At 45.5% G+C, this 277,714-nt stretch overlaps 71 protein-coding genes across 71 annotated transcripts; 36 read left to right on the top strand and 35 right to left on the bottom strand.

Annotated features, from left to right (window-relative positions):
* Positions 1-53,120: 53,120 nt before the first annotated feature.
* On the top strand, positions 53,121-53,952 carry J7T55_008146 (uncharacterized protein; the record flags this gene model as incomplete). The annotated part of the gene is made up of 3 exons (XM_053134062.1): positions 53,121-53,173; positions 53,249-53,337; positions 53,426-53,952. The coding sequence occupies 3 exons, from the start codon at positions 53,121-53,123 to the stop codon at positions 53,950-53,952; spliced, it is 669 nt and encodes a 222-aa protein (XP_052988173.1).
* Positions 53,953-54,665: 713 nt separating this feature from the next.
* Positions 54,666-56,573, top strand: J7T55_008145 (uncharacterized protein; the record flags this gene model as incomplete). Its single annotated transcript, XM_053134061.1, has 2 exons — positions 54,666-54,737; positions 54,831-56,573. 2 exons carry the CDS (start codon positions 54,666-54,668, stop codon positions 56,571-56,573), a joined length of 1,815 nt encoding a protein of 604 aa, XP_052988172.1.
* Positions 56,574-57,165: 592 nt separating this feature from the next.
* On the bottom strand, positions 57,166-58,568 carry J7T55_008144 (uncharacterized protein; the record flags this gene model as incomplete). The annotated part of the gene is made up of 2 exons (XM_053134060.1): positions 57,166-58,407; positions 58,497-58,568. 2 exons carry the CDS (start codon positions 58,566-58,568, stop codon positions 57,166-57,168), a joined length of 1,314 nt encoding a protein of 437 aa, XP_052988171.1.
* A 695-nt stretch (positions 58,569-59,263) lies between these two features.
* Positions 59,264-61,039, top strand: J7T55_008143 (threonine dehydratase; the record flags this gene model as incomplete). The annotated part of the gene is made up of 1 exon (XM_053134059.1): positions 59,264-61,039. The coding sequence occupies one exon, from the start codon at positions 59,264-59,266 to the stop codon at positions 61,037-61,039; it is 1,776 nt and encodes a 591-aa protein (XP_052988170.1).
* An 86-nt stretch (positions 61,040-61,125) lies between these two features.
* J7T55_008142 (uncharacterized protein) lies at positions 61,126-63,442 on the bottom strand (the record flags this gene model as incomplete). Its single annotated transcript, XM_053134058.1, has 8 exons — positions 61,126-61,302; positions 61,529-61,561; positions 61,626-61,783; positions 62,121-62,415; positions 62,528-62,635; positions 62,882-63,063; positions 63,147-63,201; positions 63,323-63,442. The coding sequence occupies 8 exons, from the start codon at positions 63,440-63,442 to the stop codon at positions 61,126-61,128; spliced, it is 1,128 nt and encodes a 375-aa protein (XP_052988169.1).
* Positions 63,443-64,378: 936 nt separating this feature from the next.
* J7T55_008141 (40s ribosomal protein s2) lies at positions 64,379-65,461 on the top strand (the record flags this gene model as incomplete). Its single annotated transcript, XM_053134057.1, has 3 exons — positions 64,379-64,639; positions 64,844-65,101; positions 65,204-65,461. The coding sequence occupies 3 exons, from the start codon at positions 64,379-64,381 to the stop codon at positions 65,459-65,461; spliced, it is 777 nt and encodes a 258-aa protein (XP_052988168.1).
* Positions 65,462-66,740: 1,279 nt separating this feature from the next.
* On the top strand, positions 66,741-69,242 carry J7T55_008140 (uncharacterized protein; the record flags this gene model as incomplete). The annotated part of the gene is made up of 3 exons (XM_053134056.1): positions 66,741-67,980; positions 68,160-68,364; positions 69,092-69,242. 3 exons carry the CDS (start codon positions 66,741-66,743, stop codon positions 69,240-69,242), a joined length of 1,596 nt encoding a protein of 531 aa, XP_052988167.1.
* Positions 69,243-70,809: 1,567 nt separating this feature from the next.
* On the bottom strand, positions 70,810-71,868 carry J7T55_008139 (fun34 family protein; the record flags this gene model as incomplete). Its single annotated transcript, XM_053134055.1, has 3 exons — positions 70,810-70,903; positions 71,019-71,411; positions 71,507-71,868. The coding sequence occupies 3 exons, from the start codon at positions 71,866-71,868 to the stop codon at positions 70,810-70,812; spliced, it is 849 nt and encodes a 282-aa protein (XP_052988166.1).
* A 4,260-nt stretch (positions 71,869-76,128) lies between these two features.
* On the top strand, positions 76,129-76,524 carry J7T55_008138 (carbonate dehydratase; the record flags this gene model as incomplete). Its single annotated transcript, XM_053134054.1, has 1 exon — positions 76,129-76,524. One exon carries the CDS (start codon positions 76,129-76,131, stop codon positions 76,522-76,524), a length of 396 nt encoding a protein of 131 aa, XP_052988165.1.
* Positions 76,525-77,764: 1,240 nt separating this feature from the next.
* Positions 77,765-79,006, bottom strand: J7T55_008137 (uncharacterized protein; the record flags this gene model as incomplete). Its single annotated transcript, XM_053134052.1, has 5 exons — positions 77,765-77,802; positions 77,872-78,044; positions 78,120-78,338; positions 78,397-78,587; positions 78,656-79,006. The coding sequence occupies 5 exons, from the start codon at positions 79,004-79,006 to the stop codon at positions 77,765-77,767; spliced, it is 972 nt and encodes a 323-aa protein (XP_052988164.1).
* Positions 79,007-84,839: 5,833 nt separating this feature from the next.
* Positions 84,840-86,954, bottom strand: J7T55_008136 (uncharacterized protein; the record flags this gene model as incomplete). The annotated part of the gene is made up of 1 exon (XM_053134051.1): positions 84,840-86,954. The coding sequence occupies one exon, from the start codon at positions 86,952-86,954 to the stop codon at positions 84,840-84,842; it is 2,115 nt and encodes a 704-aa protein (XP_052988163.1).
* A 1,698-nt stretch (positions 86,955-88,652) lies between these two features.
* Positions 88,653-89,741, top strand: J7T55_008135 (uncharacterized protein; the record flags this gene model as incomplete). Its single annotated transcript, XM_053134050.1, has 1 exon — positions 88,653-89,741. The coding sequence occupies one exon, from the start codon at positions 88,653-88,655 to the stop codon at positions 89,739-89,741; it is 1,089 nt and encodes a 362-aa protein (XP_052988162.1).
* Positions 89,742-90,046: 305 nt separating this feature from the next.
* On the bottom strand, positions 90,047-92,842 carry J7T55_008134 (dna damage response protein; the record flags this gene model as incomplete). Its single annotated transcript, XM_053134049.1, has 5 exons — positions 90,047-91,404; positions 91,463-92,265; positions 92,321-92,472; positions 92,537-92,619; positions 92,806-92,842. The coding sequence occupies 5 exons, from the start codon at positions 92,840-92,842 to the stop codon at positions 90,047-90,049; spliced, it is 2,433 nt and encodes an 810-aa protein (XP_052988161.1).
* Positions 92,843-93,816: 974 nt separating this feature from the next.
* J7T55_008133 (uncharacterized protein) lies at positions 93,817-95,541 on the bottom strand (the record flags this gene model as incomplete). The annotated part of the gene is made up of 3 exons (XM_053134048.1): positions 93,817-93,984; positions 94,057-95,345; positions 95,436-95,541. The coding sequence occupies 3 exons, from the start codon at positions 95,539-95,541 to the stop codon at positions 93,817-93,819; spliced, it is 1,563 nt and encodes a 520-aa protein (XP_052988160.1).
* Positions 95,542-96,783: 1,242 nt separating this feature from the next.
* J7T55_008132 (epimerase hydratase) lies at positions 96,784-97,889 on the bottom strand (the record flags this gene model as incomplete). Its single annotated transcript, XM_053134047.1, has 2 exons — positions 96,784-97,233; positions 97,428-97,889. The coding sequence occupies 2 exons, from the start codon at positions 97,887-97,889 to the stop codon at positions 96,784-96,786; spliced, it is 912 nt and encodes a 303-aa protein (XP_052988159.1).
* A 2,630-nt stretch (positions 97,890-100,519) lies between these two features.
* On the top strand, positions 100,520-102,099 carry J7T55_008131 (squalene synthetase; the record flags this gene model as incomplete). The annotated part of the gene is made up of 3 exons (XM_053134046.1): positions 100,520-100,587; positions 100,664-101,894; positions 101,950-102,099. 3 exons carry the CDS (start codon positions 100,520-100,522, stop codon positions 102,097-102,099), a joined length of 1,449 nt encoding a protein of 482 aa, XP_052988158.1.
* Positions 102,100-103,693: 1,594 nt separating this feature from the next.
* On the top strand, positions 103,694-106,519 carry J7T55_008130 (uncharacterized protein; the record flags this gene model as incomplete). The annotated part of the gene is made up of 1 exon (XM_053134045.1): positions 103,694-106,519. The coding sequence occupies one exon, from the start codon at positions 103,694-103,696 to the stop codon at positions 106,517-106,519; it is 2,826 nt and encodes a 941-aa protein (XP_052988157.1).
* A 2,023-nt stretch (positions 106,520-108,542) lies between these two features.
* J7T55_008129 (serine protease) lies at positions 108,543-109,953 on the bottom strand (the record flags this gene model as incomplete). Its single annotated transcript, XM_053134044.1, has 2 exons — positions 108,543-109,057; positions 109,188-109,953. 2 exons carry the CDS (start codon positions 109,951-109,953, stop codon positions 108,543-108,545), a joined length of 1,281 nt encoding a protein of 426 aa, XP_052988156.1.
* Positions 109,954-110,420: 467 nt separating this feature from the next.
* Positions 110,421-111,582, top strand: J7T55_008128 (uncharacterized protein; the record flags this gene model as incomplete). Its single annotated transcript, XM_053134043.1, has 4 exons — positions 110,421-110,569; positions 110,726-110,853; positions 111,230-111,409; positions 111,500-111,582. 4 exons carry the CDS (start codon positions 110,421-110,423, stop codon positions 111,580-111,582), a joined length of 540 nt encoding a protein of 179 aa, XP_052988155.1.
* A 2,906-nt stretch (positions 111,583-114,488) lies between these two features.
* Positions 114,489-116,469, top strand: J7T55_008127 (uncharacterized protein; the record flags this gene model as incomplete). Its single annotated transcript, XM_053134041.1, has 2 exons — positions 114,489-116,082; positions 116,210-116,469. 2 exons carry the CDS (start codon positions 114,489-114,491, stop codon positions 116,467-116,469), a joined length of 1,854 nt encoding a protein of 617 aa, XP_052988154.1.
* Positions 116,470-117,256: 787 nt separating this feature from the next.
* J7T55_008126 (uncharacterized protein) lies at positions 117,257-118,688 on the bottom strand (the record flags this gene model as incomplete). Its single annotated transcript, XM_053134040.1, has 2 exons — positions 117,257-117,502; positions 117,615-118,688. 2 exons carry the CDS (start codon positions 118,686-118,688, stop codon positions 117,257-117,259), a joined length of 1,320 nt encoding a protein of 439 aa, XP_052988153.1.
* A 369-nt stretch (positions 118,689-119,057) lies between these two features.
* Positions 119,058-120,066, top strand: J7T55_008125 (uncharacterized protein; the record flags this gene model as incomplete). Its single annotated transcript, XM_053134039.1, has 2 exons — positions 119,058-119,239; positions 119,394-120,066. The coding sequence occupies 2 exons, from the start codon at positions 119,058-119,060 to the stop codon at positions 120,064-120,066; spliced, it is 855 nt and encodes a 284-aa protein (XP_052988152.1).
* Positions 120,067-121,092: 1,026 nt separating this feature from the next.
* Positions 121,093-121,794, top strand: J7T55_008124 (uncharacterized protein; the record flags this gene model as incomplete). The annotated part of the gene is made up of 1 exon (XM_053134038.1): positions 121,093-121,794. The coding sequence occupies one exon, from the start codon at positions 121,093-121,095 to the stop codon at positions 121,792-121,794; it is 702 nt and encodes a 233-aa protein (XP_052988151.1).
* Positions 121,795-122,312: 518 nt separating this feature from the next.
* On the bottom strand, positions 122,313-124,990 carry J7T55_008123 (uncharacterized protein; the record flags this gene model as incomplete). Its single annotated transcript, XM_053134037.1, has 6 exons — positions 122,313-122,747; positions 122,952-123,223; positions 123,339-123,351; positions 123,418-124,009; positions 124,502-124,718; positions 124,798-124,990. The coding sequence occupies 6 exons, from the start codon at positions 124,988-124,990 to the stop codon at positions 122,313-122,315; spliced, it is 1,722 nt and encodes a 573-aa protein (XP_052988150.1).
* An 8,055-nt stretch (positions 124,991-133,045) lies between these two features.
* J7T55_008122 (myb family transcription factor) lies at positions 133,046-134,154 on the top strand (the record flags this gene model as incomplete). Its single annotated transcript, XM_053134036.1, has 2 exons — positions 133,046-133,612; positions 133,678-134,154. 2 exons carry the CDS (start codon positions 133,046-133,048, stop codon positions 134,152-134,154), a joined length of 1,044 nt encoding a protein of 347 aa, XP_052988149.1.
* A 1,549-nt stretch (positions 134,155-135,703) lies between these two features.
* J7T55_008121 (uncharacterized protein) lies at positions 135,704-137,233 on the bottom strand (the record flags this gene model as incomplete). The annotated part of the gene is made up of 1 exon (XM_053134035.1): positions 135,704-137,233. The coding sequence occupies one exon, from the start codon at positions 137,231-137,233 to the stop codon at positions 135,704-135,706; it is 1,530 nt and encodes a 509-aa protein (XP_052988148.1).
* A 1,201-nt stretch (positions 137,234-138,434) lies between these two features.
* J7T55_008120 (uncharacterized protein) lies at positions 138,435-139,403 on the top strand (the record flags this gene model as incomplete). Its single annotated transcript, XM_053134034.1, has 3 exons — positions 138,435-138,715; positions 138,772-139,060; positions 139,164-139,403. The coding sequence occupies 3 exons, from the start codon at positions 138,435-138,437 to the stop codon at positions 139,401-139,403; spliced, it is 810 nt and encodes a 269-aa protein (XP_052988147.1).
* A 2,344-nt stretch (positions 139,404-141,747) lies between these two features.
* J7T55_008119 (uncharacterized protein) lies at positions 141,748-142,878 on the top strand (the record flags this gene model as incomplete). The annotated part of the gene is made up of 1 exon (XM_053134033.1): positions 141,748-142,878. One exon carries the CDS (start codon positions 141,748-141,750, stop codon positions 142,876-142,878), a length of 1,131 nt encoding a protein of 376 aa, XP_052988146.1.
* Positions 142,879-143,943: 1,065 nt separating this feature from the next.
* J7T55_008118 (domon-like type 9 carbohydrate-binding module domain) lies at positions 143,944-145,054 on the bottom strand (the record flags this gene model as incomplete). Its single annotated transcript, XM_053134032.1, has 4 exons — positions 143,944-144,260; positions 144,439-144,514; positions 144,636-144,697; positions 144,811-145,054. The coding sequence occupies 4 exons, from the start codon at positions 145,052-145,054 to the stop codon at positions 143,944-143,946; spliced, it is 699 nt and encodes a 232-aa protein (XP_052988145.1).
* Positions 145,055-146,290: 1,236 nt separating this feature from the next.
* On the bottom strand, positions 146,291-149,109 carry J7T55_008117 (uncharacterized protein; the record flags this gene model as incomplete). The annotated part of the gene is made up of 3 exons (XM_053134030.1): positions 146,291-146,473; positions 146,534-147,025; positions 147,097-149,109. 3 exons carry the CDS (start codon positions 149,107-149,109, stop codon positions 146,291-146,293), a joined length of 2,688 nt encoding a protein of 895 aa, XP_052988144.1.
* Positions 149,110-149,743: 634 nt separating this feature from the next.
* On the top strand, positions 149,744-149,995 carry J7T55_008116 (uncharacterized protein; the record flags this gene model as incomplete). Its single annotated transcript, XM_053134029.1, has 1 exon — positions 149,744-149,995. The coding sequence occupies one exon, from the start codon at positions 149,744-149,746 to the stop codon at positions 149,993-149,995; it is 252 nt and encodes an 83-aa protein (XP_052988143.1).
* Positions 149,996-151,410: 1,415 nt separating this feature from the next.
* Positions 151,411-155,100, top strand: J7T55_008115 (uncharacterized protein; the record flags this gene model as incomplete). Its single annotated transcript, XM_053134028.1, has 3 exons — positions 151,411-151,550; positions 151,630-154,576; positions 154,642-155,100. The coding sequence occupies 3 exons, from the start codon at positions 151,411-151,413 to the stop codon at positions 155,098-155,100; spliced, it is 3,546 nt and encodes a 1,181-aa protein (XP_052988142.1).
* Positions 155,101-155,459: 359 nt separating this feature from the next.
* J7T55_008114 (uncharacterized protein) lies at positions 155,460-157,424 on the bottom strand (the record flags this gene model as incomplete). The annotated part of the gene is made up of 1 exon (XM_053134027.1): positions 155,460-157,424. The coding sequence occupies one exon, from the start codon at positions 157,422-157,424 to the stop codon at positions 155,460-155,462; it is 1,965 nt and encodes a 654-aa protein (XP_052988141.1).
* A 1,862-nt stretch (positions 157,425-159,286) lies between these two features.
* Positions 159,287-162,612, top strand: J7T55_008113 (uncharacterized protein; the record flags this gene model as incomplete). The annotated part of the gene is made up of 3 exons (XM_053134026.1): positions 159,287-159,962; positions 160,037-162,007; positions 162,152-162,612. 3 exons carry the CDS (start codon positions 159,287-159,289, stop codon positions 162,610-162,612), a joined length of 3,108 nt encoding a protein of 1,035 aa, XP_052988140.1.
* Positions 162,613-163,279: 667 nt separating this feature from the next.
* Positions 163,280-164,797, bottom strand: J7T55_008112 (uncharacterized protein; the record flags this gene model as incomplete). The annotated part of the gene is made up of 3 exons (XM_053134025.1): positions 163,280-163,861; positions 163,955-164,119; positions 164,183-164,797. 3 exons carry the CDS (start codon positions 164,795-164,797, stop codon positions 163,280-163,282), a joined length of 1,362 nt encoding a protein of 453 aa, XP_052988139.1.
* Positions 164,798-167,907: 3,110 nt separating this feature from the next.
* Positions 167,908-168,899, bottom strand: J7T55_008111 (uncharacterized protein; the record flags this gene model as incomplete). The annotated part of the gene is made up of 4 exons (XM_053134024.1): positions 167,908-168,236; positions 168,296-168,408; positions 168,470-168,736; positions 168,829-168,899. The coding sequence occupies 4 exons, from the start codon at positions 168,897-168,899 to the stop codon at positions 167,908-167,910; spliced, it is 780 nt and encodes a 259-aa protein (XP_052988138.1).
* A 652-nt stretch (positions 168,900-169,551) lies between these two features.
* On the top strand, positions 169,552-170,156 carry J7T55_008110 (uncharacterized protein; the record flags this gene model as incomplete). The annotated part of the gene is made up of 2 exons (XM_053134023.1): positions 169,552-169,916; positions 169,988-170,156. The coding sequence occupies 2 exons, from the start codon at positions 169,552-169,554 to the stop codon at positions 170,154-170,156; spliced, it is 534 nt and encodes a 177-aa protein (XP_052988137.1).
* A 1,220-nt stretch (positions 170,157-171,376) lies between these two features.
* Positions 171,377-173,148, bottom strand: J7T55_008109 (phosphatidylinositol-glycan biosynthesis class s protein; the record flags this gene model as incomplete). The annotated part of the gene is made up of 2 exons (XM_053134022.1): positions 171,377-172,789; positions 172,861-173,148. The coding sequence occupies 2 exons, from the start codon at positions 173,146-173,148 to the stop codon at positions 171,377-171,379; spliced, it is 1,701 nt and encodes a 566-aa protein (XP_052988136.1).
* A 1,281-nt stretch (positions 173,149-174,429) lies between these two features.
* J7T55_008108 (uncharacterized protein) lies at positions 174,430-177,099 on the top strand (the record flags this gene model as incomplete). Its single annotated transcript, XM_053134021.1, has 4 exons — positions 174,430-174,470; positions 174,802-174,938; positions 175,094-175,848; positions 175,960-177,099. The coding sequence occupies 4 exons, from the start codon at positions 174,430-174,432 to the stop codon at positions 177,097-177,099; spliced, it is 2,073 nt and encodes a 690-aa protein (XP_052988135.1).
* Positions 177,100-178,511: 1,412 nt separating this feature from the next.
* J7T55_008107 (mitochondrial peroxiredoxin prx1) lies at positions 178,512-179,444 on the top strand (the record flags this gene model as incomplete). Its single annotated transcript, XM_053134019.1, has 3 exons — positions 178,512-178,534; positions 178,670-178,993; positions 179,102-179,444. The coding sequence occupies 3 exons, from the start codon at positions 178,512-178,514 to the stop codon at positions 179,442-179,444; spliced, it is 690 nt and encodes a 229-aa protein (XP_052988134.1).
* A 5,181-nt stretch (positions 179,445-184,625) lies between these two features.
* On the top strand, positions 184,626-191,880 carry J7T55_008106 (uncharacterized protein; the record flags this gene model as incomplete). The annotated part of the gene is made up of 6 exons (XM_053134018.1): positions 184,626-187,779; positions 188,812-188,933; positions 189,015-189,465; positions 189,591-189,771; positions 189,847-191,006; positions 191,453-191,880. 6 exons carry the CDS (start codon positions 184,626-184,628, stop codon positions 191,878-191,880), a joined length of 5,496 nt encoding a protein of 1,831 aa, XP_052988133.1.
* A 608-nt stretch (positions 191,881-192,488) lies between these two features.
* On the bottom strand, positions 192,489-194,037 carry J7T55_008105 (uncharacterized protein; the record flags this gene model as incomplete). Its single annotated transcript, XM_053134017.1, has 5 exons — positions 192,489-192,529; positions 192,671-193,180; positions 193,323-193,431; positions 193,489-193,872; positions 193,936-194,037. 5 exons carry the CDS (start codon positions 194,035-194,037, stop codon positions 192,489-192,491), a joined length of 1,146 nt encoding a protein of 381 aa, XP_052988132.1.
* Positions 194,038-198,211: 4,174 nt separating this feature from the next.
* Positions 198,212-199,609, top strand: J7T55_008104 (uncharacterized protein; the record flags this gene model as incomplete). The annotated part of the gene is made up of 4 exons (XM_053134016.1): positions 198,212-198,412; positions 198,504-198,558; positions 198,689-199,076; positions 199,129-199,609. The coding sequence occupies 4 exons, from the start codon at positions 198,212-198,214 to the stop codon at positions 199,607-199,609; spliced, it is 1,125 nt and encodes a 374-aa protein (XP_052988131.1).
* Positions 199,610-204,652: 5,043 nt separating this feature from the next.
* Positions 204,653-205,255, top strand: J7T55_008102 (rpel repeat protein; the record flags this gene model as incomplete). The annotated part of the gene is made up of 3 exons (XM_053134015.1): positions 204,653-204,791; positions 204,917-204,972; positions 205,082-205,255. The coding sequence occupies 3 exons, from the start codon at positions 204,653-204,655 to the stop codon at positions 205,253-205,255; spliced, it is 369 nt and encodes a 122-aa protein (XP_052988130.1).
* A 1,767-nt stretch (positions 205,256-207,022) lies between these two features.
* J7T55_008101 (uncharacterized protein) lies at positions 207,023-207,241 on the bottom strand (the record flags this gene model as incomplete). The annotated part of the gene is made up of 1 exon (XM_053134014.1): positions 207,023-207,241. One exon carries the CDS (start codon positions 207,239-207,241, stop codon positions 207,023-207,025), a length of 219 nt encoding a protein of 72 aa, XP_052988129.1.
* A 3,613-nt stretch (positions 207,242-210,854) lies between these two features.
* Positions 210,855-211,775, top strand: J7T55_008100 (uncharacterized protein; the record flags this gene model as incomplete). Its single annotated transcript, XM_053134013.1, has 5 exons — positions 210,855-211,035; positions 211,106-211,229; positions 211,300-211,341; positions 211,424-211,497; positions 211,564-211,775. 5 exons carry the CDS (start codon positions 210,855-210,857, stop codon positions 211,773-211,775), a joined length of 633 nt encoding a protein of 210 aa, XP_052988128.1.
* A 562-nt stretch (positions 211,776-212,337) lies between these two features.
* Positions 212,338-214,172, top strand: J7T55_008099 (uncharacterized protein; the record flags this gene model as incomplete). Its single annotated transcript, XM_053134012.1, has 3 exons — positions 212,338-212,378; positions 212,462-213,851; positions 213,912-214,172. 3 exons carry the CDS (start codon positions 212,338-212,340, stop codon positions 214,170-214,172), a joined length of 1,692 nt encoding a protein of 563 aa, XP_052988127.1.
* Positions 214,173-214,615: 443 nt separating this feature from the next.
* J7T55_008098 (uncharacterized protein) lies at positions 214,616-215,679 on the top strand (the record flags this gene model as incomplete). The annotated part of the gene is made up of 4 exons (XM_053134011.1): positions 214,616-214,651; positions 214,755-214,857; positions 214,922-215,062; positions 215,123-215,679. 4 exons carry the CDS (start codon positions 214,616-214,618, stop codon positions 215,677-215,679), a joined length of 837 nt encoding a protein of 278 aa, XP_052988126.1.
* Positions 215,680-216,278: 599 nt separating this feature from the next.
* On the bottom strand, positions 216,279-218,929 carry J7T55_008097 (uncharacterized protein; the record flags this gene model as incomplete). Its single annotated transcript, XM_053134009.1, has 2 exons — positions 216,279-218,281; positions 218,485-218,929. 2 exons carry the CDS (start codon positions 218,927-218,929, stop codon positions 216,279-216,281), a joined length of 2,448 nt encoding a protein of 815 aa, XP_052988125.1.
* A 1,240-nt stretch (positions 218,930-220,169) lies between these two features.
* J7T55_008096 (uncharacterized protein) lies at positions 220,170-221,805 on the top strand (the record flags this gene model as incomplete). Its single annotated transcript, XM_053134008.1, has 3 exons — positions 220,170-220,202; positions 220,304-220,813; positions 220,873-221,805. 3 exons carry the CDS (start codon positions 220,170-220,172, stop codon positions 221,803-221,805), a joined length of 1,476 nt encoding a protein of 491 aa, XP_052988124.1.
* Positions 221,806-222,180: 375 nt separating this feature from the next.
* Positions 222,181-222,892, bottom strand: J7T55_008095 (uncharacterized protein; the record flags this gene model as incomplete). Its single annotated transcript, XM_053134007.1, has 2 exons — positions 222,181-222,389; positions 222,484-222,892. The coding sequence occupies 2 exons, from the start codon at positions 222,890-222,892 to the stop codon at positions 222,181-222,183; spliced, it is 618 nt and encodes a 205-aa protein (XP_052988123.1).
* Positions 222,893-224,139: 1,247 nt separating this feature from the next.
* Positions 224,140-224,961, bottom strand: J7T55_008094 (uncharacterized protein; the record flags this gene model as incomplete). Its single annotated transcript, XM_053134006.1, has 1 exon — positions 224,140-224,961. The coding sequence occupies one exon, from the start codon at positions 224,959-224,961 to the stop codon at positions 224,140-224,142; it is 822 nt and encodes a 273-aa protein (XP_052988122.1).
* A 911-nt stretch (positions 224,962-225,872) lies between these two features.
* J7T55_008093 (uncharacterized protein) lies at positions 225,873-227,141 on the top strand (the record flags this gene model as incomplete). Its single annotated transcript, XM_053134005.1, has 3 exons — positions 225,873-226,029; positions 226,100-226,981; positions 227,047-227,141. 3 exons carry the CDS (start codon positions 225,873-225,875, stop codon positions 227,139-227,141), a joined length of 1,134 nt encoding a protein of 377 aa, XP_052988121.1.
* A 706-nt stretch (positions 227,142-227,847) lies between these two features.
* Positions 227,848-228,429, top strand: J7T55_008092 (uncharacterized protein; the record flags this gene model as incomplete). Its single annotated transcript, XM_053134004.1, has 5 exons — positions 227,848-227,895; positions 227,984-228,060; positions 228,125-228,161; positions 228,281-228,336; positions 228,414-228,429. The coding sequence occupies 5 exons, from the start codon at positions 227,848-227,850 to the stop codon at positions 228,427-228,429; spliced, it is 234 nt and encodes a 77-aa protein (XP_052988120.1).
* A 432-nt stretch (positions 228,430-228,861) lies between these two features.
* Positions 228,862-229,493, bottom strand: J7T55_008091 (uncharacterized protein; the record flags this gene model as incomplete). The annotated part of the gene is made up of 3 exons (XM_053134003.1): positions 228,862-228,942; positions 229,021-229,240; positions 229,327-229,493. The coding sequence occupies 3 exons, from the start codon at positions 229,491-229,493 to the stop codon at positions 228,862-228,864; spliced, it is 468 nt and encodes a 155-aa protein (XP_052988119.1).
* Positions 229,494-230,754: 1,261 nt separating this feature from the next.
* J7T55_008090 (uncharacterized protein) lies at positions 230,755-231,804 on the top strand (the record flags this gene model as incomplete). Its single annotated transcript, XM_053134002.1, has 3 exons — positions 230,755-230,793; positions 230,884-231,306; positions 231,367-231,804. 3 exons carry the CDS (start codon positions 230,755-230,757, stop codon positions 231,802-231,804), a joined length of 900 nt encoding a protein of 299 aa, XP_052988118.1.
* Positions 231,805-232,838: 1,034 nt separating this feature from the next.
* J7T55_008089 (uncharacterized protein) lies at positions 232,839-234,551 on the bottom strand (the record flags this gene model as incomplete). Its single annotated transcript, XM_053134001.1, has 3 exons — positions 232,839-233,254; positions 233,459-234,007; positions 234,071-234,551. 3 exons carry the CDS (start codon positions 234,549-234,551, stop codon positions 232,839-232,841), a joined length of 1,446 nt encoding a protein of 481 aa, XP_052988117.1.
* Positions 234,552-235,730: 1,179 nt separating this feature from the next.
* Positions 235,731-237,399, bottom strand: J7T55_008088 (2-succinyl-6-hydroxy-2-4-cyclohexadiene-1-carboxylate synthase; the record flags this gene model as incomplete). The annotated part of the gene is made up of 5 exons (XM_053134000.1): positions 235,731-236,131; positions 236,231-236,587; positions 236,715-236,965; positions 237,128-237,177; positions 237,313-237,399. The coding sequence occupies 5 exons, from the start codon at positions 237,397-237,399 to the stop codon at positions 235,731-235,733; spliced, it is 1,146 nt and encodes a 381-aa protein (XP_052988116.1).
* A 1,178-nt stretch (positions 237,400-238,577) lies between these two features.
* On the bottom strand, positions 238,578-239,838 carry J7T55_008087 (uncharacterized protein; the record flags this gene model as incomplete). Its single annotated transcript, XM_053133997.1, has 2 exons — positions 238,578-239,042; positions 239,113-239,838. 2 exons carry the CDS (start codon positions 239,836-239,838, stop codon positions 238,578-238,580), a joined length of 1,191 nt encoding a protein of 396 aa, XP_052988115.1.
* Positions 239,839-241,969: 2,131 nt separating this feature from the next.
* J7T55_008086 (uncharacterized protein) lies at positions 241,970-243,538 on the bottom strand (the record flags this gene model as incomplete). Its single annotated transcript, XM_053133996.1, has 6 exons — positions 241,970-242,240; positions 242,344-242,481; positions 242,606-242,837; positions 242,911-243,166; positions 243,249-243,292; positions 243,466-243,538. The coding sequence occupies 6 exons, from the start codon at positions 243,536-243,538 to the stop codon at positions 241,970-241,972; spliced, it is 1,014 nt and encodes a 337-aa protein (XP_052988114.1).
* A 1,964-nt stretch (positions 243,539-245,502) lies between these two features.
* Positions 245,503-247,244, top strand: J7T55_008085 (uncharacterized protein; the record flags this gene model as incomplete). Its single annotated transcript, XM_053133995.1, has 5 exons — positions 245,503-245,689; positions 245,788-246,143; positions 246,214-246,804; positions 246,865-247,003; positions 247,060-247,244. 5 exons carry the CDS (start codon positions 245,503-245,505, stop codon positions 247,242-247,244), a joined length of 1,458 nt encoding a protein of 485 aa, XP_052988113.1.
* A 339-nt stretch (positions 247,245-247,583) lies between these two features.
* On the bottom strand, positions 247,584-249,046 carry J7T55_008084 (Dimethyl-sulfide monooxygenase; the record flags this gene model as incomplete). Its single annotated transcript, XM_053133994.1, has 4 exons — positions 247,584-247,815; positions 247,883-248,174; positions 248,237-248,920; positions 248,977-249,046. The coding sequence occupies 4 exons, from the start codon at positions 249,044-249,046 to the stop codon at positions 247,584-247,586; spliced, it is 1,278 nt and encodes a 425-aa protein (XP_052988112.1).
* An 866-nt stretch (positions 249,047-249,912) lies between these two features.
* J7T55_008083 (uncharacterized protein) lies at positions 249,913-251,314 on the top strand (the record flags this gene model as incomplete). Its single annotated transcript, XM_053133993.1, has 5 exons — positions 249,913-250,079; positions 250,153-250,261; positions 250,323-250,653; positions 250,713-250,928; positions 251,139-251,314. The coding sequence occupies 5 exons, from the start codon at positions 249,913-249,915 to the stop codon at positions 251,312-251,314; spliced, it is 999 nt and encodes a 332-aa protein (XP_052988111.1).
* Positions 251,315-252,451: 1,137 nt separating this feature from the next.
* Positions 252,452-254,712, bottom strand: J7T55_008082 (uncharacterized protein; the record flags this gene model as incomplete). Its single annotated transcript, XM_053133992.1, has 8 exons — positions 252,452-252,788; positions 252,874-253,094; positions 253,170-253,249; positions 253,312-253,823; positions 253,886-254,126; positions 254,183-254,233; positions 254,360-254,474; positions 254,698-254,712. The coding sequence occupies 8 exons, from the start codon at positions 254,710-254,712 to the stop codon at positions 252,452-252,454; spliced, it is 1,572 nt and encodes a 523-aa protein (XP_052988110.1).
* A 288-nt stretch (positions 254,713-255,000) lies between these two features.
* On the bottom strand, positions 255,001-257,017 carry J7T55_008081 (uncharacterized protein; the record flags this gene model as incomplete). The annotated part of the gene is made up of 3 exons (XM_053133991.1): positions 255,001-255,460; positions 255,537-256,618; positions 256,700-257,017. 3 exons carry the CDS (start codon positions 257,015-257,017, stop codon positions 255,001-255,003), a joined length of 1,860 nt encoding a protein of 619 aa, XP_052988109.1.
* A 1,336-nt stretch (positions 257,018-258,353) lies between these two features.
* Positions 258,354-259,828, bottom strand: J7T55_008080 (uncharacterized protein; the record flags this gene model as incomplete). The annotated part of the gene is made up of 5 exons (XM_053133990.1): positions 258,354-258,722; positions 258,783-259,042; positions 259,126-259,306; positions 259,380-259,630; positions 259,738-259,828. The coding sequence occupies 5 exons, from the start codon at positions 259,826-259,828 to the stop codon at positions 258,354-258,356; spliced, it is 1,152 nt and encodes a 383-aa protein (XP_052988108.1).
* Positions 259,829-261,269: 1,441 nt separating this feature from the next.
* J7T55_008079 (uncharacterized protein) lies at positions 261,270-262,609 on the bottom strand (the record flags this gene model as incomplete). Its single annotated transcript, XM_053133989.1, has 3 exons — positions 261,270-261,480; positions 261,606-261,855; positions 261,925-262,609. The coding sequence occupies 3 exons, from the start codon at positions 262,607-262,609 to the stop codon at positions 261,270-261,272; spliced, it is 1,146 nt and encodes a 381-aa protein (XP_052988107.1).
* A 4,503-nt stretch (positions 262,610-267,112) lies between these two features.
* Positions 267,113-268,447, top strand: J7T55_008078 (Riboflavin transporter MCH5; the record flags this gene model as incomplete). The annotated part of the gene is made up of 4 exons (XM_053133988.1): positions 267,113-267,269; positions 267,332-267,707; positions 267,791-267,979; positions 268,339-268,447. 4 exons carry the CDS (start codon positions 267,113-267,115, stop codon positions 268,445-268,447), a joined length of 831 nt encoding a protein of 276 aa, XP_052988106.1.
* A 516-nt stretch (positions 268,448-268,963) lies between these two features.
* On the bottom strand, positions 268,964-269,587 carry J7T55_008077 (uncharacterized protein; the record flags this gene model as incomplete). The annotated part of the gene is made up of 1 exon (XM_053133986.1): positions 268,964-269,587. The coding sequence occupies one exon, from the start codon at positions 269,585-269,587 to the stop codon at positions 268,964-268,966; it is 624 nt and encodes a 207-aa protein (XP_052988105.1).
* A 740-nt stretch (positions 269,588-270,327) lies between these two features.
* Positions 270,328-271,763, bottom strand: J7T55_008076 (uncharacterized protein; the record flags this gene model as incomplete). The annotated part of the gene is made up of 4 exons (XM_053133985.1): positions 270,328-270,737; positions 270,796-270,978; positions 271,031-271,170; positions 271,729-271,763. 4 exons carry the CDS (start codon positions 271,761-271,763, stop codon positions 270,328-270,330), a joined length of 768 nt encoding a protein of 255 aa, XP_052988104.1.
* Positions 271,764-272,578: 815 nt separating this feature from the next.
* Positions 272,579-275,580, top strand: J7T55_008075 (uncharacterized protein; the record flags this gene model as incomplete). Its single annotated transcript, XM_053133984.1, has 6 exons — positions 272,579-274,270; positions 274,322-274,651; positions 274,896-274,910; positions 274,976-275,074; positions 275,169-275,197; positions 275,511-275,580. 6 exons carry the CDS (start codon positions 272,579-272,581, stop codon positions 275,578-275,580), a joined length of 2,235 nt encoding a protein of 744 aa, XP_052988103.1.
* Positions 275,581-277,714: the final 2,134 nt, after the last annotated feature.

The raw sequence follows: 277,714 nt of genomic DNA, 5'->3' as shown, positions 1-277,714 counted from the left end.
ATTTATAAAAATAATAAATAAATATATTTTAATATATATATTATATTTTATATTAATAATTATAAATATTTATTAATAAAAATAGTTTTTAACTACTTTTAAAATAACTTTAATAAATAGCTGAAAAAAGCTTTTAAAATTATTATATTTAATTTTATTTTAAAGCTTAAAAGAACTCTATATACTAAAAGTATTTATATAGGTATTAATAAGGAAACTAAAAATTTAAAAGCTTTAAAAAATATTCTTTTTATATTAGATTTTCTAAAATAACTTATTAATGTTTTTTAAAAGCGCTAAAGTAAAGCTGAAATTATATTTTAATTAGATTTAAAGTTAAAAAAGGCTATTAATAATTACTTTAATAATATTAGTAATTCTAATTTAAAGAGTAAAAGGTAAAAAAAGAAAAAAAAGAAAAAGATTATAAAGTTTATTAATAAAAAGCTATTTAAGGGTAAAATTAGGAAAAAGAAAACTAATAATAATTTTAATAATAAATTATTTTTTAATTTTAATTTTAAAGTAGATAAGGATAGAAAAAAGAAAGAGGAGTAAAAGAAAAAGAAAAAGGAGTAGAAGAAAAAAAAGGAAGAGGAGTAAAAAAATAATAAGGGTTATAAGTTTAATAATAATAATAACTTTTTATTATTATTTAATAGTAATAATAACTCTTTAAATAATAATAATAATTTATTTTTATTTAGTAATTTTAAAAAATTTAAAGGTATTTTTAAGGGCTTTAATCCTTATTTAGTACTTTTATTGGCTTTAATTATTAATAAACTATTAAATTCTTTTATAATAGTAAATTTTAATAAAGCTTATTAAGATAATAAAATATATATTAGGTAATTATATAATATTTTTAATAATAAAGTTTTAATCTTTTTTAGTATTTATAAAAACTTAAAAATTAAGCTTAACTAATTTAAAGCAGCTTTTTTATATATATTTAAAAATAAAGTTAAAATTTTTTATTTATATAATATTCATAAGTTAAACAATTTTACTAAAATTTATTATAAAGTTAAAGTTTAATTTAATATTAATATAAATTACTAAAACTATTATATAAACTGGAATAGTATAATTTTTATTAATTTTTAATAAAAATATTTAAATAAAGATTATAATTAAGTTTTAAAACTACTAATTAATAAGTTAACTTTATACTTTTAAGTATTAAAATATAATAAATATAATAATTAATTTTTAAGAAATAATATACTTTAAATTATTAAAAATATACTAAAATTTAAGCTTACTTTTTACACTGCTTTATTTACAATTAAAGCTTTATTTTCTAGCTTATAAGCATTATTTAATGCTAATATAGATACTAATATTTAATTATTTAATATAAATAATAAGGATATAAAAAAAGCTAATAACTAGTTATACTTTAATTAATAGTATAATAACTTCAGTTATTATAGTAATTACTTATATTATAATAGCTTTTATAGCAACTTTTACAGTAATTTTTATAGTAATTATAACAGCTTTTATAGCTATAATAATTATTAAACTTTATAATAAAGAGGATATTAAAACTATAGTATTTAAAAAAAAAAGTATTTTATTTATAGTAAAAAGGAATACTAATTTATATAATATAGTTTTAAAAAGTGTTGTTAAGTAAAAATAGCTTATTTTACTATTTATAAAAATAATAGTAAAAAAGTTATTAAAGCTAATTTTATAGTATTTTTAACTAACTTTAAAGGACTTAACTTTAAAAATTATAATACTAAAAAAAATAAAAATAATAAGCTAATAACTAACTTCCTTACTAATCAAGCTTTTTTATACTTAATCTCTTTTAATATAAATATTTATATAAATAAAAATATCTTAAAGTTTACTAACATCTTTACTTTAAAAAGATAATATTTAATAATAAAGTTTTAAAGTATTATTTTAAATATTAAAACAATAGTATTTTCTACTATTAAATATAAATAGCTTTTCACTCTTTAATAAAAAGATTTATTAATAATAATAAACATTTTAAAAGCTAATAAAGCTTCTATTAAATTTAAATAAAGCTTACAACTTATATTACTTAGTATAGTTTTTCTCTTTATATTTATTAAAATAATTACCTTTCATATAATTAATATATTTATTCCTTTTCTACTTTATATTTAAAATATAAGCTAACTTTTTATTTTCTTTTAAAATACTATAAATAAAATAGTTTAATATAAGCTAAAATAGTAAAAAAAAACTTTCCTTATTATATAGAAATAAAGATATCTATAGTTTTTTATTTCTATTAAAAACAAAGCTAAAGATATATTTTTAATTAAACTTAAGCTTAAACAACTATACTATTATTTTAGATATTTATTTATTAAGCAATTATCCTATCTATTAACTAATGCCAGATATATTATTAAACCTTTTACTTTAAAAGTAATTTCTAAATTCTATTATTATTATTAATTTTATAATTTAGCTTTAAAAAAGTTTAAGTTTAACCTTAAAAATAACTTAAACTTTAACTATAAGCTTATTATTAATATTATATATTTAAGCAACAAACTAGTTTTATATATTATTAACTTAATAACTTTTTTTAAGCTAAATATTTCCTTTTATTTCTATTAATAAAGGATATATAAAAAGTATTATATTTAGTATAAATTAACACTTACTTTAAACTTCTTAACTATATTATTTATAATATTAGTATTAATTTTACTTTTATAAAATTTAAAAATATTGCTAAAATTATAAAAATAATTTACAAGTAAGTGCTTACTAAAGCTTATTAGTTTATTAAAAAAGTTAAGCAGTATTATACTCTTATTTAATAAATATATAAAATCTTATATACTAAGCTTTTAAATACTTTTTTTATAAAGTTTATATTTTAAATAGCCTTTAAAGCTATTAATAATATAGCTAACCTAAATAAACTTATACTTACACTCTTTATCTTTAAAGCTTACTTTTAAATAATATTTAATTTTTTACTTATACTTTTTACTTTAAAAAAAGTTAAAGTTATTTAAAAAGCTATAAAAGCGTTAAAGAAATTAATTACTAAGTAATAAGTTAATATAGCTTTAAATACTTAAAATAAACTAATTATATTAAATATTTTAGTATTTTTTTTATAAAGTAATATTTAAGTATAAAAAGAAAAAAAGGATTGGTAAAGCTTATATAAGCTTTTAGCTATTAATAGTTATAATATAACCCTTAACTTACCTAACAGTTTAATTACTTTTTAGTTAACCTTAATTTAATTATACTATTATAGTAATAATATAAATTTAAAAGATAATATAATAATAGTTATTAATATTAAACTATAATAACAAGTTTTGCTATAAATTAAATTTAACCCAAATTAATCTTAATTAGCTTTTAAACCTTTTTAGCCTTAATAGTAAAAATAACTTTATAAATTTAAAAATAAACTTAAGCTAGCTAAAACTTTACTTATTTAAAGGAAAAAGGATAACTATAAGCTTATGCTTAAGCTTTATTAAAATAAAATAATTATTATTTTAAGTAACTTTTTTAAAGAATTTAATACTTAAAAGATATTAAACTTAATTAAATATAGTATTTTCTAATTTAAACTTTATTACTTTAATAAATATAATATATTTAAGCTATTTAAGTTTTATATAATTTAAAAAGTTAAAGAAAAAATTAAAAAGCTATATAAAAAGTTACAGCTTATTATATAAAAACATAACAATAAAGAAAAAAAGGATATCTTAATATAGTTACTAATTATATAAAAAGTTAGCTAATACCTAATTACAGCTTTAGTACTATCTCTGCTAAAAATAAGTATAATTATTAAACTTTAAAATATTACTTAAGCCTACCTATAGTTTAAAATAGTATTAAAATATACCCTTTTTATAAGCTTACTGCTAAAGATTTGCAATAAATACCTAGAAAATACTATTATAAGAGTTATTAAGCTACTTTACAGTATTATTAAAGTAAATATTTATTAATAAGCAATATACTATTATTACTACTATAATAAGTTAAATATAAAAACTTTTATTTATAACCTATGCCTTTTAATTTCTATTTATAATTAGAACTGCTTTAGTATAGTAGCTATATAAATAGATAATACACTCTTAATAATTACTCTTACCTTTTTAATATTAAAAAAGGAAAAGATTTAAAAGGAATAAATCCGCTATAAGCTAAAAACTAAACTTATAGTTAATAACTCTTTTAATTTTAATAGTATAAAAGTTATTATAAATCCTAACAAATTTATTAACCTTATTTAAAAAAATTAAGGTATAAAAATTAACCTAGTTAATATTAAATTTTTAAACTATATTTAAAAATACTTTAAATAATATGCTTATAAAACATATTTAGTATCTATATATTAGCTAAAAGTAGCTTTTAACCTATCTATAGCTGCTTAAATTTAAAATTTAAATAATACTATATATACTAAACTTAACTATTAACTTTAATAGTAAGTGTAAAACTTTAATTATAAACTATAATATATTCCTATTAATTTTGTATTAGCTAAATTTATAGTTTTTATAAATAATTCTTTTATAAATAACTATAACTTTAGCTTTTAAATTAGCTTTTTAATTACTTTAGTTAATAAGAAGAAAAGTTAAAATTTTATAAAGTAGGAGATAATTAGTAATATTTTATACTAGTTTTTAACTAAATATAAAAAAGTTATTTAAAGTATACTTGCTTTGGAGATTTATAGTATAATTAATAGCTTTAATATAAGAATTATACTTACTGCAACTCTATAGCAGATTACAGCTTACCTTAATATTCCTACAATACCACTAATAATTTATATAAACTTATACTCTTTTTATAAGTATTTTATCAAGTTAAAAATTATTCAAAAAAGTAACTAATAATAAATATAATAGCACTCTAATAGTTATATAAATAATAAAAGATTTACAAGCTATACTAGATTAATAATAATAATAACCTAGTAAATACATTTATTAAAATTAATTTGAATAAAGTATTTAAGTAATTTATTATTATTAATAAATTAATTATTAAAATGAAAGGCTATATAAACTAAAACTAATTAATTTAATAAAAAAAAAATTATTAAAAGTAGAATTAATTTGCAATAATAAAGTATATTAAACTTAAATAGTAAAACTTTAAATTAGTTTTATTGCTTTTAAACTAATTTATATTAATTAATAGTTTATACTTTTAAGCTATATTTCCTTAAATTTATTTTAAAGGTATACTTTATAGTAAGTTTTTATAGTATAGCTTATATACTAAGGGTTTAAGTGATAAGAGTTATTACTATTTTATAGGCTAAATGCTACTTAGTATTTAATAAGTGTTTTTAATTAGATTTTATAGTATTAATACTTGTATACTGAGAGAGTTAATTAGTTAATTAACTAATTTTATATTTCTACTATTTGCTATTACTTGTTAATTTTACTAAGTTTGCTAAATTTACTAATTATATTTTTTTATTTTATTTTATTTTATTATTGCTTAATATTTGGAATAAGGTTATATTAGTATTATTAGTTAGGCTAGCTAATATTAGCTTAGCCTAAAGGTTTGTCCTTATTCATTTATCCTTTAAATAGTGAAATTATAAGTTTATAAACTATTTTAAAATAGGGTTGTTTATAAGGCAAAAGCAATTATTAAATATTAACTTAAAAAGCAATTTTAATAATAAAAGCACTATAGCAACTTTTATTTAAACTTAGTAAATCTGTTAGTTCTAAAAACCCTTAAATAAACTTAGGGAAATTAGATACCTAAATTGCCTAGGCATTTAGTTTAAGTATATAGGTAATCACTTTAATTATTAAAGCTTTAAGTTTAAGTTACACAGATATTGGTTTTTAGAGGGGTTTTTAACATTTATAGGTATTTATAATTACTTAGTAAAAGATTATTAGTATATAAATAGTAGTATTAGCGTTTATAGCTGCCTGATTGGTCTATTAGGGCTTATAGTTATAAGTAGGCTTTAAAGGGATATAGCTTTTAGCTGCTTTCTGAAACCTAATAAGCAACACACACCTAAATAAACACTAACATCCTAAACCACGCATCATATTCAAATATGTAACCCAGCCAACAAAAGCTAAGTTAGTTTAAGATAAGTGCTAAAAGCATATAGGTATAAAGCTTACTTTAAGATATTTCTTAAATATATATAATATAATATTATAAAGACGATATAAGCTTTTTTTATAAGAATCTAGAGATTTTAAAGCATAAAGTACTAATTTTATAAAATACTAATTTAGCTTATATATATTAATTAATAGCTATATACTTAGTAATATAAAAAATATATTAAAAGGGTTTAAAAAAGTAGTTAATAATAATTAAAAAGTTATTAAATCTTTTTTTATTATTAAGTATTTTTTTAAAGTTTATAATTAAATATTACTAATAATATTAAAAAAATTAATAAAAGCTTTAAAAGTTTTAGTATTTTATTATATAAGTATTTAATAGTATAAGAAGAGTAGTTAATTATAAAGCAGTAAATATTACTACTTAAGCTTAGCTATTAATATTACTATTATATAAGCTTTTTATTTTGATTTTAGCTAGAATATATAGTTATAATATAAAAATATATATTTTTTATTATTTTTATTTATAAGTTATTATAATTTAAAATTATTAGCCTACTTTAATAAGTAATATATTACTTATTTATAAATATTTACTTATTATAGCTTTATTTAGCTTAATTTTAATATTATTTAAAGCTAAAATAGTTTTTATTAAATTTAAAAAGAAAATTTAATAGCTTAAGCTTAAATTGTGATAATTACAACTATTTCCTAGCTAATAAACCTAATAAGCGGGTTTATATTTAAAAGGCGTTTAAAGTAGTAACATTCTAAGCAATATATAACAATAATTATTTAAAGTAAATATTTAAATTAAATATTAAAAAGCTATTTTAAGCTAATATTATTTACTTAATAATAAGTATATTTTATATAATTTAAATTTTTTTTTAACTTAAATTATTAAATTTAAATATAATTTTATTAATTTATAATATTAATTTAATTAGCTTTAAAATAAGTATTTTAATTTAAGTATTAGTTTATTTAGCTTAATTTTAGTTTAAGTAATTTATACTTTATATAAGCTAGTAAATTATATAGTTTAATATATTCCTTTTTTTTACTATTTATTTATATAATAGCTAGCTTATACTTATTTTTAAAACTAGTTATTAGTTTTATTTTTATTAAAGTTATAATATTAATTTTTTTCTTTTAAAGTTTTTATTTTTATAAATTTAATCTAATTATCTACTTACTTTTATATTTTAGTTTTCTATATAGGTTTATTTTTATTAGCTTTTTTTATATAATTTTCTAGTTTTTTTTTGTTTTTTTATTTTTTTAATTTTTTTTATTTATTTTAATTTTTTTGATTTTTTTTTTATCTTTTAATTATTATATTTAAAGTTAAAAAACTTTATTTTAAAAAAAATTAAATAATATTAGGCTTTTATTACTTTAATTTAGTTTTAAGGTATTAAAAATAATATACTTTATTTTCGTTATTATTAGTATAACTTTTATTATTTTTGTTTAAATATATAAATTAAGGTTTATCTTATAATAAAAATAATATAACTTAAGCTTATAAATAGTTTTTATTTTTCTTTTTATAGTGCTTTAATTAACTTTGATATTTTTTTATTTTTTAAAAGTAAAAAAGGTTTAATATAAGTAAAAATATATTAAAAAAGAGGTTAAAGAAGTAAAAAAAGGTTATTCTTCTTATAAATTAAGCTATAAGCCGCCTTAAAGTGCTTTACGCGTTTATATTATTGGAATTATTACTTTAAAAAGCATTATACGTTTTTATTTTAATAAAGTATATAGGATTTGAATAAGTATAATACTAAGTAAAAGTATTTTTCTAAAGCAGAATTATAAGTAGTTTCTAATATTACTTTACTAAGTATTATAAATATAGCTATTTAGCTTGTATTTAGTTTTAATATATTTAATGCAGATTAAGTATTACTTTTTAGGAATAATATATTTAGCAATAGTTTTATAAAAGCTGCTAGCAATTTATTAAATTTTTAGTTAATTCCTATAAGTTATTTTTATTATTATAGTTTTCCTACTTAATTAAGTATTTTATAATATTACTATATATTTTAAAATTATAAGTTTATTTTATTATATATTTTAGTTTATAATTATTAAATTTAATATTATTATTAAGTATAGTATTTATTAATATTAATTTTAATATTAAAATATAAAAAACTAAGTAAATTATTATATTTTTAAATAATAAAAGTTTATAATTAGTTTTTAATATTTATTTTTTAATTTTAAATAATTTAATTTTTTAAAAATTAAATCTATTGTTAGGTTTTTTAGTTTTAATTTATTTTTTATAAAGCAAATAAACTATATTTTTCTTTTTAAAAGTTAATTTCTTTAATTTTTTTTAGTTTACTTATTTTATTATTTATTTTTATATAAATTTTAAATTTTTTTATTTTTTTTTTATTTTTTTTTATTTTATTTATATAGTTAATAACTTATAATGCTTTTAATTTTAAATTACTTATTAATACGCATTTAAATTGAATTTATAATTAGTATAAAATAATAAAATATTAATAATATATATATTTATATTATTATTTATAAATTAAATAAATAATAAAAGCTATATTTAATTATTTTATTAAAAAAGATTAAAAGTTTAATATAAATAGTTTAGTTTTATTTAAAATAATTTCTTTAAATAGCTTATATTAACTAATAATAATTCTTTAAAAAGTATAAGTAAGTTTTTTTATTATATTAACTTTTTTATAAAGTATTATTTTATTTAATTTTAATCTTTAATTTTATTAATAAAGAAAGTTTAATAATAAACTTTAAGCTAATCAATTTTTATAGTTTTTTAAGTATTAATAATAGTTATAGTAGCCTATATAGCTTATATTTTATTAATTAGCTTTTATTATAAATATTATATTCTTTAAGAATTTAAGTAAATCTTTTTTATATATTAAAAAGAATTTATTTTTTTTAAATTTTAAATATATAATATAAATACTTTAATATTTACATATTAATACTTTATAAAGTTTTATAATAATTCTTTTTTAAAAAAGTATTAATAAGTAATATTTATTTTTATAAAATAGTATATTATTAATATTTTATAATTATACTTTTTTTTATTTAAAATATTATTATATTATTTTTTAACTTTATTAATTAAATTCTTTTAAAATTATATTTTATAAGTTAAATACTTTTTATTTATTATTTTTTTAATAAAGAAATTAGTTTTTTTTAATAAGGTTTATTAGGGGTTTTAAAATATTTTTATAATTTTAAATAAATTATTAGTAAAAATTAATATAACTTTAAAATTTTTTAACTTTTTTAATATTAATAAAAGTTAGCTAATTTTTAATTACTATAACTTTTAAATTTTATATTTAAACTTTTTAAAATTAAATTATATGTTTAAAAAATATTAATTTTTTATATATAAAAGTAATCTTTTTTAGTTTTATTAAAAGCTTAGTTTTTAAAAAAATTTAAAAAAACTTAATATATATATTATTTATATTTTTTTAAGTGTTTTAAAAAAAATTAAAATATTATTTAAAAAAGTTATTATAAAAAAGTTAAAGTACTTTTATAAAATATTATTAATTATAGCTTAAAATAAAACTAATATATTAATAAATCTAAAAAGTATAATTAAGTATTTAAAATAATTTTATTTTATTTTAAAAATAGTTTTTTTTAATTTTCTTTTATAAAGTTATATTTTTTTTAAAGTTTAAAGTTATAAATTATTTAGGTTTTTAATAAATAAAAAAGGAATATAAAAAAAATAAAGTATTTAATTAATAATATAAAAAGTTAAATATATTATTTTTTAAACTTTTTTTTAAAAATAGTTTTATAATACTTTTAATTAGTTTTTATTAAATTTATAAGTTTTATAAAACTTTAGTTAAATTTCTTTTTTAAAAAGTATTTTATAGTTTTATTAATTATGTTTAAATAGTTTAATATTAAATATAGCTTAAAATAGCTTTAAGTATTTTTAATACTTTTTTAAAATATATTTTAGGTTATTATTTTCTTTATTTCTTTATATAAAGCAAATAAACTTTTTTTAATAATAGTTATATTGCCTTTATATATAAAAGTTGCTATTATTGCTTTACTTATTTTAAAGTTTCCTTTAGAAATATTATTATAATTTTGAGAATTTTTAATAAGTAATATAGTTATTTTACTATTACTTAAATTTGTTTTATTTACTATTATATTATATATATTAACTATTTTTTATTTTTTTAAGTTTTATTATTAATTATTATTATATATATAAATTTATATAAGTGTGAGCTCTACTACTATTTTTAAAGATTAAACTTAATTTGTTACTTTTAATTATTTTTTATTTTAAATTAGTATTTTAAAATATTTAGTTAATAATTTAATTAATTTAAATTTTTTTAATTATAATATTTTTAATATTAGTTTATATTTTACTATATTTATAATATTGAATTAAATAGTTTTTCTTAAATATTAAAAAGAATTTAAAAATAATTAATTTTTATATTAATAATTTTAGTTTTATAAAATATTTTTTATTTATTAATTATATTAAATAAACAAGGTTTTTATTTTATTTATTATAATAGCTTATACTAGTTTATTATTATAAGTAAGATAATATTCTTTTATACTCTGCTATTTAAAAGCGCTATAAATAGCTTTTATTTAATATATATTATAATTTTTTATTATTTATTATATAAAAAAACCTTTTTTTAAATTTTTTTATAGCTATTTGAAGCTTATTTAAAAATAGCCTTTATTATTTTTTACTATTTAGTTTTAAATTAAAATATTTTTAATTTTATTAATAGCTCTTTTAATAAGCCTTTATATTACTTTTAGTGCAATTACTATTATTATAAGGTTTTTTAATTATATATTTTTAAAATTAAATAGTAAAACTATATTTATATAATATTATTAGTATTAGGGTTAGAGTTTTAGTTTAAAGTAAATTTAATAGTTTAATTAAAACTATTATTATTATTATTTAACGTTTTTTAAAAGTAATTTTATTATAGTTTTAAAATAATATATTTTTTTTTAAATATATATTTTTATATTATTTAAAAATATAATTTCTTTTTTTATAAAGTTAAACTATTTTATCTATTTTATATTAGTTAAATATATAAAAAGCTTATAAAATATTCTTATAATAAAAGTATTAATTATATATTTATAAGTTATTTATTAAAAAGTATATAAATAATAGTTTAAATAGTTTATTATAAGTTATTACTATTATTATACTTTTATTTTATTTGAAAATTATAATTTAAATACAATTTGTAATAAAATATTATTAAAAGTGTTTTACTTATATACTTATAAAAGTTTTAGTTTTATAAGTTTAAAAGTATTATTATATTAATTTTAATTACTACTATTATAAGCTTTTGTTTTATTATAATAAGTATTTTTAATTTTTTAAGCGCTTTTAAAAACTATTTTAAAGTTTTTATATTAAATAAGTATATTTTATAATAGTTATTAAAATAACTTATTTAGCTTTTTTTATATAGTTTTTAAGTGCTTATTATTATTTAGCAATATTAAATTTTCTTTTTATTTTTATTTTTATATTCCTTTATAAAATATTCTTTTTTAATATAATTATAATATTTAATAATTTCTTTTAAATAATATTAAGTCTTATTAAGCTTAAATATTACTTATACTATTATTTTAAGCTAATAGTATTTTTTAATATTTACTTTATTACTATTTTACTATAAGTCTCTTATATTATTATTTTTTTTAAATATTGCTTATAAAGATTATTATTTATATTAATAATTAATTTAATATATTATAAGAAATTATTAAGTGAATTATATTTAATTAAATTATTTTTTATTTCTTTTTTAACTTTTAATAAAATATAAAGATTTTAATATTATTTAGAAAGTTAATTTTAATATAAATTTATTATAACTTTATAATATAAAATAAAGTTAATTTTTTTTATCTTAATTTAAATAGTTTTATTTTAGCTTATTATTTTTTATTAGGGTTTTAAAATAAAGTTTTTAATTTTTGTTTTAATTTTTTTATATTTTAAGCTTATACTTATTAAATACTTTAGCACTAATAAAGTTTATAAAATATAGTTTAAATTAAATAAAAGCATGTCCTTTACAGAATAAAGTAGTATATATAATTTATTTTTTATTTAGTTAATTATTTATTTAATTAAAACAATAATAAGCTTTAATTTATATAAAATATATTTATAACTAACTAGTTTTTAATTAATAAATTTAGTAAATAAGTTTATATTTAAAAAGTATTTAAAATAGTAATATTTTAAATAATATATAATAATAATTAATTAAAAGCTTTATAATTATTTAAAGTAAATACTTAAATTAACTATTAAAAAGTTATTTTAAGCTAATACTATTTACTTAATAATAAGTATATTTTATTTAATCTATTTTTTTAGCTTAAATTATTAAGCTTAAATATAGTTTTATTAATCTATAGTATTAGTTTAAATAGCTTAAAAATAAATATTTTAATTTAAGTATTAGCTTATTTAGCCTAGTTTTAGTTTAAGTAATTTATACTTTATATAAGCTAGTAAGTTATATAGCTTAGCGTATCCTTTTCTTTACTGCCTAGCTATATAATAGCTAGCCTATGCCTATTTTTAAAACTAACTTTTAGTTTTATTTCCGTTAAGGTTATAATATAAATTATATTAAGGGATAAAAAGATATAATAAAAAACCCTGCTTAATATTTTTAAATATATTTTTTAAAGCTAGTATTGAATATATTAAGGGTAATATATTAGTATATATTAGCTTATTAATTAATATATTATTAATCTTATTATTTATTTATAAGTTATATAAATTATAGCTTTTTAATTTAATATTTTTAGTTTTTTTTAAAACTAGTTAAAAGGTGTAGTATATATTTAATTTATTTTTTTAAAATACTTTTTTTAAAATATTTAAAAAGTATATTTATAATTATATTTTAAAAATTAAATTAATAAAATATTATAAAGTAAAATTTAATTGAAATTCTTATTTAATTAGTTTATTAATAGTTAAACCAGTGCTTTATATTAAATTATTTTAAAGTTTAATAGTTAATAATAACTACAAAAAGTATAAATTAAAAATATATATTAGTTTAAGTTTTTAGTATTTTAAAGTTTAAAATATTATTAATAACTTTTTATTATAAATAGTATTATTTATTATTTTAAAAAAGTTTTTTATTAAATATTAATTTTTATTATTTTACTTTTATAATAAAATGCTTATTATTATTTTATTTAAAGCATTAGTTTTTAATAAAATTAGTAGTTTATAAGTAAAGTATATAAATATTAAAGTGTTAATTAATCTTTCTTTTAAGATTTTTAAAGCTATTAAATATTAAAAAGTTTATTAAAAAGTTTTACTTTTTTATATTTAAAAAGTAAAAAGCTTTACTATATAACTATATTTCAAAATAAGCTTATAATAAAAATTATAAAATTTAAAAACTAACTATATACTTTTTATTATAGTTAGTATTTTTTATTAATATATTACTTTAATATTTTTAAAATTAATAATAATTTTATTTATTTTTATAATAAAGTTAAGAAATTTAGTTTTTTTAATATAAAACTTATACTTTTTTAAATTTATTTATAAGCTTACTCTTTACAGTTATTTAAATATAGCTATTATATAATATATATACTTTTTTTAATTTTAAAGTAAATAATAATATTATTAATATAAATATAGTAAAATTTATTAAAATATTTTATTAAAATATACTTATATAGTATTAAAAAGTTATAAACTTATTATAAAAGCTAAAAGGTATTACTTTATACTTATAAGCTTTTTATTATATTTAAAAAATTACAAGTCTTTTATTATTTAAGTTTATTTTAATTTTATAAAAAGCTTATTATATATTAGTTTTTATATAAATATTTATTTAGCTTAATTAAAATATAGTTTTATTAACTAATAATAAAAAATATTAGTTTTTTTTATTAATAATATTAAGCTTTTAATAGTTTATATAAAATGTTAAACTTTTTACTTAATAATTATTAAAACTAGTAATATTTAAAAAGTATTTATAGTTTTAATTATTTTTTATAGGTTTTTTAAAATATAAGCTTTAGCTGTTTTAGTTTTTTTTAATAATATTTTTTAAATAAGTTATATTTTATATTTATTTTCAATATAATATTTAGTTTTAAGGTAATTTTATAATTAAATATATAATAAAGTGTTAAGTAATTTAATTTTACTTTATTAAAGGTTTATAATAAATAGTAGTATTATAGTAATACTTTATTTAAAGCTTGTTTATAACGTTTTATATCATTATAAAGATATTTATACTTATTATACTTATATTTGCTTTATAATATTTAATTTAATTAATTTTATTTTTTTATGAAATATAGCTTTTTTTTAATATTATTAAAGTGTTTTTAGTATTTTTATTATTTTTTTAATTACTTACGCTTTTTTAATATTAATTTAAGCTTTTTTACTTATATAAATATTAAGAGTATGCTTTATTAAGCATTTTTTATTATTTTTAAAATATTATTTTTCTAGTTCTAAGTAAGCAACTTATTTAGTAAAATTAGTTTTATAATATATTTTAGTATATAAAGTAATATATTTTTAAATATTTTTAGCTTTTATATTTAGTTATATATTAATTTAGTAAGCTTGCTAAAAGAGAACTTTTTTTATTTAAAGAAGTCTTTTATTAAAAGAATAAGTGTAGTAGGCTTCTTTTCTTTTAAAAATATTATAATCTATTAATATATATTTAAGTGTATATTAAAATCTTGTAGCTATATTTAGCTGATAATAAAGTTGTGTTTTATATTAATTACTATTAAAGTTGTTTTTATTATTGTTTCTTTATCTACTACTACTATTAGTTCTACTGCTACTACTGTTTATAATAAGCTTTTCAATTTACTTATGAATCTATTTAGTGTACTACTAGTTAAAGTTAAGCTGCTATATAAAGAAATAATATTTAGTAAAGGTAATTTAATTATTAATTATTCTAATAATTAGCTAGTTATATAGTTAAGAGATTGAGGCTAGCTTATTATATATTTTTTACTTTTATTTAGTTTAAGCTAATTATTAAAAACTAGCTTTATATATAAATTTATTTTTAAAAATAAAAAAAAGTATTTTTATTTTTTATTTTTAACTTTTTAAATTATATTTTAACCTTTTATTTATATTAAAGTTATTATATTTATTTTTAAGCTGTTTTTCAAAAGCTATAAATATTTTAATTTAGTTAAAGTATTTAAAGTTAAAAAAAGTATTAATAATATTAATTATAGTATTATTAAAAAAGCTTTTAATAATTATTAGTTTTTAATAATTATTAAAATAGTAGTTAATATTTATTTTGATTTTATTTTTAGTTTATAAAACTATACTTTAAAAGTAATAATATTTTTATTTAGTTTATTATATTAAGTTAAAAGCAGAATAGCTTTAAAAAAATACTTTACTTTATATTTAATACTATTTTTAAAAACTTTTATAATTATATTATTTAAAGTAATACTATAGTTTATAAATAAAAGGCTTATTTTAAAATTAAAACTAAAAAAGCCATTTTTTAAAAGAAAAATATTAAATATATTAAAGTTATTAGTATAATAAAAGGTATTTATTAATTTAAGAATATATTTATTTAAAATATTAATAATATTTTTTTTTACACTAAATTACCATTAAAAGTAAGTAATAGCTTAATTAATTAAAGCTAATTTCTTTTACTACTTTATTAAAATAATATAAAGAGTTCTACTAGTTTTTATTAAGTTTTTAGTTTATATAATTATAATAATTAAGTTATAGTTAATTTTTTATAAAATATTAATTAAGTTAAAATATTATATTATAAGTTGAAATATTATAATATTTTAAAATATAAAGCTTTTTTTATAAAGTATAAAAGTTAATTTTAATATATATTTTAAATATTTTATAAGTAATAAGCTTATTATTTTTTAACTCATTTTTACTCTTTAAAGTAGTTATAGCTTACAGTAGTTTACTTATATACTTTTTTAAAAGTTATTTATTTAATTATAAATATTTTTATTTATTTTAAATATAATAATATATTAATATATAAGATTTTTAATAATATTATTATATTTATTATAAAGCTTGAAGGCTTAAATAGTTAAGTTATTTAGTTTATTATTAAGCTAGTTATTATTTTTAAAGGTATAAAAAAACTATCCTTTACTTATTATTAAAAAAGAAAATAATTATAATTAAAAATAAAGTTAATTAATATAAGTAATAAAAACCTTATTTTTTTAAAATATAATTTTATTAATATTACTTATATTAAAGTAAATATAATATATATATATTTTTACTAAAAGTAGCTTTATTATTAATATTTACTTTATTATTAGTAATATTAGTAAAATTATATTTTATTAAATTATTTATATTTATAATTAATTTATTTATTTTAAAGGTTTAAAAGTTAGCTAAGTTTATAATTTTATTAGCTATTTTAAGTTAAAGTAGTAAAAAGTTATTATTAATTATTATTAAAAATAAATTAATATTTTTATAACCTTTTTAAAATATAAAATTAAATTAATAAAAATTAAAATAGTTTTTATATTATTATACTATAAAGGCTTAATTTAGCTATAAAACTATATTAATTCCTGTTAATATTTGCTTAGTTATAAAAAGAGCAAGGGCAGTATAATTGTATATACGCCTTAAAACCTATTTACAGTATAGCAGTAGGCTAAGAAGATAAGCTTATTAAGAAGGGCTTTATAAGTCCTAGCTTAGAGGGCCCTGCTGGCGTTCAGCCCCACGCCCTTACATTTTTAAAATCTTTTAGCTTATATTTAAAAGTATATAAATTAAATATTTATACTTTATAACTCTTTATATAAAATATTTGTTAATATTATTAATTTTTTAAATATTATTTTTAAATTATTTTATAAAAATAAAATATTTTTTTATTTTAAAAATCTTTTTTTTATTACTTTTAAATAAGCCTTATAAAACTTTATTAAAAGCTTTTTAACTTTTAATATATAATATTAAAATAATTAATTCTTTATTAGCAATTTATAACTAATTTAATTATTAAAAAAACTAATATATATTATTATAATTAATTTTATAATAGCTTTACTTTTAATATTTTTAAAAAAAACTTTATAGTATATTTATAAATAAAATTCTTTTAATACTTTTATATTAAATATTAATAATAATTGAAAATATTATATAATTATTTTAAATTATTTAATATATATAGTTAAGTTTTAAGCTATAATATTTTTTAATAAATTTTTTAAATAATTTAAGCTATTTTAAAATTATTATTTTTAATTAAAATAAATTTTTTTACATTATATTTAATATTTATTTAATAATAATAATAATTAGTTAAAACTAACTAATTATATTATAAAATTAATTATTTATTATTATTATATTAAATATATTTTACTTTATAATTAAATATATATTAATCTTTTTTATTGTAAAATTTAATTTTTATTAATTATTTTATATAAAAATATTTATATTATAATAATAAATTTATTTTAAATATTATTAATAATTTAAATTTAATATTAAAAAGTTAAATTTAATAATTATAAGCTAAAATAGTTAGTTTTTATAACTTTTTAAATAAGCTATTATAAAATCTTTATTATTAATTAAGCTTATTTACTTTATAAATATACCTTTAAAGGCTTTAATAAAGCTTTTTTAAAAAATTCTTTTTTAATTTATTTAATTTAAAAAATTATATAATTTAATATAAACTTTTAAATATTATATATAATTAATATTTTAAAAATAATGAATTAAATAAAAGATAAAATAATAAAATAATAAAATAATATAATATAAGTAAAAAAAGATTATATATTATTTAAATATTAAAATAAAATAAAGCTTTAAAATTAAAATTTAAAAAAGTTATATTATTATAAAAAGTAATTTTAAACGTTATATAAAAAAAACTTATAATATTTAAATTTTTTAAAAATAAAACAATATTAATTTTTAATAACTTATAAGTTTTTTTTTTATATTTTATAGCTATTATATTAGTTTTTAAGAATAATAAAAGTATTAATTTTATTTATTATTTAATTACTTTTATTATTATAATTAGTAATCTTTTTTATATAAAATTAAATAATAAATTAAATATTTTTTAAATTATTTATTTAATATAATAATTTTATTAAAAAAATAAAAATTTAACTTTTAATATTTAATAATTAAATTTATAAAATAAATTTAGAAATAATATTAATTTTTATTATATTAATTAAAGTTATATAAATATAATTAAAAAAAGTTAAATAATAATATAATTATTAATATTAGCTTTTATTTTTAAAAAAGGTTACTTTTATTAAAATACTTTTATAAAGAATTTATTTAAATAATTTTAAAGTAAATATAATAATACTGATAAAAAAATAAAAGCTAAATTAAAGTATAATATTTAAATAATAAAAAGTAGTTAAATATTTATAATATATAAAATAAGTTTATTAATTTAATAAATAAATAATTAAATAAATAATAATTTAAAAAAAGAAAATTATAAAAAGCTTATTAATATTATTTTATTTTTTAATTCATTTATAAAACTTTTTAAAATATATTATACTTTAATTAAATAAGTATATTTTAATTATTATTTAACTAAAAAACTATAAAATAATAATAATAGTAAAATATTATAAAAATATATAATATTAATAAATTAAAAATTATAATACTAGCTTAATTAACTAATTATATTAAAGTATTAATTAAAATATTACTTTTTAAAGCTTTATATTAAAATTAGTTAAAATATAACTATAAAAGTATAAAATATTATATTAATAATAAAGTTAAATATATTATAAATAAATAAATATAAAAAGAAATATAATTAAACTTATATTTATTTATTATTTAAAATTAAATATATTTTAATAAAATAAAAAATAAAAATTATTTATTTACTTTTATTTATATAATAAATTTAATATTATTAAATAATTAATTTTAAAAATATTTCAAATTTATATTATAAATTTATTTTAATTATAAATATATTATTATATTAATAATAAAACTATTATATAAGATTATTAATATTAATAAAATTAAAAATTAATATTATATAAAGCTATTTTTAAAATAAAAAAATTATAATATTTTATATAATTTAATTTTATAAAAATTAAAAAACTTTATTTATATATTATTTATATATATAATAAAATAAGTTATTATAATTATAATTTATAAAATAATATACTTTATATAAATAATTATTTATTAATTATTAAAAGTTAATAATAATAATAAATAAAATATTAATATAAATTAAATAAAATAAATAATTATAATATAATTAATAAATAAAATAAAATAAAAACTTTTTAAAATAATATTAATAAAAAAAGTAAAGTATAAAAAATAATAATTATAAAAAATAAAATTAAACTAATAATAAGTAAATATAAAAATATATTATAACTATAGCTTTTTAAATTATATTTTTAAATTAAATAAATAAGTTTTTAATAAAAAATATAAAAGTTATTAGTTTAAGTATAAAGTTAATTAAGCTATAATACTTTTTATACTTTTTTTTTTTAAAAAACAGGTAAGTAGTTAAGGTTAATAGTTATAAGCTAGGGCAGTTAGTTTTTATAAGCCCTTAAGTAAGTCTTTATAAAAGCCTATTAATTAATAAAGCTCACTTACTTTACAGCTATAGCTTCAAAGCTCTTATAAAACTCTCCTTCTTTTCTTTATTTCTTTAGCAAAGCTACTTTTAAAATTTATATACTATAAAGCTTAAGCAATTTATTATAAAATTAAAATAAAGTTTTTATTTTAATATATTATAATAAAAATAATTATATTAAAATAATAAGTTTTAAAAATTAAAATTAATTATAATAAAACTTTTTATAATATTTAAACTATTTTTAATTTAAATTTTTTAATTAAGTTAAAAAAATATATTTAGTTTTTAAAATACTTTTTAAATTAATTAAATTATTACAGTATTAAAGTTTCTATTTTAATATTTTATATTTTACTTTTAAACTATTAATAATTATAATTTAGTTATAATAGCTTTTATATTAAATAAAAACTTTATTATATTATTAAGTTTTTTAATTTTAATTTTTATTTTTATATTTTTATTTTATTTTTTTTAATAAAATATATAATATTTATATTATATAATTAATAAGTAATTAATAATTAAAATTTACTTATTTTTTTCATTTACTTTTTTAAGAATATTATTTATTTTTAAATAATATATTAAATTTAACTTTTATATTATATATAATAGCTTATAAAGTTTTTTTTTAACTTTTTACTTAATTAACTTTTAAATTAAAAATAAAATATTAATAGTTATAATATTTATTTAATAATATTTTATAAAACTTTTTATATAAAGTTTAAAAATAAAAAATTACTTTATTTTATTAATTAATAATTAATATATTATTTATAAAGCTTATTATTAATTTATTTTATATAAACTTTTTTTAATAAATATTATTACTATATATTATATTAAAATAATTTATAAAATAATAATTATAAATAATTTTTAGCTAATAAATTTAATAAGTAAGTTTATATTAAAAAGTATTTAAAATAATATAATTTAAGCTTATAATATTTTTTAATATTTATATTAACTTTAATATTTTTATTTTATAATAAAAACAATTTAATATAAGTAAAAGTATATTTAAAAAAAAGCTAAAAAAGTAAAAAATAAATTATTTTTTTTATAAATTAAGCTATAAGCTATTTTAAAATACTTTATATATTTATATTATAAAACTTATTACTTTAAAAAGTATTATATATTTTTATTTTAATAAAATATATAAAATATAAATTAATATAATACTAAATAAAACTATTTTTATAAAGTAAAATTATAAATAATTTTTAATATTATTTTATTAAATATTATAAATATAACTATTTAGGTTTTATTTAGTTTTAATATAATTAATATAAATTAAATATTACGTTTTAAAAATAAAACTTTAATAATAGTTTTATAAAAGCTATTAAAAGTTTATCAAATTCTTAATTTATTTTTATAAATTATAATTATTATTATAACTCTTCTATTTAGCTAAGTATTTTATAGTATTACTATATAGTTTATATTTTAATTTATAATTATTAAATTTAATATTAATAATAAATTTAATATTTATTAATATTAGTTTTTAAATTAAAATATATAAAAGGAAATAAAGTTTTATATTTTTAAATAATAAAAGTTTAAAATTAGTTTTTAGTATTTATTTTTTAATTTTAAGTAATTTAATTCTTTTAAAATTAAGTTTATAATTAAATTATTTAATTTTAATATTTTTTTATAAAATAAATAAACTATATCTTTTTTTTAAAAAAAAAATCCTTTTATTTTTTTTAATTTACTTATTTTATTATTAAGTTTTATATAAAGTTTAAATTTTCTTTAATTTTATTTATATATTAATAGTTTATAATACTTTTATATTTGAAAATTACTTATTAATAAATATTTAATTTAAATTTATAATTAATATAAAAAAATTAAATATTAATAATATATATATTTATACTATTATATATAAATTATATATATAATAAAAGTTATATTTAACTATTTTATTAATAATTAATATAATAATATAAGTTATATTTTAATATTTAATTTAATTATTTATTTATAAATATACTATTATAAAAATTCTATATCTAGCTTTTAAATATTCTATTAAAAAAAACTAAAAGTATAATATAAATAAATTATTTTTATTTAAAATAATTTCTTTATATAGCTTATATTAATTAATATAGCTTATATTAATTAATAATAACTTTTAAAAAAATATAAATAAGTTTTTTTATAAATATAACTTTTTTATAAAGTATAAAATAAATATACTTTAAAAACCTATTTATTATAACTAAATTATTAGCTTTATTAATAAAAAAAGCTTAATAATAAAGTTTAAACTAATTAATTATTATAATTCTTTTAATATTAATAATAATAAAAATAGCTTATTTAATTTATATTTTATTAATTAATTTTTATTATAAATATTATATTTTTTTAAAACTTAAATAATATTCTTTTATAAGTTAAAAAAGTTTTAATATTTTTATTAATTTTAAATATTTAATATTAATACTTTAATATTTATATATTAATATTTTATAATTATATTTTTTTATTATTTAAAATACTACTATATTATTATTTAACTTTATTAATTAAATCTATTTAAAGTTATATTTTATAAGCTATAACTAAGCAATGCTGCTTTTTTAAAGCTTTTATTTTTATTAGTATATTATATTATTTATATATTAAAAAATACTTTTTATTTCATAGTTTAGCCTTTTACTAAAAATAATTATTTATTTATTTTTAATTTTTTTAAAATATATTATATTAATATTAAATTATAAAAAATATTATAAATATTTAATTTATTATTTATTAAATTTTATAATAATAATAAAATAAGTTAAGTTTATATAATTAATAAATATTTATATTTTATAGTTAAGTTTTATTAAATAATATTTCTATTCTTTTAATATTTTAATTATTATTATAAGCTTTTTATTATATATTAAGTAATTGAGTTTAAGTTTATTAAACTTTTATAAAAGAAATTATAATAAAATAAAACTATTTTTATTTATTTTACTTTTTTAATTCTTTTTAAATAATAAAATTTAAAGTATTTATATTTACTTTATATTTTTTTTAAAATCCGTTTTTATAAGTGCTAGTTTTAAAATAACTTATTTTTTAATTTCCTTAAATACCTTTTATTTATTTATTTTTTAATAAAAAAGTTAGTTTTTCTTTATAAAGTTTATTAATAACTAAAAAAGCTTTTATATTTTTTAATAAATTACTAATAAAAGTTTATATATTTAAAAAAGCATTTAACTTTCTTAATATTTATAAAGGCTAGCTAATTCTTTATTACTATAATTTTAAAGTTTTATATTTAAATATTTTTTAATTAAATAATATATTTAAAGTAATTAACTTTTTTAATATAAAATAAATATTCTTTAGATTTTATAAGTAATTTTATATCTTAAACTTTTTATAATATTTTTTTAATATATTTCTTATATTATTTAAATATATATTAATAAAATAGTTAAATTACTTTTTTAAAAAATATATTAATTATTTTTAAAAATAATATTAAAGCATTAGTAAGTTTAAATAGTATAATTAATATTTTAAAATATTTAGAATGTATATAAAATACTATTTTTTATTCTTTTTCCTTTTTAATCCTATTTAAGTTATATTTATATTTAAAATTAAATATAATAAACTATTAAGCCCTTTTACATTTATTCTTTAATTTTTTAATTAAGGGTAATAAGTAACAGTTTTTAATAATAAGATTATTAAGTTATTAATTGTTAATTTATAGTTATACCTTACTATTCTTTTTTAATGTAAAGAAAATAAAATATTTTATAAATAATTTAAAGAGTTAAATATATTAATTTTAAAAGGAAATTTAAAAATATTATTCTATATTTAATTTATAAATTTTATAAAATTCAAATAATGTTCCAATTTTTAAGGTATTTTATAATTTCATTTACTATATTTTTAAAAAAGTCTATTAAATATTTCTTAAAACAATTTAAAAAACTAATAGTATTCTTTTAATATTTGTTTTAGTTTATTAAAAATATTCTTTTATTTTTCTTTTAATATAATATAAATAGTTTTTTTTAATAATAGCTATATTATTTTTATATATATAAGTTGCTATTATCTTTTGCTTATTATAAAGTTTTTTCTAAAAATGTTATTATAATTTTAAAGATTTTTAATAAGTAGTATAATTATTTTATTATTATTTAAATTCCTTTTATTTATTACTATATTGTATATACTAATTGCTTTATTCTTTTATTAAAATTATATTACTAATTACTATTATATATATAATTTTATATTAGTATAAGTTTTACTACTATTTTTAAAAATTAAATTAAATCTTTTATTTTTAATTAACTTTTATTTTAAGTTAATATGTTAAAATATTTAGGTAATAGTTTAATTAATTTAAAGATTATTTTTTCTTAATTATAATTTCTTAATATTAATTTATATTTTACTTTATTTATAATATTAAATTAAATAATTTTTTTTAATTATTAAGAAAAAACTTAAAAGTAATTAATATTTATACTAATAATTTGATTTTTATAAAGTACTTTTTATTTATTAATTATATTAAGTAAATAAAGTTTTTTTTTCTTTAAAGTAATTTATATTAATTTACTATTATAAGTAAAATAAAGTTTCTTTATATTTTATTAATTAAAAGCGCTTTAAATAGCCTTTATTCAATTTATATTATAATTTATATATATATATATATATTATTATTTATTATATAAAGAAACTTTTTTTAAGTTTTTTTATAACTATTTAAAGTTTATTTAAAAATAAGTTTTATTATTTTTTATACTATTTAATTTTAAATTAAAATATTTCTATTTTTATTAATAATTTTTTAAATAAGCTCTTATATTACTTTTAATATAATTATTATTATTATAATGTTTTTTAATTATATATTTTTAAACATAAATAAAAAACTTATATTTATACAATAATATTAATATTAATTTTAAACTTTTAATTTAAAATAAATTTAATAATTAAATTAAAAATATTATTATTATAATTTAAAGTCTTATAAATATTTTTAAAAATCTTTTATTATAATTTTAAAATAATATATCCTTTTCTAATATTAATTTTTATACTATTTATTTATAAATATAATTCTTTTTATTATAAAATTAAATTATTTTTATTATTTTATAATATTTTAAAAAAAAATTCTTTTCAAATTTTATTAATATACTATACTTTATATAAATTAAATATATAAAAAGATTATAAAATATGTTAAGATTATTTTTTAAAAAATATATAAATAGCAATATTATAAATTATTATTATTATTATATTTTTATAATAATTTTTAATTATAATTTAAATAATATTGATTTTTAATATTATTAAAAGTGTTTTATTTATATATTTATAAAAGTTTTAATTTTATAAATTTAAAAATATTTTAATATTAATTTTAATTCTTATTATTATAAGCTTTTATTTTATTATAATAAGTATTTTTAGTTTTTTAAATACTTTAAACAATTATTTTAAGATTTATTTATTAAATAAGCATATTTTATAATAATTATTAAAGTATTTTCTTAACTTTTATTATATAGTTTTTAAATATTTATTATAATTTAATAAAGTTAAATTATTATATTTTTAATATTAGCTTTTAATTTTTAATTTATTTTTATTTTTATATTTTATTATTAATATTCATTTTTATTATAATTATAGTATTTTAAAAAAGAATTCTTTTTAAGTAATATTTATATACTGCTATTTTAAGCTACTAGTATTTTTTATATTTATTTTATTTTTATTTTATTATAAAAGGCTATTAAATTATTTTAGTTTAATTAATTTATTTTATACTTTTTTTTTATATTTATTATAAATTATAAAAACTTTAGTATTATTTATAAAAGTAGTTTATATATAAATATATTTAAACTTTATAGTATAAGCTATTACTAAGTTCTTTTACTTAGATTTTATAAGTTTATATTTAACTTATTATTCTTTATTAAAGTTTTAAAATAATATTTTTAAAATATTTTTATATTTTTAGCTTATATTTTTTAAAACTTTTTTTTAAATAGTTTGTAAATTATTATTTTTATTATATAAATACTTTTTTTAGTACAAAAAAGGCTATATATAATTTATTTTATATTTAATTAGTTATTTATTTAATAAAAGTAATAATAAGTTTAAACTTATATAAAGTAAACTTAAAGTTATTTTAAAGTTTTATTATATAAAGTAAAATTATTAAGTTTAATATTATTTTTTATTAAAATTAAAGTATTAATAATATTAATAATAGTTTTTAAAGTTTTAACTTTTTACTAAAGTTATTTTATATTATTTATTTTATAATATTTATTTTATTTATAAATACTTTAAGCTAAATTAATTTACTAAGTATTTTTTTTAAAACTATTAAGTATTTATTTTAATATTTTTAATATTTATTATATTATTTAATATATAATAAAAGTATTATTAAAATATATTATTATTATTTTTAAATTTAACTATATTAAAATTAAAAGTAATATTTATATATAATATTAGTTAAAGTTTATATAAAATATTTTAATAATAGTAGTTAAAATATAATAATTATAATTAGTTTTTAGCTAATATACTTAATAAATAAATTTATATTTAAAATAAATATTTAAAATAATAATATTTTAAATAATATATAATAATAATTAATTAAAAGCTCTATAACTATTTAAAGTAAATATTAAAAAGCTATTTTAAATTAATAGTATTTATTAAATAATAACTATATTTTATATAATTTATTTTTTAATTTAAATTATTTAGCTTAAATATAATTCTTTAAATCTATAATATTAGCTTAAATAGTTTAAAAAGAAGTATTTTAATTTCAGTATTAGCTTATTTAGCTTAGTATATTCTTTTTTTTACTATTTAGCTATATAATAGCTAGTTTATATTTATTTTTAAAACTAACTATTAATTTTATCTCTATTAAAGTTATAATAATAATTAATTTAAAAAGCTTAATAGTAATTATAATGCTAAAAAAGCTAACATTTAAAAAAATTAACTTTTAAATTTAATTTTATAAAACTAGAAATTTAAAATATACTATTAATAAGAACTTAAATACTTATATACTTGATATACAATTATAAAAATAATATAGTTTACTTTATATATTATATTTAACTAAAATCTATAAATTAATAATACTTATTAAATAAACTTATTATTATTAATATAAAAGATTTTCTTGAAAAAATAATTTATATTATTACTTTAATATTAATTGTATATTAAAAGCTAGCAATATTTATATATATATAAACAAGCGGACAAAAAGAAGTGCATCCCCTACCTGTATATATTCCATCCTTTCCCCTCTGCCTTACTTATTATCTCTTACCTATAAGCTACACTTATATTATATTTAAAATTAACTTTCTTTAAAAATATTTTTCTCTATTATTTTACTATACTTAATTTAATTAAACTTATTTATTTAATATATAGCTTTATAAAGCTTATAAGATTACTTAAATTATATAAACTCTCTATATACGCTTTCTCTTTTTAAAAAATAAACTTAATATATTTAAATAAGTAATATAAAGAAATATTTATTATATACTTTATTTAAATTATATTTATTAAAAAATAAATAGAAAAAGCAATCTTATTAATTACTATTATTTATATTATTAAAGTTTTCTTCTCTTCTTAATACTTATAAATAAACAAGCAAAATAACAAGCTTAAAAAACAGTTTTAATAAAGTATATATATTAAGCTCCTCTAATAAAATAAGCTCCTTTAATAGCTCCTTAAAAAGCTCTTTTAATTAACTATTTCTTTCTACTTTTTACAGTATACTTATTATATAACTAACAATATAATTAGCTATATAATTAGTTATATAACTAATAATACTAGCTTTATTTAAAATATTTTTCTTATATAATAAAAGTAAAGCTTTATTAATATTTAAAATTATAACTTTTTAATTTAGCTTAAGCTAAGCAGTTATAGTAAATATATCTATTAATATTAAGCTAAAAAATAAAATATTTATATTTAAAAGCTTTATTAAGATTAAAAAAAGCTTAAGCTTTAATAAATAAACTTAAACTATTATTATACTTACTTTAAAACCATTAGAATTAATTTTTAACTTTTTATTAAATAAATTAAAAAAACTTAAATACTTATTATTATTATAATATTATTATATTATTTATTAAAAAAGAAAATTAAAAATAATATAAAAGTTAGTAAATATGTTTATAAAAATATTTTAAAATTTAAAGTTTTTAAAAAATATATACTAAATAATTAAAATAATAATATTATTATAAAGAAGTTTTTATAAAATTTAAAAGTATTATCACTTTATATTAAATAAATATAGTTATAAATATTAAAGTAACCTTTATAAATTTAATAAATAAACTTAAAAAAAATAGTTTTATAAAAAAATTTATTATACTTTTAAGTTATAACTAAATATTTATATAAGTTATTTTTATTATTTATTAATAATTATTATAATAAAATACTTTGCTTTTAATTATAATAACCTTTTAGTGTTTTAAAAAAAATTTAATAAAAACCTTTATTTAAATAAAGTTTTCCTTTATAAACTTACTAAGCTATTTATTTACTCCCTTTAATAACTAAGTTTTTAAAAAATATAGTAATATTTAATATATTTACTACCTTTTCTATTTAACTAGTATATTAATTAATAATACTATTTTTAAAAAGTAAGCTTTTTTAAAATATAAAAAGCTTAACTTTATATTAATATTAAAGTTTATATTTTTAATTAAAGTTTTATAATAAATTAAAATATTAATTTTTTAAGTTTTTAAAATATAAGTAATTATAATATATATATAAAAGTAAGTTATTAAACTTTTTTAATATTTATTTTTTAATATTTATTATTATTAAAATAAATAAGTAAATATATTTAAATTTAAATTTTTTTATATACTTTATTATACTACTTAAGCTATTATTAACTATTTAATTATATAAGTATATTAAAATAATAATAAATTATTATCTATATTATATAAAAAGTGTATTTAAAATATATTTTATTATTTTGAAATATAGCTAATATATATAATTAATATATAATTAAAATTTATACATTCATTTAAAAAACTTTTTAAATAATAAATATAATTTATTTAATATATATTTACTTTTTTTATATTAATTATTATAAGAAATATTTTTAAATTCAAATTATTTATAAGAAGCTTATTATAAAAATTTACTTTTAATATATATATATATATATATAATACTATTAAAATATATTTTTATTTAATACTAAATATTTATAAAAGTATATTAATTAATATAAAGTTTTATTTTAATTGTTTTTAAAAAAAATAATTTTTAATATAAGTTTTACTTATATAATAAATTATTATAAATTAAATACTTTAATTTTTATTATTATAAAAAAAGTTATATAATAAAAAATAAAATTAATATTAATATTATAAAAAGTAATTTAAAATTTTAAAAATAAAATATATTTTTTATAATAATTATTATATTAATATTAAATAATTTTTATTTATATTTTATTATAGAATTTAAATAATAAAAGTTTATATTAAATTAATAAAATAATAATATTAAAGTATAACTTTTTAGTTTAAATTTAGTTCTTAATAATATAAATAATTTATAAATAAATTTTTAAAATAAGGTTAATAATAATTATTAATATTTAATTTAAAATATACTTTTTTAATAATATTTATAAAGTTTTTATAAAAATTATTTTAAAAAGCTTATAATTTAAATAAATAATAGCTATTTATAAAAAAATAATATTAATATTTTTATTATAATTATTTTAAATTAGCTTTTATTATTTATTTATTATAAAAATATTTATTATAAATTATACTTTATAATTTTATTATACTTATTATAAAGTAAAATTAATTTAAAAAATAATATATATATTAAATATTATTTTATTAATTATACTTTTTATAATAATATTATTATTTTTATTTATATACTTTATAATTAATATTAAATATATAACTTTTGGTTTTAAATTTATATTTATTATAATAATATTTATTAAAAATATTTATATAATATTTATATTAAAATATTAAATAATTTTATTTAAAAAATAAACTAATAATATACTTAATATTTATTATTAAAAGCTATTTATTTTTAAAAATAATACTTTACTATTATTTTAATATAAAAAAACTTATTATTATTTATATTATTTTAAAAAGCTTTAAAGCTAGCTTTTTTAATTAATATTAATAGTAAAATATTTAGTATATAAGTAAATAGTAGAGTTTATATTTATAATATATAAAAGAAAGAAAGCGCGGATAGTTATAAGCTATAAGTAAGCTATAGCTTTTAAGTTTATTTTATTTTCTATTTAATTTAATTAACCTATTTAATTACTATTAAAGTTTTTTTTTAAAATATAGTTTTTAAATACTATACTAAATATTAAATATATAAAAAAGTTTATAATATTTTTATTATTATTTATTACTTTTTTATTAACTATTTAAATTATTATTAAATTTTAAGTTATAATATTAATTTTTTATAATACTTTAATTATATATAAATATATTAATAATAATTATTAATTATTATATAACTCTTTTATTATATTAGTAAATATTATAATATATTTTATTTTTATTAAGTAAAATAAAAGTAATTAATAATTAAAAAAATAATTAATATAATTATAAAATAAAAAATATTAAATATTAATAAAAATATATATATAATAATTAAAATTTAATTTATTAATATTTAACTTATAAGTTAATAAAAATACTTTTTTTATAATAATAAAAAGTTTTTCTTTTATAAAATAAAATCTTTTTATTATTATAAAATATAAATATATAAATATTATTATATTTTAACTATACTTTATTTTTTATATAAAATTTAAATTATTAATACTTTATATTATAAAAATACTTTTTATAAAAAATACTATACTTTAAACTTTAAAATTATATATTAAATAAATTAAAATAATTATTAATTACTTAAACGTTTTACTAATAACTAATATAAAAGTATTAACAAGTCTTACTTATAAATATATTATAAAGTTAAAATTAAATATAAAATTAATATAAAATTAATTATAGTAATATATATTAGCTTTTTAATAATTAAATTAATTATAAATTATTAATAAAAAGTTAATTATTCTAATACTATTTATATATATATAATACTTTTTTAATATAATAAACTTTAAATTAAATATTATAAAATTTAAATTAAAATAATATATATTATTATATATAGTATAAAAAAGTTTTAAAATAAAAAAATAAAGTTTTTAATACTTTTATTATAAATAAAATTAAATTTATAAGCTTTATAAAAGTATTAATATATTATACTAAGTATTTAAACTTTTATTAAAATAAAGTTAATTATAAAAGATTATTAAATATAATATTTTAAATTAAATTAAAATAATTTATAATATAATAAAAATTTAATTAATATTTAAAAAAGTAAATAAAAGTATTAATTAACTTATAATTAAAATAATAATTAAAATATATTATTATATAAAAACAATTATAAATTTAAATAAAATTAGCTATTTTTATTTATAAAGAATTATAATTTTATTTAATATTTATAAAATAATAATTAAAAAGTATAATTAGCTTAAAAAGTTATAAAAAATATTTATATTTATTTATTAGTTATAAATATTTTTAATTTTAAATAATATAACTTTAAAGCTTAATTTTAAAAATTTATTTATTTTAAAAAAAAACTTTTAAAATTATAATAATTAAAATTTCTTTTTTAATATTAATTAAAGTATTAAATTTAGCTTATATAGGCTTAAATTTAAATATTTTAAATATAAGCTTAGTATTTTTTAAAAGTATTATTTATTATATTTTTACTTTTATACTTTATAATAAAGAATTTTACTTTTTTATATAATAAAAGCTTAATAAGTTTAATATAATAAATAATTATAGTATAGAGGAATTTAATATTATTAAAATAAGTTTTAAAAGCTTTTAAAGTTTAAAAAAAGCTTTTATATAATAAATAAGCTAAAAGTATTAATATAATAATTAATATAAAAGTATTTTATTTTTATAAAATAATTTAAAATTAATATATAAATATTTAAAATAATTTTTTAAAAACTTTTAAAAAATAATAATATTATTAATAAAAGTTTTATAAAATAATTTATAAAATATAAATAAATTATTTATATATAAAATATATATTAAAAAGTTTTAAAAACTTATAAAAATAATTATAAAATATTTAAATTTTTAATAGCTAATATAAATAAGTTATTTTTAATAAGTTTTATATTTTAAAATATATAAATAAAATAATATAATATTTATAATTTAAAAATACTTTTTTTATTAAATAGCTTTAAACTTTTTTTTTATAATAAAAAAAGGTAATTATTATTAAATACTATTTATTTATTAAAAATTTATAAATTATTTATTAATTTTACTTTTTTAAATTATATATTATTTAAGTATTTTATTTTACTTTAAATATATAAGTAATTATACATTTTATTTAATATAATTTTAGCTTTTTTAAAAATAAAGTATTATTAAATATTAAGTTTAATAAATTACTAATTATTTATTTAAAAAAAACCTACATTTATTAATATATAAATTAAAAAGTTTATTTTTAATTTAATAAAGTTTATAATTAATATTAAAACTTATATTATAAATTATATAAGCAATATTTAGTTTTAAAAGTAAATATATATATTAAAAAGATTAATATTAAAAGATTTAAAAATTTTAAAAAATAATTTTAAAAAAGTATTATTTAAAATAAAAATAGTAAAGCTTTTTTAATAATTTAAGTTTAAAGTAATAATTATATTAAAAATAGTATTATTATTAGAAAATATAAAGTTTTTATTTAATAAATAATATCTAAATTATATATTATATTAATTTAATTATTTATAGATTTTAATTTAGCTTTTATTATAAAAATATTAAGTTTAAAAATATTAATAAGCTTAAAATAAATTTTAAATAAATTAATAATAATTAATAATAAAATAAGTATTATTTTTATAATAGTAATACTTTATAAAGCTTTAATTATATTTATTAAAGTTTTTTAAAATAAATAATCTTTTTTATTATAATAATATAAAGTATTAATATATTAGTTTAATAGTTTATAATATTTAAATAAGTTAATATAAAAGTAAAAAAATAACTTTTAAAAAAGTTAATAAAGTTAATAAAAATAAAGCTAAATTATTTAAATTATTAAATTAATGTTTTATATAATAAATTTTTAAATAATAAGTTTAAATATAATTCTTTAAAAGTAAAAAAAATAATAAAATTATAATTATAATAAAAAATAATTTAGCTTATAAAAAAGTTAATTATTATTTATAAAAAATAAAGCTATTTATTATTAAATAAAAATTAATAAGTAAATAATTATTATTTATAATTTAAGTAATTCTAAATTATATAATTAAGCTTTAAGTTTTATTAATATATTTATTAATAATAAAAAATATTTATTTAATTTTATTATTAAAATTCTTTAAAAACTAATAAGTAATTAAATAATAGCTAATTTTAATATTAATATTTTAAGGCTTATTTTTAATTTAAATTTAATAGTATTTATAATTTAATACTTAATTTCTTATTTATTATTCTTTTTATTAATTCTATTTATATAGTTAAAAATATATTAAAATAATTTATTATAAAAATTAAAAACTTATTTATAATAAATATAAATATATTAAACTTTATAATTAAAGCTAATATATAGTTAAAAATAAATAATAATAATTTAATTAAAACTATTTTTATTATTATAAATATTAAATATAATATTAATTATTATTATATTTATTATTATTATAATATTTACTTTAATTATTTTAATTATAATAATTACTTTAATTATAATTTAAATTTTAATTATTAAATTAAAAGTTATACTTATTATAATATTTAAATTTTTAAAATTAATTATAGTTATTATTTTAATAATTATTATAATAGTTTTTAAAATTATACTTATAAGTATTAAACTTTAATTTATTAATATTATAATTTTTATTTTAATTTTAAACTTTTAAATAAGTAATAAAAAAAATATAAAAAGTAATTTAGCTTTAAAAATATAAAACTATTTATTTTTACTTATAATAAAAAAGGTTTTTTTATTTAAAAAATAGCTAAAAGTTTTAATATATATTAATACTTATACTAAATTAAATTTATACTTTAATACTTTATAAATTAATATTATTTTTATTAAAAATATTTTATTTATTTATAAAAGTTTTATTTATAAATAATTTTTAAAAATTATAAAAATTATTTTTAAACTTTTAATAATATTTATAATATTTAATATTAATAAATTTATAAAACTATTATAATTTATTATAATTTAAAATAAAGTAAAAAATATATTTATAAGCTATTTTTAAATATAAGCTTAATTTTTATTATTAAATTTTTAAAAATATTTAATTATATTGATTTAGCTTCCCATACAAGTAATTTGTCACAAAACGAGTGGTTTGGAGTAGTGTTGATTCTGCTTAGTTAGTGTTAAAGTTGCAGCCAAAGGCTGTAGCCTATATATGTCTGAGTATAGGCTAGCTGGGCTACAGCTAGCAGCCAGCTGGCGCTAGCTAGCAAGTACTATTAATAAGGCTAGTCTACCCAGCGCATACTGCATACGCTACTATTGCAACACTAACAGTCTTTTACTATATATATGTATATGCTCTAAAAATATACTTTCTTCTAAATCAATTTCCAATCAATTAAACCGTCAAGTAGCTAGCAGCCAGCTAATAAATAGTCTTTATTCCCAGCTGCCCATTCTCTATACTAGCAATATATACTGCTAAACCAGTACCTTTTAGCCTTCTATACTATATACCTCCTTCTTCTCCCAATCCCTTTAGCATTATTATTATCGCGCTCCAATTGATAAGCTAGCTAAGCAAAGTAACGTTATTAAATTAGCGCTATAGTGTAGCCAGTTAGGGCACGTAATAAAAAACTAAGAAAATTCTAATAAGCATATAAGTAAACCGCTACTTAAATAATATAAAATCCACTGTATTAAGTTTCTAAGCCCTTTCTTTTACAAGGCAAAGGCTTTGAGTTTAATTTACTGTTGCACTATTTAGCGTTATCTTTTTAAAGTTATTTTTTAAAGTAAAAGCAACTACTTGTAACTATAATTATCATTATCTCTATTAAAGTTATAATTGTTGCTAAAGCCGTTATTATACTTTTTTTAAGTGTGTTTCAACTTAAACGTTAAGTTGAACTATTAATAAACAACGTTTCCCTTACACTATACGCCTATAACTCCTACAAACGTCTTTATTATTATAATAACTTAAGGACTGTAAATGTTTATAAACAGTGCTTAAGGGAAAAGTAATTGCTTTACTTCTAAAAGGTTTTTAAAAAATAGTTAAAAAAAGTATTATTCTGCTATAGCTTTTAACTAGCTTAATATTAAAGTTTTGCTCATTCACCCACAGGTAATAGCTCGTTTATTTAAAAGCAATTACTATGTAGGCTAATAAGAGTTATTTTTTTTTACTACAGCAGTTACAATATTATTAAAAAAAGCAGGCATAATAAGGAAAAACGAGAAAATTTATAATCCTAGTAGCACTAGTAGCGCTAGTAGTGCTTTAGGAGAAATTTCTACTTAAGCAACTGCTATAGCAATGTGCTAGTACTCATATTATATAGCCCGCTTATAATTAAAGGGAAAAAAAAGAGAAAAAAATTAAGAGTAAAAACAAAGGTAATAGGGTATTAAGTAGTAAAATATAAGCATAAATAAGCAGTACTACTTAATATAGTAGTAGCAGAAAGTAAAAAGTAAATTTTACAGTGCGTTACTAGTAAATTATCTTTACTATTACTTAACTAGTTATAAATATATTTAGGGTAAATTTGCTTATAGGTAACGTTTAAGGGTTTACGCTTTAAAGAGCGTTTTTTACATAATTTGCATAATTTACATAGTTATACATTTAGCTTGCTTCTAAAGGCTTATTTAAGCTTGCTTATGGTAGTTTGCGATGGCCTGCTTACAAGGGTTTGCTTGCAAGGGTACATTTTCCGCTTACAGTAGCTTACAAAAGCCTAATTGCAAGGGTTTAGTTAAAAGTATTATAAGAGCTTACGTAAAGGCTTATAATAGCCTGCTTTTAAGGGTTTGTTTTGAGGGGCTCGCTAGTTTGCTTGCGGGTATTGCAAAGGCTTGCGCGAAAGCTTAAGAGTGTGCTTTTTAAGGCTTGCTTATTAAAGGGGTTGAATTTATTGTAATTGCAAGGGCTTATGCGCAATAGCTTACTTGCAAAAGCTTTTAAGAGTTAACAAGGAGTTTAGAGCTTAATAAAAGTTAATATTTTTCCTAAAGCGTAATAAATACACATAACAAGTTAATTAAAGAGTACCCTAACAGATTTAAATCCTTCTAATCGCACAATAGCTTACTTTTATAAACAAAGAGTACATACAAACGGTGTTTAAGTCCGTTAATATTAATAAGCATTAGCACAGCTGCTTTGCAAAAAGTATATACAAACAGTATTTAAGTCCTATAGCAGTTAACTATTTCTTTAGACCTAACTGTCTGTAATTACTATACAATCACTAATCAGTATTAGTTTAGCTTTCTATACAGGTAATTCATCACAAAACAAGTAGTTTAGAGTAGTATTAATTCTGTTTGGTTAGTATTAAGGTTGCAGCCGAAGGCTGCAGCCTATATACGTCTAGGTATAAGCTAGCTGGGCTGCAGCTGGCAGCCGGCTAGCGCCAGCTAGCAAGTGCTATCAATAAAGCTAGTCTACCCAGCGCATACTGCATACGCTACTATTACAACAAATTACTTAATAAAAATAAGTATATTAATATAAATAAAGTTTTTTTAAAGTTATATTATTAATATTAAAAAGTTTTTATAATAAAAGTTTAAAACTTTAATTTTATTTTATTTAAAATAAAAGCTTTTTTTATTATTAAAGCTTATTAATAATAATATATTTTTATATTAAATATTATTACTATTTCTTTTAAAAAAACTATTATTTTTTTTATTTTTACTTTTTTTATTATTTTTATTATTAAAAAAGTTAAATAAATTAATAAAAAAACTATTATTATTATTACCTTTAAAAGTACTATTATTTATATTTTTACTATTATTATTACTAAATAAACTAAAAAAAACTAAATAATAATTTTATTTAATTTTAAAAATTAAATATATAAAAAGTTTAAATTAAAACTTATTAATATTATTAGTAATATTAATAATTTAAAATATAATAATTATTTTTAAATTATATTAAAAGCTAATTATATTAATATTAGCTTATATATTTTAAATTTCTTAAATAATATCTTTTAAATAATATTTTTAAGCTTAATAATAGCTATTTTTTTATATAAAATACTTATTTTAATAATAAAATATTTATACTTTTTTAAAAAAAACTTAAAAGTTTATTAAGCTAAGTAGCTAATTATAACCTTTTATAAGCTAAATTAAAATTAAATAAATAAAAAGTAGCTTATAAATATAAGTATTAAATATAAAAGGTAATATAAAAAGAAAATATAAAAATTATAAAAAAAAGTAAAAAAGGTTATTAAAATTAATATATAAAAAGTTTACTTAAAAAGAATAAAAAAAGAATAAAAAAAAGTATAAAAGTTTTATAATAAGTTATAATAAATATGTAAAGTTTAATAATTTATAAGTATTATTAAAATTTATATAATAAATAAATAGTATTTAATATATTTATTAAATAATAAAAATTAAATATTAGTTATTTTAAAATAATTATTATAAAAGTTAATAAGTAATATAAGCTAATATAAATAAATTTTAATATAAAAGTTTATAAAATAGTTAAATTAGTAATAAAAAGCTTAATAAGAGTATTTTAAAAGCTTATTAATTATTCTCTTATAATATATAGAGTTATAGCTATTATTTAATAAAGTATATAAGTAAATAGTAAGGTTTATATTTATAGTATATTAAGGGAAAAACGTATACCTAGCTATAAGCTGTAAAGGTTATAAGTAAGCTATAGCTTTTAGCTTTATTTTATTTTTTATTTAATTTAATTACTAATAAAGCTTTTATTAAATATATACTTTAAATATTATATTAATTAGCTAAGAAGTAGCTATTTATATATATATTTAAAAGTTTTTTAATTATTATAATATTATTTATTTATTCTTTTATTTTTTTAATAAATATAAATATTTTTTATATTTTAAATAAATTTATTTTTTATATATAATATAAAATAATATATTAAAAGATATTTTTAATATAAAGAAAGTTTTTTTAAAAAAATATAAAAAATTATATTAATAATAAAACTAAATAGCTTAATTAATAAATATTTTAATAATAATTTAATAAAAAAAGTAATAATACTTTTTATATTTTTTTATAATATTAAATTAAATTATTAAATTAATAATAATAATAAATATTTTAAGTTTTTAATAATTAATTAATATAAACTATATATTTATAATTAAAGTATATATAAAACTACTTTAAAACTTATATAATATTAATAGTTTAAATTTTTTTTTAAATAAATTATTATTTTTAATTAAAAAAAAATAAATTAATATTAAAACTTTATTTAAGCTTTATAAATAATTAATTATTTATATTTTAATTTTTTATTAACTTTATATTATATTAAAAAAAATTAAAAAATTAATTATAAATTTAATATTTACTAATTATTAAAAAAAACTTTATTTTTTATATTTTTTAAAAAGATTAAATTTATTTAAAATTAAAGAATAAATAAACTAGTTTTAAAAAAACAATATTATTAATAATTTAATTAAAACATTTTATTTTTAAAGTTTAATATAAAAGTATTATTTTTTAATTTTTAAAATAAAAATAAAAATAAAAATAAATATAATAAATTATATAATATTATATATTATATTTAAAAAAAATATATAATTATATTATTACTTTTTAAAAATTTAAAAAAAATTTAAAAAAAATTTAAAAAAATTATATTAATTAATTTAAAATTATTTTATGTATTATTATTAAAATAAAGTAAACTTTATATTTTTTATAATAATATTTAATTAAATATATTAATTAAATTTTATTATTTTTATATTTAATATACTTTTTATATAAAAATAATTAAATAAACTAATTATAAAAAGTATATTTAATAATTCTTTTTAATTTAGTTTAACTTATTTTATATTAAAATTTATATATTAATAAAGTTTTTTAATTAAATTATTTCTTAAATTAATTATTTTTTAATTTAATAAAAAAACATTTATTTAATTTTAAAAAATCTAAAATTAGTATTATTATAAACTATATAGTTTTTTAATAATAATTTATTAATATATAATTTAATAAAATTAAAATTATTAATTAACTTATTTAAATTAATATATTTAATTATTTTTAAAAAACTTAATTATTATTATAGCTATAAGGTTATTTTTTTAAATAAAAGCTATAAATATATAGTTATAAGAGTATTAAATTAACTTAATTAGCTGTATAGTAAGTAATCTTTAAGAGCTATTTAATTATATAACTTAGTATATAATTTAAATTATATTAACTATATTAAGTATAGCTTAAAAATAACTTTTTTTATTTAAATAAAAAAAACTAAATAAAAATAATATTTTTTTTTAAAAGTAAGTAAATAAATAATTTTAAATATAATATAAGTATAGCTTATAAGTAAGATATAATAAGTAAAGAAAAGGAAAAAAGTTAAAATAAATATAAATAAAGAATATACTTTTTTTTATTTATTTACTTTTATATATAGAAATACTATTATTTACTAACTATTATACTATATATTTATAAAGAGTTTAAATTAATTTAATTAACTATATAGTAAGTAGTTTTTAAAAGCTATTTAATAATATAACTTAAAAATAGCTTAAATTTACTAATTAAATTAATTAATTAAAGAAATAAATATAATTAGTAAAGTAATATATTTATTATTAAAATAAAAGAATAGTATTAAAGTAATTTTTAAAATAATATTAAACTATTAAACTTTTTTACTAGCTTAAAACTCTATATTTTTTTTTAAAAAAAATACTAGCAGTTATAATAGCTTTTATAATAATTTTATAAAAGCTATATTTAAAATAGTTATAAAATAATATATTTAATATAGTAATATAGTTAATATAATGCTTAAAAAGTATATTTAAAAAAAGCTTTATTAGTAATTAGATAAGCTAATTAAATTAAATAAGAAATAAGATAAAGCTTAAAGCTATACTGTTTTTTCTTTATATACTATAAATATAAACGTTATTATTTACTTATATATTATATATTTTACTAAATAATAGCTATAACTTTATATATTATAAAAATATAATTAATAAGCTTTTAAAATATTTTTATTAAGTTTTTTATTATTAATTTATTTATTTTATAAACTTTAATATTAAAGCTTACTTATACTAGCTTATATTATTTATAAATTTTAATATTAAACTTATATAATACTAAAATATTATTATAATAATTATTATAAAGTAATTAGTTTATTATAATATTACTAATTATTTATTTAGTTTAAGTTAAATTAATTCTTTTTATATAAAATAGCTTTAATAATTATAAATATAATTAATATTTAATTTTTATTATTTAATAAATATATTAAATACTATTTACTTATTATATAAACTTTAATAATACTTATAAGATTATAAGAATTTATTTTAAGTTATTAAACTTTAAATATATAGCTAATTATAAAAACTTAATACTCTTTTTAATTATTTTTAACTAAATATTTAATATATTAACTTTAATAACCTTTTTTATTATACTTAGCTAAATATTAATTTATTATTTATAATATTTTTTTACTTTTTTCTATATTTTTTATATTCTTTTTATATTACTTTTTATATTTAATATTTATATTTATAAGCTACTTTTTTTTATTTAACTTTAACTTTATTTATTAAAAAGTATAATTAATTATTTAGCTTAATAAACTTTTAAGTTTATTTAAAAAAATATAAGTATTTTTTTATTAAAATAGCTACTTTATATAAAATAATAAATATTATTAAACTTAAAAATACTATTAAAAGTAAAAATATTATTTAGTAAATTTAAAGTATATAAGCTAATATTAATATAATTAAAACTGCTTTAAATAGCTTTAATATAAATAGTTTTTAATATAATTTAAAAACTATTATTATACTTTAAATTAATAGTATTAATAATAGGCTTAATAAGTTTTAGCTTAAATTTAAAAACTAAATTTATTATATACTTAAATAATAAAATAAAAAAGAACTTTTATTTAGCTTTTTTAATTTACTTAGTAATAATAGTAATAAAGGTAGCAATAGTAGTAATTTTAAAAGTAATAATAGTAGTAGTTTTTCTAATTCTCCTAGTTTACTTAGCTCTTTTAATATTAAAAGTAATAAAGGACGTAAAAGTAGAAAAAGTAATAGTTTATTTAGAAGTAATAATAATAATAGTAATAGTTAATATAAAAATATATTATTATTAATAAACTATAATAATAAAAAAAACTTTTATTTTAAATAAAAATAAATTAAAATATTTAACTTTTATTATAAACACCTTTTTAAAAAATATTATTTATATTAATATATTTATTTTAATTAAATAATTTAATACTTTTTTTTTAAATTTAATAATAAAAATTAAGCTTATATTAAAAAATAGCTTATAAATATATTCTTTTTTTAAAAAAATATAATAGTTTTATAATAGTTTAATAAGCTTATTAGTATTTAATATTATAAGTATTATAATAAAAGTTTAAAAATAATTTCTATAAGCTATTAAAAAGTTTAATATTAATAAATTAACTTTTAAAAATATTATTAAAAATAAAAATAATATTAATTTATTTATTTAAAAAAAGCTTTATTTACTTTATTATAAATATTTTTAATAAAAATAGTATTTATTAATAAAATATTAAAACTTAAATTTAATTTAATATAAACTTTAATATTTATTAAAATTTAAAATTATTTTTTAAATAAAAACTTTTTTAATTATATATTTTAAATTAAAAAATTTAAAGCTAATTTTTTTTATAATTAAAAATAAATACTTTTATATTTTTAAAGCTTAACTATTTTTTATATTTACTTTTATTATTTATTTAAAACTTTAAAATTAAAATAAAAACTATAATACTAATAAATTAAAGTTTACTAATTATAAGTATAATTTAAAAATTATTATAATAATTATTAAAATAATAAATATATTTATATTTATTATAATTAAGTTTTTAATTTTTAAAATAAAATATTTTAATATATTTTTAATTATAAGTAATAAAAAGAATTATAAAAAGAAAATTAAATATAAAAATATAAATACTATTAAGCTTAAAGCTAAAGCTATATATATAAGTAATAAAAAAATATTATTTAAAAAAATAAACCTTTAGCTTAAATTAGAAATACTATATATATATAAATTAAAAGTAAGCTTTAAAATACTAATATTATTAAAATATATTTTAATATTAAAGCTAATTATTATAAATTATTTATTAATTTTTAAATAGTTTTAATTATAAAATTAAAATTATACTTAAAACTAAAAAATAAATTATTAAAAGTATTAATAAATATAAAATTTATTTTAAAAAATAAATTAAATAAATATTTTATATTATTAATAAATATATTAATAAAATTTAAAGCTTAACTATATAGCTTATAATTTTTTAAATTATAATTAATAATTAGCTATTTATTAATTATTTATTTAATAATAAATAGCTTTATTTTTAATAAATAATAATTAACTTTTTTATAAGCTAAATTACTTTTTTTTATTATTATAATTTAATTATTTTTTTATTATTAATATTATTTTTAAATTTATTAATTAAAAAATTATTATAATTTAAATAATTTTATTTTACTTTTATAAATTATATTAACTTTTTTTTTAAAAAAACTTTTACTTTTATATTAATATTTTATATTATTATAATAAAAAATATTATTATATTTATATTAATATAATTTATAAATATAAAAATATTTTTTATTTATCACAAACATAACAGGAATAGAATTAGGAAAGCACTATTAATCCCCTAAAAGCACAGATAAACCCTATAGGCCAGCAGGGCAGGCCTAAAAGGATTCGCTACATAATAAAAGCAGGTTATATAATAAAGCAAAAGGATAACTAAAACAATTAAAACAATACTTTACTTTAAATAATCTAAATAATCTAACACTTTTATTATTTTAAATAAGCAATACTCTAAATAAACCGCCTAAAGTAATACTCCTATTACTCCAGCTAAAAAAATTAACTATATAAATTATACTTATTACTAGTAAATAGTATTAGCTTAAAACAGCTCTTTAGCAATTAATCTAAATATTTACTTAAAATAGCTATAAAGCTTTTAATCCACTATTATCATATATTACTTAAAACATTACTACCTTAAACATTCCCTAAACATAAACCCGCTTATTAAGTTTATTAGCTAAAAACTAGCTATAATTATTACATTTTAACTACTCTTATTTAAATATTTTATATAAACTTTAAGCAATAACTTATATAATTACTACCCTTACTTTAATATATCTTCTAGCCGCACTTAGAAAAACCTTTAATAAAAGCTAAACAATAACAACTTTAAACTTTTATAAGCCTAATACTTTAAAATAATTAAAAAAATTAAAAAACTCTATACCTATATTTAGGAATAGGCTAGCTATAATAATAAAATAGAAAAACTTAAAGCTAAAATTAAAATACTTTAAAGCACTGCTAATATCATTAATACCCCAGTTAAATCCAAAAAATCTATTAAGCTTGCCAACCTAACCCCTTATAATAGTTCCCCAAAACAGTTACAAGCCTACCTTACCTAAATTAAAGCTTACTAGCGCTTTTATAGCCTTAATAATTAATCTAATAAAAAACAAGTTATATATATAGCCTTTTTCTTAAAAAAACAGGCCCTAGCATAGTTCAAACCTTACCTTACAAACTTCCTTAAAAAAAATAAGTTTAAATAATATAAGCAAAAAACCTAAAACATTTTTAGCAACTTCAAAAACTATAAGCTTACCCTTAAGTTATTCTTCTAAAACCCAAATAAAAAACAGCAAGCAAAAAAAAAACTTATAAAACTATACTAAAAAAAACCTACCATAACTTATACCACAAAGTTCTACTAAATCTATACTAAAATCAACTATACTAACACCATAAAAATCTTTATATTTTATAATAAGTTAAAAAACAAAATAAAAAACAAACTATCTAAACTAAACCAACTAAACAATTTCATTTAATACATAAAATTAGCTATCTAAATCAACAACCAAATCTACAAGCACAAACTTAAAAAAAAAGAGCAAAACCTAACACATCCCTTCTACTAGCAAAACAAACTAAACTCCAAAAAACAATACTAACCACAAACAACAGCCAGCAAGCAATATTTAAGCCTAATAAAACTCAACACCACTCAAAAAAAACCTAAAAAAAACATTAAATACTACAACTATAGCAAAAAAAAACACTTTATACAAAATTACCAAAATAAAAAAAAGAATAACTAAAAACCAATACTAAAGCAACAATAAGCTAACCTAACTACTAAAAAACCTACAAAAAACTATACATCTATAAGCTAAACAGTATACTATAACAACAACTACAATACGCACTTTTTAAGCAAAAAAGCATTAAAATAGTTCCTAAAAGCACCTAAAAGCTAAAAAACTCTTACAATAGCAAAATAAAAGCCATTTGCAATTACAATTAGCACTAACTAAATAGTACCTTTAAATTTAAAAAACTAAAACCTTTATAAGCAGGTAAATAAAATACCCCCTATAGCACCTAATACCAGCATTACCCAAATTACAATCCTAAAATAAAATAAAAGCATAATAATATCAGCAGTCCATAAAGAACTCCCTGCGCTACTACCAGCGCGTTTTCCTAACAACAACCCTCAAATACACTATCAACACCCAAACCACAAAGAAATCTCATAAGCTTTATATATCTTTAATAGGTATAAGATATACTATATAAGTAAAATCAAAAAAGATTTCTTTCCTAAACAGCTAAGCATAATAAAAATAGCAAAGCTCTATAAGCAAAAAGAACTATAATACTAAAGCATTCAACAATACTCCCTAAGCTAAAAATATATAATCCTTAAACTTTAAATAAACTACCCCCTATACTACCTATAAAACCCTAAACTATAAAAGCACTATTTATAAACTAATTATTAAATACACTTTAAACTAAAACTTTAAAACTAGCACTAATACTACTAACCTAATATAATCTTACTATTTAATAAAAAAAATATAATACTAAAAAACCTTACTATTACAGTACAAGCGCTAAAAGTAATAAAAAGGCTTATATAAAAAGCTATTTAACAAATTAAGAAAATCCTAATAGAAAACTAAATAACAAAAAACAACTAAAGCTAAGTTTAAATAAGCTTTAACTAGCCTTAACTAATATAAAAAGGTCTTTCTATATAATAAATACTAAAAAATACAAGCATATAAAAATTATATTATAAATTAAATAATAACCCTTTATAGCACTTTTAAATAGTAAAATATAAAAAAACTTTATATTACTAGTAATAGTAAACTAATATAAAATACTATAGCAATAAAAAACAAAACCCTATATACTTAATACTATTAATAAATAAAAAGTACTCTACAAAAATAAAATTATTAATATAAAAACTAATTATCTACTAATTATCTTTAATAACTATAAGGAAATTATTTAGTTTAATATTATAAATATAGTAAAACATAAAATTATACTAAAAATTCTATAGCTTAAAAAAAGCAACCCCTAAATCAACTAAACTATTAGCTAAATTTATTAAAACTAATTAATAAATAGGAAAGTTAAAGATAAAGAAATAAATTCAGTTTTTAAAAACAGCTACAATACTAGCGCTTATATAGATTTATATAGCAAACCTTTTTAAAAATAAAAAAAAAACTTAATTATTAAAACAAAAATAGCCAACCCTTTAAATAAATTAAATAAATAATAGCAGCACTTTAGTTTACTATAAATTAAAGAAAAAATAAAGCAGCTAGCTTAAGCAATATAATAGTAAATATAAAAAATCCAAATAATACTTAAATAAATACGCCACCCACTAGAAATCTTAGAAATTATAATTATATCCCTAAAAAAAACTTTATAATAAATATAAAAACAATAATATCTAGCGCATTATAAAATAATATAACTGCTATTTAAAAAGTTTATCTATTTTATATAATAACAAAAAAAAATAAACAATTAAGAATAAATCCTAGAAAAATACTAAAAATACTTAAAACTATTCTAAATAATACTTAATACTAAATTACTTAAATATAATTAGTAAAATTATAAAATACTTCTAAAAAAAGAAAGTTACCCTAAGTTTTACAAAATCTATAACTTTAATAAAAAACAGCTTAAAGTATTATAAGAATATTTTAATAATAACCTAAAAAAAGGATATATTTAATTGTTTATATTACCTATAGGCTACCCTATCCTTTTTATACTTAAAAAAAACGGAAAACTATACTTTTATATAAACTACTAATAGCTTAATAAAATCACAATTAAAAATCAATACCCCCTTTCGCTTATTAAAAAATTATATAATAAACTCTAGAAAGTATAATAGTTTATAATACTAGATCTTAAAAATACTTATAACCTTATTAAAATAAAACATAAAGAAAAATAAAAAACTGCTTTTAAAACAAAATACAATTACTTTAAATATTTAATTATACCCTTTAGCCTTACTAACATGCCTGCCTTTTTTTAAGTGATAATCAATAACATTCTATAGAAATACCTTAACTACTTTATAATAGTTTACTTAAATAATATTCTAATCTTTTTAAAAATACTTAAGCAATATAAGCAGCATATATACTAAATCCTTTAAACTCTTTAAAATACTAAACTTTTAGTAAAACTAAAAAAAAGTTACTTCCACATACAAAAAATCAACTTCCTCAAATATACAATCTGATTAAGAGAAATTAGAATACAGGCTTCCAAAATCGCAGCAATCAAGAATTAACCAACCCTAACTAACATTAAAAAAATCAGGAGCTTTTAAAGTTACATTAACTTCTACTAATAATATATTAAAAACTATAAAAAGTTATTTATACTATTAACTAACCTCACTAAAAAAAATCAACCCTTTAAATAGGGAAAAAAGAAATAAAACGCATTCAACAAAATCAAAAAATAAATTCTCTTAAAACCCATACTTACAAAAGCAAACCCTAAAAAGGTTTACAAAATAAGCATTAATACTTTAAACTTTGCTATTAAAGGAAAACTAAAACAACGCAATAAACAAAAACAATTTCACTTTATCACATTCTTTTTATAAAAACTTAATAAACCTAAACTAAACTACCTAATATACAATAAAAAACTAATAGCAATTATTAAAATATTTAAAAAATAAAAATACTATTTAATTAAAATAAAACACTAAATATAAATATTTATAAACTATAAAAACTTAATATACTTTATAACTACTAAGAAACTTAATAAATAGTAAATTTAATAGTTAGAATACCTTTTACAGTTTAATACTAAAATCACATATTAAAAGAAATCTAAAAACAAAAAAGCAAATACTTTTAGCAAATAGTTAAACTATTAGCAAAAAATTCTACCTAAAACCTATATAGTACTCTATAAGAACCTAAATAAAAGCCTAAATATAGGGTACCTAAAAGAGCAGTCCGCCATAAACTAACTAAAAAATAACCTACTAAAGCAATAAATTACAGCAGCCTATTAAATACAGTTTACTACAAACTAACTTAATTAAGTAAAATAAAGCTATAAAAATATCCTAAGCAATAAAAAGAAGCAGCTATAAAATATAAATAAAACCCTATTTTATAAAAAAAAATACTACCTCCTAGCAGCTCTCCAAAAAAAAGTTATCCAAAAACTTTATAAAGCACTAGCACATAGCTACTAAAGTATCTAAGCCATATACTTAAAGCTAAAATAATACTAAAACTTCCCCAACACAAAATAAAAAATAGCCTAAATCATTAACAAATACAACCTCTATAATAAAAGCAAACCTATAAAACATAAGCTATATAGGCTACTATAACTACTACTAATACTAAATAAACTATAAAAATCAATTAACTTAAATTTTATTATTAAACTTCCCCTATCTAAAAAACCAATAACAAAAATTAGCTATAATAGCATCCTAATTATAATAAATAAATTTATAAAGTATATATACTTTATACCCTACAAAAAAGCTAGCATAATAAAAAAACTTACCTATATATTCCTTAAAATAATTATTAGCTAATATAAGCTACTAAATAAAATTATATCTAACTAAAATAAACTATTTACATTAAACTTCTAATCTTTTTTAATAAAACAACTAAAAGCTAAACATAAACTTTTAACAATAGTATATTTATAAACAAATAAGTAAATAAAATAACTTAACTAAATATTAAAATAATATATATACTACTATATCAACTATTAGCAAAATAATTAGATATTATTACTACTATTAGCATAATTTATATATAATAATATAAACATATATACTACTAATATTTTACTATTCTATACTAACTATAAATTTAATTTAAATATCTATTAATACCTAATTTCTAATATAAAAGTATTATAAGCTACTAACTATATAAAACAAATTAAAAATATTTATAAAAAAATTATAGCAAACTTAGAATTTATTTAAAAACATATAGTAAAATAAATAAACTAATAAAAGTTAAAAAAACTAATTTTTAAAAAAGAAAATATAATCTACCTACTCTATAAAAAATAAATCAAAATTAAGCAACCTAATAATAAACTTAACTTTAAAAAGATTAAACTATTTAAAATTAAAAAAAAAATATTAAAAACAAACTATAAATTTACACTATTAAAAAGAATAAAAATCTACTTAATCTTCTATATTTTTATATTAAAACCTATATTAGCTAACATAACGCTAGCTATTAGCATTAAGCTTAATAATTATAAACTAAAATATAAAATAAAATATATCCTAAACTACTAAATATATAAAAGAATAATAAAATACCTAATTAAATAAGAAAATTATAGCAATAAAAATAATTTATAAAAACCTATCTAAAACCTAATAAACTATTAAAAAGCATTTCAGGTATACTACTAAATAACCAACTAAAAAAATCTATATTAGCAAATTCTATTATAAAACCTTAATTTATAATACTAAAACCCCTATTTTATTAAACACTAAAAATAGCTTTAAACTTTTTAGCTATAACTTAATTAACAGCCTTAATATAATTAACCTCCTTAAATACATTTAAAGCAGCTAAACCTTTATTTACTAAACTAGCCCCACAATAAACTAAAAACTCCTTTTAACAATATAAACAATCTAAATAAGCTATTACCTTACTCGCCTAATAATAAGCCTTATATAAGGCCTTTTAGGCCTTAAGCTCCTAAAAATGCAACTTTTTTTTTTCTGTAATAACCCAAGATATTAAAAAAACAGTTAAAAAAAAAAAAACAAAAAAAAAAGGAAAACTAAAACTTATAAGCACTTATTAGCACCCTAAAGCTATTACACCTTTTACCTTACTTAACATAAGCAAAATAACAAAAAACACCCTCTATTATCTAATAAAACCACCCCTTTATAAAATAAAACAAATAAAATATAACTTTAAAGCTTAATAACTTAATAAACGCAAATAATTAATTATATTAATCTAATTTCTTAAAATACAGTTTCTTTATACACAACAATATAATTATTAGCAAAACAAATACAACAAACATATAAAAAGAAACAAAAGAAAAAAAAACTTACTTAAGTTTTTTAAAAATAAAAAAGCAATAAAAAAGGGAAATAATATTACAAATATAACAAAAATAAAACTAAAAAAGCACTATTAATCCCCTAAAAGCGCAAATAAACCCTATAAGCCAGCAAAGCAAGCCTAAAAGGATTTACTACATAATAAAAATAAGTTATATAATAAAATAAAAGGATAACTAAAACAACTAAAACAACGCTTTACTCTAAATAATCTAAATAATCTAACGCTCCTATTGCTCTAAATAAGTAACGCTTTAAATAAACCGCCTAAAATAACGCTCCTATTACTCCAGCTAAAAAGATAAACTATATAAATTACACTTATTACTAATAAATAGCATTAGCTTAAAACAGCTTTTTAGCAGTTAATCTAAATATTCACCTAAAATAGCTATAAAGCTTTTAATCCACTATTATTATATATTGCTCAAAACATCACTACTTTAAATATTCCCTAAATATAAACCCGCTTACTAAGTTTATTAGCTAAAAACTAGCTATAATCATTACATTATTTTATAAAAATTTTTATAAGTATAATTAAAGCTTTATAAATTATTATTATTATAAAAATAATATTAATTTTATAGCTAATTATTATTTATTTATTTAAAATTTTTATAATAAAAGCTAAATTTAAGCTTATAAATAATAAAATTAATATAATTTAGTTATTATTTATTAAAAAAAATTATATTTTTTTATAATAATATTATTTTTAATATAGTTATTATTTTTAATTATATTTATTAAAAAAATTTAAATATTTTTATTTTAAATAATATTATTTTAAAATTACTTTTTAAAATTTTTAAATCTTTTAATATTAATATACTTATAAATATACTTATTTTTAAAATAAAAAATAGCTTATATATTTATAATAGGAATTTTAAAACTATTTATAAAGTTTAATAAATTAAAAAAAAAATTTTTAACTTATAAATTAATAAAAGCTTAATTAATTTATTTAAAAATTAATAAATAAAAGCTTTTTAAATAAATAAATAATTAATAATTTATTAAATTTAATATTTAATAATATTTTATTTTTATTATTTATTAAATAATATATAATATAAATAAATAAAAATAATAACTAATTTATAACTTTTTAATATATAAAAATTATTAAAATTAATTTACTTATATTAATTATTAAAAAGTTATAAATTAATTATTATTTTTATTTTTTTATATTATATATTATTTAATAAATAATAAAAATAAAATATTATTAAATACTTATATTTTATAAATTATTTTATAAAAATAAAATATATTTTTTAATTAAACTTTTTAAAAAATTAAATTTTTATAAACTTTAAAAGCTTTTAAAACTTATTTTAATAATATTAAATTCTTTTAAATTATAATTTTTTATTATATTAAACTTATTAAACTTTTATAATATTAAAAAATAAAACTTTTTATTATAAAATATAAAAATAAAAATATAATAAATAATATTTTTAAAAAGTATAGCTTATACTTAATATATTAAGTTTAAGTTTATATAAGCTAAATTAAATACTTTTATTAATATTTTAAAATTTATTATTAAAAAAATTTATTTTAATTATTATAATTTTTAAAATAAAGCTTTAAAGTTATATTATTTTAAATTAATAATATTTATAAATAGTAAATAAATATAAGTATTTTTTTTTAAATTATTAAATTAATTATATTTTTTAATTATTATTTTATAAATATTAAATTAAATTATAATTTTTTAAAAATAAAAATAATTTACTTTATTAAAATATATAAATACTTATATATAATAATTTATTTAAATTATTACTTTATTATTATTTTTATAAATTATAATAAAATATAAAAAAAATTTAATTAAATAAATTTAAATATATTATTTTTATTTATTTTTTAAAATATTAATTAAATATTTATTATATTATTAAATATTTTAATTTAATTTTAAATATTTTATTTAAATTTATAATAATAAATAATAATATTAAATAATAAAATAAAAATCTTTTAACTTTAAATACTATTATTAATAATTTCTTTATAATTAACTTTATTTTAATAAAAGCTTAAATATTTAATATAATATATTAATAAATTTATAAAGCTTATAAATTTAACTTTATTTATAATAAAATTATTTAAAATAATAAATATAATATTATTATTAATTTTTTATAAAATATAATATTATTATTTATTTAAATTATATAATTTAAATAATTAATTATTTTTATATTAAAAATATTTAAATATAATATTTAAAAAAATATTTATATTTTATAAAATTAAATTAGTATTACTTTATATTATAAATTATTATAATTATAATATAAATAAAATTAATAATTAATTTTAAAAATAAATATAAGTTAGCTTTTATAAAGCTAAATAATAATAAAAAATTTTATTAAATTATATACTTTATTTATTTTATATAAAAATTAATTATAATTATTATATTTTAATTATTTTCTTATAAATATAAATATTTATTAATTATAAAATTTAATTTAATTTATTATTTATAATAATATATTTTTTAAATATATATATAAAAATAAAAAGTATAAAAATAAATAAAAAAATAATTATAATAAAAATAATATATAAAATTTAATTTAAAGTTTAATAAATTATTAATAACTTATATAAGTTTATTATTAAAGATTTTTATTTATTTAAATATTTAAACTAATTATTATGTATTATTTATTAAAGATTAAGAAATTATATTAAAAGTATAGTTTATTTGTTTTATTTAAATAAGCTTAATCTTCTGGTCAGTTTGTTTGTAGGTGCGCTGTACGCCTGGCACCACGGTGGGTCAACACGGGAAGACCCACGGATTATGGTATGACATCCATGCTGCGCACTAGTCCAGGTACCCAAGTACCTAAACATTTAGAACATGCATATGCAAAATCCATGGCATCATCCGACTTCCCCCCCACCACCACATTCTTCTCTCTTCGATCTTCCACAACCATAAAGCACCTCAACACCAGGCACTCTAGTAGTTTGACGACAAACCAGTCGCATTCGACTATACATGACCAACTGCATTGCATCATGACGAGTCCCGTATCCGGCCGGCCGCTACCCTCGTCCTTCGACGAGAACGAGTGAGCCCCTCCGACCCTAACCTCTGCCAACTTGTTCGCTACCCGTTGCGTCTCTGTGGTGCCTTTGACTTACAGGTTCGCGGTTTCCTGCAGGGAATTCTACAATGAAAGCGGTCTTCAGAAAGTCCTGGGCCGCATGAAGCGCGAGCCTCTCGTGCCCATTGGTATGCTCGCATCTACCCACCTGCCTAGCTTCTTCCCATTTTGCTCCCTACGACCAGCGACCTAACACGCCCTTGTACGCAACTGTAGGATGCCTCCTTACCGTTGCTGCCTTTACCAACGCCTACCGCGCCATGCGTAAGGGCGACCACAATCAAGTACAGCGTATGTTTCGAGCACGTGTCATAGCCCAAGGCTTTACCGTTGCTGCCATGGTGGCCGGCGGTCTCTACTTCGGCGCCGAGCGACACAAAGAACGAGAGCAGTGGAAGATGCAAGAGCAGGAGAAGGCCGACGAAAAGCGCCAGAAATGGATCCGAGAGCTCGAGGCTCGTGACGATGAGGAGAAAGAGCTCAAGGCTATGATGAACAAGAGGCGGGAGAAGAAGAAGGCGACTACAGCAGAAGCGGCGCGCGACAATTTCCGCGCCGCTGAGGCCAAGAGGCTGGAAAGTGAGGCTGCGCCAGCTGTGGATGATAAGGTCAACAACGGGACGTCGACCTGGGGGTTTGGGTGGCTCAGCCGGTCGAAACCCCCCACCTCCGAGGATGAGTTTAGGCCCGAGGACAGCACAACGTCTGAAAACAGGCCCGGTTCGAAGTCATCAGACAAGTAACAAGACAGCACCCCGTAAACTTTTTGCTGCGGCCATCACTCATGCGTAGGGGTCAGTGAGTTCTCACGATAAGAGCTGCAAGACTGGTCAGCTCGCAATAATCCAGACAACTCAATTCACAAAAGGGACGTTGGTGAATCAAGGAGAAGGTATTCGATTTCATGCTTCTGCAGGCTTGAACTCACAGAGGCGTCCTTTCCCCCTCTTCAATCCCACGACCACTTGCTCCTCGGCCTTTCAAGCAGTGTGAGAACAGACACCATGAACTCACACCGCACAGATTGGCGTTCTGCAACCTTCCGCCGCAGGATTCTCCCTGGTCCTTGTGAAGCGAATAAGAATCCCTGCTCTAAAACGAAAATAGTTTTGCATACTCAGTATAAGTATTATCGTTAATCTATAATTTCCAAGGACCAAAATATATATAATATAAATAGAGCGTACTGTATACAATGAAAAGGTTCCACGTGAACTCGTTGTAGGGTTAGGGGCGCCGACCGTAACAGAAACGCTTGTCAGACATTACGTAGGTAAGGTGATCCAGGCATCTAGACAGGCAGACATGCATTTGTTGCTCGTGCTCCACCTCTTCCCGCACATACGTAGGTACACATGCGCATGTATATGTGCTTATGCTCTCGGCCTCGCTCTATCTACATGTATTTCATTTCCTACACGGAAATACCAGATAAGTTGCTCGATCCGTGGCCAAGATGGGCCAGGTTCTCTCCAGCCACAATGACGGTCCGGGGACCAGGACGCGTGAGGAGCTTAGAAGGGAGCTGGTACGATCATGCACCTCGCACATGCTCTCCTCCACCGCACCGCACTGCACCAAACAGGTGGCCGGCTAATACACTACTATCTCCTGCAAACAGGCCGAAAGGTTCGCCACAAAATGCTTTACGTCCATCGAGCTCTACTCACTAAAGGACAACTTCAAAAGTCTCGCCGATGTCCAGCGGGACTCCGGAGGGAGCCCGCATCACTATATTTCGGAAACCACAGTTGCGAGGTTCTTGGAACTTCCTGACATCCTTGACGTGTCACCCGTGATCGGAAAGATGGTATCATTTATTGGTGCATTTCCCTTCCTACAGGACGCACCAGCCATTATGGGCCTGGAGGCGCTCGTGATTACCGTCATTATTCTCACCGAGAGATACCAGAGAGTCCTATCGAAGGGGTCTACCGACAGGAGGAAGCTTCTCTTCAGAAGCTTAGCCGTGTACGACCGGAAGCTGTCACAGTTACAGGACGCCAGCTCCACGCCAGGTGCCCACGAACTCAGCATGGGCAAGGCCAGCGAGGACGAGCCTGAGGACTCTGAGGACGAGGATGACGGCTTAGTAATATCGACACTTGAATTGCTGGACTGTGTCGAGGCATACAAAGACGCAGGCGTGCCGACGACTCATGAAGCTATAATTCCGGCCGACAATTTCAGGAAGCTAATCATGCTGCTGCTGGTCGTGGCACCAATGGATCCTCAAGAGAAGCTTTCTCAGTATGCTGAACGCACGACGGGGCCAGAGCTCGAAAACCTACGCACTGCAGCAGAAAGCATCCTTGCGGCGTTTCTGAACGTTGAAAGATCACCGGGTATCAAGTCTGGGGCCTTTGATTCCGTGCTGCCTGTTGCCCTTCCATTCCTATTTCAGGGCTTCAATGCGCTCTTTGAGCGCTTCCTCTTCTCCAAGAATTTGGCTTTCGACAAACGAAGGGAAGAAAGTGACAAGACAAACGGCCCATCCCCACGTATTGCCGCCCCGCTGTTACAGGACACAGCATCCATCATGAACTCGACCGTCATGTCTCAGCTATCCTTCTTCATCCCGGGCTCTTCTCTATTCCGTCGACTGCGGTTGTTATTTGCAGGAGAGCATGATGGTTTCTCTATGGGCTCCTTCGAAACCAAGGTATTCAATTGGCGGGCGCCGACGGTTTTACTCGTGCGAGGCACGAGAGTAACAGACTCGTCTGGCAAAAGCGAGGAGCGTTTTGCAGCCTCGCTGCCGCCCAAGCGTTTCCCGGATGGCTCCCGGTCAAGCAGACTGACTTATGGCATGTACGTATCCCAGCCATGGCGGCATTCGCACAAAGAATGCTTTGGAACATCAGATACACTCCTGTTCCAGCTTGAGCCAATCCACGATGTGTTCCCCGCCAGCACGTTGAACACTGATTATGTGTCGTTCACAAAGCCAGGCGTTGGTTCGACCAATAATGGTATTTCGGTAGGGAATCCATTACCCACATCATCATCATCATATCGCAAACAAAGTGTTACACACCTCGGCTCCGTGGCCCTCCTGCTCGACTCTAGCTTCGAGTTTGGCGTGTTCACACATGATAATTCCTCGAGAGGTGGTGCTTTCCAGAACAGCGCGTCGCGCAAGTTCGATTTCCAGGATCGGTTCGAGATTGACAGTCTCGAGGTCTGGGGATGCGGAGGTGACGAGGAGGCCAAGGTTCAAGCTGAGCGATGGGCATTTGAAGCTCGAGAGGCGGAGGCCAGAAGGCGAATTAATCTCGGCACAGGAGATATCGAAGCAGATAGGGCCCTGCTCGAAATGGCAGGTCTAATAGGAGGGAATAGGAGCGGAGGGTCGATGGCGTAAGGATCAAATTCTATCTTATCTTAGACACTAGGATTTGGCCAAGTTCCTAGTACCTAGGTAGTCCACAGAGAGGGATCACCTACCTCGCCGGCTATCGCACAAGAAATCGGCACGCTATCCTACAGGAGGTCATACTACAGGAGTTATGCCACAAGAGGTCATCCCACAAGAGGGTTATCCTACAGAACATTATTCCACAGGTGGGTACCTTACGAAAGGTTATTTTACAGGAGACTATTCAACAGGAGGCTATTCTATAAAAGGGTACTCCATAAGAGGTCAACACATAGCCAATAGGATATCACTCCATAAGAATTCATCCCGTAAGCCGCACGTTTGGGATCCCAACGACCTTGATAACAGCCTACGCTTGCACGCGTAGACTGTGGATGATACGCATAAGTCACGGCGTTGTTAAGCCTGACCCCATTGCACGATTCGTGCGGCCTATGTACGTTCATAACTATACTTGAGAATTCAAGCAGATCTCATGAAGAAGGCTACATGTTGTGCGTCGACGATGGACGCGGCCCAACGGGTCCTTGCGCTCCACACGTTCATGCTTCAACCCCCTCCCTCTCGGCTCCGACGACTAAGCCGCCTTCATCGCAGGGTCTTGACTTACCTGTGCAAGTGGCCAGATCATGAAATGCTGCCAGTCAGGACCGAGATACCGTGCAATGGTTCGTACAAGTATGGGGCCTACGTTGGCATACGTCCAGAAATGGCGGTGTTGGTGCATGAGAACACCATAGTATGCCAGCATCAACAGCGCCTCGGGGGTCTTGTTGCACATTAGGCCCAGCACGGCTTCACGGGCCATCAAGGGCCAGGCGTGCACCAGGCCCAAGCTGTGGAAGTCTCGAGCTTCCTGGCTTCCAAGATTGTGCGTATTGTCCGAGTCTGGCTCTGAAGGGCTCAGAATCCACTGCAGCCTGTCGATGGCCTCGAGGCAAAGCCGCTTCTGTTCCCGATCCAGTGCCCGGCTTATCGAAATGACGGATCGCAGCTCTGTCGTCTGGGTGCCACTGCTCGTCCTGCAATCTGCAATGCCGGCGCTGGCTGTGAAGATGCTTCTTAGTTTGGACTGAAGGAGAGCCTGCCACGCCTCCTTGGCGATCAACACGACGCCGCGGTATACTTTCATATAGTCCAAGAAGCGGTTGAGTGGCTCCATGGAGTCATCTTTGTCGTCGCAATTCAAGGTCGTCTCGTACAGCATGTGGAGACTCGTGAGCTGGCCGAAGAGGAGCAGGCTCAAGCAGTTCTCCGGGGTAACCTGGGGCCGCTGCTGGTTGAAGATACTCAAGGCGTGCGTGTGGAAGTGTACAGCCTGGTGATGATAGTACGCACTTTGGGAGGGCCGAGTGTGCGCTAGATGTAGGGCTGCTACAGCCAGCAGCGCGTTCATGAGGCAGGGTGAAGAGAAAGCAGCCTCCAGCAAACCAGAGAGGATCTTCCCGTTGTTGCCGTTGAGGGGAAGCGGGACCTGCTGAGTGCAAACATGGTGGAAGAGCTCCAGCTGCGCCATGTTCGCGGGCGGGACGCTGAGTACTGGCGATGAGGGCGAGGTGTCGCGTGGTTGGGCCTGTTCTGGCAGCTGTGATGAGGGCGTGAGCGAAGCCGAGCTCACTGGTAAAGGCGATCGTGATCGAGATGAAGTTGCACGAGCAGAGCCCACCCTGGAGCCGGCACCAGACGCATCTTCACGCGCGAGGGGCTCGAGATGCCCCGATTGATCTGCTTGACCAGGCAGCGAAGCCGGGCCCAGCGCGTAAACACAGCAGAGCTTCTTGACCGAACATCCTGCGCACACCGGCCGTGTTTCGTCACACTGAGGGGCCAGGTCAGCACCGGCCCAAGATACTCTCATTCAATGAGTTTTCTATCGATTTCAGGAGCCGCCTGGGCAGATCGACATACCTTGATATGACGACGCTTACACTCTCGGCAGCCGGCGCGAGATTTCCTGTGAGTCCTTCGTGAAGCCATCATGTGAAGGTTGATGACAAGGCAGATAAGGAGGTATGGCACGATAGGCACGTCGCACAGTGGAGAAGCCACTTGCCTTTGTTGCTAGTGTGCCCCTGAATCATAATCGACGTATTAGGCAAACAACAGCCATAAGTTTCCAAGCAGGTTCAAGGCTTATATATATTATTTTGTTTTTCAAAAAAGCCTTTGTAAATAATATTCAATGGCTGTGTTCTCCAAAGTTTAAACAGAATAATCTTTTTTTTACATAAACGTAAAAGCAAGTTAAGAATTATACGAAGGAAAAACTGTTACCTCTTTGTTAAATGCATCTTAGTAATGTCTTGGTCTGGCTAGGCCTTCGGTGCTATGGCCGAAAAGGTGGTCTGTGAGTTTGAGATAACAGGCACCTCGGGGCAGAGCCTGCACTGTGCCCCACCCTGGCTTTTCGAGCACCATCACCTGTGCAGCTGCAAAGCTCTGAAGCAGGAATCAATTGAGATTGAGGGTGAGGGCGACTCATCCACGGGTTGACTCACTCACTCGTCTGACCGTCTACCCGCCAATTGATATACCCTTCGCTCACTCGTCCACTCGATCACTTACTTCTCACTCACACACGCACGCTCATAACAATTAAAGATACTCAACCCGGGCCCTCTTCAGAGTCTGATCACATCTTCTCAAGACGCGAATCCAAAGCCACGCCCTCAAGCATGCCAGCAGTCGAGCAACCAACCGCCAACGGCGTCAATGGCCATGCTGAGAGCAGCAATGGCAACGGCCAAGGTCATACTGCAAGGACGCCCAGCATGACTGGCCTGTCCTTGACTGAGTACAGCGCCAACCCCACCCCACCGGGCACATCATCGCCGCCATCAGAAGACAGGGACGCTCGCATCAGGAAGATCGTGCCGCCCGAGTTCATCCTTCCCAATGGCCACCCAGACTACCTGCGGCTCATCCTGACTTCTAAGGTCTACGAGGCTTGCCGGGAAACATCGCTCACCCCAGCTGTGAACCTGAGTAACCGTCTCGAGTGCAATGTCCTGCTCAAGCGCGAGGATGAGCACCCTGTCTTCAGCTTCAAGCTGCGCGGGGCCTACAACAAGATGGCTCACCTCGAACCAGGCCAGAGCTGGAGGGGTGTCGTCTGTTGCAGCGCGGGCAACCACGCCCAGGGCGTCGCCTACTCAGCCCGCAAGCTCAAGATCCCCGCCACTATCATCATGCCCGAGGGTACACCGAGCATCAAACACCTAAACGTCTCCCGGATGGGTGGCCATGTCGTTCTCCACGGCTCCGATTTCGACGCCGCTAAGGAGGAGTGTGCTAGGAGGGAGCACCAGGATGGTCTTATCAACATCCCTCCTTTCGACGATCCCTATGTTATCGCTGGCCAGGGCACCATCGGCATGGAGCTGCTCCGCCAGACAAACCTTCAGAAGCTTGAGGCTATCTTTTGCTGCGTTGGCGGAGGCGGTCTCCTGGCTGGCGTCGGTGTCTACGTGAAGCGTATTGCCCCTCACGTCAAGGTCATTGGTGTTGAGACGTACGATGCAGATGCCTTAACAAAGTCTCTTGCCAAGGGAGAGCGCCTCGTCCTCGACCAAGTCGGTCTCTTCGCGGACGGCGCCGCTGTCAAGCAGGTTGGAGAGGAGACTTTCCGCATTTGCCAGGAGGTTGTTGATGAGGTCATATTGGTCTCTACCGACGAGACCTGTGCCGCCATAAAGGACGTTTTCGAGGACACGAGATCCATTGTCGAGCCTGCTGGCGCTCTGGCTGTGGCCGGCTTGAAGAAATGGGTCGCCTCCCATCCATCTAGTGACCCGGCTCGGTCCCTCGTCGCTGTCACCAGTGGCGCCAATATGAACTTCGATCGCCTCCGCTTCGTCGCTGAGCGAGCTGATGTCGGTGCGGGCAAGGAAGTACTTCTGGCTTGCCACATTCCTGAGAAGCCTAGGTCTTTCGCCAAGCTCATCAGTGCCATCCTGCCCCATGCCGTCACCGAGTTCAGTTATCGGTACGCCGCATCTTCGGGTGCCAACGTGCTCCTCGGCCTGAGCCTGACGGCGCCGGCATCTCAGCGAACACAGGAACTGCAGGGCCTGTTGCACCGTATCGACTCGATCAGCAGCGAAGAGAATGGCCACTTCTCCGTCACGGATCTCTCTGGCGACGAGCTTGCCAAAAGCCATATTCGATACTTGGTCGGTGGGATCTCTAATGTTCCTGATGAGCGTCTGTACATGTTCAACTTCCCCGAAAGGCCGGGAGCCCTCGACAAATTCCTCAACACGCTACGACCTAAATATAACATCAGCCTGTTCCAGTACCGCAACTCCGGGGGCGACATCGCCAAGATCCTGGCTGGTATTCTTTGCCCTGGTCAGGAGGTAGGAGAGCTGGAGAAGTTTCTCAAGGAAATAGGCTATCCGTGGGTTGACTGCACCGACTCGCAAGTCTTCAAGACCTTTCTGCGGGGCTGAACAGAGGGTATTGTCTTGCACACTATAGCTTGCTCAGCAACTGAGCTCCTAAAATCTACACTAGCTGATGCCAGAATCCCCCAACATCACGTCAGTCCTTGCCAATGCTCGTCAAAGCGCCCGGTCAAGGATCGCTCGTTCGCTGCCACCTGCCCGTTTTGTCCGGAGGGGACAGAGAACGGGCCGTTCTCGGCCAGTGGGAAGTTCGGTGTCCCGTCGTCATTCCAAGTGAACTTCTGGGCTCTGACGGTGCGGTAGATATCCTATGGATTCAAAAGTCAGAGTCAAACAGCCGGTAGGGTGGGTTCTGTCCAGTTTGTGTCTGAACGGGACAAGTCCTGCCGCAGCAAATTACTCAAGCTGCGCCCGAAGAAGAGTCTCCATTGTGCCAGGTGTCAGGAGGCAATCTGAAAATGTAGTCGATAACAACATGATAACAACATGATCCCACCAAGTTCAATGTGGAGGGACGGGAGAGAAGGGGCTTACTGCCGGTGGCTCAGCCGTGGTCATGGCGTGATACTACATAGCAAATTGGTTACCCCTCAGCACAGCTAAAAGTGCGAATACACCTGGAGCGACTTACTACAATATAATTTTCTGAACCATCGGGGCTTGTTGTGAAGCTCGCATGGCCTGTTGCGAAGACCTTTTCCTTACTGTTCTGATGGAACACACAACCGTCTCGATATTTTCTCCAGGACTGATACTGCATAGGGTCATTGCCTACAAGCTCGAGCAAGCCTGACAAGACGCGATATATCAGTCAGTTTTCGAGTTGACCTTTGTTCTTCGTAAAACAAGCGGCAACCGCAAGTGGTGTGAAGAACATTTGGGTTGAGGCTTGGCGGTACGTACCCAAGCAGTAGAAAGGTGTCTGTTATGCGTTAGTCACCGGCTAGGGAGCCCGAAGCGATGCATTCTGGAAACTCTAACAAAAGATGGATGGGGATCTGTAGCGGAGGAAGGCTTATGCTTACATTTACTCTGGCAGCCGAAAATACCACAAAATTCTGCCCCGTAGTGGGATTTATAAGTTGTTGCGGCCCTTCGTTCGTGGCAAGTCGGGTATCTGGTCTACCATATGGGACACGCTCCCATGGTTCATTTGGCACGGATATCATACGCCTGTCGGTTAGATTCGTATCGACCGTCCATGGGTCGCTCATATGTGTGATACAGAGGTTGGCCGGCCATGCTGATGTCTGCTCCTGCCAACATGAATAAATGTGGTAGATGTTCTGATCATGAATGAAATAAGTACCATCGATAGCAAACTGGTCATATGTGTTGAGCTCGCTCTTTAGCTCGAAATTTGCCACCCACGGATCTGGCCCATCACCCTCGAGGACGAACATGCGGTGGTTGATGGCAGGCTATTTTGTCAGTCAGAAGAAACCTTTTCCGTCGGATTATATGGGAAAAGTGCTCTGGAGGTACTACAGCGCGCCACCGGGGAAGGCAGGCGATCCGCGCAAAGCGACTTACGCAGTTGATAGGGCAAGCAGCATCTTGCAACGGTGGGGGATTGTCGAAGTCGGGCGTGGCCGTGAAGATGATATACCACTTTCCAGATATGTTGTGAATCTCAGGAGCCTATATTTTGTCAGTAAACCCATACAAAACGCTACTAATCCGGACTTGAACTGGATTTCGAACTCAAACCCCCATGACACCTGGGCTAATTATATATGGCTAAGCCCTCAAACAGATTGTAGTACGCGCAAGGACTATGTGCCCCCGGCAAATAGACCAGCACAGAAGACCAGAGTGCCCCTCGGGTATCACACACAATGCTGATTGGTAGGCAGGGAAAGTTTGGTTGATAGAGAAATTACCAACCCAAATATCTGTAGACCACGGCTGCCCAGCATCCTGGCCTCGGCTGTCCGGGTTAAAGACGACCCGGGTCTCTTGGTGGTCCCAATTGTCTGTCAGAGCCCTGGAGCGCCTAAGGGTAATATTGTCGTTTGTGCTATATGTAAACAAATACCACTCGTCGCCGTTGACAGAGTATCTTGTCACTATAGCATCCGGAGTCAGTAATCGGAATAACAGGTAGCGAGGAAGAAAAGCGAGTCTAGGAGGGGCGCGCGGGGTGGCCTACTGTAGGGGTCCCCCACATTCGCAGTAAAGATGGGGTTGTTATATGTCGTGTTTGTCTACAAGGCGGTGGGATGTGTCAGTGAAGCAGTCAGGAGCGGACTGGAGGCTGCTACATGTGTGGCCTCTGGAAAAGCTAGTACATAGACCGCATGTAGGGAAAGGGAAGCTTATAAGTACGGTGGTATTGGTGCCCACTGAGGCCGGGTCCCAGCTCTGAGGGCCAGCCTTGTTGGGATCAAAGGACTGGCCCCGGACGAGAGTCAAGGCCGTGATGGTTAGTAGGACGAGCAAGACCATCGTGGGCAAATTTCCAGTGTCTGCGGGTTGAGAGGGGCAAGGGGAAGAGGAGAAGGAACAGGAACAGGGAGAGCTGGCCCCTATGCACAGATGTGATCCAAGGTGAAGGGGAGGAGTGAGCAAGTCTAAATAGTCTGTCTATCTAGGTATGTAGGCGGGAGAGGAAGCAGGCAGAAGAGACTCACTCATCAAGGTTGGCTTGGCTGGTCATCTCCACAACTAACAAGACAATGGATGCAAAGGCAGGGCTCGGGTGGGTAACCCATACCAAGTGCTAGACTATGTAGGCATGCTGAGGAGGAGACACGGAGACAGGGGCATTGTGGGCCTGTCCATGACGTTGCAGCGCAAGGAAAAGCGCAAGGAAATGAGTGTAACCAGGTCGGCTCTTTCTTCATGTCTGCCCACCGTGCACTGTAGATAGCCAAGTGCTTACTGCTTTGTATGCGGTATATCCTAGGTGTGGCCCGCGGTGCATGTGCAAGTGCATGTGGTCAGTGTACCCGTGTACCGGTGTACCCAACGAGCCAACCTAGAACAGTAGAGCAGCGGGCAGTTCATCCCCACATCTCCGTCCCATCAGGCTCCTCACTGCGGATGCGGGGAATCCCTGTCACAGCCTCAGAGCACCTGCAGATCCCGCACCCCTGGGGTAGGTCTGTACACGGTTGGCGTGGGGCCTGTCCTGCCCGCCAGCTGGCACCAGCTGTGCTCGCGAACTTTTTAGGGCCCACGCAGTTAAGCAATTTTTTCCACCCAAGCCTGGCCGCCGCGCGCAATTCACATCCCAGCAGAGCCACCCGAATCAAGTGTCTGTCTGCCGCCGTCTTGAGATCTAACCTCACCCTCACCCACAACCCACCTCGCCCTCGACGCCGAAACGAAGCATCCGACAACCCTACCCTCCTTCATCTCAATACACACCAACATCAAGCCATGGCTGACCGAGGCGGTGCCCGTGGCGGTGGTTTCGGCGACCGTGGTCGCGGCGATCGTGGACGTGGTCGTGGTCGCGGCCGTGGACGTCGTGGAGGCAAGAGCGAGGAGAAGGAGTGGCAGCCCGTCACCAAGCTGGGCCGTCTCGTAAAGGCTGGCAAGATCAAGAGCATGGAGGAGATCTACCTGCACTCTCTGCCCATCAAGGAGTACCAGATTGTCGACTTCTTCCTGCCCAAGCTCAAGGACGAGGTCATGAAGGTACGCTGAAACAACAAAACTCCCTTATTACTTCTCACTTGATGGATCTGGAACTGGGCCCTCATGACTTTACCCACACGAGCCGCCGTGCTCCGACCGCTGTCCCGAGGCCCATTGCGGACAGCACAAGCCCAGCTGTGACGACCACCCTGGCGAAGCAGAAACAGAAATGGTGCGCTAACCTCCATCCGCCCACACCTACAGATCAAGCCCGTCCAGAAGCAGACCCGTGCCGGTCAGCGTACCCGATTCAAGGCCATCGTCATCATTGGTGACTCCGAGGGCCACGTCGGCCTGGGCATCAAGACCTCCAAGGAGGTTGCTACTGCCATTCGTGCCGCCATCATCATCGCCAAGCTGAGCGTCATCCCCGTGCGAAGAGGATACTGGGGTGCCAACCTTGGTCAACCCCACTCCATCCCCGTCAAGGAGTCTGGAAAGTGTGGCTCTGTCACCGTCCGTGTGAGTAACTCCACGCCCAAGCTGAAATCTACCGCCTACTGGTTTCTCGCGTCGTCACCATGTCAAGGTTCCTTAACATGCGTCCGCTAATACTCCCACTAGCTTATTCCTGCGCCCCGCGGTACCTCCCTCGTCGCCTCCCCAGCTGTCAAGCGTCTCCTCCAGCTTGCTGGTATCGAGGATGCTTACACATCGTCCTCTGGCTCGACCAAGACGCTTGAGAACACCCTGAAGGCTACTTTCGCCGCCATCTCAAACACCTACGGATTCCTGACGCCCAACCTGTGGAAGGAGACGAAGCTCATCAGGAGCCCTCTGGAGGAGTTTGCGGATACCCTGCGGTCGGACAAGAGGTACTAGGTGTGAGGGACCACGAATTGGCGTCTGGTAATTGCATGGGAACTCGGACTGGTCACGATAGCTAGTCGAGACTAGCAAAAGGAAGATTTTGGCTCGGCGAAAATGATGAATAACTTCACTTGAACTCGCGAATCCGCGGTCTGTGCCCCTGTGCTGGTGACTTGAGGTGATGCCTAACCCCTTGACAGCGTCTTGAATTAGGGGATGGGGCACCACAAAAACCAACGCGAGAGGTCGAGAAAGGGTGCCGAGACTACCTAGGTAGTAAAATGCTAATGCCCAATGATGCTAATTGTTGTCTGCCACAGGGCGTGTTCCTGCCTGTGGATCCCTCTGCCCCACAAAACCATCAAGAGCAACCCGTGTGTACAAGCACTGGGGGCAAGTGAGCTCATGGGGTCGTATGTCTGGAGCTACCAGAAATTGATAGGCCGACTGACAGGCCTACTCATCAGATTGTACAGCAAGCCTGCCCTGCCACTGCCTCAAGGTCTGGGGCGTGCAGTACGGTAAAACGCGTCATGTCACCTTGTAACAATCTGGCCCCTGAGACGGGCACCCTTACTCTCACCCGTCGCCCATTGCCAGCGGACAGACGAGCAGAAGGCCGAAGCCCATACGGGACACACATGTCATATGCCTAGGATGGCAGTGAGTTCTCACTGGGCACAAGGAGGGCACCTGGGGAAATGGATCCGGCATTAAACTGGCATTCGGCGGCAGCAAGCCCGTCTGAGCCACATGTGTAGGTGGACACGCAGGTCAGGAGCTTGGCTACCTGAGAATATACCTAGGTAGGTGTCGGGGTAGGTACGAACGTACCACTTCCACTGCCGCAGGTGGCTGGATTCTGATTCTCGTTACTGCCCAGAGCACTTGTCGAGCAGTCCCTTCCGCCCGGTTCACTTTTGGCCAAATACGGAAGTAGCGATAGACCTCTTGCGACGGCGATGGCGTTGACAGTGGCAGTGGCAGGTGCAGGCACAGGCTCGGGAGACCAGAGGATCTGTCTCCTTTTTCACCTTGCCCTTTTCCTGGACTTCCCTGCGTCCCTCTTCCTCGTCCTCGTCCTCGTCCTTGCTCTCCATCGTCTTTTCGCCCAGAAACAAGTGCGGCAACATCAACAGCCCTCTTTTTGGACTTCAATTTTGGAACCACTGGTTTTTGACAGTCTGTTTTCTAGCACATCCTCGTTGCTTGTCCCATTCGAAACGTCACCAACCCGCTTCCCCTTGCTCTTCCCTGTCTTTGGCTGAATCGAGCAACATCTTGCCACAAGATGCTGGCGTCTGCTCTGTTCTCGAGGCACCTAGCCATAGCAGGTCTTCCTTACCTAGTCCTCCTCTGCATCATTTCACTCGGCGAAAGCCTCGAGTTCCTACCGTCTGCGGGCCTGACTCGGCAGTTTGGACAAGTCGAACCCATCATCAAGCGCACATGGGAATCCGAACAAGGCCCTTTCTCTAACGGCCCACCGGACGATTATGTCGAAGGAAACGAGGCAGCTGAGGCCCACACATTGACCAACGACAGCCCCGAGAGGATCGGTGTTCCAGGGCTGGGCAAACCTCTGCCTCCCATCACCTCCATCGTTGCATCTGTACTCGGAGCAAGTGCTGACGCAGGCCTCGTTCCTGGACTTCCAACGCCGCCAGTCATTCCAGAGCCCGTCATCCCAGTTCCAATCGGTGCCTCTGGTGGCCTCTTCAGCTCTGTTATTTCCATCCTGGCCGGTGCGCCAAGTGCTGTCCCTACGAGCCCCGGCGGAAACGACGAACCTTTGGGTGGACTGCTGAGTGTATTGTCTCAGGTCAGTCCCGTGCCGGTTAGCCTCAGCATCACAGGCGTCCCAGTTGTTCCGACACAGTCCGGAGGGCTTCTCCCAGCTTTTAATGTACTAGATGGTGTCGCCGCAGCCCTTGACGACGTACTCGGCTCGTCCAAAGACAGCGACAGTCAAGGCAGCGGGCTTTTGGGCCAGCTCTCTGCCAATATCATCGACCCTATTGCATCCATTGCTGCCGATCCGACCTCTATTATCGCGCATCCCACTGCTGCCCTGATTGACCTCCAGAGTCAAGTCTCCTCCCTTCTCGATGGCCTGCCATCAGCAGTCGCTGCCGGCGTCCAACTGGCAAGCAACGTTGGGGGACAGATCGCCGGTGCTCTCGATGCAACGACAGAGGTTCTAGACAGCGTTCCAGCCGTTGCTAATGGCGTGGCTGAGCAAGTTGGCTCTCTGCTCAATGCCGCTCCCAACCTTGCCACAGGCCTTCCTGCTGCCGCTCTCTCTGTGGTCAACCAGGTGGAGTCCGTCCTCGCCCCTATCCCGGACCTTGGTAGTGATGTCGCTGGGATCCTCCGTGGTATGAGAGAAGAACTGTCCTCGGCTGCAGCCAACGCTTTGCCAGAAGTGACGTCCCTCGCTGCAATAGTGGGGAGCCAGGTCGTGAGCAATCTCCCACCTGTGCTCCAAGGCCCTGTGCAAGGAGTGGTGTCAGATCTCCAGAACGACATAAGTGGGCTTCTGTGTCAAGTGTCCGACGTTGTGAGTGGGACAGCAATCATTTTCAATGTCCCATGCGGCTCAGCCAACTCAGTAACGTCTCCCACTGGGGCACAAGCTTCGGCGACGGTACCTGCAACCGTCTCTGCCTCTGTTACAGTGGGAGAGACCTTGCCTCTCGTTCCTACACAGCCTTTTCCTACTTCGCCACTACCTCTCGCCTCCGTTTTGTCATCTTTGGGCTCGTCATTGATGACTGCCGAAACTGCTGTCGCCTCTGGTGTCGACCCTCTTGCGAGTTCTGCTTTGTCCGATCTCTCGTCATTGTTCAGTCAAATATCGGCTCTTTCCCTGACGGCTGCACTGACATCTTCGACTCAACCTACGCCTTCAACAGGTGTGTTCTCTCCATATCTGTTGCCAGACCAAATGCTGACCTGTTCCAGTACCGGTGTCCCAAAGCTCCTCACCCGGACCACTCGTGGGAACTACTATCTACTATGTTCAGACGATCACAGCCCTGATCACATCAACGGCAGTATATACTAATACTGTGACGGAATGCTCCCTTGGCCTCTCTGCTGGCATCCCAGGAGGGCCGTTACCAACACCTTCACTGGCCCACACCGGCACCGGCCCTTTTGTAAGTGGGACCGTCGCTAAAGGTCCTTGTCCGGATCAAGGGTACACATGTGACGACTGTCTCGAGGGGTGGTTCTGTCCTCCAGTCCAGACTCCTGCTTTGCTAGCTCCCTGCGGTTACGGTTGGCCTTGTTATCATTGTGAGAGTGGGTGGTTCTGCGTACCGCTACCTGGCGGGGCCGCAATCTCGGCATCGTACTCAAGGGCGGCGTCGGTCTCAGCTGTCGAGGTTCCTTCACCAAGCGTATTCGCGCTGTACGGCTCTGGCGCAGAAAGAGACTCGCCAGCTTCTGTTGAGACTGTTGGCTACGCATGGCCACGGCCTGCCGCGCTCGCGAACATGACATCTAGTCTTATAAACCCCGACATGTTGTCAGCAATGGCTTCTGAAGCTGACGGACTTGGGATATCCCAACCAGCCAGTGCGAGCAGTGTAGTCCAGAGCGTTTCGCCCATTCTTGACATGGGAATTCCAAACACAGCCAGCGATCCGAGTTTAGCTACAGCGACCAGCACCAGCCAGCACCCCGAGCCATCAGACTTCGCGGTCGGAACTGGCCTTGTGGTTTCAGATGGTTCCACGGCAGCGAATCATCACAACACAACTTCGGCCGGACCGAATACGGCGCGTAGTGAAAAGGAATCACTTGCTTCTGGGCTGTCCATGGCCTTGACCTCAAAGAACAGACGTTGGGCTCCACGAGGCAGGGCTCATTGGTTGTGAGAAAGCGGCCAGCCCGAATCTCTGACATTGACCCAGGTTAGCTGTAGCACACGTGTCTTGGGGATAGACTGCAGAGCTTGAAGACATGTTTACCCATGGACTATGCGAAGCACGAAAGATTTATCACACGCGAGCAAAAGCTTTGACACTTGTCTTGGAAGATTCATTCATATGTCACGATTCGGCATCGTCTTAGAGGGGAGGGCTCTTTATCGTTGCTATCGTCAGTTGTCACTTACAGGGGCTTGGAGCTCTCGGTTGCCTAGAGATAAAACGTTTCTTATTAGCCAGGACCAAATGAAAAAATGCAGCCATCTACAGAGTCTGACGCCCAGTGATATTGCCATGTCGACGACGATTGTCTTGAGTGTTTATAGCCCAGGTAAGATAGCTCCCCAAAATTTGAGGGACTGTTGTCTAGAATCATCACATCTTAGAGCGCTTAACGAGGCTGAGTACTTTCACCCAGAACACTCAGAACGTCCGGGGATGAAAGCCGCCTACCGTAAGGGGAAGTGCTGCGTGGCTTGGGGTTGCACATGTACAAATGTTGAAAAAATAGAGCTTGCCAGAGACGGCAGGTAACACAATACACCCGGGCCGTGACAGGGGGGCGCATCGGCGTACCTGGCCGGGAGGGCTGGGGCGAACAAGCGCAATCTGATAGACTCATGAGTCTACATGGTGACTATCGAACGGCGCTGGGAAAGGGCCCCAAGCTGCCAAAAATTGACGCGTGCCGCAGTTTTCGGGCACCAGGGAATAATGAGGAGGCGAGCGCACAAGACTATTGGGCAATGAGTGGCGTCGCCTCTGTGAGGCGCCCCGACGTCTGGAGTAGCAGAGTCACTCTGCTACAGAGTAAACTAATGCGTAATAACTAGTTACTTGTGGTAGGATAACCTCGTGCATGTTGAGGAAGCCGGGGGCCGGGGGTTTCTCATGTGGCATAACCTGGAAACGACCAACGCCATCTAATTCTCAGCTTGGCTGATTTCCCCCAAGCCATTGATATCGTATTCCAGAGAGGGAGCTTCCATTGAAAGGTCAAAGTGTCCGTGTGTGGCTGAAGGGTTGCCTACCACAGACTCGGGCGCCTTCGGAAACCGCTACGTACACCATACCAAGCCTTGGCACACACATCACATCACTCTAAACATCTTCACCCGAGAGGCTAGTCAACAAGTGGATTGTGATTGGTATGGATGGATAAGTAGCATCTATCCTACCAGCACGTCCTCCAAAACAGGCCATTCTGGTCGTCACATGATGACTCTGGCGTCGACTGACTCTGCGTAATGTGAAGTGGAAGTAACTGCGCGCAATCCCACCGGCGACCGGCGTGAATCATTATTAATAAGAGAGTACTATGTATCATAAGTGATGGGTATGTAACTCCGGTTGCCGTCCAAAACCAATTGGGATAAAGACACACGGAGCCAAAGTACACAATCGGCAGCCCGGGCGCTGGGCCTCTCAAACTGTGTGCGAAGCCTGCTTAGCGAGGCGGTTCTCGCGGCCCTTCTCGCTCCATGGAAAGTGGAAGACCGGGATGAGGAAGAATGAGTTGCTAAAGGAAAGGAAAGGAAGGTTATCCATGGTCAGCTGCTACTGTATTTTTTGGGGGGGTTCTTTCTTCGCCCTCGCGAGAGGAAGGGAAGAGAGGAGGGACATGGGGCACTAACCTGGAGTCTGCGATACCAGCAAACGCGTTGTACCAGGCCAAGAAGGCGGCCAGCATGCCGAAGACACCGCCGGCCTTTTGCAGGCCGAGAGAGGTAGTAGCAGCGCCGTTGTTCTTGGCAAATTCGGAGCAGAAGAGGAACAAGAAGGCGAGGTCCAGGGTGAAGAAGAGCATGAAGAACATGATGGTGGAGCGCAGCGTGCAGAGCAGCAAGATGGTGGTGAAGATGAACCAGCCGGTCAGGAAGAGACCAAGGGCGCTGGTCTCGGTGTCTGTGCCCTCATAGGCAGCTGCAACACCGAGAGAGGGCGTGAGGATGAGGGCATACGAGATCCAGAAGCCACCGTAGGACGAGAGAGCGGTAGCACCGAATGTATTTCCTACGGCCATCTCCCTACAGACAGGCACAAAAAAAACACGAGTCAGCGGACTGGTATCTGCAGATCAGGCGATTTGCACGGGGCAGGCTCTTAAAGCTGGGAAACTCACCACATGCCAGCCAGGAGCTGCACAAGCCCGCCATAACCAAAGGCCAGGGTGACGACGATGTTAGGGGCGGTGACACCACGGGTCTGGAGGTTGATGGCGGAGAGGACGAAAGTAGTCAGGGCGAAGGCACTGAGGCCGAGAGGGGCGGGGTTGGCGAGCTTGCGGCCCTCAATGGCCTTGTACAGACCGGGCTGGAACTCACCACCAAAGGCAGGGAGGCGAGCATCGTTGCCGCTGTGGGCGTGGGCGAGAGGGTTGCCATAGTTGTTGTAGCGCTGGGCAGGCTGGGCATTGTGATGGGCGCCGTTGGCGTCTGCGCCGGTGCTGTGGGGGATATCTTTTTCTATGTTTGCGTCTGCCATTGTTTTTGTGGTTTACTGTTGTCGTCTGTCTTTTTATGAGTTTGTTGATCTGGAGTAGGCGGGCGGACCGACGCTGACAGACCAGGCTGGAAAGACTGGGAAAGATTGATAGACGGCAGGGCAGAGTAGGCGACGCGCCAGGGCTTGCTGGGGGACAGTCTGCTGGGTCAGGAGAGATGAAAGGAGACTGGAAGCTGACAGCGTGGAGAGAGGGTAACTGGGAGAGCAGGGCCTGATATAGGTGGATACTTACCCCAGGCGATGATCGTTTTTGGTCTCGGTTGCTGGAGAGCAGCGGTCCGTCCGGGGAAAATAATTGTATTGCGCAGGCAGGGCAGGGCAGGGCAGGGCAGGGCAGGGCAGGCAAGTCTATGGTAGACTAGTAGGTTGGTACTGTAGCTGCAGCACTGGGGCCAGTCCTTCCTGTCGGTTCGGCGGACAGAGATTGACGACGACGGATGCTACCTAGGTAGGGGATGGTGAAGCAGGCCAGATCAGGGCTAGTGCGAGGATAATAAAACGACAGGCACTAACTAGCATGGATGATCAAAGGGGGGGTTGCAAGGAGGGCAGGGGCTACGGGGGACAGGAAACGCGGTTGGACGACGTGACGATGATGATGATGATGATGACCACCAGTGGTGCTGGCACTGGTGCTGGTGCTGGTGCTGGTGCTGAGGATACATACCGTAATGGTAATGGAAATGGTGGAAATAAGTGGGACCCCTCGGTCTGGGGGAAGGCCCATCTGGGGGAAGCCACAAGAGAGAAAGACACACAGACGGACGGAAAAGACCTGACCGACTCACACAGACTGACCCACAGACAGAAACAGACAGGGCACACAGGCTGCCGAGAAGGAATGACCGGACGAAAAGGCCGCGGGGGTGGGGAACAAGGAGAGAGAAGCACGCCCAGGTGCCCAGATGCCCAGGAGCATGGCAGCATGGTAAAGCAAGCAGCGGTAGGTGAGAGGAAATGTATCTGCCATGTACGCCTTGTACCATGTACCCTGCTCCCTGCTCCCTGCTCCCTGCACCTGCACCATCATGCGTACTGGACGCAGGCTGGACTGCCTGTGCAGCCTGACTGGCGGGTTGTGTCCCATCCCCCCCCCCCAGGGCTGGCGTGGGCTGGCTCTGGTGCTTGGGTGGCATCGTGCCTGCAATTGACTTTGCTCCCCCGATTGACCCCCGACACATACAGTACCAAGACGGTATCTCTGCGCCAGCCGCCGTCAAGCTTCAAGCCTCAATGCTTCTATGCTTCTATGCTTCTATGCCTCTACTCCACCCCCACGCCCGACTCGCCCTCGACCCGCCAAGCCCACGTCTCTCTCTCTCTCTCTTTGTGTTGGACGGACAGCGAGGGCCTCATTCTTGTCCTCGTCCCTGGGCTGCTCGAGCTGGGGACTGGCGTGACTGGCTGGGCGGGCAATAGTCAAAAGAAGTGGGTACTCGTATCCGGGACGAGGCTCATATCCCCACGGCTGAATGTACGAATGAATGAATTAATGAATGAGTGCACAGCAAAGCGCTGCAGGTTGCAGGTTGCAGGTACAGGTACAGGTACAGGTACTTGTGCGTGTGCATACGATACATCCAACGCGACTCTGCAACGCGAATCCCCATCCCCAATCAGCCAACCTATCGACCCATCCAAGCTGCCCAGCCCAATGCCAGGAGAGGAGGCAAGAGGGGGACAATCGGGGAATCTGGGGTAGTGACCAGGCCTCCTAGCTCTCCTCCTAGCTCTTGCGTCCCGGACGAACGGTTAGACACACCATTTGCTGCTCCGCTCCTCCATCCACTCATCCCGAATCGGCCCATCCTTTTTCATTCCTGCATGTTGCGACAATGTCACCTGCACCATCCTGTGTGTCCACCTCTGCCTCCCAGCAACATCCCAGCATCCCCTGACCCTCGTTTCCGTGCTCACGGTAGAGCGGAGGTGCAGAAATGGGAAGACTGAAGAAGATCCTGCAGCCTTCTCCAACATTCCTCACCTCCACCCCAACAACCTCCAAGTCAAGCACACACTTTTGCCCCGTCCGTCCCTCAGCCAGTCCGTCGGCTACTGTGGTAGTAGTCAGTCAGTCAGTCAGTCAGTCAGCTCCCCAGATCCGGCACTGATTTTGGCCCCGGTCGAGCAGCAACCAGCGAGCTGGGCCCTTCCTTGCTGCGCCCATGTGGCAGCCTCCCTGATGAAGCTTGTTCTGCAACACCTCCCTCCGGACCCTCATGCACCCAGGGCACACCTGCCGGGGAAACGGGGGTGCATGCTTTACCTACTACGCCGTAATCTCACCTGAAAAGTGCGATCATCCTCATCCTTGCCCGACCTGGGCTTGCGTCTGCGCCTGCGCTGGCGCTGGTGCTTGGGAGCCCTATACCACAGTACCACAGTACCACAGTATAACATTAGCAGGTTGAAGTTGCGTCCCCAGATCCATAGTCTTGGGCCCTCACTTATTAATCTTGGAGCCTCTGCCGTCGCGGACAGGCGTCTGTAACACTGTCATTTTGTGTTTCAACCCTTGCCTTTTCGTCGTCACCTAGTTTCGGTCCTGGAGGCTTGTACAGGAGAAGCAAACGCTTGCGCACCCAACCACTGGCGGCTAAATCCGATGGCGGCTCGCCGCCTGCGCCTGGATTATCCAAGCTGATCGCTCATTCTGCCACCGTGCGCCTCACTCACAATTCACCACTCCTCAAAGCGTCGGGTCTTCCAAATCTTTTCTCTGGGGACACCAGTGAGACCCAACCACACTATCGACTTCTTTAGATACACCGAGGGGCGATCTCGAAATAGTTGAATACCGCTCCAGCGCCTGATGGATCAGTGACTCTACCTCTCTCTCTTCTCTCTCTCTCTCTTTCTCTCTATCTAACTATCTATCAATATATATATATATATATAATCCCACGACCATGTCAGCCCTGTCTCTTGGGCCTGGAAGATCAAGTGACGTGATGCTGGATCAGCTACACGCCATGCGGCAATTGACCCCTACTTCCTTTGCATGATACAGCTCGCCTGTTACTGACATAACAGTCCTTGACCTGCCTAGTCACTTCCGATACCCTCCTCCCCGACCTTTCTGTCCTACGGGGAGGTTTCAGCGGATCCACGCACTTCATGTACTTCATTGAAGAGGTACAGACAACGATCTATCCCTCCTCAAACCTCAAACTCCTTCACATTGGCAAGCCACGGCTATGAGATGGTAGTGACACCCACTTGACGACACGCACGGGCATCAGGTCTGCCAGCCGTGCAGCGCGGATCTGCTCCCACACGGCGTTCCATACTGCGGCGCGCCCGGGGCAAAGGTGATCTCGGCAGCAACGGGAGGCTGCTGTGCCACTGGCGCACCCCGCGCGCTACTTGCCCCGCCCCTCTTTGTTTTGATCGAGTGAAGGATTGCCCGGCTTGAAGTCTGGGTTGGGCTGAGTCTGTGCTCGACAACCGTGCGGATGAGTGAATGATGCCTGCGTCTGGTCGAGATCGACACACTTGCATTTGCGCACACACTCTGCAACCACGGCAAAAAAAAATTGGAGAGACACACGTCCTCGATTGTGTTCAAGCTATAATTGCATTGCTCTTAGAGGGCGCAAAGGCAATCCAAAACAGGCCAGGGAATTGAACGTATATATTATTCTCACCTGCTTGGTCTAGACAGGCACGTCGGAAACACCCTCAGCTTGGTTCAGCGCGAACGTCGGCATTGGGTGTCCACCACACATTGCGAGCCGCGAGGTTTCGACCAAGCCGCTAATACTTCACCCACCGCCCTGGGGGAGAGGAGAGCTCGCCGGTGACGTGACCTCAGATCCCGGGGCACGACAACTGTGGCTGCAGTGGTGTCATCCTTGCCCAACAATCGCCGCTCCACTTACACGGTAGTTCTCTGTGCTGCATGGTAATAGTATGTAGCAGCACTTGACAGCAGTATCTACACATAGCATAAAACTCAGCCGGCATCCGACCGTTGTGCCGTCGCGGCACTCGACACTCGATATTCACATACCAACCTGTTCCGCCTCCACTTCACTGCAATTATATCCACCAGCCCTTTCAATGGCCACCCCTAATGTTCTGAATCTCAAGGAGCAGAATGCTGCCTACGCCGGCAGTTTCACGCAGGGCCACCTCGCGCTGCCACCGGCCAAGAAATATCTAGTCGGCAAGTCTGAGCCCCTCCACCCACGCCACCCGCTCGCTTAACATATCGTTGACGGCTCCCAAGTGACTTGCATGGACGCTCGCATCGACCCCGTCTCAGCCTTTGGCATCTCCCTCGGCGACGCCCACGTTGTTCGCAACGCCGGAGGTAGCGGGAAAGAGGCCCTGCGAAGCATCATCATCTCGCAGCAGCTGCTCGGCACTCAGGAAATCATCCTGGTCAAGCACACTGGCTGCGGCATGCTGACATTCGCCAATGAGGACGCGCATGCCTTAGTCGCTGAGAGGCTCGGCGCCACTGCCGCCGCCGAAATCGCCACGCTCGACTTCTTGCCCTTTTCAAGTGTGGACGACGCGGTGAAAGAGGACATTGGATTCCTCAAGAGGCAGTCGGCTGTCCCGAAGGATGTGACCATCACAGGATGGGTGTATGAGGTCGAGACAGGCAAGGTCAGACAAGTTGTCTAAAAACAACCCGCAATGTGGTGTGATGGGAGTTCCGCCTAAATCATGGTGCAATGCATGATACACAAACTTCGTATCTCATAGTGAAAGATTACGAGGAAGGCTACCTAGGCACTTCTTGATAATAAATCGGGACATGTGTGATGTTTTCTTCTATTACGAAACAAAAAAGAATTCACGTCAATAATGTACCAGACGGGTTCGGTGCTGTTCAAGCGCAAGTGTGAACGACGGGTATACCGGCCACCCGCGCAGAAGCTGATCCCATAGGAATGTATCCCATTGGAGCTTTTCCTATGGCAGTTCGTCCCACACGATATTTTCCCATAGTATTGTAACATCTCGTGAAAACAATGACCTAATTTTACCTCAGTAACGCTTCAGACGGCATTGTCGCCCCGAAGCAGCCACTCAATCCCCTTGCCCCTGCCCGTAAAACATTTTCCTCTGATTGTGTCGTCCAACCAAGGCTTCTCAGTCAGCTGATCAGTAGTTCCGCGCCGTCGTTCTAAGTTGCGGAGGTCCTCCGCGGCGCCGATCAAGCCGCCGATGGATAATACCAGCCGTCTTCTCGAACGTAGACCCGAAAGTACATCCGCTGAGCTGGTGCAACAATATAGTTGCGGGCCCCAGAGCTTGGGAACTGTGGCTCTGGAATACACAAAAACCTCTCCCTCATTGATGTTCAACCATCATGTGCTTTTGTAGGACGCTGTCAGGGGCCGGGAAGATTAGTCCTGCCGATGCCTCCGTGTGTCCATGTGCACTATATTGGCGAAGGTACAGACTGGTCAAATGCTACGTTTGTTCGCGAACAAGAATGTATAGCATTAAATGAGTATATGAAACGGTATATCAGGTGACGCTGTAACTGAATGAATGTTTGTGACTTTCAAAATTTCTCATCTGGGTAGTCCTGTCATGGTTAGAAAAAGCACACTCGACAACATCAGCTTCATCGAAGTTCATATGAGGTATGATCTAATTCAAACAATTGCTACTAAATTCAAAGGCCATTATTCTACCCATTAGACGGGCCTTAGCTAGTAGCCGAGATGAAGGATGATCCTGCTTGCAGGTAGGAGCCATAGCGCCACCCGCTGTTAGCCGTGTACACGTCGGCCAAGGACCGTCACGCAGAGCAACGAGAATAGAACGATGAAAGAACCCGACACGTAGCCAATTTCCTGAAACCTTGACCAAGAGTATGCACGCATCATTGATTGCTCAGTCATAACCTTGCTCACGTAACAGACATACCTCCTGGAAGAGAGTCCATCCCTAATACAATGTCAGCCCCTTCACCCCGCAACGTGCAATCAAAGCTTCCAGGAATGAGGTACAACTTACATCCATCGACATCTTCATCGACAAATTGTGGCTTGGTGCACTTCATAGCAGTAGCAGCAGACTGTCGCTGGAGCTCACTACAGGTGTCTCCCGTGCAACGCTTGTCAAGGGCTCGTTGGAGTGCGTCACCCTTCCATCCAAAGAGATAGTCTCCGTGTTGGGAGTATCCAGTTCTGTATCAGTCCCAAGAGGACATTCCTCAGCTAGGTATTCATGACAGATTCGTGCACCGGGAAGCTGCTACTCACGCGTCGCCAGTCGAGTATACGAAAGGCTGGCTGCCATCTTCTGGCCAGAGCTCTGGGTCATTGAACGGCGTCGTGTCCCACATAACTTCGTACATGACCTGCGGTAGGCGCACAGGGTGTGTTGATGGACAGGCGCCAGTCGACTCGAAGGACCCTGTACTTGGGTAAGCCACGTGGGCCTTGTGGTCTGGGCTGTCGACGTTCTTCCCGTCCCAGCACCTATGCGATGGTTAGTTATCTGGAAAGGTGTAAATGATGTGTATCGAACCTTACGTACGTAGGGAATGTAATTGTTGTCCTGATTCCACCACCACACATAGCCTTGGGTAAAGAGGTGGTGTCGTCGCCAGTGCAAGGAGCGCCACCAAACGGGTCCTGCTGCATGTTGCTGAAGCAGCGATGGCAGAGCTGCTTCTGCTGTCCCTGGGGGTTCCTCAGGCCAGGATCACCCACGAGCATACGAAATCCCTAAGACATCTCTGTTTAATATGTTCCATTCTCGGCGGGCTTGCACCACGACTGGGTGAGGCACTCACAGGCTTGAAGGCAGTGACTGTCGTCACACCATCATAGGGGGGGATATAATACACTGTGATACCGCCATCTCCACCCTCTAGCCCCAAATTCACCATCTGAGGCACCCTCTTAAATGTGCCGTTCCTTGCTCTGAAGTACAGGTTCGCTGTCCAGTAATTGGAGAAGTCTTCGCTAAACGTACAAGAGGTACAGGTAGACTCCACCGAAGGGTCATACTCGACTGGCGCCATGGATGCATTGAAGGCGTTGCCTCCGACGATTTGATGATTATGGGAGGATTGTATCATTCCAGGCTCGACTAAGGGGTCGGTTCGCTCAATGACGAGCCGGGAGCACCCAAATCGCAGCATGGCTGCGGTGGCACAGCACCCCGAGGGCGGCGTGAATTGAGCTGCCACATGGTGATGAACCAGGAGCGTGGATACTAGGCAGGAAAAAAGCATATTCGTGCGCAAAATTACTACCTAGTTCGTGCAAATGCTTGCAGGTTTTTCGAGAAAGAAATTGCGAGCTAAGGGACGGTGCGCTTCCCTTTAAATACAGCTCTCAGGGATATTATCCCGCCGCCACGTTATCTGGGGTAGATAGCATCCGCTGGTTCAAGCAGAATCGCCATCCTCAGTTGTCTTGGCCACTTGCAAGTGCCGTTCAACAGATCATCGCTGCTCCCATATTTATATCGGCGGGTAAAAGCGTTGAGTCGCCCGGAGCGGAGAGTATGCAAGTTGATTGGCCATCCAATATATGCAAGGCGACCTCTTTGAGACACAGACTGTATAGATCCGAACTCTCTCGCGGATTATCACGGAGGGTCCAGTAGAGGATGACCAGTCAGATAGAATTAGTTGCGATCTATTGTGTTTACGCTCCTGGGTAGTTCACGATCGTTGCGTGTTATCATTCACTTACCGTACAAGGAGCGGCTCCCGAAATCCAGCACTCCTGCAGGTGAGGCACACAATAGAGTTGGACAGCTTCGGAAAAATGTTACAGCTTTTCAACTTAGCTCCAGCATTAACAGAATAAATACTGTCCCTGCCTCAAGACTGTGGTCATCGAGTTCTGTCAGCCCATTGGCAGGTATAGGAGCATGCTCTGACACAGGACCAGTAAAAGGGAATATGGCGGAAGTTGAGTCTGGTCCGATGATTGAGATGGCCACCGGGGCATCCGGCACGGCGGAGCCTGCCCAAAGAAGCCACGATATACAGTCGGAAAGGTTTCGCACAGTGCTGGATGAGGCGAAGAGGCATTTGGGCGGGTATAATGGGTGACTGTCTATCAGCTGATTTATTGAAGGCACAAAAGATGATTTCAAACAGTAACAGCCACAGCCACACAACAAATCACGAGACTTCCCAACTATGTCGTAAGAGCTTGCGGGGCGTCGTCATCCTGGGTCAGATCAATGACCTGGCTGCGAACAATGGTGACCGACGCGATTGCAGAGCGAACAGTAGAGGAACCATGCTGCGCAATCTGCAGAACCTCCTTTGATGTTCAACCCGCGCTCCTAGCTCCAGATCCAGATACTCCCGTGCTACAAAAATCTATTACTTCCTTCCACATATACAATTCAAATTGAAAATAATTCAAACAATCCCTTATTAATATGCCTCCTACACATCTTCATGTTTCTTAATGTAAAAAAGTCAAATGTCAGCGCATGAAAAAATGACAACATTAACATATGTAGCAAGCTGCCCATTACTGGAATCGAACCAGTCACCTCATCATCACAGTTCTATATTACTAGTGATGCGCTCTACCGATGAGCTAAACGGGCTTGCAGGTCAGTACAGCATGTCATCTATCACACCTATACAATGGGCGGGTCACACCCTGGTCTTACCAGAGGCTGTGAATATCAACTCGTCTCTATCTCATGCAGCTGCTTCATTATGAAACTTCGACAAATTCAATTGCACTCAGCCTTCACCCACCCCTTCAAAATCATCTCCTTGAAACATTAGTAAAGTCTTTTACGACACATGCTTCTTCCTGAGAGGGCGGATGCATGTGTGCGCAGTACGGCCGACAAGCAGCCCTAAATTTACCTCTGGCCCTGCAGCTCTTCTGGTTGTTCTATAGCTCATTATCCTGTAATAGGTAGATTAATTTATGGTAAGCTATTCCAGAGCGAAAGATCCCATGGCGACTTCTTATACAACAGGCTCTCTTGGCAGGAACCGCTTCCCTTTCAATCCAAGGAAGCGCTGACTGGACCTTACTTGACGCATTGAGTACAGCTATCCCATCTCTGAATTTGTCCCGTCGCGCTTCCCACTTTGCCTCTTGTCTTGTAGGGGAGGAGAGGTTAGCTAGCTGGTTGGTAGTTTCGACCTTTCTTGCCCTTTGCAACGTTCCACTTGTGTTTTGTTTCCTTTTGTACAGTACTCCTGAGTGTACACCCTGTTCTCAGATTGAACCGTTTCCAGTTTAATACCAGTAAGCCGTAATCCCTGCAGACGTACTGTTCATCATGTTCGCATCCGCTAAAGCTCAGTATTGCGTGTGGTACAGAGCTCCAAGAAGGATTGCTTCTCCTAACCTTTTTATATTGTTTCTGTGCATACTGTTTTTCTATGCTGTCGGGAGGTTCGCAAATACAACTGCTCTACCTTCATGTCCTAATTCGTCGTATGTTCTTGAAACTCTGTGTCAATACTGTAGTTCTGGGATTTTGAGGGAGCGAAGAGAAAAGTGTGTCAAATTGTGATTAGGCCTAAATAGACTACTACTAAGGTTAGCCATCTTGAGTTTCGTCACTGGCTCTAGGTCGGTCTGCTGGTGAAATCTAGAGATTACTGCTATCTAGGTGGAGTCGGGAGGGTTGACCGGCTTTCTCTGCAGAGCGCCCAGCGTTTCACATGGCACGTTGCTTAGCCGCTAATTACACCAAGAAGGCAGTGAGTGTCAAGATGTTGAGGAACGCGGCCGTCCATGGCTGCTGCAATCCTTCGCTTGCTGCGCGTCGGTCGTGACAACACCTTGTGGCTGCTCCTCCCTCGTTTGTATTGGGACATTCGACCAAGTTTGTGAGTATCATTGTTCACTTTTATGCTCTTACCATCCTCTTTTATCTTGCTAACTTTTAGAAGAGCATTAATGTCTGGACGACTCGACATCGCTGGAGGAAACGCGGGCTGGAAGGTCGAGGCAACTCATTCATCGTGGTGGCCATCCGGGTTTCCGCGCTTCTGGCAAGCGCATTGGAGGCCATACTGTTTTCTCCTTATCAATCTTATATGACATGACTCTGGGCGGCATCATCATGGGGAGATTTTTTGCATGAGTGGCTAGTAGTTGAATGCTTTCAACAATGTCTCAGTGTCCGCATCTGAGGCAGCTGTATTCATGCCTGTGGTCGGCAGAATGTATTTTGGCTTTCCTACTCCAAATCAGTACCAGAGCCGTTACGGCTAGAAGATGTACAACTGTAGAGGATGTAATATAAGGACTTTGAATTGGTATGGTCGTATGATGATTGATGGTTTGGTGGCCGATGCGACTAAAAGAGGGTATGTCTCAATGTAGCTATATTTCTGCGCAGTCGCAGAAGGTTGACAGATAAAAATCAAGAATTAAATATTTTCAATTCGTCGCTAAAAAAGTATGTCTCCTCCTACCTTTGGAGAACTTAGGTATAATTGCTAGCATTACTCGCCTAATAGTTCTTGAACGTTTTTATCTCTAAAAACAACATTGGATTAATTTCAAAGATTACTTATATTCAAGGATAGCCAGCAGTGTAAGTAGATTTGAAGCGAGATTTATCTTAGCATAAATATTTAATCATTTTCTTGCTGGTCTTTATCTCTTATCTCTTATCCCTATTCCTCTCTGTATACTTCTCCAGATCAAGTCCCCTTTAATAGGAGATTCTAGAGGCGACAAGGTAATGCCTTTAAGTTTAGATTATCTTGTCTGATGTCGCCTTCAGCGGAGTATAATTTAAAGCCTTTTAAAAATTGATTCACCCCCCATGTTTACGTTTGTTTTGATCAACCGCCAGGGTGTGGCAATTGTAAAAGAGTTTCTGCCTTCGTCGTGATTTCAGGCAAGCCGATTAACAGCGAGTATGCTATCAAAAGAAAAGACGAGGTACGTGGAAAGTAATGAAACGAGCGAGTTGAAGGACGCAGCACGAGTTTGTCTGCCAGAGTAGGACACGAAGAAGGAGCTCTAAAGAAGATGGATAAACCACGCGAAATGTGTCTTCAGTTTTTCCGTGGCCCAGAGATAGGAGGGAAATTTCCCTAGCGACGACAAACAACATGTAGTTTGAGCAAAGAGGCAGAGAACGTGATCCTCGTCTCCATGCCAAGACCGAGAATTACAGAAGTTTCACCGTATGATGGTAGCATATTACCAGCATCCACACCTTTCCCGCGATATCTGCCGTTCTGGTGTGAGGAGATTGAGGGCAAGATATAATTCCGAGCGTATAGACTAGCTCTTAGATGCCTCGGAGGCACGAAACGAACAGTCATTGTGCAGGTTCGTACATTATCCTGCTCTATAGTACTTTGCAACGGCTAGACATCGAAAATCAGCAAAGCAGAGCAACAGGGAACGCTCTAATCGACGAGAGAAAACTCGTACACAAAAACCACAAAGCTCAATCTGGGTCTGACAATGATAGGGGATGCGACAAGTGTGAGACAGGAACTGTGACGCTCATAGAGGGACCGCACGGTGCAGTGAGATACAACGGATGGTGTTGCGTGGTACTGCATCTTATAGGTGTAATTACTGGCCAAGGAACGCCACCGCCGTGTTCTTCTTTTCTTCTTTTGTTGTTCTGGAGAAGGGGGATTCTTCGTGATTCGATCCGGTGCCTGCTGCTACTGAACAAGTAAGATACATTAAGGTGCTGCCTGGCAGGCATGAACCTATCCGGATACTGATTGCATGCGCAAGTGCAGGTCTTGCAACCATACTTAGCACTTGAGAAGATAGCCTGCACCTGTGTAAGTTGATCCCGGGGTGTCCGAGGAGGTACTAGTGCTGGGCCATCCGGCCATCACGCCCAGGACGGACAAAGGCAATGGGTATCTTGAGAGACTGAATTTCTGATATGGTGTGCTATGCCTTGACGGTTTGCGCCGTGCTCAAATCAGCGTTTCCGTGATGTAGGTGCGTCGCTTGAGAGAGGGGCTCATCCCATCGCTGCGTCCATCAGTTCAGCATAGTGCCGCAGATCTATTCTGTTAGGTAAGCCATATTCAGCCCGCTGGCCAAACTTCCTCGCCGACATGTCTGGGCCGTGCCTGGCCACATCAGCAGCCAGGGCGAGCAGGCCCGGTGATCTGACGGACATATCCATTTTGGAGGGCGGGCGCGGGCTCATGGGTGACAAATGGGAGGACGTCTAAAAGACCAAGGAAGCTCGGCCCATCCGAATAGCGGGAGCGAGGGGGCTAGGTCGTGTGACAAGGAAAGTGAGGACATATGATATGCCTCATGAGGGCCAACAAGAAACACCAGCCGTGACCTCACACATGAACGGAGCTCTCGGATGGGGAATATCCCGTCGATATAGGACTAGTAAGCATATTTGTACACAGTCCAGGCCCTGGGGTGTCCCATCCCCGGACTTCAACCCAACTACTTATCATCTCCCTTGTCCTTCCCATATCGATTCTACCATCCAGTGTGACGCAGTAGACCCCATCTTATTCACCTCGATGGCGGTGGATTGGGTATCAACAAAGCTGCTGCAGCGGCTTCCACTGCCACTAATCTTCTTCTCTCCAAAACCGTGTTATGCGTGGGGTATCTGTGATGGTACAGGATTTAGACAAAAGAAAATGGTGGTCAGGTGGCCAATCAAGCAAAATGAAACCTCAAAACACAAGACACACGCACAACAAAAGGAGAAAAAACCCCAAACCCAAGGACAGGTGCCCTGTAACCAAAAGGGGCAGAAAGCCCGAACCCAGCCCAGGTCCATGTGCCCCTTCTTGAATCTCGCAACGCCAAGGGTAAAAATCCCACCCACAAATCGGACGCAGCAGAGGGGACAGAATAAGCAAACTGTCCCACAGACGTAAAGGAAATAGGCGACAGCCATGAGTGGTGATGTGTCATCTGCCCAGCAAAACGAAGTAAGAAAAGAAGCGGAGAAGGAGACTAAACACATTCCGCAATGTCACTCCAATGCTCCTCTCTCAGTCACTGTTAAATTCCATCGCCTGAGAGTACGATGCCGCTGTCTCTATCCTGGGAACTTTTCGCACCAGTCTCTTGTTCTACCGGCCGCAATCGTTCAATTCGCAGCTTCATGGTCTCGTCGGGGTCCCCCTCAGCATCACCGTCTGACTGACCAAACTCGCTGTCACTGTTACTATGACGCTGGTCGGATGAGTGGTCCCATAGCTGTGCCCCGTCGTAAACATACGGCTGCTCGCATTCTTCGGGCACTGCACGGCCGTCAACGTCAAACTCGCTGACCCTGACCTGATAGTCCAAGGCCCTCTTGCCCTCCCTGATGAGCTCCTCAGTCCATCCAAGACATCTCTTCAGGCTCTGATTCATCTTCTGACTGTCGACCAGAAGCTGTTGATGCTTCGAAAGATCGACCTGGAGGCGCTTCTCGTCGCGCTTCCTGTGTTGGGCGTCCCTCAGTGCCATGGTGCTAGGGCTCAGCTGCGCAGATCCTGCCGAGTCTGACTCTGACAGTTCGGACTCATCCATGTACTCATCGTCGGGCTCCATCTCGGAGTCTCCCTCACTCAGGTCTGCCAGGCCGAGGTTGTTCAAAGGACCCTCGGGCGCCTCGCTGGCAGTGGAAGCCGATGTGATTCGGGATGGGGCTGCCGTGTTGGCTGATGAGAGCCGGCCGGCCCTTGTCAGTCGCTTGTACCGCCGGAGCTCGTTGGTTTGTTTCCGCAGTTGCCGTTCCAGGGTCCGGTTGATGGCTTCCAGGGACGCATTCGTTATCTGCAGGTCTTGCACCTTCCGCTCCCTCCTTGCGTTGGCGACCAGCTCATTGAGTGGATCATTGCCACTGGCCGACCTTGGACTGGCCAGACCAGAGACCATGGAGTCGCTGTCATCCTGGCTGCCGGCCAAGTCATCGGCAGCCTCGAGCACAGATGCCATGGATATTGCCGGGTTCGAGAAGGTCATGGGTGACGGCAAAGGCGAACTGACGGGCGGGCTCGGAGCCACGGTCCGCACGACAGAGGGAGGCTCTGCAACCAGGCTACCAGAGCGCGAGTGCCCAGAGGACTTTCTTGGAGCGGCCTCTGCGCTGACCCGCCTCAAATCGTTGGAGTTGGCCCGGCCAAGCTGAGGCGCCGACGTGACCACACTGCGCCTTTCAGCGATTGAAGGGCCGGCCGAGGGCTGAGGCTGAGGTTGAGGCTGTAGCGGATGTGGATGAGGATGTGGGGGTGGTGGGTAGCCCGTCGCCTTGGCCGGTGATGGTATCCTCTGCGACAAGTGGGCTGGTGACTGGGAGCCAGCGCCGGGCTTGGTGGCAGTCACCCTTGGGGTGGTCGAGAGGGCAGAGCCGGGCCCGGACTTCATCAGGCTGGGCTGCAGGTCTGGAGAGCCGTTGGCGTACATGAACTTGCTGGCCAAGGGGTCCGGTGTCGAGGCGGCAAGAGGGGGCGAGAAGGGCGCGGACGGGACGGATGTGGGCGGGCTAGGTTTCGGGGGCAGATTATTGCCCTTGGCATAGAAAAAGGTCGGGCCTTTTTGCGGTGGCGCGGGCCTGGGGGCGGGAGTAGCGGATTGTGTGGTCCTGGAGGCATCGCTGGCATAGAAGAATTTGGAGTCGCGCGAGGTGGGAGCTGTTTCACTCCTCAGCAGGACACCGGCGCCAGCATCCGAGTCGAGTGCAGTTCCGGAAATGCCCAAGCCTGACCTTGTCTCCCAGCGGTCGGCGGGGGAGGAGGCGTCTGCCGGGGACGGGGAAGCATTGGCACTTGTGACACGACTCTGCCGGGAGCCAGACCTTGGGGTAGGGTTGTTTTGGAGGTGGTTGGGCACGGGGGAGGCATGGTCGTGCCTGCTGGCACCTGAGGTGGTGGTGCCATGGCTGACAACGGAGGAAGGGCGGGTAGACCTCCGAGGGACAGGAGTGGCGAGAGTGACCGTCTGCCGCTGTGAGGCCGAGGCCGAGGCCGAGGAGGTGGGAGCTGGTTTGCCGGCGAGCTTTGGGGTGACGGGCAGGCGTTTTGCGAGAGCAGGCGCATGGGGCGGGTGGCGTGAGGACGTGGACGAGGTTGAGGCTGAGGTTGAGGTCGAGGACGAAGGCGCAGCGGTGGAGGAGCGATCGTAGGGCATTCTGCCGGAGGAGGGGGCGGGCTCTTTGGAAGAGGAGGTTCGGGAGGTATGTAGATTCCTCATCGTGTTGGTAGCATCTTGTCGGATGAAAAGGGGAGCCCGCGTAGAGGACGAGAAACGAGGAACGAGGCCCAAGTCAAGGTCCGGATTCAGGAGGAGCAGCAGCAAGAGGAGGAGGAGGAGGAGGAGGCGGTGGTGGTGGAGGTCGGTGAGGAGCGTTTAGGGGCTGCGAGGGTTCCCAGTGCGTGGTGAGAGGGAGAGGAATTGCGGGTCGAGGCAGATGCAGATGCAGATGCGGAAGCGGGAGCAGAATGTCGAAGTCGATGCGCGGCGTCGAAGTCGGAGTCGGTGTCGGTGCCCAAGTCGGTGTCTGTCGGACGGACGGGGCGTGGTATTGGCGTGTGTATGTCGTGGTACGTGATGGATGGCGTTGAGGGTGAGTGATGGGTTGTTGCCGAGAGAGGGATTGGTGTTGTTGATCTTGTTGTTGCAGGAGTGGTTTGTGGAGCGGTGCGGTGCTGTCTGGTCGTGAGATTGAGGATGGGGTCGAGGGCTGTTTGTTGTGGGGAGGATGCTAATTGGGGGTGATTGGGAGGGCGGCACTACAGCGTAGTACCATGCAGCACGAGTGGACGTGGTGGACGTGACTGTGCTTTGGCGAGGGACTTGTGGTGGGCCCGCATTTCGGCTCTGGACATTCTGGACCTGTGGACTTTGGATTTCTGGGCCTACCTGGAGCGAGTCTTTTTCCCTTGGACACTGACACGGCAAACAAGACAAGACAATTCAATGCAACACGAAAAATAATAAAATACCATACCATGCCAGGTCTAGACAAGTCAAGTTCCTGCCGTCGCCCCGGTCCCGTGTCCTAGTGTCGTTGTCGCCCAAAAGAGGTCGGATGCAGCACAAACGACGGCACAGAGGGGGGGGGACTTGTCCGCATTGCAGCTGCAGCACTTGGCTGGCTTTCGAGATGGACTACAGGCTGGGTTGGCAGTGAGTTGCGAGGCCAGCTGCTGGGATTCAACGACCGTCTACACGTCTACACGTAGTCTACGAATTTGGGTTGGTTGTTGTACCTTTGGTACAGTACGTGTGTTGTGTGTGCATGTGAGTTACATATGTAGACCTAGAATGTAAACATGTCGCAGTAAACAAGCCCGTGTGTTGGCAGCGCTATGAGTGGCTCCTCATCTCGGCCAATGTCGATGTTTATCGCAGGACACTATGCACACTGTGCGTGCAGCAAGCTGCGCGCTGCAAGTACACCAGGGGGACTACGGTGCGGAGGGCACACACGTGGCCATGTCTCACACAGTGCTCTCCTGCGAACCGTTATATAGATCCTGGGTTGCCTGGGTAGGGTATCCACGAAAGGAGGCACGACAGCAACATGCCTAGGTACCTAAACCACTCTATATATATACTATGTATACTGTAGATACCTCGATATAGTATCCCTGACCCATACCGCCCGTGTCTTATTGGGTCGACGACCCGGCACTCCCACCCTGCCACACCAGGGGACCCTGAACACCTGTAGTGGGGTCCCCTCAGGCCGCGGTACGCATTACTACTCAATACACCATGTGTTCAGCCTTTTGTCAAAGAGGCAATCTAATTCTAGACTACATCCAACAGACTTGCTTTCGTCCACCGGGTCGGAACGCCCCACGGCCACAACAACATACCACGATGGCTCTCATCGGCATCTCGCTGATAGTCGCATCCGTCGTGTTCTTCTGCCTACGTCCCCCGGCCTGGCTGCCGCTCCCAAACCTCCTCTTCAGCTCGCGCCATCACAGAGCGAGAATTGACAACCCACAAAACTCAACCGAGCAACCACTACAACCAACCCGCGACGCGCGACTCCGCGACGGCGACGGTCACAGTGACGGTGATAGCGACGGCGATGGCCAGGCTACCCCCAGGGCCGCCGCATGCACTACAAATCCCGCCCATGCCATCCCCAGCTTTTCGCTGTCCGAACCTCTGCCCTCGCCGTCGCCTTCGCCGTCGCCCTCGACCTCACAACCCACCAGGCCGGCCATCCCCCCGCCAAGCGACTCTGGCCAGATACCTCGCTCTCCTCTTCCTCTGCAGCCCACGCAAGCAATCAGAGCGCCAACTGCGTCTGACCTCATGCCACCGCCTCCGCCTCCGCCACCTTCATCGTCAGGCAGCCTCTCTCCAGCCGTCATGGCCCCTCCTCCGAAGCCCGCGATAAATGCACGCCGCATTCCAACCCTCGCGCCGGTCTCCAGCAACAGCTCATCCCTCCGCCCCCCACAAGCGCCCTCGCCGAACCGCTCCCTCCCCGTCCCCAGCCGTGCTCCCGGCACATCTACCCTCGCGCCGCCACCCACCCACTCCTCCGTTCCGACCAAGCCCTCCAAGCAGGTAAAGCTGACGCCAGGCCACTCCCCGATGGACTGGGCCCGCCTGGCCCAATCCCCGACATCCGATCTGCGCGGCCTGCCTCCCTCTACCCCGTACCTCCGAGTCACGCCCTCACAGCTCCGCCAGATGACCGGCCGCAAGGGCAAGGATGCCTGGTCTGTCTTCTCTGGAAAGGTCTACAACATATCCCCCTACATCGGCTTTCACCCCGGTGGCGAGGCCGAGCTGCTCCGTGGCGCAGGCCGCGACGGCACCCGCATGTTTGCCGAGGTCCACCCCTGGGTCAACTACGAGACCATGCTGAGCGCCTGCTTGATAGGCATATTGGTGGACGAGCATGAAGTTGAACACCATGTAGGAAAGGCAATGGAGGAGATGGACTAAAGCCATTGTTCAATTCACCAGCGAGCTTTACTACGCGGTGCGGAGATTGTAGATACCACGGGGACTTGTTCCTTGTTGCCCTTAGAATGACCGTTTATTAGAATGCGACGGTGTCAGCTATAGCTAGACCGCTACACAGCGGCAATAGATACCCCCCCCCCCCCCCCAAAAAAAAACCCGGAGGAGAGTGACCAAAGACCAAGCACTGGGCAATTGGGAAAACCAGGTGCAGAAAGAAACACTACCAGACTCATCCACAACCTGGCAATGTATCCCATACCCGCAGTGCAGCAAATTGTCTGCGCTCACTTGCGCCTGCCAAATCGAAAGTTCAGCCCATCGTCGCTTTCATCATCATCCTCTCCGTCGCTCTCTTCCGCCATTGCCCTCGATGAGCGCACCGCCCTTCTCTTGGCCGGCTTCTCCACCGCAGGCGCTTCCACAGCACTCCGTTTCTCCGACCTCGACGGCAGGGCTTGCGTCTGGTTCAGCGTGTTGCGTGCTGCCGCCTGGCTCTGCCTCGTAGCTGCTTTGCCCTTCCTGCTTCTCGCAAGTTCACGGCTGACCTCGATGTCCATGACGTCGGGAAGCGAGCTGTTGTCGTTGCCAGCGTCAACATCATTGTTCTCGCTGTCATCACTCCCAATGGCGTAGCTGTCCCTTTCCTTTGCCCTAGTTGCTTTCGGCTGGCTGCGCCCCAGCGTCTGTGTGGGCGCAGCCTCACCTTGGTCGTTCGTCGGCTGGCTCGTTCCCTTGCCCCTGCGGCTCTGCATGCCTCCGTCCTCCAGCCAATACTTGTTTCCAATGCCATGCTCTTTCATCCGGACTGGCTCGAGCGACATTATCACCCTCTGCTGCGGTCTTCCGGCAGGCTCGCCCTGCTTGCGAAACTTTTTGAAATTCTTTCTCCCGTTCCACCGTGGATCCCACCGCCCCTCCTGGATATCTTGATCCCTTGTGCGTTGGTCCTGCGGTCGTCGGATGTTCATGGGTTCCACAAGCGTCAGCCGTCGTATCGCCTCGTAGTCAATATCACCATCCCGCAACTCGCGCGCGAGGCGTTCGCGCTCCGCCTGCGCGGTGGCTTCCTCCTCCTCTCGAAACTGGATCGCAAGATCGAGAATGTCCTCGTCTTGCGCGGCAGCTTTCTTGCCCCTTTTACTGCCTGCCGTTGCTTTGCCGCCGCCCTGGCCACTCCCTCTCTGTTGTAGAGTTTGAAGTTCAGGAATCTTCCCTTGAGCAGGTGGCGGCGTTTGGTCCCTCGGCGGCGTATGTACTTCGCCATTCTCGAGCCGGCGGCGCTTGATGGCTGCAGCCGTGGGCGCGACGTCTTCCATGATGTCGCGATCGGGTTCTGGGAATGGCCGTTTGTGCTGTGATGGGGGCGCGACAGCCGATGCTTCCTCTGGCTGAGTCATGAACATTCCTTGGGAGGCTTCTGCAGCAGCGCCAACTCGCGACACAGGAGCAGGCTCCTCTTCGTCCTCGTCTATTCCAGTGTCAAAGCCCTTGAATCTACTCTTGGGAGCACGGCGCTCTCGCCTGCGGGTTTTGGGTGCGCGAGGTGGCGACTCCTCATTGAGCTCTCTCTCCTGGGCTACATTAATGTCCACCGACAATCCGTTGCTGTCGCTGCTGACATCTTGATTTGAGATTTGCACAACTGAAAAGAGGTGGCTGGTCAGACATCCACGAATTGACTCGAAATAACTCAGACATACCTGGCCCCGGCTGGGTAGAATCGAACTCCAAGGGCCTTCTCAACTGGCCTGGCTCGACATCAAGTATGGCAGGGAGGAAGTCTCTCGGCTCGACCGGGCGATGATCCAGCCGCAGGGCGACTTGATTATAAAAGTTCAGATACCACTCTTCTTGCTCGTGATTGGGAGGAGGCGCATAGCGCACTACTACAACTCCCTTGCCTTCACTGCCATCCTCAAATTCCCCAAGGCCTTTCTCCCCGGCGATGCCTTTGACGTAACGTATGAAGTCGTCGGTGGTCGTTTGGCCCGGTGCAACTTCACTCAGAAGAGCCTTTCCCTTGCCACTTGTAATGACAGGGTGCAGCTCTTCGAAGCGCGTTTTCTCGTAGAAGATAAACGTATACCCCTCGAAAATGTCTCGTCGTCTCTCGTCGGGCGCAAAGAGTTCATCCGGTCGGTCAGCGCCGGGAGCATCAGCCTTGGGCGGTATGTACTGCATAGCTTCGGGCCAGTTTGCGTCGAAGTCCTTTTCCAACGCACTGAGCTGAGCACCGTCTGCATCGCCGGCCGCAGGTGTGGTTGCATCGATGATGGCCTCCATGAAGCCCTCAACGACGATGTGTTTGCCATTGATGAGCGCCTGTAGCACCTTGGCCGTATTGCGCCTTTTGCTGACAACATGTGTCGTGTTTAAATGGTCATATTCTGCAATGTACTTGACATCGACGGGCTCTAATTTCTGGCGGATGATGGTCCAAGGGTCTGTTTCCAGCTCCCTTTTGCTAAAAGAGAAGCTGAGAACCACCGGCTGCCACTTTATCCTGACAGCTGCGTTAGAAGGACCATTTCGGTCGATGAGTGCCGCGGGTAGCTCACCGGAAGGTCTCTCGATAGTGGCCGAGCTTGATCTCATTTGCGTCCTTGATGAGATCGAACCTCTCGCCCTTGATCTGTTTCCCGTTGACCAAAGTTCCTATCTTTGTCTTAAGGTCCTCGATCGTAACCGTTGATCGACTTTGAAGGTTGGTCTACAAAAGGGTGAAATCAGGACTAGAACGACGCCTGAGTGGGGGATTGTACTCGGACACATACACCATCGCCCTCGGTGACGGGGCCGACCTCAATCGTCAGGTGCTTTCGCGAGATGGTCTTTTCCTGGATCACAAAGCACCCGGCTGCCGGCGAAGTCAGAATTATGCCCACCCGAGAGAGGAAGAGATGGATCATATGAAAGTACCCTCGCCATCTGGAGAAGTTCGGCCGAACAGGTAGCGTTTTCCTGGGAATAGCCATAGCCGTCTACCTGTAGAGGATCAGCTAGTGCGCTAAATGGCAGACGGAATACGAAGTGGCCCACAAACCTCCAAAAATATCGCCGTCACTCTCAAGAAGCCACATATTGGCGAGCTACCGCGGAGAGTTGGCTGCGGGGGTACTCGGCAGGTGGGTAGGGGAAGAGAAGTGAGACCATCGATTTTCAGCCTTGAAACCAGGATGCGGGAAACATGCTGGGTGTCGAGATCAAGACGGTCTGGTTGCACAGACAAGAGTGGAGGAGATGAGCGAGTTGGAATGAATAAGCGGGACGAGCCCCGATTTGCTGCTGCCTGGGCTCGTTCCCAGGTGTTGTGGGCGGAGATGCAGGCATCAGAGTATCAGTGAAAACGTCACACGAACATTGCGATGTCGCGTCACGAAACGCGGCAGGCTCTCCAGGATTCAGATGCATCCCCGGAAGTGGGGACTTCCGCTCCCCACGCTGTCACGTGCAGGCTTTACAGCATCTTATTTCACCCGTTCGAACCACTCTGTTCAAATTCATCTTATATGTCCTTTGCCTTTTAACTGGTAATGACCTCTAGTCTCGAAGCCAGGGACATTGGAGCGGATGTAACAAGAGCTACTTGCTTGTCCTTTTCCCCTTTTATATTTTAGTTTTTCCAGAGCAGGGAGGGTAGGCGGGGTCCCAAAGCCCCCCCGGGGGGGGGGGGGGGGGACGGCGAAGAGGCGGAGTGACCAGAGGGTAGAAGCGGAGAGTCGAGTGGGCGAGATCTTGCTTAAAAAGCTATGAATGTCTACAGTGATCGAAGCGAAATGTCTCTGCACCTCCATTCTGCGAGCCTTACCGGCTTTAACCACCACTCGAATAAAATCAACCAAGAATCTCTTCTAATCTAAAGTTGCGAGGTATTGCTGCTGACGCAAATCATTAAACCGGCCTATGACGCCTGGCTCGCACAAGAAACGGTCAAGTTCGGGCTGTCTGGCACCTGGGGAGCACGATTCCCCTTGGCCTTACCGAAGACAGCTTCTGATCCAGTGACGGCCAAAAATCGAATGTCCAGCCTGTTGGGACCATTGTCAAGCCCGCTTTATGCGGTGGCTGGTGTTTCGCCCGTTGGGCTTTCTGAATGGTGGTGGTGTTTGTGCTTCTTCTTGCGCTCTTCCCTCTCCTTCTCCTTCTCCTTCTTGATTGTAGCTTCTGCCACTAGCTGCTCAAACGCCATAAAGTCGCCTTCTTCTTCGGGCGACCGCTGAGCCTGTATGGATTTGTCAGTATTGCTCGCATTTGGCCGACAGGTCCGGGGCCGGGGGGGGGGGAGGCAACTCACCTTCGCGCAGATCTCGCCAATGATGACCATAGCCTGCGCTCGCTCCAGCCTCTTTGCGAGCGGAACCTTCTTGTCATTCAACACCGCATCACACACCTCGCGCAGCACGCTCTGAATCTCAAACTTGCTTCCCCGCCAGGCGGCGTTCAGAATCTTGCCCGTGACCCGTCTCTCGTACTCCATCTTTCTCTCGTCACTCCACTCCTCACCTCCCTTCTCCTCCATGCGTGCCATCTCCTCCATCGTCTGCTGTGCGTCAATAGCGCTCGAGATGGTGTTCCACGTCTCCTTCACGATGGTGCCCTTGTCCTTCATCCGTCCGAAGAACCCGCCAATTCCGAACAGCTTCTGCGACTTGAGCAGGTTTGTGCCCTTGGCGAGGTACGTCTGGCCGATGGCATGCAGGATATCCAGGCCAAACGACTCCATCTTGAGGTTCTCCACTTCCAGCCGTATTTTCTCCTGGAATGCCCTTGTCACGTCGGCACCTTTGTCTGTCTCTGACCACACGGATATGCGATCTAGCAATTTCTTCGCAAGCATGTCCACGCGCTCTTGGCGCACGCGTGCCCGCTCCCTCTCGTATTCGGCCAGCTTCTCACGCTGCTCCTTGGTAAGGCCGGCCTTCTTCTTGTCCTTATCCTTCTTGTGCAGGGACGAGTCGCCCTGAGCATCCGAGGTCATGGTCGTCTCGTCCGAGGGACGGTCCATGATCGCAGGTCGAAGCGGGATCTTGTACTTGTTTGGAGTCGATGTACCGCTACCGGGTGCAGGGGAGGAGGTGCGCGAGGGAGCATTGCCGGAAGGCGATAATCCAGGAGACACTGCTGGTTTGTCGGTCGTCGTTGCGGACTTCTCCCCCACGGCATCCTGTTCCACCTTGGCAGCTGGTGGAGACGCATGTTTCTCGCCCACGCTCTCACCCGCACCCTCGCCTGCTGTGGTCTTCATACTCTCCTTGGTGGCCTCTGAGGTTCCGGGAAATTCGGGGTCGTCGCCAGCTGCTGCTGCCGCCGCCGCCGCCTCCTCCTCTTCCGCCATGCCAGTGATGTCCATGGTGGTGGTAAGATCTTTCATTAGGCCGATCTCGCCGATCCAGTCCATGAATGCATCGCCTCCAAAGATACTGGTGAAGAATTCGGCGGGATCGGCAAAGCCCTCTTGAGGTTTGGCATGGTCTTTTCCGAATTTGTCGTAGGCCTTGCGCAGGTCGGAGTCGGAGAGGACTTGGTACGCTTCGCCTATGGCCTGGAATTTCTCATGGGCGGAGGGGTCGTCGGGGTTCTTGTCTGCGGAGCAAAGGGAGGATTAGCAGGCGCAGACTCGCAGGGCAGCACTTGATACGACGCCATCGACTGAGGGTGTCTCTGAGCACATACCTGGGTGGTGGACCATGGCCATCTTGCGATAGGCCTTCTTGATCTCCAGGTCCGTCGCCGTCGGCTTGACGCCGAGGGCATCGTAGTATGACGTATCGACAACCATGATGCTCGAAGTTGCGCAACGCTTGAGTCAGATCAGGAAATAAAAGATCAAAGAAAAAAACGCCAGGAACCGGTGCGGCCGCGCAGTGCCTGGTTATCTAGGGCGTGCAGTCTGGTTTGGGGGTTTGGGCTGTTGATCGGGAATCTGGAATTTCAACAGAGGGTGAAGCGCCCGCTCGACGCGGCTGAGCATGGGTTTAGGGCCGGATCTAGACTTGAAAGGTGGCGGCCTGCCCCACGTCAGGCCTCCAGGTCCAGTCCTGCAGGGCTGAGTGAAGCCCGACCTGACAGCCTGAGGAGCTCGACTTATTACGTCTGTCCTCGCCGTATTGACCTCACCCATTGACCTCACCAGCCTGCCACCCTGCCCACCTACCCACGTACCTAGCACGGTGGGTAGGCATAAAGTAGGGCACCCATACCTGGACAAGGCCCGCCCCTGCCTGGGGATGCCTAGTCACAAACTCATCTACATAGGTGTTTAGGTAGTCCAGGTTGGTATATGCATCTGGATGATTCTGATGCTGCCAAGACAAAGCGCGCTCCCAAGGTTCCTGCTTCACCCTGGTCTGGGCTTGGTGAAATGCTATCCTTGCTTAGAATGCTTGCGCCGTAAATGTCACGCACATTCATACCTACTATAATCACCACCTGGGTACTGTAGCGCCTGCGCGTGGGGCTGCTGGTACCACTGTGGCAGTGTGTGAGTTTCGCGAGTCAGACACACTCGACTCTGCCTCTCCACCTAGGCATGCGATAGACTTACCTACTTCAGACAGTCAATTCACCTGCAATAGACCATCTGGATGGACGGTTCACCTTTGAGCGTCCTTGTGTGCCCACGACACTGCATAGCAATACACAGATCTCCCATGCCTTCCAGGGTGAGCACGCAGTTCCAAGCCCTAGCATGCGTGTCGACAGGCGTCCTGCTCCCTGCATCGCCTCGCAGCACGCCGTCATGGGTGGCACGCCTGTGACGCGTCACCGGGAGTCAGATTACGACAACCTCCAAATCGACCCTTCACTCAAGCCCAGCCAGAAAGCCGAGCGCGGTGTCTGGAAAGCCGGGCAGTCACCAGGCGTTGGATAGAAGGCAGCATGTGTTATTGCATGTCTAGCGTTCTGAAGATCCTATTGTAGGAACATGTGGAGAAGAAGCATCTATCACTCTGCCCTGCCCCTCACCTACCCAGGGGGCACATACATCCACAGGCCTCGAGCTGGGCCGTGGGGCCACTCTCTACTGAACGCCAGCCGCCTTCATCCTCTCGAAACACTGCCTGTATGCCTCGTGGATCTCAGGCACCTCATAACCGTACTCCTTCAGCTTGCTGGTGAGTTTGGTGTGGTCCAGCTTGCAGTTGCTTCGGCCGGCCTTGATGACCTTGGCCTGCTCCTCCAATGTGAAGTTCTTCCACGTGTAGCCCGGCCTGACAATGTCACGGAACAGGGTGAGGACCTCATTGTGTGAGATGGCGCCGGGGTTGGTGAAGTTGTAGATGCCGATTTCGTTGTGCTCGGCCAGAAGAATCGATGCAGGTAGCAGATCGTGCAAAATAGTGTTACTGTTCGGGATGTCCACCACGCGGTCGTATTTGGCGATCTTGGTCACAAAGTTGCGCGGGTGAAGATCGTCAGATACGGGCATGCGCAGCCGCAAGATGAGGCAGTTGGTGTAGTACTTCATGACCTTCACAGCAAAGAAAGCGCACGAGTCAGCCTGCCAGCCAGCCAGCCACGCCCACCACATTGCCCTGGCTTCGTACCTGGGGAACACAGGGGAGAAATGATGGGCAAGCGAGGGGGGACGGTAGGGACGGTAAGGAGCAGGCTTCTTGGCAATGGGTATGATTATAATGATGTTACTGTTGTTGTTCAACTCACCTCTTCCACGTGAGCCTTGGTCTCGGAGTAAAAGCTGCCCGCGAAATTGGCCTTGTCGGTCTCGGTGTAGCCGGGGCCGTCCCAAGGGTGCTTCTCGTCGTACTGGTAGATGCAGCCGGTCGCGAAGACGGTGCAGTGGATGCCCTTGAGATAGCAGCAGTCGGTCAGGTTGAGGGTGCCAATGACGTTGGACCGCATCGTCTCCTCCTTGTGGTCCTCGCACCAGTCGACATTGGGACGACCTGTGCAGCCGGCGGCGTTGAGCACATGGGTCGGCTTGACCCGGTCAAGCTCCTGCAGGACTTCCTCGCGATTTTGGTTGCGGACGACGGTGGTGTGCACCTCTTTGCCCTGCTTCTCGAGGATGTTCTTGAGGTGGCCGGCAACCCAACCCTCACCTCCCCAGATGAGGAAGCGGGTAGGCTTGGTGCCGTTGGTGCCGTTGGTGCCGTTGGTAGCCATCTCCAGGTCTGAGTCGTCGCGGTGGCTGCGTTGCCTGTGCTATTACGAGCGATAAGGTGGAGGGAGCTTGCCGTGTAAGTGGGGTATATCGGCTTGTGTGCTGGTATGGGGCACTGGACTTGCTGGGAAATTGCACCACGAGAATGCCTCTTGCCTGTGTGTGTGTGTATGTGTGAGTGAATGTGTGTGTGCGTGTGAAGGAAGACGAAGAGACAGAGAGTGTGAGAGACAAGAGGCCAGAGAGGCTGACGATGAAGTTAAATAGGATCAAGGGGTATGTCGAGCAGCTAAGCTCAGCAAGGGAGGGTCTCGAGTGACGAGTCTCGACGTCCCTAGATTTAGATTTAGATTCGGATTTCAGCAGAGTCAGAGTCAAGAGTCAGGCTAACCCAGGGACGCGCACACGCTATTGGAGCTGCAGGGCTCCGGAGGGGCCCGTGGCTGCAGGTGGAGGACGGATGGACAGCTGCGGGAGACCAGGGATCTTGAATCCTCCTGCTCCTGTGGTGTGGTGTGGTGTGGTGGCTCCCAGAGTGTCTTCGTATCTGCGTGGGCATTGACAGCGTACAGAATGATGACTGTGTAGTCAACCCGTAATGCATATGTGTGTGTGTGTGTGTGTGTGTGTGTGTGCAGCTGATCTGGGGCGCCCAGGAGTTACGCATGCAGTCATCTACCGGCCCTGTGTAGAGATTCCGTAGGAAAATGACACGGTAGAATACAGTGTCGAGCATCTGTACCTGTAGACATCTTTTTGCTTCTCTGCTCGATTAGAGGGGGAAAAAGGGGGGGGGGGGTGTCGAGGGTGTGATGAAGCCATGCGTGCCATGTCTTGGGATGTTGTCTCAGGGTAATGAGACACAGGCTTTTCCTTGCTTGCCGATAGAGGCTGGGCGGTCAGCAGCGTTGTTGTACTGAGTTACTATGAAGGAAATATGTATCATATCGTGCCCAAGGCATTGTCGATACGCAGCCGCCATCCATCCATCTGCAACTTGGACGATCTACCTCGACCTTGCATATGACACCTGCATGCTGTGTGGTATTGCGGCACAGTGGCACGAGTCGTACAGTAGCACAGTGATATAGTAGATGGGGCCTAGAAGCAGGGGCGCAGTACAGGACTGTACTGTGCACATTACAACAAAGGCACGGGACAGTGCAGCAATCCAGGCGTCGTTGTTTGATTGCGTGGCACCGGGGCGGCCACATACGCGCTCTGGGGCTGGCGCAGTTGGCTTGATTGTCCTTCTCTCTCCATTCTGGAAGGCTGAAGAACCAAAAAAAAAAAAAATTCATAACAGAAAAGGCCTTGACCGCCAATGCCTTCTGACCGGCACCGCGACTGCCCTGGATTCAGGGGTCGAGACCTGACCAGATCCAGCCGTGGGAAATGACCGAGTGCATTTACGTTAAATGGCCATAACGACTGTAACTAGGTCTACCAGGTGCCTACATACAGTTGACTTCAATCATACAGTCCTTAGGTAGTGCACATAATATGCCAGAGGTAACCAAGGACAGGTTTGGAGCCCTTGCAGTCGGATTGATGCTTGGCCCAGGGTCCTGAACCCTTGGAACACCCAACCGGCTTTTGTACATGATGTACAGCAATAGCAAATGTTGGAGAATGTGGGGTAAAGAAACGTCCATGTGCTGTTTGTTGGCTACAGCTTCTAGATACTAGTCTAGTCAGTTTAACCAGTCTACTGTATGTCATTCCCGGAACACGGCAGTGACGGCGAGCAATCCCTCCTAGTGCTTGCATGCGTTGCCGTTTCATGGTGGCGTACGGTGGCGGCAGGTTGCTTCTGTCATCCCTACGTACCTAGGCAGGGTAGGTAGGTTGTGGGTAACATTGTGGTTTACCGCGATCCACGGCCATGGTCGTCTACACACGAGGTCTGTAGGTACATCACCCCAGTCTCCCAGTCAGCACAATCCAGATCGAACCCTCACCATCAGTGCATATTCAAGGTTGGATTGGTGTATTATTGCTCGAGGGTGCGGTGTACCTGGGTAGGCGGACCGTCCCTCTGCCCACCCATGCGCTTTGCCAGATGGCCAGGTGGTACTCCCACCACCTTAGCACCTTGGTACGCGGGTGTGTAGGCACTTGAGTGGGCCAGCCATTGGACACCGGGGCTAACCGGCTTGGTCGTGGTTGTGGTTGTGGTCGTGGTCGTGCTCCTGCTCTCAAGCTCCAATTTGAAAATTAGTGCGCCGCTCCCTCACCTCCTAACCAAGATTTTTCTTCGTCAAATCTTGGAGACGCGCTCCCCGTCCCTTCTGTCGTGTCGTGGCCTGTCACCAGCATCTCCACTTGCTCTAGCTTCCCTCTGCCCGCACTCTTGTTATGAAATGGTAGCCGTCCTCACATACACCCAATTCTCGTCCTGAACACCCTTCCAAAGTTTCTCACTTCTCTCACCGTCGCCATCGCCATCGCTGTCGCTGTCGCCAGCCTCTCCCCCAATCCTAAATCAACATCCAGATCTCCTCATCCTGCCCGCTCAGCCCCCCCACCCATTGCCTTTTGAACACAACACCTTCCCTCCTTGTTTTCTCTCGCCTTCTCCGCCTCACCTGCCTGTCCTCTACCCTCCCTCCCTCGCCGACCGACCCTCAAAATGGGCGCCGCATCACAAGCTCTCTACTTCCTCTTCCACCCAGTACAACTCCGCAGCATTATACAATGGTGAGCGCGCCACAATTCCACCGGCTTCCTGCCTGGCTGTCTGCCTCTGTTCTTGCAAGCTGACTGTCTCACAAAGGAAAGTATGGCACGATCCCGTGCACCGTCGCGACCCCAGCAAGGAGACCCCAACAGAGGCGTCCTGCTTCAGGTTCCTGAACATGACCTCCCGCAGCTTCTCCGCCGTCATACAGGAACTCAATCCCGAGCTCCTGATGCCCATCACCCTCTTCTACCTCGTCTTGCGTGGTCTTGACACCATCGAGGACGACATGACCCTTGACATCGACACCAAGGAGCCTCTGCTGCGCAACTTTCACCAAAATATGGAAATCGATGGCTGGACCTTCACCGGTAGCGGACCTCACGAGAAGGACCGCGAGCTACTCATACACTTCGATGATGTGGTTGTCGAGCTCAAGAAGACCAAGGCGGAGTACCGCGACATCATCAAGAGCATCACCGAAAAGATGGGCAACGGTATGGCAGACTTTGCACTCAACGGCGAGCTGAACAAGGATGGCGTGACATCCGTCAAAGACTATGAGCTGTACTGCCACTATGTTGCAGGTCTAGTCGGCGAGGGTCTGACCCGGCTGTTCGTCCAGTCCAACCTTGCCAACCCCGCGCTGAACGAACGGCCAGAGCTCACCGAATCCATGGGCCAATTCCTGCAGAAGGTCAACATAATTCGCGATATTCGCGAGGACTTTGACGAGGGCAAGAAATGGTGGCCAAAGGAGATATGGAGCAAGCATGTCGACAAAATGGAAGACCTTTTCAAGCCTGAGAATCGGCAAAAGGCCCTCTACTGCGGATCGGAGATGGTTCTGAACGCGTTGAAACACGCCGACGAATGCCTGTACTACATGGCTGCCGTTAGGGAGCAGAGCGTCTTCAACTTTGTCGCCATTCCTCAGTCAATGGCGATCGCATCCTTGGAACTCGTCTTCATGAACCCGGATATCTTCGAGAAAAACGTCAAGATCACCAAAGGAGACGCGTGCCAACTGATGATCGAGTCGACGCAAAACCTCAGAGTTGTGAGTGATGTCTTCCGACGTTATATTCGGAAGATACATCAAAAGGCCGACCCCAGAGACCCAAATTTCCTGGCCATCGGCATCCAGTGCGGCAAGATTGAGCAGTTCATTGAGAGAATATTCCCCACCCAAGACATCAACAAGATGTCAGCTGCGGAGAAGGCCAAGGCAGTTCAGCGGGGACAAGAGGAAGCTGTGGACAAGACTGAGGCCCTGTACCTCATCCTGGCCGTGCTCATCGTCCTGGTGTTTGTTGGGGGTTTGATGGTATGTTGATGTACGTTCCCGTTTGTTCATTGATCAAATCACTGACATCTCGCAGATTGCGCTGGCGTGGTTCTTGGGTGCAAGGTTCGACAAAATCACAGAGAACCTGGAGTGGTCCAAACTTTTCCCACCAAGCACGCCCGACCCACTGGTTGCGCCAGCGCCAGGTGGTGCGCCGAACAACGGTGGACATGAGGAACTGTAATGAATAACAGCGCGTTCGGCGTTGACGAGGGAATGTAAATGACGACACGTTACGTGAACACTGGTAAACCACACTTCGACATTACCGGTACACCAAAACTCACCTCGTTATTTAACGACATGGGCTTTGATACATGCGAACCCAGCTGGGATTGGGGGAATACGGTTGATACTAATAACATAATACACATCTTCTCGCAGGTCTTTCTGCAATCCCATGCGAGTCTGAGCCCCGGGTCCGATGGCGAGGTAGTTGAACCGCGCATCGACCCGGACCATTGTCCTGCTGTTGAGGAGCGGACTACTTTAAACAATGGATGGGGAAAATACAGGGAACTTCACTACAAAAGCATGGATGTCAAATTGCAACCCAGTCTACCCTGATGACTGTGGTTTGTGCCAAGAAATGCTGATATTGATGGATGCGGCATTTGAAGTCTGGTTTTCCGGGCACATCCAGAGGTCATGCTGGGCTGGCTCGCCAGCATGACTTCTGCGTATGGATTGCGAACATAACACTGGTCAGCCTATCTGGCTGCCCGAGGTCATTATCCTTTGGCAGTTCCAGAGACATCCTGTGCAGTCATACCGAGCGGCCCCCTCCCCGGTTTGGCTCTTTAGTTGGGTGAGAGATAGGGGCTGGGACTGGGGCAAGTTGGGAAAGGGAGAGTAAAATGCTCTATTCCCGTGGACAATTCATTAGTCTGGACACGGCGTGAGGGCATGTAATGATCTGAGGTCTCAGGCGAGTTCCAATCGCAGAGCTCTTGAATGTAGTCCTTTATACTCCCCTGACCGCTCTCTACACAAGTATCCCGAGCACGAGCTCCTGCCTACTGAATTGACATCTGTTGCCGTGGAACAGTGTAATGCAGTGCGTAGTCTCATGAATGAGTATTGATTTGTGCCTACACTTGTAGATGCCTAAGCAGGTGGATAGGCAAGATTGCTGCAACCTACCGTCAGCAGCAGTGGACGTGGGTGTCACGGTGCCCTGGGATCTGCCCCTCTTAGTAATCATCAGTGGCCCCTGCCTCGCCAACCTGTCCGCGACACACCATCAACGCACGGCTGTCAATTCGACATGCCCCTTAACAGTCGACCTTGTCACCTGTTCACAACCCATCCAGCGCCCGTCAAGCCGTCCAGCCCGAACGAACCTCTTCCTAGAGAGGTCTTTGGCAGCCTGCACACCCTCATTCGTGCTTCCCGGCCCCCTCTCGGCACGTGGATGCTTCGATGAATGAGGTTGCTGGAACTGAGGCTTAGACCGTCCGTCGTATTGGGCGGGTGCCAGGCTTTCGGTTCTTCGGTGACCACTGGCGCTTGGTGTCCAGCTTCCAGAATCGGACGGCCGTCTGGGCTTTGGGCCAGGAACCGAGACCGAGATTGGGTGCTGCTTGTGCCTCACCAAACGCCTTCGCACACCGCCAGTCTCGGGCTCGGGCTCAGGCTCAGTCTCAAGCCCAAGCTGCCGTTGGCCCTCAAGTCGGCCATCACGACGCTACCCTGGCAGCTTGGCTGTCGATAACAGCTACGCCTTCACACTGTCGCCACACTGTCGCGTCGGAAAATCATTTCTTCGGCACTGAAGAATGGCTTCCCTTCAAATCGGTGTCGCCGACCTCTCGGCCACCAAGAAGAAGGCCATCGAGGATGCGGAAAAAATGCAGAAGCGCATTGTGCGTGAGCGTGGCGAGGCTGGAAGAGATCCCCCGCCTTACGTCTTGTCAGAGCTCATTGGAAAGGGCAGCTTTGGGCGCGTCTACAAGGCTAGGGCGACTGGCTCGGGGCGCCTCGTCGCCGTCAAAATCATCAGCATCGATGAAGGTGACAGCCTCGCACCTGGTGCGGCTGATACATTTCAGGACATTCTCAAAGAGGTCAATACCCTCAAGAAGCTCAGTGAGAGCGGCGCCAGAAACATAAACACGGTCATCGAAACGCTGCTCGTCGGTCCATCCATGTGGATTATCACCGAGTACTGCGGTGGCGGAAGTGTTTCGACCCTGATGCGACCGTCAGGCGGGCTCCCAGAGAAATGGATCATCCCAATACTGCGTGAAGTGGCCGAGGCGCTGAAATGGGTCCACAAGGAAGGCATCATCCATCGCGATATCAAATGCGCGAACGTATTAGTGACCGAGGTTGGGGGCGTCCAGCTGTGCGATTTCGGAGTGGCTGGAATTATCGAGACCAAGTTTGACAAGAGGAGCACCGTCACGGGCACACTGAATTGGATGGCCCCGGAACTTTTTGACATGTCTGTCTCGTACGGCACCGAGGTCGACATTTGGGCTTTCGGGTCCCTTGCTTTCGAAGCCGCCACTGGGTTGCCCCCCAATGCTAAGAACATGTCGCGGTTTGATCCATCGCAATTCGGCTCGTACCTGAAGCAGCACGTTCCTCGACTCCAAGGTGATCAGTTCTCAGATAGGCTTAAGGATTTGGTCGCCTTCTGCATGACCGAAGACCCAAGGGACCGCCCCTCCATCGGCCAGATCCAGGGACACCCGTACATCTACAATACGGAACGGGACTACCCCACACAATCTCTGTCTATGCTCGTCAACGCGTATCGGCTATGGGAAGTCCAAGGGGGAAACCGGATGTCGCTTTTCAATGCGGGGGGCGCGCAGGCACCGACTGGCGATGAGCCCTCGCAGCCTTCACATAGTGACGACTGGAACTTCGACACGATGATCGGTGGAATCGACCAGGGTGTTCTAGGGGACACTCAGGCCCAAGCCGTGTATGATGCGTACGGGCCTCGCGTCTCAATGATGCCTCCACCTCCGAAGCAACAGGGCCGTCGCCGCCGGCCGCCCAATATTCCGGTGTTGAAGGCTCCTTTAGAGAAAGCGTTCGATCCCAACACCATTACAAACTACGAGGAAAATGCCCGGCTGTTTTATGGCAGACCCATGCCTTCCTCAGCGCCCGAAATGGGGGAAATGAGTGCTCAAAAGGAAGATAGCACGAACCCAACACAGCCTCGAGAATCTTTGATCGATCTCGACTTGTCACTTGACGGCGATAGACTGTCTCGATTCGCAGACATGGAGGAAGGGGAGACTATTAAGGCCAATTTCCCCGCACCGAAGCGCGAGACGATCCGAGAATCTGGCCTAATTGACCTCGATGAGTCTCTCGACGGCGGGAGACTTTCTCGATATGCTGATACGCAGATGGACACTGTTAGAGCCAGTCGACAAAGTATCAGGCCGCTCGGAAGGAGCCAGACCACTTTGGATCGGCGCCGCACCCAAGATTGGTCTTTTCCAGCGGCGATTGGCGAGGAGCTCGCTCACGAGGATCAGCAGGACAACCGCAGAGAAAGCCAGCTTTACAGAAGCCAGTCGACAATGGACCATCGCCGCACCCAGGACTGGAGTTTTGCAAGCGCTACTGCGGGTGACTTTATTCAGCCAATCAAACCAGAAATCACAAGGAGCCAGTCCAGTCTTGACCATCGACGGACACAAGACTGGTCGTTTTCGGCTGCGACTGCCTCGAATCCCCGCCTCGAGGGTCAGTGGTTTCAGTCTCACGACGAGAACGACGAGGATGATTACATGGCGTTGGATTCTCTTCCCACCACCATGACAGGACACCGCCAAGACGACTCGCTACACGTAACACTTCCCCCCCGCGCGGCGACCAGTTTGGAAGTCAGTCGGTTCTCAGCCTCTAGCATGATCGATCTCGATGCCAGTCTTGTTGGAGAAAACGGCGAGTCTCTTCGTCCCGCGACTGCACTCTCCGAGGCTTCCTCCGCAACCTCGGACACCTGGAGGCCCACCCTCTCACATCAAAAGTCGTTCCAGTTCAATCTGGAAGACTCCTTTCCTTCGGCCACCAGGGAACCATCTCTTTATGTCTCGGACGACGGCATCTCGAGAAGCAGCCGAGAGCAGACTTTCCACGTACTAGACGACGCCATTCCACGAAGCAACAGAGAGCCATCCCTATATGTACCCGATGGCTTTGGTTCGACCAGTTCCATTTCATCAATTAATGAGAGAGAGCCCTCCCTTTATGTATCTGACGAAATTGGTCTTGGAATCATCCCATCGACCCCGACGTCGGGGGACGTGGTTCTTACTCCGCCGTCCGATAGCGCCAACGACACATCGGACGACGCAGCGGCACAAGCTGACGACAGCCGCGTGTCTATCACTATCGAAGACTCTGATGTCGACTCGGATGCACCCATGCCTGCAATCCCGTACATGCCGCGGGCCCCTATGATTAGCGTGCTGCAGGCGACTAGTTCCCAGGACGAGGTGAAGGATGAGCTCCAGCGCATGATCAGAAGCCTGCATGAGCATCTTCAATACACTACTTCTGTTCTGCGGACCTTGCCTGTGAGGAGGGGATCAGCGCAGGGGGAACACTCGGGATCTGAGATTTTGTTTTGAAGGGACTTCCAATCTTGAGAGAAGATTGTATTCTCGCAGGCCGTGGCTGGGCTCAAGCCCAAATATATGCTCGAGCAGCTCCACGGCCTGCTGATTTTCATTCGGGCTGACACTTCTTGGGCTATGATTATTACGGTCGTAAAGGAAGGTTAAAGAATCCTTTCTTCTCATCACCAAGTAGATTTGACGGAGGCACATACAGCATATGGTGACGGCGGAGCGCGGGCCAATCTGAGGCGGAACCTATAATACGTAATAATGAAGATATTTAGGTATGAATGAACAACACTTTAGGCGGAGGCCTTTTCCTTTACCAAGTGCTCTGCGAGCAACGAGAGGGAACAAAGCACCTCGAGGTCATTATCCTGGACAAGAAGCTACCATTGCACAAGTCGGTCAGGGGAGCCTTTTCGGAAAATTCTCGACGCAGGAACGGTCACCGTGATGACAATTATGTCGATAACGATTGTCTGGTCGATGGGAAATCTCGCCACCGGACAGCAAGTACAAATCGATACACCCCCCCCCCCCCCAAATGCCGCTGGGAAATGAGAAGTCTGCTCTCCGATACACTGCGAAACCGGCACATGATCATGACAACAAGGCCGGGCTCCATCTCTCATTCGAAGGAGGCCGGAGCGGACCGGGAGGGGGGCGGGGACCCAGATGGCAAGCTCGAGAGACTTTCCCTATGTTGAGAAGTAATTGATTGTATAGTCATTTCCCAGCCTTTGCTCACTTGAATAGTTGCTATTGCGGGGAACTCGAGTCGGGGCGAAAGAGCAAACGGCGGTAATTGCCGAGGGGAGTGCACTGTCGTAGAAATACCAGTCAAGATGGGCAAGACAGGCTCACAGCACGAACGTCTCACGCCTCCCATGCCTAGGCCTAGAATACCAGCATCTTCAAAAAGAAAAATTGATGCTACTAACGAGGGGAAGAAGAAAGTTGGCAAGGCAGAGTGCAATACCGCACACATGGACGACGAAGCTCGCCTGCCACTACGAGAGAAGGCAGTCAGAGAGAGGCTCCAAACTGGCTAAGCTGCCGTAGAGCACCTTTCTCAAGGAAGTTCCTAGATTGTGTGTTCGACGAGCCGTTGAGCAGTCTGGATAGTGATTTCAGATGGAAAGGGAGAGCCAACAAAAGCTATGGGACTGTTGTGATGTTGATAAGTTTGACCACCTTCGCGTCTCGGTTGGCCCCTGTGAGCTCAGAGAACCTACCTAAACGCAGCCAAAAATTGTGCGGGTGTACACATTGAGTCTAGATCGGAACATAGTCTGGTCCCGTTGTGATCTCTCTGAAGCGAGCTAGGGCCAAGGGGACGAGCACTTCAACGCAGGTGAAGCCATTTCGTTCTTGCCTGAGCTCCGGGCCCGGTTATACTTGCATCGAGGCCGACCGAGCGCGACTATAGCAGTTCTTCAGTCGAAACCAACAAGTCATTCTCACATCCGCCCAGCCCTTGGAAATGTTTCTAAGCCGCGCATTAAAGCACCATGCACATCAGGAAGTCAGAGCGCCACCCTCCCCCTTTTGGACAAATAGGCGCGGCTGGCGCCGAGAGGCCAGGGGTCCCGGTGACGGTGCCGAGCGGTTCTTAGAGAGGTCAAGCATCAGGGGAGCCAAGACAGTTTGCTAAAAAAGAACTGGTTGAAACAGCCAAGCCAATCACACCACTAATCAGCCGCCCACAGCCACTGGAAGACGAGATCTGTGTTTGTGTTTGCGGGTTTGCTCAATGATTTTTATTGATCACCGTCTATGCTATGTCAAGATTTGTATTTATCCATGGTCTGTTCTGCAAAACCATGCACCTCGACCAATTATTCTGGACCACGCCATAGTGGAACCGACCTATGAGGAGCTGAGGAATCAAGCCGAGAAAACCACAGTGACAACAATATGGAGAACATAAAAATGCCTGAATGCTAGAAGAGCAATGCGTCCGTCAAATGCAAATATGGTCCTGTTAGGGAAAAGAAGGCCACTCTCATGTCAAGAGAACACACCTCGGCGCTTAAATGGCCCCGTTGTTCGCAATCAGGGGTGTCGTCCCCCTCACGTTCCCCAAGACACGGGCCTGGGTCGCACCGGCAAGGTCGGTGATGCGGGTGGCAACGGCATCTATGTTCGTGATGTTCTCCTTGGCCATCAGGTAGGCGGCAAGGCCAGCAACGTGAGGGCTCGCCATGCTCGTCCCGCTCAAGGTCTCGGTGGAGGTGGTGGACTGGATACCGACGCTCTCGACGTCGACACCGGGCGCAAAGACGTCGACGAACTGGCCGAAGTTGCTGAATGAGGCGCGGCGGTCCGTGGTCTGGTCGATCGCGCCGACCGTGATGGCGCCGCGGGCGGAAGCGGGACTGTCGTTCTGGGCGTCGACGTTCTCGTTGCCGGCGGCCACGACAGGGACGACGCCTGCTGCACGGAGGGCGTTGATGGCCTGGTTGACAGCGTTGGAGCGCCCGCCACCGAGTGACATGTTCATGACCGACTTGCCCGAGAGCCCGTTGGCCTTGGCTGTCTGGGCCACTGATTTGTCTGCTGTTAGCAACTCTTACAGTCTATACGATATGTAAGGGGGTAGTGTGGTGCGGTGCGATGTGACGTGACGTGCTCTAAGAGCAAGGTGTAAGACGGAAAGGTGAGGGTAGGTCCATACCAAAATTCATTCCCGCGATGACACCCGAGTTGGTGCCGGCTCCCTGAGCATCCAGGACCTTGACGCCAACCAGAGTGGCCTTCTTAGCCACACCAAAGGTCTTGCCGCCGATGGTGCCAGCGACATGAGAGCCGTGGCCGTTAGCGTCAGTGTTGATATTGTCGGCACTGTTGAAGGCAAAAGTAGCCCGGCCCTCGAATTCCTCGTGCTCCTCCATGATGCCCGTGTCGACGATGAAGGCGGTGATGCCCTGCCCGGCCGAGTCGTCAAAGGTGTAAGTGGTTCCCCCGGCCTGTGCAGACGACAGGCGGGCCAGGCCGGTGGTGGCATTTTGCTGGGTGACGAGTGCGTTGAGGTGGACGTAGGCGTCGGCCTCGATATAGGAAACCTCGTCGGCGTTGTTGATCTCGAGTGCGGAGGCGTCGTCTGCCTCGAGGCACATGGCCCTCATGCTGCCGATGCTGAACGTGTGAACTGTCATGCTGAGCATGCGGTTGTCGATGGGGGAGCGCTTGCCGATGTTGCGCTTGGCGATGGTCTCGACCCAGTAGGCCTCGTGCGTGGCAATGGCGTCGTCGTCGAAGGTATCGTTGTAGACGACGACGTACTTGTTTGGGATGATGTTCTTGGCATCAGGATTCATGATAGGCACACCGAGGCCCTGGAGAGGTGCTCGGACCGGGGCCGGCGCCGGCGCGGGGGCCCCCAGGGCGAGCGAGGCCAGAAGGGAGAAGGTGGCGAGAAGAGAAGTCGATATGGGAGCCATGATGACGGCCAAAATAAAATATCAACAGTGAAAGATGGTGATAGTGATGTTAAAAGAAGGGTATCACCAAGAAGAGAGATGCCAGACCAGCACTTGCACACAGAAGGAATGTCACCCGGAGGGAACGAAATAGTTGCACGGTTGAAGTAGAGTCTGCCCTTGATACCAGACTGACGCTCAGTCTGGTGTGACTTGTCTGGCGGTGGCGGGGATGCGGCAGACGACAACAACAACGACAACCAGTGACAAGAAGCAGAAGCAGAAATAGAAGAGGCAGTGGACTTGGAAGGAGGAGGGAACGAATCGAGCCACGGACAGCGGCGAGGAGGGTGGGTATCAAATAAGTCTAGGAATTAGAAACACAAGAAGAGAAGAAATAACTAGTATGGCTCCCAAGAAGAATGAGATGGCTTGCTATTGAGGGACGAAGGAAAACAATGGCTGGGCGCGAGGCGATATATCAGTCAATGGGGCCAGGCAGGCCATTGTGCGCGCCCAGCCAGCAACATCAGCAGAACCAGAACCAGAACCAGGGACAAGACGGCAAAAGCTGGTACTCAGGAGACGCGTCTGCTAGCGAGAGGCAAGGGCCATGGTTCGCCAAGCGCATGGGTCTGTCTGTGATAGCGATTCTGCAGAGGCAGGACAGACAAGCATCAAGATTTAGGTGTCGCAGCAGACTTGGCGGTATTGGCCCGGCGGAGCCCCCTTTTGGAGCCTCTGGGCGAGGCAGGACGGCAGGACGGCAGGGAGCAAACAAATAGGAGAACAGATGGCGCCAGGGGAAACACGAGGCGAGGCAAAGCGGGGCGGTGGACGAGGGCGATGGCGAGGATACAGAGCAGGAGGAGGAGAAGGAGTTGACGATGAGGCGGCGCGCCTTGCGGGTTGAGTGGGTGAGTGAGTGAGTGAGTGAGTGAGTGAGAGATGGTTACGCAGCCCTTCTGCCGCCAAGTCAAACGTGTGGCAGGCTGGCATGGGGATGGGGAGGGAGAGGGGAAGGGGGTGTTTGTGAAGTTCCCTAAGCGCGAGACGACGCCGAAGTGGTACATGGCGTATACCTTGGAGACATCACAGACACGACATACATGACTGACGTACACACGTAAATACATGCATACATCATACAAGAGAGAGCGAACGAACGAGCAGGCAAGCGGACCAGGCTGATGATCGCCGCGTCGGGGGCCCGGGGGCCGGAGGGCATGTTGAGATGTCCTGTCGGGAGTTTTCTCTGCATCGACACATGCGGGCCGTGTAACTCTCGAGGCCACAGGCTCTGCAGATCTGGGCGACTCGGCAGGGCCACAGTGGTGCCTGCTAGGCGCCGGCGTCGAGGAGATTAAGGTACTATTGATCAGTGAGGCTCAACACACCAGGCCGGCGGGCCTCGACACCGGCGGCCCGGGGTGTGTGGAGAGGCGGAGAGTGGAGAGAGGGGCAGAGACAATGCAATGTAATGTAGTACAATGCAATGTAATACAATACAATAGACAGACTACAATCCATAGATGCTGTGGATTTGATATGTCCATGTCAATATGAGACGAAGAGGACGGGATCACGACCGCCATCATGACCACAAAGTCGAAGACCAAGAGCCGCAGCGGCAGCGGCAGCCAGGGATAGATTAAGGGCGATCTAAGGACGCTTCAAGGACAGGCTATTGTTGCTTACTGCAAGGCACGCGGATACATCCATTGGCCAGAGCGGTTCGAGGCCTGGCTTGTGTGTTCCAGCCTCGGATGGTCCCAGCTCAACAGCCACTCAGCCCGGGAGCCCAGTCAGCTCAGTATGGATGGTACCTGGGCGCCCATCATGCTTAATTTAGAGAAGCAGCCCGCCAGCGCACGAGACGGGGCGGCGGTTTGACGGGTGGGTAATATAGGAATGGAAAGGAAAGGGAGAGAGAAAAAAAAAAGACATGCCAGATCTTGAACCTTGCAAGGCCAAGGGGATCGCCGCCAAGACGCAGACGTAGCTTGGCGTTCCCGCAGGCCTTGTACTGTGTAATCATCCTGGCGTTTTGGAATCGGCAGACTCCCTAGACTGGGTACTGCTAGATATACTAGATAGACTGTCCCATCGACTGTGCACACAGTCACACACAGTAATGGCAGATTTGATTTGACTTGACTTGACTTGACTACTGTGGCATAGCTTATGATGTTGATGCCCCTGTGTGCGTTACCCGCAGCAGCAGCAGCGAGAAAAGATATGTCTGTCTGAATGACTCCCTAGATGGGATCCGAATCTTGAATGGCACGATAGATCGATCGGCACTAGGGTGGCTTGTTGTGTCGTGTCATAGGGTGCTTTGTCGTGCGCGTTGTGCTGTTTGAAGCGAAGCATCGACGCGTGGCGGGCTGTCAACTGCTGCACCGCTGTGAGCGGCAGGGCATTGCACAAAAACACACAAAACGCAAAACGCAAAACACAAAACACAAAACGCCAGATACCACGACCCAGGACACACAAGACAGTCGGTTGCCCACAAGGACCCCACAGCATGGTGTCTGAGGAAGGCTGAAACCCGCCCAGGGGGCTTGGTGATGTCTGCTGCCTCCCGAGGTCCTCACCTCACCACCTCCTTGCCTCCTTGCCTCGTAGCCGCCTAGCCGCCCCCCCCCTGCAACCTCCTCCTCCTCCTCCTCCCCCTGCTCCTGACAACAACATGCTTTGCCCTCCTCTAGGACGAGGACGGGATATGGAGGAGGAGAGCGGAGGAAACAGAAGACCTGCACCAGCACAAGATTGTGATAAGATAAATAGTTTGACGAGCCCGGCCGTGCATTACTCCAGGCCGAGGCGGTGCTTCCGTACAAGTGCAACTGAGCGTAAGTAATTAGACTCGTTTCTCAGCCGTCCCAACAGCTGCACGCAGACATGTATATTGTACACAGACACGGGCACGGATGGAATCATGGGCCATATACAGTAAGTTGTGTGTTTCCCCATGTTTGTGTGGTCGACTTGACATGACATGGCCAGGGCATGGCAGGGCATGACAGGGCATGACAGGACATCATGAGAGGACTGGACGAATGGGTAGACGGGTGATGGATGGGTGGCATTTATAACAACAGCAGCAGCAAAGAGAGGCCCTGTCTTGGATCTAATCTCCCCTGGCCCCATGCCCCATCCCATCTCCGTCCGGCCCGTCCAGTCCAATTCGCAGTTCCCAATTCTCAATTCCCAATTCCCAATTCCCGAGTCCCAGATTGATGCAGACACCAGATGCTATGGACGGCAATTAAGGTCCAGTCCAGTCCAGTCCAGTCCAGGTAAGTCCGATTCCATTCAATTTCTGATCACTGCTGCTGCGCCTGCGCCTGCGCCTCCTGTACTCCTTGCTGCTGTGCTCCCACTCCCACTCACACTCTCGCTCTCTTCCTTCGTACTAGACTACCTAGGTATAGACGACTGCATCACATATCTACAGACTGGAATAGACAGATATCGTAAAGCCCAGGCTTCATTGTCAATCGTTGTTGCTCCTGTCAAGACCGGTCCTGTGAGGAAGGGTTACTTGACCACCCTCCCCCTCCGCCCTCCCCCCCCCTCTTATCGACCCCCCTTCTTCAACCAAACCCCCCTCCCCCTCCCCCCAAAATCGACAGGCGGTCCGTACAGCCCAGGCCCAGCTCTTCCACCTGCCCGCTTGTCCAATCTCTCTGTGCCTCTCTGCCTCATCCACTCCCAAACTGTCACCCATCCATACAGGCCTACCCAAGACGTAGGGGAGTCTTCACATCTTCCCGCACAGCACCGCCCTACCCGCGTGCTACTCGGTCAACGGCAGCCCGCTCCAACCAAGCAACCAAGCAACCAAGCAACCAAGCAACGAAGCAACCAGACAGACCATCCCTCATCCGCCATCCGCCTCTGTCTCGAAGCGCATCTCCCTCCCTCTGCCTCTGCCTCTGCCCTCTCCATCTCCATCTCCATCTCCATCTCCATCTCCCTCTCCCTCTCTCCATCAGCCCACGCGGCCCTCCGCCCTCGTCTACTGCTGGCTTGCCCACCAGCATTGTCGTCGCAATATCCCGTTACCCGGCGCCTCCCTGTTCTCGGCCAATCGCTGCCGGCCAAGTCACGCCCTCACGCGACCCCTTCTCTCGCCGCCCTCGCTTTTTTTTCGTTCGTTTTCCTCTTTCGTCCATCTTGGTCTATGGTCTGTGAGCTGCCAGTACCGGCCGCTCTGCCTGTCCTTTGCCTGCCAACTCCCGGTGCTGGTCCATCAGAGGGGTCCACGCTTCTCTGCGACCTTCGACGTCGACACAGACACCGACCCCGACACCGACACCGACCGCAACAGATCGCAACAGAAACCTTCGCCGTCTATACCTTTACCCCATCGTCAATCACCGACTCCCTCCCTCCTTCACTCCCTCTCGGCCCGGCCTACCCTCGCCCGTCAAGCAGCTACTTCAAGCACACAGACACCCACACCCACATGCGAGCGAGAGCAAGTCCGACAGGTGCCATCCACCCGTCCCAACTGACTCGATCGTACCCGTCTTTCGCTTCCCAGAATGTCGGTCCAGACCGCGACTATATTCAATCCCGACAGCCATGTCGGCCCCTTGTCAATCGACACAAGGCGCACCAGCATCGACCGCTCCTCCGTTGACCGCTCTGCCGCCGCCCGCCAGGACGTCGGCAAGGCCACCGTCGAGCTGGCCTCCATCATGGCCATCGCTTCCAACCCCGTTTCCCCAGGCGCCTCAAGCCCACCCCTCCCACAGGGTGCGAGGATGATGCAGGACTTTGACCCGCCCGCCCGCCCGAGCAGCACCCCCTTCCCAGAACCCGAGCTCGGCCAGACAACCATTCGGTGTCTCAGCTGTCCCTCCGAGCCAGGCTCAGGCTCCGGTAATGGCCATGGTCACGCCCATCGCCATGACCACCACCATCACCAGCACTTTGCCGAGTCTCCCGTCCTCGGCAGCACTGACCTGCCCCAGCCTCCACTGACGCACACAAACCTCGACGACCTCCCCGCCGAGATACACGAATGCATACTCGATCATCTGTTCGGATACAGGGTTTCGGCCTCGTCCAAGAGCTCCTTGGGCATGCCCAGCGTCACGCGTAGCTGGGGCACGGCCCTGAGGCACTCGAGGCGGAAGGAGCTTTCGGCACTGGCCTTGGTTAGCAGCGTGTGGAGGGCCCTCATCCAGGAGCGGCTGTACCGCCATGTCAAGATCAAGGCGACGGTGCAATCCCTGAATGAGGCCGTGGCCTTCTTCGCCCATCACTCGCACCTCCGGCAATACGTCAAGCACGTGGAGCTGTGGTTCGCCGTCTTCCAGCCCAAAAAGAGCGCCCTCGCGCTGTCCAGCTCCATCCTCCCGCCGGTCACAATCGACGGCTTAACCAACGCCTCGTACGTAATACCCACTGACAATTGCTCGCTCGAAGAAGCCTTCTATTTTGTCAGCACCACACTCCCGGAGGTCTGTGTCCTCACGCTGGAAGGCGGGGAGCGCAAGAAGGCTCCCAGGGTACGTCACCATATCCTTGAAGAGGGGCATGAGAAGCCGCTGCCCAGGATCGCACCCATCCGAACGCTCGTGTGCAAGGGGCAGTGGAACCTGATACGGAGCGAGGACGACTTCGATGCTATCGTCTACGCACTACCAAACCTCCAGGAATGGCATGGGAATTACAGCAAGGCCAAGTCCAAGAGCTACCTGTGCATGGCCGCGATCCTCCCGAAGCTTCCTTTGAACCTGACCAGTCTGAGCCTGAACTTGGAGGGGGTCGAGTACCGACGGGAACTGTCCTTTCCCCCATACTTCCTCAAGGTCTCCAACACCCTGCACTTCTGCACGAAACTGGCTGAAGCCGCGCCAAACCTTGAACATTTCGCGTACACAGGCCGTGTATGCCGGGCATTCTTCGACCTCTTGGCGCGGCTGGTCGAGCCCCGAAGCACACGGCTCAAGACGATCGATCTGACGGTTAGGAACTGCTGTCGCCATGTCATCCACTGGAACGAGTCCGGCTCGGGAATCACGGATATGAACTTCATCAATGCCTTCGAACAGCTCGTATTAGCCGGGATCAGGGCTCTCGGCAGGCTCAAGGCCGTGGAGTACTTGCGGATCCGATACGTGGATCTAGGTGAGTGGGAAGAAAGAGAGTGGGAGAGAGATAACCCCCCTCCTCCACCCCTCCCTCCCTCGGCCTTCCGACAGAAGGCTTCAGAGGGGGCATGTTAAGCATCATCTAACACTAACCTGCCTGGCAGACTCCCCGGTTCCGCCCCTGAATCCTTACTTCATCCTCCGCGACGGCTGGTGCTCTGGCGTCTGGAGTGATGCCATTGTGGCTGAGCTAAACCGCACCCGGCCCGACGCCCAGTTCGAAGACCTCGCTGAGTCTTTCGGTGAGGTCGGTATTAACAAAGACGGCAGAATGGTGATCAGCCCTGAATTCCCCAGGAGCCGGGTGCTTTCCCTCAAATTATCGAACTACGCGTACCTGGCAGGAGGAATTGCCGTGCCTTAGGGACGGTTAGGGAGGGACAGTCACAGGCACTGAGCTTCGACAGACTGGAAGCATCGGACCGATCACCAGCTCGAGGAGATTTTGAATCGGGAGCATACGAGTGTGGAAGCAAAGCACGGCGTTCTCTCCTTGTTCTGTTTTTTTTTTTCCTTTTGTTTTTTTTGGGTTTGCCATTTAATACCTAATGATATCCCCCCCTGTTTGCCATGACTGGATATGTGAGGCATAGAAAAGGCGTTTGGTTTGGGTTATTCTCCTGGGCAATTGTTTCGAAGCGTTGAACATATCGGGTTGGGTGTATGGCATGAGGAGCTTTTAGGAAGACTAACGCATGTGGTCGCTTGTGGCTAAAGACGGCAGCTCCCTGCCCACGCGCCTGGTTGATTCGAAAGCTTCCATCCTGCCAGCCCCGAGCCACGTGTTTGGGGACGAGCAGGCTGTGACCGGACTGCACAAATTTTGTCGCATAGCCATTGCACAATTTGATTAAGAGAGTAAACGAATCAATCAGCAACAGAGCCACATATTTGCAATTCAGATAGACAAGGTGCAAAACCCAATATTCATGCACAGATGGATGAAGCTCTACACAGAGGGCCTTGCTCCTTGCATGTGATCTCGCTTGTTGATTAGACTATTTACAGCCAGACTATATAAGCTCACGCGGTTTGAGTTGTCATATCTCACATGCTCTGTTTATGCTTTCTGGGTGGACAAGAGAAAAAGCAAAACACATCTCTTAAGGGTTCATAATACTATGACGGATGTACGCCACCAATCCTTCAGTCTACGCGACATCGCCCACAATGATCCCCAGGATCCAACAATTCGCCAAAAAGAACCCCAGACTTGATACCCACAGGCCGGGCACGAAGGTACTGACCCCCAGGAATTCTAGCCCATAGCCCTGCTGTAGCCACACTGCTTGCGTCAAGACCCAGAGTAGCAAGGCTGCGCTGCCCAGTTTAGCACTGCGCAGGAAGGAGGAGCGTGGAAGGTAGAGTGGGAGGAAGATAAGATACCAGAGAAAGTACTGTTTGGGTTTTGCCCCAGTCTCTTGTCAGTCTTGAGGTTCTGACGAGCTAATGAGGCCCGCGGGGAGGGGGAGGAGGCAGGGTTTGCATTCGTACCTGGCTTGTACAGACTTTGTTAAACGCCACAAAAGCCCAGGTCTGCGCTAGCATGGTGGTGGGCAGATCTTTTTTGGCCATGATCAAAGGGATCAGGACGCACGACAGCAGGAGCTGCGGAAAGAAGGCCACGGACTCGACACGTATGCCTCGGGAGATGTCATCCGGGGAAGCGGAGGCCAAGTAGAGAAGGATGTTGTACGGGCTGAAATTGTGCCGGTGGTCGATGCGCGTGACGTGATGGAGGTAGGTGTGCACAAGGAACGGGTGCCCGTAGGAGGCATACATGGTCAGGTTCAGAGCCATGAATACACTCAGGCTTACAAGTGCGAGCTTGAGCCGCGGCCCGGTGAGGAAGGTCGCCACAGCACCAACCACCCAAGACTGGTTGGCCGGCTCACCTGAGATATGGTCCTGGTCCATCCACCACACTATAGCCGGGGCGTAGATGAACGGATAGATCTTGAAGTGCACGCCCAGACCCAGGAGCACACCTGCAAGTGTCACCCTTCTCGACAGGACTGCCCACAGGAGGGCCAGGACCATGACGGCCAGCAGGCCCTCGGAGCTGCCGCGCGTGCTGATGGTGGCGACCATGGGGTTTAGCAGCCAGATTGCAGCAAAACCCCTCGCCGTGGACTCATCCATGGCCAGCATGCCTCGTCCCCTCATGGTCAGGATGCTGACAATCAAAGCGCCCGCGACGACATCAGCGGCGGCGAACAGCAGCTTGCCAAAGCTGAACCAGGCCACATTGACCCAGTGCGGGTTCACGTCTGTCGTCCAGGTCGTAGGAATGAGCGCCCATGACAGCAAGGGCGTGTAGCGGTACGTCTCCCTGGCGTAGGGGCCCTCGGTGCGGCCTTGGGAGACGAAGCGCGTCGCATCGGTGAAGACGAGGTAGTCGATGTCGGTGTACTTGAGAGGAGAGTTTGCGTCCTGCCAGAGACCATAGACGATGAGCACGGCTCTGAGCAGGACGGATGCGGTGTAGAGCGGCACAGGGCTTGAGAACAGAGTGGACTTGAGTCTTGAACCTTGTCCTGGCCCTGGCCTTTGCACTTGGGTTTCTGGCTTGGGAGGCACCATCTTGGACCGTCGAGTGGAGCGTCGGAAGCGGCCAGTTGCTTCACGATGAACCGCTGCTGTCCATCACATGTGGCTCTCTCACTAAGGCTCTGTAAGTGAGTGAGTGAGTGAGCTATCATGCAACACCCCATGGTGAAGAAAACTGGGCTGCAGATTACTCGCACTAACAATTTCTCAGTTGTCGTCTTAAGGGTTCCAGCTCATAGTCTGGGGGTGTTATTTGGGGGGGAGGGGGTGCATACGCAACACCCTGAACCCTGGAACGCGGCCTCGACCGCAAAATAACAGGCTCCGACACTGCATACCAAAAGCAGCCCTGGAACGCAGAGCAAAGAACTCAGAAGGCCAAGTCCCGACACATCATCGAACATGGCAGGCCAGAAGAGGGACTCTAGGGGCAATGCCAAGAGCAGCGGCCCCAAAGCTCCCCTTGTCCGCAATGAGTACACGCACATGTTTGAGAGCTTCCGAGACGAGCTTGACAGCCACCACGACCGCAGGGAAAGGATCGTCAAGGCCTCCAGGGATATCACGGCCTTGAGCAAGAAGATGTAAGGCACTTGCACTTGCACTGCTTTGGCGCCCTGCCCGCGCCGCGATTGTTGGGCCCGTCACTGACGCCGCCGCTAGAATATTCTCATTGCAACGGTTATTGCTCACCCCGTCCCAGCTGTGCTGCGCGCCTGACTGACATATCTGGCCCAGCATCCGCAAGATACAACCAGACATGCCTGATCAGACCGAGAGAGAGATCCAGTCCCGCCTGAGCGAGATCTCTAGGCTCCTCGCAGCCGTCACTCCCGACGTCCAGGGTATCAATCGCTACCGCTACTCGCGCAGCCTGGTGTGCATCGAAGAGCTGATCGAGGCCCTGACTTTTGCCCACTACCTCCGCACCCAGCGCCTGATGGGCTTCAGCGAAGCTGTAGGCAAGGTCGCTGAGCTCTCAGGCTACGCCGGCGACCAGATGGATGTCGATGCAGGAGATCCGCCTCCACCCGCCAACTCTGACGCTCCAAGACTTGTGGTTCACGTCACTGAGGAGGACTACCTCATGGGTATCTTTGATCTTTCTGGCGAGATGATGCGATTTGCCACCACTACCGCCGCTCTCACCGGCACCATGGCCGGTGGCAGTGCCACCCCCGCGGTGGACGGTCGTGAGAGGACCATAGTGGTAGACATGCAAGAACTCGGCAGTTTCTTTGAGATGCTACCGCAACAGTATAATAAGAGTTATCAGATCAAGCTCAGCACGCTAAGGACGTCGGTACTGAAGGTAGAGAAGCTGGGTTACGGCTTGACTGTGAGAGGCACTGAGAGACCCGCAGGCTGGATGCCTGAAGATGGTAACGATCCGTCAGAGGACGATTATTAGTAGATGCGCTTCGAGGTGCTTGCTCCTGCTTCATGTATGCTACCTGGCAACTCGGGCATCAAAATCTAAGTTATTGTGCAGAACTGCGTCGTGAGACACCTAGTTAATAAGCAATAGCATAGCTTCAGCTGTAATACGCAATGCGCTTGCTAATATAGTTAGCATTCAGTGAAATAATTCGTTAATTAGCTTATCTCTACTTGAAGTAGCTTTTAAGCTTATTGGGTAACTTATAGCAGCTGTATGGCTTTTTGTGGCCTTAAAGAATGCTTAGGCGAGTTTTAAAAAGAGTTTTACTAAGAGCCAAGTCTGAGGCTCTTACTTATTATGTAAAGAAAAGGGATATAACAGGATAACCAGCCATAGGATAATCACTTATGGGATAAACTCCCTTGGGATAAACCCAGGTATAGTATTTGCCTGCTGAATAATATTCTATATGGGGAAATAAACAAGCCACAGGGGGCTCCGCAATGACGTTTTTTTTATTTTCTTTATATGGTGGCGTTTTTCTCCCGATAGCGTATGTGATAATGCTCTAGAGATAACTACCTTTTGACAGCTATCGCAAGCAGATAAATAAGTATTTGTAGATGGTGAAGACATTGCTCGCTAGGCTTTGGGGACGCACGAGAGAAAGAGGTGAGACTATGCGCAACTATTGCTGTAGAGTACAATATGACGTTAGTATAGTCAGGCTTTGTCGTAGATTTGGATCTCATTTTTGAGGAAGAGGCAAGGACAGCGCATCGATCATTCGCCCGGGTGGCTTGGGCTGGGGCGCAATGTGACTCGACGCTTATGTGCTAGCACTGAGACAGCATTGCATATTAGTCTATAACCGATGCGCAATTGGCTGGCTACTGTGGTAATGACTGTCCTTGAGTGTGCTTGGCAAATGGCCAGTCTGCGCTTGGTAAGATGTCACGACTGGGACTTTGCCCCAGCATCTCCCGGAACGCAATCGTTGGTGGTCAATGTCTTTGCAGTACATCATCGTATAGAGTATTTAGCGCCACTGTTATTATGCCGCCCACAGCACCACCTTCGGCCTTGGATGGGCCCCTGACGGCAGAGCAAGCCTTCGACTCAATCGGCCCGGCATACGAAGATGCCTTCGAAGGCCTGCCCGAACAGGCCTACTCGATCCAGTGGCTACTGGCCCAGCTCGAGAATTCTGGAGCCAAGACGGCCAGGTTCGTCGACATAGGCTGTGGCACGGGACGCCCTGTCTGTCTGTCACTTGCCAACGCGGGCCACGATGTCCTCGGCATCGACGTATCTGCCGCAATGGTGGCTGCAGCCCGTGAGCGGGTCCCAAATGCGAGGTTCGAGCAAATGGATATCTGCAATTTCAACCCACCAAAGGGTTCGTACGACGCTGCCAGCGTCTATTTCAGCCTGATTGCCAGCGTGACCCAGGAAGATATCAAAAGATATCTTACGAAGATATACGAACTCCTCAAGCCAGGGGGCTTCTTCGTCTTTGCAACGGTACCAGTTGATGGTGAGAGCATGCAAATCAAGTGGATGGGACGACTAGTCACAGTTTCGAGCCTGAGTCCGGATGAAGCAGTGCTGGCAGTCAGCAGGGTCGGCTTCGAAGTTGTTCATGATAAAGTTACAAAGTTCATGCCCAAAGGGGAAGAGGCTGGCATCTGCCAGAAGACGGAGGTGTGGGAAGAGCCTCACCTGTTTGTGTACGCGAGGAAGCCAACGTCAAACTAGAAAACCATTCTGATGTTTTCTGTAATACTGTGCAGATCCTATGCTGTTTCACTTTACGAGATCTCGAAGTTGTGTGCTCGAGCCTAGCTTGACTGCAAGATCACCAAGTCTTCAAAGTACTGTCAAATGTGACGTTGTCCAACCGCGTTTGACAAGGAATACATATTGTGCACATGTGTGCCAACCCCCCCCCCTCCCCACATGGGGCATATCGCCAGGTTTCGGGCATGATTGTGTCATCTCAAGATCGATCGGTCATGATGTATGTGTAGCTCTGGAGGACCCGCCTAACCAGTCAAGAGAATTCCAATGGGCCGTACGTGTGCATCTTTTAGGAGATCGCTTCGTGGTGCTGGCGTTGCATGAATTACCCACATTTGGCCAGAAAGCTGGGTGGTTTTGTTGTGAGAACCCGTGTCTGTTCCTGTCTATCTCACAAACCGTGCCTACGTGGGATTCGGGTTGCCCAACTTCCTTTATCCGAATAAATCCTTACCAGCCATAGTCTTGCTCACATTTCAGTTCACAGTGTCCACCTTCGCCTCTCCCAACGTTTCCTTCTCAATCTCTTCCTCATTCCCAGCGCTGTATCCGGTGCCCCTTAACATCTGCGTTAATCCGATTTCATTATTGATCTCCTCCATCCTCTCGGAATCCGCCTGCGCCGTGCCCTCGCTTCCAAAGATGACATCCATCTCCTCTAGCGTCAGCCGCTTTGTCTCAGGGACGAAGAACCAGATGAATACGGCTCCAAGATATGTTAGCAGGCCAAATAAGATGTATGTGCCATACGGCATCGCTGAAAGCATATCGGGCGTGACCTGGCCCACAATGAAGTTATTCATCCAGTTACTGCTTGCACCTAAGCTCACTCCATATGGCCGTGCAGACAGCGGCCAAATCTCAGCGACGAGGATCCAAGCGCATGGTCCCCAGCTATATCCAAAGTGGATCTGCAGCATTTAGAGTTAGCAATCAAGGCACGAAGGAAGAAGAAGTTCATTCGAAATGTGGTTGAGGTAAACAACTACGTGCCCAGTACCTGTCTCGAAAAATGCAGCCTAAAAAAGGGTCGTGATTCAAGGAGTGAAACAGACCACGCAAATGGCAGATGCTTCTCCCTGGAGGAGTAAAAACTGTATCCGAAAGCTGCTTACCACAAATAGCCATACCATCGCCACCGCGGCCCAACCAGCTGCAGCCTGTGTCTCCCACTGCGTGCGGTTTTTTGCGATGATAACCGCAATGATTATATGGCAGGTAGCCATGCCGATCGCCCCAACTGCTAGGACCGGCTTGCGCCCGACGCGGTCAACGTACAGGACAGCTGGAATGGTAGCCAAGAACATCACGATACCGACGACTCCGGTGGCGAGCAATGATGTTTCGGTGGAATCAAGGCCGAGTTGACTGAAGATTGTTGGAGCATCTGCGAAAATTAGTGTCAATGAAATCGGCACTTTGTGGTCCGGCCGGTGGTTCCCAGCAAGATCCCGAAAGTGAATGAAAAGAATCATTCATAAGGCAGATAGACATATACGTACAATAGAGGACGGCCTGGATTTCATATGTCAGCAAGTTGAGCAACTCATTTTAGACATAAGTGATTTTACAGAAACTCACATTTATTCCTGTCCATTGCTGGAATGCCATCGTGACGCAAGCCACGATCACTCTTTTAAACATGGCCTTCGTTTGAAAGAGGCTCTTGATGGCCACAAATTGTAGTTTGAAGGTGTTCCACGCAGTTTGCTCCCGCAGATGGGGGAATTTCTCCGCCACCGTCCGTTTCTCGAACATGCTCTGCGCTTTGATTTCCAAGAACTCCAGCTCAACCAGCTCATGGTCTGCGGTCAATCCCCGCAGCCGAGCGAGGACACTGCGGGCCTCATCTTCGCGGCCATGGTGGACTAGCCATCTTGGCGAAAAGGGCATGAACAACATACCAAAAAAAAGTACCAGGGCTGGGGCGATTTGAAGGCAGATGGGCGTCAGCCATGCCGCATCGCTCTGGGTTTTAAGCGTGGTGCCACCAATGAAATTGGTCCCATAGTCGATCCAGAAAGAAACCATAATCCCAAAACAGATTGCCAACTGCTGTAGCGAGACAAGAGCTCCTCGAATTTCAGGTGGGGCAACTTCGGAGTTATAGATTGGCACGATCATTGCCATCGAGCCTACGCCCATTCCGGTTATAAAGCGCCCCGCAAGAATACTTCAACGTAGAGTCAGCGATTAGTCAACTCTAGCACAAGGTGTGGCATTGAGGACGGCAAGGAACGACTTCTGGCCATAGACCATTACACAAGCCATAGCCCGGCAAAGGCCGCAACGGGTAGTGAGCTGAGTGCTGGACGAGCTTAAGCTCGAGCGTCCGCTTCACGACCACAATATTTTTAGGGTAAATAAACAGAAGGGAAAGGGAGGACTATAGAACAACCAGCCATGGGACAACCTCTTATGGGAAGACCTCCTATGGAATAACCTCATATAGGATAATCTCCTGTAGGATAACCTTGTACAGGATGATCTCCTACAGGATGAATCTGTACGGGGATGTAAACCATAAGAGGTTTCGCGATGATGTTCTCGCACTGTCCCAAATGTGGCAGTGTAATAATGCATATGATATATGTAGTAGAGGAGTAGCTCTGGGTCGGAAAGGAGCAATGGGTCGGCTGCGAGGCAATCTGGAGAGGCCGCTTACCTGTTATGGCCCGCCCCGGTAACAGCTGTGACCTGGATGATAACGCCAACGATGAAGACGGTTACTGCGACAAGAATTCCGTATTTTCTGGAGATGGCCTCGGCAACAAAACCAGACAAAAGAGTTCCCAGCCAGGCACCAAGCTCGAGGATGGCAGTTAGCCAGCCCTTTTTAGTCTGGTCTGCATTGGGGTCGATAGGGTCGTACTCGCCCATGTCTGCAGTCAAATATCAGCTTGGGCCCCAACACCTGGCCTATTGACAATACTAAGCCCTTCCTCGTTCTGGGAGACATACGCTCTTGGAAGCTGGGCATAGCGAGGACACCCGAGAACATCCCCTGATTGTAACCATACAAGACACCGCCTATGCAAGCAAAGGCGGCGATAGCAAATACACGAGCGTTCTTTACAAGCGCTGCCGGACCACTCGAGCCCATCAGAGCCTGTCGACGGTGCAGAGCCGCATCGTATATAGCTGCGGTGCCCATATTGAAAGGAAGGGCTTTCTCAGGTCGCCAAAACCCGGTTGACGATATCCTCGGGACTAGTACACCGTAGTTGTTTCGAACAGGCGGGAAAATGATATATGTGAAGGCACAAAGTTCACAATGACCCCAGCGGCAAGAACTACAGATGCCTTCGAGATAGCCATCCAAGACGGCTCTCTGGGCGTGACAAGGTATTTAAATGCCATCGACTGGTGTTAACCCAACTCCAGAGCAGCGCCTCCGCAGCAGATGCAACCCCTTCCATCCTCCCATGCGAGACGACCGGCCCCAAATGAGCAGTACCCAATCAACCGTGCCAATCAAAACTTGAGGTTCATCAGTTGGACCCTTCCCCATCTGCTCATAAGCTCCATCGAAACATGCCTCCTCGCAAAAGACAATCCAAGTGCTTACCTCGCTCTCGGGTCAAAGATGAGGGGTAAATGAACCCTGCGGTCGCATGCCGATCCATTCTCCCGTCTGCAGTGTTCATTGCGCATATTTGACGCCAAAGTATCCTGTACATACCTAAAGAGTTGAATGTTCACTGACCTCTGGAACAGGTTGGAAATGCAGACTCGAGCGGCGACGTTTGTCGACCTTGCAATAGCGGTGGGACCAGTCCACACGAGTTTTACATGAAAGCATCTCTACTACTACCGGGCGACCCAAATGACCAGCTGCTTTGACATGAATCTTTGCAGGACACGGGTCGGTTCGGGGTTGCTGACCGTCTACAGTTCGTACGGATATAGGGTGGATCGCGGCAGTTCTCCCTCGGCAAAAAGTTGGGCGACCCGTACGAGTGGCCGGCCTACTTAGGCTAAATAGCCCTTGCGCGGCTAATTTGTATGTACTGACTGATCCATGCGAAATTGTCATTTGGGTATCGGTTTGCAAAGGCCCTAGGAAATGCGGAGACTGGTCGATTCAGACTCTTATCTCGTGCGCAAGGCTGAACACAGGCGAACGATGCTTCCATCATCCCATACATAAGTACGCAGAAATCGACATGCAATGTTACATACACTATTGGAACAACACCTTTATACTCTCAAAAATGACAATACGTCATTGCGGAGACACCTGTGGCTTACATCTCCATACAGGTTTATCCTACGAGAAAGCATCTTATAACGTATTATCCCCAAGGAATTAAACCCCAGGAGGTTATCCCATAGGAGGTTATCCCATAGGAGGTTATCCCATAGGAGGTTATCCGATACTTCCCTTGTTTCCTTTGAATTCCAGATATACTGTGGCCGCGAAGCGGACACCCGACCTTAAGCTAATTTGAGATCAAACTGACCAAGTGCGATAGGTAAAGCAGTTTGTGCATGAATTTGCAGACCATCCACGGAAGCACCAGTTACGAAAATCATCGTCATCACACAGCGGTATGGTTTGCTGCAGCTAGCCCCTAAGCCCCCCATATGGTGAAACCGATCCTGCCTTGACGAATCGAAGCCGGAGCAACAGAGCATCATGCGTAAGAGCTACGATTCAAGTATAAAAAGGTTTCACCCTCCCATTGGAGCTGTACGTTATCGTCTCAATTTTCTGTGTTCCCTCCAGTCGTCTGGGCCCCCTCCCCTCCAACAGCTGAGCAAGCCGCCAATGTCATCTGCTGCGCAGGCAGGGAATCATGCTTCCTTCGCATGATCCTTCGTTTCGATGAGCGCTCTTGAGATCATACAGGACGGCAATCCATCCTGCCTCGATGGTGGAAACACGGCTGTGGGCAAACTCAGCCAGTTTGATACCCGGTGGGCCTTACACAAAACGCTTCAGTCAAAGGCTGCAGCCTTCCACCTCCCGGGAGGGACACCGGCCATCTTTGATTCCATTGTTGTGACTTCCTGTTGATTCCCGAATATTGAAATGGTGTTTACTGGAAACCACATCGAACATCGAACAGAGCTGGTATTTATTAAAATAATAAGGCTTGAATCCAGACTCGCTTGAGCAGGAGCTGCAGGCTGTGGCCTTTGGGCGTGGTGGACGGGCGGCCAGCAACCGCCACAGAGGCCAGCTCGATAATAAAAACATGATGAGGGCAACACCAGAGTACGACAAGTGTTGAAAAGACTGGCAAACCCAAATTTTGAACCTCTCACTAGAGTAAGCCCTTGGGTCCCAGCCTGGTCCGCGCTACGTGTGATCTGAGCAACTTCCTGATAACTGCAACGGCGAGACACTTGCAACACTTTGCTGCGGGTTGGCAGAAGGCCTTCTGATCCTCTATCCAGGTGTCTCGACAAGTAGTAAGGGGCGACAAGCGATCAGACTGGATCGGCATGAGATCCAGCAGGCAGCCATTGTAACTTGCCAACCCATTCGGACTCCAGATATGCGTCACACTCGTTCGACAGTCAGAAGAATCCTCGAACAGCTGCGGATAGCTATCAAGCCGAAGATTCAAACTCTGCAGCCTTGCAAGTATGACAGCTGAGACCGCGAGTTGCATCAATGCAAGCAAAAGTGAAAGGAGGGGGGGGGGCGACCTTGAAATGTGGCCGGCTTGAAACGATTTTGCCCCAAGATGAGGCAATCTCAATGTTGCGTGCCCGGGCCGGACGAGCCCGGCCTCAAGGCATCGTCGACTGGATCGCCGAAATGGGGTTGATTCTAGACCAATGGGGGCTTGCGCGAAACATAAATAGACACGGATGATTGAGTGCTTGTTTCGAAACAAGTGCACCCGCTTGCTGGGCCGCATCGACCAGGAAAGATTCCCTGCTCGCAATGGTCCCCAGTTGGAGGACAGAGGGGGCCGAGATGGTGGCCGCGACCAAGGTCCAGCCCTATATGACTTGCTTGTGGGGGAACCCTTGGAGGCTGTGGCAGTTGCTAAAGAAAGCCGGGTTGGGCGGCCGAGATATCAGGTCGTGTCCACACAGATCTGGCTGGAAAAGGCCCCATCAGAGGCCCAGAAGGCCGGCCCACACATTGAGGTCCAACAGCAAGTAGACTGACCACTTGGATCGAAGAACCTCACGGCCTGGCAACTTTGGCAGGTATCAGGGCACGCTCTATGGTGTCGGCTGTGCATGTTTTGTTTTTTTTGGTTCTGCGGAAATGCTCGGGCATGCTTAGCACTCGTGCTTGAGGAGAAGGGAAGCTACAGAATCGAAGCGATCCGGACTGCAACGAATCTGAGCCCTGGGGGCGGGGAGGGGGTAGGCAGGAGGGGGGATCTGGTGTAACGGCGGGCACGATGGGCCGGGGTCACCACAGAGAAGCAGCACCTTGATCGGCTCATGCAATCGTTGACAAAGTGTCGAGACGGCGAGTGCATGTGGCAGCAAGTCGTGGTCTGGGCCAGGGTCTGGCCTGCCTCGAGAGGACGGCGGCCAGTGGCCGGAGACGCAAGATGTGGACGAGTGTTGGTGGCTGGTGAAACGAGCGGTGCCTCTGATGCGCATTCTCAGTCCATTGCAAGTACAAGTCAGGGCGCGAGAGACATGTGGACAGAGGAGGAGCAGTAGTGCTTATCCAGCCACAGTATATGGAGCGTTGAGTGTCAATGCTGAGTGTGAGAGAGAGATCGGGGTCGGATATGTAAGGTACGGTAAGGCGCGGCACAGGGTGCTGGGCGGTGGTCGGCGGGTGTGGTTGAGGCTGACGCCATGAAGGATGCGTGCTTGTTATGTTTGGGCAGTGAAATGAGTCGAAATGAGATGAGATGAGATGATACGGGTTGGATCGAGTTGGATCGAGTTGGGTTGGGTTGGTCTAGTTTGGTATGGGTTCAGTCGAGTTGAGTTGAGTTGAGTTGAGTTGAATGAGGGAGGCCACGTGGGTTTAGCAGCTGGGGATGATGCCAGTGGCCGGCGAGCCCAGCTCTGGAGTCAGAGGGGATTGCGGTCGAGTCGATATGTGTGCGCAACGGCGGATGGGCCAGTCTTGGTTGGGATGAATGGAGATGGGGGAGTATGTGCTTTGGGCTGGGAGGAGGGCAATGACTTGCGAGGGACAGGCGTTGAAAGTATCCGGCTCCCAGTGCCAGGTGGTGTGGTACAAGGGTCTCAAGTACCTCGGTACTTTGCACTGCACTGTGGTGGCAGTCTACCACCACGCAGACTTGTAAATGTGGCAGCAGCGAATCAAAGACGGTGCTGAGCGGGTTCGTGCAGGTACCGCAGTACCTGATGATCACGGTGCTGGCCCATGCCCCCAAAAATAGGCCGCATCCAGGCTGTTCCGGGCTTAGTGTGCCTGCCTCTTGAAATGAATTTTTAGACGCGCGCCTGCAGGATCCTGCCAGAGGAAACGACAGCGCCGGGTCGGGTCTCTGCTGGTCCGTCGCACCGTCCTCGTCCTCGCCCTCGTCCTCGTCTGCTCCCGCCGTCTCTGTTCCTGGTTCCTGGTTCCTGTTCCCTGGTCCCTGGTCCCCGGTCCCTGGTCCTCCTCCTGCCTTGCGCCACAGACAGCAAAAGAGAGGACTGCAATTGCGACTGCAACCCACATGTTCCTGCCGCGAGGCTGTTCAGGCCGACTACACACAGTAATCAATCTGGAAGCTGACTGACCAGCCAACCAGCCAACCAGCCAAACTTGCTGACCGCGGGAGCTCACCAGATGTCATGCGCCGCGTTTCAAGAGCAAGCTGGAGTGACAAAACAGTCAACCAACATACGCGTGGACTAAACTGGACTGGACTGGACTGAACTGGACTGCAGCACCGCAGTACTGCAGCATTGCACCGTGCGTATTGCTTGCGTATTGCCTGCGTGTTATCTGCCCGTTTACTTACTGTACCTGTGCTCGACGTTTCCAAAACAGACTGTGCTGTCGGCAGCAGCCAGACCCATGCTCCCTGCTCCATGCTCCCTGCAATGCGACCCTCCGTACCCATGTCCTCATCTTATTTCATTTCCTTTGCTTTGCTTCCTGCTCGCGATACGCTGCCGTGACGCGCTGGTAAGGAGCGCCCCAACAGTGCAGTGCAGTGCAGTGCAGCGCAGCGCAGCGCAGGCGCCTCCATTATTGATTGCGCTCGTCGCGGTCCCCGCCCCCGAATTTGCGGTGCACTGTGCACTGTGCACTGCACACTTGTCATGGCTCACTCATGATGGCCCATGCTACTCAGGTATGCTGATCACTTGCTGCAATGCAGTTGCGATGCCGATATGCAGGTCTTGGCCTGTTGGTCCGCTGTCGTTGTTTGAGAATAACCCCGGTCCACCCGCCAAACATTGTTTCTACAGGTCCGCACGGGCCCAATCTTTAATGTCTGTCCCCATGTCCATGCCCATCATCCCATCCCGTCTCTCCGCCGTCCGATTAGCCGCGGGGCGACCTGGAGATCGACATTGACATTGACTTCGACTTCGACTTCGACTTGGACAACCCGGCAACCCGGCAATCCGACAATCCGACAATCCGACAATCTAGACTGACTGACTGCATTGGCCGAATCGGCTCAGCCTGGTCAGCCGCGCGCACTCACTCAATCGCACACAAAAGAGGCAGAGAGAAAGCAACGCAGACAAGCACGCTTCTGCACGTCGACGGCAAGGCCAAGGCTCCGCCCCACGGCAACTGCTCTGCTCCGTCCTCTGCTGTGCTCTGCTGTGCTCTGCTGTGCTCTGCTGTGCTCTGCTGTGCTCTGCTGTGCTCTGCTGTGCTCTGCTCTGCTCTACTCTGCTCTGCTCTCTGTTCTGCTCGGCCGACAGCTACACTGTAGGCGTAGACCACGCACCTCGACGGCACATCACAGTGCCGTGCGGCTGTGTGGCGGCTCCAGGTTACCACCTGCGTCTATTTCCTTCATATTGCCCGCCAACCTGCTCGCCGTTGCTATTTTTGAACCAATCTCGTCGCGCTTCCCTCCTCCCTGCTTCCTACTACCCTCCCCCCCTCCCCCCCCTCCCCGCGTCCGCCTTCCATCGTCCCCAGCCTCGCCCGCAAGCTCTGGTTCTGCCCCCGTACGTCCGCCCGCTCGGCGATGAGCCGATCTAATCCCCTCGTCTCTGCACGCCTGCATGGACATGGGTCTTCCTTCCCCACCATCTAGACTGCCATCTGATATGACAGTACGTAACAGCTTCGAGTCGTGGCTTTTCCGTCGAGTCCCAGCGGGTCCAGTGGGTCCAGGCGATCCTCCTCCACACCAAGGATCGCTGCCACCTGGAGCCGCGAGCTTGGGGCTTCTACTTTCGGATCGTCTCTCTTCCTGATCTATTCCCATCTCGTCTGCCTCAATCTTATTGGGATGCTTTAGGCGCACCCTGCACCCTGCTTTCCGATTGCCCTCTGCTCCGCGCGGAACGTCATTTCACGTCTTGTCTTGTCTCGTCCACGTCCATGCCGACTTGGACTCGGCCGCTTACATGGCTGCCGTTCCACCATGTCGGTGCCGCCCTCAGCTCCTCAAGCTTCGCTGCACTTGACTTCACCACCTGGCCGGCCCTTGCAGCACTTTGCTCCCACTGTCCACTGTGGCCTGGTCTCTGGTCCCTGGTCCTGGTCTCTGGCCATGGTTCCTGATCATCACCCAACGTTGAAGCGGAGCCGAGCCGGAGGACGCGGTACAGTGATGTGCAGTGCAGCGCAGCGCAGCGCAGTGCAGAGCTTTGCTACGCTTTGCTTTGCTTTGTTCTGCTTTGCTAAATTCGTCTGCATCCAAGTGCAGATGATGTCTGTGCGTTTGTTTGTTTGTTTATTTGTGTGTCTGTCCACGTACCGCAGGCGTCGGCGCTCTGCCCTTGCCATATCATGATATCTTTATGCGCTCGAGCTGCGGCTGCGGCTACGTGGGCATCCACAGGTTGTCTGCGGAATAGCCGCCCTCATCTTTTCCCTACCCAGCTAGCTGCGCGCTCTTCCCCTGCAACCCTTGAGCCTCACCCAGCTCACCTCACCTCACGTCGCCGGCTCCACACAGCCATGGCCCGTCGTAGCCGCCCAACTTCAGACAGACGCCATTGCGAAACCTGCCAGCCAATATCAGAGGCCCGTTGTTGTGCATCCCGTTAAGCAGACACACGATCCAGGTTTCATGCCCGCAGCTTCTGTCAAGCTACCCTGGTTTCAGATCCGATTTCTCATCAATCCTTCTTCCCAGTCCCGGTCTCCGCCCCCCTTCCTCTGTGTGCGTGTGTGTGTGTGTGTCTTTGTGTGTGGTGGGTGTAGGTGTCCCTCTCTCTCTCTGTCTCTGTCTGTCTCTGTCCTTCTCCCTTTCTGGCAACGCTTTCCCCCCTCCCCCCCCCTAATTTCACTTTCATCTCTGCTCACCCATATGCTTACAGAGGGAACACCCCGCCTGCCTGCAGCAAAAGAGAGGGAAGGAGAGGTCGTGGTCGAGGTCGAGGTAAGGACAGGGGTACAGGTAGGGGTACAGGTACAGGTACAGGTATGGGTGTGGGTGTGGGTGTGGGTGTGAGTGTGGGTACGTACCTGGCCCATGTACTGTCGAGGGCTCCACTCGACAGATCGGATCCTCCTCCTCCATCATCTTATCTAGTCATCTTTTTGTTGCCATTCCTGTACAGCACGGTACGGTGGTACGGTACAGTACGGTACCTGCTCTCTCCTGCACACAAATCCTCGCCATGTATTTTTATAAGTAACAGGAGCCGCCTGCATCACCCTCAATCGTGTCTCTTTTCTTGTCTCTCAGTTCCAGCTTCTCTCTTCCACAGCCTCCTCGCATCTCGCCTCCTCTCGTCCTCATTTTTCCTTTTTATTTTTCTCTCTTATTTCCTTTGCTGTTTCCTATTTTCCTTGTTTCCTAGCTCGTCGTCTCTCTCAGGAAAAAACAACAATAACAACAACAACAACAACAACAACTTGCTCTCATTCGTTGCTGGCCTGTCCTTCGTTTGACACGAACCGGAGCAAGCCTTGCCTTGGCCGTCCACGACCACGACCGGAGAGACCTTTTACAAGCCGTCCACAACACCTTCAAACGTTGGCCATATTCAGACGAGCCGGTCCCGCCAGAAACATAAGCCACGCCTCCCGTCTTTACTAATAGCCCTCACCGTGGCCCTGAGGTCACAATATCGAATCGACCCAACTCGAGCTTTTCACCCGCAGCCAGACACCCAAATGCCATCACTCATCCCAACCCACAACATGGCCTTCTACAACACACGGTCCACTTCGCAGGTGCCGACCACCATGGACTACTACGGCAGCATGACGACGACGGCAGCTCAGCCCATGTCAATGTCCACTTCCATGCCCGGAGGGGCATACGACCCCTACGCAGTGGCTCCTCTCACCATGCAGCCACCAGCCCACGCCGGCCACCACCACAGCCACTCCACTGCATCGTACCTATCCACGGATCCGCACCACCGCGTACCAACATCTTCTCTTCCCACACAGCACCGCGCATCATCAGGGGCATGGAATGCTGGCGACGACCAGACACTGCTCGGGGCAAGAGCAAGCGGCCAAAACTGGGCGCAAATCCAGCAGAACTACTTCCCCACCAAGACACCCAACGCATGCCGGAAGCGACACGAGCGGTTGATGGAGCGCAAGGGCGCCGATGACTGGGACACGCGCAAGCTGGAGAAGATGGCCCAGGAGTACATGGCCTTGCGCAAGGAGATCTGGGCCCCGCTCGCCCTCAAGACCGGCGAGAAGTGGAGTGTTGTTGAGCAAAAGGTAGTTTAGCCTCACCTCAGAGTCACTCCTTTTGTACGCCACGTACTAACAGAGCTGTGCTGCAGTGCATGTCCAACGGCTTGAAGAACCTCCAGGGCGCAGCTCGTGCAGCCGCCCGTCGCGAGCGCCTCGAGGCCGGTCTCCCACCCAACGATCCCTACAATGACGACAGTGGGATATCCGGCATCGACCTTGAGCCAGTCGACGACCTCGACGGCGATGCCGGCTACGGCGGTGTTCCTAGCCCGGACCGGTCCACAACCTCCTCGGGTGGCGCCGGCGGTAGCAGCACCGCGTCCCAGTCTTATTCCACGGCACCCTCGACATACGGCCACCCACAGGCTTACCCGGGGTATCCCACAATGGGCGGGCATGGCTACGCGAACAGTGTGAGCAGCTCCAGTGGAACCGCCTACGGACACCACAATGGCGCCCAAGGGCACCACAGCCAGAGTGCTAGCCCGTATATGGAGGCCATGCACAGGATGCCGAGCGTGGATATGGGCATCGACTCTATCATCAACCGCCCCGGTGGGCAATAATCACCCTATTCTGGAGTTTCACGTTGGGCGGTGGCTCTTTGCCGTCGTCCAACGTTATCCGATCCCAATCCCTATTCTCACCTGCCTACCCGCCTACCTTCTACCTTCCCTGCCTTGGTCGACTTTCATCAAGGTCTCTCCTTTGTCAGGGTGGTCTTTGGACCTAGGATACACAGTCTCTTCTTATTATCATCGCCATCATGAGAGTTTCCTTTGTCTGTCTAGCAAATCATCATCATCATCATCATCATTTTCATCCTCTTTTCGGAGACGGGCGGCAAGGCAATGGGTACTCAAAGGGCGTTCAAAGGGGGCTACGGCGTTTAGGAGCGAACCAAAAGGATATGCGGCAGCTTATTTGCCCTGCATTTTGCCTTCTTTTTTTTCTCTTTCATTTTATTTTCTTCACTTTAAGGGTTTGGTATAGAGATCACTGGTTCTGGGATGAAAACGCAGACAAAACAGCACGCCCACACCCCAGTGCACGGAACGGCAACTGGAGGGTTGACGGTACGAGTTAGGACGGGAAGGCGGTGGCCCTGCATGAACTTGATGTTTCGCGATTCATGTCATTTGCGATTTGCTTGCTGTTTTACGCCACGTTTATTGTATACTAGAAGACATGATGACCGTCATAGATACCACGGTGGATTGGCCCGGGCATCGGCGCAACACTTGCTGGAAAGTATGGCATAGTTGGATGGAAACTTAAAAATAGTTAAACATCCGTTGCGCATTAAAAATATTGTTTGTCAGACTTCTTCGCTTCTCCCTCGCTTTCTGTCTTTTACCAGTGCCACAGCCGCAACCATCCGACTGGTGAACTCGAAAGACTCCCGAGACAGATTCCAGGCTTCTTCGGCGACCTGCAGTGTGACTTCAGATCATCCTTGGGACCGCCCACAAATTTGGAACAGGAAATGACATAACTTTACGGCCATTGGAATCTTTCAGGATGGCAACGTAACAAGGGATGCAAAGGCCTACATTGGCAACGTCATATCAAATAAAGCCTTGTTATCCCTTCCGCGCAAGCGCTCCGCTCACAACAAGCAGGCTTTCCTTAGTCTCTTGCCCCTACAGTCCTCTAAGCCAGCGGAGGACATTGGTATTGAGCCTTGCTAGTGGTCAGACCGGCCGGGCTGTTCTTCAGGGTAATTTTGTGTAACAGGTCGCCGGTAGGTAGGACAACAAATCGAGAGTCCCCTGATCAAGGGGATGGGCTCGATTTGACAATATATGTGCGAGAACGTCGAGGAACTGGCGCAAGCAAGTGTAGAGGGGAAGGCGGAGACAGGGATGATGGTAGAGAATCGTTTGGCACTTCTTGCATAGACGAAGCGTGTGCTTGACCATCGACGCCGAGGCATAACCTCTACAGCCTTTTCATATTGCGCTTGTAGTCTACAAACATGACATGTTCTTCCATACGACTGCTCCAAAGCTATGTGGCAGAAGCCTTGATCCAGCCAATTGTTCCCGAAATGGCCATCCCATATATAATACAACCGGGGTATCTCGCTTGTACATTGCTGCGTCATGCGCTCCTTCATGGTCCCTTCTCTTGGGCAGAGGGACCTCCTACGGGTATTCTCACCGGAGTCGGAACAGGAAGAACGCCGGTGTCATCGTCGACGTCTTCCCACTCGTCTTCATCCAATGGCTCGCCTACGACACTCGCCCACACCCTCTGCCACATGCCCTTCTTCTGTAGGAGGGCGAGGCCCATGACCACAGGCAAGTGCCAGACACTTGCCCAGAATAGTCCCCTGGCACTTCCCTTGTGACCCTCGAACCGGTGGAATTTGATTGCCTCTCTGACCAGCCACAGGTTCACGGGTAGGCTTGTCGCCGCAAAGGTCCACTCCGTCACCCCGTACGCGCACAGGCCCACACAAATGGGTATGAAGACAAGGCTGTATCTCAACGCAACCCTGGCGTTCCTCGCCGGGTTCACCCAGCACAGCATCTTCAGACCGGCGTTCTTGTACTCGTCGCGCACCGCCCAGGACAGGGCCATGAAGTGGGGGAACTGCCAGGCAAAGAGAAGCGCAGCAAGCAGCCAGCCCCCCGCGCTAGACGTACCGTCGCCTGCGAACTTGAACAGCAGCTCGCGGAAGGTACCGTCGGCGGTAGCGCTCTCGCCGGCGGCTGCAGCCCAGCCCATCAGTGGGGGGATGCCGCCCACCAAGGCACCGACCCATGTGTTCAGCCAGTGCATACCCTTCATGGGGGTGTAGAGACCGGCATAGAGGGCGATGTTAGCGGCGCCGAGGAAAGCCACGGTGGGGTTGACGCCCCAGTAGAGGGCTGCTGTCCCAACGAGGCCACAGCCAGCTGCGAACAAGACGGCAGCTCGAGTAGACAGCAAGTTGCGCACCAGCGGGCGATTGCGAGTCCGAGACATCTTGGCGTCGGTAGAGGGTTCGTACAGCATGTTGAGGGCGTTGGCAGAGGCGGAGCAGAGGGTGGTGCCGGTTGTAAGGAACAGGAGGGTGAGTGGCGATAGGGAGGGGGTGTCGGCGAGAGAAGCGGAGAGGAAGGCGGGCACCGGGTACAGGGCGTAGGGGGCCATGGCAGTGAGGACGACGAGGACGGTCAGGCGTGGTTTAGACAGGGAGAGCAGGGCGGAGAGCTGGCGGCGCAGGGAGTTGGCGGGCTGGGAGGCGGCGAGGGTGGTGAGGGTGTCGGAGGCATTCTGGGGGAGGACGGCAGACGGCGGGTCTGCCTGTGCGGCGGCGGCGCGCCTGGCTGCTTGTCGCTGGCGATGAGGCGGGATCTGCGGCGTGGGCTGCGAGGACGATGGGCGTTGGTTTGGTGAATGACATTCGAGGCCGGCCACAGGGGCTGGAGGAGGAGGAGAGGCGTGGGAAGTGCGCAGGGCCACGCCCTTGTGGAAGACATCAGATGCGTCGAGCAGCACGTTGGGGCTGAAGTAGCTGGATCTGGTCGTGACAAGGCGGCGGCTGGGCTGCCAGCAGAAGTTGGGAGTGTGTGAGATGGACGAGGACGAAGACGAAGACGAAGCGAGGCGAGCAGCAAGCCGTCGGAGCCCGCCTGCAAGCGCAGGTGGTGGCATGTTTGTGCTTTGCTTTGCTGTACAGGGCTCGCCTGGGGCAGCCTTGACTACCTCATGATCAGAAGGCCTGGTCCTTTTCGCGCTGCCAGCGGGATTGAGTGGTCGTTGTGGTGGCAGTGGTGGCAGTGGTGATAGTCTAGAGCACTGGCGAAGAGTCAAGAATGCGGGTAGTCTGCTGTGGATATCCAGAACACAAGAAAGTGGTCGGTCGAGGTGGGCTGCTTTTTCTTTTACCAGGGACCGGGGATCGGGACCGGGAGCCTGGGAAGCTCGGGCCACTGCACCTTTTTGCAACTGGGCATGCTGGGCTGTGGCCCCACGGGACGGAATCGACCGTCTCACGCTGCGGTGGACCAGATGCAGCCTCGTACGTACAGATATAATATCTGACAGCTTAAGCTCGTGGTGAGTTGAATACCTCATTTCGGACTCGAGTCCTCAGAGCCCAAAACTGCGCTCCCTAACTCTTTTCCCCCCTAAAAGCTCCCAGAGCAAGCAATATTGACACGTCGTATTTCCTATCTTGAATTAGAAGAACGGCGTAGTACCATTCTTGCAAAGCTGGGCCAAACCGCGACACTCGACCGAACCGGCGGCCATCTGTCGACCGAGCTGTCGAAAAGCAGCGGTATTGATGGCCGGCCGTGTTTGGGGTCGTGGAGGGGTCGGGGGGCTCAGACGCCGACCTGGTCACCGCCGGCCACGACGACGTTGGTGCGCTGCCGTAGGATGCACCAAGATACCCAACAGTTGCATGGGGTCTTAGCTGGCCAGATAGACACGAGAAATGTTGTGTTGGTGCAGCATTGCCGGGTCGGCTTGAGGCTCGCCAGTTTGAAGCCCATGTTTGTTGGCAGTGTTGGCAGTCGTCCGTAATGGCAAACCAACAGACAATCAGGCGCTGCCACACCCAAACAGAATTGGCGATAGTCTGCCCGTCTACCTATGTCGATGCAGCCGCGGCCTCTGCCCACGAGTGTTTTGGACATGATGCCGCCGCGGCCTGGTCCGGGACCGCAAATTTGTGGCACAGAGACGTCCAACAGAGTGATGTGTGTGATGGGGGGGGGGGGGATTTAAGAAGGGTCGTGCAACCGTCAAAGCAAGTGTCGCTGTGTTTGCAGGCGACAATTATTCTCATTTCCACCACCATCCGAAGACTCGTTCTGCCCATTCCCATTTCCACACGCACCCCCAGATCATGGTCTCAAACAAGACGACAAGCACACGCGGCGGCCAGCGTAGTAGTGATAACATGACACTGGCAACGGCAACCTCGTCGTTGTCGGCCAACACGAGACGGACAGCACCGCCGAAAGCAACACCGAAAGCGACATCGAAAGCGACACCGACAGCACCACCGGCATCAACAACAATATCAGCAACATCAGCATCGGCACGATCCGCGGCAAGTGTGCCGCGCACTCAGTCAAATACTCGGTGGGAGCAGAAATGCTTGGTTGTTATTTCGGGATTCCCCTGGTAGGACAACACAGCCTGTAGCATGGCAACCGATACTGATATGGCGGGAATGACAGCATCGGCAAGTCCTCCTTAAAAGAACAGATGAAGAATGATGGCATGTGGTCTGAAAAATATCAAATTTGTGACTTGGACTCGTCAAATTTCAAATCCAAGGACAGCAAGACCTTGGACTCGGACAAATATATTGCCGAGATCAAGAAGAAGGCGGGGATCCAGGGCGCGATTGTGCTCATCAGCACCCACCAGGAGACTCGTCGAAAATGTGCTGAAGCAGGTGTGAAATACTCTCGGGTGTTCCCAGCGAATATTCCAGGAGCAAAGGAGGAATGGCTGAAAAGAGAGGTCAGCGCTCCCCATCTGTTGCTGTCACGATTCTGGTCATAAGGCAGTTCTGCGTGTAAGCGTGCGTGCCTGGATATTGACACTGACCCGCATCTGTACACAGGAGAATCGAAATGGGAAGGAAAGCAACCTATGGAAGGCGATGGATAGTCACTGGAGGAAATTGATGGAGATCGATAATGGCTCACAAGCTTTCACGGGGGAGGATGATTATTCTCCCAAACACTCGCTCAACAAGGGCAAGTATTTGAGCCACATCATCGGACATGTCATTGGGCGATCGAAAGAATTTGCGGCAGAGCGGTCAGGCGTGACAATTGGCCAAGGCAGTCGCAGTAACTAGAATGGGTATGTCGAGATAGATTGCTCAGGTAGAGTAGACTAGATACGAGCTCAAGCCCGGGCGTCCGCTTTCCTGCAAAAGAATTTATACAGAATAAATAGATTAAGAAGGGGCTCTTATTTAGAAACACAACATAACGTCTTAAAGGTGGCCAACTCCAATAATTAACATTGTAAAACAATCTGTTATTAGTTAACCTCCTGTGGGCTTACCTCTTATATGATGCATTTCTTTCATTGAGTAATCTTCTATACGAAGAAAATAAGTTAAAGAGGGCTCTGTAATGATATTATCGCGTTGTCTTTGGGTGTGGCGGTGTTGTCTCAAGAGTATATGTGACGAGGGTGCGCCGAGCCGGCATTCCGGTGGAGGTAGCCCCATGCCGTATTTTCAATATCTGCCTGACTTGGGTTAAGGGACGTCACAAGTCCTTGGCCGCGCTCACTGTGGTCGTGGGCCAATTGAAAAGGTCCTGTCTAAGCAAACCACATAGGTTGATGCCTATGTTTTCGCTGCACACTCGAAGACACTGTGTTGTTCTGAAGCTCAGGGCGGAGCCTGAGTGGACGATGTCATCATTGAATGCTAGTGTGTACTGTTATTGTGATGAAAAGGCTGGCTTTCGCAGACAACAACTAGCCCCCAAACCAGTATTAGAGCAAACACCGAGATTTGCCTGGTCACCAACGCTGTTATGCCTCCACTGCTGGAGTGTGCCACACGCATGAGATCGTTCAACCCGGGGGTGACACGCATGAGGATGCAAACGGTCAGAAATATCTAGGTCAAGAGTCCGGAGTCACACAAAGGGCCGGCTAGTGTAAGAGTGGGGCTGGACAATCACTCGATAGAGTGATGATCGGAACCTGTGTCCTTCATTATCACCTGCACGTGAGATCAAGGCTTGAATATTTTTGCCTAAGTCATGAGCTCACAACACGCCCTTTCCCCCACTGATATGCAATCAATGCCTTTTCACATGATAAATGACAGTGGCACAGGGTCACATGGAACCAGGCATCGAACCGTATGGACTTCTCCTGAGAGGACTACTAAGGCTAATCTAGTCTGCTTGGTTGGCAAGCTCGTTCTTCGGGGTTGAGCTTTCATGCGGGCTTGATAGTACAGAATGCTTCGTCGTTTCAGGCCAGCCGAGTCTTGGCGCACCCGGGGAATGGGGATGGTGTGGGTTGCGAGCTGAGTGGTTAGTTCATACTAGTTGATGCTGGGAGTCCCCAGCATCGGACCCGAGTGTGTGGTCTAGCTTGTCTGGCTGCCACCGAGTCAAAGGGAGGACGAGTGGCAGCGGAAACCGGTACAGCAGGATGGGAAAGCCTGCCATTGCCATACTATACCATCAACTAGGTAATCCGGGTGACGACCGGTCTGTCCCCAAGTCGATACTTACCGGCATCGGCTTGATGCACGTACTCCAAAAGTATATACTTCGGCACCAATGTTTGAACCCATTGCTTTCGCTGGCCGGCCGGACCTCTAATAGCAGGGCTGAGACGTGCGTCCAAGAGTCATGCCCCAGTGGTGCAAGTGCGGCAACTAGGGGGTTGCCTGTGCCGGCATGGGCGACGTGTCGACCGAAACTTTGATGCCCCTGTGTCGATCATCTACCACGACAGACTTCTCGTGGATTAACTGCCGGCGCCGAGTCGATCGTGTGGATATGGCCACATTAGCAGTCCCGGGCAGTCAGTACAGGCACAAGTTCAGGTGGTCGAGTCGCTATCGCAATCAATCGATGCGGAAAATACATGAGAGAGAGATGAGAGACGGACAATTAAGCAAGGCGCGATGCTGTCCGCGCATGGCTTGGCATCCTGTCTCCAGGGCGAACCGCACGGCTTCGAGCCGCCGTTTTGCAGGCATCATTCGAGTCAACCTCGCCTCACCACCACCGGGACAGGGATAGCCAGCCCCAGAGAAGTCAGACCGCATCTTGGGATGCCCAGGGACTCAAGGAGCTCAGCAGAGATGCATGCATGACTATGTGTGCCTTAGGCCTGAGGTCCTCATGCACATCCCGGATGTGGCATGGGTCCCCTTCTTCCAGAACCCTTCAAATATTCTGGACCTGGACCTTGATCCATCCGTCTTGAACTGCTGCTGTCCTGGTCGTTTGCTCACGCCCGCCACGTTTCCTCGACGAGACCTAGTTTGCAAGACGACAATTCATCTCTATTCCACAGGCCAAAGGAAGGACAGCCTCTTGGATACTCCGTGGAGTCCACCGCCATCATCCAGGGCCGTCTCTATTTTTCGTCTCAAATTCTCCCACGCTCAGCAGGTCGTCACCTCAATATCAAAGGCGATATAAAGGTCTCAGGTCGTCATGCAGACTTCGTCAAACGACCGCGGCCATATCGGCAACGGGGGCTCGCCGCGGCTGGAGGGCAGCCTCCTTCATGCTCAGGAGAGCATAGCAGGAATTAGGAATGGGGGCACACATGCAGACAGGCCCAAATCAACTGGATCCTCTAGTGATTCGGCGACACTAGCAGACGGCACCCAACGACAGGACGCTGCGGCCACAGCGAAGCCAGCGGGGGCTGCCACGGCATCGAACCAGTACCGGCCAACCTCATATCTGTTCGAGAGCCGCGATGCAACTCCTACGCCGGTCGCTGTTCCCGAGATGCAGAAGCTCACCGAAGATGTGCCTCCCAGGGACCAGATATCCATCATTCTCGGGCCCTTCTTCATCATCTTTGGCGATCTCGTCATCCCCTGTATTGTCTACTACGTCTGGCTCGGCGCACAACCTGCCGGGGCGCCTAGATACAACAAAGATATCCTCGGTTTTGCCATCCTTCCCTTCGGACTTGGGGAGCTTTACATTCTCGTCGTGCGAGTATGGCGGCTTATCAAGTACTACGACCAATGTGCGCCGCTGCTGTCCAAACATAAATGGGAGCTCGACGCCACTTCGTGGATTTACGCAGCGGCCCTTCTTGCGGCCTTGATCCCCTTCGTTGTCGGCTCGGAAAGAACCATCCCACAACTTTATCTGTACGCGCCCGGGATCTACATGGCCTTCCTTCTCTCCTGGGCTTTGTTCAGTCTCGTACCATTCAAAACTCCAGTCCGCATCGATTCTGAACCCAAAGGTCATCGCATGCGTCCTCTTGTCTACTACGCCGCTGAAGACTTCTTCGCAGTTGACGGATGGCAGAAGAAGGAGTTCCGCGTAAGGTATAGACAGCGGTACGACTCTTCGATCATGTTCCAAAAGATGATTTTCGAGTTGACCGTGTGGTGGTGCTCTGGAATATTAGTATACATTGGTTGTCTTTCGGCCATCATATGGAACACGGAATTCGAAGTAGCCTTTGGATTGTCACTGGGACTGCTCTTCTCGTTCATCATCTCTTGGGCTATTATGACGTATATTTACATTCAAGTGGCACTGGAGAGGGAGAGAAAATGGTGGATAAACAAAAAGTCTACTGGAGAGAAGGCTTAAGGTTCATTTAGGGGGAGGCTGGGCGTTCTTGTAGCCCGTGAAAAGAACGTTCAGGTGGCCGCAATCAAGTTGGGATGTAAATTCCAAATAGTACAGTTGATGAACAGTGAGGCGACCGCTAGGCGCATGTAATATATGGGCATGTCAAGTATACTCTCTAAATTTTGCGAATGTATCCATTGATGCACTCAGGGTTTCCATCGTCACATTCCCCCGGGCGCCATAGAGCACTTTAACAATTGCAAGACTGGATGAGACCCATCTCCAGAACCTGCTACCGAGCTTGTAGTCTTCGGAAAAGTCAACTTTGTATGTTAGTAGGCATATGCTGCGCAAAACATGACGCATAAGTGCCCAGGTACTCCTGCCGAATAGTCATCTGCATACGAGACTACGCCTCCGATGCTTCACAAGTGTTGATAAAGATAGAAGACGTTAAGCACCAACGTGGTAATGCAAATTCATATATGGGGAACGCTCTCTTTACCCTTTGTCAACCTTGCAGCGCTACGACCTGCAGTGGCTCCTCGACCATACAATGCACTCCCTGCTATCTCTGCATTATCGAATCTCGCCATTGCTCCATCATTCTCTTCTTTCCGCGTATGTGAGCCAGCGAATCATCTGGGTCACAAATCAGGGACCTGGGCCGAACAATATGCTCTACATTACCAGGTGAACAAGACGTTCCGGAAGGAGGCATAATTTCCACTCCTGCACACCATTCTGTGATCTCATTGTTCTGATGTGCGTGAGGTTACAGTAGAGTGTCAAATCAGTCATGATATAGCTTGCATGAATGAGCGCCTGGGGGGTGGGGGGTCCAAGCTTTCACTTCGTGTAGTAAACCGAAGTTTTCCTTTCGCAAGCGCAAGTTGCCTTGGTATGATTTCATTCCTCAAAAAAATCGCAGTTACTGTTCAGTGAGCTAGTATCTGCCAGTTGCTTGCGTTGAGTAATGGTGCCGGTGACGGCCTTAGAAGTATCATTTGCCGCAGCTTCCTCTTCGTTCCAAAAAACGTATTGCCTCACTTTCCTAACCCATCTGCTGTGACGTGGAGACATCTAGATGAAAGTGACGTCTCCGAAGAAAGGAGTCATGTGAAAGTTGACCTTGTCAGGCGGACTCCAAGCCCCATAGGTCTGATTAGGGAATGTCGAAGGGCCGGTGACGGTGCGAAAGAAGTTCATTCGCCACTCTGTGCCTTGGGCTGTGCCATTGTCGACATTGAAGAGGCCCAGCGGAATCTGGGCCTCGGAAACCCACAATTCGTCGGCGTAGTCAAGGGTCGTACTAGCAGTAATACCGTCCGCGGCCAGATCCGTGATGTAGAAGCGGTCAAAGGCAGCGCCGGCCGCGCGAATCTTCGAGGGATTGTAGACTACAGCGCCCAAAGTCAGCCTGTGAATCATTTTGTAGGAAGTTTGTACGTGTCAAGTGGAAGCTCCCGCCTGTGTTTTGCCCTACGGGTTCGCAGCTGTCAAAAGGTTTCTCACTAGGCCATTTGAAATGGCCTTTCCACGCAACAGAAGCCTATCCTAGCAAATGGGAGTGCTTACTAAAGGCTTGGAAAGTGACGTTGTTGGGGGCAACCTCGAACTCGAGATAGGTTTGAGGGTCATTGGTACCGCGGTACTGAGGAAAGGAAAGAGTTAGTCGTATGTTTCCGTTGTGGAAAAGGCCTTGAAGTATCGCCAATCGGCCATAGGGCCTTTTCCCACGGCAAACCTGGTCTCGTGTGCCTTCAAACACTTACGATAAAGGCTTCCATCACCTCATAATTGTAGATATCTCCATTCGTGGTAAGGCTTTGATTGTCTGCATCATTGAGGTTAGTACTTCCTCTTTTCGTACAAATATTGATCAACGGCACCAAATTCCGAAGCAAGGTCAAACGAAAGTGGGAGAATTGGGTGATCATTTTTGCGTACAGTAGAAGTCCTTCTCCTCGAATGCAGTGAACTTGATTTGAATTGAGCTGTCGTCATAACAGAGATCGACCTGCGTCGAGGGAAACAAGCCCTTGTCCGGAACCGAAGTGTTGTAAGTAATGCTGCCCGTAGTAGGACAGGCAGGAACCTCCAGGGATGGCCTCGTCGAGTACTGCGAGTGGCGTGCAAGCGTGTCAGGCACGGCAGACACCAGCGCCATCAGGAATGCAAAGATGAGGAGCATATTGGGGCAGACTTGTTGGTGTAATGTTGCGGCCGTTTAGAAGTTGTCCTGTTGATGATAGGTGGAGGAGGGTGAGGGGTCAATCAATTGTGGCAGACGTTTTGCAATGAATTCCTAAAAGAGAGTAGCAAACGGTCACGCGGTAATCTGTAAGCTGCAGCGCGCGCTAGGATGGTTTGGAAAAGCAAGGGAAGGAAAAGGGAAGGAAGGATTCGGCTTCGTCTTGTTGGTCGAAAGACTTTGTGTGGCTTGAAGGATGACGGTTGAGTATGTACCGGTGACCCCGAAACTCGCTGGCCTATGTACATCAAGCAGGAATCTGCTTTGTGTTATCAATACGATATCAGGCCGGTTACACAGGCTCGAGGTGCCATTTTCGGCCGTTATTCAGCTTGCGAGTAAGGCAATGTGAATAACTGGTTATCCTACAGCTGGTTATCTTACAACTGGTTATCCTACAACTGGTTATCCTATAACGGCATACAACATACGACTCCATAAGAGCCAGAGCCAAGGACATGAGGCGATTATTTGGGAAGGAATCAAGGTACTCGGTGTCGATGAACGTATCAACATAAGCCTTCCACCAAATCCCGAGAAATGGACCTAGACTTAGACACACTATAACAACAGCGCATAACACCCCCGTATCTAAAAACAAGTAACTAAAGGTGTCTAGTTGAAATTGCATCAGTAAGAATGATTTTTGGGGTCGTGATATATGCACAATCGAAATGTTCAGGAAGTCAGATAACGCACCAGAGAAGTATTAATCACAGTGATCGTAGCTCAGGCACCCTGGATTTGGGCGACGAGATCCTTTTGCCTTGGGAACCACCCCCCTCGGAGGAAAACAAAATGAAATCCGTGCAAGCTACATTGTTGGTTGGAAAGAAAGAGCAATTCCACATGGGCATTCCCGTCCATCTGGGTGGGTCTAGCCGGCTGTCCGTGAAACGGGCTTGAATGGTGTAAGCTATCTCGTACTTAGTCATCTTGCGTAGAAGCTGATGCTGGCATCCAGAGCTCCCTTCTTAGTTTGGCTCTTATTTTCCTTCGGGAGCTACCGCACTCGCGCGGTCCCCTGTGTTGCTAAATGCTAACGAGAGGAACTTTCTTCCTGTAATCCTACACGTCCAACAAAAATTTATATTGCATGAAGCTGTCCACATTGGACTTTTGAAGATATTCCTCGTCACTCTTCCTTCCAATCATCACCTTCAGTCATGGCCGTGTTCAAGCCGGCGGCACCAATTCTCGTGCCTTTCTCGCCAGCATGCGAATATTGTTGACGAAACCTTCGACAAGGAAATCGTAGTTGTGTGGCTCGCCACGCATAGCCCGGCCACCCTGCTCAATGACGGCACCGGCGTCCAGCTCGATTTCCAGCTCATGAATTTTGACGTGGTGAGACGTATGCTTGGGGGTGTCAGTGTCTGATGCACTTCGGACTGGAGTCGACCGAGATGGGTGACTTACATTAGGACCGGGCTCTGTCTGCGTGACCTGCGTGAGGTCAACCCGGTAGTTGCCCTGCCTGTAACTCAGACGGTCTTTGTGTCGGTCCGCCTTGCTGTCCCGCCCCCCAGCCTGGTTCAGCTCCTCAAGCTCATCAATAGGATGCGTCCAGTCCACTTCCACATTGACGCTGATCCGGCAGTCCAGATCACACTGAGGAAACACAATATGCAGGTCGGCAACTTTGCCCTTGATGATCGCGGCCTTGGCTTTGCCAGTCTTCTGGTCGGTCGTGACCCTTACCGCCGCCGACTTGTTACCAAGCAGTTGGTGGAGAGCAGGATGGAGATTCTGGCGCATGTGGTTGGGCACCTTGTAAAACCTGTCCGATTCATGAAGGTGAACATAGTTGATAGGTACTCGTGCATCAGGTGAGTTCCTGTTCTTAGGGTTCTGAGGGCTGGCCTCGGCAACCAGAAAGTTGAGAAACTCGTTGTAGCCCTTGTGTTGCGCCTAGTAGGTGATAATGTCAGTACTTGTCTCCCCCTTGAGATGGCAGCTTCGATTGCCGGGACAGTACTCACCTCCGTCATGCTGCTAACGAAGCTGGTATTGTTGCTGTGAGCAAGAACTGCCTCTGACTGAACTTGGAAAGGCATCCGCTGATTTGGTGAGTTCCGATCGGTTAGGTGACCCAGCTTGGCCTCTATCTCATATTGAACGCCGTTGTTGGGGTCATGTATGCTGCCTAGTTCCGAATTGTTCACCACAAGCACAAACAAGAAATCCGCGACGGTCCTGCACATCTCATCAAACGGCGTTGAGTTGCTGACTGTTATCTCCCATGGTCCCAAAAGGTTCGGCTTCTGGCTGGTCGCTGGGGCTGGGGGCGTCTGATTCGATGCTGGGGGCGGCGCTGAAGCCTGCGCGTTGGACCGTGCTGTTTCGGGGGAGGCGTGTCGGCTGGCTGATCGGTCTTGACGGGCCGAGTTCGACTGATCAGCCTTGCCGTTGATCTGGCCATGATTTCCAGTTGATTTGCGAAGAGTGAAGTTGGCGTTCCTGAGAGATTCCTTGTTGTATACATGCGCCCATATTGGAGGCGCAGCATGCCGTCGCTTTCGCCGAGCTATCATTGGTGAGTTCGAGGAGCGACCCGGGCGGGTAGATGTGTGTTGTCTGTGTACGCCGTTGGCTTCGAAAGGAGGTGGTCGGGGTTCTTGTCGGTCAAGCTCGTCAGGTTGGACATCCCTGTCGTCCATCTTTCGCTTGGCAGGGGTCGAGGCACGTTCCAGCCTCGTGGCGGATGCAGGTGGAGCCTCGGCCCTTCCTTGCAAGGAATTGGGGGGCATTTGTTGAGGTTCTCGATGGTCCCAGTCGCTGGGTTGGCCAGACGGGCCAGAGATAGAAGCTTGTGAATGATGCCCAGCGCTGGACGGCAAGCTTGGGACGCGGGTCTTGGGGCTGACACTGAGGCTCCGGCCGCGCTCGCTATGGGACAGGGACCGACGTTGGGCGTCCGTCGCTTGAGAATTTTCGAGCATGCTGGAGGTTCGTTGCACGGAAGGATAAGGCGAGGCTTGTGGACGTGGGGGTACACGAGGTGAGACCTGGGGCGGCGGCTGCTGCTGTTGCTGCTGCGGCTGTTGACTCGGATACGGTGGGTACGGTTGCCCAGAGGAGGGCAGGCGCTGCTGGTACGGGCTCTGTGGCTGCGCAAAACCGGGTGGCCCAGCAGACTGTTGTCTTTGTCCGGCAGACAAAGGTGGGCCGAGAGGCGTCGAAGGCTGGGATGGTTGTCGGATGCGCTCTGGAGGCTGCTGATGGCCCGTGGAGCTGGGACTGGCAAATTGCTGGGGCAGAAATTGGTGCTGACTTTGAGCGGAGGTTGGCGTCGAGTTCGAGTGAATCGACATTGACCGCTGGTGCTGGGCCAGATACGGGTGAGCGCCGCCAGGTGTCCCTACTGGGGGAGTCTGCGGTGGGATGGAATGGTGGCCTTGGGAGTAGACAGCAGCAGGCCCTGGGCTTTGAATGGGAACTGAACCGTGTGAATAGCTGTCCCTGGGTTGGTAAGCGACTCCAGGAGGATATCGGCTTTGCTGAACCGGGCTTGCAGAGTCTGGAAGGGGGTGACCTGGGCTTGGGAACGGGTAGCCCGCGCTCGCAGTGCCCGCCGAGGCCTGTCTGCTGTAAGGTGATGGAGGGATGTGGACAGAACCTGCGCTTGGCGAGCGCACATTGTTGGCGGACAGCTGTTGTAGAGGCGGCGGCGCAGGGCGAGCGGGAGCACCGTAGGGTGTCGAGGCGGATGGATAGGTCGGGGGGGATGCGAAGGGAGTCTGGTGAACGACGTGTTCGTGCGACAGGGTTCGAGCAGGCGATGCTTGCACCGGTTGGCTGTGGTCGCGAAAAGCGTGAGGTGGCGGAACAGTTTGGACGGGGGTCGAGGGGTGTGGGTGCTGTGGATGCTGCTGATGTGTGTGCTGTCGAGAGGGAGCTGGAGCTGGAGCGTGAGGCGGAGGTTTGCCTGAAGCTGGCGCGGCGGGGGGAGGTGGCCCGCCGCCTTCATTCAACATTGATGCCAGATCCATCATGCCGTCCTGTATTGTGCGCAGTGGCCCTCTATCCAGCGATTGTGCGCAGGGTATTGTTCTCGTGGTTGAATGGGCGAGGGCAGCGGGTTTTGCGACTAGGAGAATTCGGATGAGAGGAGAAGAGAGGAGGGGAGCTGTCGCGTGTGTCGCAGACCCTGGCTCTTGCTGCTCTTGCTGCCAACGCCGGCTTGGTTCGCTTCGATGCTTTCAGCCTCGCGACCTTAGTACAGAGGCCTAAACAAGAAGAAGAAGAAAAAAAAATTAAGGACGCTCCTGGGCTCTTTCACTCCAGCAGTGCCATGCTCGGATGGTCGGTACAGGGTACAGGAGCGCGCGGGTGGGCGGCGGAGGCTGTCTCGAGAAGCAGAGGTGGGTGTATTCTGGGCCTTGTGCACACACACAAACAATGCTTGGGCTATGGATACACGGGCGAGGGTCGCATTGCCTCGGCGGTGATGGTCCAGGTCCGGTCGCGTTGATCACCTTGGAGCCGATGGGCACAGCAGTGCAGTGGCTGGAGATGAAATGTTGGATGGACGGGGTTGTGATCCGGCTGGACCAACATGGTTTTGTCACAGATCAATGAGTGGTTGAGGTTGCGCGGAGGGCACGCGACGGAGACAGGCGGGATGCGATGGCCATGCGCACCATGCGACAGCCTTCGCAACCGCAAGAGGACGGCGAGGACCAGGGCGACGACGTGGACGAGGACGCAAGGCAGGAGCAGGAGCAGGAGCTGGAGCTGGAGCCGGAGCAAGGCCAGGAGCAGGACAGGTTGTGGAACCGAGGCGGAGGGGTGGGCGGATACATAGACTTGCACGGGCAGACAAGACGGGCGGGCAGATACCAAGCTTATATCTCCCTGACGTACACAAAAGATAGATAGTGCCTGTGTTATAATAGATGGATTGGATGGGGTTGCCGGAAGGGTGGATGGCCGGAAGGGTTGGTATGTGCGTGGGAGTGGGCGCAAGGCTCCAGGAATCCTAGAAGAAGGGGGGGGAGCACAAATCACAGTTAAACGGGAGGAGTGTCTGTCTAATAAAACCTGCAGGCGCACAATGTACCTAGACTACGTAGACTACACAGTCGTGACAGTCTACCTTCCTACCTAGCTAGGTAGCCTGCCTGCGTACCTAAGAATGCTCTTCTAGCTGTCTACCAACCTGGATACTTAGACTACCTACCCAGACTTCCTACCTACCTACCTCTTCGACCTCTGGGCATCCTTTCCCCCTCGCTGCAGCCTGGATCTGAGCAGGTGGGTCTGGAGGCCTGGGCTGGGAATTAGGCTTGGGCTTGGGCTTGGGCCTGAGAGCGAGCACTGGCGACGACGACGGCGTTAGCGGGGCTGGTGTGGCTATCATATAGATGGCTAGCAGAAAGCACTGTGACTTTCAGCAGGCCTGCAACTCCAGCTGCATGCGGCAGTGGCCAGGCACAGTTGCTTTTTTTCCCCCCTTCACTTTATCTGTCCCAAGTCGACCCAGCCATCATCGCAATGCAATGCGCAATTCGCAATTCGCAATTCGGGGAGAGACTGACTGTATCTGCCTGGGTAGATAGAAATCTACTACAGTAGTTTATCTGGTAGATTATGTACTGTGTAGATCCTGCGTGACATCTGCATGCAATTGGGCTGTAGGGACATATCCACAGTACCAGTTTCATGCTGCACCCACCAGGTCACATACCTGCCTACCTATCTAGGTAATTAGATATTTGTGTATAGTACATACAGTATGTGCAGAGGTGCTCCGTGGCTGCAATAGGCGAAAGTAATGGTTGCAAGTACCTGCTGCACGTACCTAGACCAGACCCATCAGTTGTTACCCAGGTGGACTGTGGACTACCGTCTGGTAGCCCACCTGGGTACCTAGGTACCTCGGGAGGTCCAAGCTTCCCCAGCTGGACGGGCAGACGGGGCGGCTGGCTTACATAATAACAGCTTCCCCCTGTCTGATTGGCCACTTTCACAGCTCACCATGCTCCAAACCACGCGCTGCAGTAGCGTAGCTTTTCGCCAGGCAGAGCTGCGCCTGACGTGGATGCCAACGCCGATGCTTCTGGCCCGTCTCGTCCATCGCCCAGCCCACCCTTCGGCTAACCTCATCACCATTACCATCACCATCAACATTCACATCAACAACAGCGCCTTGGGAAGATCCCTTCATTCCCCGGCACCCATCTTCACCCCTTTCCACCTCTCCACCGGCTCGTATACTCCAGCCCTTCTGCACCTTCCGTGCCATCCTGCTCTGCTCTGCTCTCTCTCGTTGTCCCGTCTCTTCGTCTCGAGCCATGCCTGGTCTCGTCACAGCAACCGGAGTCCTGGGCTTCCTTTCCGACGAGGAGCCTGAGCTCAAGGTCTTTGCCCTCCAGACTCTCAACGATGACATTGACACTGTCTGGACAGAGGTCGCTGGCGCCTTGAGCCAAATGTGCGCTTCTCCCCTCCTCCCCCTCCCCCCCTTCCCTGTCGCCACGGCCCAAGCTGACCCAATCCTAACCACCATCCAGCGAGGCACTCTACGAGGATGAATCTTTTCCTGAGCGCCAGCTGGCCGCCCTCGTCCTTGCAAAGGTCTACTACCACCTCCAGGCCTACAACGAGAGCATGACATTTGCCCTCGCCGCCGGCCCCCTGTTTAAGCTTGACAACCCTGCCGAGTTCGAGGAGACCATCATCTCCAAGTGCATCGATCAGTACATCGCGATATCCTCCTCGAGCCATATCCCCCAAAAGCAATCCGTAAGCGACTCTCTGCCAGCCCTCGAGACCACTTTTGGTGCCACCCTCCCCGATGGAGGCTCCCTGGTCTCCCCGACGACACCCTTCTCTCAGTCTGCGCTCCCTTCCAAGTCGCTGCTCTCGCGAGACTCTGCCGATAATGCCATCCTTGACCCCTCCCTGGGCGCAGGCAAGATGGGGAGATCAAGCTCCATCGCCACACTGCCCGACAAGAGCTCCGAGTTGGCCCTTCAACGTGTCATCGACCGCTTGTTCGAGGCTTGTCTGAAAGAAGGCCGCTACAGACAGGTGGTCGGCATCGCCGTCGAAGCTAAGAACCTTTCCATTCTCCGGAGAGTCATCAAGCAAGCCAGCGAAGATGAGAAGCGGTCCAAGGCCAAGTCACAAGACTCCGCACAGGGCCCTGCCGAGGAGTTGATGGACTACGCCCTGGGTATCTGCATGGACATCGTGCAGGAACGGAGCCTTCGCACCGAGATACTAGGCCTGATCCTCGAGCTGCTAAACGATATACCGAACCCTGACTACTTTGCGATCGCCAAATGTGTCGTCTACCTGGACTCTGATGAGGAGGCTTCCAGGATGTTGAAGCAGCTCATTGAGAAGGGAGACCCCAACTCTGTGGCAAATGCGTACCAGATCGCTTTTGACCTCTACGACAACGGTACGCAGGAATTTCTGGGCAAGATACTGGATGCATTGCCATCGGGGGCGGCTCAATCGAAAACGCAGCCGGAGAAGGAGGGTGAACAGCCAGCCGAGAGTCAGCCTCTGCTCAACGACCAGGAGCAATCCCAGCATGACGAGCTTCCAGAGGAGGCCGCCAAGGTGTACAGAAACATACGCGGGATCTTGGATGGCAGCAAGGGCATCAAGCTCAACCTCGAGTTCTTGTACAGGAACAATCACACCGACCTGAGCATCCTGAACAAGGTCCGAGACAGCCTCGAAGCTCGCAATTCCATCTTCCACACCGCCGTCACTTTCTGCAATGCGTTCATGAATGCAGGTACAACCCACGACAAATTCTTCCGCGACAACCTTGAGTGGCTCGGTAAGGCCGTCAACTGGTCCAAGTTTACTGCGACCGCCGCCCTTGGTGTCATACACCGTGGCAACCTGACACAATCTCGAAAGCTGCTTGAGCCGTACCTCCCGAGACCGACCGGCATCAACAGCGGCTCCATCTATAGTCAGGGCGGTGCGCTGTATGCCTACGGGCTGATACATGCCAACCATGGCGCCGGCGCGCTTGAATATCTCCGCGATCAGTTCACAGCTGCTGAGCAGGAAGTCATACAGCATGGCGGCGCTCTTGGTCTCGGTATCGCTGGGATGGCAACGGGCTCAGAGCCGATCTTCGAGAACCTAAAGGACGTGCTATTTGCTGACTCGGCCCTCAATGGCGAGGCTGTCGGCCTGTCTATGGGCCTGATCATGCTTGGAACTGGCAACGCCAACGCACTGCAGGTCATGTATACCTATGCCCACGACACGACCCACGAGAAGATTGTCCGAGGTTGCGCCATCGGCATGGCTCTGATCATGTATGGGCGTCAGGAAGGGGCCGATGTGATGATCGAGGGGCTTCTCAACGACCCTGACCCGACCCTTCGATACGGTGGTGTTCTCACCATCGCCATGGCCTATTGTGGCACAGGCAGCAACAAGGCAATTCGCAAGCTCCTGCACACTGCTGTCAGCGACGTCAATGATGACGTCCGCCGCATTGCCGTCATGTCGCTGGGCTTCATCCTGTTCCGAAAGCCCGGCAGCGTCCCTCGCATGGTTGAGCTTCTCTCCGAATCTTACAACCCTCACGTCCGGTATGGCTCTGCAATGGCTCTGGGTATCTCCTGCGCCGGCACCGGACTGGACGAGGCTATTGATCTTCTGGAGCCCATGATGAAGGATCCAACAGATTTCGTCCGCCAGGGTGCCTTGATATCCCTTGCAATGATCATGGTCCAGCAGAACGAGGTCATGAACCCCAAAGTTGCCTCCATCCGCAAGACATTGAAAAAGGTCGTTGGTGACCGTCACGAGGATGCCATGACAAAGTTCGGCGCATCTCTTGCCCTGGGCATCATTGACGCTGGAGGTCGCAACTGCTCCATCGGCTTGCAGACACAAACCGGCAACCTCAACATGCCAGGTATAGTTGGAATGGCTGTCTTTACCCAGTACTGGTACTGGTTCCCCTTCACGCATTTCTTGTCCCTTGCCTTCGTTCCTACCTCCGTCATCGGCCTCGACCACGAGCTCGAGATCCCTAGCTTCAAGTTTCACTGCGCGACGCGCCCGAGTCTCTTCGACTACCCCCCTGAACAGGAGGTCAAGGCTGAAGAAGGCCCTGCACTGGTTACGGCTGCCGTGCTTTCTACAACCGCGCAGGCAAAACGGCGCGCACAGAAGAAGGAGAAGGCCGCTCGTCGTGAGAGCATGGACATCGACTCAACACCGACGACGGCCAAGGCCGCCGCCCCCTCCGGAGAGAAAATGGACATCGACGACGACAAGAGTAAGAAGCTTTCCGACGAGGCCAAAGACAAGAAGGAGGGTGAGGGCGAGAAGGAGGCGTCTGCCACACCCGACCCCAAGAAGAAGGTTGAGAAGGAGAAGGTTGGGTACGAGATCGAGAACATGTCCCGTGTCCTCCCCGGTCAGTTGAAGTACATTAGCTTCCCGGCTGGGCGGTACAAGCCGGTGAAGAAGGTAAATCCGAAGTCCCTTAACCAAATGTTAGGCAAATATGAACGTTTCGCTGACCCTATGCGCAGCCAACTGGTGGGCCGCTCCTTCTCCAGGACACCCAGCCTGGCGAGCCCAAGGCCCTCGTCGAGGAGAAGCTCAAGAAGGTCGAGACCCAGCGGGCCCCTGTGGCCGGCCAGGCCAGTGGCAGCGGTGCCGGCGGGCTTGGTGGTCTCGGAGGGAGTAGGTCTGGTCGCTCCGCTATGATGGGCGATGGTGACGACGCACTGGCCGAGGCTCTCCGGGCAGCCATGAGGGACGGCGCCGGAGGCGGTGCAGCGCTGAATGAGATGCTGCGTCAGTCGGCCCAGGCACGTGGGCTAGATCTCTTTGGTGATGGTGGTATCGCTGGACCTGGCCAGGGCGGCGCCGCCGCCGCCGCGGGCGTGTTGACGGCTGTAGACGAGGACGAGGAAGGCGCAGAGGAGGCGCAGGTCCCTGGCGAGTTTGACTACTTCACGGATAATGAGGATGAGGAGGAACTGTAAAGCCGAGACGAGGCGGACTGTACATTACGGGGTAGATGAGGGTCGAGTGTACGAATGATCGGGATTCACGATAGACCTCCGTCATGAGCTGCGGCAATAGATTTGATTTGGGGCTCTCAATCAACGACACTGGCCGGTAATCATTGTGCAGTCTTCGGGGTCAGTCCTCAGAGTTCCTGTGACCATAACGAAAGTCCAGTCGCTAAGCAGGTGTATGCTCTCTCACGACGCCAAATACATGATACATCGCTACACATGCAGCTGTTTTCCTCAACCCTTTCACCGTCCCCAGGAACGAAGTGAAGAAGCAACAGACAAAGGACAAGGAATCACGCGCCAAACTGGGTCTGATCAAAAATTTAGTTGGTTTTGTTTGCAACACGTAGGTTCACCTCGGCACCAATGTTCTCTCTATCAAACCCGCATCCATAGGCCCCGCCCGTCCGCCACACTACCTTATGTCTCCCACTTCCGCCTTCTACAGCAGCTGCAGCAGGTACACACTCGGGACACACTGTCACGCGGTGCCACGCATTCGCCAGGTTTCCCCTCAGGTTGAAGATGGAGGAGTGCGTCTCCGGCTGGGTGTTGTAGCTGTTGTCAGTCGCTTTCACCACGACCTCTGTGCACTGCGGCTGCTGCCCCGGGGCCACGGCGGGTGGTGCCTCCAAGTGGCCAAGATAACGCCACCTCTTCCAGGCCCAGGCCTTGTGGCCCGCACTGGGGTCCTCGAGGAGCTCGGCCTGGTCCCACGTCTTCCCGCCGTCGAGGCTGACGTCGACACGGCTGATGTATCGCCCGCCCCCGGACATGGCATAGCCCTCGATGGCTATTGGCTCCCGACCCTCGCCTGCCTCAGGACCCGATACAGGGTGCCCACACTTGTCATCCTGCCGCACGCACTGGCCGACAAGCACCTTCGTGATTGCACTCGTCACGGGCATCTCTTGGATGGCCGGTGCGCTATCCCAGTCCACGTCCCGCTGGTTTGGACCAAAGCTCTTGTAGTCACGCCGCTGCCACTGCGACGTACTCTCCTCGTCGCTGATAACAATCTTGGACAACCACTTGACGCTCCTTGCTGCGACATGGCCGGGCACGACAGCGCGCAACGGGGATCCGTGGTCACGCGGTAGAGGCTGGCCGTTCATGCTGAAGGCGAGTATGACGTCGTTCCTGGGGTCAAGGGCGGTGGAAAGAGGGATCGATGCGCCGTAAGCCTCGAGGCCGGTGAGTTGGACGTGGTGGGTGCTGGGATCTGGGAGGCTCTCATCTTCTGCATCAGGGCCCGCGACCTGAAGCCCGGCATCCGCAAGCACATCAACCAGGCGCACGCCCTGCCACTCCGCGTTGCTGATAGCTCCTACACCCCACTGCAGGCCGTTGGTCTTGCCGGCGCGACGGGTCATGTCGCTCCTCCGGTTCCCTGAGCACTGGAGGACGGCCGTCACTCGGTGCGTTGTGAATCTTGTCTTCAAGTCATCCAGGGTGTACGACCTCACATCCCCATCGGGGAGCTCGACCGTCAATGTGTGCTGGTCGAGCTTGTTGTCGTCTACGACTGGCACCCACATGTGATTGCGCTTGTAGAACAGCTCGTTGGGGGTGAGGAATTCATCAGTCAGGGCCTGATTGGGCGGCTCCGCGTTGCATGGCTTAGCGGTATGTGTGAACAGCCTTGGGTCACGGGGCGGGTCAGACGCGAAGGGGTCCTGAATGGCGTGAGCGGGCGGGAGCCCGTCCACGAGGTCGAAGGCATGGATGTAGCCAATCAGGTATTGGTCCAGTATCTCCTTGACATGTGTTTGGTTGTGGATCGTGAATATGGCCCAGTAGGGGTCGATGCTCTGTCCGGCGGCGCGGAGGATGACCTCGCCGCCGGGGTGAGCGGATACCCAGTCGGTGATGTCGTAGACCTTGTCCTGGTGGGTGACCCATGGGTTGGGATGCGAAGCATCGTGGCTGTGGATGTCGGACAGTCGATATCGGGGAACGGAGGGGTCGCGTATGTCGTCGGCGGGCGACGGAGAATTTTGATCATGGCCATGGTCATGGTCCCGGTCAAGGTCACGGTCTGCGCCTGCGGGATCCTGGAAAGCGGTGGCGAGCGAGAAGAGGCCTGCTCCTACTCCAGCAAGCAGGGCCGCTGCCGGCAGGCCGGAATTTGATGTTTTGAGCAGGGACAGTGTCGAAAAGGATAAGGAGGGCCTGGAGGAGGGGCGTGAGCACAGTTGGGGGTTGAGGCGGTAGCTGGGGCGTGGTCTACGCGCGAGACGCACCAGCTCCGTGGCAAAGCGGCCAGGATGTCGAAACGGAGGGGGCATGATGCCTGGCAGAGCACGCTCGACAGTGGACGGTCGACAGTGGACAGTCACGAGGAGTCAGTATTGAGTCTGGGGGCAGCAAGGAAATGAGTGATGGTCCTCTGCAGCCCGCAAGACATGGTGTCTGCTTGGTCTGGCTCTGGTTCGTATACTCTTCACAAGAGACACGGAGAGAGGAGAGGGTGTGTTAGGTGTGAGTATCAGCGCGTCAGTGTGAGTGTGGATAGACACGTAGATAGTTCTGGGCAGATTCACACGCCTCTGGCTGCTGCTTCGGCTTTAGCAGCAGCAGCAGCACCCCATAAGGAAAGTACAGGTGAGCGTCGGCTTGCTCGATGTGTCAGGTCATGTCATCGAAGTCCACGGGGGCACAAAAAGGGGAACAAGATGATAAGGACGGGCAAGGCAGGCAAGCAAGGCACTTGAGGCAATATATTTGAAGGCACATGGATAGATGATGGCACAGGCGCGGGGCGGGTGGATGCCACAGTATACATATATATATATGTGTGTGTGTGTGTGTGTGTGTGTGTGTGTGTGTGTGTGTGTGTGTGTGTGTGTGTGTGAGTGAGCGTGTAGAGAAATAGAAACGTAATCGAGCAGCGCGTCGTGACGAGGCAGCGAGGCTGAACTGAGTCGAGCAATATCACATATGCTCGGGAATCTCGCAGCTCAGCCCAGGGGTGATCCCGTCCCAACATTGCACCAGCCCGTCGCCCCACCTCCCAAGGGGGATTCCCTAGGTCCCCTAGGTCGCCGACGTCCCGTAGGTACCCGTCTCCACCCGCCGACGACGGGAAGTTGGAGCAGCTTCTTGAACTCTAAAATGCCCGACTGTCTGACTAACCAACCTGACTACCTATCACTTACTGTGTGAATTTGTATTAGTCGGAAATTTGACTATATGGACCAGACCGCTTGATTCTTTCAAATTGACTTGGTAGTCATCAGGCTGCAGATATGGATCTGTCTTCATAAAGGGGCATTTGCCTCGAGGCCCCTCGGAAATCCATGAAATACCCAAAGGGACTCAAAGGGGCACTCAATATTGCTACATCCTCAAGCCCTGCTGATAGACCAAGGCCGGCGGTACCCTCACGAGTAAAGGCCGGGACTAAGAATGAGAATTGAGGATGGACACGTCTACGGCATATTGCATCGTTTGTACGCCTTTGTCTCTGGCATTCACACTTTGACGCCTTTTTCCGCGTCCGGATGGGACGAGTTTCATTTGCGAGTTTCAACTACAAGTCTCAGCTCGACACAACACACGTCTATTCAAGTATGTGTTCCAAGGTATCTAAATCTCCCCACTTGTTGGTGTGTTGTGTCATATCCACAACCTACCCGTCTACTAGGTAGGCAACTAAAACACCTTGTTAAGTACCAGTTGGCAAAACACGTCTTGGCCTCAGGCTGAACGTGAAATGGCCTCGCCAACCCTATCATTCGCTTCCGTCCATTTCCTTCTTACACAAGTCGACATCAATTATTTCGGTTGCTTCTAGTTCAGCATAAATTCTGAGGTATTCCGCATGCGGTGGCCTTTCCACTCAACTTCTGCATGGCAGCAACCCCGTTCCTGGGGCAGAGGCCCTTTGTCCTCCGTCCCTATGTCTCCAGCACCGTTTCCGGAACCTCTGTCGGAGGCCACTTGTTTGTTTTGTCTTTGATATGTCTGCTCTAGCCTCCATATGTGTGAATTTCCCGTGCTAGATTCACACTTCTCTCTCTCTCTCTCTCTTCCCCCCCGACTCCCACCCTTTCCTCTTGCCGACACAATATCCACACCAACACGCCTTCTGCACCAAGACCCCGGCACCATTGCCCCAGAATATTGAGAGCATCACTGTGGTGCCACCATGAACTTCTTTAACTGGGCAAGAGGCAGCGATGGCCCTGCTCCATCGGTTGCTGGTCAGCCTCCTGGGCAAGCCCCAGATGGTGCCGACGCAGGTGCCGGCGCCGGGGCAAGATCCAGACCGGCGCCGCTGGACCTGAACAACAACGCTATGACAGACGACGAAAAGTGGACGAGATCAAAGAATCGTTGGAGACTTGCCATTAAGCCCGACGACCCGGATTTTGTGCAACAACGCCGCGTGTTCGAGGACGCACTGGACCCTGGCTCGGGACAGAGCATCGACGACATCCTCACGGCACACTTCGCAAGATACGAGGCCCAAAAGTTCAGCGGCTACGTCGAGAGGAAGCGTGAGCCCGACTTGTACCGGCAGCAGCGAAGTGACGCTGATGCCTACAACACGCTCTTGAAAAGGCCCCCTTGGGACCAGGAGGCCCCCAACGCTTTTCTCGCCTTCAAACTGACCATGCTGTACTTTGGCTTCCCGGTGGAGCCCATGAAGATGAATGACTTCTTCAGGCTTCCTCCTGGGTCCGGCTTGTTTGGTATTGACGACGACGACGACGACGACGACGACTTGGATGATAATCGCACCTTTATTCCGGAGGACATGCGCCCACTACGCTTCCTCAATAACTACGAAAATCGTTCCTATGGCGCCGACAACGGCCACCGTGAGCCACCACCCCGCTGTCGTACTGCTGTGTGCGGCCCTTTGTCTTGTTATCTCATGCTAACATGACGGTAGTGATGCCGGACCCGACTTATGAGGCTTTCTATGGCTTGCCTTACAACCCACCGCCTGAGGGCCAGCAGGTCGGGCACGAGGGCACGGGCACGGGGCCGCAGGCCGACATGCGCATCCGCGGCAGAGGTTTGGGCGAGGACGACGACGTGGACTTGATGAGCGAAGACTCCATCGACGGTGCTTCGTTCTCTTCCGACTCGCTGCTCCCAGACGCCCCTGAAGACGACGGCGGCGACACTGGAGTGCTCAACCTCCGTGGGGGGGCAGGACGAGCAGCGCCCGATGATGGAACTGCGCAGAACCACACTCATAATCATCACCGCAACCAGAACTGGCAGACGCAGACCGGACAGGCACAGGATACTCATCACCACCATCAAAATGGACACACGCAGACCGGGCAGCTGGGCCACGACCAAGGCATACTAGATCAGGGCGTCCCGCATCTCGCCACGGCCGTCGATGCCTTCCAGTCGGGCAAGTACTACCGCGAGAGGTCTTATGCTTCGCCAATGTCGGTCCAGGTAGGCGATCAGCATCCCAAGTTCCCCATCAATGCGCCGGCCATAGAGCAGATCCGGCGGCCTCAGGCCGCGGGCGGACTCGAGGCGGACTCGATGCCCATCGTGAGCACGCAAATCATGACTCCAACGGAGCAGCGGGCGCTGCAGCAAGCCTTCTTCCAGATGCGCGCCATCGCCCTCAACCGCGGCCAGCAGTGCCCGCACCCTGGCTGTGATGCCTACTTCCCCGTCGGGCCCAACAACATGGCTGCCTTCCACGCGCACCTGGATGAGAAGCACGTCGGCACGCACTGCCCCTTCTGCACCGAGACGCTCTTCTCGTACTGGTCCGAGGCACAGAAGGAGAAACACTTCGTCAGCAAGCACTCCGAGTACTTCACCAAGCGCGGCGACCTCCTGAGGGAGGCCATGCTGGCGGCCAGCATCCCGAGCAAGGGCAATGTCCACAGGAGGGAGGAGCAGTACAACTTCTGCCCCCGCTGCGGCCGCGACCACCAGACGCTGAGCAGCAAAGCCGATCGGGTGCACCATGACAATGCCTGCTTCCCCGGCAACGAGGCCACGGTCCCCACAACCCAGTACTGCAAGCGCTGTGGGCAGCCAGAACACGTACTCGTCGGCCCGGGCATCGACAAGCAGCGGCAGCAGCACCAGTGCACCGCCGCCGGTACTGACCCAGACCATCAGGAGCCCGCCTCTGCCATCTTCTGCCCTCAATGCGCCCTCAAGTGCCACGAGCTGCCCGTTTCATACGGCAGACGCCATCTGTTCCACTGCAAGCCCCTGGGCTCCAGGGCAGACAGCTGGTGCCCGTGGTGCGGCATCGACCTCAAGTCGGGACCACGGCCAATCCGTCTCAAGCACTTGGCAGGCTGCGCGCTGAGACCTGCCAGCGGCCAGAACCCCATCGACACCGACTCAGGCATCCCACACGAGAGCCCCCGTGACGTCCGGGCGCACAGGCTTGTGCATGGCCTCTCTAACTTGGGCAGGAACAACGGCCGCGAAAGGTTGAGAGTGCCCCCAAAATGCCCTGTTGACGGCTGCGACGCCGACCTGAGCACATGGAATGCCCGGGGCCTCTACCTCCACTTCCAGACGCATCCCGAAAATACGTTGGAGGCCAGCGGCGGCCTGAAGAGCTGCCCCTTCTGCAAATGTGACTTTGGCATGCGAGGGTGGACCACAAACGTGGAAAAGCAGCAGCACTTCCAGGACCACCTCGAGGGGCGATACAAACGCCTGTTGGCCGACGAGGTCATCGGTACCAATCCGGACAGGGAGAGCGCCATCGTGCGGGACGCCATATTGACACGTGATAATGACGAGTTTGACCAACAGGCCGAGATCAACTCGCTTTTGGCAGAAACGGTCCAGCAGGCCGAGAGCATCAAGCATCTCTCGACCGAGCTTAGAAAGGTCAGGGTTGTCGAGCCTCGCCGCGAGAGTAAGTGGTTCCCCTCGCCCCCTTCCCCTTAGCACACATCGGAACCCTTTCTCTCCGCCCCCACCCCTTCCTCTTTCCTTTCAGTTTCCAGTGGAGAAATGTTATGTGACCTCCCCGTGCCTACCGTCGACTGACACCTGGCAGGGAGACCGGTACCAGAGACGGTGAATCTGAGCACACCTAGAGGCACAGAGAGCGGCGGAACACACATGCCAATCACTCCGCCTTTCCCCGTCGTGGCAGCGCGGCGAGGAGCTGCTAGGGCCTCGAGACCAAACACCAGTAGCCGCACGCCCGCCTCTGTCTCTAAACGCAAAGACGGCTATGATGGACAGCTTGCGGGACGACCGGAAAAGAAGTCCAAAATTGTCCAACAAGGCCCATCGAGCACCACCATCTCGGGCTTTGCTACTGGACGCCATCTCTCAACAAGTGTCCCGGCTGCCGGTGAAGACGACAATTATGACGACGAGGACGAGGACGACGAGGGGGAGGAGGAGGATCAACTAGAGCTGGAAGAGGTAGACATGGATGACGGGATCGTGGACGAGGACGAGGACGACTACGATTCCTATAGCGATGACCACGATGAGCTGGCTGATTGAGCAAGGGGCTATTAACCTTTCTTCTGTTCTGTATCATGCAGCCTGGGAGCATGGGTCAAGAACACCTCGGACTGGTTTTTGGGCACTCAGGCATCGAGTGGCTTTGGAGACACACGGGAAAGAGATTGTAGACATGATCTTTCACTCTTTGCTAGTTTTGCTTGCGTCAGTAGTCTCAGGCTCTACAACGTCACCTCGTTGTTTCACAACTACTATCTATGCCACAAGTGAACATGCGCATCTCCATTGAGTACCACATTTGCCTACTTATTACAACCTGGGGTAAAAACGTGTCACTGTTTTCTCGAACCAACCCCGGCTCCCCGCGACGAATTGTCTAGTTGCTCGGCTTTGAGGCATCAGCTTTAAATGACACTGAGCTTACGCTCGGTTTAATATGTAGAGAAAAAGGATATAATAGGATGACCAGCCATAAGATATAATACCCGAGATGCATTACGTATGAAAGTATCTGGTGAAATGTGCATTCGTGTAAATTGATATCCCTCTATATATGTACACTAGAAGAAGTAGCAACCTCGATGAGCCTAATGACCGCTCATCTCAGATTGTACTCGTAGGAATTCCTCGGCCTTGCAGTGAAGTATTGACAACGAAGTAAACAGGCGGATCAAGGCTAGAATGCTGTTTGACAACCTTGCAGGCCCTAGCTCTGGAATGGGAGACCCTTGACGTTGGATCGTTGTGGTAGTGAGCTCACGGCCGAGCTTGAGCCATTGGTGCTCCCTGTTCCGTTCGTAGATCCTGAGAAGGTCGACCCAATATCTCCCCACCTGATCTGACTGAACGTGACCTGAGTGTCAGGCTGGATGGATTTGATGATTTCAGGGTTGCCCTCGGTTGCATTGCAAGGCCCGGCGTTCGAGCTGGCACCGTCAAGCCACTCCATGAAGCTAGTCTTATCCCACCATATACTGAAGACGAGGACCATCCCGCGGCTCATGGCCTCACCCATTCCCCCAGTTGCCCCGAGGCCCATGTATTTATCGGCCCCGGTGGCATTGCAGTACTCATCATTCAGGAAGTTTTGTGCGGGGACTCCTTGTGCTGTCGAGATGGGCATCTCGATAGTTTTTCCATCCTGGATATAGAGGCGTCTGATGGCGGTGAGCTGGCCGCTCTGGTCAGAAGGGAACTGGGTGACGACGGTGAATGGTCGGCTAGTGTCAACCTCGAGGTCCAGACCGTAGTATTCCGGGTGTCCCATCTTGTATGGGTTCATCGAGCACTACAGAGGGCGGAGGTCAGCAATCCAATCTTGATTAAGGCATTCATGCTGAGAAAGTGCAGAGCATCAAAGATATATGCGGGATCTACTTACACCACTCTTGTCGCAGACACCGTTATCACCACAGTCCTCGCCGCTCGCATCACATGCGTAAAGGCCAGGTTGATTACATGGATGAGGTGCGATGTGGGTTGCGCGGGCGTTGGCTTCCCAGATGTCGAGCTCGTTGCAGCAGACACCACTGCCATTGATGTTTCCCTACATATTTATGTCAGGAATCTTGTCTCTAAAATCTTGAGTTGTGTCTTGGTGCCAACGTACCAGACCGTTTATAAATGGAGTGGTATAGCACTGTGCGTCACAGTATCCCGCACCATACTCAGCGCCGGCCACAGAGAGGTCGGAGGAGTCCTTGCCTCCGGTAGCTTCCATCTCGGACAAGTATAGCGCCGAGTTCATCCCACAAGGAAGCTTGCTCATGTCGACATCGAAGGTAAACTCCTGTCCGGTCAACTGGAGCATCTCGTATGCATCTTCGGCCTCATTCAGGAGATAGATCCGTGGGCTATACTCAGTCTCGCCGTCGTTACTCAGCATTAGAAGAGTTAGGTCTGAGCCATTGGTGTACACCCCGTTCGCAGTGTAGTCTGAAATTCCTTCCAAGATACAATTTTGTTGACACGTCTCCTCGTCAGGGCAAGCTGTGGCGTTCGCGCCAGAGCCCCAGTCACCGCAATTGGACTCCGGGGCATTAGCCTGATAGATGCGATGTGAGGAGGCGTCGAGAACAAGTGCTGTATCCTGCGCAGTACATCCACCAGCCGTGGTACATTTGTAAGTTGTGAGTTTGGGGTGATTCTCGGCCGTTGTGTCAGGTGACTGGGCGGCAACCAGGCCCAAGAGCAGAGAGCTGGCGAGGGTGAGGGTTCGCGACATAGTGATCAGAAATGAAAGTGTATTTTTGGTGTTGGGTAAAGAATGTGAGAAATGAGCAAGACCGGCTTCACGAAAAATCTACAGGATGCCGTTCAGACTTGTGGATATCATCTCAGTCCAGACGGAAGACACCTTCCGACTTATATCTAGGTCGGACTAGTCTTTCCTCTCCTCACGTCTTTGCAGCAATCTTTACCATCACCAGGGTGATGTGTCATTCAGGGGCTATAGGCCATTTCAGTACCATCGCCCCTCTCGAATCTCGGCTTGGCGTTGGCGTGTGGTTGGATAGAGTTCATCGGACCAGCCGGACTTCATGGCTTTAAAGGGGCGCATGTTGAGTCGGGTCCCAGACATTCCTCCATTGCACGAGGCAAACATTACCCCATAGTCATTCCCGGCACAAAATAGTACCGGGGAAACATGATCGACGTGCGACTCGCCTGGCCCACCACCGTGAATGAGAAACACCGTGGGGCAAGAAGGTTCGTTGTAGATGAAACAGGGCCTCGGCGACCCCTTTTTTAAGCCTCAGCAACCGAAAACCTTGCCAAGTAGGGTATTCAAGACCATGCAGACGGATTGTTACTTAAAACCGACATCCGGCGGGAGGTCATCCGCCTTGGGAGCTGCCAAGGCGGCGTTGAGGCCCTTTGACCAAAAAAGAATGGTGTAAGACAATTGGCTGGTGGCTTGCTCACATGTGATTCAACGGGTCTCGGTGGAAGAGCATTGAACCACTTAGTTCTAGACCCGCAGAACAAAGTTCAACGTCTCGATTAGGGGTGTTCAGTTACCCACACCCCTAGACTAAGTCATTATTCCCGTGCCAAATTGCGAAAGAACAGCCGGGGCGGGACCAGACACTAGTTTGTCAAGGTTCGGACAACGTTTTCCAGCAACCTTTTATTTGTTTCCCAACTAGCTTGTCGCGAAATCACAACCTTGTGTTTGACAATCTCCTCGCCAGGCTTGATGTTCGCCCAAAGGAAGGGCGGGAACATGAGAAGAGAAAGAAAGTAAAAACTCGGAGATTATTTGAAAACCCTGGGCTCCTGAAATCAGTCCAAGTCACCCATTTGCATCGTCTTGATGGTCGTGACATGGACAGCAGATAAGAATGCTAAGTCGCCTAGCACATAGCCCACGTATTGAGTGTGACCTATAATCATACTCGTCTCCACATCTGCCTGATTGACCCAAGTGCAAGATCAGTTGACGTAGCTCCACCACAGGCAACAACTTGGTGATGCCAGCTGGGAGACTGCCAGGGAGGCGGCCGGTTGGAAGACTGACCGGAGGACCTGTAGGAAGCCTCACAGCCGGTAACTGTATAAGGCCGAGTGAGAGAGTTGTAGGAGGCCCTGGAGGGACAATGTTGGGCAGAGTAACAGTAGGGGTCGTAAAATGGACGATTGTCGAAACCTCAACTGGCAGGTTGGTAGGTGTCTTGGGGGGGAATGGAACTGACGCAAGAAAAACTGCAGGCTTAGTTGCAGGTTTGGGAGGACAACCGTCGTAATGTTTGGAAGATCTGGGGCCTCTGGTAAGGTTCTGTTCTAGATGGTTATGTTTCCAGGGATGATTCTGTTTCGAAGAATGACCGCACTATTGGTTATGCTACACAAGATGGTGACGAGAAGAGCCATAGCCTTCCTTCACTTTCAGGAGCGGTTATATGAGGTCTGGTGAAGTTGCGAATGTATTTCTGGAGCTTTGATAGATATTAAGTGTGAATGAAATCGGCTGGATCTGGTGGCAACAGTATTCTGTGTAAACTTGTCCTGGGGTGGCACTCTGGCCCTCCAGAACTTTATAGCACTTTCTCTTGAATGATCTATGGCAACACTCATTTGACTGGAGCCTCTTCTCAAATCCAGAAAGAAAGCCACGGCTCGCAACTTGAGATTACAGACAACTCTTGATTGGTTAGGTTTTGTTGTTTCAGGCATGACTATGTTGGTAGCCAAGTCTGCGCGACCCTGTGGGAGCATGAAGCAATACTGACTCTATCGGCCAGCACCGAAATGGCGTAAAAAAAAAAGTCAGACCATACAAGACCGTTCCAATCTTCCATGGCTTATCGATGAGGCGAGACTGCTGGGGCGACGATTGGTGTATCCCTTCGATGTCTTGTTCTAACAGATTCAACAAACTGCACGACATCAGGGTCTGGCCTCCATGCGTGTTGCTGATTGAGACGTTGAGAACGCAGCTGTTCCTAAACTGATGTCAGTACTCCAGAAACGCGTAGAAGGCAAGGACTATGGTGTCTATAAGGGTCTAAGAGTACAAGTGAGGAAAGATTCCTACAATCCTTGCAGCCCTTACTCAGTAATAGGGTGACACAGCTCTTCCGATAGTCACGTCGAACCCGTTGCAGGGACAGGAGGGAGTGATCATGCGTGCACGCGCCTCCTAACATAAGTACATTCATATCACTGCAGACTTGGAAGTCTCGACTTCAGAGGACATCAGGTTACTTTTGTGATCGACCCTCTAAGGTGTGCCTCCCTGGAATCCAGTCATCAGACATCCTCGGTGTTACACACAGGTTGATCGATCCCTGGGCTACGCAACTGGTACGTGTGCAGAGACAAAAAAAGCTCGACGCTGATGATCTCGCTGAAATATCAACGTAAAAAAATAATAAAAATCCCTGGCCTCGACATCGCTCGGGATAAATTGAGAATCATGTGTGAGGCGAGCCGATGGACTTGAATGCAGATAAGAACATCATTACTGGTGCCGTCTCTCAGCAGGTAGGTAGAATTGCCTTCCGTCGTGATGTATGTAAGTACGTAAAAACAGCATTTAAATTAATTGCATCGAAAATATAGGAATTGATATCTCTAGAGGAGGCCTGAGATCATTTCAACATGTTCTTACAACCGCTCCAATATTAGAACACCGAGGGTAGGAATGATGCACACATAGCTACCAAAGCCGTTCCATTCCAAAACCAGCAACCATTATAAGTGAATCGGTACCAGTGAGAAAAAGCAAGCTGCACAGCGCCTACGCGAAGAACACTTGTCATGTTGGGATTCAAAACAGCTGTCGTTGAGCTTCAAAGACCACTCTGGGCCGGAGTGGCCACCCGCGTATATTCATTGAAAGAAAGAATGATGATTGTCAAGCTTGGTCGTGTTTTCATCCATGACCTGCTGCGCTGTTTGCAGGGTGTCGTGATGTTCAACACCTGGTTTCGCGTCTTCGTCCGCGGTCTCGGGGTTATCGTCAGGATGGTCGTCGACGAACAGGTCTTGGACAGCGCCTGCGCCGATAGCTCGCTGATAGACGCTAAAGCTTGTGGCAAAGTCGCGGTGTTTTCCGATGCGGATCTTGTCTAGCAGGTTTAAAGCAAAGTTCTGACAATTGTTGTCCAGCAGGTTGTAGGCTGGCCGCTTTTCCCTCATATTGAAAATGACCATCTCTCCTGGTGAGCGAAGAATGTTAATGAAATGAAGGCGTCGAGGTGCTGGCACCAATTCTTACCGGCCTCTCTGAGCGCCTGATCATTGAACCTTGTTTTGCCGACCTTGAAGGTATGCCATTCGTCGCGATTAAATGCCTCATTTATATAGATGACATCGAAGTGTTCGTCCATCCTAGCGTACGTTATTATGATAAATAAACCAGAAAAGTAAGAGAGAGATTATTTATACACACCATAACTCATGAACAAACGAATCCACGATCACTGCCCAATGCTGCGTTGGGTCAGGACTATTGTGGATTTCCTCAGTGATCATTTTGCCCAGCCTGGTCTGCTCTGCAAACCACTTGCCAGCAGAGCCGGCTACTGGATGCCAGCCCAACTCGACAGTACGGGGCTCTCCGCTAATTTTGACCTCACCGGGTGGGACAACGCTTGGCCTCTTGCCGAGCCCCAGTTCGTGCTGAAGAGTGAGCTTGGCTTTGAGCACATTGTCCTTGCTAAGAAGCAATCAGCAGGCGTTGGTTACCATGTCTTTCTGTATGTGAAGTGCGGATTGCAGCCCGGCGCGGGGTCCACTGTCTTGTCTTACAGAAAGGAGCCCAGCAAGCTGGATGGGGACTTGGGCTCATCCTCGGCGTTTGGCGCGTTCTCGTCCGACATGGCCCTGTTCGTTGAGCTTGGGCGGTGCCAGTGCATGCAGGTTACAGTTTCGTCGACAGGGGATAGTGACAAGTGTTTTTGTTACTGATACGGTAAATGGCTTTCCGATAGGAGCTAGGTAGTGGGATTGAGCCCGTCCCTAACTGAGAGTTGAGGTCGTCGAGCAGGATGAACCCATCGCCCTCTTGAAGACCCAAGGTGGGGGCGTCAGACATTTGAGAGTGGAGCTAGTCTAGATTGGGAAATATTGCTTCTCAGTTAGTCAATTTTCCAGTTTATGTAATCAAGGTTTTCCCCCTTGGTGAAAGAGATTGGAAGAAAGTACACTTTACTATGCAAAGATGAAGTTGCATTGAATGATTGACCGACTGACAGAAAGCCTAAGACTGCGGGTCAATGGGCCAGCGTTCTGGTCGTATGATGCTCTGAACGACCTCCAACCGTCACCATTACCCAGATTACCAATCGCGCCCCATCGGCGGGGAAAGCAGCATTGTGCTCTTACAGTACGCAACGATCAACGTGCGACACATTTGTAATTCAGACTACTGCTGTGGGAGGCTGCTGGCCTTAAATCGAACCGCCTTCACTATCTTTTTCTCCACCATCCACCAGCCATCTCTAGCTTCCCCTGTCACTACAAACAAACGCCATGGCCGACTTCCCTCCTCCAGCCCTCAGAGAAGCTGCTTCCAAAGTGGCCAGCCTCCTCCGGGAGCGCAGCGAGACCATTTCCGTGGCCGAGACAGCCGCCGGTGGACTCATCTCTGCCGCGCTACTCGCCACTCCCGGTGCTTCCAAGGTGTACAGAGGTGGTGCCACCCTCTACACTCTCGAGTCACGCATTGCTTTTGGTGGTTGGACGCGGGCCAATATCGACAATTACAGTGGCCCAAACCCAGACCTGGTTGCCGGCCTCGCCAAGCACGTTCGTGGCGTGCTGGGCTCCACTTACACGGTTGCTGAGAGCGGCACCGCTGGACCAACATCTTCAAGGCAGGGTGCAAATGGACAGCCGTGCGTTTCCTCCCATCTGGGACTTCTGCTACACACAGTGTGCGCTCGCTAATCTCGCAATCTCGATGTAGCGGGTACGTTGCTCTGGCCGTGGTGGGCGAGAACGACACCCTGGCCATGGACTTGAACACCGGCCTCGGAGGAGATAGATCAGGAAACATGGTCGCATTTGCTGTTGAGGCACTCAAGCTTGTGGCGGAGTTCATCCAGAAGAGCGCGTCGCAAAGTGGCAAGATCTGAGAATGGTCCGCGTATATGCGCCATCCGCATCGACCCCCAATCCAATCTGAAAATTCGATTGCTTTGAAAGTTGTGAGTATAGAGAATTGGGTTACGTTTCAAACTAGCGCAACTTGATTATTTTTACCCTTCGTGTCCACGAGCTGAAGATCGGGTGTCCGCTTTGCGGCTACAGTATCTATGTAGAATGAGTAGAGGAAAAGGGGAGAATTATTTGTTAAAAAAATCTTAATCTCTTAAGGGCAATTGACTTTAAGATATTCTCTGATAGAATAATTTCCCGTAAGAGATGACCTGCTGTACGATAACCTTTCGTGGGATAAGGTCCTGGGGATAAGGTCCTGTGGGACAATCTTCTGTGTGATATATCCCAGTTAGATAACCTAGTAGACAAACGAGTGACAGAGTCCCAAGGGGCTCCGTAATGACGTGTTGCGTTTTGCAAGAGTGTGGCGGCGTTGTCCCAATAGTGTGTGATACAGGGACGGCCCTGCCTTCCCAACTTCCATTCCATATCGCCCTACTTGTAAATAGTCAGGCTGCACCTCGTCGGCCTCAGGTTGAGATCTTATAGGTGAGGCTACCCGTATCAACATAAAAGCGCATCCTGCCAACCCTCTTAGAGTCTGTGTATTTTTTGGACTGATAGCAATACCAATATTATGCAGTACCTAGGTAGAGGCCTCTGAATAATGATTCGTGTCGTTTGCGCTTCTCTGAACCGCAATTATTAGCCTGTATACCTAGGCACCAACCGAGATTGTAGAGCTTTCTGGATATGGGTGTGGTGACGGAGTCCCTGACAGCTATGTATTGAAAGAAGACATCCTGATCATGCCTTTTTATTACAGAGTGTTGGACGTTAGAGTACTATTCCGTTTGAATCCAACTGGAAAGGCAGCTTTGTTATCGGACTAGGCTAACATTTGCTAATCTTGAGCTTCATTGGGGATGATTCCGGCTGCTACAGCATTGCCGTCAAATCATTTCGTCTTTGAGTCACCCAAGAATAGGCTGCTGCCAGGAGAAAAAGTAGTACCTTGAACGTATATAATTTCCGGAGATTAATACAGCAGGCTTTGAGCACAAACGCTGCATTTTGGAGTCGAGGTCTAAAGCGAATAATGTGCCGACGGAGACAAGGGAATAGGTTCTCAAGCATCGACTCTCAGTGTCTTTTTAATCTCTAATGGGTATAAAATAGATCTAGTGAAGCCCACTTATTCATCCTTCTTCGTCTTTTCACTCTCGGCCTTCTCTCGCCTCTTCCTCTTCCAAGCAGCCAGCTCATTCAACAAGCCCATGACCAGCGGCACGCCGACCGGTCCTAGTAGTGGCAGGTAGACCGCGATCTTGTGCTCATCTGGGAAATACAGCTGGCCGACCATGCTCTTCTCAAAAAAGGCCTTTTCAGCCGCAGCCTCCGCAATTTGTGCGTGAATCAGCCCTCCAGGGGTACCAAGGGTCTCACAGGCCAGCCGGAGATGTCGAATTGTGGTGCTGACACCGTCGGCGACAGACTGCGGGATCGACATGGAGGGGAGAGCAAGGGAGAGACGGGCAAGTGAGCCCAGAGTGCTAGAGGCGCGGAGGAGAAGGTCTGCAGAACGGATGCGAGAGAGGGTTGAAAGGCGCAGTGGCAGGGACCCCGAGGTGGGCGTCCCTAGGAGAGAGAGGAGATGGGTGGTGAAGGTCAGGAGGGGCTGTTTGAGATGTTCGACCCCAAGGTGGCCCTGGTCACTGTTCAGATTGAGGAGATAGACAGTGCCCCATTGGGGAATGAGCCAGGAGTGAGAAGTCTCAGACACGGCAGTCTCACTCTCCCCAGCGTCTTGGTGCGTGGGGGGCAGCGCGATGGTTTGATTGCCAATGAAAACGATAAAGTTCACGGTAGGAGCACCGCCAATGGATGGCGATAATGGCCACTCTGCAGCGTTTATGAAAGAGGACAGATCGTCCTTGCTCAGAACAGGGGACTGGACACCCGGGGCGGCGTAAAGCTGGACCTGTGTGTCAATGGTAAAGTTGTGGATGGGCCCGAGAACATCCAGGACCGGTTTCATGTACTCGTCGATGGCGGCCTCGATGTCCCAGCTGCTGGGCGCGGGCCCATCGGTGAAAAGCGAGAAGGTGAGATGGTACGCAGGTGCGTACCTGAGAGAACGGGTGGTGCGCTTTGCGATTGTGCCTGCGGCGTCAGGGGCCAGACCCTGGGGCTTGTGTTCGGGCGCTGCAGAGGAGGTGGACAGCAGGTATGAGATAATGGTCTGCTCCTCGGCGAACGTGGAGCGCAGCTCACTGGCGACATATGTGGCTAGCGACGAGGAGGAAGAGCTCGGGGATGGGATCGCATTCGGCGTGTAAGTAATGTCGAGTATGGGCTGGTAAGGGTGCAGTGAGGCGGTGATCGACTCGCCGGGCTGAAGGCGTATGACGAGGGCAGCTTCGTCGAGGCTGGCGGAGCCATTGACAGTACTGGCGCGAGGGTCGAGCTGGAGTCGCAGGTGGTGGCCGGGGAAATCGTTCAGATCATCCAGAGCGTGTTGGGTCAAACGCAACAAGTTCTGGGCTTCCTGGTCTTGCAACTGGCTCGCCTGGATGGAGATGCGAAGCGGGAACACGGGGCGGCAGGCCTGGCGGAGGAGCCCAAGTTAGCATATATGCTGAGCCTGAGCCTGAGCATGACTGGTTATGGTGGACATACCTTGCCCACGGCCCAGTCCATCATGTCGTCCAGGGGCAAGCTGGCGCGCGGAATGGTGGTTGTGTGCCACCATATTGGAAGACCCAGACACAGCACAATCAACCAGAACGAAAGGATGACCAGAGACCGTCTGCGGGAGTCTGAGGGCTTCTCGGGAGGAGGTTCCTTGCGGCGGGAGGTGGCATCGGCGGCGACGGCAGTAGGGGACGAGGTCAGCGTCTTGGCCGTCGCAGGCGGGGCATGGGCATGGGCAGCCACGTCGACATCATGGGCAGTTGTGGCAGACATGGCGACGCTGACTACATTGTGTCACGATAGTCGTCGTCGCCGGCGTGGAGGCGATGTGGTGTTGGTGCAGAGGAAGGAGAGAGCTCGCGCAACGGTGGTTAGAAGCCAGGCCCCGGGGGGGGGGGGGGGTGGCCACCCAGCTGCAGGAGCTTGTCTGACAGCTGGCTTCCCCAACTCGTCAAGCCATGTACCTATGTACCGTTGTGCCTTTGTACCTAGGTACCCGAGTACGCTGCCGTGGCACGCTGAGTGCTTAGGTCAACTTCGGCTTCACATGCGATTTGGTCGGTGGTTGGGCAAGTGGCATCACTGCATCACTGTATCACCGCATCACAAGTCCAGTCTTGATTCAAGCACGCTGGCCCCCAACCATTGATCTGCCGTCCGCCCACCCAGCTGCCACAATGCTGGCCCAGTAAACCGCGGCATGGACGGACGTCGGGGATCGGGGGCAATGTTCGACGGCCCTGCGGGCTGGCTGCCCCCCCCGCGGATTGATTGCCCCGGCCCAGCAAGTGCTCCGCGAGCAACGCTCCAGCGTGCCATGTCCGTGTCCAATGTACAGATTACATGTCCATTCCCGCCTGTCAGCCTGTCAGCCTCCGTGCCCCCCGTCCCCCGTGCCCCGTCCCGCGGGCTGCGCTGCCCTGGCTCGAGCCTGGCTCGCCTGGGCTCGTTGCTTTCGACCATGGATGCCCTCTTTGGGCATAGCACCCATAGTCTGCGTTCCAGAAGTTCGTCCATTACCCTGGTGCAGGGCCTGAGCAGCGAGCGGGCAGCAGGGATGATCCCATGCACGCCCAGGAGGGTCGCAGTGCCGGGACAAGTCAGAACCCTTTCCCACTCTCGCTGGCCGAACCGAGGCACATCCATGACAGCATCTGAACGCTCCCGGAGCTCAACCCGCAGTCTTCCCACCTACGGAGCTCCTCCTCACACATGCGCACATGCACGTTTTTACACCTGCACATGGATCCATACCGACCGAACTCCTGGCAAGACCTGCACTTGCACTCGGTCTTGTCACTTGTCAGCCTGGGCCTACGTCTCAGACATGTTTAGAATAACACCACCTCCCCCACCATTCCTACCTCCAGCTTGTTCATCTCTAGATCAGACCACACCTTTTTTTTTTCCATCTCCGTTTTCCATCTTCGTGTACATACATACTTACACACGCGCACAACTAACATTGTACACCGTCTTCTCTCTCACTCTGCTCATCCCAACCTGTCGTGTGTCGTTGCGTACGTAGCTGCTCCTTGAACCCACATCTGTCGCATGATCCAGATCCAGATCCAGTTCTTCTCCTCTAGCTCGCCGTCACCGCATATTTCCCGTGACATATAACCATATCATTCACAGCCCACACCCCGCTACATATATAATTCTTGTGTTTGGGGGGAATAATCCCTCCCTGCGGGGCCGCCAAGCACCACGTCCTGCACGTCACCGGTTTTCTTCAACTCACGACTCTACAATCCCCGATCGAAGTCGCACAGACATCGCAAATCCTCAAGCCGTGGCTTCGCGTTGCGGTGGTACTACCACAACAACTACTGTCGCCTTGACTGCATGTCTCAATAATTTGCCGTGGACGTCCCTTGTTCGCCTTGGCTGTGTCTAACACCACAAAGTCGGAATTTGGGGCAGTGTACTGCGTGCTGCAGACCCATTCTACGTGGTCGTCCGCCCCGACATCTGGGCTGTGGTGTTTTTACAAGGGGCGTTGAGTTCGTTCACTGGTGCTACCGCCCTCAGGGAGGCGGTTCAAGTCCTCAATATGCCTGGTACGTGTGCGTCTTGGTTTGCCCCTTTCAGCTAAAGCGAGGCACCGACGCAGCATGCCTCGTTCTCCAACAACTTGGCACCAGCCCAGGTGCCTCACTGACTGTGATTACGAACTTTGTCAATTTTTCTGCTGCTGACCTCCTCTCCCATGCAGTGCCACTAGCGGTCGCGGCCCCAGCAGCCGCCGCCGCGGCAGCATATATCAATGCGAAGGCACAGGTGTGGTACGATTACACAATGCTCACCTGCGTCGTGCCCGTCGCGCTGGGAATGTTCTGGCGCGAGCGGACGGGAAGGCTGAGCTTGTTCTATGACCTCGAATATTACGCAACCAGCGCCAGTACAAGGGATATGCCCTTCCTGCTGTTTGAGGACAAACAGTGGACCTTCAAAGAGGGGCTGGAGGAGACCTTGAGGTACGGGACTTGGTTGCGAGAGACGTTCGGGATCAAGAAGGGCGACATCGTGGCTATGGACTTCCCTAATAGCCACTTGTTTGTCTTCGTTTGGATGGGCCTCTGGAGCATTGGTGCCAAGCCTGCGTTTATCAATTACAACCTCACCGGCCAGGCGCTTGTGCATTGCGTCCGCGCGGCGGGTACCAGCATCATGCTCATTGACCCGGCAGTGGCACCTAACATCGACGACTACGTCCGCAAAGAGCTTGCCGACGTCAGGCTCGAGTTCCTGACCCCCGAGCGTCAGAAGGAGATCCTGGCAACGAAGCCTGTGAGATTGCCTGACGAGGCGCGAACAGAGGATGGGATCGACAAGATGGCCATTTTGATTTATACATCTGGCACGACAGGGCTGCCCAAGGCGGCCGTTGTCAGTTGGGGCAAGGTACGCGCAGCGGGAGGGTTTTCCGCGAGGCTAATCAAGGCGAGGCCCGGCGAGATTTTCTATACAGTAAGTTCCTCTAACAGGAGAGTGTGTCGGACGTATGCGCACATACACGCACATGCACACGCGCACACATACGAACGACTTGGTGAACCGCGTTGCTGACGCTATACCTAGAGCATGCCACTCTATCATTCGTCGGGTGCTCTCCTCTGCTTTGCCAATTCGCTTCTCATGGGCGCTACTGTCGCATTGGGGGCCAAGTTCTCCACGCGCACCTTTTGGCGCGAGGTGAGACAGCACAGGGCCACCATGATCCAATACGTTGGCGAGACACTTCGCTACCTGCTGGCAGCGCCAGCCGAGATCGACCCGCAGACGGGGGAGAACATGGACAAGAAGCATACCGTACGCGTCGCGCTCGGGAACGGCCTCAGACCTGACGTGTGGAACCGTTTTAAGGAACGTTTTGGCGTGGAGTACATTGCAGAGTTCTACGGCGCGACGGAGGGCAGCTTTGCAACGTGGAATCTGAGCAGGAATGACTTCAGCATGGGCGCTGTGGGACGGAATGGCTGGCTGTACTCGTTATTTGTCGGCCTCGGGACGGCCATCGTCGAGGTGGACTTCAGCACCGATCTACCGTACCGGGACCCCAAGACGGGCCTCTGCAAGGCTTCGAAACCCGGCGACCCGGGCGAGTTCTTGTTCAAGCTGCCGGAGAAGGAGCTGGAAAAACGCTTCCAGGGGTACTACAATGACCGGGCTGCGACAAACAAGAAGATCCTGAGGAATGTGTTCAAGAAGGGCGATGCGTGGTTCCGGACAGGGGATGTGATGCGGTGGGACAACGAGGGCCGACTATACTTCCACGACCGGATCGGCGACACGTTCCGGTGGAAGGGCGAGAACGTGTCAACGGCGGAGGTGTCGCAGGTGTTGGGCCTGCTCCCGGCGGTGCACGAGGCGAACGTCTATGGCGTTCAGCTGCCTCACCACGACGGCCGGGCGGGCTGTGTGGCGCTGATCCTCAACGACGGCTTCGCGCACACGAAGGGTGAGGTGCTGAAGAGGCTGGCGGAACACACGCGCAAGGAGCTCCCGAGATACGCGGCGCCCATATTCCTGAGGGTCACGACGCCGGGCAAGATGGCAACCACGGGGACGAACAAGCAACAGAAGCATGACCTGAGGGTGCAGGGGGTAGACCCGGGCAAGATGGACGGCGATGAGCTGTACTGGCTCGAGCAGGGTGACTATGTCCCGTTTACAGAGGCGCACTGGGACGCACTGAATGCTGGGCGGGTGAAGCTGTAGTAGACATAACTGCTGGTGGTGCTCAAATAAACAATCGTGCTTGAAGCGGGCCGGGATGGATGAGTAAGCCTGGCACTGGCTGACTGACTGGGCGCGACAGACAGGACTGCTTTGCTTGAACAAGAGGGGGAGAGGGGGGTGATGAGAGACAGGTACATGGTGGGGGATACTTGAACTATTACTAGACGGGGAGTACCCATGAGTGACCATGTACGCAGTAGACAATATAGCTGGGTAGTATTGTACAGTACGTAGACACATAAATATGTATCATACGCATGACCACCCGCAGTTGCAGCAGCAAAGGGAAGACGAGCGAGCCACGGCCAGGTCTGCAGGTCTGCTACTGTGTACACAGCAGTCTGCCAGTGCTGCGAAGAGGTCACGACTCGTCCCGTGTCCGACTCCGGATGCGGAGGAGCTCAGGACAGGAAGCCACGTGGGGATGAGGCAACAGGCGAATCATGGAGCTTGCTGATGGCGTAATCGAGCCGCGACCCCGCCATTGCCGCGACCCCACGCCAATTAGGGTGGGCCGACAGCTGCTATGGGTTCCGAAAAGAGCAACCAGGCGCCAGGCTGAGCAGAGCAATGGACATCTCATCATCAGCCCAAGAATTGCGTCTTTGACCTCGGTGGCGACGATCTGATGAACACCAAGGAGGGGGGAGAGGGACAGATAGGGAGGGATAGGTAGGAGAGAGAGACGGAGAGAAAGAGACCAGAACACACAAGACATTTCCAGTCAACGGTCGAGTTGCTAAGTTACTGCCATGCTGTATGACTGGTCTTTGTCCTGAGCTAAATATTGTACCGTCCCGTCCCGTACCTTGCCTTACCTGGGCACGCAGAGAGAGAGAGAGACAGAGAGAGGGAGAAGCGGGAAGACAGAGAGATAGTCAATCAGACAGACAGACAGACAGACAGACAGACAGACCACGAGATGGCATCAACCATTGCTTGACTCGACTTGACTAGTTTCAACCCACAAATTTGGATCGTCCTTTTCAATGACATATCAGCTATCATCAGTGCCAGCGTACGACCAGCTACCAGGCTACCTAGGTACTTGCCAGTCGACGGCCGGCTCCCAAGGGAACGGACAGGCAGATGGGACGGCGTCTTGTCGACAGAGACTCGCGCCATGACCCCCGCCCCCGCCATCCATCCATCCCACTTGATTGCTGGTCATGTCCCTGGTTGTCTGCCCAGCTGTTGAGCTTATTGCTTGCTAGTCTATTTGAACAAGAGACTTCCCCAATCCGCCACACCCTTTCAGTTTTTTTTCCTGCTCGACAAAAGTTTATCTTCTGTTTCCATTGCTTCACTCCCGCCTCTTCGCTCTATCCTTTAGCTCTCTCCAGATACCCCCATTACGCCCTTCACGGACCCAACAAACATATACACACATCATGGCTGATCAGCGTCCTGCTCCGTAAGTATCCGCCGACTGATCTTATTCCACTCACACACCCCTCCGCCCCTCTCCCGGTCCGAGATGGCTTCAGCCCGCACCGTGATCATGTCTCCAGGAATTCGGAACAAGCGGCTAACATGATAACCCTCGCAGCCTCCGCCTGGGCACCACCGCCCCCAACTTCAAGGCCGACACTACCAAGGGACCCATCGACCTGCACGAGTATGTCGGCGACAACTGGGTCGTCTTCTTCTCCCACCCTGAGGACTACACCCCGGTCTGCACCACCGAGCTGGGTGAGATGGCCCGCCTCGAGCCCGAGTTCAAGAAGCGCGGCGTCAAGCTGCTGGGCCTGAGCGCAAACACCGTCGACTCGCACGAGGGCTGGGCTGCCGACATCAAGGAGATCAGCGGCAACACCCTCAACTTCCCCATTGTTGCCGACAAGGAGAGGAAGGTCGCCTTCCTCTACGACATGTGAGTCTTGCCCGCACCTGCGCTTGCGCCTGTCACCAGAAACAAACAGCCGGCCGCCCTTTATGTTGGAAGCGCGACAAGCTGACCAACCCCGGCCCTGTCTCGTAGGCTTGACTACCAAGACACCACCAACGTCGATGAGAAGGGCATTGCCTTCACCATCCGCTCCGTTTTCTTCATCGACCCCAAGAAGACCATCCGCACCATCCTCTCCTACCCGGCCTCCACGGGCCGTAACAGTGCCGAGATCCTGCGCGTCATCGACTCTTTGCAGACCGGCGACAAGAACAAGATCACCACCCCAGTCAACTGGGTCCCTGGTGACGACGTCATTGTCCACCCTTCGGTCAAGAACGAGCAGGCCAAGGAGCTCTTCCCCGATTTCCGCATCGTCAAGCCTTACCTGCGGTTCACTCCATTGGCGAAGGAGAAGGCCACTGCTGGTATTTAAGCTGCTGTTGTTTCAGGTCATCAGCACGCTGTGCGAGAATGCTAGTCTTTCGTGGCCAGGGACCAACGAGATATCAAGCCACGGCGCAATGGATGGGCGCCACTTACTTTTACCTGTCTGTGTGTGTTCGACATCAGGCGACCTGTGAGGGCTTGCTATTCAGTGTCAATGGCTTCCGGGCCCATACAGTAGTAATTAAAAGCACCGTTAAAAGAAAGCTGCCCAAAGACCTTTAAATTCATGACGATGCACAGTACTTATTGAACTGGTTGAACTACTATCCTGCCTGGTTACAAGAGACTTATTAACCGACATGATCGGGTGGAGAATCCTGGTAACTGCATGCGGGCCGAGACACCGGGGTCGGTACGGTGTCTTTGGGGCAGAACAGTCATCCAATTCCCCTCTGAAGGGGGGTTAGGCTGAGGTCCAACAATTCGAAGATGACGAAAGCCATGCCCAGTCATTCCGGCGTTAAAGCACTTGATGTCAAGGCGATAATGTCAAGGCAATACGACCAAGGTTGCTGGGCCGAGATGCAGGCATACATTATGCATGTTTCGACAAATGCAAATTCATCAGACTTTCGGCGCTCCCGCATCTCCAAAGCGGCAACAGGGACGAACATGGGGCCGGAAATGCCACCCGAAAGTCTGGAACCCCGGAGTGCTGGCTTGCACATACTTGCTGACCACCCGGGGACCTTACCGTTCATGCGGGATGTTTCAACAGGGAAGTATGAGTGAGTGAGTGAGTGAGTGAGGCCGGCAAGGGCTGCCGAAGTATACCATCACATTACACTCCTATGTCTCAAAGCAGGAAAAAAAAACCAAGTACATCTAGAGACATGAAATAAGCATAATCAAAGGGTGGCAGGACACGGACCCGCATGAAATAAAGCAGATGAGTTGCCTAGGGTTTCAACGATTGGACCACTCCCCCACACTTCGCCCAAAGATATTGAAGCTGATGCCCTCGCATCGTGAGGTTGCGCTCAAGGACGTTGTTACCCTCTGAGAGGTCCGTAAAGGGGGGCGAGGGGAACCATGGCACCCCGGCAGTTGCTTTCTTTTGCAACCCTGTTTTTACTGCTCCAGCGTTGCAAGAAAGATCAACAGTTCTACACTAAGCGTTCTTCCGAGGGGCGACAGGCGACAGCACCGGACAGGCTTCAGGTCTGCCACGATGTAGGCAAGCCTGCCAAACAATCTTGATGTGCAGCAGCAGGGAAAAGGGGTAGCCTGGCTGTCGTCTGCAGCATGTGGCTAGATCTTGTGCTACCTTGTGTACGCGGTGGCTGGTAATCGGAACTAGCCCTACCCCTTTCTCGGCGTGCAGCCGCAGACGACAACGACGACAACAACGGAGGAGGAAGATTTCAAACCGGTGTGACGTGCTGCTGCTGTTGGACTTTGTTTCCTGAGGGGTCACTGCCGGCCAGAAGCCGAATTCGACTAGACAAGTTGCGCCGTCGTACATATGTACGCGTGGATATGTATGTGTGACATGAGAGCAAGCGACAAAGGAGGCACATGGAGGTCTGTCAGGTTCTGTAAGTAAGCTTGAGCTATGCCGGTTCAGCGAGAGCACCGAGGTCCTGCATATGCGTGTGTCGTTTGGTGTGAGAGTGCGAGAGTGTGGGAGGAAAGGTCGAGTGGCAGGAGATGATGTGTGATAACCAGTTGTATAATAATCCGTCATGGGATAACCTCCCAAGCAGTTATATGATAAGCAGTCATAGGATAACCTTCTTCAGGTCATGAGATAACCTCCTGTTACAAGACCTCTTGTGGGACAAAGTCTGATGGGGGCAACATCTTATGGGATGACCTCTTTGAGATAACCTTCATTAGCCGCGGAAGAACAGACAAAAGAGGCGCTTCCTCGCCCCGACATCTCAAGGTTTCTTTGATGGGTATGAGCGGTGTGTGCGCAGTCGTGAGGGAAGTTGTGCAATAACAAAGCAGAATCTAGGTGTACCAGATGTGAAGTAAAGTACAGTACAGTTTACAGTATTCTTTAGCAACGGAAAACCATGTGCTGTGGTCCCTTAGTGTACAGTAGCCTAGACATAGACATGCCCAGATAAAGTCCAACCTGCCCCTCAGGCCCCTCCACGCCCTGTGCGCCGTGTTCCCCTTGCTCCCTGCTCCCTGCTCCCTGCTCCTTTGCTCCTTGCTCCTTGTTCCATCCTAGCTTTTCGTACTTGCTTTCTTCCTCTTGGCACCTCGTGCTCTTCAGGGGCCCCTCACCACCCCTGACCATGACATGACCTGACCTGATGGGCCCTGACAGTCCCTACCAGACACCAGACACCAGACAGAAACCGACACAGACCGACAAAGACCGACACAGACCAGACCTCTCTACTGTACTTGCAGCTTTGCAACACCCTGACGCGGGCCCAGCCCAGTCCCCTAGTCTCGCAGTCTCTCAGTCTCTCAGTCTCTCAGTCCAGGGGACTGCAGGTCCAGCCGGGTGCATTTGCAGGGCGCATTTGCATTTGCAGGTGCACGCACACACTACGTAGCCCACTCTACGTGAGCCCGCGCGCTAGGGACGCTACGTAGTCTATCTATTTGCTGCCGCATCAGCTCCGGGTCAACCTTGGAATCAAGTAGGGAAAACCAATCCGGCCCTGGAGCTTTTGTTTCTCAAACAGGACAGGCATTTAGCCAATGACAAGTGGGCGACGGGCGGGAACTAAATACAATACAGGGAACCTGAGGGAAAAAGAAACTGAGTGAGAAGGAGAGAGAGAGAGAGAGAGACAGGAATGAGAGACGGAAAAGCGATGAAAAGAGAGAAAGGGACCAGTCCCATTCTGTAACGCAACGCAACACACACAGCGCAACCCAACCCTCCCCGAAAAGCACCACACGGCTGCACGTTGCGGCGACGACACCAATCCTCTTCCTCCTTCCCCCACGACGACTGGTCTTTTACCTGATCGCCTCCTGCGCCTGGCTGTTGCAGCGCCGCATTCCTCCTTGTTTCCCCCCTCCTCGACGACCCGCAAGCACTGCACCTACATATCAAAGAACCCACACCTACTGTGACCTCCCTCTAGCAACCCACCCTACACAGTAGTTCTTCCTGACTGCCAGAGACGAACGAGATACGCTGAACCAGTCCAAAGAACACACACACACAGCGTGGGCGACTGCACCGTGGCACCGTGGCGCCAAGCCTCAACTGCTCGAAGGGGGCCCATCCTACTGCACTGAATGTGTGCGCGCCTCGCTGACCCTCGACTTGCTCAACAAGCCCCTCGACCATCTAGACTAGTTAGTCTATCTCCCCGCGAGTCTGGGCATCTCGGAGCTTCTCCTGGCTGTCACATCGCCTAGTCTTCTTCGGCGCCTACCCGCCCCGCGTCCCTTTACCTCTACCTCTGCCTCTGCCTCTGCCTCTGCCTCTGCCTCTGCCACTGCACCGAGCGTCCACCAGCTGCCAGCTGAAAGTTGTGGGCAAACCGGGTTTCTCATTATCGTCGTCGTTATTCTTGTCGAAGAACCCAAGGAAAGAGTCACGCGGTTGTGATAGGGCAGATACTGCAGCTATTTTGGGGAAAGTCCTCGTTCTGTCCCAGCACCCCAAGCTCGGCGCGGGCGATCCTTCGGCCTCGGCTCGAATACCGACACTCTATCTGACTCCAGCAATCTCTCTAGTCGACCCGGCTAGGCGCTACGATAATACGTTACAGCATACCGCGTCCCTGAGTACCCCGATACAGTCTTGCAAGACTGAAGTGGCTCCGACCTGACTCTTGACCTGTCTGGCGGAGGAGGGAAGCGCTCCTCGAGAAGCAGCCTGTCTGTACCTGTGCTGTGCTGTGCTGTGCTGTGCTGTGCTGTGCTGTGCTGTGCCGCACCGTGCCGTCTTGTCTGACTGTGCGTGCGTGCGTGCGTGCGTGCGTTGCAGTGGGCAGCCAGGCAGCCCACCCAAAGTCCCAGTGGCCCGCCTGCCCGTCCGGTCCCTGGCGGACGTCTCGGTCTGTGCGCGCCCCACTGCGACGGACTTCCTGACTTTCCCAACGTCGCACACACGCCAGGCCAAGCTCGACCTATCCGTCGTCTTCTGGGGGCAATCTCCGACCAACCTTTCCCAATCCTTTCAGCCTTTTCCGCCCCACGATACTTTCGAAAGCCAGTTGACGACCTTCGGCGCTCTTTCTGGAAGCCATTCTCGAGGCAGATTGAAATTGAAATCTGCAACGCAGGGCCCAGGGGTCCTCGCCCTGTGCCGACAAAGGTACAACCCCGACCTGTCACTGTCACCCACTCACTCGCCCACTCACCCACTGCCTCTGCCCCCACAGACCATCAATCATGGTCTCTCTCTCTCATTCTCACTACCCGCGGCACGCTCTCTCCGTCGTGAACCTTGCCCCGAGGCCCTCGCTGCTCGCTGCTCGCTGCTCACGCCTCCTGGCCGCCTCTGGTTGCCATCTTGACGAGGCGAGGGAAAAGTCATGCTCTCGCCCCCTCATCCCCCCTTCGACTCACAAGCCTTGCCCCGTTCGTCGCCCCATACCTGGTTTTGGGACCCATCATCGTCATCCTCTTCCTCCTCGTGTTACCCCCCGTTCCCCTTGAATCCCACGCCTCCCCATATACCACCACATCCGCGTACCCCCAGAGCTACCTACCATGTAGACTGGCTACCTTGAGCCTGCCATCGTCCCGAGATCCCGCCCGTTTCCATCCAAGTGGTAAGCTGTCATTCTCATGCCCGAGTATAATCCTAGTCGCAGCACGCGTGGGTCCCACCGCCGTGGGTCGCTTCGCTCCTCGACTCATCTGGGATACATGACTGCCCCTGTCGCCCCAAATAAAGCCCCTGTTCACCGTACTGCTTCCAGAAGTCTTTTCTATTACCGTCCTCTCTCCATTGTGCCCCCTTTCGAGGCGGTCTGCTGTCTGTCATTACCGTTGTTCCTTTACATGGTCCCCGATGATATTCCTAATTACCCTTCTCCTCATGGCGATGTTCTAATATTCTTACCCTCCCGCATTCCGCATCACCGCACCTTAGCTTCACCGGGCCTCTCCTCTCTCTCCGCCCCGTCCGGTGATCAGTCTCCAGTCTGTTGCGGGCATAGAGATCGGCGACGCCCGTGTGGGCGGGTGTAGCGAGTCGCCGTGTTGATGATCGACGGCGGTAGCCGAGCTGACGACGATGAACAATGCAGGTCACCAGTACCAGGGAAGCCAGGGAGGCGACATCTCCCGCTTTTCCGACTCTGAGAGCGAGATTGACGAGCTCCGAATCCGAGATCGACCACCGCCTACGCCGTCAAACAAGTCCCCATCGGACATCTTGACCAGCTTCTCCCGTGGCTTCGCTAAGCTGAAGCGGCAGCCCTCTCAATTGGTTCTGAAGCACAACAGGGAGCAATCTGCGCCGACTCCGGAGCCAGGCACATCTTCTGCGCCCATCATTACCACGAGCCGATCGCCTGCGCCGCCAGTTCATCAGCATGCCCGCAGTCTAAGCTTTCAGAACAGTCTTTCCAAGCCTCTCCCAGAGCCTCCACCACCGAGCCCAGGCACGCCCGTCGCATCACAACTGTCTCAACCTCTCTCTCCTCAACCTCACTCACCCCAAGGGCCACAGGCTCCACAGGGCTCTCAGGCTCCGCAGGGCTCGCCAAACCCCCAGGCTCCACATCATCAGCATCAGAGCAGCTTGGCTACAATCCTGGACACCAACGCCTACAGCGACCCGGACCCAGCCAGCGAAACCGAGGGAGACAGTCGGACGAGCACCATGGACTCGACCAGTTCAGAGGCACAAAACTACATGGCTGGAGCGGGCGGTAGACAGAACGGCGGAGATGAGTCGCAAAAAGACAGCCTGACCCCAAAGAGTGTTGGCCCAAACTCCGCTGGGCCATCGCCTAATGTCAACCAGGCGAGAACACCTGCCATGGGCGCTGGGTCATCACCAGCCTCGGGTCTGCTATGCAACGTGCACAGAACAACCGGCCGGGAGCCGCACCCCTTGGTAGGCGCAACCACGACGATAGTGGGAGACAAGCTCTACGTATTTGGCGGAAGGATATTATCTAGGAGCCGACCTACGCCTCTTACTTCGGACTTGTACGAGCTCGATCTTATTCGCCGGCATTGGACCAAACTTGAGACGTCGGGGGATATCCCTCCTCCGCGATATTTTCACTCCATGTGTGCTCTAGGCGACACGAAGATGGTCTGCTACGGCGGCATGTCGCCAGCTCAAACATCGCCCGGAGCTGTCGACGGCCAAGGCGATGTCACAGTCATGTCTGATATCTACATTTACGATGTTTCGACGAGGAAGTGGACATTCATACCGACGTCAGACGCACCGCAGGGTCGATACGCTCACTGCGCTTGTGTATTGCCCTCATCGGCAACTTTTGCATCGTACAAAGCCCCATTATCGGCTCTTCAACACAATCCCTCGACCGGTGCCAACGAAGGCCGCATCGGGATCAACATTGACGGAACGGGCGGCGCCGAAATGGTTGTGGTCGGGGGTCAAGACGGGGCGAATCACTATATCGAGCAGATAAGCGTCTTCAATCTTCGGTCCTTGAAGTGGACATCAACACAACCTCTGGGCAAATCGTGTGGTGCCTATAGGAGCGTATGTGCGCCGCTGCCTCCAGCTGTGACGGCAAAAATAGGCAAGGCGAGCACGAATGGGGCGCAGCGGTCAGAAAGTGGTATCAGCCAGGAAGCCCGAGAACCCGGCTCCTCGATGCTAATCTACTCCAACTACAATTTTCTCGATGTCAAGCTCGAGTTGCAAGTGCGTTCCAGCGACGGGACGCTCAGCGAAAAGCCCATGTCCAACGCGTACTCGCCACCCGGGCTTAGGTTCCCCAACGGCGGCGTCATTGACACCTACTTTGTGGTCAGTGGCACGTACCTGACATCTTCGAAGCAAGAATACGCACTTTGGGCCCTCGACCTACGGAATTTGCAATGGATGCGAATCGATGCAGGCGGTAATGTGTTCAAAGAAGGTAGTTGGAATCGCGGGGTGTTGTGGAACCGCCGTAACACGTTCGTTATTCTTGGTCACCGGAAGCGAAGTTTGGTAGACGATTACAATCACCGCCGTATCAACTTTACGAACGTGTGCATGGTCGAGCTTGAGGCCTTCGGCTTCTATGACAACCCGCGCAAGGTCAGCCCGATGTCGGGTTTCATCTCGGCTAGTGGGCCATACAACGGCCCCGGTTTGAGTTTGGCACGAAAAGCGGGAGCCACTGCCGGAGGACGTTTTCACTCGAGAGCGAGCGAGGAGCTGGGTGAGAAGGCGTTGGCCATGCGCGAGCTGGCAGACATGGACATCCTCTGTATAGGAGGTGAGAGGATACCGATCAATTCGAGGATAGTAGCGCGACGATGGGGACCGTACTTCGTACAGCTGCTGAGGGAGGGCACCGCGATGCAGGACGGGAGTGACTCGGTGACGCTGAGATCCGTCGGTGCTTCGGGGGGTGGTGTACGGAGCTCCATGATGACCATCACGCCTGCAACACGAACCATGTCGAGGGACACGGACATGTCTACAGCTACTACGTTAGCAGGCTCGTCGTCAGGCGGCAGTTTCTCAGGTCCTTCGGGATTAGGGCCGTCCGGCACCTCCAGTCAGGAAACGGCCAACCCCAACGCTGCGCCGACACCGCGCTCAATGCCTCCGAACTCACGCCCACGTTGTCTCTACCTTCCGCACACCTACCTTACAGTCCAAGCCCTCCTCCACTATCTCTACACGAGTAGCCTCCCGGCGCCGAGCTCGCCGCTCTGCACGCCACAGATACTCTGCTCATTGTTGCAGATCTCCCGGCCGTATCGCATTGATGGTCTCCTCGAAGCCATCGTCGATCGCCTTCATACTCTCTTCGAGAACCGTAATGCAGCAGCCATTTTCAACGCTACTGCAATGGCAGCAGGTGGTGGGCGCGGCATTGACGGTACGCTCAACCCGAACTACTTCATCGTGAGCGGTCTAGATTCCGCGGGCAACGACTCTGCCCAGGGCGCCATGAACGGCACGGCAGGCGAAGAGATGTATGCGAATGGTGGCGCAGGCAACAGAGCCACGGCACTTCGTATCAACACTTCTGTCCCTGGTCAAAGTGGACGACCACCATCCGATGAACTCTCGGCTACGACGAGTGTGAGTGGAAGCGAGTGGAGTGCCAGCGAGATCAGTGACTCGGAACGACGGGGTAGATATCGCGAGGTGTGGAGTGGCGAGTTCAGCAGTGTGATTGGGCTGCAGAAGCGCGGGCTCAGAGGCCTCATGGAGGGCCGAAAGTTGAGAGAACGAACTGGTACGGCCACAGGAACGAACCCCATTGGCACAAGGATTGGATTGGGTATTGCGGGTGGCGGGAGCTGAGGAGTTGTCACCGGTAATATTCTAGACGGCACTCTACCTCCCACTGACCAAGCGCACCGTCTACGTACCAGCTAGGTATAAGAAGAGCAGTAAAATGTGTAAGTGTTGACCGCTGAAATCCTTAAGAGGCATTGAGCTAGTTCGGCTCACCCGAGGGAGTGCGGCGAGAGACCCTAATCGTGTGGACGGAGCGGGAGGGAAGGCGCGTCGCGGTGTTCTACTGCAAGGATAGGTGTAAGGAGATGAAACAGGGTACAAGGACGCCGGGAGGAACTGGAAACGGAGGAAATCAATAAACGAAGGGGGCACCGACCAGTCAATCGATGCTCCAGGATCTCACGAGATTCCTTACGGCCGAGGTATTATTGCATGTACAGCAAGCAGCATTGCCCATCTGGCGTTGGCTAGCAAATGCTAGGGATGGGGACTCAAATACTAGTGTTTACTTTTCCCAGGACAGAGTTGACTCTGGTACACACCTAAGTGTCTTCCACCGAGGCAAAGGGGATCTCATCCTCTTCGATCCAGAGGGGCTGCGCTGTTGAGGAACAATGACTTCTTTTCTGTTTCCACCCCCCTTATTCCTTGGCCTCAATTTGGCCTCAAGCCACAGTCTCACCGTGGCTCTGAATCACATTTTAGATGTCCGCTCGCTCTAGCCATTGGTTTCTCCAGGAACATTTGGCATATCTCAGGTTGTGCCTCGGTGACGCAAAGGCCTTCTACTGCAGTTTGGGCGGACTCCTTAGGGGTTGCAAGCAGCAATCAGGCTCCAGCCAAGGACAATAGACCTGCACGCACGCAGCCCTTTTGGAGCCTTCGTAGACTTTGGCACCCTCCTCAATCACAATCACAACCAAATCAAGGAGCACAAAGTACAAACGCAAGAGAAAGGAAAGAAGTAAAATTTAAACCCCCTCTTCTCCATCACGTATCATCAAAGACAGATATCAACCAAAAGCAGTTTCACCCTTGCGCACCGCGCCGAAGGCAAACAAAATAGCCTCCCGCAACATCAGCCAGAGTCACGTCTGCGGCCTCTTCTACGTTGATACGGCCTCAGAATACCCCCAATCCCGTTCCCGGGTCAGAAGGTATCTTCCACGAGTCTCTCTGACCGCCTGCACCCGGATCCTTTCAACTGTTTCTCGCACAGTACTCACGCAGACCTTCACCAACCCTTCGTCGTCAGCCACTATCCCCGAGCTGCGATACACTTTTCCTCTGTGCGATGGCGTTTCGATTGTTGGCTTCACATGTACTATCAGCCAGGACCGTGTGATCCGTGGAATCGTCAAGGACAAGCAACAGGCCCGTCAGACCTACGAGGGCGCTGTCAGTCGTGGGGAGACTGCTGATCTCCTCGAACAGTTGCCTGATGGCAGTGACATTTCTACTACTATCATCGGCAATATCTCTGGCAATGCGAGTGTTCAGGTCGAGATCATCTACCTCGGTGAGCTCAAGCACGATGCCGAGATCGATGGCATCCGCTTTACGATCCCCACATCTATCTGTCCTCGTGATGAAGATTACCCTGGCAAGCTGTCGAAAAAGCCTATCACTGTGTCCGATGGCAATAGCATCACGATTACGGTTGACATTGAAATGCCAAAGGGTACGCTGAAACCTTGCAGTCTTCAAGTCACCCCATCGCCGTGACACTTGGATCAACCTCCCAGTCCAACCAAATAATACAACCCTCACTGCAGTTCGCTTCCGCCTCTCTCTCAATCGGCACAGCCGAACTCGACAAGGACTTCGTTCTACAGGTTTCGTCCAACGACATCTCTCGCCCTGTTGCCATTCTTGAAACACACCCTACTTTTCCCAGTCAACGCGCTCTGTTGGCCACGGTCGTCCCGAAGTTCAGTGTCCCTCGCAGTCCTCCACTCCGCCCGGAAATCGTCTTTGTCTGCGACAGGTCGGAATCCATGCGTGGTCAAAGGGGCTAAAGCCTGAGATCCGCCCTGCAGCTCTTTCTCAAGTCCCTCCCCAGGGGCGTCAAGTTCAACATCTGCAGCTTTGGTAGGAGCTACTCCTTCCTCTTCCCAGAGGGTTCGAGGCCGCACGGTCAGCCGAGCTTGGCCGAAGCTGTGCGCCACGTACAGAACTTCGAAGCCGACTTGGGTGGGACCGAGATGTTACGCCCTGTCGAGGCTGTTTTCATGAAGAGATATGCGGATATGAACCTCGAGGTTTTCGTGCTGACCGATGGGGCCACAAAGGACCAGAAAAGCCTATTTGATATTGTCAACAAGGAGGTTGAGGCAAGCGACGGTGCCATTCTCCTATTCACTCTTGCTGTGGGCCAGGATGTAAGCCATAGTCTGGTGGAGGGGCTCGCAAGGGCAGGTTCTGGCTTGGCTCAAATTGTTGGTGAGAATGAGAAGATGGATTGCAAGATTGCAAGGATATTGAAGAGCGCCTTGACACCTCACGTCAGCGACTTCACTGTCGCGTTGAAGTATACAGAAGGGGAGATGTCAACTCTCGAGGGCGATGATGATTTCGATCTCGTCGACCACGTAGTCGCTGCGGAAGTTGCTCGTGTTTCAATAGACGACGTGACGTCAGGCGAAAGTCATGAGGAGGAAAGTGGCACGAAGAATCCTATCTGCTTATTCGATCCCAGCGCCGACCCAGATGATGAGATTGAATCCGCAGTCACAGATCGCTTCGCCTACGTCCCGGCAATTTCACCTCCAAAAGTCCTTCAGACGCCCTTCCAGATCCCACCTTTGTTCCCTTTCAACCGCACTAGCGTGTATTTACTCCTTTCGTCCCAGTCGGAGGGTGTCCCGCAGTCCATCGTCCTCCGTGGAGATACATCCAAGCATGGTCCTCTCGAGTTGGAGATCCCGGTGTCTACACATACCCCAGGCGAGACCATTCACCAGCCGGCTGCTCGCAAGACAGTATTGGAGCTCGAGGAGGGGCGGGGATGGATTTGCGACGATAGTCTTGGGCTCAAGGAGAAGTACCCAGGTCACTTTCCCGAAATTGTCCAGCGTGAGGCCGTCCGCTTGGATATCCGATTTCATGTTAGCGGCAAGTGGTGCTCTTTCGTCGCTGTGGAAGTGAACAGTGATGACGATGATAAGAGCCTCGTGCGAAAGAAGGCCGAGACACAGGATTCTCGAGAAATACAAAAGCCGGGTGAGCGGTTTCCAGCATGTCATATGTCTACCCATCCCATCAGCGAGATGTTTGACATGCCAAAATTATCTGTGGAATCCGGATAGGCACACACTAACATTTCGCAAGTTTACTCTAAATCGAGTGAGAAGTTAGGTGGAGAAGCGCATTTCTCCTTCGCTGTGCCACCTGGTATTTTTTCAGCGATACCGAGCTTGGCACCTTCTGGACAATCAGAACCTGTCGGGAGTCCGGCTAGTTTTGACGCTTCTGACGGGGGAAGCTCATCTCCCAATGTCACTTTGCGGGTAAGTTTGTCCATGACTCTGTGGGTGGTCAAGATATTCGGCATCGTTGAGCTCTGTGTCTGTCGACCTTTTCATGAAAGGAATTAGCTGACCTGTGTGAATAATACAAGCGGAGCGGTCCATCAAACTTTGGTTCATTTTGTATGCCTCGCAGTACAGAGCTCCGGGCTGGCTCTGGTCGCGCCTTTGGCAGTGGCTTTCAGCAAAGAACTCAAAAGTTTTCGGGAAGGGAGCTGCGAGGGGCCCAAATCACCTGGCGGTCCAAAAATACTCACAGTTCCAACATCAATGCTCAAATTCATGACAACGTCCGGAGCGCCATTGCGTCAATTGAGAGCTCTACTGTGCTGCAGGCCCTCGTCCGCCTGCAAAACTTCATTGAGTCTTGGCTCTGGGGGCCTGAGCTGCTCTGCGCAGTTGGTCTCACGAAAAGCCCGCTCAGTGATGTTGGCCTGGACAAGACCGAGCGGTTCGTTGATACAATTCACCGCACCGGCCTTGCCACCAACCTCGACGGGGTGGCTACGGTCTTGGCACTGCGTTCCTTCAAGTCAAGGCCCCCAGCGAGAGATAAGCCTGGGAGCTGATAGCGGACAAAGCTACAGACTGGCTGAAGGGTCAGCTGATTCAGTATGCGGATGGCTCGGAGAGGGTTGAGAAGGCCATAGGGGCTGCCGAGGGTTTGTTTTGATTAGCGACTAGCTTGGGGATGTGAATATGTGCTGCTTATCTAGACGTCTTCATTAGAAATTGCCAGACCTTGAATTCGATGACTGCGATGTCTCGTGATGAAGGGAGTGTTGCGCTGTTCTTGAAATGGCGCATATTTCAAATGTCCCCTATGACCATGTTCGCGAACAGCAGTCATTAGATGACTGTCTAGGAAACCTATCGTGGTGGGTATATGTACAGTTCGGAGAACCAGAGAAAGCACTACTTGCTCTTACAAGATATAGCTCAAGCATAACTGCATATCTAACCACCACATCAGTGACGAGGCAGCCTCTGATAGAGTCAAGCTGAAGGAGAATCGTGGAAAGCCATGCAGTGAGACTGTTAGCATCCTGGCTGATTTATCCACTTTTACTTATGCCATAATTCTAGCATCAAAGATTTGCATTTACAAATATTGGGTTGAAAGATCTATGCAGGCACTACAGTAGCATGGCGTTTCCACATAAATCGCCTTGCTGGCCTACGCTGGACCCCTGCCATCAAAGAACACCTCGTCTAGAACTAATCAAGGGTATAAGAGTTAGCATTTCCTAATCAGAAGATATCGCTAGCCCTCAAGTAATATAAAACAATCTCTTGAATCTGAATAGTGACTAGAGATGAGGGCAAGAAAAAGAAAAAAATTCATTGAGGTTCGCTTACGAGTGTATAGAACCTGTTGGCCGGCCCACTGCTCCTCGGCGGCGCCCCTGATAAGTTCGGGCGGCAAGACAAAGCCAGAATCGCCGGTGTCAGGAAGCTCAATGGTGTAGGAGAAACCCGCACCTCCGATAGCGTAGACGTGGTCTGGAGCAGCGCCGGTGGTGGTATAAAGAGTCGCGCCACTAGGACCAAAGGTGAACGTTGTGCGTCTGTCTGAACTGTCACGGATTGTCTCGCTCAGAAGCGAGGCCGTCTTGGTCCACTTCCCAAGCTCTGGTGCGTACCACTCCTCTTTGGACCCAAAAGGTGACAGGATGTATTGACCGTAGCTGTGCCAATCGATGTACAGCTTGATACCGACGCTATCGCGGAGCTTGCGTACATACGAGTCGAGGCCTTGGTTTTCGATGGTGTCTGAGGGCTTCTGGCCCCTATATGTTTGCGCGCAGGCATTGGTCGATGCTCCCAAAGAGTTCACGTCCCACCCGTATTCCCAATTTCTGTTTATATCTGTACCGAAGCACGATTGGTTCTGAGGTGGTGGCGGAGGAGGACTGCGATTCTTACGCCAAAGGCGATCAACCGTCTGGGTGTGGACAAAACCTTGAACGCATGAGCGAAATTGTCTTTCAACTGCCACAGGGCAACTTACCATCTGGATTTACAATAGGGAAAATGTGGAAGTCGTATTGGTTGAGTATAGATTTCGTGGCGTTGGTCTTGTGAGCCGTGATCAGCTGCAGAGTGAGATATTCGACAACCTGCATGAATTAGCCTCATCTTTCAATATGAGGTGTATGTAATTTCGTTAGACGCACCGGGGCCGTAATCCATTCTCTAGCGTGTACCGTGCCATGATACAACACCGCCGGCTTTCCTGGCCCGTCGTCACCGTAAAGGTGAATTCCGTGGATGGAACGATTCTCATGGGAACGACCAGAGGAAATTAGTTCCGAGTTGTCGAGGAAAGCCTCATGAAGGTCGCTTAAGTACTGAACATGATCCGCATATGAATGATATGAGTCGTACCAAGAGAGGTCGTCAACGTCGCGTCTGTAGCTATCCTTCACCTTGGACTCGGCAGTGATCGATTCTCCCAGATTCTTATGCAAGGTTCGGTAGTCGAGCTTTAGCGATTCTAATTTCAGTATTTGGTCTGGAGCAACGACTATGTCGATGTGGCTGTCGACATCGTGGTTCCACTGTTCGAATGAAATTGAGGAAAGTTTCCCTTGAATGTTAGCAACTTCGCCCAAGGTTTTTACCCGAAGGACCTGATATCCCTCGTAAGAGACGGAATGGCTGCTGGAGACGACAGCGCCCGCAAAAAGCAAAGCCGAAAGCGAAGAAAAAAGGTGCCTCTTCATCGTGGTAGCAATGAAGGAGTGATCTAGGTACGAGCGGTACTGGGCTTGGAAAACCCCCTCCACCTCTGGGACTGGTCAACTCATTTTATAGGTCGTTCAGAGTTACGCGGCCCTCTTCGAGCTTTGGCACACGCCCAATAAATCGAACGATAATTGTGCGCGAAGACCGTCTCTTCGAGCACATCATCTGCAAAGCACTTTGGCAGCAGATCTGGCTCGTAAATACTGCGCTGATGATTTCCGCAAGTGCGTGAATGATGTAAACAAAGGATTCTACCTTCCAATTTGACTCTAGCGGTTGCATGGCATTTCTTGACATTTTCTCTAGCTACCCCAAAACCCTGATCTTCGTGATTTGTCTTGCTAATGACGTTTGCGTGCCAATTTCTTTTCTCTAAACGTCGGGGGGTTGTAGTTATATTGTGACAATTTCATCTCTTTCTCGGATACCAACCTTGCAGCGTATGCTTGTTCTGTAGCTTGTGAATGAGAATTCCGAAGCGACAGATCCACCACCTTTTTGTCGAGGTAAATGCGAGTCATATATTCATGTATTGTTCAGTCACTGGAGACTGAATTATAACATGAAATTATGATAGGTATGGCATCATCCGACCGCACAGTGGGGCCTGAGATGTCTATTATGAGCTCTTCACTGGAATTCAATCAACTAGCCCGCATACGTTATTTGAATGGTCAAAAGTTTTCTTTGTGAGTGTTGTTGGAAGCATGTGGTAAATGCTTAGGACGCATTTATCTCGTTGGAGACTAGCCATGTACAGCTCTGAAAGAAAGAACGTGGGAGCGAGATGCACATAGTTACATTTTGCTAGACAGGGAGGCAATATGGCAACAACAGTCAGGCTCTCATTTGCGCACGAGTTTTAGTTGGAAATCATCTTTCTTCTTATTCTAAGAGGTATAGGTATTGTATAATCCATATTATTCTGCGTACAACAAATGGATCCTTCAGATAACTAGAGTTTCAAAACTGGTGAGTATTGATTCCACACGAGCACTGGCATATCTAGGTAAAGACGAGACATGTTCACTGTATTGATATTGCCCAGCCTCAGGGACCGACCAATATATATCAAACCTACTCTTGATGAACACAAAACAAGGTCACCCTTGCTTGATCAACTTCTCATGAAGCAATTTGCCCAGTATCGAGGTTTATCGATGCTGGAAATACCACAAAGCGCCCACGCAGCGTTCACTATCTGCAGCCTCAATGTCAGCGCGTGATCACTGCGTAGTATAGGGCCGGGAGCTGGCTGCATGACATGGTGTCTTAAATGGTCGGAAGATTTTACTTCATTTGGTAACTCATAGCATTAGTCAACCAATCAACCTAAGTCAGTCGTGGCAGTCATACCCACCACAACTTCGCTGCAACAATATACGGACGATATCATAATCTGATTGAAAAATAACACCTGCTTGAAAATATGACATTCTGTCAGGTTTGGCTGTGTTGGCGGCGGGGCCTCTGGAACATCAAGCAGGACTTTGTTGAAAAAAGCACTGAAAGCATTGCCTCGTGGAACAAATTGTAGACGTAGGTGGGTATTTTCCTTCTCCTCTTGCGATATTCAGAAAAGATGTGAAAAGCCTGTAGCGCAATCTCATCCGGAAAAGCAATCTGATTGTTTCAATTCTTCGCTGGCAGGGTCTGAAGCAGCATCACTCCTGATCGGGAGCATGATCGAGTCCCCGAGCTGTCAAAATCGATAATCCAAACTCAATTTGCCTGCCCGCGTCCCGCATGATCTTCCTTGATGTAGAATTGTGTGATTTGGCACGCAAGTGGCAGTCGGCGTCCATTTACGAATCCCGAACTCGATTATGCAGGAGCTCGGGCTCAAACTCTCGGCACCCATTACTCGGGATCCCCCCTTGTGAGTCCCCTCGAGTCAGCATGAGTTTAATTGACATTATATCACTGGAAGGCAAGCACGGGAATCACAGCAAGATAGGGCAAGCAGCGGGGTAGAATGTTGCTGATGCAGAGTTGATTCGTCTCTCGTCATCATCGAGATTGAGTTCGTGGAGCTGCATCCGGTTTCTTCGCACATGCTACCTATATCCGGCACAAGCCCCCTATATATTGAAGATCTGATTCAAGAGAGTCTACCACACGGATCATCAAGATGATACCGGCGAGGATAATATCTCATTGTCATCTATAGCCATCAACTGGGTGTCGATGCGATCGACAGCTCGAAACGCAATGCGCACATGATTATGTTCGATAAGCAGCGGAACCAGGACAACCGACTAGACATTCAAGGGGATCAATCAAGAGATACATTACTGGAGTCATTGCGTCTCCTCTTCGTGACTGGACGTGGGATGTTACATATGTGCCGATGCCAATGTAACGAACTGACTTCAGCCCGCAAACTCCAGCAAGGAATTTGCACCATATACACTAGGAACCATCGCACAGATGTGAGCCTACCGCGGCAGGACAGACGCAGGTCGCCCGCACTTCAGCAACATTTGGCAGGCTTAGAACACAGCCTGATCAGACGGTGTCACATCAGGGTGGCAAGGCTTTTGGGACGCCAGGGACGTCTAAATGGCATCCTTGTTCGACTTATGGTGGCTAGGATTTCGGCACACGGAACCGACACTCTAATGGGTCATAGTAAAACTGGACTATGAACTGGCTGATCTCAAGGGTCATCCCAGAGCCCAACGTGCTGTTTTGCCCCTCGGGACGGGACCCAGATGAACTTCGGATCGCCGCTAACGCCGCAAGACCATGCTGACCCATTGTTGTCCTCCAGGTAAATGCAACAGCATCGAAAATCCAAATAGCTATTCCTCCTTGAGCCACTTCTGATTAAGTTTGTGTTTCCATGTTGAACAGATAAAGTCACGATTAGTGCTAGCATATCGCAATTATATTGAAGCAGCGCATTTTATGACTTCGGAGGATAAGACGACCACGACCACGTGTGCCTAGAAATTTGACAACGGAGTTCGAGAGCATGTACGTTGACAAGTGTTGTTACAATTTGTGGAGAAGCCCTCTGTCCTATTTTCACACTTTTCTTCTGCGACGACAACAGCACAAGAGCAAGTCATGAGCTTGTGAAAGACGTCTCTAATTGCGTGTGTCTCAATCATGGTCTACTTACAGTGAGCGAGCCCTGCCAAGAACAGCTTGGGTATCTGGAGCCGACAGTGGCCGTCGCCATTAGAGCTCAATCCGCACCACATATACGTTCGTAGGGGATGCTGAAAATGCTTGGACAATTTTTGAAAACTTAGCTGAATGAGATCTGTAGCCCGTGATTGCAACCACTAGAGGTTTAGTAGCTGTACCCATGTCGCGATAGAGCGGGGCCTAAACTTCATCCTGAGATAGAATGAATCTTACAATGCTTGACTGCGTTGGGCCTGTTCACTCCATCCCGGTCCGACCAGAAGCCGAACTCGAAGACAACCCGTTGCAGCCAGGTCGAGCTCTCTCCTCAAGGCCGCACAATGGCCGCCTTGCAGAGCCCGGCCAAGCCAAAACGTGGTCATATGAAAGCTTTGGGGAATAGTCCTGGGGAGCCCCTGTCTGCACCCATCACCATGCATACGCACGGTCGACGACCTGCGTCTGTATCCATGTCCTATATCACATCACCATCTACGCCTTTTCTGCGCAGGTCCCACGAAACAAAGTTTCGGAGACCTTCCGCTAGGAAAATAGTCCAGACACCAACTGAAGCCCACTAGCTACGCCGCAATGCAACGCCTAGAGGTTGTAGTGGACGGGATATATCACATGATGCCCTGCTGCTATAGGCGCAACGGGGAGCTGCCAGAGATGCCGCAGGATAGCGGTCGAGCCCATGTTTCTGGGTCGTGATCTACACATCTGCTGTCACAGACCAAAAGTCGCTTTGACCATCCCAACTTGTGGAGGGGGGAACTTTGACCTGTTTTCTTGCAACCCTACAACGGTGCACTGCTTGAAGTATATATCTTGGCAAAAATGTCACCATGTATTCCTTCCGACCAAAACTCGTCCCCGATCCGCTTGCGTCCACTTTTTCCAATTGATACCTGTACCTCGCTACTGAATGGACTTCATGGTGCAGTCATTGTTTTTTTGTATTAGTATCGCACTCGTCGAGAACAACACTTTCCGGCTAGGACTGGCAAACCTAACATGACAACTCTCATTGACCTAATTGGAGTCGTGGACAATCTGGGAGAGGAGCAGCCAGTCCTCAACCGACGAGCAGCGATATTGGGTATAGTAATATCGTTCCAGATACTCACGACGATATGCGTAATTTTCAGATTATACACGCGCTTTTTTATCATGCGCTCTCCATGGTGGGATGACCTCTTTGTTGCGCTGAGCTTGGTGAGTGCGCAGCTGACCCACGGGTCCCATCAACAGTCTCGGCAAACTTGACAATTACCTATGTACAGCGCCCTGCTGACTCTACCGACAGCTTTCCGTCACAATCGGAGGCATAGCCATGTGCGTCATGACCACTACCGGCATGGGTCAGCATCTTTTACTCTTATCGACTAAAGAATTCGAAGGGTACTTACGGGTGTGTACCAACTTTCCCCTCAACTAGTCCTGCGTGTGCGGTCCCGCTGAAATGCTATTCCCGAAAGGCTTTTTGGATAGCCAACGCGACATACCCCGGCTCGACAGCGTTCATCAAACTGGCCTTGCTCTTCCAGTACCTGCGGATCTACGAGAGAGGATCAAAATTCTACATAGCCACGCTCGCGATGATCGCCTTCACAAGTCTTTGGGGCTTGGCCTACAGCGTACTAGGCTGGATTCCAACAGTGCCTGTCGCTGCATTCTGGCAACTGGAGATGCCGGCTACGCGATACGGATACGGGTCCCTTGATGTCAAGAGTTTCGTGGGAACATATGAGAGCCATGCTGCAGTCAACATGCTTCTTGATGCTGTCGTTCTCGCCATTGCGGTGCCCATGTTTTTCAAGCAAGGCATGAGGAAGAATTCTTACTGGGGCCTTTTAGGGCTGTTCGTCCTTGGCGGAATGTACGTGATTCCCTGAGTTAGACCTCAGGGCTGCTTAGCTGACTTACCTCAGTGTCAACATGCTATCCATCTGGCGATTACAAAGTATTGTCGAAACGCGAGCCGCGACACTGCCTGCCTTCGATCCGACGTGGTATGGCACAACCCCAATTGTGCTGTCATGCATGGAGGTGGACCTAGCTGCCATTTGCGCATCCCTCCCAGTGTTTTGGCCAGTCATCCAGAAGAGCATCGGCTCGGTTATCATAGTCACACATGAGGTGAAGATCACGCGCGAACAGCGACGGACCGGCGATGGGAACACGAGCAACGAAAACGTTGATTTGCGCCGACAGCGGTCTGAAGAGGTATTGTTGGAGGATGGAGATTCATTGCCGATACAAATGAATAGGTTTTCGTTCGGCAGTGGTGATTACTACCGGAACTCTTTTACGTCTAAGCAGCAAACGGGCGGCCCTGTTTCATCATTAGGAAGAGTCACCTCGACACGAGTGCAGTGCAAGGCCACCGACGAGAATGCAACAGTTTCCTGAGCCTTTGGACAGTGCGAGAGAGATTGAGGGTGAATCAATTAGAATTAATCACCAGAGATTCTTTGCAATGCTCCATGAAACGGCCGCAGAATGATATTGAAGACGCGACCTCGGGACTGTGACCCTGTTGGATATAGACTCTGAGCACAGATGAGGGAGACATCAAGGAATTGTTTTCAAGTAACCATCTGCTCGGTGCCTTGAGAGCATATTCAGGAAGGAATCAAGATCTTCCGGTCCGTGGTGCTGGGACTGCACTTCTCTTCTGGGTCGACTGGGTAGGCAAACTCTGAACAGCATGAATTGACTAATACCCCATTAGTCTTAAGTAGGCGCCGTATTCCTTTAGTTATGATTCTATAATCATTCGTCCATACATCGACATAGAGGCTGGATCATTACATTTTTGGCGGCTTAGTGGACTGCTTTGAAGGCTGAGAATCAACACCACATTATGGTCAGAAGGCAAAGGCCCATGGACACAGCAAATGCTCTGCATGGCTCAAGCCCTTTGTGAAATATCAACAATAGAGAGACTAATATCGAGCAGGATCTTAGGACGGCGAATTACTGTGGAAGGTTCAAGGTAACTCATATACAGAATGCCTCCCCAGCCAGCTGGCTGTCGGCTTAAAGCCAGGTGACCTAGCCGAGGGTGACTCAATATCCGACCTATATGTTGCTACCCCCCTGACATCTGCGTCCCCCGCCCTCAGCGAGTCCTGACTGTAGTAGCTCTGGCTGTCTATATTCGAACTGTCTCGCCAGCCCATCTCTCGAAGATATACACTCACAGGCGACGGTCCCTCCATCCTTGAATGCAAATTTGTGTTCGGTGTCGCTGGAATCGAAAGGTGCATTGTTGGAGGACAGCCATGTTTCCACGACTCCTGCCTTGTCTGCCCTAGCTTGTTTGTGCCGCTGGCGTAGATCATCGATGGGCTCGCGTATGCCCCTGTTGATGGGTTGTTGCCTGTGCTTGATCCAAGCCCGCCGCCAAGTCCGCCATCCTCTTTCGGAGCTTTTGCTGCTCGCATGTGCTCTTTCCACTCCTTCTCTTGCTTCTTATAGACGCGTCGTCGTGCAATGATGAACACTGTCATGGCCACCAGCCCTGCTCCCGCAATAGACAGGCCGACTCCCACAGCGACAACAGCGCCGCGACTTAATCGTTGGCTATATTCTGCGGACTCAGTACTTGATTGATTTGATGTGTCGGAGCCGGAGATAGTGTCGCCTGCCGAAGATGCCAGCGGTCTGTGTGAAGCTGCGCTGCTAGTTTCTGATGCTGTTGATTTGGTGGTTGATCCCGGAGGTCCATCGACCAACTGCAACGGTGGTGCTTCTGTGGCAACCAGTAAGGTATCTTCATTCCCGCCAAAGGTAACTGTCATATCCTTGACCCCAGTGCCGTCTGAATTCGCCATTTCCAATACCGCAGTCACTGCTGAAGGAGATGTCTGCATAGTTGGTGCTGAAGAGGGTCGTGTCGTCGGTGCTGCCAATGCGGCGGCGAATGGGGGAGACGTCTTGGCCGACTTGCTGGGGGAAGTGAGGAGAGATATGGGAGGCGTCTGTGTTGTAGGGAGTGGGCTGATGGTTTGTGCGCCCAATACATTGGCCTTGCTTTCATCACCACCGTTGGGCACACTGGAAAGCTGGAACAGGGCAGCTGAATTAGTACAGCATTCGGTATCTTCGCCAGCAAGCCCGCAGCAAAATCTAGGCCTTGCTCCAGGGCTTTCGACGTTGCACTGCCTGATATGGACATCGTTCCTCGATCTGAAGCTTGAGGAGAGCGTTCCGTTCAGTTGAGGCTCTTGTTCTACAGCCACAGAATGGTCAGTATTACTTCTCCGAAACAATGTCTCTTAAGACGAAAGATTGCTCATACTTTTGACGCAATATTGTGGACATATTGAACTCGACCATGTGTTATCGGTACATGTCGCCCTCATAAATCTTGCCGTTGAAGTTGAGTTGCTCGTCGTACCTCTACAGAGCCCAGATGGAAGGCAAGCATCTGTACTACTACAGCACATGCTGATTGCTGCGGTAGGGTCGCATGGTACGTCTTTACTCTGCTCGCCGCTGGGAAAGAAACAAACATCTGCCGCCCGTGTTGTCGCTACGAGACATATCGCTGCCAGAGTAGCTGGTAATGCGAGAAACATCATGGCGAGGTATTGTGCGAATCACGATGCAACTGCAGTCATGGTATGAGATAATCGTTCAAGCAGAGCCCGCTGAGTGTGAAGAGAAAGTACCGTGAATGAGCCTGTCAGGTCTATGGCCACTAGACATACCGGCAGGTTGCCCTGAATCGCAGTCCTCCGGGTAGCCGGGCACGTTTCTGGGCATCGATGGGGGCGACGGTGCTTGGTACCGATGAAGACATATAAGCGAGGCGAAAGGAGATCAGCTCCGCTCATGAAAAGACAGCGAGCCTAGACGGTCTTTGATACCGGGACAGAGATTGGATATGGGAGAGGCGTCCCATTCTACCAGGCCTCATGACTGGAAGACGGGCAAATTGAGTCCGGAGGACCCCATAGCTCGGCTCTTCAAATCAGCGGATAACAATACGTATGAAGGGGTTTCAGGGGCAGATACAATTGAGCTTACAAGTAGAATGGTAACCCGGGGCTCTGTCTCGTGTCAGACGCGCTTCACCTCGTAACCTGTCATGTTCAGCGTGATTTGCTGCAATAACGGTGAGAGGCGGCGTCTGTTCGTTGGCTTGGATGCCAGGGTCAGCACTATCCCATCTCGATAGCCAGGTGGAAAATCATCCTTAAGGCTGACGACGTCGGGGTTTTGCATGAAGCTTGATAGCTGGCTGTTTCAGAAAAGCTGCAAAGGCTCCACTGAATATGTTCTGTGGCCCGCACGAGGCCTAGTGACCCCTCCTGAGCCTGAAAAATATGAGTTGTTAGTCTACTTCCCGCGCAGTCACTTAGCTCCATGGAGAACATATGGCATTAAAGGTTTCCCAACATTCTGGTGCATTCTTCTACATCAGACCGCGACGTGGTGCAGCTTGCTATGACAATGACCTTTTGAATAATCCGCATCTTGCGGCGTTTCAGCAGAGGCAAGGGTTTCGGAGATTGTGAACAAGTCCTGACTCGCTTCAGCTGAACGATGGGGTTCCGCTGGCGGTGTGGATCACTGCTCGGAACGAGATATTCTTCCTCTCCGCGGCCAGGACATGATTATTGTCAGAGGGGATTCAAGCTTCCGGCCCGGAAGCCTTAGTCACATAGTCAGCTTTATCGTGATCCATGTTGTCCATATGAAAGTGCATAGATATCAAGCCTTGGAACCTGTGACCGCAAGAACACTGCATGAGGTGATTTGTTTTGTTTCACGTGACAAGAGACGTGGGAAGATTCTGAGAGCAGACCTCCTTTGAGGATAATCAGGTCCACTCAACGCCAGAGCTGTGAGATTCGAGGGCATTGGGTCTGGCTGAAGTACAGCGAAACATTTATTTTAGAAACAATGGCAAATAGCCTCTTTAATATGAATACGCGGTGCGGCACGAAACAAATTCAATCGAGATAGAGCCCATGAGTGGTCTCACACATGCGAATCTGAATAAAGGACTTTCAAAGGCTTGATCCAGTCTAAATCCAATGTTTCTGTCGACTATCTGTTCATAAGACTTTTGACGCTAGGTATCGGATTATGATGAATCAACATACTGCTAAACTCCATTTACGACTGTATGCATTAATCCGAGGCGTGATGCATTGTCATTTTGCTGTCTGAAAATCTTTGTGTGCTTGCTGGTGGTTGAATCGTGCCAGTACAGTCTTCTTGGATGCACAGCATCGCTTAGAATGGCGGTTGGTGTGATGATGAAATGAATGGAGATGCGATTCAATATTGGCTTTGTTTGGAAATCCTAGGCTCTGGCGGGCGGCCTGTAGTAGGTAGTGGAATCGATGGCTAGGCTGGACTAGTTGGTTCTCGTACAAGGTTGTGAATGCCGAGAACAAGCCTTGAGTCCACAAATATGTGGATTGGGCCAGGTGAAGTGCAGGTCAGCATGACGCGAACAAGGGCAAGCCATCGACTTGGTGAATTTTCGAATGTGAAGCTGGTTACCGACTTGCTGCCAGGCCACAAATAAGATTGAAGGAGCTGTGCGCGTAGAGCGCTGGCTTGAGCGGCCAGAAGATGATAGCTGCTGTTCAGGTAGAATAGCTAATATACAAATGTGTGGGTTTGCCCCCTGTCAACCTAGATGCGGGTATCGTCGACCTTCAGAGCCCAGAAAACCCCCATGCTACTCATGTTTCTACCTCATCAATGTCGCAGCATTCCACCACAATACGCCGCATGTGTGCCGTCGTTGTTTAACCTGCGGTCTTGGCTTATTGCTCGTTCCTTTGATTCGTCGACAACCGAGTCCACAACAAATGACGGGGTGGTCTTTGAAGACACAAGCGGTTGAGGGCTCGCAGGAGTCGAATGACGGAATATAATCAGTTGCGAATGTATGTGAATTCCGCCTTTTGAGATGACGCAACCATTGAAGACGAGAAAGAAGCCGCACGAGAGCGGTGGGAGGAAACAGACTAGATCAGCAGGCTGCATGTGGACTAGGGCGGCGCAGGCAAGAAAGGTGAGGTGGTCTAGGTCTCGAGGGCAACTGGGGCGGTAGCATCGCCAGTGGACCCTAGGTTTTCGTTTCGGCAGCGGCCGTTGTCGGGTGGGCCTCTCTGGTTGCGGCGCCAAACAGTGATCCCTGGAAATGCGGGGCAGCTGTTAATCCCCCTGATGTCACTCCACCAACGAGGAAGGGGATGACGGCGAGAGCTCTCGCTCACTCAGGGGCCAGACACGGTACAAAGCTCCCCCTGCTACAAAACAAGGCTAAGCTTGCCCGCTGCGCTGCCTCCGTTTCTCTTTGTTTTGCCTCCCGCTTCCCCTCGAGCTGCCCAGACAAACATTGCACATCGACAGACAGCACACGCACCAGCAAACCCCACATATCTGTGTCCCATCCAACACGCAACCAACGACACGACAACAATGGCTGACGAGAACACCAAGCCCACCGTCGACGAGCCCAAGGTCGACGAGACCCCCATCTCCCACCCCAACGCCGCCCGCCGCAACTCCCTCGAGAAGCAGCTTGCTTCCCGTCCTGACCGCGCAGAGCTTGTAGAGAGTGAGCACACGGCCCGCCCCAGCCCAGCCCAGCACAGCACAGCACGGCACAGCACAGCCCAGCCTAGCCCAGCCCAGGGCCGCCATCGTTACCTACTTGTGCTGACTGCTGCATGTTTCCTCCAGAGAACATCCTGCCGGCTTCAAATGCTGCTCCGGCACTCGTGGCCCAACAGAAGGAGGTTCGTTCGCTGCTCTGACATCATGCACCACCCACAAACATTACTCGTGCGAGGGATATTCTGCCATTCTTGATGTCGCTGACACCGTGCTCTTCTGAAATAACTACAGCTCGAGAAGCACATGCGTGCCGACTCCCTGAATGACAAGATTGCCCACCGCCCCTCTCCCGATGAGCTCATCAAGAAGGGCGTGCTCAACCCAGACGAGGACCCACGGTCGCCAGATGAGAAATACCAGGAAGCAATTGAGGAGGAGTACGCCAAGCGGGAGGGCGGTGCCTAGGATCCGAGCCTAGCAACAGGGCTGTACCACAAGGGACAGGGCCCGGATCAAGTTCCCGAGTTCTTTCTACTCGAAGTCGTGTGGGCCTGCACCGCGACAGTGTCAGCCAGTGTCTCGCAAGCCGAGAAAGAGAAAGGATACCCAAGTTATTTTTCTGATTGGGCTGAAGGCTATTTTCTTGTTTCGCAACGGTGTCAATCAATGTTGTGCAACTTCTCCCATGTATGCTCTCAGCAGCACGAATGAACATCCCTGCCCTTGCGCCAGTGCAATCACCATCGCAACAAAAGACGCTCACAAATGTATACGGGCCGAATGGGCCCTCATTTGTCATATGCGTGCAGTCAGCTTGGGGTATGAAACATATGCAGCTTCGGCAATGACCGAGCAAGGTGCTGTATGCTGCTTTGCTTTGCTGTGCTTTGCTGTGTGCTTTGCTGTGTGCTTTGCTGTACAAAACCAGGGCAACAACACGTTCGCACTTCTCAACGCCGAGACACTTGACCAGGAAAAACACAGAAGTATGTGGCTGGATGTCCCACGTTGACTCGCCTGGACGTTCTTATCACATGTAAACGTGAACCGCCAGGGTCTAGAGTGTTTTGGTCTGTAAGATCTCCACGACAACACATGCGCACGCACGCACGACCTGGGATGCAGCAGATCAGCGGGGGCCAGGGGCCCGAGGGAATACCTTGCATGATCAAGAACACGCATGCATCAACGGCGGCCGTGGCGAGCGAATCGATTCGGGCTCGAGTGCACCATGTATGCACGCTCGCGGCAGCGGCTGGGGCGATTCATTCGCCGGCTTGCCGCAACCTGCAGGCCGCTGGCGAACTGCCCACGTCAGTTGCAAAACCCACACTTCCTCGTCGCATTCAAACCTTTTCGTGTCGTTGGCTCCGTGGGTGCGGGATTGCCCAGCAGCTTGAGCCCTGGCATCCTTTTTTGGAAATGGATAAAGACAACTGCTTTCTGAAATGTAATTATATTTTCGGGTCACCGCCCACGTCATTTCTGACAGCTTCTTGTTGCCACTCTACGCCGCAGCGTACGGGCAGTACACCCAAAATTAGAAATCGAAATCCTCATCCTGTTCAAGCCCAACCTGCGCGACAGCGCCCCCTCCCCCCCCCCCTAGAGAACGCCTGGCCCCCAACATACCTCGTGGTCCCATTCCTCCCACAATCTTGATCCTTCGCAGAAAGGATCAAAGAGCCTCAATCGAAGGGTGGCTAATCACTAAGAACTTTGTCCACTTGGTAGGCTTGTGGGCTACGGTCACGATGCTGTGCAGGCTGCTGACGGTCACCAGAAGGAAAAATCAGGGAATTCAGGGCTTGGGCTCGCAGAGAAAGCCGCTTTCTAAGAGCCTAATATTGCAATGTGTCAAAGGGGGTAAAAATGTTCCAATCCAGGCAAAGTTCCCTTTCCCATCCAGTCTGTTGCGCCAGTTCCGTGCAGGTTCCGATTCTATTTGATATCCCATTTGCTTTCCCGCTTGTGTCCTGTTCCTTGCGCCATTCCCGTTTTCCAATTCCATCCCCGTGAGCCACCCCTCAAGCTGCTGCAGTCCAATCTTCCCATGTGTGTGCTGTACTGCCCAGAAGCCATCCCAAAATCAAGCACAGCTGCGTTGCCTATGCTGTATGAGTGTATGTGTGTGTAAGTCGCCAAAACATTTGAGCCGATTATAGATAAGACGAGAGGGCGAGCCAGGAAATCGAGAGATGCCGTGCAAAAACATATTCCGAGCACCAGGACTCATGACCGCTTGGCGTATGTCTGGGCTGACTTGTATGTCGGACTGGGCTCCTCCTGGCGGTTCTGTTGTTTGTGGTTGATGACAGTCACAAATTGGCCCTTGCTGTTGATCTTCGTCTTGGTGTCGACGCTTTGGGCCGGTTGCTGGGTTGACCACATACTTCCAGAAGACGAGTCGGTCTCGTATCCGGTAGAGCAGGTGGAAATAGGGCGGGACATTGTTGATCGGCTTGCCCTTGAGTTGAGTGAGGTGCCTCTTGATCCTTTCTGATTGTGGACGTCAACGGTGTATTTGGAGCCACGAGACATGCTTTGCTCTGTCGGCACTGGCGAGGGTGGCTTTACCCGCGGCTTTGGAAGTGAAGTAATTGCTGGGATGGTGTGCAATGTTGGGAGTTTGATCAACCTATGGGCCAAACAGAAGGAGACGTGTGAGAGGGGGACACTTGTGATTTATATCTGAGCAACAGTACTGGTCTAGTCCAAAATCCCCCCAAGTGCCGGGGCGAAGGATCTTCACTCAGGATAGGTAGAAGGGACTCCCATCCATAGGGATACAGGGAGCTACTTCACTTGAAGTAGATAAAGGCAGGGGGGGGCGGTCGTAGGAGTTTCCGGGACGGGGCGACGAGCACGGGCACGGGCACCGCCCCCCTTTGGCAGACTAATAGGCATAGACGTTTCATGGCTGGGAGCGTTCCAAATGCGCAGTGAGTGGGAGGAAGCAGTGACTCAAAGACGACAACAGGGCAAGTATTAGCCCAGTCGACAGGGGCTGGTAATTATGGAAGAGCGGCTTGCCAAACCCACGAAGGAGCAGGGCAGAATGGGGCTTGCTATCATCATTGGGTAGACGACGAAATGCCAGGGCGTTTAGGCACCACTAGAGCCGAGAATGTGGCAGTAAAAGGCAAGCAATGCCATCCCAGCTGTGTGCCTGATCAGGAACAGGGAAGAGGGTGTCAACAGGAGTGGCAAACATGAATATTGCAAGGTCAAGGGCGAAAGGTTTCGAGGCGCGGCGAAGCCTTGCTTCGGCGCGGCAGCCAGCCCGTGCCGTAGTCGACACGAGAGTCCTCTTTGTTCAGATCACTTATGCAGTGTAAGAAGGAAGCCTGGGGGAGGAAAACATTTGCTATAGCTGAGTGGCAGTTGCGGTGGCCAGCTAGGGGAACAGGGTCTAAATCAGATCGCATGGTTGGCCTCGAAGGGGGCCGAGGTGGGCGATGACAGATCCAGGGGTCACAGGGCTGAGTTCCAGGGCCTAAAGATGCATCCCAAGGACTAACTTTCGGCCCAGGCACAATCTTGCCTGGGCAGCTGGTCAGCTACTGCGCCGTACAAACCTGAAATGAGCCGGGAATGGTCGAGCTCGAAGACGTCAAAGCTGGCGAAGGATCGCGGTCTGTGGAAGACGAGAGCCTCTCGCCGTTGCGGAATTCGGTCGATCATCAGATGCAGGTAGTTAGTTACACGGAGTACCTCGTGCAGGCGGGACGAAGGCCCCCAGGGCGCCGAAATGAGTGAGCCCCTTGGGCCCGGCGTCGAAAAACTTTGTCGTTTCGCTGCTGCCCAACCCGGGACTGAAGTCGGACTTTTGAAATTGAAGTGAGGTAAATTTTTTTCTTTTCTCGAGTAAATTGGACTTACCTTCAGGGCACAGGCGCAACAGGCACAGCAGATGCAGATAACTTCCGGCCGCCCCGGAGGCTGGGCGCACTCCAACTCAGGGGTGACACCGCTGGCTACGGATGGCTGATAGGACCTAGGAGGTCGGGACTGCCGCATGCTGCAACATCTTCAAGCACCCTGGAGATTCAACGGGCTGTCGTTGGTCGTTTGAGAGTATGCGCATGATACCGACAAGCTGGTCTCGATGCCGATCCGATTCGAGTTTGAAGGGAAGGGAACCTGCAGCCGTTCGCAGCAACCGGTTCATCACAACGCCTTGGCCTGCGTTGCATCGACCCTCTCTGTAGACGTGATTGTCTTGTCGTCCCATTTTAGGATTGTCCCCCATGTTGTCATGGCTCCGATTGTAGCCAGACGGGCTCGAAACAGGGCGGATTCGCAGCTGACGCTGGCAATTTTCAGCTCCTAATCAGAGCTGCCTCAGCTGAATCGGTGTGGTGCGGTGACAATCAGCAGGCTGCCAAAATGATTCTGCTGATGCCACTGGTCCGAATGCGTCCGCACGTCCACCTGGGCGAGGCACTCCATTTGCCGCATCGAAAATCACTGCCACTGAAAACACGGCCTACGCGTCCCTGTCCAGCCTCCAGAGGACGATTGTATACGGGTCTCGAAATTGATCATATGAAGACGTTGAGCACTGAAATGCGCCCAGCAGCATACAGCAGCAGCCTAGGCTGCGCCGGAACTCGGCCTCTTGGTTTGCAAGGGGCAATGAGGCGATGCGATGTTGGAAAGGAAGTCGGGCGAACACACACGACGCCCAGTATGCAGGCGACAGGAAACCACGTTGGTCCTTCTGTGTGCTTTAGAGCGAGCGGAAAACACTGTCAACACTTGGCAGCCTGGATGCAAGGCGAGGGAGACCTTGGTGGCTGTTGGAAAAGCAGTGCTCGTCCACGTGCGTCTACTGTAGGTCTGTAATGTAGACTATGTACCTGCCCAGACCAGGCTCTTGTCATGCTAGAGCGAGCTCGCCAGCGTCGAGTCTCGCATGCCTTGTATATAACACTGGGTTGGACCAGGATGCGTGCACTCGGCATGAATGTGCTCGCAGACGTCTCAAGCCCCGGCCTGGGATCGTGGGTAGAGGGTAGTAGCAGAGAGCAATCATCTCGCAACCGCATTGGTTTCCTCATCTCTGCCGTCTCCGTCGCTGCTCACTTGCACATTCTTGAGATTGTCCGTGGCAGAGGATATTACCCTCAATAAGGCGAACACACTCTTGTTTGGTGGTGGTCAAAGCCGCACATGGCAGTGTACTGTGAAGCAAGCAACAGGCCAAAAGTCAGAAGGGGACATGGTGATGCTTTTTCTCGCCTCCCTATTGTGGAAAGCACCCATGATACCCTGTCACTTTATTCCTTGCTTTCTGGGCGTGGGCGTAGATGTGGACGTGGACGTTCGACATTATACCTGGACGCGGTCATCGCATTCAACCCGTCGTCCGAGAGGTTGTGCCGTGCCCATATTGAAGGGGATACTGTGTATGAGGACAGATATAACGGCGGTTCTATCAATATGGCCTGTTTGCAGTATCCAAAATCACAGTTGTCCATGCGGATCCGTCCCCGTTGTGGATGCTGGCAAATGCGAAGGTTCCCAGTGCCCACATCTTCCATCTGCTAGGATTCACCGTTCACCTGCTCCCCACCGCGACCCCTGTGCCTAAGCTACGAGCTACCTTTGGGGGCACACCGTCCATGTACCACACTGTGCTAATCGATAAGATACCAGAGGGAACTGATTGGCTCTTGAGCTCCCCTGAGAAGCCTGCACTGCACTTTTCAAGGGTCCAACCAAGCATGAACCGCCTGCACAGTGGTGGGTACCTACCAAGGTGCATAGTACCTAGGTAATGAGGGCCCTGGGTTTCCGGGGTCCTGGAGACAGCAGACAGACAGAGGACACGGCGTCAGGAGCTCCTTGCTCTCGCCCTGCTTTGTGTCTCAGCTAGCTCTGCATCTCAATTCCCCTTTTCGACATCACACTCCCAACAGATCTACCAGTCCAGCAGCAGCAGAAGCAGCAGCAGCAGTAGCATCACTTCAACCACAGCTACGCCCGACGACCGAGGACAACTGCGACAGCCACCTCGACAGCCCCAAGTACATCCCTACTTCACACCCCTTTCGTAACCATGCAGATTCTCTCGACCTGGATGCTGCTGGCTTCGGCCGCTCTGGGTGCTCTCGCCGCCGAAGAGCTCAAGATCGATGTCACCGTGCCTGTCGAGTGTGACCGCAAGACCCAGTCCGGCGACAAGGTGCAGATGCACTACAGAGGTACCCTTGCCGCCGACGGCAAGCAGTTCGATGCCAGTATGTTCCCTTACGCCCTATCTCCTCGCCTCGACTTCCAAGCTAGTCCATAGGGCGAACGCCCCGGCAGAATGGGCTCCGTGGCTTATCACGAGCTACGACTGGATCCCAGAGATGCTGACCATTGCTCTGCCAGGCTACGATCGAGGAACACCTTTCAGCTTCAAGCTTGGCTCCGGCCAGGTCATCAAGGGGTTCGTCCAAGCCACAACCACAACCAGAGGAGAACGGGTTGGGAAGCAGGGGCTGACACTTGACAAACAGATGGGACGAGGGCCTTTTGGACATGTGTATCGGCGAGAAGAGGTAGGCTGACCGGCGGAGCAGCAATGACCTGCTCGCCCTGTCCTTTGAGAGCAACCCGTCACCAGCTAACTCTTCGCCTCAGAACCCTTACAATCCCTCCCGAGAAGGGCTACGGCCAGCGTGGAATGGGCCCAATTCCAGCCGGTAGCACACTCAGTACGTATCAACCAATGCGTCCTGTCCCGTGTTTGTCTCCAATGTGCTAACTTGTGGCGCTCCCAGTCTTCGAGACCGAGTTGCTTGGCATCGACGGTGTGCCTAAGCCCGAGTCGATTATCCTGAAGACCAGCACATCATCCGAGGCTCCTGCCGAGACTGCTAAGAACTTTGGCGAGAAGGTTGCCGAGAAGTTTGCTGAGGCCACGGAAGCTGCCAAGACCATGTTGAGGGATACCATGAAGGACACCGACGATGCTGAGCACGTCGAGCTGTAATCGGCCGCTGCTGCTGAGATCACAGACATCCGTAGTCTTTCTGTCCTGGTTGCGGTATACTTCACGTACCCCTTTCGGGCATCGGTACCGTGGTTTGCCGGCGTGTATCTCGCGTCGGGTACTGGGCCATTAGGGCGATTTTACTGTAGAGATGAGGAATATAGATTTCCAAAGGCACGGTAGAGCGCCCTTCTCAGACTAACATCTCAGACCGACATTGGCCTGGACAAGATTGGGTTCCCTCGTTTCACGGCCCCAGGTGCTATGCAGATAATTTGCAGATGAAATGTTATGGATCTTTCACTTACACAGTCGTGATTGCACTCCCCCCTCCCCTGCCGCACTTGGCCGCCCCCTCCAAGAAATGCCGGTTCGGGCCGGGGTGAGGGGACGTTATCAATCCTTCGCCCGCTGCTGGCCGTGTCTCATCCGTTCCCTTCGCATATAACATATGCAACACAGCACAGGCACTGAATCCGTGGTTTTTCTTTTAAAGAGCCCTTCAATCTTGTCTGAGTGTCAATATTTTGGGTTTGAAGTGCACTCACAATATTACGACAAAATGGTATTCTTCCTCGACTACATGAGGCATCGACGAGATTGGTGAGTTCACCGTCTCCACCTGACTTACACACCAATACACGACACAATGCACACACGACATGCCCACTGACCCAGCGATGCAGCCAATTCAAGCAACAACAACGCGCCGAAAGGATTGCCTCCCTGTCAGCCTACCACGGTCCCCTTACTGAGTCAGACCGTGAGACGGTCGACAAACCCATAGAGACACTCGTTGCGGGAGTCCACAATGGTATCATCCAACCCCTCGACATCCTCCGGACATACGGTAGAGTGGCTCTCAGGGCTCATGAGAAGACCAATTGCCTCACGGAAGTAATGCTCTCTGATGCCGAGAGGTGGCTCCAGGACGGCGGCTCATCAATCAACTTGAAGGGTCCACTTGCAGGTATCCCCGTCTCGCTCAAGGATACCATTGTTGTTGGTGGCTACGATGCCACCGTTGGGTATTCGTCGTTTGTCGGGAATGCGCAACAAAAAGACGGCGCACTGGTGAGGCTTCTGAAGGATGCCGGCGCCGTGCCTTACGTCAAGACCAATATACCCATCTCGTTGCTGAGCTTTGAATCGACCAACGACGTCTGGGGCCGATCCTCTAATCCTCACAACCCAAAGTACTCACCTGGCGGGTCCACGGGCGGCGAGTCCGCACTGCTAGCCCTCGGTGGCAGAATCGGCATTGGGTCGGATGTAGCTGGCAGCGTGAGAGCGCCTGCACACTTTGCGGGATGCTACTCATTACGCTGCTCTACCGGGAGATGGCCCAAGTATGGCATGCGCACGAGCATGCCAGGACAAGAAGGCGTGCCGAGTGTGTTTAGTCCTATGGCGAGAACTTTGAATGATTTGACGTACTTCACGCGCGCCGTGATTGGGATGAAACCTTGGACATATGACTATTCTGTTCATCCGCTGGAGTGGCGGCCAGACTTTGAGCAGGAATACTTACAGAAGAGAAATCTCCGCATAGGAATCCTCAGGACAGACGGCGTGGTCGATCCCAGCCCTGCGTGCACGAGAGCCCTGAACACCGCGGAACAGGCCTTCGCAAAGGAGGGGCATGAGATTGTGGAGATCAACCCTCCTGACATGTACCGTGCCTTGGAACTGGGATCGTTGCTCCTGAACGCAGACGGGTGCAGCACTTTTAAGTCACCCATGAGGAGTGGTGAATGGGAAGACACAGGCGCCAATCAAATGAGTTGGTACATGAGACTGCCGCGCCCCTTCAAGTGGGTGTATTATCTGTGGGTCAAGTACATCCGCCGCGACGATGTTTGGGCTGGGCTGGTGAGGGACTGGCACGCAAAGACAGCCGAGCAGAATTGGAAATTGGTCAATGAAAGGGAGTTGTACAGAGCTGAGTGGTTCGAGTGGTGGAACCAAGTCGGTATTGACTTCCTCCTATCACCACCAAACGCCACACCAGCGGTGCCCCACGACGGAATGAGGGATGCGGTCAGCAGCTGTGGATATACGTTTTTATTCAATATTGTGAGTCGGAGAATCCCACGATGATTTGCAAGTAACGGGCTACTGACCATGTAAACGCAGCTTGATTACACCGCCGGCATCGTGCCTGTCACCCATGTTGATAAGGCACTGGACGGCTTGCCAGCTGAATTTGACATCAAGAAGTTGAATGGAGTTGCACAGGGCGCATATAAGCTATATGATGCAGAAGCAATGCATGGACTGCCCGTCGGCGTGCAGGTGGTCGGCAGGAGATTGGAGGAGGAAAAGGTTCTGGCAGTTATGAAGAGGCTGGAGGATGCGTTAGGCGACGAGAAATATGATTTACTTTCGATCGACTAGATAAGAATATAGGGATCAGACATGTTTGTTTCGTGAAGCCTTAAAGTTTCCGAGTTCCTCATTGGGGGGTGCTACACATAATATGGCGTGTAGTTATACGACATATTATGATTAAAGTTCCAAGCCAGGAAACCGGGCACCCACCCCACAACATCGACTGAGTCTGGTGGCTTATTCACCTGCATTTTCAGAGACGCTACAATGGGGCCTTATATCCATTCACAATTCATATCCAGCGCTGTGCTCGTGCTAAAGTGACGCTCCGAAACCGGAGTTGGCCTGGAGTTCCGCCAGGAACACAAGCGCGTGGTCTCTTCCCACTCTGGTTACCTAGGCTAGGTAATCATAGGTAACCAACGCACTCTGCACGATGACATAGAATCATACACATAAACTTTTTAGAGGTACCCCAGGTGGTGAATCAAATTAGATACGCCATCGAGATGGCTGCTGAGACAAAAGATCACTGGTCTTCGGAGGTGAGTTGATGCAAAGACTATTAGACCAACATACTGGCTTGGACAACACTTTCTGGGTATTATTGACCGCTTTCCTTACTGACTCTTGATTTTCCGAATTTAGGCATACCAAAACTCTGCCTCATTTGTGCCAAAGCTGGCAACGAGGGTGATGCAATGGCTTGATCCTCAGCCGGACGACCACATTCTCGACATTGGCTGTGGCGGTGAGTCCTCTGGAACTCAGGTGTGTTGAGAATATAGAGAACACGAACCTGAAACTCCATACAGACGGAATCCTGGATGTCGAGATCGGAAAAACCCTGGCTAAAGGCCAAGGCAAATTGCACGGCATCGACAACTCCAAAGCCATGATCGATGCTGCTACCAAGAAGCTTCAGGAAGCTGGGGTTGGCAACTTCACGCTAGAAGGTAGGCCCCATGGTGGCCTTCTAGGCATCTCATTGAGTTACATTTCTGATAAGAGGACAGTCTGCGACGCCCTCGATGTCCTTAATCACCCTACAATACCCAAGCAACAGTTCACCAAGGTGTTCTCCAACGCCGCCATGCACTGGATCCTGAAGCCGCACGACCGCCACGAGGCCTTCTTCCAAGGGGTGCGGGAGTCACTCCAACCAGGCGGAAAATTTGTGTTTGAGATGGGAGGGCTAGGCAATGTCTGCGAGATGGTAACCGCATTACTTATAACTGTAGGCAGGAGGATCGGCCACGAGAACGCCGTTGCCATCAACCCCTGGTTTTTTGGGGATGAAGAATGGGCTAGGAATGTATTGGAGGACAAAGTAGGTGGCTGGAAGGTCGAGAAGGTTGAGAGGGAGTGGAGACCTACAACTGCAGACAAAGGCGGTGTGGAAAGTTGGGTGCGCTTGATGGGTGCGAAGTGGCTTGAAGCGATCGAAGATAAAGCGGAGAGGGAAGACGCTGTTCAAGAGGCAGTGAAGGCGCTGAAGGTTGTGTGTAGGAAGCCAGATGATGAATACATGATCAGTTATGTCCGGCTGAGGGTTTTGGCACGGAAGATATAGGCTACAGGCTTCGAGTGCACACATCTAGCAGTTGAAAAACCATCACCTCACATCGATGTCTTTTTCCTTTTCCTCAGTGAGAAACTCACGCAGAAAATTGAGTTTGAATTCACGCGAATTGTCGCTTCAGAATAAAGTGAAGATACGCTCTCTATTGGTCTGTTTGGAATTTCTGCCACACCCTGACTTAGCAAGTCACGTAGATAAGAAAGAAGTTTGATCAGTGAAATTCTCGGCGAACAATCGACTGTCAGAGAGAACAGCAATGCGAGGAGGCCAGGAAAGTTCCGTTGGAGAACCAGGGCGTATAATTATTGTGTATCTTTGTGCCAGACCTGATATGGTGGAAGACTTATGCATTATGAATTAGTGATCAGTCTTGATCAATGCAAAAAGGCGCGCAAAATAAGTCTGTGTTATACTCCAGGACTCATATACAAGCATCAATTCAAGGCTCTGTGAAACAGGACCGCCCGAAGAATCTCGTTGCAATCACCACTCGTGTTTCTTCTTACACCCACCAGGTTTCCGCTTTCAATATAATACATGGCTGGCTCTGCAGTGAATCTAGGTATATCTCGCTCGTTCCTGATTGCTAGCTACTTCCTTTGCCTTTCCCCAGCGCCTCTTTCTCTACTCTTACTCAGATTTCTCACTGCCTGTTCTCTCAAGCTACCAGGGATATAGATGCCTGCGATGGCACGAGAAGTCACCTCGTTGGATGCGACGACTGCATCTTGAGGGTTTTGAGAAACAAGTGTCTGGAATTTGGAAAGAGCTTCGGAGAATTCTTTTGCGTTGCCGCTTGCTGTAGGCCTTGCATTAAGAACCGAGCGTAGATCTGCGGCGCCTGGGGGATTGCGACGTAGAGGTGATGACTCGTCGCGTCGTAAGGGTGCAGCTGCAGACGTGGCTGAGACTGGCCGAGAGAGCGAGCTGGAAGTGAGCGGTAATGAATTCTTGGCAAGAATTGTCTGCTTCTCAGCGACGGGATTTCGTTTTGGTGAAATTGGTGTTTTAGATAACTGGTTTATCACGCTGATATGCTGGGGATGCGTTGGACTAGCTGGCAAGGAGTCGTTGGTTCCGCCTTCTGTGCTTCTCCGCCGCGTTGTTTCCTCATGTGGCTGCTTAGTCTGCGCCAAACCCGAAAGCCTTGCCTCGATGATATCAGATGTCCGAATCATTGATCTACCTCTGGATTCAAATTCGTCGCCGTCTACCTCTTCCAGCTTCGTGGTGTCGCGACCCGACTCTTGCTCTTTCAAGAGTGTGACTATGTCTTGGAAAGGAGGATTCCGTCGCAACGGTGAAATGTCTCTCTCCTCATCTCCGGTTCCGGCTTGAGAAGGACTGCGAGAATCAATTTCCGCTTCAAGGAAACCGACGAAGGGATTTCGACGAAGCGGTGAAATGGTTCGGTCTCTCGATTCCGACAGAGACTGCTTGGCTGTGTCCTGTGTTTGTGACAAAGGTTCCTTGACTGGCTCATGTTCCGATGTCTTCTGTGGTAGTATTGACTGTACCCAAGGAGACGAGTCTTGCTGGCTGATGATTTCGCTCTGTTCAGGGAGGGCCGGTGTCCTAGAGCCAACAATGTTCGCATCGACGACTGGGGAAAACGCAAGAGGTTCAGGTGCTGAATCTTCGACTGTGTGAATAAACATTTCCACGACAGCCTCCTCAAGCAGGGCTTCGTTTATATCATTCGATATTATTGTGGCGTCCTTCTTGACCGTTTGTTCTTGACAGCCCTCATCTGTCAAGGTGTTGCCTGCTGCCTGTGAGCGTTGGTCTAAAGAATGCTCAGCAAAGCTCTCGAAACGCTCATCGGCGGCTCCCTCGAACGTCTCCGCGATAGGGTCTTCGAATGGATCTTCAAGTGCTGCCTCGGCTGGTACGATGTTCTCCGCTTCATTTCCAATCACTTCGTAAGTCATTCCCTGGGCATCCCCTCCGATTAGCCTCGGTTTATCATCCGAGACTGTCTCATATGAATCCGGGATGAGTCCTGGAGCTGAGTCTTCTGTCATTTCCCGCAAAGATACCAAACTGATTGCTGATTTCGCGTCCGGGTCTAAATTTGGAGCAAGTCCAAGTGGAGCTGACGCAGTGTTCTGTGCGTCTATATCTTGCGGTGTGGTTATTATATCTTGGGTCCAAAAATCACCAGACGCGACATTCAAGTCCTGTGTGAAACTCGATGTGAGAGGCCACGCATCAGATCTTGATGTGAAAGGATTGTTGGTGGACTCCTTGTTGTCCAAAGGTGTCACAAAGGATACATGCTCTCGCCCTGTGGTTGAACGAGTGGTTGAGAAACTTCTCTTCCGCTCGAGTTCTGGATGGTCTTCGTGTACGGAGGTCGGCGGACTGAACTTGATCACTACCGAATTGCCCGTGCGAACCCCTAAGCTGTGTCTTGAAAGCAGCGTGTTTGGATTTCTTGCGGGCCCTTTCTCGTCGGAGTGGCTGCGCTTCCCTTTGTTCCTCGCTCTGATTAGAACAAAGCCAGTCGCGAAGCTTAGAAAAACAGAGGCGAGCATGGTCCCGACCACTATAGCTGCTAGCTGTATTGGTGCAATGGAGATGGCGGTTGTCACTTGGGAATTCAGTAATGTTTGTTGACTCATGACTGCAAGAGCGGCGGCTGTGGAGGCTGAAGCCTGTTGATTTATGTAAGCTGTAGGCGCTTTTGAAGTGACTTGTTTGTTGTTGTTACCTTGACTGAGACCAAAGTGGCTTCTAGGGAGCTCAGACTCGAACTTAATCTCAAGACGTCGCTGGTTGACGCTGACAACGCACTTGTCAGAACCAAATTCACGTCGAGTACTTGGGACTGTGCGCTGGCCAGGGCGATATTCGCATTTGTCAGTGCGGAGTTCACACTGGTCACTGCCAAGTTTGCAAGATTCAGACTGAAGGAGGCAGACGAGGTAGCACTACTGGCGTTTTGGGAGACAATGGAGATCGACGACGATGCTGAGTTTTCTGCGGCTTTGATGGCATTCGAAGCTGATATTGACGCTTGTTGCAATTGTTGGCTGAATGTTGCGTTGAGGGCAATGATCGTCCTAGAGATTTCCACTGTCGCTCTGTCCACAGAGGCTGCGATCAGATTGGAACAGTCTTGGGGGCTATTCTGTCGGAGCTCAAGAACAGGGGCTGTAGAGGCTGTGATGAGCGCATCTTGGGCTGACCTGGACCCGGTCGAGTATAGCCGCGGTTGTGGTTGTGATAATTGTGACATTGGAGAGGATGGATAAATATGACTATGAGACAAATAGCATCCAGGGCTTCCAAGAATACTTCTCAGTCGGCATATCGCAGGTTGAGCCACGAGCAACGGAGGAAGGTACCAAGAACATAGTCAAGTGGCTGTACTCCTGCTTATTGAGTGCAGGAATCGCAAATACTCCCCCGAGGAGAGGCATTTGGGCAGGATACGAATTAGTATCTGTTCCGAGAAGGCGAACACGAAGGGAGCCCGGGGAAGCAAGGGGATTGGAAGACAGCTGGCGACCGTCCAGTATTCTGGGTCCCAAGCATTTGGGACGAATGCCTCGAATCGTCGAATGCAGACTGTGCGACACATCATGACGGCCACCTGGGGACATGGTAGTCCATGCTGCGGTGAGGCGGTTGTAGGGACGCATAAAGCATGCTCGTGGAACTGTTTGAAAACAGACCTAGCGCTTCAACGTGAGTGGGTACAACCAATTCCAATAGTTTCCGGCTCTGAAACAACCTGACGGAAACACTATTGTTCACCCATGTGCGCAGGCCATAGGTTTGTCATGTTTGGAGTCACATTACGGCTTCGGATAGCATTCCGGGATCCCAGTTCAATCAAAGCAGCCCACTGAGCTGCGACCTACACCAACATGCATGTTAAATGTTTGACCTTCCTTTCATACTCCCGAGCATCCGGGCGTGTCGGCGGCTAAACTTGACTACTCGAGAGTTTCTGCCGGATGTGATACACATGGCCTGTCGCCATCCGCCTACCCCGGTCCTGTCCCGCCGCGCATATCCTAGAAATAGTCTGTGGTAGCGGGATACGGTGACTAGGCAACGAATTAGCATCGGGCGCGACACTTGGGTATCTTGTCAGTAGGCGTGCAGAACGTCTTGCCAGCCTTGCCAAGCCTTGATGTCTTCGCATCGCGTCGCGCTTGCACGGTGATTCCCCTCATAGTTGGCGGGCGGGGATGTGCTTTGTTGTTTCTCGCAGGGGCTTGGGTTCCCCACAACGAGCTGTGGTGGCGGAGAAGGTGACGCAAGGCGATAAGATAGACTAGATAACATGCTGATCGGATCGGAATCTAAAAACACCATCCCATCCCCTCCATCCATCTAGCCTTTCCATCCCACCTGGGTCGACTTGACTGATGGTACCTTGCTTCCACTTTGAGCGTGCCCTCGGACGAACCACTTCCCCCTGAGGTATCCTATTGAAGTGGGAAAGACACATAGACTAAACGCCCCTCATGTCAGCCGATGACCAACAATTCCTCGACGTTGTGAGCAGTCCCAGATTCGGATCTCGACCCCGATCCCACACCGACTGTGTGCCTCGACTAGCAAAGTCACTGGTGAAAGCTGACCCGGACTGCGTGAATAGCTGTCGTCGATACCCAACCACGTCAAAAAATACTCGTCTGAAGTCGCAGATGTGATCGACCGCCATGTCGACAAGCTCGCAGAGCAGTTCCGGGAGACACTGTCATCCCAGGACTGGATACCAGACGCTGTCCGCCCGCGCGGCAGACCTCCACCACCCCCGGCAACCATATCATCGTCAGTATACGACAGAGCTCAGGACTGGGTCTCAAGACACAAGCTGCTGACGGGCCTTGTGGTCCTGACCACGGGCGTGATCGTGTACCGAGGCTACAAGAAGGGAAAGTCCAGTCGGAAGACGCGGAGGGCCAAGCGCGCACGGAACGGTGGCCGGCTTGAGGTCGTGGTCATTGCTGGCGACCCGAAGCTGCCCCTCACAAGATCGCTTTCGTTGGATATGGAGAGACGCGGGTTTATTGTGTACATTGCCTGTAATACCTTGGATGATGAAGCTACGGTTCAAAACCTGTCGAGACCAGACATTCGGCCGTTGGGAATAGATATCACCGATGTAAGAACGAAACCACGACTCCCAAAAGACTACATGTACAAGCTGACCACCCCCTTCAGCCTCCCAGCGCTGGCGCTTCCATCGAACGCTTCGCACAATACCTATCTCTAACTCACGCCGCTGTTCCGGGCGCAAAGCAGAACTACCTCACCCTCAGATCCGTCATTCTCATCCCCTCTCTAAACTATCAGACGTCGCCAATAGCAACGATTCCACCGTCCAGTTTCGCGGATCTTTTCAACACACACCTTCTCCACCCCATTCTCACCATTCAAGCATTCCTTCCACTCTTAACCGCCAGGCTCAACTCCTCTTCGAGTGCCGAGAAGACGCCCCCGAAAGTCCTCGTCTTCACTCCCTCCATCATGTCGTCCATAAACCCACCCTTCCATGCCCCTGAGGCAACAGTCTGCTCTGCCCTATCAGCTTTCACCGAGGTCCTGGCCGGCGAGCTCAGACCGTTATCCATACCGGTAACGCACGTACAGCTGGGCACATTCGATTTCTCAGGCTTCACACCAGCATCTCTTCGCTCCCAACAACCCAGCGGCCTCCTCACCGCCCCACCGGCGGAGACGCTCACCTGGCCCGACGCTGCGAGGAAGACATATGGGCGAAATTTCGTCAACACTTCTACCTCGGCAATCTCGGCCGGTCGGGTCCGCGGCATGAGAGGATCCTCACTCAGAGACTTGCACAACGCCGTATTTGATGTTATCGATGGTTCGAATACCAGCGGCGTGGTACGGGTGGGCCTGGGTGCGGAACTATACGGCTTTGTTGGGCGGTGGATACCGCGTACCTTTGTTCAGTGGATGATGGGTATGAGAAGAGTGGATGATCTGGCGAGCTGGCAGGGTAGCCATCAGCCAAGCCCAAAATTGGGCAGTGAGCATGGGGATGGAGAGGGGTCGAGCCGGTTCGGGTCGGACTCTCAGTACATAAGTGTTAACCAGGAGAGTGCCGACGCAAACATTTGGAAGGAGGGATGAGGGAGAGAAATGGAAGCTTGGCAGCTTGGCACTGGATTGAGATCTCTCTGCTCATTCTGAGTGATGTTCAGTGGGCCGAGACTCAAGCGATGCAGGGTGAGTCCATGGACAAAGATTCACTACTCTGCACATCAACACTGGATGAGATTCCTTGGTGATACGTGAATGCGACCAGCCTCGATATCATCTAAGCAGACTTGCTACTTCCTTGGCATGTCCCAGCAAGATTCGCCTTCCGCCCTAAACTGCTCGCCTGGTACTTGCCCGTACTTCGTACTTGACTACTTCTCCCCATGCCATTGCTTTGCCTAATCCCAACGGACTGACATAGTCCTAGATGCATCCAAAATCAGGAACACCTCAACGCCGTGATACTCAGTACCGCCGCATCTTGGCACCTTGATCGTCACCGTCATAGATAGTTGCGTACTCATCCTCCTCGTCATCGTCGCCCGGCCCGTACTGATAAGCGTCCTGCTCGCTGGTGTTGCTGTTGCGGCGCGGCTTGGGGCGGTAGCCATCTTCGTCATCAGAACGAGGCTCGAAACGATGCCTAGTTCGCGTCAGGCTGTTCTTGCGGGTGCCTGTCATCGTGGCATGCCGCGTGAGTATTGTGACGTTGTATGGGGCCGGCTTCTTGGCGGAATGCAAAAAGGGAATTATAACAGATGGACTCACTGGACCAGTAGCTAATGTCTTCATCGCGAGCATCGCTGTGCTTGCGCTTTGAGGGTGTTACGGTGTTCTTGGCCTTCTTGGGTTTCTCTGGGGTGGAAGTGGGAGGAATTGGGGCGGCCGCTTTGTGCTTGGGAGAGGCAGCGTTCGCAGCCACGGGAGTATTCTCCTTGCGCTGACCGATGGGCTTTGGAGATGCCTGGACATTCTCGTGGTCAGGTGTGCGAGGAGCTGTGAGATTCAAACCCATGTCGTAGCCGAGTTTCATCCAGGGCGATGCGAGACCACCATCCGAGGTCAATTTGCATGATTCTGGAACCTTTATGGGCGTGGGCTTAATGTTGGGCTTGGTCTTGGGCTTGGGCTTGGTGCCAGGCTGTGGCGTGTTGTTGTTGTTCTCCTTGTTCGCCATGCTGCAGCTTGGTTGTTGAGATGGTTAAGGCTGGCAAATACGCGTCTTCGTGACTGGGTGGCTTGAGCAACACCGATGTCTTCATGTGTGGGATGTAAATTAGACTGTTGCTTGTTCAGGACATTGCCTATTGGGAGGGCATCTCTCTTTCCAAGATCACCTCTGATTTCACTTTGGCCAGAGCAGGGGCGACACAAGCTACTGGGAGCTGCTACGGGATGTCAACGCAATCTACTCACAGCACATTCTGCTTCTACAACTACCTGCTCAGTAAGATAGGGCTTTATTTGATTGCGGCACCCGCTTCAGCCTGTATTGATGCCCCGACTGTATCAGCAAGAAGGCATGCCATGGTTTGGACTGTCACAGCTTGTGTCTTGTCCTCAGCGGCCTCAACGAGCCTTGTCCAGGGAGGGCTAAGAATGATTTTGCTTCATTGCTCCTGAATTTCAGAATGTATAGTTACTTAACATAGTGGTGATACTGTCTGTGTTTCTTCACCAACCTTTGCATAATGTTCCTGATAGATATAGGATGACATTTGGCTCGCTTGTCAAAGGGCTCTTGAAAGTGATTTCGGGAGAATTGGCAAGGTAGGACGTGAATATCTCTACTCGCAGGTTTTACCTATATCAGACAGCCGTCACTGTGAAGCAAAGGGAATGCTGTCTTTCATAAGATGCAGAGCCTGCACAGACCCAGACAAGCCTGTTCCATAATTTTCACTGCGAGATGAAGCTTCCGATCCCGAAAAAGATATTGGCTATTGCTGTGGCTAGAGATAGCCTAGAATCGTGATGATCATCAGATTGTTACTTGAGTCTGAACTTGGCCAAAACTCTCTTGTGGCTGTCAGTGTGCATTGTGCAGTAATGTCTAGGTTGGCGTCCAGAGCATTGCCTTTTATTTATCCAATCCACACGAGCCGAATATAGAGCACCAAAAGTCGTCCAAGCTTAGCGCCAACAGTCAAATTGGATTTGACATTTTCTTAAGAGATGCACTCTTCCATTGGAGAGGCTGTGAGGCGCCTCCCAAACCCATCTGTCAAGGTCAGTCACCGTGCCATAGACAGCATCTACGCACGTGTAAATAGACACCTATAAACGCTTTTTGCGCATCGTTCAGCCCCGTCCGTGCCGAGGACCAAGACGGTTTTCATGAGCTTCGTGCTGAGAGTGGTATCGCATATGCTCAAATGAAACAAGGATGCACTGTCATCCCAACGTGAAAACAAATCCAGGCTCTCAATGCCTTCCCCGTCCCCTTCCTCTGCCTCTCCATTTACCACCACGACCACCAAATCTGCCCTGGTGCCCTCCACGCTCGAAGCCACGGTCCCTGTCCCTGTCCCGGTCACGGTCACGATGCCTGTCTCCAAAGTCCCTGATCGAGCCGTCATCCTCGTCGTCGACATGTTCCCTCTTTCCCGGGACAGACCCGTCATCTTCCTTCTTCTCGACCTTGACGCTGGGTTTTTCTAGGGCTGTCTTCCACTTTGGGTGCGCCCCTTCCTTGCACTCGGGCCCGTCAGGGCAGAACCCGGCGAGGAAATAGGGACACATCTTCTTGCGCACATGTTTCTTGGCACACCTCGGCCCCAGCGGGCAGAAACCCTGGTCGTAGTGTGGACAAGGCGGCAGCTTGCTCTGGGGGTCGATATGCAGGTACAGGCACTCGTCGCCGTTAGAGCAGAAGCCGTTGCGCAGGAAGAAGTTGCACTCCGGCATCTTGCGTAGGTTGAACTCGTGCAGAAACTCGCAGCTCTCGCCCTTTTTGCACAGGCCACGCAGCCAGTGCTTGCAGACAAGCGAATTGAAAGGGTGTCCGCCGTCCTGTTTTCCGCCGCTATTCGGGATGGAGACATGGCGCTCGGGGCAGCGCGTCCCGAGGGGGCAGTGGCCGTTGATGTAGGCTTTGCATACTGGACGGTCGGCGGGGAGGCTATGGAGGTAGGTTCGCTGGAGAAAAGGCGTGAAGGCGAACGTAGGTGTGTTTGAAGGTGCTGCCTTGGACAGCAGCTGTTGCGACAACTCGTTCGTTATTGTCGCGGTGGCTGATGGTGCCATGGTCTGGTGGAGTGGGTTGTGGTTGTTTCGTATGCTGTGGTTTGTTTTTTGTCACAATGGATGATTGATGTAGTCAATGCTAGTTGAGGCTTGCCTGAGTGCTTGAGGCAGAAGAATGGCGGTGGCGATACGGATGTGGTTGTCTTGGTCCATCTGCAAGTCGCATATGTCGGCCAGAGGGCACGCGCTGCCTTTGACGTCGAAGCTCTCCCCTGTCGATTTCACCTCCAACGAGTCTAGAAATGGAATAGCGGCTGATTGCTACCTAGGCGTGCTGGGTACCCCGTAGGCTATCTTATCAAATGGGTCGCCAGGGCGCCCAGGGCGCGAGGTGTGCTGAATAATTCTTGGTGGGATGTGATGCCCCCTGTCGTTGGCGGCGATGTGGGGTTCTAGAAGGCCGTGGATCGGCGAACAGAGGTACATGGAGCGCCTAAGAAGTACTTGCATGCACGCTCGGGAGGTATTCGAGTACTCGGCAACATCGCATACTTTCTCCTGGTTGGAAGTCTTCTGCTCACAAGCGGGGTACCCCGCTTGGTACCGAGGTAGCCTCGCAGGCCAGGAGGAATTTGCTGATTGGAATTGTTTGACCACAGCAGACGATCTAGGAGACCGGGAGCAGGTGTCGTCGCCGGCTGTCCGTCTGGATTTCGCGATCCACTCTTGCCTCGCCTTCTTGACAAATCTCAAACTGCAGCAAACAGTGCCAGGTCCACTCTCTGTCCCGCAAGTCGTCCCGATCTAATCGCGTATATCTATCTAGTCCTGCCCTGCCCTGCCCTGCCCTGCGCCCCTGTTCCTCCCGGCAAGACGACCCCTCCAAGCCATTCCCTCCTCGACCATTTCCTCTCCCACGTAGTGATCCTCATCTCCGTCTCCGGACAGCCAACCCCCAAACAACCGCCAAGCTGTCTTTCAAGTACTTCACGCGTCCCCTCCGCTCCAGCGCAGCCAGTCTGTCCGCAGCGGCCCTTGCCACTGCAAGCTTCAAGTCTCAGACGCGCTTTTCCTCTGACCTGCACAACCTCAGCGCCAACAAGATGAGCACCCACAGCTCAGTTCTAAGTATGTTTCCCCATGTTCCTCCATGCTGTGTGGCAACTAGACCCGCGACCTCCGCTGACATACCTCGTAGTCATCGGCTCCGGCCCTGCTGCCCACACTGCTGCCATCTACCTGGCCCGAGCCAATGCCGAGCCCACTCTCTACGAAGGCTTCATGGCCAACGGCATAGCAGCCGGCGGCCAGCTGACCACCACCACCGACATCGAGAACTTCCCCGGCTTCCCCGATGGCATAATGGGTGGTGAGCTCATGGACGCGATGAGGAAGCAGTCCGAGCGCTTCGGCACAAAGATCATCAGCGAGACCATCGCCAAGCTGGACCTCTCCAAGCGGCCCTTCAAGTTCTCCACCGAGTGGGACCCAGATACCGAGCACACCGCCGACGCTGTCATCCTCGCCACCGGCGCAGTCGCCCGGCGGCTGAATCTCCCGGGCGAGGACAAATACTGGAACAATGGAGTCTCGGCCTGTGCTGTTTGTGACGGCGCTGCCCCTATCTTCAGGAAGAAGCACCTCATTGTCATTGGCGGTGGAGACTCTGCCGCAGAGGAGGCCATGTTCCTGACCAAATACGCGAGCCACGTCACCGTGCTCGTCCGCAGGGATGTGCTACGAGCCAGTAGCATAATGGCGAAGAGGCTCCAAAATCACAAGGATGTCACCATCAAGTGGAACACCACTGGTGTCGAGATCAAGGGCGATGACAAGGGTCTCATGAGCCATCTGGTCGTGAAGAACGTCAAGACCGGCGAGGAGGAGAGCCTTGAGGCCAGTGGTCTGTTCTACGCCATCGGTCACGACCCCGCCTCTGCTTTGGTCAAGGACCAGGTTGAAACGGATGCGGACGGCTACATTATCACCAAGGCTGGTTCCCCCTTGACCAACATTCCGGGTGTTTTCGCCGCAGGTGATGTGCAGGACAAGAGGTACAGACAGGCTATCACCAGTGCAGGTACGTGACCCCTTGATGAACATTCTTTGGCTGTTGCCCTAGGAGGTGAACTGACAGCTTTCTAGGTTCTGGTTGCATGGCGGCTCTCGAGGCAGAGAAGTTCCTCGCCGATCTCGAGTCGGACGCGGCGGAAACACCTGCGCAGGCAAACGGTAATTAGACATCCCATTTGCTCCATTTTTGTTAGTGTCCTCGTGTCGCGAGAGCGGCCTTGCATAGAAAATGACACCTATAGAAACATAGACCAAATATTAAGCAAGATAAGATTTACATCTGACGCATCACGTCTTTGACTGCCACAAGCGAACATACAAGGAATGGATAGACCACGTGCTCAAAGTTGATGTTTTGTCTGGGGAACACCGGACCTAATGTATGCCGGGTACCACCCTTCCTAAAACTGCGACATATCGCGTAACAGAAGCTTTGGTGAATGTGGTAGAGAGAGTTGATTCCTGACTGTAAATTCGAGGGCCAGGACACCGATAGCTTGTTGCTCTTGATGTACCTACCCAGGTAGGTATGTAGTTCCGTCTGGGTTAAGCTTATTACTATGTAACTGTCAAAGTTGCGAATAAGGTTGGATAAGGCACTTGAACCATCAATGCCGTGTGCCTATACTCTCGGCAAGGGATGAGTGTCTCGGGATCAGACACCGAGGCAAACGAGCAAGGGAGGCCGCGCAGAGCCTCTTCTACTTGTTCAAATAGTGATAAGCACCTCCGTATGGTACCCATACCATCTCTTCCCCTCCTCGAGGCTAGCCGCTATTTCACAATGACTTCCATTCCTCTACTGCCAGTCCCACATTTTCTTAATCAGTCTTCCACCAACAGCTTACAAGCTCATCACATTCATTGAGCACAATGTCTGACAAAGGCTACACCTACAAGAGCTCAGGCACTAACAGAGAGGTATGCTGTGAGACAGCGCGCAGATAGACTCGCCTGGAATCAGCTAGCACACATGTGCAAAGACTGACAGGGCTCTTGTTTACCTCAGGGCAATCACTACTGTGCTCGCAACTACGGCTACGGTAGTGAAATTGCCAATTCCAATACATATCATTACTCAAATCGGTAGGTTTAAATCCTCTGGTAGCCCAGCTGTCTCTACATGCAAGGCACTGATTGGCAATTGCAGCGACGGTTCCTACTACTACTCCAACCCCAATGGCTCTGTGAGTGATTCTCGGATGTGCTTCAGGTAATTCCTGGGAATGCCTCCATTCATGTACCAATGATGGTAGCTAAGTCAAACCTTACTATAATGTCCTCACTAACAGCCCTCTCATCATAGACATACTACAACAATGGCCGGGGAGGTTCAACTTACACTTCTCCCAGTGGGACTCGGTATTGTTCGGGTTACTCAAATTGCAAGTAAGTAGTGGGAGTGACATGTCCAATGATTGCCACATGTACCATCTCAGCTCTGGGCTGTTTTAGGATTCGCTCAGGCTATGTGAGCGGTTGGGCAGTTTGCTAAGTGCCTCTTTGTGGAGACATAGTACGAGAGCACGAGAGCACGAGAGCAATGTACTTGAGCTTCTGGGGAGCATTCTTCTGGTGGTGCCGCGGAAGTTTCCATTATTGACCTAGAATCACGTCTAAGTCAATGCATGTACCATAGCTCCCATGATAACCACTGATTTTCCTTCGTTCCTTGCTTGTGTGCCTTCATGTCTTGTCTGATAATTGTCCTTCCCGCGGATCTATCCTAGCCATCAAGTCTGAGAGGTAGAGATACAGAGTGAAAGCGTTATTGGGAACAGAATTTGGTGATTTGTGGGCACTTGAAATGATGATTTTCCTCAAAAGATTTGGTTCCACCAATATATGGGTGACTCAAAAAGCGGCCCTATGCCATTCACCCAGTTATCAGATTGTGAACTCCCCAGTCAAGCAAGTGATCTGTTGTCCATGTGCTGTGGTTGCGTTGATGTGTACAGCAAATGTACCCTGAAGTACAAACACATCATCAGTGATAGGCCTCCCAAGCACTCGTATTCCATGATGGCTAGGGACAATTTAACTTACAGCTGGGAGATCTTCTTCTTCGAGGGGAATTTCTTCGTCCATGCTAAGAGGTCCTGCCTCAACAGGGCATTCCTCGCCGATCATGTCCAGATCATCGCACAAGTCAAATGTTTCGTCGAAGACCGGGTCGCTGCCCTTCCATGCCACTATGTGCACAGAAGCACCTTCATCGATAGTTTGCGTCACACGGCCCTCAGCTTTGACGGCAAGAGACTTCCCCCTAGTGGCTGACACGTAAGTACGTTGTGACAACGGGCCGAGACAGTGAAAGACAAAGATGAGCCTGGGGGTGGGGGCAGATTCTACCTGACTGGTGGGTTCGGAATCAATGTCAATTCATCAATCTGAATGATGTCTTCGAGGTTTTCAGAACAAAAGCTGAGTGGGTTGTCGCCAGGCACCTTCTTGCCCGCTGCTAGGAGGCCGGCTTGGAGTAGGAACAAGGTGGCGATGGAAGTGAGCTTGGATCTCATGATATTGAATTTGCAATAATTTCAACTTGTTGGTCAAGGACTATTATTCGAAAGACTGTGTCGTTCAAGTCATACGGACCAGAGATGATCGGAACAAAGGGTATGTCAGAAAATTTTCAGGACTTGGCTTTTACATTCAGATGCTGGCATGTTTCAATGTCTGGGGCGCATCATCAGCTGATTCACCGTCAAGAGACACGCTGGCAACTACTTAGAAACTGTTCTCGTGTTGAAATACAAGGCTATCTCTGAACCGTCTTTCATGAAGACTCGGGTGTAAACCTAAGGAAGGCGGTCCATGTGTCCGCCGGTGCGCCTGATTGTCAATTTTAGCCAGCCTCAGTCTCGGGCACATCTTATCATACGCCTCATCTTCCGTCACCAATCCGGTGCTCTGAACTAGGTCGACGGACGACCGCTCGATGCAGTGGTAGACAGGTGGTACTTGCTCTAGAGCTAAGCTAGGCTTGAAGCCATGCAGATCGCTTTGACTTGGTCCCAAACCGCAATTTTCACAGACCGTGAAATAGTTTTGGTGCCTGGATGTTTTTTGTCCTCTCAAGCTCCAATGTGAAGCCTTTGGCCATATTCAATTCCAAACTCATGGTTTTCTCAGCAGGTAGTTGCCCTTGTACTGGCGAGAGGTGGGACTACGCGATGATTATTCAGCCACCAAATTTGGTTTTAGAATTCTCCTCCAGCCAGGGTCGATGAAGAATAAGGGAAGGACACTTGGAATTAAGTAACCTTGTACTGTGTGACCCAAAACTTCACCCATTTCCACGTGCGGAATTCTGAGATGCGTAGACGCCGGCTTTTGCTCCCGCGCCAGGACCAAAAGCACAAGTCACACCTGGGCACGCAACGATTGGACAATATGTGATGTTACGTGAGTTTGACTGGCGAAACCCTTCAATAGATTGCCGACTGTGTATCGGAATGTTGTCTTATTCCGATGGAATTACGATCACTTCCGTTTTGACGGAAGCGCGCGCTCAATGATGCCATCGTGCCGCTGTATGAGAACTAGGCGCTGCCCCCTCATGAGGCCAATCCATCCCGCCAGGCATTTGTAATGCCGTAACAGGAGCTCCCCCACTTCGGAACTACATAAGAAAATACCGCCTCCAGTTATTCTTCGAATATTTTGCTTTTTCCCTGAGAAACAGTCACTGAAATCATAGGTCTTCATCCGGCACTGGCAATTCTATAAGCCTTGTCATTTTGGCTGTGACAACTCTCCCGATCGAACTGCTTCAACATGTCTTCTGTCAACATTCGCAGCGTCGCAGTTGTTGGTGTAAGTGAGCACAGACCCCAAATGCCACATGCGTCGGAGCACAAAACTTGAACCGAGAACTTGAATTGATGAGCATCGCCTCTGCCATAGGGTACCGGAACTATTGGGAAACCCATTGTTAAAGAGCTTGTCGACCAGGGGTTTCAAGTCTCTGTTCTTTCCCGAAGCAATAAGCAAGACGATCTGCCCAAGGGAGCTGTCGTGAAGACAGTGGATTATGACAGTCTCGAGTCCCTCAAGACCGCCCTAGCAGGCCAAGATGCCGTTGTGTCCACAATAGCGTCACCTGCCGTTGGCCCTCAGCAGCAGAATGTACTAGAAGCTGCCTACGCGTCCGGAGTGAAGCGTTTCATCCCATCCGAGTTCGGAATAAACACACGCAAGCTCCAAGGCCTGAAGATCGCCCAAATCTTGGCTGGAAAAACCAAGCTGGTGGATGGCCTTCAACAGAAGGCCGACGAAAACAAGAACTTCACTTGGACTGGACTGTCCAACGGGCTCTTCTTCCACTATGTGAGTTCATTTCTGGGTTTCGCTCTTCCATTGGGTTCAATATCGTTGACATCAGTCCAGTTCGGCTTTGATGCGAAGGCGAAGAAAGCTACTATCTACGACTCCGGAAACGAGCCTTTTCAAACGAGCAGCCTCGGACTGATTGCCAAGGCTGTGGCATCTATCCTCAAACATCCCCATGAAACTGCAAACAAATATCTGTCCATCGCGTCGTTCCAACCGTCCCTGAACGAGATCCTTCAAATTGTGGAGGACGAGACTGGTACTAAGTGGACAGTTGAGCGTGTAAGTACACAAGATTTGCAAAAGGTGGGTGAGGAGAAGTTGTCCAAGGGCGATTTCAGCGCATTCCGGGAATTGCTCAGGGTCCACATTCACCGTGATGGCGACGGACACTCTGTTCCAGAGGGCGAGCTAGCCAATGGATTGCTTGAATTGCCCAAAGAGGACTTGCGTAACTCAGTCAGGGATTGGTTAGCGTCAGCGGGTGCGCTCTAAGCCTCACAAGTTGATATTACTCAAGTGTACTTTGCCCGTTTCATTTGTTGAGCCACCTGGATGACATTCGACCTTGGGTTTACGCTCGAGGATCCAGTTGACAGTCCAATCAAAGTCTCATCTCCCCCTCAGCAGTCTTTATCAGAAGGCTCTTTAGTATTCGGCCCCAGGCCGATATGCCTACACGCATTTCATTGACTACGCCTTTTGCAAGACTACTGTACGTGTACACTACATATCTTCAAAAGCCCTGGCTGGACCGAGCCAAGCAGTGGGCTCTGTTGTCGCCAACGTCGAAAGCAACCACTTGAACCGAAAGGAGATGAGCAAACGCCCATTAGCTTCGATTGAGGGAATCGGTATGTGTACTGAATGTAACAGAGCTCACTGTGATGTAATTGATGCTGTTGTGTTTCGTTACGCCTCGACGCTCTCAGAATTGAGGTGATCGTCGTTCGAGCGCGGGTATTTTAGTGGTGCGCAAATTTACTATGCATTTACTCGTCTAGGTAACGCGATATCCTTCGCTACTGGCTACTAAGCAACAAGCAGCCATTGGAATCGATCTTGCTTTGACTAAGTACTGTGGTCCATAGAACAAAATTAAATATGGTGCCCAGCTACAAAAATATTCGAGACTGCCGCCAGTAGCCCATTTGAATCACGCCTGTCATGACTAAGCCGAAGTGTACTGGTGGCAGATGGCTTGAATCGTAAAGAGTTGGTGGAATGACATTTGATCTATGCATGGGTGTAGCACAGGTCATGTTCATGCAAATGACCTAGAACCATTGACAACAACACAAGCACAATAGTGATTCATATCGAGGAGATTGAAGCCCAATTGAGTAGCTTGCGGGCGACGGTATCCCCCAGAATTCCTACGGAGTGATAATATTCAAGCCACTCAAAGAACACAAGGCATTGATAAGTCATAGGCCGCGGAATATGTTGATATTTTGTCTCTCCATTACAACCTTTTGTGAGTTTTTGGGCCAACAAAACGTTTCGAACCACATGTGAAGTTTTATGATCTAGAAGCCCTGCTGATTACGCCACTTTTCTTCCCATCCAGGGAAAAAAGGGCTCTCGTCCAAGGTTCGAACCTCCCAGTCCTTTGGGACTATACCTTTCTCAACCTGCTCCTGTGCCCACTGCTTGCAAGCCTCGGTAGTCACATCTTTGATGTGGTCTAAAGTCTTGTAGTCAATCAGACTCTTCTTACCTTCTTGCAACACTCTGAGTAATAAAGCCGGTACAAATGGCTCATCTCTGAGCTCTGTGATTGGAGAAAAAACAGCCTTGAAATTGAACACGATCGCTCCGCTGAGAGGCAACCTTCGCAAGGTCTGATAGTCGCATCTCAACTTCACGTGTTCGATGGTCAGATCTTCTTTACAGTCAGCAAACCTGCTACGCTCCCAGGACTTGTTCCCCTCCATGCGCGGGCCTACAGCGTTTAGAGTTAGCGGTAAGAACACACAGAGGAGTAAGTTTCACGCGAAAATGGATCGAAGCATGCCACCATATATACACTGGCTGTCTGGAATGCTGCAGCCTCACAAACGGCTTCAGAGATAGCAGTGAAACAGACCACGAATGTAGCAGATGTTTCTTCCCTGAGAAGGAAAAGTTGTATCGGACAGCTGCTTACTACTGAAGAGCGGAGCATGGTCCTCCAAACTCCAGCTGCACCGCTGGATGGGCTGGTCGACGGCCATTTTGGCGAAGAAACGATCCATGCTGAACGCCATTTTCTCGGCGTAGTCGGGAACGCCGTCGTGAATGCGCCGCAGAGGCTTGCCACGGTGCATTCCAATGTCCCAGCCAACAGAGGAGCATACCATGGCCGCCCGTAGATAATAAAAGCCATCGTGTTCATTGCGAAATACCATGGCGTAATCTTCTGGTATGTTTTGATAGATTACTTCCAAAGGCGGGGTATTGATAAGATCAGTCGTCGTATCGAGGAGACGATTCTGCAGAACGGTGTTGTTGGTCTCGAGGCTGAAGTACTGAGGATACCGCTTGCAGATGAATTGGACCAGTAATTCCATTAGTTCACGACAGGCCAATTCTGATCCCGGGTCAGAAAAGAATAAGAGGTCACCATGCTTCTCTTTCAGTTGTTTTCTTTGCTCCATGACCGAGACGTAGCTATGTTCCAGCTCAACCCACCAGTCTGGGTCAAATTTGTAATGGGCTGAAGAGTACTCGATTCAGCTGACGCGCCTGAACTTCACTCGGCACAGAATGTTTAGCTTACCCATAGTTTGATGATAGTTCCACCTGAATGGTCGGAACGGTCTAAATGTAGCCTTGCTGATATCAAAATGTGCGCCATACGGTTTGGGATACCGCACTCCCGTAAGAACCGAGTAGTCTGGGAATCTTCCGAGGGCTCGAATGTCCTGCATTGAGAATCCAGTGGGCGTGTAGAGATTATCTTGATCCCAATCTGCCTTACGAGCTGAAGGTATCGCGCGTTGACGAAGAACTTCGTGAGGGACGCTATCATAAGGGCCGGCAGAGCTCTTCAGCTTCAGGCCGGCCAGAGTGTGTCGCCGAGAAGGAGGAAACTGAAGCGCCCAGGGGTGCGTTTCGACCGCGACAGGTGCAGCCCAGGAATTCAATATTACTTTCCTCCGAGCAAAATGAAAACCTAGACCAAGAAGTACGAGGACTAACGCGCCAACCGCGCATGAGAGAGAGTTCACTTCCGCGAATAGTAGTTTATCGATCTCCATGGTGGCAATGTTCTTATCGATGCAGGCAAGACGGGTGATATGAGAATGCAGGAAGGCAATGGGTTTCAAAGTCGATATATAGATGGTGTTTATAGTGTTGAAATGAATTGCTAGGTAGCCACATCATGTACTGAGTTGGATATTTGAGCGTCACGTCTAAAGACAGACCTGAAATCTTTGTATCACCAGAAGCCCCGAGCTGTCCCCGAGATAATCGAGGGCAAATCGTGACTGGATCAACATCAAAGTCACAAGCGATGATGAGGTACGTCCGATACGGAGATAGTAGACGAAGACCCCGCAACGATAAGGACGGAATGCTTGGAGAGCTAGCTCTACTAGCCTCAATATCCAAGCGGGTCATTGTGCGGAGAGGAGGTAATGGGAACCGTCTCCGAACACACCCACCCTGTTATGCACAAGTTCGGGCTGGTCTCTATCTCTCGGCAGTGGCCGGGGCTGTGGCTGGTTTGCAAAGTGGAGCCGTTTACGGAGATGGATGGCCTCCATCATGCAGTATCTTGCCGAGTAGGACATTTCTGATTATGACCGCTTGACGCACATAACGGGGAGTAAAAGTTTTACTCTGGCTCCCGGGCCGGTCTTAACAATTGACAAAAGCTTAGTCTTTCCGTCTGCGGGTAGCGGGTAGGTCACCAGGACTTTACAGTCATCCACATAGTGTAGCGGCCTAGTGAACACTGGCCACTTTTGAGGTTGTATCAAGATTTCGAAGTACTTTCCCCACAGCAGTAGCCCTGCCGCAAGTATTCTCAACTACAACATAGCCTTTCTAATTGCTTGTGCAAATTTGACCATTGATGACCGTGTTGGCGGGAGAAAACCACGCTTTTTTATAGCTCTTTGCCGGAGCCCTGCATGCCGACCGAGAGGACGGGATGAGCGCATCAAGGAGAGACTATCATCCATGCTCACTCGGTTGCCAACATTGAACGCAGTGAGCACGATGCCGCATCCGGATCACCAATGTACCAGTTTTTCAACCAATAAATTCCATGCACAACTCAACTTGGAGAATGGTTGACAGCTCTTGGGACCAAAGCAAACCTTATCGCCTTTACATCTTTGAACACCAAGTCATGTCACATTCGGTCTGTAGACGAGAGAGATGGCATTTACTTCACAATCCCCATAGCAAACAAGAGTGGGCTTACATAGCTATATAGGCATGTCCTCGAACTCGTCTGGCATCGGCAGATGTTCTATCCAGCATTGAATGGCTTTGGCGAAGAGCGGTGGAAATTGCAGATTCCAGGCAAGAATGGCTTCCCGCACCTGATATGCACAGGTTGTGCTCCCTTGGCCACCACTGCTTTGAGATTTGAGCAATTTCGCAGCTTGACGTACGCCCTCAGGGTCGTCCTGCTTCCCACCTGCAATCATACATAGCCTCTTGTCTGCTACTCCAGTCTCCGCGAACTGGACTTCTTGCCATTCTTTGGCATATGAGCACCCAGCTTCAGCGAGACGTGAGCTTCCATTCCGCTTGATAGCGTTTAACAACTCGTCGTTGTGATACTCTCCACTATATCCCGACATTTTGAAGAATAGAGACCCCGCTGTCCCAAGTTAGTATCATACAATGAAGTGCAAAAGAAGGTGGGAAAAAGACAAGGAAAATGGTTCGATGACCCTTCGAAGATTAGATCGGTACTTACGCGAATGTAGAATGGACCAGAGCCCGGCGTAAAGCAACCGAGGATGGTTAGTGACAGTCAGACGCATTCCCTTTTGTGGCCACGCCCCTGATATGAAGCCACTTGTGACGACATCTGGATGTCTCCTAACGATGTCCAAGGCAATAAACCCACTTGTACCAACTCCAACAACATGGGCACGGCGATCGTGAGCATGTTCGCGAATCATTTCTGCGACTAGGTCGGCACACAGACCAACTGAATACTCTTCCTTCTTGCACACATTTCGAGATTTTGAGTGGCAAGGCAGATCTGGTATAAGCATGTGGTACTCGGCCAGTTTAGGCCAAATATGCTTCCATTCAAGATGAGAACTGACTAAGGTTTCTGAAATTAGCCATTGTAAGCAAATCCAAGTACTCGGGTATTTTCTCCGTAGGGCAAACTTGACGGGAATAGAGGGGGTCTTTGTTTTCAGAAGGGTAACCTTGACTGGGGAACGTACAGAGCATATGGAGGAGGACCACTGAAACAGGAGCGAACGGATTCATCTCGAGGAAGAACATGGATTTGTTTGCTGATATTATTGTCTCGTTGCTTCCGGTCATGACTGTGTGTAGGCTGGCAGCCTCAAAAGCTTGCTCCTGTATCGAGGTCCCGGGCGTGGATATTGTGCTCGTCTGCCGTCCGTCGCATGTCGGCATCTGCGCCATGTCGTCTTTGGACGAGAATCGGCAATAGATGGCGATGCTGTCTCTTTAAATGAGGATGACCGTCAATTATAAGGTGAGGACTTTGAGGTAGAGAATTTCGAATGCAGTTCATGAGTGCTAACGCACCACCTAAAAGCAGCTTTCGGCTTAAGGAACAACCGATTTCGATGGGAGGCAGATCGAGCAGTAGATTCTGTTGGAGGACCGCGATGCGCAGGGTTTTGTCGCCCCAGCAAGACTTGACTGGGAGGCCCACTGGTCCGGGACACCACCTGGTCAGGATGTTAGCCAGGCAATCCCTGCTTGTCAGTGTCTTCCATTCTTTCCGAGGCAACGACAAAAGATGGTTGCATCAAACGATAGACATATATTTACTGTTGCATGACAAACCGCAAGCGCTTGTGAGTCTCGGGGCTGTGCCAGTGCTTCGATCTTCCTTGAGGGCGAGGGCACAGATTCGTAGTTGGTGGGTGACATGGCTTGCCTGTTTTGGGACACGTGCAAAAGTGGCCCGATAATCTCACGAGACTAATGTCAAGGGTGCCCTTTCCTTAGCCTTCTCTTATTAGATCGGGGTGGATCAAGCCCCTTGATCTCTGGAGATTGAACATTTACGGGTCGCGATAACGCGCAAGCAAAGGAGCAGTCTCGTGCTGTCCAATTCGTGCCGAAGACTGCAAGAATGTCCAGTTGACAGCTCTAAGCTGACCCCGGGATACCCCGATTCCTCCGTCGGTCTCGTCTCACTTTGCCATTTCCTGCCTGCACGTCGGCGTAGACTCTTTGGGAGCCATATTGCTAAAGTCTTTAAGCCGCTCCGCAAGTCAGTCAGACCTGGCCGAAGAAACAAAAAGCAGCCATCTGAGATAGACCCACGTCAATCACGTTACGGCTGAATCATGAGTACCTGCGTTTGCGCTCATGCCGCTGCTTCCAACTCGTGTCAAAATGGGAGTCGTGCCAGTCGTTGAGAATATGGGAGGGCCCAAATGATGCAAACAAAGTGTCGAACCTCTGAGTACAAGTCGTTGGTTCCATGCCAAGTGGATCTGGCACAAGCGATTGCTCGATCACGGGAGGATCAAGTAACGGGCATGCAAGTGATCGATCTTTTGCCCCTGTACAGTAGCAATTATCCCGAAGAACGTCTGGATACCGTGCGTGGACTGTGAGTTTGGGGATGCAAGCACAGTATCTGAACATGCATGCTGCCGTATCACTTTCAGGTATCCACTTCCTGATCAAAATACCCCGGTAATGAGTGAACCGAGCATTCTCCTACGTATGCAGGCCGCAGCGGCAGAGACTGTGCCTGCTTCGCGCTAGTCATGAATTGGTTCAAGTGATGAACCAATCGTGGCTGTCTGCCCTTGGAGACACCATTATATCGAGAAGCGTCGTGTCACAAGCCGATTGAATGTTTGGAGTCGACGATCTTTCGCTACAGCATCTCAGAGTGGCATAGACGCCGTAGCTTTTGCGGGAACACTCATCGGCTGCCCGCCCAGATGGGGAATGAGACCTTTCATTCTTATTTTTAGGATCGAATGATGTGAGGATGATGAGATGAAACGAAATCCAACAGAAATGAAGGGACTGCCTTTCCAATTGCTCCATGGCACGGTCGATGCGTGCTGACTCCCACCTCCACAGTCTCAAGTCAAAGTAGGCACAACCCAGTTCTTTGTCCACTGTGACATATCAACAGTGCTGGAGCTCTTCTCGATTTCCCCCGGAGCAGATCCGGTCTTCAGCAAGAAATAATTGATGTATGTAGTCAAGTCCGCTTGCTGAGAGCTGGGAAACTGGCAGTGAGCATGGCCGCCGACAAGAGAGAAGCCCATGTTCGTGGGCACGCCATACGATTTGTAGATGACCCTTCCTGCCTTCATAGCGCCAGTGGTAGATACGGGACCGAGCCAGTCAATGTCATTTTCAATGACAAACAGGCCTCGTGGTACGGTCATGGCCGCCAGAAAGTGGTGATCCTCGGGCATAGTCGACGTCGCTTTGGCGTACGTGTTCAAGCGCGTTGAGAACCAGACATTCTCGCCGACGATCTCGCCGGCTGTTTGAATGTTGGCGCCGGCCTTCTGCTGTGCATCACTGATTCGCCAGCTCTGCAGGCCCAGTTTAGCAATCAGAAACAAGGCACAGGATTTTCCTCATTTGAGGAGACATGTTGCTTACCGCGGCGCCACCAGATCCAGATTCTTGTGGGAGGGTCAAGGCAATACGCTTGACGAAAGCTCCTACAATGAAGGCTCCCTTACCATTCCGGGAACAACCTGTGACCCCAAGGCGCTTGGTATCGATCAGAGAAGTTGAGTTAACTTGTTCCAGCGCATCAATGAGGCGGTCAACTCCCCAGGCCCAGGCAGTGAGGGCTCCAGCACTGTGCGATGCCCCAAACAGAGTGTAGAACTTGCCCTGACCGCGAGACGAGGCCGACGCCTGAGAGGCAAAGTCATCGTTGTTGAAATTGATGGTTGCCACTGTGCCAGGAATGGGGAGCGAGGAGCCACCTATAGTGATGATAGCAGGGAAGGGTCCGTTCCCAGACGGCTTCGAGATAGACGCCGTATAACTGACAGACTTCCCGGCAACAGTCACAGCGACTGTGAGAGTATTGCCCGAGAGCGTGCCCTTGACAGAGTCTGGAGGTGGTGGATAGTCCCCCAACTCGTACTGCTGCATAATCTTGCTGATCTCCTGGGCCCGACAGTCGAAGTCGGTTTTGGTTGTGATCTTGTTACCGTTCGCAAAGATAAAAGGATCCGGTAGCTGCCCATCGTTCACAGTCGGAACGCTCGTGGCAATGGAGCATGTTGACTGGCGTTCGACGATATTGGCCGCTGGCATCGCAAGCGCCACACCAGCAAGCAGAGCTGAGCTCAACAATTTCGTGAAAGCCATGTTGATTGATGTTGATCAGAGAAGTTGTTGAAATTGATGCAAGGCTGCTTTCTGCCTTGATCGACATGAAAGCTGTCGACCTATTTAACAACCTTTAACCATATATCGGAGCCCAGTTCTGCATCTCGAAGAACGTCATGTTACGCATGACTTTCTATTTGCTTCCCAAGATCGGCATTTCACCATCCGGCCGAAAGGGACATGAAGCATCCGGGCGCAGGCTGTGTCCAATGTGCGTCGCATTATAATTGTACCAAATATTTCCAGCTTCATGTGGCCTAAAACGGAGGTTTCCCCTGACCAAATGGCTTAAAGAGCAGTGCCCTTCTGTTTGCTTTTGCAGAGGCAAAATCTTCCTGTATGCTTGTGAAGGCAATCAAATAACCAGGACAGGGTAAGTATTCAGGCTATTTGAGAGTCCTCGGGCTGTTTTGCCGGTCACCTATCATTTTGCCGCCCTTAATGAAGGCCCATTACTCCGCATCGAGCTTTTTGAGGGGAGAGTTGTAGAGCGTCACCCATCGACCTTGTATATATCCCCTTGACGCTGTAAAATTCCCAGAAAAAGGGCACGGGGGTTAAGTCCCCGACTTGGCTGTTACTCAGCTGACCCTGCTGAACCTTCTTCACACTTTATTGACAAGGAACTGTGAAAAACCATTTCCACATACACTAATGTCACTGTTAACAGACGTAGTCGATTTCAAAGATCACAACGGATCTCCGAGGCACTCGATCTTGGACGGCGTCTATTCCTCTCGTGGAGGCAAGCTCTAACCATCCTTGCGGCTCAAATTAAGAGACCTGAGGCATGCAGCCATTGCAAGAGGGCGCACTTACACCGACAGGCCTAGCGTTTTCCCCAATACATCGCGCAAAATATCTATACGCGCAACTCTGCAACAGCTATCAGCCTGCCGTTGAGACCGAATGCTCCCGGATTGACTGATACCGGAGAAGTCCTCACACAAGTTTGCGAATTGAGCACCGTGAATGCGAGCTGAAAAGAAATGTAACGCAGGAAAGGCACCACACCAAGGAGCTTTACCATGGAAAAGAGACGCCTGCAGACTCACCATCGGACCATGGCCAAGACGCCAATGCAAAGCACACAAGTAATACATAATCTTTACTTGGGGCGGACATATCAAGTGGTCAGAGTTTCTTCTGGCAACAATGCCTTGCATATGAGATGCTCCAAGCATTTACCCTATCTTCTTTTAATACGTGGATTCTAACATACATTTAAAATCTTCTTATTCGCTTCTAATCTTGTGATGCGCAACGTCAAAACTCCGTCGGTCGTTGCTTGAATTTGCTTTGATTGTAAAGCCGCGTCTAGGCTAAGTGCATAACTCCTCCGTGTTAAGTCATTCCTCTAGTAGTACACCAGGGCCTCCACACCAGATACTCTGCACGCACAGGAGGCCTCAATCGTCAATTAATGGGTGCGAATCCTTGATATTAGGAAATATTACATCAAAAAACAGAGACCACTCAACCAGAAGAAGAGAAAAGTTCAGGGTTCCGGATGCTTGCAGTATATATGCAAGCCTTGAAATGGACCACGGCGGTTTCGTGTCTAAGTTTCTAGACTGAGCCAAGATTTGTCCAAGATGATGTAATTTTATGGATGGTAGCTGTATATACATCTTTGTATGGATATGAAATATGCGCGAGGCTCACACAAATGTTGCGCCGTCTTCCTACGACAAGCCGTTAGCGAGATGGAAGGAGGCAACGTCTTGAGATTCAAGATTGAGCATGCCAGTGCCCAATGGTCCCATGATCACTCCCAATATACTGTTCAAATGTTTGGTCCGAGCCATTATATGCGCCCACTTTGTATGTAACAGTAATAGCCTGATGATGAGTCTTCTGGAAATGCAACTTGAATGCCTTCAGGGCTCCTCGTTATTGCATGTGTTGTGAGTCATGCGGAATGATAAAATAGAAACTGTTTATATAGAATGGATCCACGTGCATTTTGAACTACAACTAATTATCCCAGCTGAGACCTGTTCAAGCGTTGCAACTCCAAACTACTACAAGGCGTGGTGGTCCGCTTTCGAGATTGATCAACGCTGTAAAATTTCCATGACAAGAAAACTATGAAGCATGCCTCAAGAAGTCAAACTGCCGTGTCAAACTTCGTGATCATCCCCTCTAGGTTCAACTGCATCTCGTAGAAGATGTTGATAGCCTGTATTATTTTGCCTTCGCTCGTACCCCTGCCACTGCGTGTAAAAGCTAGTCGCCAAGCACTCTCGTCTTCAAGGATCGCCGCGTAGTCTTCGTCTGCTGGATTTCCTGCCGTCTTGCAGACTGAACCTATATCTCCCTCATAACCATCAAGAGGCGTGTCAGATAGCTGGGCAAGAAGTGGCGGAGAAACGGTGATACTAGTATATATTAGTGACCTGCTACAAAGCCCGAATAAATGCACTCTGAAATATTCTAATAAAAGATAATCGATCACCAGAGCGGGTCAGGGTTTATACGTACTGGTCAACGCCTGCCAGCATTAAGACCTCATCGATGGAGGTCAGAGACGCGGGCAGGACTCGAGTCTTCGCTCCGATCTTGCGGTAATATTGCTGAGCCACACCACAGAAAGTGAAGGCCTTGTTTCCATCAACATAGCTTGAAACGTACTATTAGTCTTGCATGCCGTAGTTGCTGCACAAACGAGAAGCTTGTACTGGAGTCCAGGGCCGGGTCTTCGCGTGATGCACAAGCATGTATAAGTCTCTGAAGGTCGACTTACTCTTTCTCAAAATGAACTTTCAATTCATTAACATATGGCGCGATGTAAGTGCAGTTGACCTCAGCCGCCAGCGCAGCTTGTTCCATGCAAAACATTGTAGTCGCTAACGTAGCGATGCCGCGCTTTTCAAGCTCACGACAAGCCTGCAGACCTTCCCACGTCGCCGGGATCTTGATGCAAACACGTTTCGTGTCGTAGGAAGGCGCTAGATGCTTGAAGATAGAGACGATCCCTGGAACAGCTCCCGTCAGTACATTGAAGTAAAGTGACGATTAGCTGAACTGAATTTGCAAATTTCAGCGTACTCTCTGCGTTGTTGATGGTTTTCTGTACATTGTATGACCACCGAGGGTTGGTTTGAATATGCGAATAGCCCGTCAAATTGGGCACGATGTCGAGTGCCAGTCGAACCATGGCAAAGTCGACGGCGAGCTCTTCTAGAGTCACACCGGACTGCTGAGCCAACATCCAGTGCGCATCTCGGATACTGTCTTTGATAAGCTGCTCATGGGTGAGGGTAGCACCAAGTCCCGTCTTGGTAAGTTCGAAGAAGGCAATGGCCTGTTGACGATGATGAGCAACGAATGTCAGAGCTACTCCTGCGCCTTGAACAGAGCTGGTGTAGAATTAAAAGACTGCGCACCTGATTTGAAGTGCAGTCCACAAAGGGTCCCAGTTTCTTGGCCACTGCCGACGCGTTAGTCCAAGTTCCGACTTGTGAGAAGCTGAGCACGCCACTAGTTTGTCGCTACCACCTCGAGGCCCTGTGAACTAGCTGGCACCTCTTCCTACAGACTTGTACGCTTCGTGTTACTTGGAGTCGATCGCACTGATCGTCGTGATCTCCAAACGCTACTTACCTTCGCCGTCAAGTGTATCACAGTCAACCGCACTGAGCTCGCGGAGCTTTCCTAACAACGTAGTTGAAGCCATACTTGGGGCACCTTTGGAGGTGATTGTATAGTAATATATTCAGGTAGTTCACAGTCTTAACGATGGCAGGCCATCAAACACCACTTGCAATCGTGTTGATGAAATCGTGTTCAAGTGAAGCAAGAAATCTTCGACATTTTCAGCAGTCGATGGTACTCACGAGGGTGACAATGGTTCGGGGTGGAGAGGGGTGAGAGTCGTCCGTTCACACAAGACCTCACGCACTATGGTCGTCCCAAGCCCGGCAAGCCCCAGGCGTCCCCAGACGTCCTTGGTCTTTTTTGTTACCCCGCCTCACTTTTTGCTACTTTGCCAGCCGAGAAATAATGTGGTTGTTGGCCGTCTTGCACCTGGTCCTGCTGGTGGTCTGTTATGGTGGAGAACAGTGTTGGGCTTTTGAGGAGTCCGTCCCGATTGGGATATCTCGTTCTCCGCACTCCAAAGTGCTCGGCGTCCAATGGCACATCCGAACCCGGGCAACGGCCGTCAGGCGTTGATGGCAAAGCCCACAAATGTATACAAACTGCCTGCTTGTGCGATGCGCCAGATGAAACTGAGACTGCAAGAGTGGAAGTAATGAGGCGCCACACCTCACTCACTCCGGCACCTAAATACAAACAAGAGCACAGAAGATATGGGTGTACACTTAGGAAGCACCTAGGTAGCCTCACATGTGTATAGCGGAGGCGGCTTGTAGCATCTAATTCGACCTATGTAGACCGGGACTGAAGGGTTGCGGTTCAAATGCAAAGATGACGGGAAAGGAAGCAAAAATTCGGAATAGGCTGGTCTCCGGGGAGTCGCTTGTATATCGTTGAAGATGGGATACATCTGCCTATGTAATAACTGCAGTAGCAAATTAATGCTGTGTGAAGTTTGCAGGTAACTAGTGATGTAACCCACACACCGGGCATGTTTCCTGGCCTCGGCCGCGGAAGACACCGCGGGTGCCCCCCCCCCCCTCAACCGAGTGGAGTTCCACTGCCGGTATAGAAGCCGGCCTTTGCACAGTGGCCTAAAAGATCCTGGGGAATCCAAGCGCCAGAGAGGAGCCCAGTGGATTGCTCAGATGGCTGCCCGTTGGCGCCGAAGACCTGCAAGCAACGCGTACCCATACTAATGAGGTACGTCACGGTACGACTGTTCATATCGGTAATACTGTACCGACCAGCGTCGGATTTACCTCGAGTACACACTGCCTAAAATTTGCTTGCTATTTTGTAAGAAGCATCTGCCCCTCCCCCACCCCCGCCGGATCAGTTCATAGCATTTAGTAGACAAAGAACAGGGATAAACAGGCAGCGGTCTGCTAGAATTATTTTAGTGCCGGCAAAGTGCAAAGTGTGTGGGGCAACTTTCCGGGGAAGCTTCAAATTTAGCATAACTTACAAGTCAGATTGCCCTACAACTCTGTTTTCTCTGAACGTAGCACCTGAGAGACGGCCAATCATGATGTTGATGTTCACTACCTACACGCTCATATGCCCTCAACCATACTTCACCACAAAATCCTCTGACACAGTGTCATAATTCTCTTAAAGGGTGAGGTCAACAAATTCAGCTTCCTAACAAGGCCCTACTTTAATGAGAGTTCAGTCATGTGTTTGGGCGGAGTGAACTTCGGATATACCTGTCTTCAGCGGGCCCCACGGGCATGTAACCATGAGTCCATTGATACCACAGTCCGTGCGACGGCAGCCGCGATGGCAAGCTAGAGCTAACAAGAGGGCCGGTGAATGGGTGATCATGCAACGACTACTATGTACTGGCGTGCCCACTTTGTGTTTCATCATCGATGCCTTACCCTTTGCGTACTGTGCAGCACTGGAACTCGGTTCAATCAACATTCGGGGCGGGTCGCTCAACATCTCCGAGAAAAGCTGATATTTAAACTACGTTTCTCAAGGCCAGCAACTAGGTATGCAAATACTTGCTCCATCTTCTCACGTCCCCTTGAAGCCAACATGTTCTTTCTCTACTTCCTGCCCCCAATATGCATTGTGGCACTCTTCATTCGACGCCTATACAAATTTAGAAATTATCCGGATGCGCCTGGGCCGACTCCAGCAAAGTATACACGTTGGTGGTATCTAAAGAAGGTATATGACGGCAAGTTTGAGCAATGGGACGTTGATCAACACGCCCGTCATGGTATGTGTTCCAGTCCGATATCCGATTCGGTCCCTGGCTCCACCCTCAAGTATACTCACACGAAGCATTTACTCACATTATCCGCTGTCATGCAACAGGGCCAATCGTTCGCGTTGCTCCGCAAATGTACAGTATTGGCGATCCAGCAGCTATGAAACCCATATACGGCATTGGTTCACCCTTGGAGAAGTCATCATGGTATGAGTACTGGGGCGACCCTCGTGTACCGAATCACAATCTGTTCTCCTCCACGGACTCTTCCTTCCATGCCACGATGCGAAGGAAGGTCGCAAATCTCTACACTATGACAGCCATCAAGTCTTACGAACCGTATGTCAACAACTGTGTGCGTGTTCTCCAAGAGCAGCTTGATCGATTTGCCGCAAAAGGTGAATGGTTCGATCTACAGCACTTCACACAATGTTATGCACTGGATGTGATCGGGGAGATAACAGTGGGTTCAACCTTCTACAGTGCTTCGACTCATGGCAACATCATTACTGACAGCTCCATGCTTCATTCAGTACGGAAACCGGTTCGGCGTTCTCGACTCAGGAGGTCAAGACGTTGGTGGGATTTTGGCGTCCCTCGAGAAGCTCTTAGCTTTTGGTACGCTGGCGGGCATTGAACCAAGATTCCTCCCGTTCTGGATATGGCGGTATGGAAATCCAGAGACTCCAATACGGGCGTTTGACAACAGGCAGCAAGAGTTGCGACGAGAGAAAGGCTCGATAAATGGTGCAACCGACTTCTTCACGAAGTGCGAGGCACTGTGCAAAAAAGATCCCGTTGAGTGGGAGAGATATCGAGGCCCCATGGCGATGACTCAAAACGTAGCAGCCGGCAGCGACACTACAAGCATTGCGCTCACCAGTGCGATCTTCCATATTATCAGCAATCGAGAAGTCTACCTCAAGCTCAAAGAAGAAATCCGAGCCGCAGAGGAGCAAGGTGAGGCGGACGATCCCATCACTTTCGACCAAGCTCAAGCGTTACCCTACTTGGGTAGTTGCATTAAGGAAGCGATGCGGGTCCATCCATCTACTGGATTGCCCCTGTGGCGCGTTGTTCCAGAGCCAGGCATGACAATATCGGGGGTGTTTTTCCCCGCAGGTGTAAGTCCATATGGCTGTCCGATGATGTAACATGAGCGCTTACAGAATACCGTGTTGCAGGCAGTAGTGGGTATCAACACTTGGGTAGCCCATCGTGACCCGCGGGTGTTCGGTCCAGACCCTAATGTCTTTCGCCCTGAAAGATGGGACCCCAAAATTAACGACAAAGACAAGCTAAAGCAAATGGAAGCTTATTATAGTAAGTCAACACAGTCCTAAGCCGTGTACTAATTCATTCTGACCCCGGCGTCATAGTGCCTTTCGGAGCTGGAACCAGAACGTGCATTGGCAAGAACATCTCGATCTTGGAGATATCGAAGGTTATCCCCCAGCTTATAAGGCGCTATGACTTCGAGTTGGCGAGGCCTGGCCAGCCAATCGATTCCTTGAATTATTGGTTCGTTAAACAGCGCAACTTGCTAGCACGAATCCGCCAATGAGCGGACCGGGGTGAAGTTTTAGTCTTAATTTGGGTCTTCTATATGCACACTTTAGTGGGAGACCAGTCTATACATGATCCGAGCAAGCAGCAGGCGTGACTACTCAGGTATATTGTGTTCGCTCGCTGAGGCTCCGGCCTTCCAATGATATTTTGACGCCACATGTTCATCTAAAGGCACCTTCTGTCCCGGTGAGTTATAGAAATTCTCCCTGTAAGTGCCTCCTTCAATGTACCCATCCCAAAATAGCCCTCGGGCCTTTAGCTCAGGTAGCAACAGCTCGATGATGTCTTTGAAAGAACCCGGAAATAAAGCGTATGCCTATTACCATGTTAGTTTTCATTGAATTCTAGTATGTCGGTCAGCAACGGAATTCCAGGTATCAGGACATACAAAGTTGAATCCGTCAACATCAGCCTCCTCTACCCATGTCTCCAAGCCGTCGGCAACTTGGGCTGGGGTTCCAACCAAGATCGGCCCGTTGCCCCCAATGCTGACATGTTCAGCGACAGTATGCTTAGTCCATTTCGCGTTTTGGGGTGAAAATTTGGCATAAGCCTCGACCGTTGATCTGCTGCAAGTCAGTACAACCTGTCTCGGCCCTTAGAACATGTGATTGGCAGCCTCTCGATACTAACCTCACAGCATTGCTTTCTACCTGGCGTAGCTCTTCCTCGTCACCGTATTTGTTCAGGTCGATTCCAGTCCAACCTGCGAATAGGGCGAGAGCGCCTTCATGTGATGCATACTGCCGGTAATCTTTTAATTTCGCCACCGCCTCTTCTTCGGTCCTTCCGAGAATGGGCGTCACAAGTGCTAGAACTTTGAGATTTTTTGGCTGTCTTCCAAACTGCTCTTGGGCTAGCTGGCGAACTTCGGCGATATTCTTGGCGCACACTTGTGGTGAGTGGGCTGAAACAAATATAGCCTCTACCAGCGTACAGTCAGACAGCTGCATGTTTGATTTGAGCGGTTGTATCCTATAGACCTACCTGCATGCTGGGCCGCAAAGACCTTACCAGCGCGCGATGTTCCTGCCTGCAAGAGAAGCGGCGTCCGTTGCGGACTTGGTTGGACAATATGGGGCCCTGGAACAGTGAAGAACTTTCCCTTGTGGTCGATCTGCCTCACCAAATCGGGCGAGGTGTATATGCCGTTCTTGCGATCCAACTGCACTGCATCGTCTCTCCAGGAAGACTGGAAGAGTTTGTACATAACCTTGATGTATTCTTCAGCTTGTGCGTAACGATCGTCATGGTCAGGCTGCTGGAATTGCCCCATATTGCGTGCTGCAGAGTCCAGATAACTCGTGACAATATTCCAGCCAAGGCGGCCCTTTGTTAAGTGATCAAGGGTCGACAGCCGGCGAGCCAAGTGGTAAGGCTGCTCGTATGTCGTTGAGACGGTCACACCGAAGCCGATGCTGCGAGTTGCCGCAGCCATCGCGGAAACCACGGACAAAGGCTCATTGACAGGCCACTGTGCCCCAGAGATGACAGCTGGGTCCAACGATTGTTTATAAACGTCGTATCCACCGAGGACGTCGGCTATAAAGATACCGTGAAAATTGGCTTTCTCAAGCAGTTTCGCAAGCTCGACCCAATGATCTACATCTGTAAACCTCCATGACTGATCTTCTGGGTGCCTCCACAGCCCTGGAGACTGGTGCCCACTGCCTAAACTTACGTCGTCAGCATGGGCGAACGATCTAAAGATGACCACAACAGCATACACATTTCGACAAAAGCATTGACGATGAGGCGTTTCTTGCTCTTCGCCTCGACCCTAGCTTGAGAAGCCATTGTGTAAGGCTTTTGGATTTGTTGATGGTGGCCGTGCTATGTTCGTACTTAGGAATGTAGTTAGTACGAGCCTATTCGAGATAAAACAAACAGAGCAAGCAGACTAGTTGAATAGGTCTCAACTTGAAAATCCTTTCATCAAGTCAATATGAATTAGACTTTCAGCATTACTACTCATCTTCTTTTTACAGAACCAAATCCATATCCCGGTTGGGAATAGCATGTGTTGCGTTGCCAGCAGTTCTAACACCCCCAGCGGACAATTGCGCCATCTTTGTGCGGATGATGCACTCAGCTCCGGCCGACCCCTCGATGATGCAACCACCCTGGACCAACAGGAGGCATCAGATATATACAAGCGTCTCCACAAAAAGCCTTTCGTGATGGGATTTTGCAGCTGTTCTTCGTCATTAAGGGGATATCTCCGGCTACTTAGCGATCTCGTGGAGGGCGTGGGGGGGTGAGAAAGCTAGAGGATGATGAAAGATATCAGATCTTTGCGCCATACCTCGAGACCCAGTTTCGGCTGTCGCATCAGCTTCCGCCGGCGATGTCCCACGGCCGTCTTCGGACGTGTTTGTAATCACGGATCGGTGCGGATTACTCCCTCTCTGTAGCTCTGCGTCCTCAATTGAGCAAGACCGCGGCACTTCTGGAACACAGCCAGCAGCACCACATCAGACGTGAATCCTAAGCGACAAGCTTTTACACTCGGCCAAGTTTCTTTCCATCCTTGTGGCAGAGTCTTGCCAGTTTCCTGTTCGATGATGAGTGGCTGGTCCATCCTTCGAAAGTTCTCTGGGAAGAAAAGAAAGGCATCAGCTGTCGGATTGGCAGACCCGAGTGACACCGTCACTCCCGACACGATGGCACCAATCGCAATCCCTGAATCACAGACTATCCTCTTACTGAAAGGGCCAAAACAGCCATATCAGCTGGTCGATGACTATCCTATCCCTGGACTCAACACAGGTTCCGAGATACTGGTCAAAACTCGGGCTATTGGCCTCAACCCAATAGACTGGAAGGCACCGTGAGTACATACCCTCCTGTCTCACGACCGTGCTGATACACAAACACTGCGCTGACCCCGAATGAGCCCGCAGTGATTTCAACTTTGCCATTCCAGAGTTACCTTATATATCTGGAAGAGAGCTTGCCGGAGATGTTTGTCGAGTATTGGACTCATCCTCACGGTTGAAGCTTGGTGACCGTGTAAGACACCAAGTCCTGACATCAACCCAGTACCAATTACCAGTGACTAAACGTTCCACAGGTGATCGTTATATCCACCGACTATCGTGATCTTCGGAAGGCAGCTTACCAAGAATTTGTCGTCAGCTTTGACTACAATGCGGTACGGCTACCCCAAGCTCTATCCTACGAAGAAGGGTCAACGCTGGGCGTAGCTTTTGTCGCCGCATCTTTAGCGTTGGGGATCTGCATGGGAGTCGACTTTAGCGATGTCACGAACGGCCCAGATCTTTTGAAGCTCGTCAAAGCAGCCGATCCAGACTCCATTCCCGAGGATGTCCGCGCAGAAACCCTGACAGGCATTCCGGAAGGTGACCGTGCCCGCCCTGGCGATTGGATAGCTGTGTGGGGAGGTAAGTGCGAGATATCACTCATTCCTTGTCTTCAAAAGGCTAACGGAAGTTTCACGCAGGTTCAGCAACATCGGCGAATCTTATCGTCCAGCTTGCTAGACTCGCAGGTCTGAAGGTTGCAACCATTGTGGACAGTGCCCGGCATGGTTTGCGAATCTCAAATCACAGATCCATACGTCCGGATCTCCTGATTGACAGCCATGACCCTCAAAGAGCTGTCGATGTCCTCAAGGCAAATGTAGGTGACGACCTGAGGTTTGGCATTGACACTCGCGGTAAAGACACCGCCGCGAAATTATTAGAAGCTCTAACAAATAAGGCTGTGTCCGGCGGCACGAGACCACCGTCGCCCCCGGCTACTCCAAGAACGTCCTCTACTATTTCTGCCCACCTCGTTGGGTTAACTGGACTGCCCAAGCAAGCTTCAGTCGAGGGAGCTGTGATGCATTGCGTACCCATCAAACTGTTTCACGAAGTGCCTGCAGTTGGCCACGCTTTAGTTACTTGGCTCGAAAGACTGCTGGAGCAGGGCCTCGTCTCGCCTCCAGAAATCATAGATATCGAAGAGGGTCTCGAGAATGTGAATGCAGGTCTCGACCGGATGAGGAAAGGGGATATTAGGGGCGGGAAGTTGATTGTAAGATTGGACGAGTCACGATAGAATTAGAAAACCTTTAAATGTATGTCCATATTCCAATCAGCTCGCTAGTCTGTATCGTTCCAAATCAATTTGACTCTTCACCTGCATAGCGGATCAGCAGTTTCCCTCCAAACAATTACTTGCATATTCTAGAATAATGGCTGTATAGATACTGCTGATAAATACTCAAATTTAATGAAGAAGGTGATCAAGGCCGAAACGGACTTCAGGAGGATCTGATGGCAAGAGGAAAATTCAGTATTAGAGACCCCCAGGCGCTATTTTGTTTGATGAGCCAAAACTGGAATAAACTACAGCACTAAATTCGAAAGCAACAGACCTTGCGTGGAAAAATATTTATGAATACGTGTAGTGAGGACATGGAGGGTAAATAGTACTTGAAGCTGCCCGATTTCTTCTTCATAGCCCGAAACGCGCATCTTGAACTCTTTACAGAGAGTCTTCCTCGTAGAGTTGGAGAAATTACGATGTATCGTCACCGCTTCCCAGTCTCACCACATCCATTGCAAAGTATGCAAAGTCTGCTTTTGTATTGCCCTATTTATTAATTTATTTATTTTCATTGAGAAAGGCCAACTTCAAAAAGGGCGGGTCGGCAGGATGCATCACAACATGAATGCAAATCGCTGTGTATAAATTGCAATCCAGTAAGGGATGATAGGAGTTTTCAGCGGCCGCAAAAAGTATCGTCGTTTATGCTTTGTTTACTGCTCAGTAGAATGCCAACTCCGGAGTTGAAGCTAAATGTGGATTTGCTTGGTGATATCTCTAGCTTTGTTTGGTGGCATGATGAAGAACTCGATCCCGTTAATGACCTCGACGTACCGATTTGTAGCAGGCGAGTGGATCAATCGTTTCGTGGGAGAAATGAAGTTCATATGATGAGTTTGTAAAGAGGAAGTTGTGCGGCACCCCTAGGCGGTACATTTGTATATTGACCCGTGCTGTGTCCAAGGTTCAGGCGCTGGGCGCGCCATGATCAGGTAAAGGAATAGATACAGCTTCATCAAGCATCCGTAATTTCCAGAGAGTAATCAGGCTCCACGAGACCTTCAATACTGCGGGAAAATCAGAAAGCTCTGTGTGCAGCTAATGCACCGTCGAGGGTGCCGAACTCCAGATATCGTATTATACATTCTACTCCGATCCTGCCGCACTGCCCTGTAATCCTGGAAGACCATCCTTGGTCACGATACCCTTGTAGTCAGATGCATCAGTATCTATCGCTGATGCTGCGGCTTCAGTCGAGCCTTCGGCTTCCACCCCAAATCGCCTCACGACTAGCCAGGCAGGAGCAATAGCTACAGCCCATAAAGCAAAGTTCATATAAACGCCTCCATGCTCCGCGATGACGGTCAGAGACTCGAGGCCGTAGCTGAGTGCTTGCCACGCGGATTCTGTTCCACGAAGCAGTGCAGCATATCGGATTACCTGAGGTTCATCTCCGCCGGCGAGGTTTTGGACGACAAAATATCTGCCAAGCAAACATGTCAGTCAGGCAGGTTTCAGAAGAACTTCCGAAATAGAACTAATGTCAGTTGACATTTGAAGTTACTTACAAGTAAAGGTAATTAAGCTGGAAGCCGACTGTCAAAAAAATGAAGACCGCAAAACCTTGGCCAAAATCTGGGTCTGCCCAATCATACGTTGGATGGGTGAGGCTGAATTTTGTCACCATAACCGTTGCCCATATCCACCATGCACCTTGTAAAGTGACAATGACCGCAAAAGCAATTCGTGTGCGGCGTTTTAGAGGTATCTTAGTTCGATCGATCCAATACTACAAGCTAGGGGGTCAGTCATGAGCGGCCGAATCGAAAGCTTTCAACGAGGATTTGAGCGCAGAGGAACTTACGCCGAGCAGGTTCCCTGAGATGATGGCAGCGAGACCGCCCAGAAATGAGCCCAACGCTCTGGCACGAACACTGAACCAAACTATTAAAAACGATACTGTTAGATTCCAAAACTATATTGAATGGTTGGCTTCGTTTACTCACGGGACAGATACGTAAAGAAAACAGCTTCTGCGAAGACCGCTTGACCGATGAATGGCACGATCAAGAGAAACTTTCGAGTCAAGAAAAGCCTTGCAGTCTTCTTCATTTCGAACCAGGGGTTCTGGAGGATCTCCAAGCTGACTTTCTTTCCATCCCTTCGCTGCACTTTATCAGGCTTGTTGAGTAGAAGAGCGACAAGTGGACCAGCGGCCTGTATTGCGATGAAAAGGATGTAAACCGTGTATGAAACTTGTCCTGCGGTGTTCCGGTCTGCATTAAGGCCGAGGTTGACGGCTCCACCAATGATCTGTCCTGACAGTCGATACGTGAGCCAGTAGCCCAAAGCCTTCCCTTTGTTCCATGGTTCCGGATATGCGATAGCAATAGCTGCTTCTGCCATCCAAAACACACCGGCCGATATACCACAGAGTGCCGCTCCAAGGAGCAGAAGCCAGTCTACATCGTACCTGCTTTTCGTGTACAGGCCAGCAGCGTAAGGAGCGTATCCAATACTAAAACCGGGTAAAGTATCAGCGCCATTTACACAGCACAATGTGATGGATTTTCTACTCACGTTCCAAATATTAAGGCTCCCTTAATTCCGATGTAGTGCACCATGGCACTTGAGAAAAAGCACGACACAACCATCAAGCAGAAGGTCAGTGCATTGGCCGCGTTTGAAAGAGCAGGACTGGCTGTACCACCGGCGCCGAGAGAGTTCATTGCAGTCCATATCCCTGGCGCCGCGAAGTTGCAAAGACCTAGGATGGTGATATTAAAGAATGTCGATCGGTACCATTTAACCTTGACCTCGCCTTTCCTCTATGTTAGTAAGACACCGGCATGCATACTGTCTAGTTGTTTCTCTTACTGAAGGGCTGGCGACTTCCGGTCTCAGACCCATCGTAGGGTTGAGTTTCCGCTGTGACAGTCATCGTGCACACCAGACAACGTCAGTGAGAAGTATGGAATGTACGTGATATTGGGAAGGTGACCTGGATACTACCGTTGCAGAGCTGAACTTGTCAGTCGGTCGGGGCTGGCTAACTTGATATTGGCTGCTCCTGGCGCTTGTCCTTTTTCTCGTCCTGAGGCTTTCTGCGCCATATGAGCTTGAGGCGTCTCGCACCTGAATCGGAACGCGCTGCCAATCGGTCCCATCCCTTTCCGATAAGGTAATTTCAGGTTTGTTGCCGAAGGAAGCACGCCATTGACCTGCAGGATGGTAAACCACAGTCTTACAGACTAAATCTTTAGCGACGCAAACTCTAGTCCCCACCCCCGGTGACGAAATGTCTGGGGTCGGAAACGTGACATATCATTGTACTGAATTAACGGACTGAAACAGGATCGCTTGAGGCGAAGCTGCTAGTGCGAATTACCTACTCCGATGAAGGCCATTTTGGTGAAAGAATTACGGGTGTCAATTCTATCAACTTCAATATGCCCAAATCCCAAAGGTGCCGTCTATTGTGTCTAGTGTTCCTCGTCACTACTGATGAGCTCCAGCGACTGCCGTTTAATGGCTTGCTTTCTTTCCATACAAACAGTCAACACATATACTTACTCACCCTAAGCCGATTTGGTTGGCTATATTTCATCTATTTGAGGTTTGCTGATTGATTGTATGCAGCGTTATCTGCCCTTGCACCGTTGCACATCACCGACTCACACCCAAAAGCCGACAATTTATGGGAGTTGCCACCAAGACTCGTGATGTTCTCTGAGGTCGACATCTTGGGGCGTCTTCAAATAGCTCGTCATGTCGGATTGTGGGTCTTGCTCGGCCTTTGTCCCGCCATTGCCAAAGAACCATAAGAGACTGTTACCTTGGCTTTCCGCCAGGTATTCGTACTCCCAATCCTCCCATCTGGGCTCCCTCCTAATTGCAGTAATATGGTTTGAGCTACCTGGCCAGATACCATGGATTCTCGCACCGGGGTGGCCACCATTATACCAGCTCGAGCATCCTTCGGTCAAGACAGTTTTAACGAAGAATGCATCGCAGTACTCGACAAAGTCGTCCGCAGCCTTCTTCTTGGGGGCGATGGACTTGATCCCCTCACGCGATGCTTTACGGAGGATCTTCGCATAAAAGGTAAGCTGCGTCTCAACACTTTGTGGAACCGTACCACTTGGGCCAGTCGCGCTATCAAGATGTTAGCAATTTATTGTGGCATTCTTCATAGTCCCAAAGGGCAACCTTGAGGTGAGCTTTTACGTACTGTGGCCCATGAACGAAGAACAAATTTGGAAAGCCTGGTGTTGCTGCCCCCAAGTACGTGTATGGAAAGCCGTACTCTCCATCAGGGCGCCATAACGACGAAAGATCGCGGCCAGAGGCTCGGATGGAAAATGGTGGAACCATGTCTCCATTTGCACCAGTTGCGCAGAAGATCGCGTCAACGTCCCGCTGAGTTCCATCAGCAGTCTCAATACCTGTCTTGGTGAATCTCTTGATAGGTTGGCGTATGAAGTCCACATTATCCTCCTGGAGAGCCTCGAGATACCCAGGGCCGGGTGTAAGTCGGCGGCAATTAGGGCCGAAGTCGGGTACAAGCTCTTCCAACAGCTCTGGCTTCTTAGAAAGCCGTGCTCTCATTGTGTCGGCAAAGAATTGACGAAGGTTGTCGTTGGCCTCTCCTTTCAGAAACGTTGAAAACTTTCGCCAGTATTTGTCCTCAAGGTCCTTCCTGAATGCGAGGTAGGACTGAGGATCCTCGAGAGACTTCACTTTTTCATCCGGAATCGGTTGAGGCTCCAGTGTTCGCTCATCTCCCGCCCAGGACGCAGCTATCCAAGTTTTGCTTCTAGCGTAGTGATCCAGTCTAGCAACCTTGCGCTGGAGATTCGCAACTAGTTGTATGCCACTAGCTCCATTGCCAATGACAGCAACACGTTTCCCAGTCGGATCAAAATCAGGATCCCAATGGGATGCGTGCCGTAGAATGCCCGTATAGTCTGACAAGCCAGGATACTTAGGTAACTTCCACGCATTAAATCTCCCGATGCAAGTCAGCACGAAGTCAGCATTATCCTGAACGACAGAACCTGATGCAAGATCGGTTATCCTCAACGTCCAGGAGCCGGCCGTTGCGTCCCAGCTGGCATCTTCAACTTGGTGTTGGAATCTAGCGAATTGATAGACGTTATACTTCCTAGCCACAGATTGCCAGTAATCCCTGATCTCTGCACCAGGTGCAAACTCGTCAGACCAGTCAGTCTTCGGGCTGAAAGTGGACTGATAGACATGTGATGGAATGTCACAGCGAACACCCGGGTATACGTTCTCGTACCAAGTACCTCCCTTTCAGGAAAACCTGTCAGCAATTCTCTCAGACCAGCAAATACTAGCAATTCACGATATTATAACTTCACTGCGACTTACAAAATCAGGGTTCTTCTCGTAGATGACGAGTTCGATGCCAGGAACTTTCACGGGCAACAAGCACCCTGCAAGGATGCCTGCCAATCCTCCCCCGATGACGGCAACCTTTACCTTACGAGGTTCGTCGACAAAGCGATCGATCAAGCTCACTCTAGATCGGGGGTAGTGAAGTTGCTTGACCTCTCCATCCAACGAGGGTGCTGTTGTGCTAGAACCATTGTCGGGCTCTGCAGCAGCGTTCACTTCGACGGAGCTTCTTTCAAGCACAGTGTCGGTCGTGTTCGACAGTGTGCTGTCAGCTGTCGCGGCAGGAGCCATATGGGTTGTCTTCTGTGTTGAAGCAAAGCAGGTCAGATGAAGCTAATCATTGGACTGCCAGAATGAGTGGCCAAAGATCGCGATGGATATCAGTGTGGCAGGTCCTAATTCATTCCTGGCCTGAGCCTCTAATTTTGAACCGGAGGATTTAAGTTCTTCCAGTGCATGCATACCGCACGTAATTGCCATCCTAAATGATTGATCGAACATTGGTGCCTTCACGGGTGTGCCACAGCTCGTCGGGATGCCGTTGCCGCATGGCCGATGAGCACGTCAGAGCACGTCGAAACTCGGAACGCTGACACCATCTCCACTCGCCGCGTTTCGGAGATAGAGGTGTAGTAGGGCAGATTTACCACCAAAGCTCAGTGCCAAATAGCGTCGCGAAAAAGCTTCCGCATTAACTAGTTCGACTGCTTTTTGCGTCAGGTTCTATCACAAAACCCATGTACTATCGAGATATTCCCGCATTACCCACCCTGTCCCTCTTGTCGGCGGCGGATCAGTATCTGTATCAGTCACGGTCCAGGGATTGCGCAGGGTCTAATTTACTCTCTTGCATGAGGCTCAGAGTGCACTAGTAGACCTTAGAATGTCTTGGAATTGTCAATCACCTCAAACTAATACCTGCAGAATATCGGCAAAGTGTTTAGACGCGTTCCTTTGGCGACCCTACCTCGCATCTCCCCATCTTCATCTCCAAAGCCGCTGCACGCGTACTACGTTTGTATTTGAACCCATGATGTATCGTCTGATGATACAGAATCCTCTCAATATCCATAATACGGTTTTGCTTGTGATTGAGGTGATACAAATATAAAGACACTCGCACAGAAGCCGCATCTGGTGACTTGTGTGTCCATCACCGCAATATTTGACGTCGGAAGTGACCACGAAATGGTTGTACGGTTTCAGACCGAAGCTGCAATAGTGAGATCCCGTCGGATCACTGTGCGGATTTTGCTCTTGCCGGATAGTGAAGGAGCCTCCTGCTCGCATGACTGATTCACTAACGACCACACGAGCTCACAGGCTTTTCAATTGGGGGTCATGTTCATGGAAAACAGAAACTCGGGAATGCTTCTGAGACATTTACACCTGCAAGATATTTGATGGTTCCCATGTTAAATATAAAATTCTCAGTCTCTAAATTTATAGGGGTTTTGCATGATCAATTGAATCCTGCTGTAGTTTGCTGTAGCTACCTAGTCTGATTCCGTGCTCCTCTGCCTGCAGTCAGGTGACAAGATATGTTATATATTGACTCCCTATGACATGAGACATTAGTAGACCGCATTACAGGATCACAATAAAGACAGGCCTTCAAGAGTACCACTTATCGTCCTCCAGGATGAGGTCGAAGACCTGTCGTCTTCCTCTCAGCTGGTGCGGTTAAAGGGAGAACCCCCGCGTTCTCGAATGACCGAAACGTCTCGATCCAAGTATCATACGTATCATCGAACCGCATCCATCCAAATTTGCGCGCTTTGGAGACAGTGGTAATAGCCAGCCAGCCTTCACCAAGGCCCCAATCAAGAATATCCCATGTTGCCCAATCGAAGGCTTTGGGGTTGCCGCCGTGCTTAGCCACTACCCGCTCCCAGACATTTTTCTTGTCTTTCGCCCATTCGGTCATCTTGATCTGACTTTCCATCTTCTGTCCATTCCCACTTGCTTTCCACGCCGAGTCGGGGATGTCCGGGATCTAAAATAGCGAGGTTTTAGCCCTGGTCACTGTACAACAGTATATCGTGGGCCAACTAACCTTCATTCCAAAATGTTCACTAAGCCTCGCCCAAAAATAACTCCACACGATGTAATCCCCATTGTTATGATTGAAAGCCTCATTCTTAGTGTGCTCGTGAGTGGAAGCCCATACGCTCATATCTGCAATGCTCGGCGCGTAGGAAGCATCATCGACAGCGTTGTAGAAGAACTTGTTTCCTGGGAACATTGGGACTTGACCAATTTCCTTACAAGTGAGGAAATAGATTGCCACAGTGAGTGCCATGGACATTCCATTTCCTACATCTCAGTTTCAGCCTCGAATCTATCACCCGAGGACGGAAATGATAAAGGCGCAAACAGCATCAGATCGCACCACTTACCTGCGGGTGTATAACCAATGATGCCCATAGGGCGAATGATATTCCAGTTCCATGTGCGCTTGGCGGCCAAATCGAACATGAAGTCTTCTTGTATATAGTAGAAGTTCTCCCCATAGTCTTCGTAACGAGCCATCCCTTCATGAACTGGTACCTCCACTGGACCGAGATGGACTCCATAATGCTGGTCGGGTAATGTTAGAGCAATGAACTTCGCAATGTGCTTTGGGCTAGCTGGAACGAAGGCAAGCTCTTACCTTGCCTCCAGTGTGAAGAATGACCCGTTTTAAGGAGTCGCTGGACTTATCAGTAGCCAGGAGGAAGTTTTGAAAAAGTGGCACATTGTAATTCTTCAGGTTCGCAAAGTCCGTGTCGTGGACATAGGAAGCAAAGAAGGCGTGTGTCACATCGTGGCACAGAGGTTGCATCAATTGAACAAGCTCATCGACAGGCTTTAGGAAATCCAGAGCAATGAACCTGATCCGAGGATCTTGCCAAAGTGGCCACTCTGGAATACGTCTTGTCGTAACCACTATCTTGGACCTACAATTGTTTAGTATATGGGTCACATTCCTGCTGAAAAGAAGTTGACTTGCCATTCGGACGCAGGTTGACGGATAAGGTGCTCAATGACAGCATTTCCGGTGATCCCGTTGGCACCAGTGACGAAGGCGACTTTGCCATTCAAATCATAAGTTGAAGCCATTATGCTGAATGTCGTAATTCGCGGCTGTATACGCTTTGTCTGTTGTCTACTTGAGCCTTGCCCGGCAACAATCTTGGACGAATTTCTTTGTCAACCCTCGACGATTCTGCGAAATATATGTATTGATAATTCAGAAATACTGATGACTGTTTGGAAAAGATGGTGTCCTTGATCATTGGAGGGCTTCATATTTCATTCATTATAAGCCACGCCACCGATTTCGACTTCTATGAATTAGCCCATATGTGTCACCAATTAGCCGTGTACAGGTGTTCTGTAGCAGGACTTCATTATCTCGCCCTTCGCTCTTCGCTTTTCGCCACCGTAGGTGGATACTTTGTGACAATTGACGCATGTTGACAGTTTCACGGATTTAGAGCGCAGTCGCATCCGGAAATATGCCATCAAGCCACCAAACCCCTGAATAAGTGACGATGCTATCTTCAGCAGCAACCCACAAAAAGTGACAGACAAGAATTCAGTCATATTCCCTTGTTGGAATTTTCGGATCCGAACCCGACCACTGTACCCGAAGACACTTTACGCACTTAGCTCTTATCTTGAGATTTTGTGACTAGTCAATCTTGCATCCCACAACCTCTGATAAGCTAGTATTGAAGCGGTGGATGGTGCCTCAGTTTGCATGTTTGTATTCAGAATGAGACTACTGTATTCTTGCAGAAGATGTGGGACTGCCATATGATTATCAAAATATGATGCGGACCGCAGCAGATCTTCCAGACCCACTTACTCATCATCATCAAGGCATGTTGAAATGCCTGAACCCGGATTGTGTTTTGAATGAAGCGAGCCTTGAAAGCATCGAATCCACCAATTTCTACTATGCGAGCTTCCATATTAGACCAAGGCAACCTGTAGGCATGTCTGAAACCCTCAGACTACAAACATGTCAGACGGTCGAGACCGAGGCGAATAATTGGGAGATTGTCGAGCTTTTGGCGGGATAGCGCATAGTAAAGTGGTGGCCGCTAAGCCTCCTCCCAGAAGTGCGAGCCATTTGAAATCGCGAAATAGGGTTTTGTAAATAGACCAGAAAAGAGCGGGTTATCCATGCGTGATTCACGTGGTCTGCTCTTCGTTTAGCCGAATCGATGCCAAAAAAGAGAAAGCAACGCAGGATTACAAAGCAGCATGAAGCCCACGGTGTATTTTCTTGAAACCTAAATCAACACATTCTGTTAGGATATGCTCATGCTTGCTGTAGGGGCGGTGAAGCAGAAAGACAGTTGGTCAGAGTTTCATGTACAAGCGCAAGAAAGAAGCCGGTCAAAACGATGACGATTCATGCTGTATCATAATGCTGTATTTACATGTATAAACAACTCTATAACTGCCAATAATCAAAATGTGTTTATGAAAGTTGTCTTTCTTTACGGAAATGGCTGCCACGCTCGCCCACACACCTGCTTGAAATGTAAGCTTAAGCTGTAATGCTTGCGTCCGCGTTCCCAACCAACATTTGCGCATACTTCTCAAACCAATCACCAGCTCTCGGAGCACCCGTCATGCCACATTGACCGTCACTTTCACCACCAGGCTTGATCCAGACAATGCTGTCGACAAGAGGATTATCGACAATAGTGCCGGGCTTCATGCCGAATCCAGCCGGGTCCACATTGCACCATTCGCCCCTGAGATCATTAGCATATATTTTCACTCAGAGAAATGACGAGAAAGGAGAAGTAAACGAGTTCAGAAATTCTTGAGGGACTTCGAATTGCTGCGATAGGAAGGGCAACGCAATGAGAAGCCATACCACTCAGCTCTCGCACCAGGCAGGGCCACGCGGCCCTGGTCGATGATGAATTTAGTTGGAAGTCCTTCAGCCTCCAGGTATGGAGCTAGAGTTGTAGCATAGCTAGATTCGTCGTAAGAGTCGCTATACTCGGTGTAAGGCTCCGGAACGTCAGCCTTGAACGGGTTGTAGTTGGAGACATTGGTTGCATAGCCTCGGATGCGCGAGCTATTCCCAGCTTGTCGAACGACCTCGCCAAAGACTTGAGCAGCTGTTGATGAAGATCGTTAGCCAATATGTCGATACTTCGAGTGAAGATCCAGCCTGAGCATTCACGTACTTGGCTGCAGATTTTGATCCCAGCCAAGCCAGCCTCCATGCGCAGCATCTATGTAGAGGTTCACGTTCTCAAACTGCAAATTAGAAATCGCATAGGCGACACCCTCTTTGTAAGCATCAGCCGCGTTCGCACACTTCTCGACATTCATGTTTGTCACGAGGTTCCCCAGCGAGTCCGGCTCTAAGACGATAGCGAAGGTAATGTCCGTCGCTGCTGAGACTTTCTCCGCGTAAGGCTGGATGTATTCGGTTTTGTACCGCTCCAGGCCATTCTCCGAAAGTACAAGCTCCCCTGCGCTCTCTCCGGCGCTGCAGTCTCTGTCGGGCAGGTTATAGAGAACAAGTCCAACGATCTGTGTCTCTCCTGTCTCTGCCTGAGCAGTGCGCGCACCCTCTATGGCAGTATCAATGTCGGGGAGACTGGCAACGTCGGAGATCCAGACAAAAGTACCGATATCTTGAATAGTTCGAACTTTCTTCGAATTGGCACTGTCGCCTGCTGCGGTAAAAGCCTCGTAAGTCTGCTCTAGTTTCGCTGCATAGGTTGGATTGACGAAGAGCTTTTTGCCATCGAAAGGGTTGCTGTCGATTTGTCTGCGAAGAAATCGTTGTCCAAGTCGAGGCGTTGTCGGGCCAGCAGAAGTCAATATCGCAAAAAGTAGCGTAGTGAAGGTGATAGTCCTCATTGTCGAAGATCAGGCTACGTTAACAGCCTCGTCGTGTTAACGTTGCTGCTATTGTTGTCGTTCTTGACCGCGCTGGTCTGACCATGGGGCAGTGACCTTTGCAAACAGCTCTCTGAGGTTCCTTTATACATAATTTTCCCACGCAGCTGGTTCTGATGATCAGCTACCGTGCACTGGTGCTCGGACCGTGTAGACGAGGGTTGATTGCCTAAAGGCCTTGGTTTGTTTGTAGGGGAAATGAACCGCCTTGGCGTCTTGCATATCTACAAACGTCAACGAGATTCGTCGTCGGGGACCTCATGATGCGACAAGGCTTTGGAATAATTTACAAGCTAGACGGGCCCTGGTATTACGGCAATGACCCCCAATTGTTTGCTCAAAATCGTTTATATGCCCAGCCCTCGGAGGGTGTCCTGCCGTCGGGACGAGCCGGCTCGTCGAGAGTAGATGAGTAGACAATGCCGAGCCCAGCTAAACCCAGTTGGTGACCACAATCAAGCAACGAAGTGCCGGTCATCTCGGATCAGGGGCTGGGGCCAAGTCGGATGGCGGAGAGGAATCCCGCCAATCCGAACATGCGAAGCGCAAAGTGGAGGCGAGGCTGCTTGAATGGTATCGGTCGTATCATGATCGATATAAAATAGCATGCTGAGAATGTACCCGGAGCTTCGATCAACCATCTCCTGTCCGTGATCCCGAAGAGGAGAAATCTACACGACGATCACTGATAAGATTTTCGGAAAAGACAACGATTTGGTCTCCTATGTGCTTCTCCTGCACATCAGAGGTCAGACTTGCTGTGCTAATCGGTATTCCTCAAAGTAGCAGTCGCACTCTTGACACGAAAACTAATGATTCCGGGACGCAGGAGACAGAAAACATGCTTCACGCCAGTAGAATTTCTGTGGACGGAACTTGGTGGAGATATTGATACACAAAATATGTACAACACAACCAGATTTCAATTTCTTTCTCGGTATCGCCTGGCGTTCTCATATCCTATGCCTTAGTTAGTCAGCCTGGTGCACACACGCCTTGCATTCACCTCACAATTCCCTGAGCTCTCCCAGGGTTCAATTAAGTCCATATTTTGCTGTTCCCCAAAACACAAGATAGAAACGACCTTACACACTCTCACAATTTAGGCGGCGACCTTTCCTTCTTCGACCTTCGAAATTATCGCCCACTTTGTCCTAAGTCGGGCTGTTGGCTCAGGCGATGTGTGCTGCTGCGGGTGATTACAGACGCGTCGGCGAATATGAATCGTTATGACTCTGGCATCCGACATACGTCGTTGCAGGCTCCGTGTATTTACCACCATAAATTTCATGAATGTTGCCTATAAAATGTTGTCTGTAGCATATGTTGCCTGTGGCACGCATTGTTGCCCACGCACAAGGGTCGCAATACGTGACTAGCGTTGATAACACTCTCACTGTGTGGATGTCTCTTTTTATCTCATGTTCAGTTTACCAGTACTGAGATCAGCTATTGCCATGTATTGCATCGGAGTCGCAGGTTACAAAAGATTGTGGCGTGGCTTAGGATTCGATAGAAGGATTGGCCCTTACCTATGGAATCATGAGTTTTGGTCATGTATTGTCTGATTTCGAGAGGTCTGAGCGAATCAGACTTTTGGCCGACGAACCACCGCGCGAAACCTTGGAATGTGGTGGTAATGAGTAACACGAGGACTCTGATGGCAGAATCTGCAATATGAGTGTTAAATGACAATTGCTAATGTTCTCAGTGCCCTCTGTCCTCCGTCCGTATCAGGACATGACGTGAGAATTCTTTTCTGTTTTGAATACGCTGTACAATTGCTGTTGAATCTGTGTTTCTCGGTTGTATCGGTATTTTCCTAAGGCCTTTGTGATGTTTCAGACACGATCGAGACTTCAACTCAGGCGTGTAATGTACTGTTCCTTTTCTCCCTTCTTTTTCTTGGCGCCACTCGACAACAACTCCTTCTATCATAAGCTTTGAGGGAATAGAGATGCTATCGTCTCGTATATACTCTTCGCGGGGAGGCAACGGTCTCGACTGTACGGGTTTCAACCACCCGTGGCCTGGTCCGGTAGTATGAATGAGACCTTCTCCTTCCCCGACTATGTGAGTGGTAGTGCACAGGCCTTCTTCGACGATACCTGCGCCCACCTATTGCAAAACAGCAGCACCATAGGATCCAAAGAATCAGAAGCAAGAATACAACTGAAGCGATGACAATACCGGCGATTGCGCCAGCAGAGAGTGGCGCTGGATCGTAATATGGGTCATAGTAGACAACGTCGGCTTGTTGGTATTGAGGCGCCTGATATTTCGTCAGCCAAGATGAGCAAGAGTAATTCTTTAAGTAGGAGCCACGAAGGTATTTGCGGATGACTTCGAGACACGCATTCACAGCCAGTACTTACCATGTCGAACTTCCCCAAGGCGAAGGAAAGATAGAAGCCCCCCTGCTGCTAGTAGGGAAAGATGAGGTGCCTCGGGTGCAAGTTCGTAATATGGGCGGTGAAGGATTTCATTCCGACTATGAATAAACCCCCCTCTCAGCCGCAATCGCCCCTAGCCTCGACTTCCTCAAGTGAAACCTGTTCAAGGTGATAAAGTTTGCCGGCGTCACGTCGCCAAGCTCTATAAAGACCAATAAAATAGTAGAGCCTTTGGGAACCAGTGAATGATCCTGTCAAATCCTGCAAGAGACACGTCATTACACCTCTCAAGGCGCAGCCAGCCGGATCTAGCAGCGGCTAGTTGGGAAAGAATATGCAACCTAGGAGGCACTGGTCAGATTCATGTGCTACAACACTATTAGTGGCTCTTAATACAATGTTGTATTACATGATCGTCTTATTTCCCCACCTCCGTCTTTAGCCAACTTTTGAGACATGCACTGCACTGAAGCCTCAACATAGTATAGTTGTAATGAGTGTGAGCCCTGACAATGCAGGAAAGGCTGAGCAAGTTCGCGGAATGCCTTCAACATTACATTGAGCATAAGTATGGCCCTATGTCAGCTTCTGTGCACGGGACTGGATTGAATGAGTTTTAAAGTATCGCTGAGCTCATTGTCCAGGAGGCACTGAGTGATCAAGACATCAAAATCGCGTTCCAAGTAGTTGTCAAATGCTTCCGAGTCGATCCGAAACCGTGTCATGAGTCAGTACATGAAGCAGTAGTACAGTACCCTTGTCTGAGAGTCTAGGCATGTTTTCATAACAGCAAGGCGGAATTGAATTGCAGAGAGGCTCAGAGCTGTCGCTGTTCCAATTGGCGAGGGGCGCAAGGCCGCGTCTCAGATTTCTCATATGGGTCCGCAGGCGTGCTCGGCCCAAACACGGAATGTGTCTACCAAATCAGCCGTGCCGAAGTCATCGCCAGCTCTTGTGGCGTCATCGATTTGGTTACACTGTACGGTAACAAGTCCCTCAAAGCCGTATCAGTCAAGTTGGGTTAGATTTTTCTCGCGATATAGCACCACCAAGGCATGGTAAATGGCTAGGGAAAGATAGAAGTGCGCTCGGATATAAGGAGACGCGATTTCCGCAAACAAATGAATTCCTGTTGTGGTTTCACTCCTAAGTCTTCAATCCCAAGTTCGGCTACTAGGAAATGAGAGCTGGGCAACACATTTCCTCGCCTTGCTGTATGGCTTTTAATTGACATGTGATTCTCCATAAGATAGACTCCCCGATCCATACCAACTGCATACATTGTTACCAGCACAACCGCCAAGAGCAATTGTCTCTTGCACTGATGCATAAAGTGCAAATCTATTCGCTTGGATCGTCCTCCGCTGGACTCCGGGCCAGGCCGAGGGCGCAGTCAACAAAACCCCCTATTGCGTGGACCTTGAGAACTGCCCAGGCTTTGTCTGCAAACTACAGTCGGCAAAAAACAGAATTGCCAAGATGCCTAGACTTGGTATCCACCTTTCCGAAGTCCCGAAGTTGTGAAGAGGCGGAAAATTCTGTTCAAGAAGTGGATACGCGGGAGGACGTCGAAAAATAAATTGGCCGTGGAGACTCCGAAGTCCCTGCCTCCCGCAAGGCTGGCTCCAAGACCTCCGTCGCCAAGAGCGAGGTATATCCGCCACAGTTATGGAGAAACACCAGTGACTCAATGCATAAGTCAGAACGCATGTGGGATAGCAGTCAAGGAATCGGATTGTTCGATCTTAGATAACACAGCATACTTTGCAGTCAAGTTCACGCCAAGAGCGTCCAAATCCCGATGGTGCCTGACGGGTGCAGGTATCAGCTCGCTTAAGGCCGGGACCCATCAGTAGCCCTTCCGAAGCAACGCTCGGTGGATCTGGCGATACGCAATGGCATGACATCCAGTCATCCTCTGGGGCAATTTACGTGCCATGGCCAGGTCATAAACTCAAGGAGGCGCTGTAGATTGACGGCCAGAGTTGGAAAGATGGCAGCGCGACTTCAATGTTTCCGTTTGGCTCCTCGGCTTTACCAATTCTCATACACTGAGAACTCCCGCCGGACTATGGAAAAAAGGCACGGAGTTGATGAGAGCGGAACCGGAGTCCTGTCTTCAGACTCGTCCGCTATTGTCGAAATTGAACGAAAAGGACTTCCCAATGGGGGCTTGAAGGCTTGGCTTCAAATTTTGGGCGCATTCTTTTTGTATTTCAATACCTGGGGTAAGCACAGTCTATGAAACGCGATCGACTGTTCTCTCAATGAGAGTGTTAACATCGTTCAGGTATTGTTTCCAGCTTCGGGAGCTACCAGAGCTACTATGAAGACGCAATCCTCAAAGGAGCTAGCTCCTTCCAGATTTCGAGCATTGGCTCAATACAAAGCTTTCTGATGGTTTTCTTCGGCTTTATTGCAGGACCTGTATTTGACCGAGGCCACTTCGGCCATCTTCTCAAGACTGGCTCAATTTTGATCCTGGTGGGAACGGTCATGCAAGGGCTGTCCTTTGAATATTGGCACCTGCTTCTTTCTCAAGGCGTCTGTATGGGAATCGGGATGGGGTGCTTAGCCGTCCCGAGTGTCGCTGTGCCGTCGTCTTGGTTTACCAGCAAGTTGCCATTCGCAAATGGCATCGTTGTTAGCGCAAGTGGATTCGGAGGGTGAGTGCTTTCTCCAACAAATATGTGTCTATAAAAGGAGCCAATATTTGCGAATCGATGCTGACATCCATTGACAAACACAGAGTTGTCTATCCGATCATGGTCCGTTCACTTATTCCAGTCGTCGGCTTCAAGTATACAAGCCTCAGCGTGGCTCTGGTCATCTTCATCACTTTGGGTATATCGAATGTTGTGCTGCAGCAGCCGACGACGCCGCAAGCGAAACGCGCATTCTTTGACCAGTCCGCTCTGACAGACACTCCATACATACTGTTTGTTCTCGGCTGTATGCTTAGTTTCTTAGGTCTCTACACAACGTTCTTTTATTTGGCTAGCTACGCGGTTGAAGCGGGTATCACTACGGACAGCACGGCGCTATACTTCGTGTCCATATTAAACGGAGCTTCAGTATTTGGCCGGATTTTACCTAACATACCTTCCCTGACGCTTCGTCTGGGCCCTCTGAACATGATGGTGGCTTCGGTTGTCTCAATGGCTATCATTGTGCTTTGTTTCAATGCCGGCCCAAGTCTTGCAGGCTTGCTAGTTATGATCATACTGTACGGTTTCTTCACAGGGGCGTTCTTCACCTTACAGCCGACCATTTTCGCACGGCTCACTGAGGACTCAGGCCGTATCGGTACAAGGACTGGGATGGCGTCGACAATATGCAGTATCGGACTCTTGCTCGGTGCGCCTTCCGCTGGAGGCCTCTGGAGAACATATGGTTTCCCGGCTAGTTGGGCTTGGAGTGGCGTCAGTCTGGCTTCAGGGGCCCTGGTGATGGCCGTCAGTAGGTGCATAGTGAGCGGATGGCGATTGCGAGCAAGCGTTTGAGGCATTCCAAAGAGAATCAATTAATTGATATACAATGCAATCAAATCAGTGTGCGAAATTCGTGATCCTTTGATTAAAAAATAATGGAGCGCAAGTGATTATTACTAATGCTTTCGCAACTCAGAGTCTTCTTCCTGATATGTATTCGCATTACCAGCCGACACTGACGCCGCGAGACCCAAATTGTAACAATTGAAGCACAACCAGCTCGCCTAGACAAGGAACAAGAGAATTGAGTATAAGGAGACACAAATGCCCATGTTCAATTTTTGGCCTCTTGCAATTGCTCCCATTCATGTTCTAAAATGCTGAACAGATATAGGTCATACCATTTGCGATCATGCTGCTGTAAATTAGTCACTTGCTATAGAGCCTGAAGCGATGCAATCTGGGATATTTGAATAGAAGAAAATGGGCAATCAAAACGGGGGAAGGCTTAGACAAACCCAGTGACACTGCCTCTGCTTCCCATCCAGCTTGAACCCAACTTTCTGGTAGCATTTGTGAGCCCGCTTATTGTACTCGACAGATCCCAGATGAACGCTGTGCATGTTTGCTCTGCGGAAAGCCCAATCAATGGCCCAACGGACCGCCTCAGTGCCGTAGCCGCTGTTCTGGTATGGCGCTGCAACAGTTGTGCCCAAGGAACAGGCACGATTGCTGGGATTTCTACCATACACTCCAGTAGAGATATTTATCATGCCAATGGGCTTGGGTTGACCGTCTCTTGCGTGGCCCGCCTGTTCAACCTCTTTTTCTGGCACGTCGCTGCTTTTGAAATGATGCTCATTAGCCGGGACATCTGGGCGTAGACAAATAATCACATCCATCAGAAAGTCGTTCTTTTTCCACTTCTCGAACCATTCCTCGGGTTTTTGTTTTCGCGGAGGTTTCAAGAGCATAGGTCCAGATAGGGACATGTTGATGGGGTCAGTGTCGATGTCATTGAATAAAAACTCGTAGTCCTCCTGCTGAATTGCGCGGAATACAAGCCGTTCTGAGCGCCAGACGCTCTCGAGATCGTTAAGGTATGCCTCCGCCATGATGCGTTGAAAATATGGCCTGGAGAAGTGCGCTGAGTCTTGATATGCTGTCAAATTGAATGGACGAGTTGGAACTGTTCCTGAAGTCGAAGATATCTTGGGAACTCAAGATGCGAATCAGCGTTAATCTTAATACGCCGAAGCCGCGAGAGGTACCAACCATATCCTTGCGCATTGGGATTCGCGAATCTCCGTGCTTACGGACGCGGGGCGTGCAGACAGCAAAGCTCATGCAAAGCTAGTCCAAGGATCCTTTTTGCGGCGGTGTCTAATTGGCCCGGACATGTTGGCCATCGCCAAATGGGTGCTGGCTTGGATGTACGGTCTGACACAACGTGCCCGAGTCTGAATTACTCTAGGGATGATTCACAGCTCTAAGGACGAAAGGAGAGAGTTGCATATCTACCTGGCCTAAGGTCGTGACTCGAAACAATGAGTCACACAAGCTGCAGACGGTTATCATGCTAAAATCTACATTTCGCGTCTATCGGTAAGTTACTGGATACCCATCGATATTGTAAACTTCCGACAGCCATTACCTACCAACGGAGGTAAGCACATTCAATTTGATCCGAGAGTGATTTCCTCTTCCGGGATATTGTAAACATGATTACTTCATCCCACATCCTTACCTCATCACGATAGAATGAATTATTAGCCCAAAATCGCTCCAGGCGTCACTCTCATTCTAAGATCATGCACTGACTTGCCCCCAATCCCTGTCAGTATGGATTCGCAGTTCATTGCTCTTCCTTCACCCCGTCGACAAAGACATCAAACTTTTCATTATAGAAGCACAACCGTCCCTGGATAGCAGCGCTCTCGGAGGTCGGATACACATAATACCATATACCATCTTTAATCTCCGAGTCTCCTACCTTCACATTGTAATACGAAGCCTGCCCCTTGTAGGGACAGAACGTCGTAGTATCGCTCTTGCTCAGCAAGCCCCAGTCTTTAATCGAAGTTGGTGACAGGTAGTGACGCGTAGGCAGCATGGTTTCGTGCAGGAACATGTTATTCAAGCTTTGGGCAAGAATTGTGCCATGGAGCTCGACGCGTATTTCGCGAGAGGATGGAAGAATCTCGATGCGTTTATAAGGATCCTTGGGATGGCCGCCGAGTAGTTTCTCGTCCTCTGCAAACCAGTCTGGATGACTAGACTCAACAGCTGACCAGACACATGGCTTCAAATAGTTGCAACTGACCTATATCAGAAACCTTGACCTTGACAAAGCCCTGCAGCGGTCCTTTCTCATAGCCCTGAGCTTCGGCAGTCCCACCGCCACCGTGTATAGTTCCCAGCCAGAAGCCAGCCTTGTCCTCCTTCTCTTTTTTGATCTTGGCCGGGCCCGATGCTATATCCTGTTCTGGAATGTAGTAATACGGAACTGCATAGACGTTCTTAGATTTTGTGGACAGATAGAGCAACCTTGGACTCACAATACGGATGTTCCCAGACATATCTGGCAGCCAAGGTATCAAAGATCCATTCATCACCTAGCAGCCCTCGGATGCGCCGGTTAGCGGGCTCATGCTTGTGAGGGCCCTCATGTATGAGCTTGCTGGCCAGCTCAGTTGGACTGAGGCACCATTAGTAGAGCACTGGCAATGCAGCTGATTCGGACTTTCCTTGGTCTTGGGAGAGATGCCATGGCTAATCACGGATGGGAGAAGTGGCAAGAGTCGCGATTGCGTGGCGGTGCTTAACTCACCGTCGATGGCTTCAGGAGCTGAGCAGGAGTGACAGACAGTACGGAAGATGATGAGAAGCGGGGTCATGTACCTAGTGGTGCTCAGATACGTCTAAGTTGACTAATACTCTCCACCGCTGTGTGTCCACATCCGTCTTGATTCAAAACTGTTGTAGACGTCAACTTAGGACCGTTAGCTTTCCCATCTCGTACTCGTTGAACGCACGCTGCATCGCGTCCTCTCGGTGGTGAGGAGCCAACTGAGTCCAGTCAAGTTCTGTTTCCTTCTAAAGATGCAGCACGGATGCTTCTGCTCGGGAACAGATGGCTGTAGAGCCTTTTGTGTGTTTTATGGATGTTGTATTCACTATAGGAGTGTCCAGGTATGATGTTTGAGAAACCACACCAAGCTGACACGGCAAAGCAACAACAGAGGGGCATGCTCACCTGCAGTGCTCGCTGTGGACCACAGACGACCGCATCTGGAGGGGCCTGATTTGGACTGTCTAGGTGGAAACACCCAGAATATTGAATGTGTCAAGTATCCATTCTCCTGTTAGAAAGACAAATTTTGAGAAACTGGCCAAGTAAGGATGGATGATGGTGAAGAGCCAATCCCCCCCCCCCCCTCACCTTAGCAGCGGAGCACTCGAGTAGACATGTATCTCGAATAGCCAGGTGCTCTACATATTGGTATGCCGTTTGGACCGTCCGCTGTGAAGATAGAGTGGCTGCAGTATAATCTCGCTAGGGCCAGTAATGCCTCAATACAGACATGCAGGCCTTTGTACCTGCGCCATGTCCTGTTTGGGCTGTTCGTCTAGACAAAGTTACAGTCTGGGGCCCGGAGTTGAACGAACGGTCTTGAGTTATACGGTCTAGCTTGAACGGCATGAGCAGGCCTGGGCGAAGCCTGGGCAGCTCCCGAGTCACCGTTGCGTCACCACTCCACTTTCACACGGTCAATTCGCTCCGTCGCGGGGCAATTAGCAACGGCGAGCCAGCACCCCGCTAGTAGGGGTACGTACCCTGGCAGGCAGACTTCCAGATCCCAGATCTAAAGCATGCCCAGATCATATCATGTTAGGGCCGGCTAGACTGCATCGTCCGTCGTCGCTTTGCTCTCGCCCTGTACGATAATTTCCTGCGCTCGCTCTCTTGCTTGTGCTCTCAGCGTTGTGTTCCCTCGTTCATTGTCGCGGCGCCCAACCCTCTTCCCGGTGCGAAGAAGATGAACTGCTCCGGGTCAGCATAGTCATATCTTACACTCCCATCCTCACCATCTTCACACAGCGATATGCCTCAGGCCTCCTCCATCGCTCCAGCCGCTTTGGCCTCGACGGCACATCATGCCGCCACCGCCGGCTCCTCCTCCTCCTCCTCTTCGCGACCAGGCCTGACGCGTCCGGTTCGGCTGACGTCTGGCGGCTCGTTCCACGCAGGAGCCCCCATGCCCTCCTTTCCTGGCCCCTACGACGCCGCTCGCGACGGCAAGCCAGTCGGCCGCAGACGAACCTTCCTCGGCCATATCAGCCAGATGCGAAGACACTCCACCTATAAATATCACACGTTCCCTACTCAACCTCCCAAGACTCCCAGTGACGCCCCGGACTCGAGCACCGCCAACTCGCCTTCCGAAGAGGAGGGCGTGCGAAGAAGAAGAGGGCACCGGCATACGCATAGCCGCGACAGCAACAGAGACGTCACGCCTCTGCCCATCAGGCAGCTCCTCCTCCTGGCCCTGTTGAGCCTGGCAGAGCAGACCGCCCTCAACTCCATCGGCCCATACCTGCCGACCATGGTCGCAGCCTTCCCTGAGATACCACAAGGCCAGGCCGGCCTGTATGTTGGCTTGCTTGCCTCTTCCTTCGCCCTGGCTCAGCTGACAACCAACTTCCTGTGGGGTTATCTCTCCGATCGTGTGGGGAGGAAGCCCATCATGCTGATCGGGACCGCCCTTCTATGCCTATGCTTCGCCTTCTTCGGCTTCTGCCAGAGCTACTGGCACGTCCTCGTCGTGCACGTTGCCATGGGCCTCCTGAACGGGAACGCCGCTGTCGTGCCTACCGTCTTGGGCGAGGTCACCGACAGGAGCAACCAGAGCAGGGCTTTTACGTGGTTGCCAGTCATGTATTCCATCGGAGGCATCACTGGGCCAGCCTTGGGAGGTCTGCTTGTTGGTGAACCAGGGTCCACAAGATGGCCCTTTCTGGGGCCAAATCTATTGTCCGCCGCCTTGCTTCTGGCTGCCGTGGTGGTTTTGGCGATATGGTTCGAGGAGACTCTTGATGAAGCTGACAGAAGACACGAAATCAAGGCTCTTGCTTGGCTTGAGAATATTTGCCTCTGCTCCTGCTTGATTTCGAGAAAGGGAAGGAAACGGCCGTGGAGCTCTCGCTGGCCAATTTCACAGCGCGACCTGGTGCTTCAAGAGGAGGACGGGGCGGCCTACGACGAGCAAGGCGACACAGGCGAGGAACAAGCCCTTCTCCACTCAGCACCCGACCTCGAATCACAAGAACCCCCGCAGGATAACAAGGACGGTCCGCGTTCAAGTCGATCAGCTCTGCGAAAGTTGCTCAACTGGACCACTGTGAGCATTCTACTCACTTATCTCATCTTTCAGGTCGCAAACATTTCATTCAACAGCCTCTATCCTATCTTTGCCTCCGCACCGCCACCAACTGGTCGTGAGCTTGGTCCTGGCGTCATTGGCGTCAGCATGAGCCTGGCGGGATTAGTCACCATCCTATTCCAGGTGTCCTTGTTTGAACCGCTCAAGGCGCGGCTGGGCAATCTAGGCACTTTCAGATTGAGTCTCCTGGGTTTGGCTCTCGCCATGGTTTTCATGCCATTCGTGGGATACCAAGATGATCACGCTTTGTTTGGTTGGGGCTCAGGAAGGTCGTGGCTCCTGATCGAGCTGGGTGTAATTCTTGTGCTCAAGAATTTGAGTGCCGTGGGTGGACTGAGCTGTGTTCTACTACTCGTAAGTCCCAAACCCCGCTTCTTACTCTAGAAATCTTGCTTACCCCTACAGATAACAAACTCTGCTCCCACACACGAAACCCTCGGTACGCTCAACGGTATCGCCCAGACCCTGTCTGCCGCAGGCCGGTCTTTTGGGCCCTTTGCATCTGGCGGTCTGTTTACCTTATCAATGCGCCTGCAGCACAAAGGCGAGTTGCTCGCCTGGGGTGTGTTCGGCGGCATCGCCCTTATTGGGTGGGGTTGGACCATGTTTATCAGGGGTGGGAAGCTGGAGAGCGACGACTTCTTAGGTGATGACGACGACGAGGATACCGACGGTGAGCAGCACGACGACCACTCAGAAGGCGAAGCAGGGTACGCCGGTATCGACGCACAGCGGGTACGGGAGGATGAATTTAACACGACGAGAAGAGATCTAGAACGGGAGTGGTAACTCATCGATACCCAGCCATTTTGAACAATAGATCTGGAAAGGAGGCTTTCTGCACATACACCAACGATGATACGAAATATGGAATAGACCGGCCCTTCTTTCTGACGATGCTACGGCCGATTTGGAAATAGCGAGCTTTATCGATCTGAGGTGTGATGTGCTTGCGGGATTGTCCTAACAGCAATTAAAGAGCTGCTTTGAGTCGGTACGGGGAATCCGATGATCAATGTGACTTCCGGCTTGCTACTGCATCCCGTCAAAGCGTCTTAGGCATCAGACCTGGCCCACAGAGTGCGGCGTACATCCATTATCCAGACCTTTGGAGCGCTAGAGCCGTTCTCTATAGGCCACCAGAATGCCTTTGAGGAGGTTTGATGATGTGCCCCTCGCGATGGGCTGTGGCTGTTCAAAGGCATCCGCTAATACCTGACTGACAAGAATGTCGAGGTACTGTGGCACACAGGACCTGTCCGCTGACCGTATCAATGTTGAGTAACTTTCAGGGAAAGATCGCGGACTCCTTCTCACCTCTCCCAACAGTGACCGACGGTGGTGGTTCTAGTCTTGCTCTTGCGCCATAATTGTCAAGAAAAGATCCGAGACAGTATCCATGTGTTGGTTGGGAGGCGGTCTGGTGCATCTCAATTTTGCGCCGCGTCACCCAAGCTCTATTTATTGCTTCAAATGCAAATCGTTGACTCAACTCATGAGTATCTCAACTTCCGTTGAAGGTGAGACTTAGAAGGGTGCTTCCGACATGAGTGGCGTACTTCTCGGGTTTGCTAACAAGGCAATCGTCAGGCAGTCATCTGAAAATCACTCCCGAGGTCACGTCCGAGGACGTACAGAAGCCATGGGGACAGCAAAAGCGGTGAGACTTAGGTATCTGCCCAGCCGAAAGAGTAGTACCCAGAAGGACATGGCAGGTTCTGGTCAAGGTATAAGGTCGTTGCAGGTTAGGCCCTTCTTGGAGTTGAACAACAAAGCAGGCCTTGGCAGGGGCAGTGAATCTCTCGTGTGTCTCAGCCCTACCCGCTGATCAGCCGCCACCTGGTATTGAGGCTGCCATGGAAGCGTGGAACTTTTGTCCTCGCAGGGGGGAGTCTGGAGAGGCATGCGCCTCGCAGGCACTCAATGCTGGGGGATTCCACTGCCTATTCGGGGAATGGCTTGATACGTGTGCATGGAAAGTGACTGCGCCTTTCGGGGCCGGGCCCGTCCGGATCTGGGATGTCAGCCCTACAAGGAATAAGGTGGTGTACGCGGATCCACAGCGTCGGGTGACGGTGGCTGAGAGGCTCAAATGGAACTCTAGGCTTATCCTGATTACTGTCCACCATTCTCCGGTCCGGAGGCACACCTTTGTAAAGAAATAAGTAAGTAATTACGTAGGAAGTAAAGGAGGCAAAACCATCGACCTGCAGGTAGTAAAGTCGCGTGCGGATAGGCTTGTGGAAAACTGAAAAGCTTTTCGCAATACAATAGACGTGGCTCCTCAGCAGAAGAGGCCTGTATTGCTGAACTTTGAGCAAATTCAAACCTCCGGGGGGTTCGGAGGCAGCCCGATCATCCGGGCGTGTTGACGCAATCACTTATGTGATGGATGTTACCGCAGGATTGCTGTCATTCCAGTGGGAGCTCTCGAATGAATGTTACATAGACGTAGGCCAGAAGCATGACACAAGCTAAAATCTCATCACCCAGATCTCAAGGCCGTTCAGGCGGCCACTCCGGGATGCCACGGGCCTGTCGAGTCTGCAAGACCAATAAGCGCCATCCGACAGAATATCCGTAAAACCTTGGCTCCGCTCCTCGAACGTTTGCTGGGTGCAATCCGAGAGCTCGGAATGCATGGCTGGAGGCGCTAGTCGAAAGTATGCATCCTCATGCAAGTTTCATGCGGGCTCCTGCAGCCCTATAGGGCTGGCTGAGGTCTTGAGATGACAGGACTATACCGCTATTTCATTAGTAAACACAATCCCAAAATACATCCGTCTCATAATCATCGCTTCACCCAATCACTTCCCAATTACGACTTATCTAACAGCGCGGGATGTATTGCTCGATGTTAACATACCATTTTCCCCACTTTGAAAATGAGTGCTCTTTCGGTCTTGGACGGGGAGGTTCGTCTATGCTAGGCATGATTTGGGAAGTGCTTTGCCGTGCTACCGGGGGATTGCCGCTTGATACCCGTGTGTTTCCGCTGACATGGTCTCGTTCTCCCGTTTGGTTCAGACCATCTTGTCGCCAGCGATTTCATTCATTACAAATCAGAAGAAAAGTACCATAGTTTTAAACGCCAAAACCTGGTTCATGCGGTCCATAAATCACCGGCCTGATCGTATTCTTGCCACACGTGCTCTTGTATTGAGTTTGACTACTTTTGTATATCTGTTTTTGACACAAGTGTTGACCCGGAGATCATCGTATTCCCACTCCCTTCCGTCCCCATAGAATGCTCAAGTGAGCACCTTGAATCCTACCATTTTCTCTTTCATTGTGTGCCTGGAGGCTCACGGTTCTTCACTTCATGGAGAGGAGCACATTCAGAGGCACAGCCTATAGCCTACGTTTCAGCTGTTTTGGACTGTCATGTCGCTCAAGGGCCAACCACTAGGGCCTGTCAAAGTTGACAGCTCCGGTCGTAAACCCGCCAGCTGAGCCTCAATCCGAATATGAGCCTCCACACCAAGTCCGGACTCAGCTGCACATATTCCATCGCGTTATCCGATTACCAAAGATGTCGCCTCAAATCTCAGCTCTGCGGGTGTTTCATGAAAGGCGAGGCTTCGCGTGACTCCCCTCCAGGCTTCTTTGCGCCCCATAGTGTTCAAAAGTCTTAATAAGTCGTAGTCTGGTCCATATAGCCGTGTCGGTGCCCCTGTCTGGGTGCGCATGTGGTTTGTTCGCATAGGGGGGGGGGGGGGGGGCGCGCGGGGGCGGCGGCGGGGGGGCGGGGGGGGGGGGGGGGGGGGGGGGGGGGGGGGGGGGGGGGGGGGGGGGGGG

The sequence above is a fragment of the Diaporthe amygdali genome (genome assembly GCF_026229845.1).
Source record: "Diaporthe amygdali strain CAA958 chromosome Unknown NODE_41_length_355262_cov_61_584611, whole genome shotgun sequence".
Taxonomy (NCBI): domain Eukaryota; kingdom Fungi; phylum Ascomycota; class Sordariomycetes; order Diaporthales; family Diaporthaceae; genus Diaporthe; species Diaporthe amygdali.
Note: the sequence above shows the minus strand (reverse complement) of the source record. Positions and strands in the feature narration are given on the sequence as shown.